General features: G+C 36.3%; 10 protein-coding genes across 42 annotated transcripts; 1 reads left to right on the plus strand and 9 right to left on the minus strand.

The window, feature by feature from the left end:
* The first annotated feature begins 19,939 nt into the window (after positions 1-19,939).
* pnpla4 (patatin-like phospholipase domain containing 4) lies at positions 19,940-28,777 on the plus strand. 3 transcript variants are annotated; one of them, XR_013629873.1, is made up of 8 exons: positions 19,949-20,478; positions 20,554-20,648; positions 20,709-20,844; positions 21,329-21,394; positions 23,473-23,628; positions 23,706-25,955; positions 26,572-26,739; positions 28,236-28,777. XR_013629873.1 is itself a non-coding variant. In XM_058051480.2 (6 exons), exons 1-6 carry the CDS (start codon positions 20,299-20,301, stop codon positions 23,835-23,837), a joined length of 765 nt encoding a protein of 254 aa, XP_057907463.2. In that variant the 5' UTR covers positions 19,949-20,298; the 3' UTR covers positions 23,838-26,550. The 3 variants fall into 3 exon arrangements, 2 of the variants coding, with proteins under 2 accessions (XP_078652873.1, XP_057907463.2); XM_058051480.2 differs by lacking the exons at positions 26,572-26,739; positions 28,236-28,777 and having other exon boundaries at positions 23,706-26,550; XM_078796747.1 differs by lacking the exons at positions 23,706-25,955; positions 26,572-26,739; positions 28,236-28,777 and having other exon boundaries at positions 19,940-20,478; positions 23,470-23,615.
* A 4,491-nt stretch (positions 28,778-33,268) lies between these two features.
* Positions 33,269-46,260, minus strand: anos1a (anosmin 1a). The gene is made up of 12 exons (XM_058052431.2): positions 46,037-46,260; positions 40,646-40,720; positions 40,333-40,555; positions 40,085-40,269; positions 39,870-39,999; positions 38,225-38,430; positions 38,027-38,153; positions 37,852-37,950; positions 35,919-36,007; positions 33,989-34,154; positions 33,700-33,917; positions 33,269-33,638 (listed from the first exon to the last, which is right to left on the minus strand). The coding sequence occupies exons 1-12, from the start codon at positions 46,232-46,234 to the stop codon at positions 33,477-33,479; spliced, it is 1,878 nt and encodes a 625-aa protein (XP_057908414.2). The 5' UTR covers positions 46,235-46,260; the 3' UTR covers positions 33,269-33,476.
* A 6,153-nt stretch (positions 46,261-52,413) lies between these two features.
* Positions 52,414-93,156, minus strand: LOC131104516 (plakophilin-4-like). 4 transcript variants are annotated; one of them, XM_058051804.2, is made up of 22 exons: positions 92,523-93,156; positions 92,199-92,349; positions 84,696-84,808; positions 82,044-82,078; positions 81,780-81,884; positions 81,263-81,417; positions 80,725-81,178; positions 76,023-76,193; positions 73,034-73,235; positions 72,795-72,927; positions 68,820-69,033; positions 67,078-67,261; positions 65,070-65,187; positions 63,709-63,903; positions 63,468-63,641; positions 60,094-60,244; positions 59,831-60,023; positions 59,664-59,748; positions 57,945-58,062; positions 57,740-57,871; positions 56,027-56,100; positions 52,414-55,947 (listed from the first exon to the last, which is right to left on the minus strand). In XM_058051804.2, the coding sequence occupies exons 2-22, from the start codon at positions 92,298-92,300 to the stop codon at positions 55,699-55,701; spliced, it is 3,357 nt and encodes a 1,118-aa protein (XP_057907787.2). In that variant the 5' UTR covers positions 92,301-92,349; positions 92,523-93,156; the 3' UTR covers positions 52,414-55,698. The 4 variants fall into 4 exon arrangements, with proteins under 4 accessions (XP_057907787.2, XP_057907785.2, XP_078653059.1 ...); XM_058051802.2 differs by having other exon boundaries at positions 81,774-81,884; XM_078796933.1 differs by having other exon boundaries at positions 81,780-82,078.
* A 976-nt stretch (positions 93,157-94,132) lies between these two features.
* On the minus strand, positions 94,133-99,228 carry lg15h7orf57 (linkage group 15 C7orf57 homolog). Its single transcript, XM_058051190.2, has 8 exons — positions 99,124-99,228; positions 98,642-98,697; positions 98,405-98,578; positions 98,247-98,334; positions 97,953-98,082; positions 97,613-97,677; positions 97,435-97,535; positions 94,133-95,371 (listed from the first exon to the last, which is right to left on the minus strand). The coding sequence occupies exons 2-8, from the start codon at positions 98,682-98,684 to the stop codon at positions 95,313-95,315; spliced, it is 660 nt and encodes a 219-aa protein (XP_057907173.2). The 5' UTR covers positions 98,685-98,697; positions 99,124-99,228; the 3' UTR covers positions 94,133-95,312.
* Positions 99,229-101,480: 2,252 nt separating this feature from the next.
* Positions 101,481-134,962, minus strand: LOC131104485 (collagen alpha-1(XVIII) chain-like). Of its 3 annotated transcripts, XM_058051714.2 has the most exons (40): positions 128,446-129,625; positions 119,626-120,167; positions 118,135-118,218; positions 118,010-118,069; positions 117,850-117,925; positions 116,649-116,773; positions 116,562-116,579; positions 116,296-116,484; positions 116,192-116,218; positions 116,056-116,118; positions 115,911-115,985; positions 115,777-115,827; positions 114,758-114,898; positions 114,621-114,674; positions 114,521-114,565; positions 114,331-114,462; positions 114,196-114,261; positions 114,101-114,127; positions 113,071-113,169; positions 112,949-112,984; positions 112,763-112,849; positions 112,653-112,688; positions 112,531-112,590; positions 112,388-112,465; positions 112,267-112,302; positions 111,018-111,071; positions 110,875-110,940; positions 109,606-109,656; positions 109,489-109,519; positions 109,384-109,419; positions 109,275-109,309; positions 107,272-107,391; positions 106,368-106,515; positions 106,225-106,289; positions 104,937-105,065; positions 104,834-104,866; positions 104,347-104,760; positions 104,077-104,274; positions 103,899-104,008; positions 101,482-102,535 (listed from the first exon to the last, which is right to left on the minus strand). In XM_058051714.2, exons 1-40 carry the CDS (start codon positions 129,257-129,259, stop codon positions 102,322-102,324), a joined length of 4,725 nt encoding a protein of 1,574 aa, XP_057907697.2. In that variant the 5' UTR covers positions 129,260-129,625; the 3' UTR covers positions 101,482-102,321. The 3 variants fall into 3 exon arrangements, with proteins under 3 accessions (XP_078652692.1, XP_057907697.2, XP_078652693.1); XM_078796566.1 differs by having other exon boundaries at positions 101,481-102,535; positions 114,196-114,462; positions 128,446-129,626; XM_078796567.1 differs by lacking the exon at positions 128,446-129,625 and adding an exon at positions 134,388-134,962 and having other exon boundaries at positions 101,484-102,535; positions 114,196-114,462.
* A 1,559-nt stretch (positions 134,963-136,521) lies between these two features.
* On the minus strand, positions 136,522-156,128 carry LOC131104858 (abl interactor 2-like). Of its 18 annotated transcripts, none has more exons than XM_078796903.1 (12): positions 155,949-156,128; positions 152,948-153,115; positions 152,695-152,871; positions 150,569-150,586; positions 148,346-148,449; positions 146,916-147,062; positions 144,055-144,176; positions 143,680-143,880; positions 142,917-143,081; positions 140,923-141,006; positions 140,117-140,296; positions 136,522-138,572 (listed from the first exon to the last, which is right to left on the minus strand). In XM_078796903.1, the coding sequence occupies exons 1-12, from the start codon at positions 156,063-156,065 to the stop codon at positions 138,397-138,399; spliced, it is 1,659 nt and encodes a 552-aa protein (XP_078653029.1). In that variant the 5' UTR covers positions 156,066-156,128; the 3' UTR covers positions 136,522-138,396. The 18 variants fall into 18 exon arrangements, with proteins under 18 accessions (XP_078653029.1, XP_057908431.2, XP_078653033.1 ...); XM_058052448.2 differs by having other exon boundaries at positions 144,055-144,179; positions 155,949-156,127; XM_078796907.1 differs by lacking the exon at positions 146,916-147,062.
* Positions 156,129-157,098: 970 nt separating this feature from the next.
* Positions 157,099-169,809, minus strand: cyp20a1 (cytochrome P450, family 20, subfamily A, polypeptide 1). The gene is made up of 13 exons (XM_058052462.2): positions 169,544-169,809; positions 167,433-167,482; positions 167,189-167,355; positions 164,425-164,570; positions 164,171-164,338; positions 164,008-164,086; positions 161,552-161,664; positions 161,425-161,479; positions 161,233-161,353; positions 161,043-161,154; positions 160,084-160,148; positions 159,891-159,980; positions 157,099-157,889 (listed from the first exon to the last, which is right to left on the minus strand). The coding sequence occupies exons 1-13, from the start codon at positions 169,613-169,615 to the stop codon at positions 157,733-157,735; spliced, it is 1,395 nt and encodes a 464-aa protein (XP_057908445.2). The 5' UTR covers positions 169,616-169,809; the 3' UTR covers positions 157,099-157,732.
* A 102-nt stretch (positions 169,810-169,911) lies between these two features.
* Positions 169,912-180,458, minus strand: LOC131104860 (transmembrane protein 237B-like). The gene is made up of 14 exons (XM_058052464.2): positions 180,289-180,458; positions 180,039-180,074; positions 177,291-177,322; positions 177,198-177,211; positions 177,054-177,116; positions 176,857-176,982; positions 175,198-175,264; positions 173,173-173,330; positions 171,776-171,905; positions 171,508-171,699; positions 170,824-170,897; positions 170,657-170,744; positions 170,470-170,591; positions 169,912-170,358 (listed from the first exon to the last, which is right to left on the minus strand). Exons 1-14 carry the CDS (start codon positions 180,307-180,309, stop codon positions 170,294-170,296), a joined length of 1,188 nt encoding a protein of 395 aa, XP_057908447.2. The 5' UTR covers positions 180,310-180,458; the 3' UTR covers positions 169,912-170,293.
* A 1,143-nt stretch (positions 180,459-181,601) lies between these two features.
* Positions 181,602-200,644, minus strand: mpp4b (MAGUK p55 scaffold protein 4b). 6 transcript variants are annotated; one of them, XM_058052446.2, is made up of 22 exons: positions 200,488-200,644; positions 200,031-200,126; positions 199,799-199,920; positions 198,405-198,482; positions 197,191-197,274; positions 194,316-194,447; positions 190,890-190,971; positions 190,744-190,829; positions 188,080-188,151; positions 187,815-188,011; positions 187,700-187,752; positions 187,603-187,620; positions 187,490-187,531; positions 187,398-187,418; positions 187,282-187,296; positions 185,536-185,574; positions 185,292-185,465; positions 185,140-185,220; positions 184,970-185,063; positions 182,403-182,511; positions 182,203-182,337; positions 181,602-182,139 (listed from the first exon to the last, which is right to left on the minus strand). In XM_058052446.2, exons 2-22 carry the CDS (start codon positions 200,086-200,088, stop codon positions 181,948-181,950), a joined length of 1,884 nt encoding a protein of 627 aa, XP_057908429.2. In that variant the 5' UTR covers positions 200,089-200,126; positions 200,488-200,644; the 3' UTR covers positions 181,602-181,947. The 6 variants fall into 6 exon arrangements, 5 of the variants coding, with proteins under 5 accessions (XP_057908429.2, XP_057908428.2, XP_078652859.1 ...); XM_058052445.2 differs by having other exon boundaries at positions 188,080-188,154; XM_078796733.1 differs by having other exon boundaries at positions 188,080-188,154; positions 200,031-200,275.
* Positions 200,645-203,546: 2,902 nt separating this feature from the next.
* On the minus strand, positions 203,547-237,411 carry als2b (alsin Rho guanine nucleotide exchange factor ALS2 b). Of its 4 annotated transcripts, none has more exons than XM_058052442.2 (34): positions 237,055-237,411; positions 236,786-236,884; positions 235,003-235,148; positions 234,007-234,905; positions 231,486-231,837; positions 227,168-227,345; positions 227,000-227,096; positions 226,851-226,928; positions 224,244-224,450; positions 223,995-224,166; positions 223,727-223,916; positions 223,589-223,654; positions 220,824-220,986; positions 220,615-220,746; positions 218,318-218,446; positions 218,188-218,211; positions 217,430-217,500; positions 215,890-215,956; positions 215,653-215,825; positions 215,519-215,584; positions 215,347-215,445; positions 213,090-213,254; positions 212,889-213,000; positions 212,748-212,825; positions 210,903-211,036; positions 210,653-210,817; positions 208,087-208,204; positions 207,744-207,901; positions 207,337-207,672; positions 207,208-207,262; positions 204,626-204,687; positions 204,395-204,544; positions 204,216-204,312; positions 203,547-204,150 (listed from the first exon to the last, which is right to left on the minus strand). In XM_058052442.2, the coding sequence occupies exons 2-34, from the start codon at positions 236,803-236,805 to the stop codon at positions 204,112-204,114; spliced, it is 4,998 nt and encodes a 1,665-aa protein (XP_057908425.2). In that variant the 5' UTR covers positions 236,806-236,884; positions 237,055-237,411; the 3' UTR covers positions 203,547-204,111. The 4 variants fall into 4 exon arrangements, with proteins under 4 accessions (XP_057908425.2, XP_078652856.1, XP_057908426.2 ...); XM_078796730.1 differs by having other exon boundaries at positions 203,548-204,150; positions 231,531-231,837; positions 237,055-237,410; XM_058052443.2 differs by lacking the exon at positions 218,188-218,211 and having other exon boundaries at positions 203,548-204,150.
* Positions 237,412-239,892: the final 2,481 nt, after the last annotated feature.

A 239,892-nucleotide genomic window follows, 5' to 3' on the forward strand; every position in this document is an offset into this window, starting at 1 on the left:
TATATTTTTTTAATATTTTTATTTTATTCCCATAATATTACGACTTTCCTCCAACTTATTTTTCCAAATATGGCCACTTTGTTTTATTATTTTCATAATATTATGATTTTTTTTCTTTTTCTTTTACTTTTTTTTGCCTCCTAAAATTGTGACTTTATATTTTTTTGTCTTTATTCTTGCAAAAATACATTTTTTTTCAATTTCTGCTGCTGTCTTTTTAAAATTTTTGACTTTTCCAGCTTTTTTTGTGTACATTTTCTTGTGATTATGATTTTAGCTAGTTGTCTTAAGAATTCTTTAAAAAAATCACTGATCATTTAAAATGAATTTAGTGTTATTTAGTTCTGCTGACGATCAATGAATACTGTGATGATGAATGAGGCCCAGTGGGTAAACACGGTGTTTTTGCAGTATGACAGACAGAGCAGCATGATAATACTTTAATACAAACACTGCGGCATCCCAGATAATACAACCATTTGTAATTCAGCTCCAGTTGATCCTTTGATTAATAACCACGATACTTCCACAGGAGGCATCGGCCCCTCGGCAACCGGCGGCTGTTTACATTGTGATGATAAGCTCGTTAACTCTCTGCGGCTGATTGGTATCGCCATCAGTTGCAATTCCCCAGCTGACCATTTGTCCTGGGTGAGACATCAGCAATCACCATTTTAAATGAGGGACGCTGATATGAAATGCTAATTAAGCGACTGAGATCGATACCGTTGTCCCCTGTCGAGTATGCTGCGCTTGCACCGTCCTTGAGCCTCGAATCAAAGGCATGACAACACAGAGACAGTCTCGCCGCGCTCATTGCAACTCTTAGGATCGAATGAAATGACTATTATTACTGCTATTAAATAGCATACATGGGTTTGGAATTGGATATTGTAAGTTATTTTTATGTTGGACCTGCATTAAAGGTGGTCAGTAATGGTAATGGTAGTGGTTTTATTTGTTTTGGACATGCATCAGATTACAATTGAGTGCATCCCATAATCAGTTCCCAGTTCCACATGTCCAAAAGGAGTCGGAAGAAGCAAAGCTTATTAAATCCTACCCCTCCATCTGGTACTTTTGCAATCAGTAACTGTTACATTTGTTCACTTCCTGCTTTCCTAATATATTGAAGTTTTTTTGTAATTTTATTTTATTTTATTTTATTTTATTTTATTTTATTTTATTTTATTTTATTTTATTTTATTTTATTTTATTTTATTTTATTTTATTTTATTTTATTTTATTTTATTTTATTAACTGGTTACATAACTGAGGGTTCAGCTCTGGGTCCAACAGGTCCAGGTGTCTGTCTGCCACAGGTTGGAATCAGGAAGGTGTTTTCAGAGGTTCTGCCCTCCCACAAGGTGGCCAAGGTCCAGGAGTTTTATTTCATTTGAACATGCATCAGATTACAATTGAATGCATCCCATAATCAGTTCACAGTTCCACATGTCCAAAAGGAGTAGGAAGAAGCAAAGCTTATTAAATCCTACCCCTCCATCTGGTACTTTTGCAATCAGTAACTGTTACATTTGTTCACTTCCTGCTTTCCTAATATAATTGAAGTTTTTTTTATTATATTTTATTTTATGAACTTTCATTTTATTTTATGAACTTTTATTTTATTTTATCCATCATTAGCAATCAGTAACTGTTACATTTGTTCACTTCCTTTCCTGCTTTATTTTATTTTATTTTATTTTATTTTATTTTATTTTATTTTATTTTATTTTATTTTATTTTATTTTATTTTATTTTATTTTATTTTATTTTATTTTATTTTATTTTATTACAAATACAACAAAAATTTAAAAGCGGCGATTTTACAAGAGGCTGCACGGTGGTGGAGTTCCCGAGTTCAATTCCACCCTCTGCCATCTCTGTGTGGAGTCTGCATGTTATGCTCATTTTTCAGCACTTTGTTTTGAGTTGTGGACTCTTTTAGAGCAGTTACACTGAATAACCCACACAGACAGCTTTCCAGTTCTTCCAGAATCTGCACCTATTCAGCTGTATTTTGGGGATTCCGTACGTGAAAACGGTCTGTTTTAATGTATTCCACCCATGGCCCGCCTACTCCACTGTAGCAGTTGATGAACGGTATACATATGTAGAAGTTGATAATACATCTTTTTAAAAATGTAACCATATGTGTTGGATCCTGAATCCGATCCCAAAGTAGAGCAAGTCCAACGTTTCTCAATAAAAGAGGTTACTTCAAGAGGTCTCTCAATGCTAGGTAGCGGTAGCATTTTCTAACGTCTAATGTTTTTGCAGGACTACCAAAAAACCCGGATAGATCCACTAAATGTGGTAGGAAACGGCTATTAGCGACCCTGTTCACTGTATGCACATTCTATAATGCTACACAGACTTTGACTTACACAAAACACAGTTAGGACACTGATGAACTGTTACTTCCTGCTTACCCTTCTGACCCAGTAATGTTGGAAAAGCGTAGGGCAGGGGTCTCAAACACGCGGCCCGCGGGCCAAATGTGGCCCGCAGGACACTAGTTCAAGGCCCCCGCCTTGATATGAAAGTTTAATGTTAGTTTGATATGGATGCTGTATGGTATCATGTACCCAGAAAAAATTATTACGTTTGATTAATGTTCATGTTAAAGGTTAAATAACTGTTAATAGTTATCCTCCCTATCCGTGCGGAAGTGGTAAGTTTTTGGCTATTTAAGTTGAAAGGAAATAACTTGAAAGCTACCGTTTAGGTCGCTAGCTCTCGAGTTTGCGAGTTAGCATGTGTCTCAAGACCCTGCAGTTGCGCAATATGTTGTAAATCAGGGGTCTCAAACACGCGGCCCGCGGGCCAAATGTGGCCCGCAGGACACTACTTTGAGGCCCCCGACTTGATATGAAAGTTTAATGTTAGTGCGCCCCCCGCGCAAGTTTGATATGGATGCTGTATGGTATCATGTACCCAGAAAAAATGATTACGTTTGATTAATGTTCATGTTAAAGGTTAAATAACTGTTAATAGTTATCCTCCCTATCCGTGTGGAAGTGGTAAGTTTTTGGCTATTTAAGTTGAAAGGAAATAACTTGAAGGCTACCGTTTAGGTCGCTAGCTCTCGAGTTTGCGAGTTAGCATGTGTCTCAAGACCCTGCAGTTGCGCAATATGTTGTAAATAAAAAGAGTATAAATGTGACTATAGTCGTGTTTTGTTTTATTATTATTATATTTATTTATTTATTACTGATTAATTTGATTTTCTTTATTCTTGATTTGTTTATTTATTTTTCATCTTATTTTGTGTAGAAAAATAAAAAGTAAGATATTTGAGAACAGTGGAATGTTTTATCAGAGCTTTTATTGTAGAAAATCGTAACAAAAGCAAAGTTTATTAATTTTTCTGTTTTTAATAAATGCGTTTTTGGGGTTTTTTTTTTGGAAAACCTGATGCAGCCCAGTCTCACCCAGACCCTAGCTCCAATGGCCCCCAAGTAAATTGAGTTTGAGACCCCTTTACACCCAAAGAAACACTTTTTACGAGTAATTACTAACAACGTAAACACAGAAAAAGAGCCTGGGGGAGAGAAGATGGTGTATTAATACACGTTTTAACTGATATCAACACTGAGATGAAAACTGTATACTCTGTATATATTTTTTTTGTTATTGTTCTATGCTTATATTGTTAAAATGCTCTTGTGTGGAAAAGTTGTTTTGCATGGACGTTATCTGTAACCTATATATTTTTTTTTGTGCAACAAAGTTTTTTTAGGTAAGGGAAAATTCTCACTATCAAAGCATGGAGATATGGCACCACCTCATGGAATAAACCAATAAACCAAAACATAAACCAAATAAAAATGTAATCAATGATACAAATCTTATGTTAGAAGTGATACCAGCGATGGTAAAGAGTTAACCCCCCCAAGTTGACTTATAAAAAAACAAACAAATCTAACATCAAACCAGTCTTTTGAAGGGAGATGAAGCTTGAGGAGCTGTTCCGTTAAAAGAGTCATAGTTCCCATCTCGACAACCAACACATCTGTTGGCAATTATTGTCAGCGTTTGCACATAAAGAATTATTCAACATGTTTTATCTATTGATTCCTTTGCTTCTTCTTATTCTTCTTGCTGTCATGTCAAACTTCCTGCAATAATTTTTCCCATTGAAAATGAATGGGCAACTTATTTAGCGCTAGTCGCTAATTAACCTAGCATGTTTTTGGAATGTGGGAGGAAACCGGAGTACCCGGAGAAAACCCACGCATGCACGGGGAGAACATGCAAACTCCACACAGAGATGGCCGAGGGTGGGAATGAACCCTGGTCTCCTAGCTGCGCGCTAACCACTCGACCGCCGTGCCACCAAGAAGGTATTCTATATACATTTTATATATTTTTTTTAAAAATGCATCTAAATTTCATGATGTAATGAAAAAGTCTATTATTAGGATGAACTTTGGTCTTTGTTTTTTTCTCACTTTTGCATTTTTTTAAATACTATATTATATAATAGTTAAATATTTTTTATATTTTTTTGTATTTTGACTTTATTCCCATAATATTATGACTTGCCTCAACCTATTTTTCCAAATATGGCCAATATTAAGATTTTTTTAATAATGTATTTTTCCTTTTTATTTTACTTTTTTTTTGCCTCCTATACTGCCTTACTATATTTTTTTGTCTTTATTCTTGCACAAATAATTTTTTTTTAATTTTTGCTGCTGTATTTTCTTTTTACATTTTTTGACTTCAAGCTTTTTTGTGTAAATTTTCTTGTGATTATGATTTTATTCATGTGAAATTTTGTGGCATTATATCTTTATCCAAATTTTCTCAAAAAAAAAAACTTGACTTGACTTGACTTGACTTTTTAAAAAATATGTTTTCTTGAATATTTCAACTTTATGCAACTAAAATGTGATGATGAAATGCTGATTTTTTTAATGATTTTTTTTAAAAAAATGAACAGTTGGGGGCTGAAGATGGCCGCACTTTGGACTCTAGCTCATATTCAAGTTATTTTTCCATATTCCATCGGAACCAGGGGACGCACGGCCTGCATCCCAACGCGACATGCACCACGGCAGGAGCGTCAGCCGATGCTTTACCAAATGAAGGTGCCTTTAGTTTATCATTTTACAAGGGCTAGCGTGCTAAGTGTGGCTGAGTGTAAGTGAAATACGGCAAATAGCGACTCACAGAGGTCAGGGCTCCGGTAATAGTGATTGAGGGTTTAGGTTAAACTGTTATTAAATACAATAATAGTACATGATGGCAATCACAGCCTCAGTGTGCCGCATCGTCATCTGTATGCTGCACACACTTTACCTCCACCTCTTCCTCCGTTCCCCCCCGAAGGGTTCTGCTCTACAGACACATACTTGAGATGATTAAAGCCATCATTTGCTGGTAATTAGACGGCATTTATGAATTTGGGGTATTGGATTATGCAGGATTACGTCTAAATAAACCAGAGCAAATGAGGATGTTGATGATGGTGATCATTACGTGTTCAAATGTACTCGTATCCTGAATATAAACACCCTTTTCTCACTTCTTAAGGCGGGTCGCGATGCTCACAGGGAGGCTGAGGCTGAAGCTCAAGTGCTTTATGAAGGAGCTCATCATCGCTGCTGATTATGGTTCCTATTCAGCAGAATCATCATTTTCAATTGCAAGGTTGATAGCAGGAAAGTACGCCTACACAGAGGAATGTGGGAGGAACGTTCACTGCTGTAAAAATGCTCTTTTCGTTTTTATTTTAAATAATGTCAGAATTAGTCAAGTTGTTCGACTTGACACGAAGTATTCAGGTCAATGAATACCAGTTCTCGTGTTACAACATTTCAAGTTACAGTGTTTCGAGTTATGGTGTTTCGAGTTACAATGTGTCGAGTTAGTGTTTCAAGTTATGGTGTTTTGAGTTACAAAGTTTCCAGTTACAGTGTTTCAAGATATGGTGTTTCGAGTTACAGTGTTTCAAGTTATGTTGTTTTGCGTTACGTTTCAAGTTACAGTGTTTCAAGTTATGGTGTTTCCAGTTACAAAGTTTCGAGTTACAGTGTGTCAAGTTATGTTGTTTTGCGTTACGTTTCAAGTTAGTGTTTCGAGTTACAGTGTTTCAAGTTATGGTGTTTCCAGTTACAAAGTTTCGAGTTACAGTGCTTCAAGTTATGGTGTTTCGAGTTACAGTGTTTCAAGTTATGGTGGTTCAAGTTACAACGTTTCGAGTTACAGTATGTCAAGTTATGGTGTTTTGAGTTACAAAGTTTCCAGTTACAGTGTTTCAAGATATGGTGTTTTGAGTTACAGTGTTTCAAGGTATGTTGTTTTGAGTTACAACGTTTCAAGTTACAGTGTTTTGAGTTATGGTGTTTCGAGTTACAGTGCTTCAAGTTATGGTGTTTCAAGTTACAGTGTTACATTATGATGTTTTGAGTTACAGTGCTTCAAGTTATGGTGTTTCAAGTTACAGTGTTTCAAGTTATGGTGTTTCGAGTTACAGTGTTTCAAGGTATGTTGTTTTGAGTTACAACTTTTCAAGTTACAGTGTTTCGAGTTATGGTGTTTCGAGTTACGGTGTTTCAAGTTATGGTGTTTAGGGTTACAACGTTTCAAGTTACAGTGTTTCAAGTTATGGTGTATCGAGTTACGTTTCGAGTTACAGTGTTTTACGTTATGGTGTTTTGAGTTACAGTGCTTCAAGTTATGGTGTTTCGAGTTACAGTGTTTCAAGTTATGGTGGTTCAAGTTCCAACGTTTCGAGTTACAGTATGTCAAGTTATGGTGTTTTGAGTTACAAAGTTTCCAGTTACAGTGTTTCAAGATATGGTGTTTTGAGTTACAGTATTTCAAGGTATGTTGTTTTGAGTTACAACGTTTCAAGTTACAGTGTTTCGAGTTATGGTGTTTCGAGTTACAGTGCTTCAAGTTATGGTGTTTTGAGTTACAGTGCTTCAAATTATGGTGTTTCAAGTTATGGTGTTTCGAGTTACAACGTTTCGAGTTACAGTGTTTTAAGTTATGGTGTTTCGAGTTGTGTCACTAGTCCCAGTGGAAGAATACACCGGTGGAAGAACCGAGGGTCACGTGCTGTTATGGTGTTTAGGGTTACAAGGTTTCAAGTTACAGTGTTTCAAGTTATGGTGTATCGAGTTACGTTTTGAGTTAGTGTTTTACGTTATGGTGTTTTGAGTTACAGTGTTTCAAGTTATGGTGTTTCGAGCTACAATGTTTCAAGTTACAGTGTTTTGAGTTATGGTGTTTCGAGTTACAGTGATTCAAGTTATGGTGTTTTGAGTTACAGTGCTTCAAATTATGGTGTTTCAAGTTATGGTGTTTCAAGTTACAATGTTTCGAGTTACAGTGTTTCAAGTTATGGTGTTTCGAGTTACAACGTTTTGAGTTAGTGTTTTAAGGTATGGTGTTTCGAGTTACAGTGTTTCAAGTTATGGCGTTTCGAGTTACAACGTTTTGAGTTACAGTGTTTTAAGTTATGGTGTTTCGAGTTGTGTCACTAGTCCCAGTGGAAGAATACACCGGTGGAAGAACCGAGGGTCACGTGTTGCTTCACTGAGGAAAGACAACAGCAAAGAACGGTAAAGAAAATAAAAATGAAAAGTGAAGTGAAATCATAAAATGCAGAACAACATTGGCCCAACAAAATGGCCCTCGGGCCACACTTTGGGTACACCTTGCGTACAGTGATGAAAATTCATAAGGGTCAGTAGGGGGTGACAAAATTCCTTTTTTCAGTACAGAAAAGGAAGTCATGGAGTTCAGTTTGAGGAGTAAAGGGGGAACATTTGCAAGTTGGTGGGGGAGCTGGTGGGGGGGCTGGTGGGGGATGGGACCAATCAGTGGCAGCGCAAACAAAGAGAATGTCAAAGCAGGAGATAAAAAATAATGACTCCAACTTCTGAAGATGTGACGTGAAGAAACAACAGTGAAAAGTGGAGAGCTTCTTCTCTCTTAAATATTTGGAGATCCTGAACACTCAGCTCAGTGCCAGCATCTCATCCTGAGGGACTTTGAATTACGTCTGAATCAAGATGGCTGAGGCCAGTGAGAGCTGGGTGGAAGAATCAGATAGACGGTCCATCCGTCCATGCCGCTTGTTCTCACCAGGGTTGAATTTAGGCAAGACGCTTGTTTACATATATAGTATATACGTACGTGTTATCTAAAATCATCCCTTTTTTTTGCAGAGTGGCAGTTTGCAATCATAAAAACTTCCGTTATTACGGTAATCCTAATCTGCTCACTGAACTATCATAAAACCAAACATTTTAAACGCTAAAAAGTGAAACTTAAAAGTGAAAGGACGGACCAAAAAAATGTTCATTCTTCCAGAATCCAGTGCCAATGAGACGTCCAAATGAGTCTTGGCGATGGATTGTATGCATAATGGAGCAAAACAACAACGTTTTTCGCTGTTTTCTTTGAAATGCAATTTAGGTGATGAAGGTATTTGCTCAACTTTGCTAGCTAAAGATAAAAGCAAACACATAGTCTCACAAATACAGACAAAATATACTTAGATTTCCAGACGCCTTGATGCCCTTGCAAACAAAGGAAAGGAGAGACACCATGAAAGCAGTTCAAGCAGGGGCAGTGGTGAAAGCTGATTGGTCCAGGACTCCAGCCTCAGGACTCCAGCCTCGAGTGTATAAAAGTAAGGGAAAGTAAGGGTGCTTTTTTGCAGCTGCGCTGTAATAAGACCCGCTTACTTGTAGGCATACAGGGACTGCAGATAAGCCCTGACGTCTGTATTAGGTATTGTTGTCAGGAATAAACAATCTGGTTCTCATTTTTTAATTTGGTTCTTTAAGAGTCCCTTATCCTCTATTCGAAACCCACTTAAGAGTCCTGGGGGGGGGATTTCTACAAAGTGAGAATTGTAAGACAATGGTTCTCAGTAATAAGACCCGCTTACTTGTAGGCATACAGGGACTGCAGATAAGCCCGGATGTCTGTATTCGGTATTGTTGTCAGGAATAAACAATCTGGTTCTCGTTCTTTAAGATTCCCTTATCCTCTATTCAAAACCCACTTAAGAGTCCTGGGGGGGATTTCTACAAAGTGAGAATTGTAAGACAGTGGTTCTCAGTAATAAGACCCGCTTACTTGTAGGCATACAGGGACTGCAGATAAGCCCGGACGTCTGTATTTGGTATTGTTGTCAGGAATAAACAATCTGGTTCTCGTTCTTTAAGATTCCCTTATCCTCTATTTGAAACCCACTTAAAAGTCCTCAGGGGGAGGATTTCTACAAGGTGAGAATTGTAGGGCAGTGGTTCTCAGTAATAAGACCCGCTTACTTGTAGGCATACAGGGACTTTAATAAGACACGCTTACTTGTAGGCATACATGGACAGTAATAAGACCCGCTTACTTGTAGGCATACAGGGACTGCAGATAAGCCCGGACGTCTGTCTTAGGTATTGTTGTCAGGAATAAACAATCTGGTTCTCATTCTATAATTTGGTTTTTTAAGAGTCCCTTATCCTCTATTCGAAACCCACTTAAGAGTCCTCAGGGGGAGGATTTCTACAAGGTGAGAATTGTAGGGCAGGGGTTCTCAGTAATAAGACCCGCTTACTTGTAGGCATACAGGGACTGCAGATAAGCCCGGATGTCTGTATTAGGTATTGTTGTCAGGAATAAACAATCTGGTTCTCGTTCTTTAAGATTCTTTTATCCTCTATTTGAAACCCACTTAAGAGTCCTCAGGGGGAGGATTTCTACAAGGTGAGAATTGTAGGGCAGTGTTTCTCAGTAATAAGACCTGCTTACTTGTAGGCATACAGGGACTGCAGATAAGCCCGGACGTCTGTGTTATGTATTGTTGTCAGGAATAAACAATCTGGTTCTCATTCTATATTTTGGTTCTTTAGGATTCCCTTATCCTGTATTCGAAACCCACTTAAGAGTCCTCAGGGGGAGGATTTCTACAAGGTGAGAATTGTAGGGCAGTGGTTCTCAGTAATAAGACACGCTTACCTGTAGGCATACAGGGACTGTAATAAGACATGCTTACTTGTAGGCATACAGGGACTGTAATAAGACATGCTTACTTGTAGGCATACAGGGACTGTAATAAGACACGCTTACTTGTAGGCATACAGGGACTGTAATAAGACATGCTTACTTGTAGGCATACAGGGACTGTAATAAGACACGCTTACTTGTAGGCATACAGGGACTGCAGATAAGCCCGGACGTCTGTATTAGGTATTGTTGTCAGGAATAAACATCATAAAAATCTGGTTCTCATTCTATGATTTGGTTCTTTAAGACTCCCTTATCCTCTATTCGAAACCCACTTAGAGTCTTCGGGGGGAGGATTCCTAACAGGTGAGAATTGTAGGGCAGTGGTTCTCAGTCCCCTTCACCCCCCACCCCCCAAGGGTGCAGGGGTTTCATTACAGTGATATTCACATGAGACTGAAATGCTTTACGAGATCCTCATGCGATACAAAAGCCAAACGATTCGGCAAGAAGATGGAGGCCAAGGTGCATCAGTTGCCAATTCAAGTCAATGGAAGTGTATTTAAAAGTCTTCTGGGAAGAGCGTAATGGATGTCGGAATGAAGACGTTTCCGCTTTAATGTCTTTCACATCAGGATGAAAAGGTTAGAAAAGTCAAAGCCTACTCCGCGGCATCATATTCAGGCCATTTATCATGGCGGCAAGGAAGCTATACTGACCTTAAACTTCCGAAACAATGATAGATTTACCTTGGGAACGCCATGCTATTTCCATATGACAAGCCAGTGTAGCATCAACAAGATTTTTAATTGTCAGATATACTTCGGAATTCACCCTTGAGCCTTAAAGTGAACAGCCGTTCATGTGCTGTATTGCATGCATCGACTTGCAGCGACGTGATGAATAGCGCCAGGTTCGGATTCCGGCGCCCACATGATCAAAGAGTCGGCGTCCGTTATAATCTGTGAATCACAGATTTGACGAGTAAAGCCCAACAACCGCGGCACGGCCGCCTTTCGTCATTAACTTTTAATCGGGATGGAGAGTGAACGTTCTTTGCAGTATAAATGCTGCATTTTCCGTGGCTTGCCTTTGATCTCCTCGTAAAACTGTATAATTTCCACCGTCACCACAGGAGACCTGGAGGACAATATTAATGTGTTGTGGAGGAATTGGAATGCATGAAGAGCTCGGAGCAATGCCCACTAGAGCAAGGGCTGTAAGCAATGTGATTACAGTGCTTAGCCTATCAGGAATAATTCAGGACAATGCGAGGCTTCTGCATAGCACGCACTTTGGATAAATCCTATTCATAACGAGCTGCATGCTTGTTTTTACATGAGCCACCACGTCTCTGAGGACGGGGTGGGGGCTTGCTTGCCGTAGGCTGAGTGTGCTCAAGGTGCGGCCCAGAGTCTTTTCATTGGCACATTCTACAACAATTGGACAATGTAGGTATATAAGTTAAGGTCATGTCATAGAGGTGAATAAGGTATTTACGGCTAAAAATAAACGTGCTTCTCATATTTTTTCAATGAGAACTTAAGGCCAGCTGGAAACCTCATATTACAAATATACAACATGAGGTGGCCAGAAATATTTCAATATTGAACAAAGCAAAATTTGTTCTCAATCAGAAATCCCTCCACACTCTTTATTGCTCTCTGGTTCTACCATATCTTACTTATTGTGTGGAAATATGGGCTAATAACTATAAAAGCAATCTTCACTCGCTAAATGTACTGCAAAAAAAGGCCAGTAAGGATAATTCATAATGCCGCCTACAGAGAACATACTAACTCCTTATTTCTAAAATCCCAAATACTTCAACTTGCTGATATAGTTCATCTTCAAACAGCTAAAATAATGCATAAGGCTAAAAATAACCAATTAGCTAAAAATGTCATCCAATACTTCTCTACAAGACAGGAGAAATATGATCTCATTTTAAACACTTAGTATATGCTAGGACTACGTTAGCGTTAGCATAGCATTTCAGTATGTGGAATCAAACTATGGAATGGATTGAGTAAGGAAGTCAAACAATGCACAACGATGAGCCAATTCAAGAAACAATACAAGCAGTTGATGTTTGCTAAATAAAATAAAATAAAATAAAATAAAATAAAATAAAATAAAATAAAATAAAATAAAATAAAATAAAATAAAATAAAATAAAATAAAATAAAATAAAATAAAATAAAATAAAATATTAGGAAAGCAGGAAGTGAACAAATGTAACAGTTACTGATTGCTAAATACAAGGATGAAGAGTCTTGAACCAGTCATGATGTGCTATATATATCACTATATTGACACTTACTATGGTACCCATTATGGCATTGGATGCTCATATCACCTCCTACTTTGGTATGTGACTAAACAAAATTAAATTAAATTAAATTAAATTAAATTAAATTAAATTAAATTAAATTAAATTAAATTAAATTAAATTAAATTAAATTAAATTAAATTAAGCGCACAGACCTCACAGCTAGGAGACGCAGGTTCAATTCCACGCTCGGCCATCTCTGTTTGAAGTTTGCATGTTCTCCCCGTGCATGAGTGGGTTTTCACCGGGTACTCCGGTTTCCTCCCACATTCCAAAAACATGCTAGGTTAATTGGCGACTCCAAATTGTCCATAGGTATGAATGTGAGTGTGAATGGTTGTTTGTCTATATGTGCCCTGTGATTGGCCGGCCACCACGCCTCTCGCCCGAAGACACCCCCGCGACCCTTGTGAGGATAAGCGGTAGAAAATGAATGAATGAATTGGAATGTCAAGACCCCAAAATATGTTTCCTATTCACCAAAAGTCATGTTAACCAGGGCGGACTCTAACCAAGATTCCACAGTATCAGTCGCAGGACCTGTCAATATAACAAAAAAAATGTGACTATGGAAAACTTGATACTTAGGGTGATTGACTGGTGACTCACCCCCACCCCACTTTTGCCCGTATTTGCCCAAAGTCACCTGAGTTTGAACCCGGAATAAGGACAACTGACTCGACAATGGATGCATGCTTATATTTATCTTAATGTCTTTAAATTCTTTCCATTGCCTTGACGCTTACGTTCAAGTAAAGTTTAGAAGTAAATAATTAAAATCTCCGACTTCAGAAGAGTCCAAAAAAAAAAAGTCTAGGAGCTCACTTTTCCGACAATCAACCTCGGGGCTTTATTGAGGATCTGAGATTAACAAGTCGACCCAGTTGGAGCGCCGGAAGAAGATAGGAATCAGACCCGTTTTTTTTGCCGTCTATTTAGTATCATATCATGTGACACATTGTTGGCCAGCTTTTAGCCAAGTCTCAGAGGCAGAGGGCATCAGTTCTGTATCTGGATCCGTTTGGGACCATTTCCAAAGGGTTTGACCCAACACTTAGATTTTTCAGATCATCCAAAAAATGTAAGTATCAGTAAATGACAACACAACTGATCATATAATAACTTTTTATTATTAACGGAGAAAAAATACAAACCTACTCGACCCTGGCAATTTTTAAAGCTTCGGAACTCCAGCTGCAGGCCTCACTTGCCTCAGTTAAGGTCGGTCTTCATGACTCCACCAGAAGAAAAACACAAAAACGGCCTACATGGCAGAGTTCCAAAACCAAATCCCCTGCCGAACAAAAAGATTATTAAAGCTCGAAAAACATCTTTGGGAAAATACTCTGTGGTCTCACAAGACTAAATGAAAAGCAAGAATTTTGGGGGTTCCTGTTAAAAAAATGTGCCGCAGAATTCTGGACTAAGTACACAGCAAATTTCTAGAGTTGAAAAATCTGGAGTTAAAGTTTTTGGAGTTGATTTTTGAACCCTGACTACCACATGTGTTAAGGACTACTACCAGGCAGTGTCATTTTTTTGGAGTTGATTTCATGGGCGTTCAGGGACCTGCACTGACACAACCCCGGAGTTGGTGAGTAACTGTTTTTTTTATGTATTACCCGCCGTATGTGGCTCTTGTTGCATCCGCTAAACCAGGGGTCTCAAACTCAATTTACTTGGGGGCCACTGGAGCTCAGGTCTGGGTGAGACTGGACCGCATCAGGTTTTCCAAAAAAAAACAAAAAAAAACGCATTTATTAAAAACAAAAAAAATTTTGTAAACTTTGCTTTGGTTCCAATTTTCTACAATAAAAGCTCTGATAAAACATTCCACTGTTCTCAAATATCGTACTTTTTATTTTTCTACACAAAATAAGATGAAAAATAAATAAACAAATCAAGAATAAAGAAAATCAATCAATCAGTAATAAATAAATAAATATAATAATAATAATAAAAACTTAAGAAACCACATATAGTTGGTGGGTAGACAAATGATATTTTTCAGATTAAAATGAACAAAGCATTATTAGAGCCCTGTAGACATGACAAAACACGACTATAGTCACATTTATACTCTTTTTATTTACAACATATTGCGCAACTGCAGGGTCTTGAGACACATGCTAACTCGCAAACTAGAGAGCTAGCGACCTAAACGGTAGCCTTCAAGTTATTTCCTTTCAACTTAAATCGCCAAAAACTTACCACTTCCACACGGATAGGGAGGATAACTATTAACAGTTATTTAACCTTTAACATGAACATTAATCAAACGTAATAATTTTTTCTGGGTACATGATACCATACAGCATCCATATCAAACTTGCGCGGGCCGCACTAACATTAAACTTTCATATCAAAGCGGGGTCCTCAAACTAGTGTCCTGCGGGCCATATTTGGCCCGTGGGCCGCGTGTTTGAAACCCCTGCGCTAAACGGTTTTTGCTCAGTCTGTTGATAAAAACTACTTAGCTTCACCGTTCCTGAAAATGTTTATTGTTCTTCAGTCTGTGTCTGCTTGTCCAAAACGGCACGGTGGTTGAGTGATTAGCACGCAGCCCTCACAGCTTGGAGACCAGGGTTCAATTCCACCCTCGGCCATCTCTGTGTGGAGTTTGCATGTTCCTCCCGCATTCCAAAAACATGCTCGGTTAATTAGCGACTCCAAATTGTCCATAGGCATGAATGTGAGTGTGAATGGTTGTTTGTCTATATGTGCCCTGTGATTGGCTGGCCACCAGTCCAGGGTGTACCCCGCCTCTCGCCCCAAGACAGCTGGGTTAGGCTCCAGCACCCCCGCGACCCTTGTGAGGAAAAAGTGGTAGAAAATGAATGAATGAATGTTGTACACAGTTAAATTATTCAGTGTAATAATAATAATAATAATAATAATAACTCTAAATAGTGTTAAATTAACTATATATTAAGTGTTGACTTTTATCACCGGCTAAGAGTTAATATTAAAATCAACTCCATTTGAGAGTCACATTTTACTCTCTACATGTAAAAATTAAAATTAAAATTAAAATTAAAATTAAAATTAAAATTAAAATTAAAATTAAAATTAAAATTAAAATTAAAATTAAAATTAAAATTAAAATTAAAATTAAAATTAAAATTAAAATTAAAATTATTAAAATTATTAAAATTATTACAATTATTACAATTATTTTATATAATTAAAATTGACCCTCATGAGGATAAGTGGTAGAAAATGAATGAATGAATGAATGAAGTAGTATTTTAACACCAAGAAGAGTTCAATTTTAACTCCAAAAGCAGAGTTATATTAACTCTCCTGTGGAGTCAGTGGACGGTCACTCATGTACACTCAAATTGAGTTGATTTTAACTCACATGCAGTTTATACCAAAGACCAAAATTTGCTGTGTATAAGCATTGCCATGCTTTCTAATTATTACACTAATTACAACCAAGTGCAAAGCAAACAGAATGGGGCAAAGAATTGATCCCTGTGGGACTCCATAATTAAGTGGACGAGGACGAGCGGTGTACAAAGTGGAGTCCCCAAGTCCCAAATTAAGGTAAATAAATAAGGTAAGGTAATGTGAATACAGACCCACAATCCGTTAGTACGAACCTGGAGTTTGATGCTAACATCTTAGCATTTTAGCAGGTCGTCAAATCTTACCGTGTATCTCGATGTGTATCCCATCGCTCCCTAGTTATGCTGCATATAAGTTGTCATAAATTGCAAAAGAGTTGCAAGTGTGAGTCCTGACTACTGCCAAAGTGCCCACGAGCAAGGCACCAAGCTATTATGTGCAGTGCTTTTACATGTTTTTCTGTACACCAACACAATCGGCCAACGTCTGAGTTTTGTTTTCATCATCTTCTTCCAAGCTGACGGAGCTCCTCATTGCACGGGGATTATACAGCGATACCCGATCCATTATTCATGACTCAGCAAAAGCAATAACATTGCCTGGGAGGCAAATCTTCTTTTTTGGGGGGGGTGGGGGTTTCTACTCCCAGAGGTCACCATTAGCAGTAAGCTGTCATCGTGCCGTGTATAGCGTACACGTAAGAGGTGGCTTTGGGAGTCGGCTCGTGTGACGAGGGTGTTCGGTCTGGAACCCGTCTGGTTCTGATGCCAGCAGGGATGCCCGTCCCAGTAAACCAGGGAGACAATCTGTGCTTCTACTGTATTCACAATAACAAATATCATCACCTGTTTCCTGTTTCCTGTTTCTTCATCTCACCTCAACGTCTGTTTTGTTTTGCTTCTATTCTTTATTCTAGTTATTACTTTCACCGTGCTTGTTATTTTCTTATTCCGGGCCCCGGTTCCTAGGTTTGGACTATTTTTTGCTGCTGTAAATAAATTGCCTGTTAATGTCGCCTCCGTCTCTGCTTTGGGGGCAAAAGTATTCAGCAGGAAAAGACAGCGGGGTTGCTACTGGCGGTTACAAAGTCGTTGTTTTGAAACCCAAAAATGCTGACATGATTGGAATTTTACAGGGTTGATGTTTTTTTGTCAGTATTTGTCAGTATGTGGAATCAAACTATGGAATGGATTGAGTAAGGAAGTCAAACAATGCACAACGATGAGCCAATTCAAGAAACAATACAAGCAGTTGATGTTTGCTAAATACAAGGATGAAGAGTCTTGAACCAGTCATGATGTGCTATATATATCACTATATTGACACTTACTATGGTACCCATTATGGCATTGGATGCTCATATCACCTTGTACTTCAGTACTTGACCAAAAATTTAAAATAAATAAATAAATACAAAAATTTAAAAAAATTTAAAAGTTTAAAAAAAAAAAAAAAAAAATTTTATTAAATTTTTTTTTTTATAAAAATAAAGAAAAATAATGTAACTTTCTTTTTAAATAAAAAAAATCAAAAATTAAAAGTTTAAAAGTTTAAAAATTAAACAATTTCAAAAAGTTAAAAAATTTCAAAAAGTAAAAAAATTTTTAAAAGTTTGAAGATTTTAAAATGTTTAAAAAATTTAAAATTTAACATTAAAAAATTAAATTGAATAAAATTTAAAAAAATAAAATGTGAAAATAAAATAATATAAAATTAATAAAATAAATTTAAAAAACTTAAATTATATTAGAAAGGCACTTACTATGGTACCCATTATGTCATATCACCTCGTACAAAATAAAAAAAAATGAAAAAACAATGAAAAAACAACCTTAAACTGTATTACGGAAAGGAAGTGATCAAATGACTAAACTAAACTAAACTAAACTAAACTAAACTAAACTAAACTAAACTAAACTAAACTAAACTAAACTAAACTAAACTAAACTAAACTAAAAATAAAATAAAATAAAATAAAATAAAATAAAATAAAATAAAATAAAATAAAATAAAATAAAATAAAATAAAATAAAATAAAATAAAATAAAATAAAATATTAGCAAAGCAGGACGTGAACTAATGTACCAGTTACTGATTGTAAAAGTACCAGATGGAGGGGTAGGATTTAATAAGCTTTGCTTCTTCCTACTCCTTTTGGACATGTGGAACTGTGAACTGATTATGGGATGCACTCAATTGTAATCTGATGCATGTTCAAATGAAATTAAACCATTACCATTACCATTACCATTACCATTTTTCGTGACAGGATTTTTATAACAGGGCACAAAGCCTAAAGCAGGACAAAAATGTTTTCCTTAGATTTATTGGCTATTATTTGGTTTGTTTGTTTTTTTTCTAAAAAAAAGTGTCATTGTGTTGTAATTTGATGATCTGAAAAATAAGTGTGACAACATGCAACACCAAAAAAGAAATCAGGAAGGGGCAAACAGTGTTTCACACCACTGCCGTTATACACGAGGCAACTACGCTGCCACAGGCAGCCAACTCTCTCAAGCGGCAGACGTCATGCCCTTTGTTAATTTGAACTGGATACACTAAGATTGTAAAGAAATACCCCTGGTACTCTCTATGTTCAATTCCAATACTCTGCAGAGGGCAGCGTGCAAAAAAAAAAAAAAACAATCAATAGCACAAGACATCAAGACACGTCCCTGTGCATGCGGACCACTACAGCGTCTTGTTTAGGCCCCTGGTCAGAGTGAGATGTCCTCCCTCTAATTACGCTGATCTCAGCTGACCCGGAAATGCTGACCTGGGAGGCGTGAATAATTAGCGGCAGCATTCATTAGGAACGGCCTTAAAGCCAAAGTGCATATACAGTACAGTACATAATGTAGCAGTGAGAGCTAATTGAATACAGTGGTGATGTTGCACAGTCAACACAACACTTTCACTTTCACAAGTCATGTTGCATTCCAGGACATAATTTACAGGCATGTTGTGTTTTTAAGGCTATATAGTCATCTTCCATCAAAAAAAATGTTTTTACCTTTTCAATTCTTTAGTGATCAGCAGTCAAACATAGGGAAGTTTTAGCAAAATATCAGTTCTCCACAAAATAAGGATTAAAAAGACTTTTAGTGAAAAGATAAAACACACAATTTGCCACATATATTAAGCAAAACTTTCATATCTATGCCACAACATAAACAACATAAAAACAGTTGTTTTATATGTAAATAACCATTTAGTCAGTTAAAGATAATTTAACAACAATAAAAAAATAAAAAATAAAAAATAAAAAATAAAAAATAAAAAATAAAAAATAAAAAATAAAAAATAAAAAATAAAAAATAAAAAATAAAAAATAAAAAATAAAAAATAAAAAATAAAAAATAAAAAATAAAAAATAAAAAATAAAAAATAAACAAATAAAAAAAGAATTAAAAAAAATATTTTTTACAAGAATAAAGTAAAAACTACAACAGAATTTGATACTTTCCATTCATTCCAAAAAGAAAAAACAGGTGGGGAAAAAGTCTAAATTAAACTAAAAACCCATGCATAGTCACACACAGAATTATTTTGTTTCCAGAATTAATTTTCAAGTTAACATTTCAACCAAAAAAGTCACAAATATCTACATAAATATTCTAAAATGCAATATAAATACCTATATTTCAACATAAAATTCTGTACATAAGTCAATTAAAGATAATTTAACAACAACAATAAAAAATAAAAAATAAAAAATAAAAAATAAAAAATAAAAAATAAAAAATAAAAAATAAAAAATAAAGGATAAAAAATAAAAAATAAAGGATAAAAAATAAAAAATAAAAAATAAAAAATAAAAAATAAAAAATAAAAAATAAAAAATAAAAAATAAAAAATAAAAAATAAAAAATAAAAAATAAAAAATAAAAAATAAAAAATAAAAAATAAAAAATTAAAAATTAAAAATTAAAAATTAAAAATTAAAAATAAAAAAATAAAAATAAAAAATAAAAATAAAAAATAAAAAATCACAGTTTTCACACTGTAGGTGATTGTCTATCCCAGAGGACGCGTGGTTAGCGCGCATTCCTTTCTCTTTCTCTTATTTATGTTAATATTGTTCTGTAGAATTGCACTTTTATGTTCCTGTAATTCTGCTTATATTGAAGTTTGTAATAAAATGTTAAAAAAACTAAAACTAAAAATAAGCTATATGTTTGGTGACGAGTGTTTTGTTTTGAAAAGCCTAACCGGAGTTTAGACGTGTTTCCGGCTGCATTGTCCTGATGAGTTCGAAGGCGACGTGACAGTCTGATACGTCTTCTGATACGTTTTAATCATTTGTTTCTTTGCTAAACATTATAAATCGAATGTATCCGCTTTTAGTGGGCCTATTATTCTGTTGGTGCTTGTGATTTATAGCTTTACTTTTCTAGCATCTGGCCGTATGCCACACGGGGCTTGTGGAGTCACGACAGTGTGACGTCACGTTTGGTGCCATAAAGCGTTGTTTTGTTTGCCGTAAAGCGCAAGCTAGTTAATGAAAATAAAGTCGCGTGTATATACAGTTGTACGCTTCCGTGTAAGTAATAACTTTAGTTACGCTTTAAAAAAATACAAAGTTAAATACACAATTACAATAATTATGACGTTTGTGTATTGACGAGTGTTTCGAGTCCTTCACTATGACAGTGGTGAATTTGTCCTTCGCTGCCTGTGGTTTTCTGGGCATCTACCACCTGGGAGCAGTGGGGGCCTTCCTCCGTCATGGGGGCAAGCTGCTGGGGTCCCTCAGAGCCTGTGCGGGGGCCTCAGCTGGGGCCCTGGTTGCTGCTGTGATGCTCACTGCTCCTGACAAGATCAAAGTAAACACTTTTCTCTTATTTCTCAGTGTCTCCAATTATTTGATGCTGTATTAATATTCAATTTTCTTCCTTCAGCACTGCAAAGAATTTACGTATGATTTTGCAAAGGATGTACGAAAACAGAAATTTGGGGCGCTCACACCGGGCTACAGCATTATGCTCAAGCTGCGGTAAGAACGCATCAAACTGCACGTAAAAACGTTCGTGTAAAAATATCTGCTTCCGTTCAGGGAAGGGATTGAAGAGATGCTTCCGACTGATGCCCACATCCTGGCATCTGATCGCCTCCACGTCTCGTTGACGCGTTTCGGAAGCGGGAAGAATCACATCGTGTCCCAGTTTAACTCCAGAGAGGACCTCATCAGGGTAGACACACATGTGCAATTTCCTGACAAAACACCGTGATGAATGTTTGTCATGTGACTAACATTTTGCATATAATTTTTTTATAATATATAATATTTTGCATATAATCTTCCCTTGCTACAAATTCGCTATTTTGCTGAATTTGCAATTTTGCATGTTTTTTTTAACAGCGTATAAACTGCTGTTCTGCATCCTTGTAGTGTATTAGAGTGATCTGTTGGCACTCTGTTGGATGCGACTTATTAATACCTACCACTAGAGGGTGGTATATATTCATGTGAGAATTGAAGACAGTTCCTGATTGGCTAAGGGAGAACCCACCCATTGTGTTCTGCCATCTGATTGGCTATAGACGATTGTGAATCAATCTCCTTTGTGCAGGACTGCCTGTTTCCTGTTGTATGATTGCTAGTTGTTAGCTATCGGGTTTAAGGTGTAAAAAAACGGAAAATAATTGCGAACCTCTGTTCCTTCCTCCCCCAAGGCTCTCCTGGCCAGCAGCTTTGTGCCAATCTATGCTGGATTTCAACCAGTGGAATTCCGAGGACAGGTACCAGCTACCTCTTCACAGCTGAAACACTTGATATTTCTCGAGGGGCTCATTGCTAGCGCGTCCGAACTTTTTCCAGCGAGGGCCACTCTTTTTTCTGTTTTTGCTATTGATCTTATATTAATATTTAATTTTTCTTCTGAAATTATTTTTGTATGTTTTCATCTCATAATATTCTACCTTTATTCCCATAATATTTTTACTTTAATCCATAATATTGTAACTTTTCCACAACAACATTTTTTCAAAATTTTTACAATTTTTTTTACAAACTTTTTTTCCCAAATTATTACAACGTTAAAATTATATTAAATAACAAAATTATATTATACATATTTAATTTTTTTCATATTTAACTTTTTTCCTCAAATTATTACAACTTCAAAATTATATTAAATAACAAAATTATATTATACATATTTAATTTTTTTCTTAAATAATTTTTGAACATTTTTATCTCATAATATTCTGACTTTATTCCCATAATATTTTTACTTTAGTCCATAATATTGTAACTTTTCCCACAACAAAATTTTCCAAATATTGCAACTTTTTTCCCAAATTATTACAACTTCAACATTATATTATACATATTTAATTTTTCTTCTTAAATTATATTTGTACATTTTCATCTCATAATATTCTGACTTTATTCCCATAATATTTTTACTTTAATCCATAATATTGTAACTTTTCCCACAACAAAATTTTCCAAATATTGCAACTTTTTTTCAAATTATTACAACTTCAAAATTACTAATTTTTCTTAATATTTCAACTTTGTGCTAGTAAAACAACGTCATAATATAATGATATTATTCTTTAAAAAATGTGACCTTTTTGTCATTGGAATTCAACTTTTAATAATATTTTGACTTTACTTTGAAAATTTTTCAATTTTTGCATTTAAAAAAATATATTATTTTTCCAATAATATATAATATTTCCAAATATTAATCCGTCTTTTTAAAGAATTTCCTTAAATGTTCTTCTCATAATATTATGACTTTATTCCAATAATATTTCATTTTAATATCTTTTGCCCAACTTAATTTTCCAAAAGTTACAACTTTGTTGAGTTTTGTTTTTATCTCTAAATATTCTAAATATTCATCTCAGAAAATTGCAACTTTTTTTCTCATTAGAATGCAACTTTTAATAATATTTTGACTTTACTTTGGAAAATTACTACAGAATTTTCATTTTTTAAAATTAATTTTCCAAATATTTAATCCGTCTTCTTAAATAATTTCCTTAAATGTTTTTCTCATAATATTATGACTTTATTCCAATAATATTTTAACTTTTGCTCAACCTAATTTTTCCAAAAATTCCAACTTTGAGTTTTTTTTTTTATCTCTATATATTCATTTATTCTCAAAAAAGTGCAACTTTTTTTCTCATTAGAATACAACTTTTAATAATATTTTGACTTTACTTTGGAAAATTACTGCAGAATTTTCCATTTTTGCATTTCTTAAAATTAATTTTCCATTTTTGCATTTTTTTAAATTAATTTTCCAAATATTTAATCCATCTTCTTAAAGAATTTCCTTAAATGTTCTTCTCATAATATTATGACTTTATTCCAATAATATTTTAACTTTTGCTCAACCTAATTTTCCAAAAATTACAACTTTGAGTTTTGTTTTTATCTTTAAATATTCATTTATTCTCAGAAAATTGCAATGTTTTTTTTTTAGTTTTTTAGTATTAGTTTTTTTAGTTTATTCTCGTAAAGATACATTTCTTTTTTTCCATTTTTGTTATTGTCTTTTAAATTTTCTTCCCGCAATATTATGACTTTATTTTCATAATATTTTTACTATAAAACTTTAGAACTATCTAACTTTTTGTTTAGTTTATTTATTTTTCGTATTACAACTTTTAAAGAAATATTTTTTTTCTTTAATATTTCACCTCAATTTTACTTTGGGAAAATTACTACTGATTAAAATTACTGTTATTAAATTATATTTTCACAGTGCACAGCGGGCTGTAAATGGCCCACGGCCCGCACTTTGGACTCCCCTGCTTCACCTGTATGCGTTTATGAGTATTGTTATGTTTATCAGTAGAAATGGATGGATGGCGGCTTCACCGACAGCCTTCCAATCCTTCCTGTGGGCCGAACCATCACCGTGGCCCCGTTTGCCAGCCATCAGGACGTGTGTCCTTCACATCAGGGTCGTGAGTTTGAAACCCAACTGAGGCTGGCCAACATGAACATAGCGGTAGGTATACTTAACATATTTCAGGTTGCTTTATGGACCACGGAACTCAAATGTGGGCTTTTCTGTTGTTTATCCAGTTCTCCGTGGAAAACCTGAAACGCCTGAACCAGGCTTTGTTCCCCCCATCCACCGCTGGCATGGAGTCCCTCTGTCAGGAAGGTTTTGATGATGCCATGAGGTTTCTCAAGAGGGAGAGCTGGACCAGCTAGCTGAGTGGGAGTCACAATGAAATACTGTATTTTCTGGACGATTGGCTACACTGGTATATAACAAAATATGGTTTTTAATGCTTTTAAATGCTTTTAAAATATGTTTTCAAATGTTAAATTATACTGACAGAAACAAACCCAGGAGGGAATATTAATAATATCAACAGCCACAAGGTCTAAAGCAAGGCTTCAGGGATGTGGAATGAGATCGAGAGCTTGGTGAACTTGCTTACTGGTAACTTGCTCGCTGGACTCGCTGGTTTGTTGGATTTTTTTAGCCCAGGGGTGCTCACACTGAGGCCCTGAGGCCATTTTTGGCCCATTTTTATGGGCCATTTGAAAAATAATTTTACAGGAATAAAGTCAAAATATGGACAGAAAAAAGTTGTAATATAATAACAAAAAAAACGTGATTTTACAGGAATAAAGTCAAAATATTAACAGAAAAAGTAGAAATATAATAAGACAAAAACGTAATTTTACAAGAATAAAGTCAAAATATTATCAGAAAAAGTTTAAATATAATAACAAAAAAAACGTAATTTTACAAGAATAAAGTCAAAATATTAACAGGAAAAAAAATATAATAAGAAAAAATTTAATTTTACAAGAATAAAGTCAAAATATTGACAGAAAAAGTTTAAATATAATAAGAAAAAACCTAATTTTACAGAATAAAGTCAAAATATTGACAGAAAAAGTTGAAATATAATAAGAAAAAAACGTAATTTTACAAGAATAAAGTCAAAATATTAACAGAAAAAGTTGAAATATAATAAGAAAAACATGTAATTTTACAAGAATGAAGTCAAAATATTAACAGAAAAAATAGAAATATAATAAGAAAAAAAAATAATTTTATAAGAATAAAGTCAAAATGTTGACAGAAAAGGTTTAAATATAATGAGTAAAAAAACGGAATTTTACAAGAATAAAGTCAAAATATTAACAGAAAAAAGTTGAAATATAATAAGAAAAAAAACGTAATTTTACAGGAATAAAGTCAAAATATTATCAGAAAAAGTTGAAATATAATAAGAAAAAAAACGTAATTTTACAGGAATAAAGTCAAAATATTAACAGAAAAAGTTTAAATATAATAAGACAAAAACGTAATTTTACAAGAATAAAATCAAAATATTATCAGAAAAAGTTTAAATATAATAAGAAAAAAACGTAATTTTACAAGAATAAAGTCAAAATATTAACAGGAAAAAATATATAATAAGAAAAAATGTAATTTTACAAGAATAAAGTCAAAAAAGTTTGACTTTTTCAGAAAGTATTAACAGAATAATAATAATAATAATAAAATATTAACAGAAAAAGTTGAAATATAATAAGAAAAAAACATAATTTTACAAGAATAAAGTCAAAATATTAACAGAAAAAATAGAAATATAATAAGAAAAAATTTAATTTTATAAGAATAAAGTCAAAATGTTGACAGAAAAGGTTTAAATATGAGTTAAAAAAACCTAATTCTACAAAAGTACAGTCAAAATATTAACAGAAAAAGTAGAAATATAATAAGAAAAAAAAGTAATTTTACAAGAATAAAGTCAAAATATTAACAGAAAAAGTTGAAATTTAATAAAAAAAATGTAATTTTACAAGAATAAAGTCAAAATATTAACAGAAAAAATATTAACAAGAATAAAGTAATATGCAAAAAATGGCACTTTACAAAGAAAAAAAATAAGATTTTTTTAAGAGAAAGCAAAATAATATCATTTTTGAAAAATGATTTGGGGGCAAATTATAATATGGGAATAAAGTATAGCAAAGTGCAGTCCTTCTTAGTTATTTTCTGTCATCCCCCCCACACTACCACCACCATATTTTACTCTTGGTATGATGTTCTTTTTGTGAACAAAACTTTTTCCGGCAAAACGGAGACGAGCCTTAATGTTCTTTTTGTCCAGCAGGGGTTTTGGTCTTGGAACGCTTTCCTGCAGACCGTTTTTTGGTGGAGTCATGAACACTGACCTCAACCGAGGCAAACAAGGGTGTTGTTGTGGGGTCTTTTGTGACCCTTTGATGAGTCGTCACTCATCGCTGGTTGAAGGGCCACTCCTGGGAAGGTTCACCACTGTTCCATGTTTTCGCCATTTGTGGGTAATTGCTCTCACTGTAGTTTGCTGGAGTCCCAAAAGTTTAGAAATGGCTTCACAGAGCCATGTATGTAGGTTTTTAGTTTTTTTTTCATCCCTTAATAATAAAAAGTTTCATTTAAAAACGGCATTTTGTGTTCTGCGACATACAGCACGCTTTGGAAAATAGGAAAACTGTACATAAGAAATGGATGGACGGTCATTTCCCTCATTATCTTATGTAAGCTTCCTCGCTGCTTCTGCAAATGAGCCGAATTTCTGCCCTCCATTAAATTAGGACTTTAAACACGAAGTAAACAATTCCCCAGTTGCGTGTAGCATTTTAGCTTCTTTCCAAAAATCCCTCCCATTAATGAAACATTCCAAGGAAGGCTGTGATCCCTAAGCAGGCATACCGGAGGAGCTTATTTACTGCTGACTGTACAACGCCGTGCATCCTCCATCCTTTTTGGAATGCTTTCTTAGCATGATTTTTATATAGATTATTATTTGTACAAAAAATATATATATAAAATGTATATACAGTAGCGCTGTGTAAAGCTAAGTAAGTACACGGAAGTATTTGATTTGAGGCAGCCATTGTCTTCTTATCTCTGAGAACTTGTTTTTGTCTGACCCAGATTTCAGGCTCCACTTATCTTGAGTGGCACAGCATTCCCGAGTCCTCTGAGGGGGGGGCGGATTCACTCAACTGAAGCACGTTTGGAATCAGGCCCACCATGCCGCTTGGCTCGTCGACCTGCTTGCCGTTTGGGAATTTACCCAATGAAGAATCCCATACCTTTCTGGCAAGTTGTGGACTTCCAAGAAAATTCCATTTGGTATTCAAACCTGGTATTCTAATGTCGCTAGTTCACTTCATATCAGTGCAGTAATCCCTCATTCATCACTGTTATTCATGTGATAAGTGAATTTCCCCAAAGTAGGATTCCTTATATTTTAGTAGTTGGAACATTCAACTTGTTTTTAATCATCATTAGAGACCTCTATACATGAAATAACACCCCTATAGTGACCTTTACTCTAATATTACGCAATATATACTAGCCATAATAATACACATGCTTGTGTGTGTTACTCCAAATGTGTTCCTGAAAGAAAACAAAGTGTACATTTCATTTGAATGCCACTTCCGAATGCCTTATATTTGTATTTTACTTCGTTTTTATGCTTGGAATGGCTTTTAAATTTAGTCAAAAATACATAACATTTGCTTAAATATATAAAAATGTCTTAATATGGAAATATATATATATACTTAATATGGACCATATATTATTGTCACACATGGCCACAATCCAGTTGGATTGTGTTATCCTTCCCAACCCTCATGGGAATAAAGTCATCATTACAAAAAGAAAATATGCTGAAATCATATAAAAAAATTCCAAAAAAACAGATAATTTTACAAAAATAAAGTCAAAATATTAAAAAATAATTTTACAAGAATAAAATAATATTACGAGGGAAATATAGTGTCACTTTAGTAGCATAGAGTTTAAATAGTCACGAAAACAAATTAGGTTATAATATCAAAACAGGTTTGAAGTTTTTGGAAAATTAAGTCATAGTGATGTGCAAAACAATAAGAGAATATTAAAATATATATTAAATATATATTAAAATATATATATTATATAAAAAAATATATAAAAAATATATAAAAATATTAAAAGTAATAGTGGGCGAGAAAAACTTGGAAAATTAAGTCATAGTGATGTGCAAAAAATAAGCAAATATTAAAATATATATTAAATATAAAAATATATATATTATATAAAATATATTTATTATATAAAAAATATATATATAAAAATATTAAAAGTAATAGTGGGCGAGAAAAACTTGGAAAATTTAACAACAGCAATAATGGAAATAATAATGGAATAAGTTTTATGAAGAAAAAGTCATAATTCTACAAGAACTCAGGAAGGAAAAATAATATTAAAAAAATTAGTAGCGAGGAGTTGGAATTTGAAATATTTTTTTTTATTTTTTTTGTACAATGAGAACATATTCCAACTTTTCAAAAGGAAGAAAAAATATATATTATTATTATTATTATTATTATTATTATTATTATTATTATTATTATTATTATTATTATTATTATTACTATTACTATTATTATTATTATTATTATTATTATTATTATTATTATTATTATTATTATTATTATTATTATTGTTATTATTACAAAAAGATAAATTCCAAAAATGATATAAGAAGAAAGTTGAAATATTTAGAAATATTTCATCTTCATCATCATATCATCTTCCTCAAGGTCCTCCAGCGTGGAGCTCCAGGCGGCGTTTGGGATCCACCATGCGGTGCACATGATTGACGGATCTGTGCTAACGCTGCAATACAACAACGGATCCAAACCCTCAACCCTCTGGTTCTGCTAATGAAAAACCACCTCAGACAGAAGAAGAGCGTTTAGATGCTGAGGATTGATGCTCTAAATATAAAATATCATTTCCTTTAGTCATGCCTGGAACGTGATTATGACGCCGTCGATTGCATCATCACTTTTTTTCCTTTCTCTGGCTTTGAAAACGTAAGAAAACTAACATCAAGTCAAATCTGCCATCTTGGGGGTGGAAGTTAAAACCACGGCGTGACTCATAAATATCATAAATATCATAAATATCATAAATATGATAAATATGAACATGAACTGGTAGGCCGTGATTCATTCATGCCGTGTTTGTGCCTTTCTATACAGCTAACTCGCCGCCATTTATACGCCATATCGCCATAAATTTACAACATTATTCTTAGAAATGTATATTTGTTCATATGATGGACTACATTTTAAAAATAATAATATGAGATTTTGAGAAGAAAGTCTGAAGTTTATGACTTTTTTTCTTGTAAATGTATAACTTTTTTTACATTCATTTACAGGGATTGAACTCTGGCTCTCACTGGCTCTCACTGGCTGTGAGGTCTGCGTGCTAACCACTCGACCGCCGTGCAGCCCCATTTATTTGTTTTAACATTTTAATTATATTTGTATTTTTTTATTTGTCCTATTTTTAAATCACAGATTTTTTTAACACATTTTTCATCAAATGAATTTAAATGATAAAATAATAATTAATAATCAATAATGAATACTAAATAATAATAAATCAGACATTTTTATTCATTTGACATTTTTGTCAAATAAACTTAAATAGTGAAATAAGAATAATTAATACTAAATAATCATAAATATAAACTAAATAATAATAAGACATTTTTATTCATTTGACATTTTTATCAAATGAATTTAAATACCAAAATAATAATAATTATTAATTATTAATATTAAATAATAATAAATATTCAAACTAAATTATAATAAATAAGACATTTTTATTCATTTGACATTTTAATCAAATTAATTTAAATTATAAAATAATGATAATAATTAATACTAAATAATAAATAACTAATAAAAACTAAATAATATAAATAAGACATTTTATTAATTTGACATTTTTATCAAATGAATTTAAATAACAAAATAATAATAATTATTATTACTAAATGATAAAAACTAAATAATAAATAAGACATTTTTATTCATTTTAAATTTTTATCGAATGAATTTAAATAATAAAATAATAATTAATAATTAATACTAAGCAATAATAAATAATAAAAACTGGATAATAATTATTTATAATTAATATAATATATATATAATTAATAAATAAGACATTTATATTCATTTGACATCAAATGAATTTAAATAATAAATTAATACTCAATAATAATGAATAAATAATAAAAACTAAATAATAACAAGACATTTTTATTCATTTGACATTTTTATCAAATGAATTTAAATAATAATAATAATACTAAATAAATAGTAAAATGTCATATGTCATAACCATAAAAAATAATATTAAATGAGATCAGAAATATGTATATTTAAAAAAACAATACTGTTGAAATCATTCTACACATTTCTTGAACTGCATTAAATCTCAATGAGCAAATCCTTGCATGACTGCAGGACTCAGCAATGTTAGTGTTTGGGGCGCCCTCTGGTGGCGGGGAGGACTTCCAGCAGCCATTTACTACGGATGAAATAAAAACATATGAGGCATATTTAAGGTTTAAACCTGCATGGAGCTCGTTAGCAGACAACGGCTATTAAAGACATTACAAGAAGCGGAGGCTTGTAACGGAATCTGGTACATTAATTAGCATAATTATTACATAAATAATTACTCTTTGCAAGTTTTAGAGCATGGCGGCATATTGCCGTACGTTATCTTCCCAGCCACCTGCATCCAGACAAGGACATAGTGCTTCTATTTTTGCACGCTGACGTCCACCTATAGGTGATTGATTTGGGCATCAACCTCCTTTGTGAGCTTTCTCCTCGGACGGCATCCCACAGGGACGCAACTTCAGCCTTGCAACACAAATCAGCAATAAGGAGGAAAAGAAAGTGCCAACTCGCACGGGTTTGGATCTTAGGGGATTACTGCATATAAAGTACTATTCTTTCCTCTTACATTTTCATTTCTGCACTTGCGAGTCCGAAAGTGTTATATCATAATATTCATGACCTCGTCTTATTATGCCTGCATTATAATAATTGTGCTCAATGTGCCATGTAATAATATTATGCTGTCTCTCCGCATTCATACGCGCGGTGTTTATTTTCATAGCTTGACAGGCATTGACACTAATGCACTAAATAGCAACATAATTAACAGCTACTCTAATACTGTACACTGTGTATAAATATTTATGAGTGTTATACAATACACACAGTACCGTCTCCATAAATGTTCACAATGTGTCACCTTGAGCTTGAAAACAAACATAACGGTGTTTTTTTCCTGCAAATGCTGCATAATAAATATAATAATAAAGCCGAGAAGCCGACACCAGGATGAACACAGACTAAATGAAATAACCAAATGACCTTGAAGATGAGCTGGTGTCTCAAGGTTGGTTTTTGGCGACATCTAGTGGTTGTAATAATTCATTGCATTGAGCTTGTGATGCATTTTGACACATACGTATATATATATATTATGTATACGTTATATCGGATGCTTTTTTTAAAATTACACAATACTTTCTCATATGGTGTTGCCTTGGAGAGTGTGTGTCTGTAAGTAATGTGCAACTATAATTATATATCTATAATATATAATAATATAAAAGATAATTAAATGTAATAAAATATAAATATAAAAATATAATTAAATATAAATATAAAAATATAAATATAATAAATATAAAATTTAAATATAATTTAATATAATAAAAATATATAATTAAAAAACTATAATTATGATATCTTTGTGTAATGAGAAATGGGGTATTTTAGACAGCAGTTTTATTTAATTAGAACACTAATGATGACTAGCTTGGAGATTGTAGCTGTGACGGCAGCCATTTTCATTCATTTGTGAATATAACAAAAATTTTTATAGTTAAAATGTGCAGGTTTGATACGTTTCTACACACCGATTTTCAAAATAAAGGCAAAAAAAAAGCAGGCTGTACACAGAATATATTTGCCACTGAGTATTTCTAGAAAAAGGTCTTCAGAGGTATAGATACATAAATACAACACAAGTCATATTATGGACATTATATACAGCATTTACACCACAAACATTATTAGGCTTTAATCAGCTTTGCTTCTTCCTACTCCTTTTGGACAACTATATTAGGAAAGAAGGAAGTGAACAAATGTAAAATGTACAAAAATACAAAAAAATAATAAAATAAAGTACAAAAAAATACTTCCATTATATTAGGAAAGCAGGAAGTGAACAAATGTAAAATGTACAAAAAATAAAAATACAAAAAATAAAAATACAAAAAAATAATAAAATAAAGTACAAAAAAAACTTACATTGTATTAGGAAAGCAGGAAGTGAACAAATGTTACTGATTGTAAAAATACCAGACGGAGGGGTAGGATTTAATAAGCTTTGCTTCTTCCTACTCCTTTTGGACATGTGGAACTGGGAACTGATTATGGGATGCACTCAATTGTAATCTGATGTAATCTGTAATCTAATATACTTGGGAAAGCAGAAAGTGAACAAATGTAAAATGTACAAAAAAATGTACAAAAAAAATAAAAATACAAAAATACAAAAAATAATAAAATAAAGTACAAAAAAATACTTCCATTATATTAGGAAAGCAGGAAGTGAACGAATGTAAAATGTACAAAAAAATAAAAATACAAAAAATAAAAATACAAAAAAATAATAAAATAAAGTACAAAAAATACTTCCATTTGTTCACTTCCTGCTTTCCTAATACAATGTAAGTATTTTTTGTACTTTATTTTATATATTTGTTCACTTCCTGCTTTCCTAATACAATGTAAGTATTTTTTGTACTTTATTTTATTATTTTTTTTGTATTTTTATTTTTTGTATTTTTATTTTTTTGTACATTTTACATTCGTTCACTTCCTGCTTTCCTAATATAATGGAAGTATTGTTTTGTACTTTATTTTATTATTTTTTTGTATTTTTGTATTTTTATTTTTTTTGTACATTTTTTTGTACATTTTACATTTGTTCACTTTCTGTTTGCCTAATATACTTGTCCAAAAGGAGTAGGAAGAAGCAAAGCTTATTAAATCCTACCCCTCCATCTGGTACTTTTACAATCAGTAACTGTTACATTTGTTTACTTCCTGCTTTCCTAATACAATGTAACAGTTACTGTTTGTAAAAGTACCAGACAGAGGGGTAGGATTTAATAAGCTTTGCTTCTTCCTACTCCTTTTGGACAAGTATATTAGGCAAGCAGAAAGTGAACAAATGTAAAATGTACAAAAAAATGTACAAAAATATAAAAATACAAAAAAATAATAAAGCACAAAAAAATACATTATATTAGGAAAGCAGGAAAATGTACCAAAAAAATGTACAAAAAAATTAAAATACAAAAAAATAACAAAGTACAAAAAAATACATTATATTAGGAAAGCAGGAAGTGAACAAATGTAAAATGTACCAAAAAAATGTACAAAAAAAATAAAAATACAAAAAAATTATAAAATAAAGTACTAAAAATGCTTACATTATATAAGGAAAGCAGGAATTATATTAGGAAAGCAGGAAGTGAACAAATGTAACAGTTACTGATTGTAAAAGTACCAGATGGAGGGGTAGGATTTAATAAGCTTTGCTTCTTCCTACTCCTTTTGGACATGTGGAACTGGGAACTGATTATGGGATGCACTCAATTGTAATCTGATGCATGTTCAAATGAAATTAAACCATTACCATTACCATTACCATTACCATTACCATTACCATTACCATTACCATTACCATTACAGATATACATATATATACACATATATATCAAACAAATACTAGGCCATATTATATCGATGGTGAGGGATTACTGTGTCTGTGGTTTTGAAATAGACTTTAAGGTTCGTGCATGCAATGGCGGCTTGATAGGGCAGAAAAATAAGGACGTGGATTTGGGTAATGCGGGAGACAAACTGGTCAGTGAACAGCTAACTTTATCGATGATATTTCCTATGCTTCACCACGTTCTGTAATCCCGGACTCTGGAAGGTCCTGCTGATGGCCGGACCTTGATCCCCGCCATCATCGATGGTCCGCACCTCCAGTCGGTAGACGCTGGCAGGATGTAGGCCAGACAGCGCCAGGAATGTCGTTTCCTGTGATGGAAAACGCAGTCAGCGCATAAGCCGAGTGTAAGAGAAGTCATCCAGTACTGACCGGGGGTAGGATTTGGGATTGTGGGGTTGGACTGCGGTGCAGCTTCTTGTTGTGTCTGGTTGACGTGACCTCCATCCAGGTCACGTGATAGCCGGTGAAGTGATGGCGATGTACTCCGGCGGGTACGCTCCACTTAAAGATGGCGGTCATGTTACCGTCCTGGAACTTGAAGGACACCGTCAGGTTGGTTGGCTTCACCGGAACCTTCTGAGGGGTCACTGCAAGAAGGAGCAGAGTGAGAATGCTCCTACGATGTCAAACGTCTGTGATGTTGGCCTCCATTACCGACCTCCATTACAGGCGATGGGTTTTGGACTCTTGGCTTGCATGGCGGCACAGGACGGTGTGATGAAGCTGATGCTCTTGGCTGGGGGGCGACTCTTCTTGCTGACGGGCTGCAGGAGGACTTTGTACTTACAGGAGAACAGCAAACCCTGCAAGCTGGTGAAGGTCCCCTTGGTTCAGGACATAAGAGTACAGCTGTCAACAAGCTTCATTTTGACATACATCCATTAAATAGAATGTTTTGCTACTAGGGCTGTCAAATGATTAAAATTTTGAATAAAATTAATCACGCTTTTTGTATTAATTACCATTATTTCTGGTGAAAAACATCACAGATGTCAGGAGGTCCAATGCGGTAAACTGTAATACCAAATATGACCACCAGATGTCCTCAAATCCTCAGTAATGTTGAGCAAATGTCTGAAGAAGAGACTTTGGCTGTGTTCGAAACCGAATACTAACTACTACATACTTCCATGGTCATACTACAAACACTCCATACTGCCTACCCAATCCATCAAGCGTTTACACTTCAGCGTACTACATAACCCACAATGCATTGCGCTCATACACGAGCCGAAATCGACAGGCTGAAGCTGATTTCACTTTAAATCTCTCTAAATACATCACTTTATTAAGATTTTTTTTAATCAGGCGAGAAAGTGGCAGTTTAGATACCGAGTGTGCCATTTATTTGTCCAAATACCAATTGTTTACAATTTCGTTCGGACGAATTCGGCTAAATTTAAGCTAGCAGAGTGAGAAACGCACTTTAGGTTATTTTCACAAAATAAAACACCCCTTACTTTTCTCATACAAAAATAACATAGTGATAAATCGCTGCTTTTACTTTGAAAACAAGAAGCGAACCAACTCGCAATATATCCAGCTTGACACCGCCGTTTGGTCCATCTTGCTGCTCAGTGTTCAGCCAAAGTTGTTGTTTTTAACTGTGACGTCACTTCGCGTTGCATCCTGGGTAATTTAAGTGTGAATAGTAAAAGAAGTAGTATTTCTCGCTTACTGTCAGTGTAAACACACTGCATACTAAAATTAGTACGAGTAGTAGGCAAGTATGCGGTTTCGAACACAGCCACTTGCTTCAATGAGAACATGGCGGCACACCAGGGCTGCTTGGAGAGTGAGTCCGACCAGAGTGCACCTTTGCTGGGCCACGTCAGAAAACCACCTGCTTTATATCCTGGTTCTATCAACCGCAGGGGTGCTCATAGAGTGTCCGACCACCTTACACCTTGCTGGGTCACGTTAGGTGGCGCCACTGGCTCTATAACCTGGTTCTACCGAGCCGAGTCCGGCTACAGTGGACCTTGCCGGCCCACGCCAGGTACCACCCGCTCTCTACTAATAAATAATAATAAAAATAATAAAAACTGCGCTCTGTGTGTCTGAAATTCGCGTCCATTTAATAGTAGCACAACACTGATGACAACAACGAGTGGTTGCGTTCAAAGACACTACGTAAAGTAAGATGAACTCACGTGTTTTGAGTGTTCTGTCCATGCGCGATTTCCGAGCACACCTAAATGCAGCAAATTGTACTTCCGCAGGTATAACACCGTTAGTGAGAATATGTTCTTATTGTTTTGTTTTGTGTTTTTGTTTGTTTATACCACATACACGTTGTAGTATAGAGTTGTCGGAGTGTCCGTGAGTGCACCCTAATCTCGCGCGTGTCCAATGAGGAAGTGTTCCGATCACAAAAAGAGTACAAACTATTCATGAGTGACAGATGCATACACGATGTTGGAATTGCACTTCCGTTGGTGTGTTCAGGTACGAATAAAGTTATAAAAGAGTGACTTAAGTGGGGGTTTCGCCTATTTATTTTAAAAATTACTTACTTCCATTTAACGTGTTATTTTTGACAGCCCTAATTGCTGCTAATATTTGTGTCTACTGTAATATAATGCAACCTGTGTGTTAGTCTTCTCTCTGGGGGCCGTTTGGTTGTGTTCACAGTACTCTGGTACCCACTGGATTCGGTAGTACTCAACTGAAGGGTCTACGTCAAGAGAAAAAAAAAAACTTTAAAGTGCACAAAATGTACATCCCTAAAAGGTAAATGTTGAAGGCATCACAGCATATCATAACACTCAACTATGCTCCCGAATGGCTGCTAACAGTATGCATGATGACATCAAATCTTCACCGTGGTTTTTCTTCACAGGAAGTCTGATCCGATATCCCGGATTAGACATCAGAAAAATAGCAAAATAATTTGCTCCAGAACCGGACCATAAGTGAATTATTATTTATATTTGGAAAGTGTGTAGAAAACCTGTGCACGACCTTATAAATACACTTTTTAACATTATTAGAGCCTTGTAGACATGAAATAACACCCCTATGGTGACATTTATACTCCTATTACCTGATATAGTGGACATTATAAGAGAAAATAAGAAATAAATAAGACACATGCTTGTGTGTGAGGCTGGATATACTATGTTTCTGTGCAAGATGAGTTGGGGGGGTAGACAGGAAGTGAGGTCGGGGGTTCAGATTTGAGTTTTAGTAACCTGTGTTTGGGATTATCGTGCCTCTTGCTGCGATAAAAGCCTGTTCAAGTCTGGTGCTTGTGTGTCTCACCCAACAGCGTCGGTAATAATACTGACACCTAGTGGCCAGTGTACAATTCTACATATCACCATAACATATTTTGAATGCGTCTTCTGAATGCTTTATATTTACATTTTTCAGCTTTTTGTGAAAAGACACATTTCAAGCATAAATTTTATATGATTTCATATTTCACAAAATAATGAATAACTTGTATTTTTTACACTATAATGGAAAATATACTACTTTTTCAAATTTACCAGACAAAATTTAGGTTAGGGGTCTCAAACACGCGGCCCGCAGGCCAAATGTGGCCCGCAGGACACTAGTTTGAGGCCCCCGCCTTGATATGAAAGTTTAATGTTAGTGCGGCCCGCGCAAGTTTGATCATGTACCCAGAAAAAATTATTACGTTTGATTAATGTTCATGTTAAAAGTTAAATAACTGTTAATAGTTATCCTCCCTATCCGTGTGGAAGTGGTAAGTTTTTGGTTATTTAAGTTTAATCTAAGTTTAGTCTAATAATGCTTTGTTCATTTTAATCTGAAAAAAATCATTTGTCTACCCACCAACTATATGTGGTTTCTTTAGTTTTCATAATTTGCCGTTTTATTATTATTATTATTATTATTATGTTTATTTATTACTGATTGATTTTCTTTATTCTTGATTTGTTTATTTATTTTTCATCTTATTTTGTGTAGAAAAATAAAAATTAAGATATTTGAGAACAGTGGAATGTTTTATCAGAGCTTTTCTTGTAGATAATCGAAACCAAAGCAAAGTTTATTTATTTTTCTGTTTTTAATAAATGCGTTTTTTTGGTTTTTTTTGTTGGAAAACCTGATGCGGCCCAGTCTCGCCCGGACCCTAGCTCCGGTGGCCCCCAAGTAAATTGAGTTTGAGACCCTGGATTAGGTGATCTGTATGACCGAGTATTGGATCTGCAGCTACATCAGTGCTATCATACATCACTAGCAATGACATTGTGTGTTCTGTTTTTGTTGTTGTTGTTGCACCGTGAGTAAGTTAGGGGTTTTGTCTGAGGACCTTCTGTTTGCTTGGTGTTGTTTGCATATTGATGTAAATAAATGAAGCTAATTCACTGCAAATAAACAACACTTCCTCACCAATATGTATGTTATGTGCAGGAGTGCCAAGCATAGCCAAGTTCCTCTGGTCTGTGAATGCACCGTGAGTGAATTACGGGCATTTAATGTACAGTGTTACATAAATAAGTGGTATCCCAAGCTGAAAGGGAGTTTTTTTGTAAACGCACCACCCACCTGTGCTGCTCCTCCAGTAAACATGAACTTGTAGCTGCCCATTTTGATAGAAAGGCGTCCCCACGTCCAGGATGTCACCTGTCATGTCTCTTGACGTGTCTTTCACATCATAAAAGACAATATCAGTCATCAATTCAGAAAGTTATGCATTGATTGCAAAAGAGTCTTAACATACTGCGCAGGGTGTTAAAATACACGATGGCTCTGGGTCCTTTCAGCTGGGTTTGCCTCCAATAGGAGACGGCTTGGACCTCCACGCTGTAGCTACGGTTGGACCGCATGCTGTCCAGCACAACTCGGCTCTGAACAGAAAAGCACCTTGTGTGTATTTGGGACTTTTTGGAGCCAACGTGGTCACAGAACCCCCCCGTACCTCTCTGACGAGCTTCTTTCTTTTTGTCACGGAGGAAGCGGGGCTTCCACCAACGGCAGCCCACGTCCAGCTGACCTTGTAGTGGTGAACGGGGACATCCAGGTCTCCCAGCATGCGCCACTGGAGTTGGACCTGCACGGCCCTGCCCGGAGCAAAGGTCATGTTGGTCACTCTGAGCTCAGTCGGGGCTGGAGGGCTGGTCGGGTCTGAAGAGGAAGATGAACATTTCTTGATGGGGCTTGCTGGGGAATTAATAATTAATAACACAGACGCCTGTTCTCGTCAATGTAACATTACTGACATCTAGTGACTTGTTTGCAATACTACATACAGTATCCTGTACTATATCTTGTATTTCAATATGTTTTTACTAATAACCAATTAATTAATCAATGAATATAATAATTCATTAATTAATAATTAATTAATTGGTGAATATATCATTTGGAAAGAATTAAACTTGAAAATCTTTGAATTGAACAAAAAAAACACAAAATTAACTCATTAATAACGTATTAAGTCGTATTAAGTCATAATTTAAACAGTGGCTTTTTTGGTTATTGTGACACCCTTAACAGCATTTTTATGGCTGTTTTTTAAATTTATTTTCCAAATATATAATCATATTTATTATATTATTATATTTTTATGGCTGTTTTTTTAAATTTATTTTCCAAATATATCATAATAATATTTATAACATGATTATATTTGTATGGCTGTTTTTAAATTTATTTTCCAAATATATAATAATATTTATAATATTATTATATTTTTATGGCTGTTTTTTAAATTTATTTTCCAAATATATAATCATATTTATTATATTATTATATTTTTATGGCTGTTTTTTAAATTTATTTTCCAAATATATAATAATAATATTTATAACATGATTATATTTTCATGGCTGTTTTTAAATTTATTTTCCAAATATATAATAATATTTATAATATTATTATATTTTTATGGATGTTTTTTTATTTATTTTCCAATTATATAATAATATTTATAATATTATTATATTTTTATGGCTGTTTTTAAATTTATTTTCCAAATATATAATAATAATATTTATAATATATTTATTATTATGAATAATAAATAATAATATTTTACAAATACATATTGTAATATGATGGCTTTATTGTCATATTTTGACTTAAGATTATAACCCAATTTTCTAAAAATATTAGTTTTTGTTTTGTTTGTTTCTGATGATATCACGCCTTTGAATCATTGTCTGTCTTTATTTTAATGGTACTGATTCTGGTGTGATTGCACTTTTTTTCATCATATTTTCACTTTATTGTCTGAAAATTTCAAAAAAGAAAATAATATTCTTTAATATTTTAACATTGCATTTTTCCCCATAATATTACATTGATTATTCAAATTTCTTGTAAAATTGCTGGTGATTTTTCAAATGTTCTTGTTTTTGTTTTAGAATTTCATGTTTAATTTAGTTTATTTTAGTTTAATTTAGTTTAATTTAGTTTAATTTAGTTTTTTTTTTTTAATTTAGTTTAATTTAGTTTAATTTTTTGACTTGTTTTTAGGACGTGCCTCGTGGCAAAAAAACAAACAAAGCATCCACGGGCCGCACTTTGGACACCCTGGTATCCACATTCAGAAGGTTCCTGACCTCTGCTGGAATGAATATGCCGACTCGGAGTGGTGAAACCTCTGGTTCCGTGAGAGTTGACGGCTGCAACTCGGAACTGGTACCACCGGCCAGGTCGTATGTCATGTAGTCGGGCTCTCTGCTCTGTGGTCTACGGAGTATCAGGTGGTGTGTTGGCTTCAAAGAAACGACCAGACCAGAGGAATACTGAAAATTCCGTCAAGTTGCACTCTCACCTGTGCGACAGTATGCCATGGCGTGGCGGCGTCCTCGCTGGGCTGGATGCCGAAATTCCACCTTTTCTGCAGGATATAGACTGCAGGCTCAGCGGAGATGTTGAACCTGGAGGTCCAAAGCACCTCCAGTTGGTCAGGGGAGACCTCCTCAAAGCGCAGCTCCTTCCTAGGCTTCAACGGAACCCCTGGGAGAGGAACGTGAACCATTTGTATGTCAGAACATCTTACTTTTCTGAAATTTCTCATACCCTGGTAGAGGTCTTTGGGAGTCTGGCATGTGTGTCCGCAGGTGTTGGAGCAGCACTTCTTCTGAGCTGGACATTCCGAGTCGGAATCGCAGCTGTGGACACAAGCGGCCGCGAAGCCAGCAGCCCAATCCGGGGGAGGACAGCCACCTTGCTTCACCTCCATCGCCGTCTGAAGGAACTGGCAGCTGGCCACACATTCCCGGCGTTTTTTGGGGAACAACCTCTGAACACAGACGGCGATGTTCATGTTTCACCACGTTTGGATGCAACACAAAGGAGAAGACTACGGCGTTGAGTGTGTTGCAGTTTCTACCTCACACGGCTCCCTGCAATCACGCTTCTTCTCCACAGGCCAAGAATCTTTACACGGCTCCAAGCACTGTGGAAGCTGTGTTAGAAAACACACTTGACATCACATGATTATTCCTTATGTTCCACTCATAATCTTATCCACTCATGAATAGGATTTAGTACTTTACTGTACGGTCCTTAAACGCAACAGTGAAGCATGGGATGGGGGGGGCGTCTTATCTTGTCCATATATTATATAATATTCCATACATATATTGTCAAGTTATGGTAATGGTTTTATTTCATTTGAACATGCATCAGATTACAATTGAGTGCATCCCATAATCAGTTCCCAGTTCCACATGTCAAAAGGAGTAGGAAGAAGCAAAGCTTATTAAATCCTACCCCTCCATCTGGTACTTTTACAATCAGTAACTGTTACATTTGTTCACTTCCTGCTTTCCTAATATAATGTAAGTATTTTTTGTACTTTATTTTATTATTTTTTTGTATTTTTGTATTTTTATTTTTTGTATTTTTTTGTAATTTTTTTTGTACATTTTACATTTGTTCACTTCCTGCTTTCCTAATATAGTTGTCCAAAAGGAGTAGGAAGAAGCAAAGCTTATTAAATCCTACCCCTCAATCTGGTACTTTTACAATCAGTAACTGTTACATTTGTTCACTTCCTACTTTCCTAATATAATGTATTTTTTGTACTTTATTTTATTAATTTTTTGTATTTTTGTATATATTTTTTAAATTTTTTGTACATTTTACATTTGTTCACTTCCTGCTTTCCTAATATAATGTAAGTATGTTTTTGTAGTTTATTTTATTATTTTTTGTATTTTATTTTTTGTAAATTTTACATTTTTTCACTTCCTGCTTTCCTAATATAGTTGTCCAAAGGAGTAGGAAGAAGCAAAGCTTATTAAATCCTACCCCTCCATCTGGTACTGATACCTGATCAGTACTATTAGTACTGGTACCTGCTTTGCTAATATTTTATTTTAGTTTAGTTTAGTTCATTTTAGTTTAGTTTATTATTTTTTTGTTTGTTTGTTTGTTTTTTATTTTATTTTGTACGAGGTGATATGAGCATCCAATTCCATAATGGGTACCATAGTAAGTGTCAATATAGTGATATATATAGCACATCATGACTGGTTCAAGTTGTTCACAAATAAGTTGATGAAAAATATTTTTTTGTATTTTAGTATTTTTTTTGTTTTTTTTCATATATTTCTTTCTCTTCAGTTATACATATTATTATATCATATATCAGATATTGTCACATAAAGGAAGCTGGGATAGGCTCCAACATACCCTGGCAACCTTACTATATGTAGAAAATGAATTATCATTATATTACATATTATTGTTATTATTATTAGGGCTGTCATTCGATTAAAATATTTGATCGCTATTAATCGCATTTTTATCTGTAGTCAAGTCAACTCAAGTCACTGATAGAAATATGTTTTTATCTATCATAAGTAAGGGAAATCTCTTCCTGGTAAACTATTCAATGTCCAACAACAAAAATTACATCAAATTTTATGAAAAGGGATATCAATTTCGGAACTGCTAGGGGCCATTATTTCAAACTTATAACAAATATAACAAATAATTTTGTATTACTATTTTTCTTTATTTTTAGCATATTAGCTCTTAAATTTATTCGCACAATTGCGTAAATTTTTTTATCACCATTAAAAGAAATTTACATTGACAGCCCTAATTATTATATATATCTGATTAACATTAGGTCAACAAATTATAAGCAAAGTCACAGTTGTTAGCGTGCTAACAACTAGAATGATAATGCTAAATGGTTAAAATGCTACTATGCTAATATGAGCATGCTAGCAATGATGACATGCTAACACTTAGCATGTTTCGCAATCTACCAGGAAGGCTACCGTGGTATGAAAAAGTTCGGGCACCGGTGATAATTTTTAAGATTTGACCATTTTTTTGTGGCATAATATGCATAAATTACCAAAAGTAAAACAACATAAGTAAACATAATGCAGAAAAATCAAATTAACAGCAATGCAGATATAACTACCGGTATATAGTGTCAAAAGCATATATCACTGCCACCATATTGATTAATATTAGATTATTGTCATTTAAATTGCAATGTATCCCCACCCCTTCATTGCAGATATCATCTACGAAACCTTGTAACTAGTTTCAGTAGAGTTGGAACTAAAGTTGATGACATGCACATCAAGTATCGCGGCTTGACACCGCAGCGCCTCGCCTGCTAGCTTCCATCTCTCCTAGCGGGCTTCTAAAGAAAATTGGCACGCTAATTGAGAGTGACGCTGCCATTTCTCATGGTGTCCCCGGCTCTGCGAATCCTGCCATTGCTTTCTTTTCTGCTCCATTTCAAGATTAAATCCATCACTTTATCCTTCTTGCTATGCTGCATGCTCTGGCTAAAAGTTTGTGGCTGAGATAGAGGAGTGTGCCTATGCAAGAAAAAGCTGCACAATATAGTCTGGTTCTACCATATCTTACTTATTGTGTGGAAATATAAGCTAATAACTATAAAAGCAATCTTCACTCATTACATGTACTGCAAAAAAGGTCAGTAAGGATAATTCATAATGCCGCCTACAGAGAACATACTAACTCCTTATTTCTAAAATGACAAATACTTCAACTTGCTGATATAGTTCATCTTCAAACAGCTAAAATAATGCATAAGGCTAAAAATAACCAATTAGCTAGAGAGGAGAAATATGATCTCAGGGAAGAAGTACATTTGAAACACTTATATGCCAGGACTATGTTAGCGTTAGCATAGCATTTCAGTATGTGGAATCAAACTATGGAATGGATTGAGTAAGGAAGTCAAACAATGCACAACGATGAGCCAATTCAAGAAACAATACAAGCAGTTGATGTTTGCTAAATACAAGGATGAAGAGTCTTGAACCAGTCATGAAATTAAATTAAATTAAATTAAATTAAATTAAATTAAATTAAATTAAATTAAATTAAATTAAATTAAATTAAATTTTATTTAATTTTATTTAATTTTATTTAATTTTATTTAATTTTATTTTATTCAATTTTATTTTATTTTATTTGAACATTTAACTAAACTAAACTAAACTAAACTAAACTAAACTAAACTAAACTAAACTAAACTAAACTAAACTAAACTAAACTAAACTAAACTAAACTAAACTAAACTAAACTAAACTAAACTAAACTAAATAAAACACAACTTAAACACAACTTAAACACAACTTAAATTATATTAGGAAAGCAGGAAGTGAACAAATATAACAGTTACTGATTAGAGGTCGTACGTACGGTTGTATTCATCTCGCCAGCATTCCGAAATAGACTTTCCCAGGGAGACCGAGGAGCTCCATTAGTTTCAATAGTTGGAACACACCATCCGATTAATTTTCTTAGAAAGGCGGACAGCCATCCCGGCTGCAAAAATTCAAATGAAGGTGAAAATCGGCACATAAAGGCAGGACCATGAGAACTCCCTATTGTCCAACCTGGGCCAGCCTGAGTGCCAATGGTTCCAACCTAGAGATGCTTTCTTACCGATACCTGCTACTGTCCAGCACTTACATCAAACTGTCCGTCTATAATGTCATTAGGGGTTTTCTTTGTAGTTCTTAGCTAATTAACACCACAAATCTCTGCTTTTCCTATAAATCATGGCTGCAAAATAATCCCAAACAATGTTTTTTTTGGGTGTTTTGAACTGATTCATTAATTTCTTAAAATAAAAATTGTTTGGGTTTTTATAAATCTCTTTTTTTGTCTGAACTTTTGGGACGAATTAACGGCCAAAACCTATATTTGACTATGGTAATGGTTTAATTTCATTTGAACATGCATCAGATTACAATTGAGTGCATCCCATAATCAGTTCCCAGTTCCACATGTCCAAAAGGAGTAGGAAGAAGCAAAGCTTATTAAATCCTACCCCTCCATCTGGTACTTTTACAATCAGTAACTGTTACATTTGTTCACTTCCATATCACCTCTTACTTTGGTACGTGAAATTTTATTTTATTTTATTTTATTTTATTTTATTTTATTTTATTTTAGTTTATTTTAGTTTATTTTTAGTTTATATAGTTTTTATTTGTTCACTTCCTGCTTTCCTAATAATTTAAGTTGTGGTTTTTTAACTATTTAATTTAATTTAGTTTAGTTTAATTAAATTAAATGTTCAAATAAAATAAAATAAAATAAAATAAAGTAAAATAAAATAAAATAAAATAAAATTTCACGTACCAAAGTATGAGGTGATATGAGCATCCAATGCCATAATGGGTACCATAGTAAGTGTCAATATAGTGATATATATAGCACATCATGACTGGTTCAAGACTCTTCATCCTTGTATTTAGCAAACATCAACTGCTTGTATTGTTTCTTGAATTGGCTCATCGTTGTGCATTGTTTGACTTCCTTACTCAATCCATTCCATAGTTTGATTCCACATACTGAAATGCTATGCTAACGCTAACGTAGTCCTAGCATAGAAGTGTTTCAAATGTAGTTCTTCCCTGAGATCATATTTCTCCTCTCTTGTAGAGAAGTATTTGATCACTTCCTGCTTTCCCAATATAATTTCAGTATTTTTTTACTTCATTTTATTAGTTTTATTTTTTTAATTTTTAATTTAATTTTTTTTTTCATTTTTATTTTTTTCGTTTTTCATTTTATATTTTTTATTATTATTATTATTATTAATAATAGTAGTAGTAGTAGTATTATCAGTAGTAGTATTTATTTGTATTTATTTATTATTTTATTTTACTGAAATGCTATGCTAACGCTAACATAGTCCTAGCATATAAGTGTTTCAAATGTACTTCTTCCCTGAGATCATATTTCTCCTCTCTTGTAGAGAAGTATTGGATGACATTTTTAGCTAATTGGTTATTTTTAGCCTTATGCATTATTTTAGCTGTTTGAAGATGAACTATATCAGCAAGTTGAAGTATTTGTCATTTTAGAAATAAGGAGTTAGTATGTTCTCTGTAGGCGGCATTATGAATTATCCTTACTGGCCTTTTTTGCAGCACATTTAGCGAGTGAAGATTGCTTTTATAGTTATTATCCCATATTTCCACACAATAAGTAAGATATGGTAGAACCAGAGAGCAATAAAGAGTGTGGAGGGATTTCTGATTGAGAATAAATTTTGCTTTGTTCAATATTGAAATATTTCTTGCCACCTTATGTTGTATATTTGTAATATGAGGTTTCCAGCTCATATTTTCATCTATTTTGATCCCCAGAAATGTATTGACCGCACTGTAACATATTAACATATTAACATATTAATGTAACTCATGTTACTAATGTTTATAGTACAGCTGACAACTGTTAATTAGGCTTGAAATCCACACGTTACCTGCGGTGTTGCCGCGCGGTGCAAACTCAAACAGCGGGCCATGCACCGTGCCCTCGGGAAACTCTCCAGCCAGGACTCCGCGTCTTTGCCATCATCATCATCATTATCATCATCATCACATCGGTGCAGCTTTTTGGCGCAGACGCTGCAGAGAAAGATGAGAAGAAGAATAATCCACTGCTGCATGTGCGTCGTCATGGCAACCTCCTGTCTCCCTGCCTGCGTGAGTGTCATCTAGTTGAACTGGGGCTCAAACAGCACTTTTTATAGCTGGGGGGAGGAGCTTAACAATTTGAGGGGAGGCGTGAACTTATTGGCAAAGGATTTTTAAGAAAAAGGTCAAAATATCAAGAAAAAAGGTTGTAATTGAATTCAAAAGGACAACATTTTAAGAAAATAACGTGATATGCAGATATTTTGTGATATATATTTTATCTACTTTATTGTTTTATTTATTTATTTCTTTTTTATTATTTACTGCAAGAAAAAGGTCAAAATATCAAGAAAAAAGGTTGCAATTGAATTCCAAAAGGACAAAATTTTAAGAAAATAACGTAATATGCAGATATTTTGTGATATATATTTTATCTATTTTTTTATTTTTTATTTATTTTTTTATTATTTATTATTTACTGCAAGAAAAAGGTCAAAATATCAAGAAAAAGGTTGAAATTGAATTCCAAAAGGACAAAATTTTAAGAAAATAACGTAATATGCAGATATTTTGTGATATATATTTTATCTATTTTTTTATTTTTTATTTATTTTTTTATTATTTATTATTTACTGCAAGAAAAAGGTCAAAATATCAAGAAAAAAGGTTGTAATTGAATTCCAAAAGGACAGAATTTTAAGAAAATAACGTAATATGCAGATATTTTGTGATATATATTTTATCTATTTTTTATTTTTTATTTATTTTTTTATTATTTATTATTTATTATTTACTGCAAGAAAAAGGTCAAAATATCAAGAAAAAAGGTTGTAATTGAATTCCAAAAGGACAAAATTTTAAGAAAATAACGTAATATGCAGATATTTTGTGATATATATTTCATCTACTTTTTTATTGTTTTATTTATTTATTCATTTATTATTTACTGCAAGATAAAGGTCAAAATATCAAGAAAAAAGGTTGTAATTGAATTCAAAAGGACAAAATTTTAAGAAAATAACGTAATGTGCAGATATTTTGTGATATATATTTTATCTACTTTTTTTATTGTTTTATTATTTATTTATTTATTTATTATTATTTACTGCAGGAAAAAGGTCAAAATATCAAGAAAAAAGGTTGTAATTGAATTCCAAAAAGACAAAATTTTAAGAAAATAACGTGATATGAAGATATTTTGTGATATATATTTTATCTACTTTTATTTATTATTTATTATTTATTATTTATTATTTATTATTTATTATTTATTATTTATTATTTATTATTTATTATTTATTATTTATTATTTATTATTTATTATTTATTATTTATTATTTATTGTTGTATTTTGTAATGCAAGCAAAACAAAATGAATTTGTAATTTTGGGGAAAATTAAGTTGGAAAAAAGCTTTATTATAATGGAAATAATGTCAAAATATTATGGCAATATTGTCCTTATATTACAAAAATAATGTACAAAGCTTATCTAAGAAGAAAGTTTAAATATTGTGATGGGAAAAAAAACAAAAAATGGCGAAAAAAGAGCAAATTAGTAGAAGTTGATAACCTATATTGCAGTTTTTTTTCTTGAATTATATACAGTATAATTTCTTAGCATAGCTACAGGTATTGCTTTACAAATTTGCATTCTTTCATTTTCCAACGTTTGGACACCCCAGTCTAAAGGTCGCTGTGTGGTTTGTGGAAGTTTGTCCCATTCTGGCAGTCGAAAACATGGAAAACATTCTCTCACCTCATTATGTACTGTTATTATGTACTGTTAAAAGAGGAGGAAATATCGGCGGGTGAATTAAGAGTTTTAAAACACACAGGTGGAACGCCCCCCCCCCCCCCCCCCCCTCCCTGGTATATCCAAGTTGAAGAACTTCCACAGCGTCTTTGCAGGGAATCCCATCTGTAACCTTGTTTGGAAGCTGCCAAATATCCTGCTAATGGATTCCACCCATAAACTACAAACATATATGGTACCCCCCGCTGGCAGGAAAGTAGCGGCAGTTTCTTCACACAGGAGGCAAAAGGGAAAATGATGCGTTGGAAACTGTGAGGAAATCCTCAGCGGGTCTTTGGAGCGTCGTATAAAAATCCCACGTGAGCTGCTTGGAGCGTCCCGCGGTGTTTATAAGACTTCATCCAGACATGCGCACTCACAAAGTGGTCCTACTCCGCACCACGTTTACGCCACCTTGACGCATGAAAAATTGCAAATTCACATCACAAAAAATGTGTTCTACCAGAATACTATTCGTAGAAATCTAGCGTTCGGTGTCTGGGCATGTGAGTCTGACCATCAATGAATAAAAGTCAAAGTGAGACTGACTGGAGAAGACGTTATATTTTACTGTTATGTTCTTTTTCAGAAATGTTGTTAAAAAAAGCAAAACAGCCCCAGACCATCACACTACCACCGCCATATTTTACTGTTATGTTCTTTTTCAGAAATGATGTTAAAAACAAAAGCAAAACAGCCCCAGACCATCAGACTACCATCGCCATATTTTACTGTTATGTTCTTTTTCAGAAATGTTATTAAAAACAAAAGCAAAACAGCAAAACAGCCCCACACCATCAGACTACCACCGCCATATTTTACTGTTATGATGTTCTTTTTCAGAAATGTTGTAAAAAACAAAAGCAAAACAGCCTCAGACCATCAGACTACCGCCGCCATATTTTACTGTTATGTTCTTTTTAGAAATGATGTTAAAAACAAAAGCAAAACAGCCCCAGACCATCAGACAACCATCGCCATATTTTACTGTTATGTTCTTTTTCAGAAATGTTATTAAAAACAAAAGCAAAACAGCCCCAGGCCATCACACTACCATCGCCATATTTTACTGTTATGTTCTTATTCAGAAATGTTAAAAACAGAAGCAAAACAGCCCCAGGCCATCACACTACCATCGCCATATTTTACTGTTATGTTCTTTTTCAGAAATGTTAAAAACAAAAGCAAAACAGCCCCAGATCATCACACTACCATCGCCATATTTTACTGTCATGTTCTCTTTCAGAAATGATGTTAAAAACAAAAGCAAAACAGCCCCAGACCATCACACTACCACCGCCATATTTTACTGTTATGTTCTTTTTCAGAAATGATGTTAAAAACAAAAGCAAAACAGCCCCAGACCATCACACTACCACCGCCATATTTTACTGTTATGTTCTTTTTCAGAAATGATGTTAAAAACAAAAGCAAAACAGCCCCAGACCATCAGACTACCACCGCCATATTTTACTGTTATGTTCTTTTTCAGAAATGTTCAAAACAAAAGCAAAACAGCAAAACAGCCCCACACCATCACACTACCACCGCCATATTTTACTGTTATGTTCTTTTTCAGAAATGTTAAAAACAAAAGCAAAACAGCAAAACAGCCCCAGACCATCAGACTACCACCGCCATATTTTACTGTTATGTTCTTTTTCAGAAATGTTGTTAAAAACAAAAGCAAAACAGCAAAACAGCCCCAGACCATCACACTACCGCCGCCATATTTTACTGTTATGATGTTCTTTTTCAGAAATGTTATTAAAACCAAAAGCAAAACAGCCCCAGACCATCACAATACCACAGCCATATTTTACTGTTATGATCTTCTTTTTCAGAAATGTTGTTAAAAACAAAAGCAAAACAGCCCCACACCATCACACTACCACAAACATATTTTACTGTTATGATCTTCTTTTTCAGAAATGTTAAAAACAAAAGCAAAACAGCCACAGACCATCAGACTACCACCGCCATATTTTACTGTTATGTTCTTTTTCAGAAATGTTGTTAAAAACAAAAGCAAAACAGCCCCAGACCATCAGCTAGCTATCGATCTATGTACTTCGAAACTTCTTAAAATCCAACAGTACAAAATGTCAATTCTTGCAATATTTCATCTGCTATTCAAATGTGTGCCAGTCTATGTGAGGAACGTACACGCTGAACGTTGAATGCCTGACGTGAGTTTTCCACCGTAATAAACCGTGCATGTGTAAAGTTTTGGTGGAATCCCAGCAATTCGTGTGAGGTCCTTTTTAGTTCCAGATGGGCTACCCAAAGTTTACAAAATGGCCCCCAGGCTTTAGTTACGGAAGGGGAAGCCCCATTGGATGGGGTGTTCTTCATCAAGCGAGGTTGCTTCTTTCCTTGCGAGTTATTATGTGTACAATTCACATTACTATTTCCCAAATCCGATAAAAATCTGTTTTCCAGCAGGAACAAAAAGAAAAAGGATGACAATGTCCAAAATCTAACAATTAAATGAAGATTTGCAGAGTCATTCATCAGGGTTGTAGCATAAAGTTAGTAGCATAAAGATGGCGTATTGTGATATGAAAACCAAACAAATAAAGTTTTTACGAGAAGCAAACTTACATAAAGTTGAAGTTGTTGAATTAAAAAAACTGCAAAAATATCAAAAGAAAAAAACTTTTAGTCTCTTTATTAAAAAAAATAACATTTGGGAAAATAAAAACGTTGTTAAAAAATATAACCGGGTCGTCAATTTCTGCTGCACGAGGTAGTTTAGTCTTTAGTCACGCGAGAGTCTCAACACACACTTCCGGTCACTTTCAGACCGTCAAAATAAAACCGCCATACGCCACATACTGCTTTGTGCTGAGCGTATAAAACTCCCTGTGGCTGGCTGTCAATCACTGGGTTCACTGTGTTCCTGCTGGAAATCCGATAAAAATCTGTTTTCCAGCAGGAACAAAAAGAAAAAGGATGACAATGTCCAAAATCTAACAATTAAATGAATATTTGGAGAGTCATTCATCAGGGTTGTAGCATAAAGTATAGTAGTAGCATAAAGATGGCGTATTGTGATTTGAAAACCAAACAAATAAAGTTTTTACGAGAAGCAAACTTACATAAAGTTGAAGTTGTTGAATTTAAAAAACTGCAAAAATATCAAAAGAAAAAAACTTTTAGTCCCTTTATTAAAAAAAAAAACATTTGGGAAAATAAAAACGTTGTTAAACGATATAACCGGGTCGTCAATCTCTGCTGCACGAGTCACGCGAGAGTCTCAACACACACTTCCGGTCACTTTCAGACCGTCAAAATAAAACTGCCATCCCGCTTTGTGCTGAGCGTATAAAACTCCCTGTGGCTGGCTGTCAATCACTGGGTTCACATGTGACGTCATCAGCGGTGAACGTGACTTTCTCCTTTATTGGTGGACATTTTTGCCCCCGTGATTGCTTTGTTGTTACGTCCTGACATTAAGTCATTAATTAAGTCATTAATTGGTACATTATATGCCGTATATAATTGTAATCGACACAATTGGACTGATAGGAAGTATTGTTACAAGCTCGCATCGTAATGTAGCACATGAAGCTGCTGTAACTTGCTATGTTTACAGTATAATACAGCAATTACAGTTGTTTGGGCTTTTGACCACTAGAGTGTGCTATTTCCCTACTATTGTATGACTTATTGCCAGTTACTGCCAAGTATAATTGGAAATGCAATCAGAAACGGTTTTGATTAATTTCCATAATTTTTATTTAGACATCACACCAACACTTATACTACATACGAGTTTATCTGCACTAATTACTATTTTTAGTCGATTTTAATTCTTAATTTGAATTATTTAACTTGAGTGTTTGTGTATTTTATTGTATTTATTGAGTTTTAATTCTTAATTTAATATATATTTGGTACATTTTTTATGTTTTAAACATGAAGTACTTAAATTTTAATTATTACTTTTATTATTATTTTAATTGTTAACATATGTATACATATTTGGGATTTGTTCGGGATTTTTTTTTTTACTTACCAATGTGTTGGTCAAGAACACTAACATAGAGGCCAATACATTTACTTTTAATCTACAATTAATCAACAAAAAAAATTAACTCGCTAGTTAGCGAGCTAACCAGTTTATGTCAGCCCCAGACCATCAGACTACCACCACATTTTACTGTTATGATGTTCTTTTTCAGAAATGCTGTTAAAAACAATAGCAAACCAGCCTCAGACTATCAGACTACCACCGCCATATTTTACTGTTTATGTTATTTTTCAGAAATATTGTTAAAAACAAAAGCAAAACTTTTTTCACTTTTTCTGTCGGCCATCATGGCTGACTTCACTTGATATTACATGCCGTTGACCAAATCTTGTAATTGCCTTAAATTTGTATTTTTAAAAAAACATTAGCTTTTTTGGCTAGTAAGCCTTCCAAATAAATCAAATAAATCACAACATCCTGTTTATTGATCATACTGGATCACATCATCTTGTATAGTCCTATTTCCATGTGTAACATTAGCACATTATCGTCATCAGCAGCAGCAGTATCAGACGAACAGACAGCTTGGCTATCCCGGTTAGCTCACAGATACATTAATTAAAAATAACAAATCATAGAAAAATCTTCCTCACACTGTCACATAAAAAGTTTCACAGGTGGAATACGAGAGTGCGACAGGACAGTTTCAACGTTGTACAGCTGTACAAATATGTTTCACATACTTTATGATACATATATATACATATGTATATATGTATATATATATATATGCACACACTGCGGTGTGAAAAAGTGTTTGCCCCGTCCTGATTTCTTATGTTTTGCATCTTTCTCACACTTCAGACCATCAGACTACCACCGCCATATTTTACTGTTATGTTTTTTTCAGAAATGTTGTTAAAAACAAAAGCAAAACAGCAAAACAGCCCCAGACCATCAGACTACCACCACCATATTTTACTGTTATGTTCTTTTTCAGAAATGTTGTTAAAAACCGAAGCAAAACAGCAAAACAGCCCCAGACCATCAGACTACCACCAACATATTTTACTGTTTATGTTCTTTTCAGAAACAAAAGCAAAACAGCCCCAGACCATCAGACTACCACCGCCATATTTTACTGTTATGTTTTTTTCAGAAATGTTGTTAAAAACAAAAGCAAAACAGCAAAACAGCCCCAGACCATCAGACTACCACCACCATATTTTACTGTTATGTTCTTTTTCAGAAATGTTGTTAAAAACCGAAGCAAAACAGCAAAACAGCCCCAGACCATCAGACTACCACCAACATATTTTACTGTTTATGTTCTTTTCAGAAACAAAAGCAAAACAGCCCCAGACCATCAGACTACCACCGCCATATTTTACTGTTATGTTCTTTTTCAGAAATGTTGTTAAAAACAAAAGCAAAACAGCAAAACAGCCCCAGACCATCAGACTACCACCGCCATATTTTACTGTTATGTTCTTTTTCAGAAATGTTGTTAAAAACAAAAGCAAAACAGCAAAACAGCCCCAGACCATCAGACTACCACCGCCGTATTTTACTGTTATGTTCTTTTTCAGAAATGTTATTAAAAACAAAAGCAAAACAGCAAAACAGCCCCAGACCATCACACTACCACCGCCATATTTTACTGTTATCTTTTTCAGAAATGTTATTAAAAACAAAAGCAAAACAGTCCCAGACCATCAGACTACCACCGCCATATTTTACTGTTTGTTCTTTTTCAGAAATGTTGTTAAAAACAAGAGCAAAACAGCCCCAGACCATCACACTACCACCGCCATATTTTACTGTTATGTTTTTTCAGAAATGTTAAAAACAAAAGCAAAACAGCAAAACAGCCTCAGACCATCACACTACCACCGCCATATTTTACTGTTATGTTCTTTTTCAGAAATGTTGTGTTACTTTTCTGCCAGATGTTTTATCAGACCAAAAGTCTTACGGATCATCGAAATCTTTTCTTTTCTTCTTTTCAAAACTGAGCTCAACCTTAACCTGAATGCTGTTGTGGGGTCTTTTGTGACCTCTTGGATGAGTCATCGCTTCGCTCTTGGGGTCGTTTTTCTTGGCCGGCCATTGCTGAGAAGGTTCACCACTGTTCCAGGTTTTCACTATTTGTGGATAATGGCTCTCAATGTGGTTTGCTGGAGTCCCAATGCTTTAGAAATGGCTTTATAACCTTTTCCATTGGAATACTGGCGTGATAAACCACAGTTACGTAATATTACAATATTTTCTCACACTATTGCTATGTAGGTTTCTAATTGTTTTCCCCTCAAAAACAAAATTTTGTATTTAGTTGTGTTGTGATTGATTAATATTGAAATTTGGTGATATATTTAAGTGTGACAAATATGCAAAAAAAAAAAATCAGGAAGGGGGCAAACACTTTTCACACCACTTCATATACTGTATATATTATATTATATACTGCACTTTTGGTCAACAGACATAAATGCCAGAAGTTTTCCTTCAAAACTTCCCAGAGTGGAGACGCTCATCTGTGATCAGATGACATTTAAACACAACATTATGGTTTTTGCTTCCATATTTCATAAGCTGAACTTCAAAGACATTTTCTAAGTACACAAAAAAGCGTATCTTGTTTATAAATCTGTCTGAATGTGTGTAAGATAGCTTTTATAATTGTCAACTATCTTCCGTATCACGCTAGCTATACGACCAAGAGAGGAATCGAACTTGGGTTTCATAGCTGTGGGGCATGCACGCTAACCACTTCAGCCATAAGTCAATAAGTGGACAATTTTGGAGTCTTGCATGTTTTTGGAATGTGGGAGGAAACCGGAGTACTCGGAGAAAACCCACAAAGAACATGCAAACTCCACACAGAGATGACCAAGAGAGGAATCGAACTTGGGTCTCATAGCTGTGTGGCCTGCACACTAACCACTTCAACACCGTGCAGCCACCATAAGTCAATAAGTGGACAATTTTGGAGTCTTGCATGTTTTTGGAATGTGGGAGGAAACCGGATTATCCGGAGAAAACCCACAAAGAACATGCAAACTCCACACAGAGATGACCAACAGAGGAATCAAACTTGGGTTTCATAGCTGTGGGGCATGCACGCTAACCACTCGTCCCACGTGCAGCCACCACAAGTCAATAAGTGGACAATTTGGAGTCTTGCATGTTTTTGGAATGTGGGAGGAAACCGGATTATCCGGAGAAAACCCACAAAGAACATGCAAACTTGCCACATAAAGATGACCAAGAGAGCCATGTTTTTGGAATGTGGGAGGAAACCCACGCATGCACGGGGAGAACATGCAAACTCCACACAGAAATAGCCGAGAGTGGGATTGAACTCAGTTCTCCTTGCTGTGAGGCGTGCGCGCTAACCACTCGACCACCGTGCAGAAAATGTTTCCCATCTTTGAAGTTCAGCTCACAAAAAAATTGGGAGTAAAATCCGTTAATATTTTTGTTGCATGTATTTTTTGTGGTACTTTTCTCCAGGTTGGTGGCGTCGAGTGTCACATGGCACTGCTCAAGTCCCTTGTCATGATTCTGTGTGAGACATTAGTGGGTAGAATCTTGGACAAACACATTAAGTCAGGGCTCGGCTTATTAAAAGCACCTCCTGTCTTTGGCACCTGATGATGAAATCGACCCCGCCGGCGCTCGTGACCCTTTCACCCGAACACACGGACACTGACGCAACAAACATTGAGGTTCTACGTTTCTACACCCAGGAGTCAGGGGAGCCGGTGAACTTGTTGGCCCTGTTTGAAGGCCTCCGCGTGGTGGAGTAGAAGTCCACGTAGTTGGTGTTGGCTTTGAACTGGAGCGCCTGGCCCACGTAGCCGTCGGGGGAGGACGGGGTCAGGTGGACGGGGTCGCCGTCGTAGTGCTCCACGGCGTAACCGTGCGGGGACGACAGGTATAGTCTGTTGTAGTTCTTTCTGTCGGGTTCGTCGTAGAACGGCTCGGGCTGCTTGGAAAGAAGACAATTCTTTAATCAGTGAATTATTATTAATATTACATTGAATGTGTCGTTTATGTTTCCGCACCTGGGATCTCCTCAGCTTGTCTCCAGACTGTGAGCAGTACGTGTCGATGAAATATGGGGTAGTGTTGTCTGACCCTGAATAGCCATAAATAAAACCTTGATGTGAATCCTGGCATTTAGAACATGACATAGTAACAACAATTCAGGTGGAAACCTAAACACACTAATATGATGTGGGCCGTTTTATGCCATTTAGTGGCTATTTGGCGACATCTAGTGGACACAATTATTGACTGATTTCAAGTTATGAAGATAAGGAGCTAACAAGGGCGTTACTGGGTTCTGAGGACACGGGGGGCTTAACCCCCTGGAGATGTACAGGATATGAATGAATGTAGTAGACGTTCCAAAAAATTTAAAAATACAAAAATACAAAATAAATACAAAAATAAAAAATAACCATAACCACCATTATTCTTCTTCTGATTATTACTACTACGACTAGTAGTAGTAGGAGGCTAGTATTAGACTGTTTTTGTCCTATTATATGAAATTTGTCAGATATTTTTTGTATAAAAAAATCAATAAAAAATACCAAAAAAATCAATAAGAAAATACAAAAAAATCAATAAAAATATCTAATTATTTAGGGGGGCTTAAGAACATTTTAGCAAACTAATATTAACATAGTAGCATTTTAGCCATTTTCATAGATAGGTGTTCGTATGTTAGCATTGCTAGCAAGTCAACATGGGTATGCTAGCGTTTTTTTGTGATTTTCATGAATATGAATTTAATCACACTTAGCACTATTATGCTTGGTGTTAGCATGCTAACATTAGTATGTTAGTATGCTAACATAATTAACACTTACAAACACTTAGCATCCTAACATTGGTGTGTTACCATTGCGAGCAAGCTAATATTAACATAGTAGCATTTTAGCCATTTTCATACATAGGTGTTCGTATGTTAGCATTGCTAGCAAGTCAACATGGGTATGCTAGTGTTTTTTTTGTGATTTTCATGAATATGAATTTAATCACATTTAGCACTATTATGCTTGGTGTTAGCATGCTAACATTAGTATGTTAGTATGCTTACATAATTGACAGTTACAAACACTTAGCATCCTAACATTGGTGTGTTACCATTGCTAGCAAGCTAATATTAACATAGTAGCATTTTAGCCATTTTCATAGATAGGTGTTCGTATGTTAGCATTGCTAGCAAGTCAACATGGGTATGCTAGCGTTTTGTTGCGATTGTCATGAATATGAATGTAATCACACTTATCAATATTATACTTGGTGTTAGCATGCTAACATTAGTATGTTAGTATGCTAACATAATTGACAGTTACAAGCACTTAGCATCCTAACATTGGTGTGTTACCATTGCTAGCAAGCTAATATTAACATAGTAGCATTTTAGCCATTTTCATAGATAGGTGTTCGTATGTTAGCATTGCTAGCATGTCAACATGGGTATGCTAGCGTTTTGTTGTGATTTTCATGAATATGAATTTAATCACACTTAGCACTGTTATACTTGGTGTTAGCATGCTAACATTAGTCTGTTAGTATGCTTAGTATTGAGTGTAAATGTATTATCTGGGATTTCCGAGTATACTTGAATGCAGCAAACTGTACTTCCTCAGTAAAAGTTAAGTTACATACACGCATGATAAAGATGTTGTGATGTTTGGAATGTCCCTGAATGCATCTCGTGGTCATCTAGTGACAATGAAGTGTACATTTACGTTCATACACACCTGTGTACTGACGTTTGTGTAAACTGTCATCTCCATAGTACGTGTCCAGTTGCATAGACGACTGCGCTCTCGGGTAGTTTGAGCTGTGCCTCCTGATCCCGAGCATGGCTGGTGAGGACGTAGCGCTCCCACCTGAGAAAGAACATACAATAAGTTAGTCTTAGTTCTGAAGAGTCTTAGTCTCTTCTACATCGTAGTTTCCTACCGGATTGGATGACGGGGGGCATGTGGATGGGACTGGTGGGGAGTGTCGGCTGGGAACGGTAGTGTTCTCGCTCCAAGGTGGACACCGGCGTCACAAAGTGGGTGTAGTTCCACCCATCCTGTACACACATTTCACACCCATTCTCTGTCAATACTCGACTTTGTTTACATTTATTAGAAATTGTTTAGAATTATGTTCTTCTTTGTTTGATTTTTTTTAAGTGTTAGCAAAAAATACTTTTATAGTCACGGGCGAAGTAAACAAACGTTTCTCGAGGAAGCTCGTCGACTTGGTTTAGTATATTTTTCATCAAAATAGTAGCCATGCTAAAATGTTGTGTTGCTGCCGGATGTTCACAGTATCTGAGTGATTTTTTTTTTCCAAAACAGGAAGCTTTCAGACAACAAAGGACAAAGCCAGTAGATGGACGCCCACCGGTTCAAGCTAGGGCAGTGGCGAAAGCTGATTGGTCCAGGACTCCAGCCTCAGGACTCCAGCCTCGAGTGTATAAAAGGCCGGGCAGGGAATGGAAGGGTGCTTTTTTGCAGCTGCGCTGTAATAAGACCCACTTACTTGTAGGCATACAGGGACTGCAATAAGACCCACTTACTTGTAGGCATACAGGGACTGCAGATAAGCCCGGACGTCTGTATTAGGTATTGTTGTCAGGAATAAACAATCTGGTTCTCATTCTATAATTTGGTTCTTTAAAATTCCCTTATCCTGTATTCGAAACCCACTTAAGAGTCCTCAAGGGGAGGATTTCTACAAGGTGAGAATTGTAGAAATTGTAATAAGACACGCTTACTTGTAGGCCTACAGGGACTGCAGATAAGCCCGGACATCTGTATTAGGTATTGTTGTCAGGAATAAACAATCTGGTTCTCACTCTATAATTTGGTTCTTTAAGATTCCCTTATCCTCTATTCGAAACCCACTTAAGAGTCCTCATGGGGAGGATATCTACAAGGTGAGAATTGTAGAGCAGTGGTTCTCAGTAATAAGACCCGCTTACTTGTCGGCATACAGGGACTGCAGATAAGCCCGGACGTCTGTTCTCATTCTATAATTGGGTTCTTTAAGATTCCCTTATCCTCTATTCAAAACCCACTTAAGAGTCCTCAGGGGGAGGATTTCTACAAGGTGAGAATTGTAGGGCAGTGGTTCTGAGTAATAAGACCCGCTTACTTGTAGGCATACAGGGACTGCAGATAATTCCGGACGTCTGTATTAGATATTGTTGTCATGGAATAAACAATCTGGTTCTCATTCTATGATTTGGTTCTTTAAGATTCCTTTATCCTCTATCCGAAACCCACTTAAGAGTCCTCAGGGGGAGGATTTCTACAAGGTGAGAATTGTAGGGCAGTGGTTCTGAGTAATAAGACCCGCTTACTTGTAGGCATACAGGGACTGCAGATAAACCCCGGACGTCTGTATTAAGTATTGTTGTCAGGAATAAACAATCTGGTTCTCATTCTATAATTTGGTTCTTTAAGATTCCCTTATCCTCTATTCGAAACCCACTTAAGAGTCCTCAGGGGGAGGATTTCTACAGTGTGTGAGTTGAGTGTCTACTATTCCACGATAGCGACAAGGCTGCAAATGTAATACATGTTATATAAACATATTTTCTCTGACTCTGATGACGTCATTCCGGAAACGAGGCCGAACTGCAAGAGTGACTTCGTCACGGGTGCTGCCGTCACAGCCGCTGACCTGCTTGTAGAGCGTCCTCAGCTCTCTGTACTGCCACAGCGTGTTCAACACCTGAGCCGCTGCTTTCATAACCTTCATGGAGTACCTGTGACAGGACCACACACATGTCAAAATGCCATCTATATATTCTATATCTATATATTCGTGTTCTCCGGCTGTTTTCGCACCCTCTGCCCCGTCCTTTGCTGATATCCACTAGCTTGTCGATGCCGCCGCTGTCGGCCAGAGCTTTGGCGTTCTCCATGTTGCGACTGGCGACTTCGTGCAGCGTGCAGCAGACGGACGCCACTGTGTCATCCGACAGCACCGATGGATTCCCACCAGGCAGCCGATTGATTAGATCCCGCATGGCGTACTTTCCTGCCGAGTGACACATTGTTTACGTTTGTGTTTTGTGGACATTTGTATATGTGTATGTGTGTGTGTGCACCTATAAGCTCCTTGTTGCGGCCATCGAGGGCCATGTTGCGGAGGGCGGTGGCGACGGAGCAGACGACGCGGTCGTTGTCCATCCTCAGCAGCTCCACCAGGATGGGCAAACCTTTCTCTTTGCGTACCGCTGCTCGGATGTAGGCCGAGAACTATACACGCAACAACACCATATTTTTAATATGCTCGTGGAATCCTGATTCAGTGAAACGCGTCTAATCTTTGCTACACAAAGCTCATAAAATACAGGTGGTCCTCGTTTTACATGCGCCAAAAAATCTATTAAAAACAAAATTTTGGTCAGTAAACACGAGAGTTGGCTGGAGAACTAGTTGCTGTGATAAAGTAGTACATTTTTTAATTTATTGGCCCATGGCTTGTTCTTAAAATATAATTTAACAAAAAATGTAATAAAATAAAAAAAAATCTGCAGTAATTTTTCAAGAATAAAATGTAAATATTACAAGAAAAATAATTTAATTAAAAAAATTAGCAAATGAAAAAAAATTATAAATAATTTAATTTTACAAGAACATTTATATTATTAAAAACAACATCATTTTAGCAGCCTGAAATAGATTTTTTTTTCAATTATAATATGAGAAACAAAGAAAATAAGTTGTAATATAAAGTGTAAATATTACAAGAAAAAATTTTATTTTACAAGAACATTTATATTATTAAAAACAACATCATTTTTGTAGCCTGAAATTGATAAAAAAAAATTCAATTATAATATGAGAAACAAAGAAAACTAAGTTGTCATTTTTGAAGAATCAGGATACAGAAAATGTTACAATATGATGAAAAAAAATCTAAATATTATGCTGAATAAAATCATAATTACAAGATGAAAGTTAAAATAATTTGAAAATTAAAAAAAAATGCAGAAATGATAAAAAACAGCTGTAATTTTTATAGAATAAAGTCAAAATATGAATATTCTCAAAATAAAATAAGTTGCAATTGTATGGTAATAAAAAATTATCGTTTTGAAAAAATATATTTTAAAAGTCATTATGAGAAACAAAAAACAAATTGAATTAGGTTGGGGGGAAAGTTATTAAAAAATGTTCTTCAATTATAATATGAGAAACAAAGAAAACAACAAAGTTGTAATTTTTGAAAAATCAGTTTGCAGGAAATGTTACAATGTGATGAAAATAAATTCTAAATATTATGCTGAATAAAATCATAATTACAAGATGAAAGTTAAAATAATTTGAAAATTTAAAAAAGTTTAAATTGTATGGTAATAAAAAATGATCATTTTGAAAAAAATATATTTTAAAAGTCCTAATATTATGAGAAACAAAAAACAAATTGAATTAGGTTGGGGGAAAGTTAAAATATTATGTAATATTTTATGTAATATATATTAAGTCAAAATATTTATTTTGATAAATATATAAATATAATAATAAATTTATTTATTTATAATATAGTTTTTTCCTTGAAATACAGTGAAGAAAATAAGTATTTGAACACCCTGCTATTTTGCTATTTCTCCCACTTAGAAATCATGGAGGGGTCTGAAATTTTCATCGTAGGTGCATGTCCACTGTGAGAGAGATAAACTAAAAAGAAAAATCCAGAAATCACAATGCATGATTTTTTAACAATTTATTTGTGTGATACAGCTGCAAATAAGTATTTGAACACCTGTGTATCATCTAGAATTCTGACCCTGAAAGACCTGTTAGTCTGCCCATTAGAAGTCCACCTGCACTCCATGTATCATCCTGAATCAGATGCACCTGTTTGAGGTCGTTAGCTGCATAAAGACACCTGTCCACCCCATACAATCAGTAAGACTTTAACTTGTAACATGGCGAAGACCAAAGAGCTGTCCAAAGACACCAGAGACAAAATTGTACACCTCCACAAGGCTGGAAAGGGCTACGGAGCAATTACCAAGCAGCTTGGTGAAAAAAGGTCCACTGTTGGAGCTATCATTAGAAAATGGAAGAAGCTAAACATGACGGTCAATCTCAATCGGAGTGGAGCCCCATGCAAGATATCACCTCGTGGGGTCTCAATGATTCTAAGAAAGGTGAGGAATCAGCCCAGAACTACACGACAGGACTTGGTCAATGACCTGAAAAGAGCTGGGACCACCGTTTCCAAGGTTACTGTAGGTAATACACTAAGACGTCATGATGTGAAATCATGCATGGCACGAAAGGTTCCCCTGCTTAAACCAGCACATGTCAAGGCCCGTCTTAAGTTTGCATATGACCATTTGGATGATACAGAGGAGTCATGGGAGAAAGTTTTATGGTCAGATGAGACCAAAATAGAACTTTTTGGTCATAATTCCAATAAGCGTGTTTGGAGGAAGAAGAATGAAGAGTACAATCCGAAGAACACCATCCCTACTGTGAAGCATGGGGGTGGTAGCATCATGCTTTGGGGGTGTTTTTCTGCACATGGGACAGGACGAGTGCACTGCATTAAAGAGAGGATGACTGGGGCCGTGTATTGTGAGATTTTGGGGAACAACCTCCTTCCCTCTGTCAGAGCATTGAAGATGGGTCGTGGCTGGGTCTTCCAACACGACAACGACCCGAAGCACACAGCCAGGAAAACCAAGGAGTGGCTCCGTAAGAAGCATATCAAGGTTCTAGCATGGCCCAGCCAGTCTCCAGACCTGAACCCAATCGAAAATCTTTGGAGGGAGCTCAAACTCCGTGTTTCTCAGCGACAGCCCAGAAACCTGACTGATCTAGAGAAGATCTGTGTGGAGGAGTGGGCCAAGATCCCTCCTGCAGTGTGTGCAAACCTGGTGAAAAACTACAGGAAACGTTTGACCTCTGTAATAGCAAACAAAGGCTACTGTACCAAATATTAACATTCATTTTCTCAGGTGTTCAAATACTTATTAGCAGCTGTATCACACAAATAAATTGTTAAAAAATCATGCATTGTGATTTCTGGATTTTTCTTTTTAGTTTATCTCTCTCACAGTGGACATGCACCTACGATGAAAATTTCAGACCCCTCCATGATTTCTAAGTGGGAGAAATAGCAAAATAGCAGGGTGTTCAAATACTTATTTTCTTCACTGTATATAACCTATTAGCATATCTCCTTGTCTTGCTTAACAAAAAAGTCCTCCTTTGATTTTTCACTAAAGTTTGGGCACCCTTTGAGCTAATCCTTGAGCATGTTAAAGGATCTGCTCCCATTAAAGTGCTCCTCTTAATAACTAAGCAGCATAGTAAAGAATCGTTGCATTTCGTGTTGTACTTTATGTTGTACTTCCTGTGACTTAAGTGTGATTTACTTCCATTAAATTGGACTTACAAAGGGAATCGTTAGTAACTCGAAGACCACCTGAATGCATCACGCCAACATGTACTCGAGTCAGGGCACCTTCCAGTTTCCGGCAGACAGGTTTTGCAGCGACCCGGCAGCCCCCTCCAGCGTGGCCGAGTTGGAGCTCTCGGCGAGCAAGTTGAGGTATGGCTTCACCACCATGGGGTGCCACAGCAGCTCGGCACCCCTCGGGGGCTGGGAGAAACCAGGAATGGGGCCCATGCCGTCCCACTGTAACGGCACATACAACCGGACACTGCTTGCCTTCCCTCCAAAAGATGGAAGTGTGTTTGTTTACTTTCTCGTCTGGCCAGCTGCTCCTCTTCCTGCCGCGCCTCCTCTTGCCCCAGCAGATGTAGTCCAGCTCCTTGGCCGGGGAGGAGAATCCCAGGAGGGTGTCCAGCTCCTGGTTGCCGAGGAGACGAGAGGAAGGCATCTCCACCTCCAGGCGGTAGGAAAGGTTCCTCAGTGCGCACACGCTGTTCTCCACAATCTGCAGGAAATTATAATTATATCATTTCACTGAGGGCTGCACGGTGGTCTAGTGGTGAGCGCGCAGACCTCACAGCTAGGAGACAAGAGTTCAATTCCACCCTCGGCCATCTCTGTGTGGAGTTTCCTCCCACATTCCAAAAACATGCTATGTTAATTGGTGACTCCATATTGTCCATAGGTATGAATGTGAGTGTGAATGGTTGTTTGTCTATATGTGCTCTGTGATTGGCTGGCCATCAGTCCTCTCGTCTGAAGACAGCTGGGATTAAAATTTAAAATTTAAAATTTAAAATTTAAAATTTAAAATTTAAAATTTAAAATTTAAAATTTAAAATTTAAAATTTAAAATTTAAAATTTAAAATTTAAAATTTAATGTTGAAAAAAAATAAAAAATAAAAAATAAAAAATAAAAAATAAAAAATAAAAAATAAAAAATAAAAAATAAAAAATAAAAAAATAAAAATAAAAAATAAAAAATAAAAAATAAAAAAATTAAAATAAACTATATTAGGAAAGCAGGAAGTGAAGAAAAAATAAAAATAAAAATAAAAATAAAAATAAAAATAAAAATAAAAATAAAAATAAAAATAAAAATAAAAATAAAAATAAAAATAAAAATAAAAATAAAAATAAAAATAAAAATAAAAATAAAAATAAAAATAAAAATAAAAATAAGTGAACAAGAAGTGAACAAATGTAACAGGTACTGATTGTAAAAGTACCAGATGGAGGGGTAGGATTTAATAAGCTTTGCTTCTTCCTTCCTTTTGGACATGTGGAACTGGGAACTGATTATGGGATGTATTCAATTGTAATCTGATGCATCTTCAAATGCAATAAAACCATTACCATTACCAAATGTATAACCATGTTTATCCGTGGAAAGTAGAAATTTCATCCACACAAGTGAAGCATTAAAAAATGTATATCCACCCGCTGTCATGCATTTTATCCCAAGCTATGCAACCACAGTGGATTAGATTATGTTCCAATCCCTGCACTGCACACGCAGGGAACCGAGATAAGAGGTGTGTAGATTGCTGACTTATCTATTCCTCGATGCTTATGTAGCATTTTCTCCAAGTCTGACCACACTAACTACTATTTTTTCAACCTTTTTAAAAGTTGACAGCGAGTGCATGCAAGCGTGCGTGTGTATGCACCTTGCTGTCGTAGTCGGAGGTGTTCACGCAAGCTTTCAGGATGTGAAGCAGGGAGTCGACAAGACCCTCACAGCAGCGAAGCTGACTCCTCGCCTCCTCCCCAGCGGAGCTCAGGTTCCTGACACACACACACAAATGCACAAACACACACACGAATGAAAGACTTCCCCACACGGGAGCTTCAAGCCTGCCTGGATTCAGTACAGGAGGAAGCGTGCCGATGCCCCCCCCACCGATCTAGGCTCATATTTAATATTTATTCAGCTCACTTCTGGTCACGTGCAGGCGGCAGGTCGCTGATTACATCGTTTTAAAAAGTAGCATATTGTTAGTCCACACAGAAACGAGTCAGTGTTTAAAAAAAAAATCAAAATTCAAGTCACCCATGAGAGGCTGAAACGATAAAATACTTGAAAAAATTGAAACATCAGCAGTAGTTTATAAGAATAAAGTCAAAATATTAACAAAAAGAAATTAAAAAAAATTAAAAATTTGTATTATAAAAAGATATCAAAGAAGACTTTTTTATTTTTAGAAAATAACAAAAATCTAACAAACAAAAATTAAAATTAAAATTAAAATTAAAATTAAAATTAAAATTAAAATTAAAATTAAAATTAAAATTAAAATTAAAATTAAAAATATTAGGAAAGCAGGAAGTGAATAAAAATAAAAATAAAAATAAAAATAAAAATAAAAATAAAAATAAAAATAAAAATAAAAATAAAAATAAAAATAAAAATAAAAATAAAAATAAAAATAAAAATAAAAATAAAAATAAATTAGGAAAGCAGGAAGTGAACAAATGTAACAATTACTGATTGTAAAAATACCAGATGGAGGGGTAGGATTTAATAAGCTTTGCTTCTTCCATGCACTCAATTGTAATCTGATGCATGTTCAAATGAAATTAAACCATTACCATTACCATTTTTTTAAGTAGTAATATGAGAACAAAAAAAAACAATAAAAGTTTGAATTTTTGGAAAATTAGTGTGCGGAAAAAGTTGGAATACTACAAGAGTAAAGTCAATAAATGGGAATAACGTCATCATTATGACAAGGAGATAGATCAAATAGTTTGTAAATAAATACAAAAACAGCAGGGTATTAAAATATAAGTATAAATGTGTGATATTATGAGGAAAAATTTTAGTATGTAATTATAGTATCATTTTAGTAGGATAGGGTTGAAATATTAAAACTGTCAGGGGTCTCAAACACGCGGCCCGCGGGCCAAATGTGGCCCGCAGGACACTAGTTTGAGGCCCCCGCCTTGATATGAAAGTTTAATGTTAGTGCGCCCCCCGCGCAAGTTTGATATGGATGCTGTATGGTATCATGTACCCAGAAAAAATTATTACGTTTGATTAATGTTCATGTTAAAGGTTAAATAACTGTTAATAGTTATCCTCCCTATCCGTGTGGAAGTGGTAAGTTTTTGGCTTTTTAAGTTTAAAGGAAATAACTTGAAGGCTACCGTTTAGGTCGCTAGCTCTCTAGTTTGCGAGTTAGCATGTGTCTCAAGACCCTGCAGTTGCGCAATATGTTGTAAATAAAAAGAGTATAAATGTGACTATAGTCGTGTTTTGTCATGTCTACAGGGCTCTAATAATGCTTTGTTCATTTTAATCTGAAAAAAATCATTTGTCTACCCACCAACTATATGTGGTTTCTTAAGTTTTTATTATTTGCTGTTTTATTATTATTATTATATTTATTTATTACTGATTGATTGATTTTTTTTATTCTTGATCTTATTTTGTGTAGAAAAATAAAAATTAAGATATTTGAGAAAAGTGGAATTTTTTATCAGAGCTTTTCTTGTAGAAAATCGGAACCAAAGCAAAGTTTATTAATTTTTCTGTTTTTAATAAATGCGTTTTTTTTGTTTTTTTTTGGAAAACCTGATGCGGCCCAGTCTCGCCCAGACCCTAGCTCCAGTGGCCCCCAAGTAAATTGAGTTTGAGACCCCTGACTTAGGTGATGACAACGCGTCTAAGCTCACCTTAGACAGCCGGTGGTGTTTCGCAGCAGCAGGGAGGACTGGAACTTGACCTTGTGCTCGTCACGGTGCGAGACGCTGCTCCAGCCCGAGTGGGGGATGACAACCGTGTTGGTCAGCGTGGTCATGGCGTCACGAATGATGGTCATCTTCACCGCGTCGCAGGAGGAGAGGTTCCACAGGACACCTGGGTGGGTGCAGGCAGGGAAGACGGACTGTAAGAACTCGACGTGCGTATGAAACGGTATGCGGATGCAGCACCACCGGTGGCATCCTGTTCCTCCAGAGCATCTGTCCCGACCACGGCGCCAGCGTGCTCTGCCAACGCAACGCGCTGAGAGTTTGAGCCGCTGCCACTCTCTTCCCACGGAACAGCCGACGAACACGGCACGCTGCTACTTTGGACAGTTTCCCAATGGAGACCCACCCTGCATCCCCAAGAGGGATGTCAAGGTGTCCTGATGCATTTGAACTCATCCCGCATCCCTTAAATAACATTGACTGTCCCGAATCCATGACAGTAATCCTTTCATTATCACGGTTAATTACTTCCAAAGTAGGATTCCTTATTTATAACTACAATATTTTCATAGATTGAATATAGAAAAGCCTGCAACCCTCGTGAGGATGGTGGTAGTGGTAGAGGAAAGTGGTAGAAAATGGTCTGCAAGGCGAGCGAATGGTTAGCGCGCACAGCTAGGAACGAGGGTTCAATTCCACCCTCGGCCATCTCCGTGTGGAGTTTGCATGTTCTCCCCGTGCATGCGTGGGTTTTCTCCGGGTACTAAGGTTTCCTCCCACATTCCATATAAAATAAAAATTTCATATAAACTAAAATTCCAAATAAAATAAAATTCCAAATAAAATAAAATTCCAAATAAAATAAAATTAAATTCCAAATAAAATAAAAAAATAATAAAATAAAATAAAAGGGCTGCACAGTGGTTGAGTGGTTAGCACGCAGACCTCAGAGCGAGGAGACCAGGGTTAAATTCCACTCTCGGCCATCTCTGTGTGGAGTTGTCTCTGTATGTTCTCCCCGTGCATGCGCGGGTTTTTGCCGGGTACTCCGGTTTTCTCCCACATTCCATATAAAATAAAAAAAATATTTCATATAAACTAAAATTCCAAATAAAATAAAATTCCAAATAAAATAAAATTCCAAATAAAATAAAATTCCATTTAAAAAATAAAAATAAAAATAAAAATAAAAATAAAAATAAAAATAAAAATAAAAATAAAAATAAAAATAAAAATAAAAATAAAAATAAAAATAAAAATAAAAATAAAAATAAAAATAAAAATAAAAATATCATGGGGATAAAAACATAATATGAGAAGAGCATTTATGAAGATAGTTGAAGTTGAAATATTTGGGAATTATTGAAAATATTTGCAAACTATAGTGGCCCTTGCATTCTTTTGTTCTTCAGTATGGGGGGAAAAGGGGGAAAGGGGGAAAAAGTCTTGAATTATAATATAATATTGAATTATGGCATGATAGATAGTCAACATGTACTAAATGAGCTGATCAATTTGAGGTCTAAACGTTATCAACTAAATGTTACCTAGCATGTTTTTGGAATGTGGGAGGAAACCGAAGTACCCGGGAGAACATGCAAACTCCACACAGAGATGGCCGAGGGTGGAATTTAACTCAGGTCTTTTCGCTGTGAGGCTTGCACGCTAACCACTTGTGAAGTAAGTACGCGAGTTGGAACACAGCCCAAGTATGGAAGACGTACCAGTCACCAACTCCCGAACTTCGTTGTCTGTGGTCTTCCTGAGGAGGCGCAACAGCGCAGGGACGCCGCCACAGTTCCTCAGCGCCACTTTGTTGTTGTCTGTGGCTTTTCCATACACGAGGTTCCTCAAGGCCCCGCAGGCGCTCTTCTGCACCTCGGCCGCCTTGTTGTCCAGCAAGTCCACCAGATGCTGGATACCTCCAAGGTGGCACACCTGTACGGACCAATGAGAATGCTTTAAATCTCCATACAGCTACAGATACATTGTTGTGTTGGTGTCTGAGCACGTTGTGTACCCAGACAGCAACAAAGGACACCTGAAAAACCGAATGGCGTCACTGTGCTGCAGTTATTTATCGCACAGGAAGGAGAGAAATAAGAAGAGGACACATTTGGCGCCGATGCTTTATCAACTTTAGTCGGAACAGATGGCGCATTGGCTCAAAGTTTGCTCGCTTCTCACTAAAGTAAAAAGCAGAGAATGTACTTATAGACTCTCTGTGAGACGGCATGGAATTACAGGTGGTGAGAAGACACAAACATAACCAGTCGCGGGTCATCCAATTCCACAACATTCCCTCGTTTGCGGTGTTCCACTACATTTAGACACAAAAAGGGCTTTTAGTTGACGTTTGTTGTATTAAATAGATACGTAGCATAAGTACAGTAAAGTCTCGTTATATCGATATCGGTTAAAACGAATTACTATGATACTATTTTCATTTCCCTGCAAATTTCTAGTCTTTTATGATATAATTAGCTCCGTTAGTATGATACACGGTTATTATGATAATCTGGTTACTAGGATGCCCTTTTCATCTCCCGCCAGCCAATTTGGTCTGCTTATATCGATACAAAAGCAGCTTAAATCAATCTTTGCTTAAGGATTTCAATACCAAAAAAGAACACGGCGAACGGCTGCTTCCAGTCAACTTTATTTTTCACACTTCCACCACCAGAGTGCAGCACACACAGCGTAAAACACCCGTCCCTCGCGCCTACCCCTCCGGGTGGCAACACCTTCCCTATCGATAGTTCCGGGGTGAATTATGTCCCGGTAACCGGTAATCACTACAGCGTAAGTTTATTTTTATTTACTGTAGTACAAAATTTATTGTAGTACAAAAGCATGCTAGATACGCAATCCATGAACTCAAGGAGAAAATTACATGCCATATCAAAGATCCGCCCATTTTTAATGCAGTTCGGCGCAGGATCGGATATATGGATAGTCCGGTTATATCGGTATTTTTTCCGACTCCCGAGAACATCGATATAACGAGACTTTACTGTATAGTGATTATGACTTCATTATTACGGCATAAATGTAAACGGTTTCTTACAAATTCTATTGTACTAACATGCAGGAGTCCAAAGTGCAGCCTGCGGCACATTCCAAAAATGCAATTTAACAAGGAAATGAAACCAACAACAACAAAAATGAAAAAAAACAGTATTTATTTAAATTTTAGAAGAATAAAGTGAAAATATAATCTAATTTGTGCAATTTTCATAGCAGAAAGTTATTTATTTAAGTCCTAATATTATGAAACACAAACAAAACAACAAATAAAGTTGCAATTTTTGGAATATTAACTGCAGGAAAACGTATACTGTATTTTATGGACTACAAGTCGCTCCAGAGTATAAGTCGCACAAGGCCAAAAATGCATAATTAGGTAGAAAAAAAACATACATAAGTCGCACTACAGTATAAGTCGCATTTTTTGTGGGAAAACGTATACCGTATTTTCTGGACTAAAAGTCGCTCTGGAGTCTAAGTCGCAGGAACAGTCAACCTACGAAAAAAGTGTGACTTATAGTCCGGAAAATACGGTAATTTAACAAGGAAATTAAACCAACAACAGCAAAAATGAAAAAAATATATCAAATATATCAATTAAATATTACGAAACACAAAACAACAAATAAAGTTGCAAATTTTTGAATAATAACTCCGAGAAAATGTATACCGTAAGGCCAAAAACGCATAATTAGGTAGAAAAAAACATACATAAGTCGCACTGGAGTATAAGTCACAATTTTTGCGAGTATAGTGTGACTTATACTTCGGAAAATACGGTAATTTAACAAGTAAATAAAACCAACAACAGCAAAAATTGAAAAAAAAACTATCAATTTTACAAGAATGAAGTGAAAATATAATCTAATTTGTGCAATTTTAGTAGCAGAAAGTTTGATATTAAAGTCCTAATATTATGAAACACAAACAAAACAACAAATAAAGTTGCAATTTTTGGAATATTAACTGCGGGAAAACATATACCGTAAGGCCAGAAATGCATAATTAGGTAGAAAAAAAACAGTTGCAATGGAGTATAAGTCACATTTTTTGCAAGTATAAGTGTGACTTATACTTTGGAAAATATGGTAATTTAACAAGGAAATGAAACCAATAACAGCAAAAATGGAAAAAAAAAACTATCAATTTTACAAGAATAAAGTGAAAATATAATCTAATTTGTGCAATTTTAGTAGCAGAAAGTTCGATATTAAAGTCCTAATATTATGAAACACAAACAAAACAACAAATAAAGTTGCAATTTTTGGAATATTAACTGCGGGAAAACGTATACCTTATTTTCTGGACTATAGGTCACCACAAGTATAAGAGTCCCACAAGGCCAAAAATGCATAATTAGGTAGAAAAAAAACATACATAAGTCGAACTGGAGTATAAGTGGCATTTTTTGCGGGTAATTTATTTTCCAAACTACTTGACCAAAACAGACATTACGTCCTCTTGGAAGGCAAGTTCTACCAATAAAAGAATAGAGAACAGGCTGAATAGGTGTAAGATATGCTAACACAATGGTTATTCAGCTACACAAAAAATAAACATGAACACAAAAGGTGTCCAGTGTTTATGGAACATAAACACTTTTTTCATTTATAAGTCGCTCTGGAGTATAAGTCGCAGGAACGGCCAACCTAGGAAAAAAAGTGCCACTTATAGTCGGAAAATACGGTAATTTAACAAGGAAATGAAACCAACAACAGCAAAAATGGAAAAAAAAACTATCCATTTTACAATAATGAAGTGAAAATATAATCTAATTTGTGCAATTTTAGTAGCAGAAAGTTTGATATTAAAGTCCTAATATTATGAAACACAAACAAAACAACAAATAAAGTTGCAATTTTTGGAATATTAACTGTGGGAAAACATATACCGTATTTTCTGGACTATAAGTCGCTCCGGAGTATAAGTCGCACAAGGCTAAAAATGCATAATTAGGTAGAAAAAAACATACATAAGTCGCACTAGAGTATAAGTTGCATTTTTTTTTGCGAGTGTAAGTGTGACTTACAAAATATGGTAATTTTCAAGTAAGTGACAATAAAATATGACAATAAAATAACGTCATAATTAGGGGAAGGAAATTCATTCATTCATTCATTTTCTACCGCTTATCCTCACAAGGGTCGCGGGGGGTACTGGAGCCTATCCCAGCTGTCTTGGGGCGAGAGGCGGGGTACACCCCGGACTGTTGGCCAGCCAATCACAGGGCACATATAGACAAACAACCATTCACACTCACATTCATACCTATGGACAATTTGGAGTCGCTAATTAACCTAGCATGTTTTTGGAATGTGGGAGGAAACCGGAGTACCCGGAGAAAACAGGGGGAGAACATGCAAACTCCACACAGAGATGGCCGAGGGTGGGATTGAATTCGGGTCTCCTAGCTGTGAGGTCTGCGTGCTAACCACTCGTCCACCGTGTCCAGTGTTTATGTAACATAAACAGTTTTTTCATTTATAAGTCACTCTGGAGTATAAGTCGCAGGAACAGCCAACCTATGAAAAAAAGTGCCACTTATAGTCCGGAAAATATGCTAATTTTCAAGTAAGTGAAAATATGACAATAAAATAACGTCATAATTAGGGGAAGGAAATTTACAAGAACAAAATTTGGAATGTTATGAAATAGTTTTGACCGCCCCTCACCTCCACTTTGATCCTGTTGTCTCCAAAGCAGAGGTGCTGCAGATAAGCGGCGGCATTGCACTGCACTGAGGGGAAGTGGTGCTGCAGCATGTGGATGACCTCTGGTAGCTCCGGGTCTCGCCACGCAAACTCTCTGAGGGTGAAAAAAGAGCGAGAAGACTCGTTGAGTTTACACTTTATCTTGTTTCCTCGCCTGGGGGCGGAATGACGTCTTCATGTGGGTCCTTTATTTATTGCACCTAGGGTCTTTGTGGATGCTCTCCATGGATGGCGTGCGCGTCACCATCCGCTCCACCAGATCAGAGTGGCGGTGAGAGTAAACGGGATCGGCGGGGACCCTGAAGGAGTCGACGTACACGGTGGCGTTGTTCAACCCGTAGCTGCTCCTTTGGCACGGCAGCGTGCTGCAGTGGCTCGTGGTGCGAGGCAGGGTCGCCACACCTGAAAGAAATCAAACCGGGATAAAGACAGGTGAGCTTTTTGCTCTCTTGAGACACAAACGCAGTTCTCTTAAACGCTTTCCTAGAGAGTAGGCGGCAACCAAAAACAGAACACTCCGAGAAGGACAACATCAAGACACAAGAAACATCGTACACATGAAACGTAATAAGAAGTGTAACAAATGAAATGTAACATTGATGTAACATGAAACATCGTAAACACAAGAGGTAACACAAAACAATGAAATTCCGTAACACAAAGCATAACACAAAACATGAAAAACACACAAAAATTAAATGTAACACACCATTTTTCACGTTACAGCATGACATTTTGTAACAGGAAACGTCAACACAAAACACTGTCAACAAGAAACATTGTACACATGAAACGTAATAAGAAGTGTAACAAATGAAATGTAACATTGACGTAACATGAAACATCGTAAACACAAGAGGTAACACAAAACAATGAAATTCCGTAACACAAAGCATAACACAAAACATGAATAACACACAAAAATTAAACGTAACACACCATTTTTCACGTTACAGCATGACATTTTGTAACAGGAAACATCAACACAAAACACTGTCAACATGAAAGGTAACACCAAGCGTCATCAACAAGAAACTTCGTCAACGCCGTAACACAAAATATTGCAACATGAAATGTAACATGAACGTAACATAAAACATTGCAAATATTACTTTTAACAAAATAATGTAAGATGAAACATAACACAACATTTTTCATAATACAGCACAAAGTTTTGTCACGGGAAACGTCAACACAAAACACTGTCAACATGAAACGTAACGCGAAGCACCGTCAGCAAGAAACGTTGTACACATGAAACGTAATAGGAAGTGTTACAAATGAAATGTAACATTAGTGTAACATGAAACATTGTAAACACAAGAGGTAACACAAAACAATGAAATTCCGTAACACAAAGCATGAAAAACACACAAAAATTAAATGTTACACACAATTTTTCACGTTACAGCATGACATTTTGTAACAGGAAACGTCAACACAAAACACTGTCAACATGAAAGGTAACACCAAGCGCCGTCAACAAGAAACATCGTCAACGCCGTAACACAAAATATTGCAACATGAAATGTAACATTAACGTAACATGAAACATTGCAAATATTACTTTTAACAAAATAATACGCACCGTCAGCAAGAAACGTCGTACACATGAAATGTAATAAGAAGTGTAACAAATGAAATGTAACATTGACGTAACATGAAACATCGTAAGCACAAGAGGTAACACAAAACAATGAAATTCCGTAACACAAAGCATAACACAAAAAAGAAAAACATACAAAAATAAAACGTAACACACAATTTTTCCCGTTACAGCATGACATTTTGTAACGGGAAACGTCAACACAAAACACCGTCAACATGAAACGTAACGCGAAGCACCGTCAACAAGAAACATCGTACACATGAAACGTAATAGGAAGTGTAACAAATGAAATGTAACATTGATGTAGCATGAAACATCGTAAGCACAAGAGGTAACACAAAACAATGAAATTCCGTAACACAAAGCATAACACAAAAATGAAAAACACACAAAAATAAAACGTAACACACAATTTTTCCCGTTACAGCATGACATTTTGTAACGGGAAACGTCAACACAAAACACTGTCAACATGAAACGTAACGCGAAGCACCGTCAACAAGAAACGTCGTACACATGAAACGTAATAAGAAGTGTAACAAATGAAATGTAACATTGATGTAACATTGTAAACACAAGAGGTAACACAAAATGAAAATCCGTAACACAAAGCATAACACAAAACATGAAAAACACACAAAAACAAAAGGTAACACACAATTTTTCACGTTACAGCATGACATTTTGTAACAGGAAACATCAACAAGAAACATGGTACACATGAAGCGTAACAATTCAAGTGTAACATGAATGTAACATCAAACATTGTAAACATGAAAGGTAACGCAAAACAATGAAATTCCATAACACAAAACATAACACGGGCGGCACGGCGGTCGAGTGGTTAGCGCGCAGACCTCACAGCTAGGAGACCAGGGTTCAATTCCGCCCTCGGCCATCTCTGTGTGGAGTTTGCATGTTCTCCCTGTGCATGCGTGGGTTTACTCCGGTTTACTCCGGTTTCCTCCAAAAACATGCTAGGTTAATTAGCGACTCCAAATTGTCCATAGGTATGAATGTGAGTGTGAATGGTTGTTTGTCTATATGTGCCCTGTGATTGGCTTGGTACCAAGACATGTATGCACTTCCCGCAACCCTCGTGAGGAAAAAGCGGTAGAAAGTGAATGAATGAATGAAGGAAAACATAACACGAAACATGAAAAACACCAAACAATTCAACGTAACACAAAATGAAATGTAACAATGAAATGTAACATGAAATGTAACAGAAAATATTCAAACAGGAAACATAACACAAAACACAAATCGTAGAATGTAAACAACTTCCTCCCTGCGATTAAATGGAAGCTTAATTAAGTTCTGACTTCAGGGACAACAAATACAAATCTTGCATGTATAAACCATCACTAATCTCAGTGTGCAACATCCTGAGAATACAGCTTACTAATATAAACAAGATGGAAGCCACGAGGGAGAAATCGGCAGCCTGTGGCTGGTCAGCAGATCTTCTCGCAATGACGCCATATTTCAGAGACGATGATGAGAACACATTTAAATATCTCAACATATCTTGTCCATGCCCAACACCCCAATAAAAGTCAACTGTAACATGCATGTACCTGTGCCAGTCCCGTAGAGCGACCCCTGCAGTTCGTGAGAGGGGCTGTGGAACAGCGGGCTGTGGAAGGCATGGTCATCAAAAACTGGCGTCATGTGACAATCTGGAGACAACACGGCTCTCAGCTCGGGGTCAATCTGTCCTGACTGAGTAGCGTAGGAGCTGTGAAGGCCTGCAGGTGAACACACAAGGACCAAGACAATCAAACATGCAAACGACTTGCTTAAAAGCTTTAAAGTCCACAGCTGGGATCAAACCCGCGTCCCTTACCTCGTAATGCAGCAGCATTGAATTTTGCGGCTTCACTCTATCACGGTTTTAGCCTAAATGAAACATTTTCAAGCATAACAATAGCTAAATATAACTATTACCTTTCCACTCCGAAGGACTCCAGACAGTCGCTAGCTACCGAGCTAACAAACTAGCATGCTAACGAGCTAACCAGAATTTATTTCTTCAAAACATACCAGTTCTACGTGGCACGGTAGGATTGCGATATCGCGAGGGACAACTGTAATTGAGATGTCAGTTTTTTTGTGCGAGAGATGAATTATATTAGCGTGGATTAGCTAACTAATTTCCCTCGTTTATCCTGGTTCATCTGCGGCAGACTCAAAAATAAAAGCAAATGTTATTTATTTATGTTACAGTTATGTCTTATATTATCTGATTATGACAATTGGTGACTATAGGGGTGTTATTTCATTTCCGGAGGGCTCTAATGATGTTAAAACCCGTATTTAGAAGGTCATAAACAGGTTTTCTATGGTCTAATTACGAAATATTACATTTATATTTATTTTATTTAAATAAAGATTCCTACTCGGCATGGCGGTCTAGTGGTTAGCGCGCAGACCTCAAAGCTAGGAGACCAGGGTTTCCTCCCACATTCCAAAAACATGCTAGGTTAATTGGCGACTCCAAATTGTCCATAGGTATGAATGTGAGTGTGAATGGTTGTTTGTCTATATGTGCCCTGTGATTGGCTGGCCACCAGTCCAGGGTGTACTCCGCCTCTTGCCCGAAGACAGCTGGGATAGGCCCCAGCACCCCCGCGACCCTCGTGACGATAAGCGGTAGAAAATGAATGAATGATTGAATCATGAAAAAGCCGGGCTGCACGGCGGTCTAGTGGTTAGCGCGCAGACCTCACAGCTAGGACACCTGAGTTCAATCCCACTGTGTGGAGTTTGCATGTTCTCCCCATGCATGTGTGGGTTTTCTCCGGGTACTCCGGTTTCCTCCCACATTCCAAAAACATGCTAGGTTAATTAGCGACTCCAAATTGTCCATAGGTATGAATGTGAGTGTGAATGGTTGTTTGTCTATATGTGCCCTGTGATTGGCTGGCCACCAGTCCAGGGTGTACACCGCCGCTCACTCGAAAACAGCTGGGATAGGTTCCTGCGACCCTTGTGAGGAGAAAGCGGTATAAAATAAAATAAAATAAAATAAAATAAAATAAAATAAAATAAAATAAAATAAAATAAAATAAAATAAAATAAAATAAAATAAAATAAAATAAAATAAAACCGGGCTGCACACCGGTTGAGTGGTTAGCACGCAGACCTCAGAGCTAGGAGACTAATAATAATAATAATAATAATAATAATAATAATAATAATAATAATAATAATAATAATAATAATAATAATAATAATAATAATAATAATAATAATAATAAAACAGCCGTCAACCAGCCCGTTACTGGTGGCCAGTCTGCTACTGTTTCGCTGAGCTAACTCATGCTTGCATCTTTATTCCCACCATCTATTATAAATACTACTAAATACTACACCAGAGAATGATCTGTCAATCCGGCCACTTATGAGCTTGTTAACCAATAATATAGAAATGATGGGCACCTGTCTTCTATTGTTGCTCATCTTCTATCAGTAATCTGGGATTACGCCGCTTTGAATGAATATCTTGGAATGGGGACTTGGGCAACGTAGCAGAAAATCACTTAGCTGGAAAACAGGAGGCATTTGGCTTAGTTCACTGCCCCTGAAAACACGCTTCCGTATCTGTGCTCTCCTCAAACGCACACAAAGGGTGCAAAGAGCGTGCGTGCGCTTCACCACTCTGTCGGCGACCGCCACACGCCGTACGGAAAGAAGCATGCATCGAGAATAAAGCAGATGCTGAGTGCAGCGCTGCCAGATGATAATCAGCTGATGGCTTTGTGATAGAAAGCTTGCAATGTGGGTCAGTGGGAGAGGCTTAGTGACGTTGCGGAAAAGTAAATCTGCGTCGTTGCGGCATCAGCGGCGCTGCAGGGGCGTCCGAAACTTCACACATATGGGCTACGTTTACATACAGTCAATTTGGTTTTTAAAAACCCAAATACTAATACTAATAGTACCCATGGGTTACTTTTCTAACCCGAATATAGCGTCATGTATAATATTAATCATATAATATAATTATTAATTAAATTAATTAAATTAATTAAATTAATTAAATTAATTAAATTAATTAAATTAATTAATAATATAATATTATATATAATTAATTTGATAATATTAATTATATAATATAATATTAATTTGGGCGGCACGGCGGACTAGTGGTTAGCGGACAGACCTCACAGCTAGGAGACCAGGGTTCAATTCCACCCTCGGCCATCTCTGTGTGGAGTTTGCATGTTCTCCCCGTGCATGCGTGGGTTTTCTCCGGGTACTCCGGTTTCCTCCCACATTCCAAAAACATGCTAGGTTAATTGGCCACTCCAAATTGTCCATAGGTATGAATGTGAGTGTGAATGGTTGTTTGTCTATATGTGCCCTGTGATTGGCTGGCGACCAGTCTAGCGTGTACCCCGCCTCACGCCCGAAGACAGCTGGGATAGGCTCCAGCACCCCCGCGACCCTCGTGAGGAAAAGCGGTAGAAAATGAATGAATTAAATGAATTAAATGAATTAAATGAATTAAATGAATTAAATGAATTAAATGAATTAAATTAATATTATATATATAATTAATTAGATAATATTAATTATATAATATAATACTAATTTGTGTTCTAAACTCATCTTATTATGTGAAAAAATAATATAATATGCACGGCGTTCAAGTGGTTAGCGCGTGGACCTCACAGCTAGGAGACCCGAGTTCAATCCCACCCTCTGTGTGGAGTTTGCATGTTCACGTTCGGGCATGCATGGGATTTCTCCGGGTACTCCGGTTTCCTCCCACATTCCAAAAACATGCTAGGTTAATTAGCAACTCCAAATTGTCCATAGGTATGAATGTGAGTGTGAATGGTTGTTTGTCTATATGTGCCCTGTGATTGGCTGGCCACCAGTCCAGGGTGGACCCCGCCTCCTAATATTAATTATTAATCCTAATTATATTATTCTTGTAAAATCACAACTTTTTCTTGATTACAATTTTTCTATTTATCCAATATAGAAGACCTAAAAAACATGTTAGCATGTTAGCAAGAGTTTTCTTGTTTACTTCCAGTTGCTGTACATTACTCCCTGCTGTGGCTATTGTCTCATTAGTGACTGCCACCGAGGGACCAGTGTAGAGTATTACATAATCATCTCAACGTCTTTGAATGCATCTTGTGAATGCCTTATATTTGTATCTTTCATTTTTTTCTCTATGAGCCCTTTGTACTTGAAAAAGCTTTGTTTTGGCAAAAAAGATACATCAAATTATTATCCCATTATCAACTGGGATAGGCTCCAGCACATTTCCAAATATTTGGAAAATGTAAAAATACCCCCCTTACACAAAACGGGCACCCTTTTTTTTTGCCTAAATAAAAAAATTTCAAGCATAACAATAGCTAAATATAACTATTACCTTTACACTCCCAGGCACTCCAGACAGCCACTAGCTACCGAGCTAACAAACTGGCATGCTAACGAGCATGCTAACGAGCATGCTAATGCCCATGTCAGTTTTTTGTGCGAGAGATGAATTATATTAGCGTGGATTAGCTAACTAATTTTCCTCGTTTATCGCGGTTCATCGGCGGCAGACTCAAAAATAAAAGCAATTGGTATTTATTTATGTTACAGTTATGTCTTATATTCTCTGATTATGACTATTGGTGACTATAGGGGTGTTATTTCATTTCTAGAGGGCTCTAATGATGTCACATGCTAACTCGCAAACTAGAGAGCTCGCGACCTAAACGGTAGCCTTCAAGTTATTTCCTTTCAATAAATAGCCAAAAACTTACCACTTCCACACGGATAGGGAGGATAACTATTAACAGTTATTTAACCTTTAACATGAACATTAATCAAACATAATAATTTTTTCTGGGTACATGATACCATACAGCATCCATATCAAACATTAAACTTTCATATCAAGGCGGGGGCCTCAAACTAGTGTCCTGCGGGCCACATTTGGCCCGCGGGCCGCGTGTTTGAGACCCCTGGCCTAATATTTGGAAAATGTAAAAAACAGCAAAAATTGTCCATTTTCTATTTCACGCGTATGCTATAGCCTTACTAATAATATGTTTATTATTATTAGGAATATCAAAGAAGCTCTTTCATTTTTCAGTACATGGCCCTCCCTGGAATAAGTTTATAAGTTTGGACACCCCAGTTTTAGAACCAATCAGTGACCAAAACCGAGGAACTACTTTCCGATCATATTCAATGTTACTGTGGAAGCGTTTCGTAACGATTCAGCACATGATTGGGTACGATGTAGAAGTTCGGAAAGCGACTGACCTATGAGGCTGTCAGGGCGGGGCAGGCCACTCCTCTGGTACAGGCCGTACGGGTCCGTGCCGTAAGCCAGTGACTGGCTCTGTCTGGGCAGCGTGGATCCGTAATGCTGGGGCACCGCAGTCATCCCGGAGCGCAGGGGAGACCCGGGCAAACCCCTCCCTTCAATTAGGGACAGAGTGGATCCCAAACGGGCACCGCCGCCCGCTCCGCCACCACCCAATGCTTGTGTACAATCACTTGGGGACGAGGGTGACGGGCAGGAGGGTGGCATTGTGGTTCCGGGGAAAATCGCGGCCAGCGGTTTGGGTTCGGAGAGAATCGGTGAGTCGTAGGTGCTGCCCTGGGATGTTCGCAGGGATATGCGAGACGGGGAAACGGTGCCGGCTGTGGCGCAACCAGGAGACTGACTCCTGGACGGGAGGGATGTCATCCGACGGAGAACCCTCCCGGATGGCTGAGAAGGCAAGAGACGCAGGAAGTCACACTACTTCCTGTTTAAAAAATCCACACTATCCCTTAAAAACCAGATCCATCATACCTGACCAGATGCTTGACCCTCGGCTCTAGGGCTTCTAGAAATGGACGCACGGGGCTCAGAACGCACGACATTCTGGTTGCTGTAGTAACTGACACTGCTGTCTTGATAGCCGCTGTCCGAATAGGACGTCATGTGAGCTGAGTGCCCCCCCGAGCCTGTAGAGAGAGGAGAAAGCATCAGTCAGCAGCCATTGCGTTTGACTTCATTTGCATTTCGCCTTTCAACTCATACAAAGCACTTTCACTGGAAAATACGCAGCACGGCGACAATGCGCTCACTGTACTGGCCTACTTTCTTTGCATGTGGGGGATGTTTTTATTCAGAGAGCGAGGAATATAAATAAGAGCTTTCAAAGCTTTACTGTGAAACCGTATGATTTCTTATCATCAAAACTCTCGGTCCCGTGATGCCGCAATCTGATGAAAGTATTGAAAAATAAAGCTACTACTGGAGAACATCACAGGAAGTGGAATATACGGTTCGCTTTTTCCTCCACAATCAATGCACAGACCCTCACTGTCATGCAGAGATGCACGGTCCACTTCAGGCGGGTACTGTCCCTCCTCTGCAACGACGTGGCGACCTTGACGTCCGGATATGGCCCCGCCCTGGGCGTCTCCTTCTGAAAAAGCATCGGTCATACATTGAAAAGAATGAATCGCAGGGACAACATTTACCCAAATATTTCCAAGCTGCGGTGCAATCCTTGCAAGGCAATGCACGGCCAAAAAGGGATTTCCATTTTCACACGTAAAAAGCGTAAAAAAAAGAGAACTCATACCCGCAGACATCCAAGCAAACGACTTCTCAGATGAGCTTGAGCGGGAAGACAAAGCAAGAGTATCAGTCACGTCACGCTGAAAAAGTTCAATGCCAGTCATACAGTTCAGAAGTCAAGCTAAATTTTAATGGTAATGGTAATGGTTTTATTTCATTTGAACATGCATCAGATTATAATTGAATGCATCCCATAATCAGTTCCCAGTTCCACATGTCCAAAAGGAGTAGGAAGAAGCAAAGCTTATTAAATCCTACCCCTCCATCTGGTACTTTTACAATCAGTAACTGTTACATTTGTTCACTTCCTGCTTTCCTAATATAATTTAAGTATTTTTTTTTACTTTATTTTAATTTTTAATTTCATTTGAACATGCATCAGATTACAATTGAGTGCATCCCATAATCAGTTCCCAGTTCCACATGTCCAAAAGGAGTAGGAAGAAGCAAAGCTTATTAAATCCTACCCCTCCATCTGGTACCGTTACATTTGTTCACTTCCTGCTTTCCCAATATAATTTAAGTAATTTTTTTACTTTATTTTATTCATTTTTTTATATTTTTTAATTTTTAAAAAAAATGTTTACATTTTTTAAATTTTCCATTTTTTCAATTTAAAATTTTTTTTTTTTTGTCACATACCGAAAGAGAAAATCAGGACCTTTGTGTCCATGGAGAAAGTTTATGGTAATGGTTTAATTTCATTTGAACATGCATCAGATTACAATTGAGTACATCCCATAATCAGTTCCCAGTTCCACGTGTCCAAAAGGAGTAGGAAGAAGCAAAGCTTATTAAATCCTACCCCTCCATCTGGTACTTTTACAATCAGTAACTGTTACATTTGTTCACTTCCTGCTTTCCTAATATAATTTAAGTATTTTTTTTTACTTTATTTTAATTTTTAATTTCATTTGAACATGCATCAAATTACAATTGAGTACATCCCATAATCAGTTCCCAGTTCCACATGTCCAAAAGGAGTAGGAAGAAGCAAAGCTTATTAAATCCTACCCCTCCATCTGGTACTTTTACAATCAGTAACTGTTGCATTTGTTCACTCCCTGCTTTCCTAATATAGTTAAATGTTTTTTTGTTTTTTCATGTTTAAATTTTGGGCGGCACGGCGGCCGAGTGGTTAGCGCGCAGACCTCACAGCTAGGAGACCAGGGTTCAATTCCCACCAGTCCAGGGTGTACCCCGCCTCTCGCCTCTCGTGTGGAAAAAGCGGTAGAAAATGAATGAATGAATGAATGTTTAAATTTTTTAATATGTTGCGGACCAAACCACTAGTTGTTTGTGTTTGCGTCATAGTGATTTCCAGGTGTCCAAATTGCAGCCCAGGGGCTCTTTGCGGCCTGTGGCTGTTTTACAAAAAAGTTATATTCATTAATTCAGTCATTTGTTCACTTCCTGCTTTCCTAATATAATTTAAGTATTTTTTTAATTTTTAGTTTTTGGGCGTCACGGCGGTCTAGTGGTTAGCGCGCAGACCTCACAGCTAGGAGACCAGGGTTCAATTCCACCCTCGGCCATCTCTGTGTGGAGTTTGCATGTTCTCCCCGTGCATGCGTGGGTTTTCTCCGGGTACTCCAGTTTCCTCCCACATTCCAAAAACATGCTAGGTTAATTGGTGACTCCAAATTGTCCATAGGTATGAATGTGAGTGTGAATGGTTGTCTATATGTGCCCTGTGATTGGCTGGCGACCAGTCCAGGGTGTACCCCGCCTCTCGCCCGAAGACAGCTGGCATAGGCTCCAGTACCCCCCGCGACCCTCGTGTGGAAAAAGCGGTAGAAAATGAATGAATGAATGTTTACATTTTTTAATATGTTGCGGACCAAACCACTAGTTCTTTGTGTTTGCGTCATAGTGATTTCCAGGTGTCCAAATTGCAGCCCAGGGGCTCTTTGCGGCCTGTGTCTGTTTTACAAAAAAGTTACATTCATTCATTCATGCATTTGTTCACTTCCTGCTTTCCTAATATAATTTAAGTATTTTTTTAATTTTTAATTTTTAATTTTTAATTTTTAATTTTTAATTTTTAATTTTTAATTTTTATTATTTATTATTTATTATTTATTATTTATTATTTATTATTTATTATTTATTATTTATTATTTATTATTTATTATTTATTATTTATTATTTATTTTTTAGTTAGTATGTTAGTTTTTTGTAAGTATGTTCTCTGTAAGCGGCATTATGAATTACCCTTACCGACCTTTTTTGCAGTACATTTAGCGAGTGAAGATTGCTTTTATAGTTATTATCCCATATTTCCACACAATAAGTAAGATATGGTAGAACCAGAGAGCAATAAAGAGTGTGGAGTGATTTCTGATTGAGAACAAATTTTTCTTTGTTCAATATTGAAATATTTCTTGCCACCTTATGTTGTATATTTGTAATATGAGGTTTCCAGATCATATTTTCATCTATTGTTTGACCTCATGTACAGAATATTTGTTTTTGGTGTGCAATGGGATTTTTCTAATGTAAAAAAATGTGTCTCAGTAACGGTTGGGAAACACTGGCCATTCTTATTTTAAACTTGGCGATTGCGTTCAACCTTACAGGTTCCCCTGATTCCCCAGGTTCCTGAAGTGATGACTATCTTGAGTATTTCGCCTTTCTTACGGGAAAAAAAACCTACCTGCTGCTTTCTGCAGGCGGCGACTCGGCTCCCAGCATGCACCTCTCCAGCTGGCTCGCCACAATCTGACGTTCTTCCTCCAGCTCTCGCGTCAGCCGCTCAAACTGCAGCTCCTGCGGAAGACCGTGACATTGTGAGCCTATCCTAGCTGTCTTTGGGCGAGAGGCGGGGTACACCCTGGACTGGTGGCCAGCCAATCACAGGGCACATATAGACAAACAACCATTCACACTCACATTCATACCTATGGACAATTTGGAGTCGCTAATTAACCTAGCATGTTTTTGGAATGTGGGAGGAAACCCTGGTCTCCTAGCTGTGACGTCTGCGCACTCCACACAGAGATCCCCAAGGATGGAATCAAACTCGGGTCTCCTAGCTGTGTGGACGCTAACCACTCACTCACCGTGCAGCCACAAACACAAGTGTAATTTTAAAATTAGGTTGCCGAAAAATGTATCATGTCACTGGAATAAAGTCAAAATATTACGGGAATTAAGGCGCAACAACAAGAAGAACATTTACAAAAAAGATTTTAAAAATTTTAAAAAGACAGCTGTAATTTTCACGTGTAAAGTCAAAATATTAAAACCAAAAAACATTTATGGTAATAAACTTGTTATATTCAGAAAGAAAATAATGTCATTTAGCAACTGTTTTTCAGTTCATTTTCAGTCAGAATATTACGAGAAACAAAAAAAAACATTGGAATTTTTGGAAAATTAGTTTAAAAAAAATAAAAAAGCTGGGATAGGCTCCAGCACCCCTGCGACCCTAGTGAGGATAAGCGGTAGAAAGTGAATGAATGAATGAAATAAAATAATAAACATTAAAATTAAAATTTTTAAAAAATTCAAAAAATAAATTAGTAAAAATATTTAAAAAAATACATTAATTAAAATTAAAATTAAAATTAAAATTAAAATTAAAATTAAAATTAAAATTAAAATTAAAATTAAAATTAAAATTAAAATTAAAATTAAAATTAAAATTAAAATTCCATAATACAAATATTTTTATAATTAATAAAAATAAAAATAAAAATAAAAATAAAAATAAAAATAAAAATAAAAATAAAAATAAAAATAAAAATAAAAATAAAAATAAAAATAAAAATAAAAATAAAAATAAAAATAAAAATAAAAATAAAAATAAAAATAAAAATAAAAATAAAAATAAAAATAAAATAAAAATATCATGGGGATAAAAACATAATATGAGAAGAGCATTTATGAAGATTTTTTAAGTTGACATATTTGGGAAAAAACTGCTGAAATGAAATGCAAACTATAGTGGCCCTTGCATCCTTTCGTTCTTCAATATGTGGCCCTGGCTGGAAAAGCGGGAATGGGGGAAAAAGTCTTGAATTATAATATAATATTGAATTATGGCATGATAGATAGTCGACATGTCCTAAATGAGCTGATCAATTTCAGGTCTAAATGTTATCAAGCGGTGGCCTAGTGGTTAGCATGTAGGCCACACAGTCCGCATATCAGGAAGACCAAAGTTCAATTCTACGCTAGGGTATCTTTGCGTGGGTTTTCTCCTGGTACTCCGGTTTGTCTATATGTATCCCAGCTGGGATAGGTTCCAGCATAGTGAGGATAAGCAGCATTGGAAATGGATGGATGGTATCAAGCGGTTTTGCTTCCTTTCGTCAGAAAATATTTGGACACCCCTGTGGGGCAATTCAACATGGCTAATGAGGGCAGGCAAATTTTCATATTTTTCCATCGTCCCACGGTCCATATGGCGTCACCCCCCCCCCCCCCACCAGAATGAAGCCCATTTTGGGTGACTGACACTAACTCTAAATGATGTAAACAGATGATGTTTAAGCTTTTAAAAGTACAAAAGATACTTAATTCCGTTTTACATCTCCTGATAAAGTGCTGTTGTATTTGGGTCAGCTGCTGCGTGGGACACGCAACGTTCGCAGTGTTTGATGCCGTGCAATTGTTGTAGCGCTCGTCAAAAGGTTGCTAAGACCGTAATCCCTCGCCGCTTCTTCGCACTTCGAAATTTGTGGCTTCGGTCTATCAGGGTTTTTCATAAATATATTAACCAATAAATCTTTTCCGAAGTAAATTTAGACGTACATTTAGCCTAAAGCAGGGGTCTCAAACTCAATTTACTTGGGGGCCACTGGAGCTCGGGTCTGGGTGAGACTGGGCCGCATCAGGTTTTCCAAAAAAAACCCCACAAATTTTTAAAACTTCGCTTTGGTTCCAATTTTCTACAAGAAAAGCTCTGATAAAACATTCCACTGTTCTCAAATATCTTACTTTTTATTTTTCTACACAAAATAAGATGAAAAATAAATAAACAAATCAAGAATAAAGAAAATCAATCAATCAGTAATAAATAAATAAATATAATAATAATAATAATAAAACGACAAATAATAAAAACTTAAGAAACCACATATAGTTGGTGGGTAGACAAATGATTTTTTTCATATTAAAATGAAAATGAAAGCATTATTAGAGCCCTGTAGACATGACAAAACACGACTATAGTCACATTTATACTCTTTTTATTTACAACATATTGCGCAACTGCAGGGTCTTGAGACACATGCTAACTCGCAAACTAGAGAGCTAGCGACCTAAACGGTAGCCTTCAAGTTATTTCCTTTCAACTTAAATAGCCAAAAACATACCACTTCCACACGGATCGGGAGGATAACTATTAACAGTTATTTAACCTTTAACATGAACATTAATCAAACTTAATAATTTTTTCTGGGTACATGATACCATACAGCTTCCATATCAAACTTGCGCGGGGGCCGCACTAACATTAAACTTTTATAACAAGGCGGGGGCCTCAAACTAGTGTCCTGCGGGCCACATTTGGCCCACGGGCCGCGTGTTTGAGACCCCTGGCCTCAAGTAAGCATTTTCGAGTATAAAGATGTCGCCACAGCAAATCTACCGCCTCCATCCAAGCCTGTTTTCCACATCTGTGTCTCTCACATGGTGTCTATGATGTCTATGTTTTTGAGTTTTTATATTTTATCTTATATTCTTTTACACTTTATTTATTTATTTATTTATCTACTTTTATTAGTATTATTATTATTATTTATTTACTTTAAACAGTGCTATGGAGCAGTGGTGATTTCCCTGAGGGAATCCCAAAGAGATTAATAAAGTATTCTATCTGTCTGATGAAGGTATAATTAAAATTATACTTTATACTGAATCAGAAAAATTTTATGTAATAGTAAAAAAAATTTTATTATATATATAATTATATATATTATATATATATAATTATATATATTATATATAATTATTTTATTATAATTTGTTTTAGTTTTAGTTTTAGTTTTTATTAATTAAAATGAAAAATTAAGTTGTAACAAAGGATAAAAATTATTTACAGTCTTTGTTATGAATTATATTTTTACTTTGTATGAATGCAGTTTCTTTCTTTGTCTTAAGGTCAAAAATGTATTTACAGTAAATCTAAATTTATGATTTCAACCACATCATATATTTAATTTGAGAAAAACTAATAAATTTAGGTGTAACAAATTACAGTATTTTTTTTAAGTTGATCCAAAGTATAATTTTTTCAGTGTACCCTCATGTCCTCTTTCACTACATCCTTAAACCTCTTCCTTGGTCTTCCTCTACGCCTGGACATGTCCCAACCATCTCAGTCTGGCCTCTCTGACTTTATCTACAATGTCTCTGACATGTAATGTTCCTCTGATGTACGCCTTCCTGATCCTATCCATCCTGGTCACTCCCAATGAGAACCGGAGGCAGCAGCCTAAAAAGAGAAACCCAGACGTCCCTCTCCATAAGCTTCTTTGTTCGGCTACTCGGTGATCCCAATGTGTTCTCAGACCAGTTGAGGGACATAGTCGCTCCAACCTGACCTGAACACCTCCCCAGGGAGGCCCCTGGAAAAGCATCCTGACCTGAGAGACCTTATCTGGCTCCTCTTGTAAACAAGACCCCGATGTACTTGAACTCCCAACTTGGATTTGGCCCTCATAAGAGGAAAGGCAACAGTGTCGCCCACGATCACCTTAAGTGAGGAGAATGCAACACATCATGGATCGTGTTTAGCCACCTCTCTTCTCAGTCCGCCCACACGTGCGACCCACTGACACACTCAAACATTTTCAGTCCCTTTTTCATTTTCCAAACACCCACCTTTTGATGAGCTGCAACAGGTTTAGCACGGCCAGCACAGTCAAAAGGCATTTCAGGAGAGGATGGAATTCAAAGTAATGGCTGAACCGCCTGAGGTGAAACCACGACTGGATACGAGGATTGGGAATGATAAACCAATCCGAAAAGATAATCGCTTTGACAAGCAAATGATCTCCTGTATCGATAAGAATAATTCATAAATCTTTTATGTCTTTAAAACAATGCAAGAGCCCCGGTGAGCTGGGGCTTGCGCAACAATCCTAGCATAGCAGCAGACTGGAATGGACATAAATAGTAGCATATGTGCTATATAATAATAAGAAGAAGAAGAAGAACTATTATTATTATTAAATATTATTATAATTATTAATAATTACTATTATAATAATAATAAATTATACATATATTTATAAATTATACATATATAATTTAGAAATTAATAAAAAAATATTACTATTAAATATGAATAATAATTAGTATTATTAATAATAAAATATAATAAATATAATAATATAAAATATTTATTATTTTTATTAATATTTAATAGTAATAATTATTATGATTATTATTACTACTAATAAAACAATAATAAAAATAAAAATGAATAAGTAATAAAAAATATTAATAATATAAAATATACTATATATATAATATAATAAATATAATAATGTAAATTATTTCTTATTGTTATTAATAGTAATAATTATTATTATTATTAATAATTATTATTATGATTATTATGGTACATTTTAGTATAGTATATTTTATATTAATATTTTATTAATAATAATAAGTATTATTATTATTATTATTCATGTTTAATAGTAATAATTTATTCATTTATTTCTAAATTATATATGTATAATGTATAAATATATGTATAATTTATTATTATCATTATTATTAATAATAATGACAATAATATTTTATAATAATTATTATTATTAATAATATTATAAAGATTCCGGATTGAAATGAAAGCAGGGAGATAAAGGAAGCCCCAACTTTTAATCAAATTAATTCTCATACTTTTCATAACTGCATTCAGGACTAGCATGATGACCAGAGAGCTACGTTCCAATCATAAACTGTATAAGGTTCCTAAAATATTGTGACAGGTCAATCACACTCAAAAGGTTATTACTTAGGCCTATACATATTTTTTAATCATGCAATAAATATTTTACAATAAAAATAATAAAAAAATAATATTTGCACAAATGAATCATATTTTTAATGACCTCTCATGGCCCACCTGCAGTACCACCACGGCCCACCAGGGGGCAATCACTGGTCTATCAGAAAGAGATTTCCAACCCTTCCTCCCTACCAGATGAACGCCACAGACTGACAAGACGGGAAGCTGTCACATCCAGACAGATGACACAATAAAGGGTGAAGCGCCGCTGCTTGATGACCCTAACTCCCATTCCGACCTGACCCCGCCACTCACACCAGGTGACAACCCGATCACTTCAAGCGAGCACCCGGGGCGCCGATGTGACCCTGGTGTTCTATCGAACCCCCTTGGCAGGTTTTGCTGAGTGCGCTTGTCGGTTTTAGCAGCACCATGCATCTTATTAAAACATGGCGACCCTGCATGGACGCCTGCAGGCCTGCGCTATGTCAACTTGCTCATGCTAGCCGTCTAATAATACTAGCAGACACACGACTATTTATATTCCTCAAAAAGAAAGATGAACTTGTTTGATTTATTCCTCCCAGCTGAGAGATATATTGACTTCCGAGAGAACGATGGCAACATGACGCTATCGACTGACCTCTCTGACCGTTCCGGATGCTTCTACCTCACACAGTGCTCTTTGGGATCTTGGAAGCGTAATACTACATGATAATTCATTTAACCAACGAGACGTGTCACCCCAAAACAGGAACAGTTCAGAGTCGCCATCATGCCTGGCTCAGAGGCAGTGGATGATCGAGCAGGATATGCTCTGTTTAGCTCGAATAATTGGATATTTCCACACGCTAATACAAAAACGAGAAGATGGATATGCTGTAAAAGCAAAGGCGTACAAAGTTTCTCATCCAGGTCATATCACCTCATACTTCGGTACAGGACAAAAAATATATTTTTAAATGTAATTATTTTTATTTTTAATATTTTTAATATTTCTAATATTTTTAATATTTCTAATATTTTTTAATATTTTTAATATTTTTAATATTTTAATATTTTAATATTTTAATATTTTAATATTTTAATATTTTAATATTTTAATATTTTTAATGTTTTTAATGTTTTTAATTTTTGTAATTTTTGTAATTTTTTTAATTTTTTAAACATTTTTAATATTTTTAATATTTTTAATATTTTTAATATTTTTAATATTTTTAATATTTTTTATATTTTTAATATTTTTTATATTTTTTATATTTTTTATATTTTTTTATATTTTTTATATTTTTTATATTTTTTATATTTTTTATATTTTTTTATTAATTAAAATATAAATATATTTTTAAATTATATTACAAAGGCAGGAAGTGAACAAAAAAATTGCTGCAATTTTACAGGAATAAAATGTAATTTAAAAAATGTAAAAAAAAAAAAAATTAAAAAAAATTAAAAATTTAAACATTAAAAAATGTTAAAAATTTAAAGTAAAAAAATACAAAAATACCAATTAATAAAATAAACTTAAAAAATACTTAAATTATATTAGAAAAAAGTACAGTTTCAAGTGCATCCCTCCATTAAAATCAGCCTTTTTCAAAATTAATTTTCAATTCAATTTAAAAACCCATAGCCACAATGTCGCTTAATTCACTCCATTAAAATGGACTCTTTATAAACGTTATTCATTTTGAATTACATTTAACAACAAAAACACTTTAATTAATTTTGAATTTAATTTTAAATTAAATTTTAAAACAAAAGCATGGACAGTGTGACATACGTACATCACTGTTAAATTTTTTTTAATTAATTTAAAATTATTTTTTTTCTTTTAGTGTTATCAAATATAAAGACACTCTGAGTAGCTTGCATTCTTCTGCACCTTCATCCTTTTATTCGCTGGGTGGAGAATTCCAGAAAAATGTCTCGTATAAGTTTTAGCAGAATTTGGGCTGCAAAAATCATCAGAACGTCTGAGCTGGAGATAATCTGCGGGGATTTGCGCTGTCAATTTGGATTGGGTCCCCAAATCGGTGCGAGAGGAAGACAATGAAGGAGCAGATATGATTTTTCCTCACAAGAGGAGGAGAGAGAGAGCGAGAGAGAGAGAGAGAGAGGAAGGCGGGCAGTGAAGTGAAATGGAGGAAATGTGAGGAAATGCACAGTGAGGGTGTGTCGCCATCCTACCTGCTCTTTGACAGAAGCCAGTAGGTTGGTGGTGGTGGTGGTGGTGGTGCTGCTTCTGGTGCAGCCACTTGGCCCCTCTCCTTCTGCATCCCCTTCCTCCATCTCTGACACCTGGATGCTGGAGTTCAGATGGATCCTGCTGTGTTTGAGCCTGAAAGAGTCACATTGCACAGTGCTGACATATTTGGATGTTTTGGAACAAACCATTGCATGGTTGAAACCAAGCATTTGTGACATATAGTGAGATTTATTTCCCATTCACATGTGATGTGATCAGTAAACCGCACCTCCGGTAAAACCAAGGACGAGGTCACGCCGACTCACCCGACGCCGAGCTGTCTTCAGTGGCGAGCGGCTGTCACCGGCCAGATGTTGCCGTTGGAAGCAGGCCACAGCTGGCTCGATCCGTCCTGTTAGGCATCCATGCTCCTCTCGTCTCCTCCTCCGCCTCCTCCGCGAGATCGCCGCTACATGTCCGACGCCGTGCGCGCTCTTGTGCGCGTGTACGCGGCGTGCGTGTGCTTCGGGGGGGCTGGAGGGGGGGTAATCCGGTGGTCTTTCCAGTGGATGCACTTCAACCTCCGGTGGTGTCCGCGCGGAAATCTGCCGCCCGCCCACCAACCCGCCCAGCCACTGTTACTGAGCAGCGGCGTGACGTCACCATGCGGCGATGGATCGCTTTCCAATCTGATCCCAGGGTCGATCACATGTCGATGCGTGCCAAGAAAAGTGGTGCATTTTATGTAGTGGCCCTCGCTTTTGGCGGGGGGTTAGCTTCCCTACTGTCCCTCGCTTATAACGGCTAATTGATCGACGATTCGATGTTAATAAATTGAATATTTTCATAGTTAAATCTTAGAAAACATGTGTATGGCTTTCTAGATGTAGTCCTTAACGCCATTAGAGCCCTTTAAACATGAAATATCACCCATATAGTCACCTTTACATTGCTATTACTCAACACTCTTCAACACTAAGTGGTAGAGGTGGCTGCTAGCTAGCGAGCTAGCATGCTAACTCGTTAGCCTCTAATTAATTTCTTCTAAACTTAAGAAGCCAAAAACTTACCACCTCCAACACAGAATGGGAGAACTGTAATATTAAAAGGGATGGCTGTAATCGTTCTATCCATAAAAATATTTTTTGTGTGAGTAATAAATGACTTTGGCTATCGGGCTACACAGCTAGCTAACTAATGTTAATTAATTCATTCATTTTCTACCGCTTATCCTCACGAGGGTCGCGGGGGTGGGACATTCCATACCCTGGACTGGTGGCCAGCCAATCACAGGGCACATATAGACCCTGGACTGGTGGCCAGCCAATCACAGGGCACATATAGACAAACAACCATTCCCATTCATAATTAATACCTATGCATAATTTGGAGTCGCCAATTAACCTAGCATTTTTTTGGAATGTGGGAGGAAACCAGAGTACCCGGAGAACTTGCAAACTCCACACAGAGTGGAATCGAACTCGGGTCTCCGAGCTGTATGGACGCTAACCACTTGAATACCGTGCAGCCACAAATACAGGTGTAATTTTAAAATTAAGTTGCAGAAAAAAGTATCATGTCACTGGAATAAAAATAATATAATAAAAAAATAATAAAGTCAAAATATTACAGAAATAAAGGCATAACAAGAACATTTACAAAAATATTCAAAATATTAAAATAATTAGGGTAATAAACTTGTTATATTAAGAAAGAAAATGTTAAAAATATATTTTCAGTCAGAATATTACAAGAAACCATAAATTCAAAATATCATGGGGATAAAGACATAATATGAGAAGAGCATTCATGAAGATTATTTAAGTTGAAATATTTGGGGAAAAAACTGCTAAAATGAAATGCTATGCTATGCTAACTATTGATGAGCCTTGCATCCTTACGTTCTTCTTAATAAATAAAAACCAACAGACATCAGTACATGCACATGCCCATTTATTCAAATAAACCGTATGTGTAGGGTATGCTACACTGAACATTTGTGTTACTTAAGCCACCTCCTCTCCGCTCGTCAGTATGTAAACAAAACTCTAGCAATGCACAAACTCGCCACACTTTGGTACGGATGAGCACCACCCTGTTTTCCAAGCCGAACAACATCACAAGTGGATAACCGCCCCATTTGTGCCGCACTCAAACGCCTCACATTGAACACAGAAGGCTTTTAATGACAAAGCTGACTCCTCGTTGCCGAGAGACAACTGCAGCATTTCTGTCTTCAAAATGAGTCCCGGTGGGAAATGGACTGGTGCAAAAGTAACATTTGGGATTTTCACCGGTGGATGTTTATCATCAGAAACAGGACGGGAGGCTTGTTGTGACGCCCCGCGCTGCTGCATGGCGAGCGTGTTCAGAAGCCATTTGCACATCGAAAAACGCTGTCAACGCTTAAGTTTGTTGGCCTGCACAGCGTTTCCTCGTGACATGCCGCCGGGGGGAGAGTCGAGTAACGCAACGGGATTCCAATTGTGCGTATGAACACTTGGCACATTCTGCTTTGTTACAGCAACATGAACGATACATGGAGCGGCGTGTTTCCCCACACGGGAGACTATGGGTCGTAGTCTTTTACTTTTACCTTGTAGCTTCTTTCTGGTTTTTGTTTTCTTAAATGTGACAAATGTGAGTAGTTAAAAAAAAAAATTTGGGGGGTGGTTCAAATGTTTCTGTGGCGGGTCGCCACAAATGCTAGAACAGAATGACAAGCCAAACGTCCCTTTGTCAGAGCGGCAGGTTTGCAGCTCGGAAAACATATTTCACATCACTTCAACTAAAAGCCATTAGCACAAACACGTCTACGAATGACCTGCTCCGTCTTCACACACACGTAGGCCACGAAAACAATGAGCTGGTTAACACAACCAAACGGTTAGCTCGTCAGTTGCCAGTCAAATTGAGGAATTGCGTTACAAAAACAAAAAGAACAACAGCGTCACATCTACTTGATAAAATGCTTTTTTTTTGGCCCCGCCCACCCCACCCCAACTGACGCAAACGGATGAAATGGAAGGGCTCGTACCGCTGCATAAACGTGAGTACAAACAGTCAGTGGACGTACAAGAAGAGTGAGTAAAAGGTGGGAATGTCGACGGCGTGCACTACTCCAGGTCGTCCACGTCCTCGGTCGCCACGGTGCTCGTTTGCTCCGAGGTTACGCCTGCAAAACAAGGAGGAACCCTTAAATACACAAACACCACATGACAAACAAAAATGACTTGCCCCATTTTAAAATGAAAAGACTGCCATAATGATATAATCTAAATCAGGGGTCTCAAACACGCGGCCCTAGTAAAAAAAAATTATTAAATTAAAAAATTATTACATTTGATTAATGTTCATGTTAAAGGTTAAATAACTATTAATAGTTATCCTCCCTATCCATGTGGAAGTGGTAAGTTTTTGGCTATTTAAGTTGAAAGGAAATAACTTGAAGGCTACCGTTTAGGTCGCTAGCTCTCTAGTTTGTGAGTTAGCATGTGTCACAAGACCCTGCAGTTGCGCAATATGTTGTAAATCAGGGGTCTCAAACATGCGGCCCGAGGGCCAAATGTGGCCCGCAGGACACCAGTTTGAGGCCCCCGCCTTGATATGAAAGTTTAATGTTAGTGCGCCCCCCGCGCAAGTTTGATATGGATGCTGTATGGCATCATGTACCCAGAAAAAATGATTACGTTTGATTAATGTTCATGTTAAAGGTTAAATAACTGTTAATAGTTATCCTCCCTATCCGTGCGGAAGTGGTAAGATTTTGGCTATTTAAGTTGAAAGGAAATAACTTGAAGGCTACCGTTTAGGTCGCTAGTTCTCTAGTTTGCGAGTTAGCATGTGTCTCAAGACCCTGCAGTTGCGCAATATGTTGTAAATAAAAAGAGTATAAATGTGACTATAGTCGTGTTTTGTCATGTCTACAGGGCTCTAATAATGCTTTGTTCATTTTAATATGAAAAAAATCATTTGTCTACCCACCAACTATATGTGGTTTCTTAAGTTTTTATTATTTGCCGTTTTATTATTATTATTATTCTATTTATTTAATGACTCGTTCTTGTGTGTGAAACTGTAAATATATCCTGGTGCTTGGGGGACAGGAAGTGATGTCGGGGATTCAGAGTTGAATTTCAGAATGGTGTGTTGGGGATTATTGCGCCTGTTGTGCGATCATTCAAGCAGTCAATAATAGCCTGATGTCTTTTGCGTCTCACGCGACATTACATTACATAACCCTACTGACATCTTGTGGCTAGTGTAGAATACTACGTGTCATCAAGTCTTTGAATGCCTCATGTTTGCATTTTTTATTCATTTTTATGATTGAAAATACATTCATTCATTCATTTTCTACCGCTTTTTCCTCACGAGGGTCGCGGGGGTGCTGGAGCCTATCCCAGCTGTCTTTAGGCGAGAGGCTGGGATACACCCTGGACTGGTGGCCAGTCAATCACAGGGCACATATAGACAAACAACCATTCACACTCACATTCATACCTATGGACAATTTGGAGTCGCTAATTAACCTAGCATGTTTTTGGAATGTGGGAGGAAACCGGAGTACCCGGAAAAAAACGAGGAGAACATGCAAACTCCACACAGAGATGGCCGAGGGTGGAATTGAACCCTGGTCTCCTAGCTGTGAGGTCTGCACGCTAACCACTAGACCGCCGTGCAGCCTGAAAATACATCAAATGTATAAAATAATCAATATATTTTTGCTAGGTGAATTATAACCAGGGAGGCACGGCGGTGAAGTGGTTAGCGCGCAGACCTGGGTTCAATTCCACCCTCGGCCATCTCTGTGTGGAGTTTGCATGTTCTCCCCGTGCATGCGTGGGTTTTCTCCGGGTACTCCGGTTTCCTCCCACATTCCAAAAACATGCTAGGTTAATTAGCGACTCCAAATTGTCCAGAGGTATGAATGTGAGTGTGAATGGTTGTTTGTCTATATGTATGTGCCCTGTGATTGGCTGGCCACCCCGCCTCTCGCCTGAAGACAGCTGGGATAGGCTCAAGCACCCCCACGATCCTCGTGAGGATAAGCGGTAGAAAATTAATGAATTATAACCACTGTAGTTAGTGCCTAGTATTCTGCTACGTAGCCAAGATGGCGTCCTGCTCGTGTTGAGGGCAACATCCGGGTATTGAGAGTGCACATGTCAATGTAAGTGCACTTATGCAAGTGTATGTACGAAAGTGCGCGAATTGAGACACCGTAGGATACCGTACTTGAGGTGTCGTCATCGTTGGGGGACTTCTTTTTATCCTCCACGTAGCCGTGACTCAGCAGCTTGGACATGCTGACCGGGGGGGTCCGCTTATCATGAGACCTGTGCAGATGACGAGGATTCATGCTTACGTGCTCACGCATGTAGCGTGACCATGACCGTGACGGGGATGTACTCACATCCTCTTGTATTTGCCGCTCACAGAAAGCGGCTCCAACGCCACGGCCGTGAGCTCGGGGGACATCTGTAGAAATGGAGAGATGATGAAAGGGTCATGTGCGCACTTTTACAATGTGGGAGGGGAAAAAAAAAAAAGGACAACGCAACGTGCGCCGACTGGTGATTGGACCACAAATGAAGAAGTGTCAAAAACTACAAATGAAAATTTGCTTCTAATGAGAAATGCAGCCGGTGATTTCATGATGATGAAAAAAATAAAAATAACACGATGGAGGAGGCAGGGAGAGGACGTATAAACAATAATAATAAAAAAAAGATGCCGACGCTTGACAGCTTCACCTTATCTTTATCATGAGTAAAGCTATCGGTCTCTCTTTCCCAGGACGAACTGTTATCAGTGCCAAACGGTGCAAGCAAAGGCTGCCTGCCGCCCTTCCCCTGGCTGTTGGGAGACGTTGCTTTGCTTCCGCTGTAAGTACAAAACCATGTGTGTTTTAATTAATAGTCCCGTTTCATCTTGCATTGGAATGAACCCATGTGGTGCACTGTTGACTTGTAAGGTTTATTGTTTGTTTCGCCTAAAATAAAAAAAGGTGAAACGACGCAGCTGCGCCAAAGCAGCGTTTCATTTACCTGTTTGAGTGATCACCTGCAAACCAGTTGTTGGAAACGTACGGTTTCTTCGGCTGGTCGTCATCATTGTCATCATGGCTCAAAAGCCCTACAGAACGGCGGGGCAAACATGTCAGAACCACTATTGATAAGAATGCATTAATATAAGGAATTACTACCTTTGTGGCCGCCTTGTTTTGCAAGCTTAACGTAGTCGGAGTCGGACTCAAAGATCCCAACCCGCCGTCCGCTGATCCTCTCCATCGGGGCGCTCTCGTCAGCGCTCTGTGACAGACCTGGGATCTGAGACGTCGGCCCTGCCGCGCCGCCGGTTGCCGCTCCGGACTTTATGCCTGTAAATCATAAAACAATTACATTTGGAACCATAAAAGTGAGTTTTTACATTTAATAATTACCTCCAGGCTTGGTTCTTCGATGGTTGGGTACCACAGCACTCATACTTCAAAGAAATCTGAAAACCAAAAGAACATTTATTAATTTGAGCCTGTGTCTTACCTGAAACCGGAAATAATAATAATAATAATGTACACAGTAAAATACGGCACTGGTTAGCAAAAGCATATCTAACACGTTATAATATTTGTATGCCGTTACACCTTACAAGTAACAACTACCGTGTTAAACTACATTGGCTATTTTTCTTCTTATTTAGCATAACGATAAACAAATAAGATTCATAAATTATGCACAGAATTTAGCACTAAAGCAGCTTTGCACCGTGACATCTCTAACAATGCCATGCTAAAGCGGGTAGCTAAGCTAGCTAAACAGAGCAGCTAACCCGACAGCGCCGACACCACGGTTACAGTCAGACGATAAAAAAACTGAAATAATTGCATTGTGCGGATTTAAAACGTGTTTGGTTAATATAATTTACCGTCTGCTGTTTCTTATTCTGCAACTACGAAGGGGGGAAGGAGCGACGAATAACGTTACAATGTACTTCCGGTGACTTCAGATGCTCATTTCCTTTCCGAATCAAAGATCGTGTATTTGTGTAGATGCGCACAAAACTGATTGCGAGTGAGACCTGAGACCTTTGTGAAATAGCGTTTTTTTAAACGATTAATTAATATCAAGGTTGTTTGAAATCGTATACTACGTATACTTTACCCATACTTACTATTTTGACCGTCCAGTGCTGTCCCTAATTAATTACAACAGCCACATTCTAATTCCGCGATGTTGCCAACTTACCATTTGGGGCGTGTTGAGTGCAACATCCGGGTACTGGCGCAGCATTGACTAGTACGCTACGTGTAAGTATGCAAATATGCGAATTGAAACACAGCTCAATCCAACAAAATGAGTTTGTTGTATTGTATTGTGTTTTTTATTTAAGGCAATATAAAGCCAAATTATTTAATAGAATACCGGTGATCCTTAGTCGAGATTCGAACCCGAGTCGCCCGCTCCAAAGTCCAGAACGCTAAGCACTAAAATCACGGTGGGCTCCATGTCCATACAGCCCAAGAACACAATATTCTGTGTGCCTTGAAAAGTCAGTCAATATCATAAAAAAAAATTAATATATCTGGGATTAAATGAGACAGACATGCCTTCCCAGACATTTTTTGTTCATTTTCTGTGCTTCCAAATGTGCAAATCTCATTATCTGAAACGTTGGCATCATTTAACACATGAATACAACCTTCTAACAACATTGATAGGTTAGAAAAGTGGAAAAAATAGGACCAATTTAATAGTGTTTGGAACAGATTCATTGGATTTTTTATGATTTCTTATGGGAATTTGATTTGTTTTTTGTTGGATATTCAGGAAGGGATTACTAACGCAAAGTGAGGTCATGCTAGTTTTCCGAAAAAGGGCTGGATTGGATTGAGTAAGGAAGTCAAACAATGCACAACGATGAGCCAATTCAAGAAACAATACAAGCAGTTGATGTTTGCTAAATACAAGGATGAAGAGTCTTGAACCAGTCATGATGTGCTATATATATCACTATATTGACACTTACTATGGTACCCATTATGGCATTGGATGCTCATATCACCTCCTACTTTGGTATGAGGTGCATTATTAAAAAAATTAAATTATAAAAAAAACAAAAAAAAACAAACTGTATTATAGAAAGCAGGAAGTGAACAAATGTAACAGTTACTGATTGTAAATAAAACCATTACCATTCTTATTTGGGTGGGCCATACCTCAAAGTAATTAAAATTAAAATTAAAATTAAAATTAAAATTAAAATTAAAATTAAAATTAAAATTAAAATTAAAATTAAAATTAAAATTAAAATTAAAATTAAAATTAAAATTAAAATTAAAATTAATTAGGAAAGCAGGATGTGAACAAATTAACAGTTACTGATTGTAAATAAAACCATTACCATTCTTATTTGGGTGGGCCATACCGCAAAGTTATTAAAATTACAATTAAAATATATTAGGAAAGCAGGAAGTGAACAAATGTAACAGTTACTGATTGTAAATAAAACCATTACCATTCTTATTTGGGTGGGCCATACCACAAAGTAATTAAAATTAAAATTAAAATTAAAATTAAAATTAAAATTAAAATTAAAATTAAAATTAAAATTAAAATTAAAATTAAAATTAAAATTAAAATTAAAATTAATTAGGAAAGCAGGACGTGAACAAATGTAACAGTTACTGATTGTAAATAAAACCATTACCATTCTTATTTGGGTGGGCCATACCGCAAAGTTATTAAAATTAAAATTAAAATATATTAGGAAAGCAGGAAGTGAACAAATGTAACAGTTACTGATTGTAAATAAAACCATTACCATTCTTATTTGGGTGGGCCATACCACAAAGTAATTAAAATTAAAATTAAAATTAAAATTAAAATTAAAATTAAAATTAAAATTAAAATTAAAATTAAAATTAAAATTAAAATTAAAATTAATTAGGAAAGCAGGACGTGAACAAATGTAACAGTTACTGATTGTAAATAAAACCATTACCATTCTTATTTGGGTGGGCCATACCGCAAAGTTATTAAAATTAAAATTAAAATATATTAGGAAAGCAGGAAGTGAACAAATGTAACAGTTACTGATTGCAAATAAAACCATTACCATTCTTATTTGGGTGGGCCATACCACAAAGTAATTAAAATTAAAATTAAAATTAAAATTAAAATTAAAATTAAAATTAAAATTAAAATTAAAATTAAAATTAAAATTAAAATTAAAATTAAAATTAAAATTAAAATTAAAATTAAAATTAAAATTAAAATTAAAATTAAAATTAAAATTAAAATTTATTAGGAAAGCAGGAAGTGAACAAATGTAACAGTTACTGATTGTAAAAGTACCAGATGGAGGGGTAGGATTTAATAAGCTTTGCTTCTTCCTACTCCTTTTGGACATGTGGAACTGGGAACTGATTATGGGATGCACTCAATTGTAATCTGATGCATGTTCAAATGAAATAAAACCATTACCATTACCAGTACCATTACCATTACCATTACCAGTACCATTACCATTACCATTACCATTACTCAACTTGTGTGTATTAAGTCAATCTAAAAATGTGTCGACATGAGCTGAATATATTTGGAATTTGCTCGTAAAAACTCAGACAAGGCATCACATAAAGGTTTAAAAATAATATCACGCTTATTAAAAAACACACACACACACAAAATATCCGTGTTATTGCCAAAAAAAAATCAACAGTTAGCATTTGTTATGTTCATTGGAGCTGAGATATGTTCACATCTGTCCGCTGTCATAAGACGGCAGTCCACTTCAAAATTCAAAGCAGCCTCCAGTATAGCTTCTCAGACGCTGTTGTTTCACATATTGTGTGATAATGTTGTGTAGCACCACTAAATAACACTTACAATAACAATAGTTACAGTCCAAAGCAGGGTTCTCTTGTACATGTGCGTGCGTCATACTTTTCAACATCTGCATTTGAAAAGAAGGGAAAATTCCCAGGAAAAATAAAGAAAAGTGAGGGAAAATAAGGGAATTTGTGGTCTTTTGTCCTTCCACCAGACCATTTTCGGTTACGATAGTGTAAAAATATGAGAAATCAAAATGAAAATGGAGTTCCTCAGGGTAAGGTGTGTGTGTTTATCTCCTGGTCTGGCCAATGTAGCTGTTCTCCACGCACAGCACGGCGTAGGAGCTGGAGCAGCTGCTGGAGCTCTGCTGCAGCAGATTGCCGCTCTGCAGCGAGGACGCCGTGCCGGTGAGCGCATGGCTGCTCACGCGCCACGTCTCACAGTAGCTGTCGACGTGCCGCTGCCCGTTGCTGCTGGAGCCGTGCCATATCATCTTCTCAGGCCTGGAAAAATGATGATTAACAAGGAAAATTTAAAATAACCCAAGTAAAACTAAAATCATGCTGTTTGGTAACAGCAGAAAGGACACCAGCAAATACAAATGGATGGTGTAGACATTGAAAGGGTGAACTAAAATACATTTCTGGGGATCAAAATAGATGAAAATATGATCTGGAAACCTCATATTACAAATATACAACATAAGGTGGCAAGAAATATTTCAGTATTGAACAAAGCAAAATTTGTTCTCAATCAGAAATCACTCCACACTCTTTATTGCTCTCTGGTTCTACCATATCTTACTTATTGTGTGGAAATATGGGATAATAACTATAAAAGCAATCTTCACTCGCTAAATGTACTGCAAAAAAAGGTCAGTAAGGATAATTCATAATGCCGCCTACAGAGAACATACTAACTCCTTATTTCTAAAATGACAAATACTTCAACTTGCTGATATAGTTCATCTTCAAACAGCTAAAATAATGCATAAGGCTAAAAATAACCAATTAGCTAAAAATGTCATCCAATACTTCTCTACAAGAGAGGAGAAATATGATCTCAGGGAAAACTAAACTAGACTAGACTAGACTAGACTAAAACAAAACCCAAAACAAAACTAAACTAAACTAAACTAAACTAAACTAAACTAAACTAAACTAAACTAAACTAAACTAAACTAAACTAAACTAAACTAAACTAAAACTAAAACCCAAAACTAAACTAAACTAAACTAAAACTAAAACTAAAACTAAAACCCAAAACTAAACTAAACTAAAACAAAACAAACCCAAAACAAAACCAAAGCCCCAAACCAAACCAAACCAAACCCAAAACTAAACTAAAACGAAAGTTAAACAAAAGTTAAACAAAAGTTAAACAAAAGTTAAACAAAAGTTAAACAAAAGTTAAACAAAAGTTAAACAAAAGTTAAACAAAAGTTAAACAAAAGTTAAACAAAATTTAATTTAATTTAATTTAATTTAATTTAATTTAATTTAATTTAATTTAATTTAATTTAATTTAATTTAATTTAATTTAATTTAATTTAATTTAATTTAATTTAATTTAATTTAATTTAATTTTAGGAAAGCAGGAAGTGAACAAATGTAACAGTAAAAGTAAAAGTGATTGTAAAAGTACCAGATGGAGGGGTAGGATTTAATAAGCTTTGCTTCTTCCTACTCCTTTTGGACGTGGAACTGGGAACTGATTATGGGATGCACTCAATTGTAATCTGATGCATGTTCAAATGAAATTAAACCATTACCATTACCATTACCATTACCATTACCATTACCATTACCATTACCATTACCAAAATAAAAAGTACCAGTGTGCACACTTTCAGTTAGGGTCACCTACCATGTGTTGTCACGCAGAACATCTTTACCATCGAAGGAGTAGATTGAGACGTTCTCTTTGATTGTGTCTCCTCTAAACATGGCGTCCCAGCTGTCAAACAGAATCTCATCCTGGCGAAGTGAGCAAATAATTTTTTTTTCATATCTGCGGCATTAAAATATGTTTTGCGTCGGTTTACCTTCAGGTTGACGATGGGCACACGGTCTCTGTCTGCTTTGCGGACAATGCTGTGGAGATCCTGGAGTTTTGAGGACAAGAAGGCCCGGAATGTTCCCTTCATCCCGATGGCTTGAGCCTGGGTGAAGCACAGGAAGTCGGCACCCCGGATGCCCCGCATGGCTCCAGTCTGGGGCAGGTTCAAGGCCATGATGTGGAGCTGGAAGCAGCGGAACATGAGATCGAGTCCTCAACAACCACAGCGGTTAACTGACAGAAGTCCGCCCCTTACCCCTGGACCCGATGTGTGACGGTGGGCCGGAGTCTGGGCCACAGGTGGAGGGGGCCTTCGCTGAGGGGTGACGGCGTAGTACGGTGGGCGGTCGTGAGATGAATGGTGTGGATTCCGACCGTCTGGGTGGTTCACCCGTTCTGTGTAACTGGGGTATCTGGGGTCAGTTGGGGCTGGGTATCGCGGATCCGGCTGATATGGGTACCGGGTGTCGGGATAGTATCCGTGATGAGGAAGGTTTGGATCTCGGATGTCGGGGTTTGTTTGCGGGTTGGAGCGATGTGGGTCAGGCTGGGAAGACCGGTCCGGGTGAACCGGGACCGGACTCTCCGCGTGCCTGTGGGAGTCGTTGGAGTGGTGGTGGGGGGAATACGGAACAACCGGTGGGGGCTCCACCGCTGCAACCTCATTGCCCTGCAGATAGTGGTCATTGAACACAACACAAGGAATAACAATTTGGGAATGAAGAGTTTGGAAAAACACTCACGTCGTCACGTGGAAGTGGAATGTAGCCCCCGAGCTGAAAAAGGGACAAGATCATGAAAACGCCATCTGGGTCTGCTTGCTGGAGGACTAGATCTGATTCTTACGTGGACTTGCCGAACCCCGTCTCGGACTCGTAGGTAAAGATCTGTCTGTTCGATGACGTAAACCAGCGACCCCTCGGGTTGTCTTCTTGCCGTGGCCGTCATGATGTCATATGACTGCAACACGGTCACCTGCGTAAACAAAAGTACTTATGATGGTGATGAATTATGAATTATTATATTCTCTGATTGGTGTGCACGGTGGTCGAGTGGTTAGTGGGAGGAAACCGGAGTACCCGGAGAAAAACCACGCATGCACGGGGAGAACATGCAAACTCCACACAGAGATGGCCGAGGGTGGAATTGAACCTTGGTGGTCTCTTAACTGTGAGGTCTGTGCGCTAACTACTCGACCGCCGTGCATGCGTGGGTTTGTACCCGGAGAAAACCCACGCATACACGGGGAGAACATGAAAACTCCACGCAGAAATGGCCGAGGGTGGAATTGGACCCTGGTCTCCTAGCTGTGAGGTCTGCGCACTAACCACTCGACCGCCGTGCATGCGTGGGTTTTCTCCGGGTACAAACCCACGCATGCACGGGGAGAACATGCAAACTCCACACAGAGATGGTCGAGGGTGGAATTGAACCCTGGTGGCCTCTTAACTGTGAGGTCTGCGCGCTAACCACTCGACCACCGTGCACACCGCCGTGCATGCGTGGGTTTTCTCCGGGTACTCCGGTTTCCACCCACATTCCAAAAACATTCACAAACCCACGCATGCACAGGGAGAACATGCAAACTCCACACAGAGATGGTCGAGGGTGGAATTGAACCCTGGTGGTCTCTTAACTGTGAGGTCTGCGCACTAACCACTCGACCACCGTGCATGCATGGGTTTTCTCCGGGTACTCCAGTTTCCTCCCACAAACCCACACATGCACGGGGAGAACATGCAAACTCCACACAGAGTTGGCCGAGGGTGGAATTGAACCCTGGTCTCTTAACTGTGAGGTCTGCGCACTAACCACTCGACCGCCGTGCATGCATGGGTTTTCTACGGGTACAAACCCACGCATGCACGGGGAGAACATGCAAACTCCACACAGAGATGGCCGAGGGTGGAATTGAACCCTGGTCTCCTAGCTGTGAGGTCTGCGCAACTAACCACAACTAACCACTCAAACTAACCACTGGTTGTTTGTCTATATGTGCCCTGTGATTGGCTGGCCACCAGTCCAGGGTGTACCCCGCCTCTCGCCCAAAGACAGCTGGGATAGGCTCCAGCAACCCGCGACCCATGTGAGGAAAATCTGTAAAAAATGAATGAATATTCTCCGATTTCCTCACCCCTGAAGAGTGTCCGGGTAATCCAGGTATTCCAGGTGGTCCGGGTGGCCCAGGAATACTAATGGCTGTCATTCAAAATGGAAGGAAAGAAACCCAATTAGCTCCATGTTGAAGGAATGATATTTGGAAGGTATTTCACTTACTTTGTGTGCCCCTGTGAGGCCCATTGAAGGAAGGTCCCGGAGGTCCAGGTGGCCCTGGTGGTCCAGGTTGACCATCATAGCCTCTTCCTGGCGGACCGGGTGGTCCTTGGGGACCTGGAGGCCCGACAATGGAGTCCCCTTGCGGGCCCTGGTGGGACGATATATACTCTGATGTGAAGAATCATCATCTCGAGCTTGAGACGCAGGGGTCTCAAACACGCGGCCCGCGGGCCAAATGTGGCCCACAGGACACTAGTTTGAGGCCCCCGCCTTGATATGAAAGTTTAATGTTTGATATGGATGCTGTATGGTATCATGTACCCAGAAAAAATTATTACGTTTGATTCATGTTCATGTTAAAGGTTAAATAACTGTTAATAGTTATCCTCCCTATCCGTGTGGAAGTGGTAAGTTTTTGGCGATTTAAGTTGAAAGGAAATAACTTGAAGGCTACCGTTTAGGTCGCTAGCTCTCTTGAGTTTGAGACCCCTGCTTTAGCGTTTAGTCCTGGTTGGATGATCTTCCAGAACCCCAACTGAGGAGTTAGTACAGGTGCAAACTGAGGAATTCACCTATTTTTTTCCATTGGAGAAAACGTGGAAAACGTCTTCTAAAACAAGCTGAACAGTCCAATTGCGACGCATTCAATGCCCTGGGAATAAGTGACATTGACCAATTCTCCCAGGTTACTTCATCCAGCTCTTCCAAGCGGATCCAGAGTCATTCCCATGAGGCCAGCTGAGAAACATCATGTCTCCAATGTGTCCTGGATCTCCTCCAAGGCCCGAGCCAACTATTCTAGCTCACTTAACTCACTTACAGTCCTCTAGAATCTCAAAAATATTATAAAAACATTTTTACACACATGTTCATAATTGAAACCACGATATTATTATGATCTCACCGGCGGTCCAGGGATTCCTGGTGTTCCACTTCCTCCGTATCGTGGATCGTAATATCCTCCGCCTGGTTCTCCTTTCTCTCCTTTCAAGCCCGGATCTCCTGTTTCGCCTTTCAACTCGTGCTGGATAAAGAAACATTGTAAAACATCCAATGTTCATGTAAACCTTGCCATGTATTTTACTAATAAGACGCTACTTTTTCCCACACGCTTTGAACGCCCCTGCTTAAACTATGTTGCATTTATTGTTTGAAGTATTATGCAGTGTTTTGATTGGATGAATCTTAATAAGTTTGGTAAGTTACTCTCACCGGAGCTAATGAGTGATGCTGGGAACACCAAGTGCAAGTAGGATTGCAAGGTTTCCGTATATTATATTCTTTCAATGTAAACATCCCGTGTTGCAACAAGGACTATGGCGTCAAATTAATGCCATAATTGTATGTAAAAATATCCGCTCGATGCAGCTCCCTCCTAAAATGACCACTGCCACTAGGGCGGGTCGGCATGGCAACACGAGACATGAAATAATACACTTGTAGTACCCAGTACAGGACAATACACGTAAGGGTTTGTGATAGTTTGAATGGAAAAAATTGTAAAATTGTAAAAATAACATCATGAAAATAGTAATAAAGCCAAAATGTTGTGTTGCTGCTGGATGTTCACAACATCCAAGCACTACTCTTAAGTTTGTTTTCTTTTCCGAAAGAGGAATGTTTAAAAGAGGAAGGATAAAGCAAGTGCAGAGAACGAGCTGCTCTTTGGAGTGATCAATTCCATGATAGCGACAAGGCTGCGAAGCATTATATATGTTTATAACATGTTTATATAAACATGTTTTTTAGTGATATGTTTACTGTGGGTTTGCACAGTGGACGAGTGGTTAGCGCGCAGGCCTCACAGCTAGGAACACCAGGGTTCAATTCCACCCTCGGCCATCCTCTGTGTGGAGTACTCCGGTTTCCTCCCACATTCCAAAAACATGCTAGGTTAATTAGCGACTCCAAATGGTTGTTTGTTTGCACGGTGAGTGAGTGGTTAGCGTCCACACAGCTAGGAGATCCAAGTTCGATTCCACCCTCTGGGATCACTGTGTGGAGTTTGCAAGTTCTCCGGGTACTCCGGTTTCCTCCCACATTCCAAAAACATGCTAGGTTAATTAGCGACTCCAAATGGTTGTTTGTTTGCACGGTGAGTGAGTGGTTAGCGTCCACACAGCTAGGAGATCCAAGTTCGATTCCACCCTCTGGGATCTCTGTGTGGAGTTTGCAAGTTCTCCGGGTACTCCGGTTTCCTCCCACATTCCAAAAACATGCTAGGTTAATTAGCGACTCCAAATGGTTGTTTGTTTGCACGGTGAGTGAGTGGTTAGCGTCCACACAGCTAGGAGATCCAAGTTCGATTCCACCCTCTGGGATCACTGTGTGGAGTTTGCAAGTTCTCCGGGTACTCCGGTTTCCTCCCACATTCCGAAAAAATGCTAGGTTAATTAGCGACTCCAAATTGTCCATAGGTATGAATGTGAGTGTGAATGGTTGTTTGTCTATATGTGCCCTGTGATTGGCTGGCCACCAGTCCAGGGTGTACCCCACCTCTCGCTGGGATAGCTGGGACAGCTGGGATAGGCCCCAGCACCCCCGTGACCCTCGTGAGATAAAGTGGAAAATTAATGAATGAATGTTTACTGTGGGGGTGGGGGGGGGTCGACCACAGCCATTTACAATTCTGTGTTTTGAAGGCAACCAATCACCATCTCCATGTCTTATGGCTTAAATCCATGTTCTCTATTTCATCTCCAACTACAATTTTGTACAATAAGAGTGTAAATGTGACTATAGGGGTGTTATTTCATGTCTAGAGAGCTCTAATAATATTAAAAACCAGGTTGTAAACACATGTTTTATGCTTTAGTACAAAAATGCTCCGTGTATAAATAAGGAATCTTATTTAAAGAGCGATAAATGTTTGATTACGCTACCGTTATGCTGACTCAGGAAGCTTACCTTCAAAGCGTGAATGTCAAAGTTTGACCCGATACCTGAATCACAAACAAGGTGTTCAAACGAGGACAAGACATGGACCGGAAGCTGTCTTACGTGATTGGCTGCATACCTGGCGTTCCACGGTCACCTTTCTCTCCTTTGGCGGCTACAAGATGAAGAATGGTACGTTGAAATGAAACGTTGTTTCAGACAACTTAACATGACGTGTACTCACCCGGATAATACCTGGAATAGTCTTCAAATCCCTAAAAGAAGAAAAGGAGAGTTTTTCTCATTTTTTCCAATTTCCATTAAAACAACTGCAGATAATTTTGCATGCATCTCCACTCACTCTGGATGGTGGTCCAGGGGGTCCAGGTGGGCCAGGTGGACCCGGGGGACCCTACACCAAAACAAACGTGATTTCAGTATGTGGAATCAAACTATGGAATGGATTAAGTAAGGAAGTCAAACAATGCACAACGATGAGCCAATTCAAGAAACAATACAAGCAGTTGATGTTTGCTAAATACAAGGATGAAGAGTAAAAAATAAAATAAAATAAAATAAAATAAAATAAAATAAAATAAAATAAAATAAAATAAAATAAAATAAAATAAAATAAAATAAATAAAATAAAATAAATAGAGTCTCGAACCAGTCATGATGTGCTATATATATCACTATATTGACACTTACTATGGTACCCATTATGTCATTGGATGCTCATATCACCTCCTACTTCGGAACATGACTAAAGTAAACTAAAGTAAACTAAAGTAAACTAAAGTAAATTAAGTTAACTAAACTAAAATGAACTAAAATGAACTAAAATAAAATAAAATAAAATAAAATAAAATAAAATAAAATAAAATAAAATAAAATAAAATAAAATAAAATAAAATATGAATGTGAGTGAATATGAATATGAATGGACAACTATATTAGGAAAGCAGGAAGTGAACAAATGTAAAATGTACAAAAATGTAAAAAATAAAATAAAAATACAAAAAACAAAAAATTAATAAAATAAAGTACAAAAAATACTTACATTATATTAGGAAAGCAGGAAGTGAACAAATGTAAAATGTACAAAAAATGTAAAAAAATAAATAAAAATACAAAAATACAAAAAATTAATAAAATAAAGTACAAAAAAATACTTACATTATATTAGGAAAGCAGGAAGTGAACAAATGTAACAGTTACTGATTGTAAAAGTACCAGATGGAAGGGTAGGATTTAATAAGCTTTGCTTCTTCCTCCTCCTTTTGGACAATTATATTAGGAAAGCAGGAAGTGCAAAAATGTAAAATGTACAAAAAAATAAAAATACAAAAAATTAATAAAATAAAGTAAAAAAAAATACTTACATTATATTAGGAAAGCAGGAAGTGAACAAATGTAACAGTTACTGATTGTAAAAGTACCAGATGGAGGGGTAGGATTTAATAAGCTTTGCTTCTTCCTACTCCTTTTGGACATGTGGAGCTGGGAACTGATTATGGGATGCACTCAATTGTAATCTGATGCATGTTCAAATGAAATAAAACCATTACCATTACCATTACTAGGAAGTGGTTGACGTTCTGGTTCTACGTATATTAGAACATATACTTACATAGTACCCAGACCCGCTCCCGGATTCTCCCTTTTGACCTTTGATGCCGTTCAGTCCAGGTCGACCCTACAGCATCAAACATATTCCTCATATACGGTACTTATGTCTCTAAGTAGTCATTTAAATAAAATACAAACACTCACTGGTCGACCTGGAAAGCCAATTTCTCCTTTTTGGCCAGTAGGACCGTAAGCGCCCTGCAGAACAAAACCAACTGTCATCCATTAGGTCAGTGATTCCAAACTGGTGTGTTGTGGCATTAATGTGCCGAGAGAGCTCATCAGGTGTTACTTTTATTATTGATTATTTATTCACTAATAATTACAGGTACTCAACACATTATGGGTCTTTTGCTGCAGGAACTGTTTGACCAAAATCAGATACAAAATCAGATAATAGGATTCCTACTTTATACATGGAACATTTTTGTATAGTTTGAGTATAAGAAACCTGTTTACAATCTTCAACATTTTTTTCTTACGTTATTTTGGGCTGCAATTTGGACACCTGGAAATCACTATGAAGCAAACACAAGCAGCTAGTGGTTTGGTCTGCAACATATTAAAAAATTTAAAAATAAAAAAACCTTAAATTATATTAGGAAAGCAGGAAGTGAACAAATGTAACATTTACTGATTGTAAAAGTACCAGGTGGAGGGGTAGGATTTAATAAGCTTTGCTTCTTCCTACTCCTTTTGGACATGTGGAACTGGGAACTGATTTAATTAAAATTAAAATTAATTAAGAAAGCAGGAAGTGAACAAATGTAAAATGAAAATGAAAATGAAAATGAAAAGAGTAAAGTAAAGTAAAGTAAAGTAAAGTAAAGTAAAGTAAAGTAAAGTAAAGTAAAGTAAAGTAAAGTAAAGTAAAGTAAAGTAAAGTAAAGTAAAGTAAAGTAAAGTAAAGTAAAGTAAAGTAAAGTAAAGTAAAGTAAAGTAAAGTAAAGTAAAGTAAAGTAAAGTAAAGTAAAGTAAAGTAAAGTAAAGTAAAGTAAAGGAAAGGAAAGGAAAGGAAAGGAAAGGAAAGGAAAGGAAAGGAAATTAAATTAAATTAAATTAAATTAAATTAAATTAAATTAAATTAAATTAAATTAAATTAAATTAAATTAAATTAAATTAAATTAAATTAAATTAAATTAAATTAAATTAAATTAAATTAAATTAAATTAAATTAAATTAAATTAAATTTTTAAGCTTTGCTTCTTCCTACTCCTTTTGGACATGTGGAACTGGGAACTGATTATGGGATGCACTCAATTGTAATCTGATGCATGTTCAAATGAAATTAAACCATTACTATATTAGGAATTTGTTGACAGTATATTGTATATTATGTTGTACAGTGTCTACGTATATATGTGTATATAGTATATGTATACAGAAAGCATACCGGAGGTCCAACTGGGCCAGGAGGTCCAACATCGCCCTGTGAACAGACAAACAATGCTATTAGCTTTACGCTACGTATGTAAAAACAAAGGGAACATGTAAACATGTAATGTCACACATACTGGTTTTCCTGCCAAGCCCCCCAGGTACAATGGCCGCCCATCGGGACCCATGATGACACCAGGCTCTCCTTTCTCTCCCTGAATAAAACAACATGCATCATGCTACTTTATGTAGCGTTGTCGTTGAAGGTCAGGGTGCTGACCTTGTGGCCAAAACCTGGAAGGCCAATGTCGCCCGTTTCCCCTTTCGGTCCCATAGGTCCCTAAAATAAAAATACAAGTTATGTAGTGATAATCTAGTGATTTGCAATTTACTTGAACTCACCGGGAATCCGGCTCGGCCCGGAATTCCTGCCCCGGTCTGCCAAAAACACAATAAAGAAATAGACGGTGAATATACCGTCCATGCGGCGACCGCGTGGACACCTGACTCACATCGCTATCTGTCGGGTATATGATCCGGCCTGGAGGTCCCGGCGGCCCTGGAGGTCCGGGTGGTCCACCATCGCGCCCCGGAAGGCCCTTTGAAAAGAAGCAACATCCATGAAGATATTCTTTAACTGCTTCACAGGAGAAAGTCAGGACTTTGGAATTCTCGGCTAAACACCTTTGAGGACTTACTTGTTCACCCTTTTCTCCTCTGTCCCCCTTTTGCCCCTGAAACCAAACCCGGACACAAAATACTTTCACTTTTTGGAGTGTTTTTTACTCCTTTATACTAAAATACACATCTGCTATCTTACCGTCTGTCCTGGGAACCCATCCAGACCTGGGATTCCCGGTGGTCCTCTTGGTCCCTCTGCTCCTTTGTCGCCGTTGCTTCCGGGTAAACCTGGTCTGCCCTACAAATCCAGATAACAACCGAGCTTATAATCGAAGAACTACATCCATCCTTCTATCCATCTTCTTCCAGATCCCGAAGGCGTTCCCAGACCGGTTGAGAAACATGGTCCGAGGCCTCTACTGGTCCGAACCAGATCCCGGAGTCATCTTATCTGACTCCTGTGAATGCTTAGGAGCAGAAGTTCTACTCCAAGTTTTTCCCAAGATGATATACTTCTCACCTTATCTCTCAGGAGAGCCCAGATACTACAGTCAGTACTACACTGAAGAACTCGCTAAACCTCTAAAACCCTTTAGTGCATGGGTCTCAAACATGCGGCCCGCGGGCTAAATGTGGCCCGCAGGACACTAGTTTGATATGGATGCTGTATGGTATCATGTACCCAGAAAAAATTATTACGTTTGATTAATGTTCATGTTAAAGGTTAAATAACTGTTAATAGTTATCCTCCATATCCGTGTGGAAGTGGTAAGTTTTTGGCGATTTAAGTTGAAAGGAAATAACTTGAAGGCTACCGTTTAGGTCGCTAGCTCTCTAGTTTGCGAGTTAGCATGTGTCTCAAGACCCTGCAGTTGCGCAATATGTTGTAAATAAAAAGAGTATAAATGTGATTATTATTATTATATTTTTATTTATTACTGATTTTCTTTATTCTTGGTTTGTTTATTTATTTTTCATCTTATTTTTTATTTTTTTTATCAGAGCTTTTCTTGTAGAAAATTGGAACCAAAGCAAAGTTGAGACCCCTGCTTTAGTGGCTTCTCAGGTCTACATTCATGAATTTAAGTCCAGGGTGCCTCAAGTCAGCCGGGATAGGCTCCAGCATTCCCATGGACTATAATGATGATAAGCGGCTCATCTGAGGTTGTTCCGGTTACCTGGATGTGTAACAGTTACCATAGCAACACAAAAAAGGGACACATGCTTACCGGTAGACCTGGAATACCCGTAGGACCCTGGAAAACACGGATAACAGACGCTGTGATGATATGTCGGAATATGACGACTGTAAATTTTTCAGTACCTGAGGTCCTGGTGGGCCACTGGATCCCGGAAAACTGCTGATTCCGTCAAAGCCATCCCGGTCATCCTGCAAATCCGAATGCGGATTCAATGACCCTGTGGTGCACCTAATCATGTATGTTGGCCCTGAACTCACAAAGCCAAAGGGGTATGGTGGTCCAGGTGGTCCAGGGGGTCCTGGAGGCCCACTTGGTCCCACTGGACCCGGAAGCCCAGCAAGCCCGGTTTGTCCTGGCGCTCCTGGCAGTCCGGTGTCACCACGAGAACCCTGGTATAAAAACAAAGTGGCATCGAGATCTCGGATGCTGCAGGTTTATGGAACCTACCTTCTCTCCAGTTCCTCCTCCAAAGCTGGACTCGGCAGAGTCACCCTTTGGAGATACTTTGGTTAGATTACCAAATACTTGATGACATCACCTGACTCACCTTTGCTCCTCTGAGTCCAGGTTGACCCGGTAGACCAGGAAGTCCAGGAGGCCCCTAGCAGCACACGGGATCAAAGAAGCAGATCTCAACACCACCACCTGAATGGTCTCCTAGCTAAAGCACTCTTAGATACACACTGGTAGACCAGAGACTCCATCCTTTCCAGGCGGTCCAGGAGGTCCAAAGGCCACCGCGCCATTTGAACCCAGTGCAACTGAAGTACCGGGAACCCCAGGTGGACCAGGAGGGCCTGGGGGTCCTGGAGGACCACGAAGTTCCTGAATAACACACCAGAACATGGTTAAGTCCAGATCGTGTTATTGAGGTTGGACTCACACTGGGCCACTTATACTTTTTTTGGTACTGTACTTCATTTGAAAGGGTAATCCCGTTACTGGAAAACTACCAACACTGGTAACCAGTACTAACTGGTGGGAGGACCAGTTAAGTCGACAACTCATCTAATTTGAGCATGTTCTACTACTAAAAAAGATGGCGGCTTTCCATCCAACCGTCTTCTTCCATCTTTACCCTGGTTACATCGCTAAACTCTTCCTGGCGGATCCCGGGCCAGTTGAGAGACATGGTCATGGTCCTGGTCTTCCCTGAGGCCTCAGAATGCCCGAGCTTACTCATTTGGTTCCTCTCAATGAGGTGTGGCCAGCGGACTTTGCAATTTTCATGAGCAGCGCAGTGCGGCGCACCCGCGCCTCTGTCCCTCCCATCGGCGCAAGGGGCAAAAAGGGGGAGAGCATTTTGCATGATGTCTTTGTATAAAATGTAAAATATACATGCTGGTTCACACGGTTACATTAAATAGTGTTTGCTGGTTGCATTGAAATGTGCCTGACACGGGGTGCGCTTCGCCTGCGCCAAAAATAAACATGGTTGGAGCTGGGGAGCTTTTAGCACACATTTGGCGTGCTGTTTTGTCACAAAAATGTCAACGCGCCAAGCTGAAAATGTGCACACCTCCATTGGTGCGCCGTCATGCCCATCTCGGCGTAGTTTAGTCTACCAAATCGGCTGCGCACAATGGTGCGCTGGACCAAATTACCACTCATTTTTATGTCTTGGGTTTGTCCACGTCAAACAAAGTGTCAAGCATCCACCCCAGTGTGAGTGCCCCCCTTAGAGAGTCAGGGATTGAACCTACCCGAATCTTGTCCCAGTCCGGGAATCCTGAGCCCTCCATGTCGATAAATGTCTGCGGTAGCGTCATATGTCAATCACACATGATTGACAGGACACCAAAACATTGTCACAGTTTGGGAACGAGTGCAAACATACCGGGCGACTTCCAGCTCCTGGTCCAGGAGGTCCTGGGGGACCTCTGGGTCCAGGTTGTCCTTCGCCTCGCTCACCCTGAGGTTCAGGTCAGAAAATGAATGAAATAACAGATGAATAACGGACTTGGGTTCGAACATTAGTCAACCTTTTGGCCTTTAGATCCAGGACTTCCTGGAGTTCCTGGGAAACCTGGCGGCCCTTCAGGACCCTGAAAAGATACACAAGGAAAATTATTTAATTAAATCTTGTTGGAACTTTCAGGGTAAAACTTTGTTTCTTACGCTTTTTCCATCTTCTCCCGGATCCCCCTGAAAAATCATAAACCATAATCATAAGATTTATGAAGAAAAAATACATGAATTCATATTTTTATTAATTCTCTCACAGGGACTCCATCATCTCCTTTTGGACCTGGCAACCCGTCTCTACCTGGAGGTCCAGGGGGTCCAGGGACCTGCTGCACAAAAGAACCATCCCCAATGTGGACTACCTCAGCAGCACGTCCTGGAGGCCCGGGAGGCCCTGGGGGGCCCTGATCCCCACGTTCTCCTTTACTTCCAAAATCAGTACTACCCTGATGACCAGGAAGGGGAAGTAAAAAATAGTAAAAAAAAATGACGTGAATATGAGGGAATGGCAACGTCCCCTTACCTTATCTCCTTTTTCTCCCTAAAAAAAAAAAAAAGGTTAAAAACCTGCTTGTGAGATGACGCCAAAATAAGTTCACTGAGTCTCCACCTTCTGCCCGCCACCCCCGCCTTCGAATCTGGAACCAGGGTCTCCCTTTGGCCCCGTGGGGCCTCTGTCCCCTCGGGTGCCTTTCTGTCCTCTGTCACCTTTATGTCCTTTGGGGCCACTTAATCCTGAAAGACAAGAAAGGGGGGGAAAAAAATCAGAAGATAGATATTCTACTGGCTGTAAAATGTAAACAATGCAGCTATACGGCCAGTAGAGGGAGCTGTTTCTGCACTAAACGCATTCATGCTTTAATTTGCACTATTCATGTTGTTGGTGGCTGGAATAAAAGTAACCAACAGGCAACAGTAGTTTTTGCTTTTTTTTTTTTTTTTTACCTTATTTAGCTCTCAATGTAATAATTGCACCTTGTCATTCAATCATTTTGACAATTTTTATTATTATTATTTTAGATTTATTATTTTATTCTTGTAAAATTAGGACATTTTCACAATTAGTTTACAGGGTTTTTCTCAAAATATTTTCACTTTATTCTTGTAAAATTACTGCTGATTTTTTCCACTTTTATTCATATTTTTCTTGTTAAATTATTTTTCTAAAAACACCTCCAGGCTACAAATGGCACCAGAGAAGTACGCTGAACACCCCTGGCCTTCAATCTTTGCCATATTTTTTATTATTTATTTATTTATTTATTAAACTTTTTTTATTTTAAATTTTTTTATTTATCATATTTTTAATATTTTTTGTTTTTTTAATATTTTTTTATTTTATAATTTATAATTCATAATTTATATTTTTTAATTTTTAATTTTTAATTTTTAATTTTTAATTTTTAATTTTTTTTTTATTTTTTATTTTTTATTTTTTATTTTTTATTTTTTATTTTTTATTTTTTATTTTTTATTTTTTACATTTTTTACATTTTTTACATTTTTTATATTTTTTATATTTTTTTATTTATTATGATATTTGGATATGTATCTGGATCCGATCGACCAGTACCAAAATGTGCAGTATCCCCCATCGACTGTATTTTTTTATGAATTTGTGGGAGAAGCAATCTGTTTGTGCTCTTTTTCGTCCAAAATATGCTGGTTTTTGCAAGAAAACTTATCTTATTCAACATAACAAAAAACACTTTTTTATCGTTTTTAAATTCAATTTTTTTACTGAAAAAAAATAAAATAAAAATCTTTATGAGAATATAATTTTTTTTTTACAATAATAATCATGCTGTTACCCGCTTCCTTCAGTTTGCCTCCTTTGGAGGCTATCAGTGGCGGCTCCGGCACCGGCCTGAACGATGCAGGTGTGGTCTGGTGACAGAACACCACGCATCACAAAGGTGCTTCAACTGTCTGTCATCTGCGTCAACAACAAAAACGTCTGCGTTTGCTGACCTTGACTGAGACGTCCGGTTGCCTCCTGCCGTCTTCACCGCTGCCAAAGTCACCGGAGGCCTGCGAGACACGACAAGATGATGATGGAACTTCAGGGGGCTCACCGAGGTCACGCAAATACTCACGGCGTCCGAGTCGTCGTCCGAGTCGTCGCACAGCCGCTCGGCTGCGTGAGAGTTCCCCACCAACCTCAGCTCGGCAATCTCACCCTGGCGACACACAAAGTCTTCCTTTACTGTATGAAGGTTTTACACGCTGAATTTACAGTATGAAAGTCAATATTTTGTTTTTTTTTGTTTAATTTTTAAAATAAAAATGCTTATCTTTAAAAACTCAGTTTGTAAAAAAATCAATTCATAAAAATCCACTTTATAAAAATTATCTGTATAAAAGGTCGGTGTTGAAAACATTCTGTTAAAAAAACAATAAGTTCATACAAAAATCCATGTTTTCCAAATTGTGAAAAAATATTCAGTGTGAAAAAAACGCTCTAACAAGTCAGTGTAAAAAACATTGTTTAAAAAAATAAAATTCATAAAAATCCATGTTTTCCAAATTCAGTGTGAAAAAAATTCAGTGTAAAAAAAACACTTCAAAAAATGTTGACATTTTTTTTCATGAAAATCCAAGTTTTTCAAATTCAGTGTGAAAAAATATTCAGTGTAAAAAAACACTCCAGAAAAATTATATGTGTAACACGTCAGTGTAAAATCATTGTTCATTCATAAAAATGCATGTTTACCAAATTCAGTGTAAAAAAATTCGGTGTAAAAAAACATATAAAAAATGTTTCAAAAAAAATCATAAAAGTCCATGTTTTCCAAATTCAGTGTGAAAAAATATTCAGTGTAAAAAAAACACTACAAAAAAATTATGTGTATAAGAAGTCAGTGTAAAAATTATTGTTTAAAAAATAAAATTCATAAAAATCTACTATTTCCAAATTCAGTGTGAAAAAATATTCAGTGTAAAAAAAAACACTCCAGAAAAATTATATGTATAACAAGTCAGTGTAAAAATCATTGTTTAAAAAAAATAAAATTCATAAAAAATCTATGTTTCCTAATTCAGTGTGAAAAAATATTCAGTGTAAAAAAACACTCTAAAAAAATTATGTGTATAACAAGTCAGTGTAAAAATAATTGTTTGAAAAAATAAAATTCCTAAAAATCCAAGTTTTCAAAATTCAGAGTGAAAAAATATTCAGTGTAAAAAAAAACACTCTAAAAAAATTATGTGTATAACAAGTCAGTGTAAAAATCATTGTTTAAAAAAAACAAGAATTCCTAAAAATCCACATTTTCCAACTTCAGTGTGAAAAAATATTCAGTGTAAAAAAACACTCCAGAAAAATTATATGTATATCTAGTCAGTGTAAAAATCATTGTTTTAAAAAAATAAAATTCATAAAAATCCAAGTTTTCCAAATTCAGTGTGAAAAAATATTCAGTGTAAAAAAAACACTCTAAAAAAATTATGTGTATAACAAGTCAGTGTAAAAAAAATATGTTAATAAAAATGTCATTTATAAAATTTCAGTGTAAAAAAAATCAGTTCACAAAAAAAATCACTGCAAATTTATAAAATTCACTTCATACAAAAAAAACAGTGCAAACCTGGAACTTGTCAGGGTCAGCTCCTCCGGCCTGAGCGACAAAGATCCCGGCCGCCGAGTCAAGGTCCATGGGGTCCGGCGAGCGCTCAAACTTGACCACCCTCGGTGCCGACTCGCACCCCTGGTAGAAGGTCACCTGCTCCTCAAAGAGCGAGAGAGAGAAACGAGTCCATTTGTCCACCAGGCTCGGCACGTCGAAGCTCGCCGCCTCGTACGACGCCTCCGAATCGGGCTCGGTGTAGAAGAACAGCACCCTCTGCCGGCCCGACCGCACGGCGCTGAGCTTGACGGCGACGTGCATGAGCCTCTGCGGCCCGTCGGTGATGGCGAAGAGGACGGAGGCGGCCGGAGAGGTCGGCTTGATGTGGAAGAGAAGGGAGAAGTGGCGGTAGAAGGGGTTGGGCACGTGGGCCAGAGCCGGCTGGCCCGCCGCGGCCGCGGCGGTGAAGACGTAGGCCGGGGTCCCGCCGGGCCCGCTGACGCGACGGATCTCATCGGGGGGCGGCTCTCCGATTAGCTGAGGCAGAGATAAACTGCTTTGCTCTGCGGGGGAGAAAGAGACAAATAAGAGAAATAATCATAAATAACAAATCAGGCTTTTCTCCGCTTCTGTAAAGCAAGCTGACAGAAAGTTGTCCAGCATGCTTTGCGGGTTACACATTTTATTTTATTTTATTTTATTTTATTTTATTTTATTTTATTTTATTTTATTTTATTTTATTTTATTTTATTTTATTTTATTTTATTTTATTTTATTTTATTCTCTTCATCCTTGTATTTAGCAAACATCAACTGCTTGTATTGTTTCTTATATTAAATTAAATTAAATGTCGTTGTATGCAATACAATGAATAGTAAAGCAAGCCAACAGAAAGTTACCCAGCATGCTTTGCGGGTTACACATTTGTGTAAAAGGGGTATTTTTGCATATATATTAGTTACTTTTTACATTAAATTGAGAATGAGTACATATATTCAGGTACAATATGTGCAATATGACATTTTGTTTACTGTATAGGTTATTGTTTTTGATGTACATATATTTACACTTATTCTAAACAGCACCTGCCACTTTTATATTTTTATTTTATTTTATTTTAGGGGCGTATAAAATGAATTTAATTTAATTTTATTTTATTTTATTTTAGGGGCGTATAAAATGAATGTAATTTAATGTAATTTAATTTAATTTATACTTTCTACAAAATGCACCATGGAGTTGCACTCAAATTTTGTTGTATGCAATACAATGACAATAAAGGCGATTCTGATTCTGATATAGGTTATTGTTTTTGATGTACATATATTTACACTTATTCTTAACAGCACCTGCCAGTTTTATATTTTAATTTAATTTAATTTAATTTAATTTAATTTAATTTAATTTAATTTAATTTAATTTAATTTAATTTAATTTAATTTTAGGGGCGTATTAATTTTATTTAATTTTATTTAATTTTATTTAATTTTATTTAATTTTATTTAATTTTATTTAATTTCATTTAGGGGCGTATAAAATGAATTTAATTTAATTTAATTTAATTTAATTTAATTTAATTTAATTTAATTTAATTTAATTTAATTTAATTTAATTTAATTTAATTTAACTTTCTACAAAATGCACCATGGAGTTGCACTCAAATTTCGTTGTATGCAATACAATGACAATAAAGGCAATTCTGATTCTGATATATATGAAATAAATATAAATATATACACGGGGAGAACATCATGCAACATGCATCCACATTTTTTATTTTTTTTTTCTAGCATTATTCAGTCATTCAAAGTCATTCAGGACATTCAAAAGCAGGCCTGGTACCAAGTGGGTAATCCTCTGGCCCAAATCCATGGATCCATATTTGAGTTCCCATCCAATAAATCAACAAGTCGGGATCACAAGGGAGGAAGATTTTGGCCCGGCAAAGAAGGGAAGAAGGGGGGCTGAAGTGAATCCTGTGCAGGCCTGAAGGGTTCCCAAGTACCCTCTGTTCAGGAAGAGCGGGGGCCGCCATAAGTCACATGGGGCAACTGGACCGGACATTTTCCGCTGCGGATCTCGACACATGTTTTCACATCCCTGTGAAAGCCACGTTGTGTTCAAATCCCCCGATTGGAGCCGGGGCCGCACGCGCGGGGTGGTCGTCTCCCAACTGGCGGCACCTGCTGTCGGTTCCTGCAGCTGTTCCACTTCCACGGCTACTTTTCACACTCTTAATTGAGAGGGTGCTGAAAGTTTTAATGTCCGTGCACATCTGGGATTGGTTCGATCCCGTGTAGGATGGCGTGCAGGAGTTCTCCTCCGGAGAACAAGCACGTGGGAATCTATCACCGCATCCACGCAGATGTTCACTTGGTCGGCTTCTTGCCCTCAAACGCCGACGTTGTTTACGTTTCCCACAAAACCAAGTGAGCTCATGTTCCCGCAGATTACACGAAGAGTCGTTCAGTGCCTGCGGAACAACTGGCGGCAGCACGAGGGACGCACGGGAAGGAAATGCATGTCAGATGTGTGCATGGGAAAAGTGGACGGCGTGGGACCAGAAGCGCGGAAAGTCCAACATGGCTGAATGTAACCGAAGCGCCTCCTCCGCAGGGCGAAGGAAATGAACTCCATCCTTTCAGTTGGACGCCGAATCCAAAAACTAAACCGGCTCTTTTGATTCAAAGTTCAGCATAAATAAAGAATCCGACTTTGACAGTCCAGTCTGGAACCAATTAACCACAACAAACAAGGATCTCTCGTCGACTAGCTGTTTAGTTCCCTGTGTGGGAGTAGCAAACAAAGGCGACTGAAGCGACATACAGATCGGATTTGGGGTCGGATTTGGTTTCTTTTGTTTTGTTTTCCTTTTTTTTTTCCACAGTCGGTACCGTCAATTATCGCTCCTTTTGATATCACATTTTTTTAAATTATTAATAATTTAATAAATAATGGCTGTTTGGTTTTAGACTATCATCTATTCTTAATCAAAACATATTAAAATACAAGTAATAGTAGCTAATAAAATGAAAGTGAAAGTTAGGACTTTACGTACATTGTACCAATGCTAGCTATTAGCATGTTAGCAATGACACCTTTTAAGATTCTTCAAAATTAAGCTAAGTAGCTAAACAACAGTCGGGACTTTACGTACACAGAACCTTTGCTAGCTATTAGCATGTTAGCGTTTACATGTTGTTTAGATTCTCCCATAATTAAACTGACAGTCAGGAAAAGTTCATGGAAATTGAACCGATGCTAGCTCTTAGCATGCTATATATTAGCATGTTAGCATTGACATGTTGGGATTCTTCCACAATTAAGCAGGATTCTACGTAGAATGTACCAATGCTAGCTCTTAGCATGCTATCTGTTAGCATGTTAGCATTGACATCTTGTTGGGATTCTCCCATAACTAAACATAATTAAACTCCCCCAAAATGAAAATAAGTAACTATATGTACATGGCTGGCTAGTAGTATGCTACCTATTAGCATGTTAGCATTGACACTTTTTTTGCGATCCCCCCAAAATTAAAATAATTGACTTTATGTACATTGCTGGCTAGTAGTATGCTACCTATTAGCATGTTAGCATTGACACTTTTTTGGGATTCCCCCAAAATGAAAATAAGTGACTATATGTACATGTCTGGCTAGTAGTATGCTAGCTATTAGCATGTTAGCATTGACACTTTTTTGGGATTCCCCAAAATTAAAATAAGTGACTTTATGTGCATTGCTGGCTAGTAGTATGCTACCTATTAGCATGTTAGCATTGACACTTTTTTGGGATTCCCCCAAAATGAAAATAAGTGACTATATGTACATGTCTGGCTAGTAGTATGCTAGCTATTAGCATGTTAGCATTGACACTTTTTTGGGATTCCCCAAAATTAAAATAAGTGACTTTATGTGCATTGCTGGCTAGTAGTATGCTAGCTATTAGCATGTTAGCATTGACACTTTTTTGGGATTCACCCAAAATGAAAACAAGTGACTATATGTACATGGCTGGCTAGTAGTATGCTAGCTATTAGCATGTTAGCATTGACACTTTTTTGGGATTCCCCAAAATTAAAATAAGTGACTTTATGTGCATTGCTGGCTAGTAGTATGCTAGCTATTAGCATGTTAGCATTGACACTTTTTTGGGGATTCACCCAAAATGAAAACAAGTGACTATATGTACATGGCTGGCTAGTAGTATGGTAGCTATTAGCATGTTAGCATTGACATTTTTTGGGGATTCCCCCAAAATTAAAATAAGTGACTTCATGTACATTGCTGGCTAGTAGTATGCTAGCTATTAGCATGTTAGCATTGACACAGTAAAGACACAAAACACTGAGAAGTTAGCATACAGTCAGCCATTGCATGTCTCACATATTAAGGTGAAAATAAGATCTCCTCCCAGTCCGTGTGGAAGTGGTAAGTTGGTGGCATGCAAAACTTTAAATTATTATTTATTCAAAATTATTTAAATTATTTGTGCAATTTACTGTTTACGCTGTACATTGTTGTTCATATTTGATGTCATCTATTTAGTCACCACATTATTATTATTATTTTTATTATTATACGGGCGGTCGAGTGGTCGAGTGGAAATGTCATATTCCGGTCACCAGGTGGCAGTAAAGACACAAAACATTGAGACGTTCGCTTACAGTCAGCCATTGCATGTCTCACGTACTACAATGAAAATAAGATCTCCTCCCAGTCTGTGTGGAAGTGGTAAGTTTGTGGCTTCTTATGTTTCAAAGGAATACATTTGAGGGTAACTTGTTAGCTCGCTAGCTGGTGGCTAGCCAGCCATCTCAATTGAGCAATGTGTAAAAGTGACTATAGGGGTGTTATTTCATTTCTACAAGGCTCTAATAATATTATAAAATGTTTTCTATTCAGAAATATAAATTTTTGTGTGGACGCGGCAAACCAAAACCCGGGAAAAAAGCAATGAAAAGTGAAGTAAAATATCTAAAATCCATGAAGTAGCACAAACTATTTAAACGTGACCTTTGGGATATTCTGGGAATGTCGTCCGGATTTCCCCCAGGACATAAAAGTCCCTCTCACATTCTCACTTGTCTTCGTCTTTAATAATCGGTGAAGATTTATTGGTCTGGCAGGGCGGGAAACGGCCGTGTGACCTCTGCACCCAATAGCGGGGACTTTGAGGGGGCCCCGTTATCCCGGTAACAAGGCTCCCTTGTTGGCGGCCATGACACAGTCACCCTCCCTCCCGCGCATCGTCACTCCGAGAGCATTTTCCCACCCACGGACGCTGTCATAAATGTCACCCCTGCTGTCACAGATGACCCGATTGTTCCCTTTTTGGGATCAATCCTGCAATTCCGAGCAAAATGATACAAAAAAGTTAGAAACAACATGGCGGTGAAAGTGACATTGATTCTCCCAAAAAACTAAGTGACATTACGTACATTGTAGCAATGCTAGCTCTTAGCATGCTAGCTATTAGCTCGCTAGTTATTAGCATGTTACCATTGACATTGATTCTTCCAAAAAACTAAGTGACATTACGTACATTGTGCCAATGTTAGCACTTAGCATGCTAGCTATTAGCTAGCTAGTTATTAGCATGTTACCATTGACATTGATTCTCCCAGAAACTAAGTGAACTTTACGTCACATTGTACCAATGCTAGCTCTTAGCATGTTAGCTATTAGCTTGCTAGCTCTTAGCATGCTAGATATTAGCATGCTAGTTATTAGCATGTTACCATTGACATTGATTCTCCCAGAAACTAAGTGAACTTTACATCACATTGTACCAATGCTAGCTCTTAGCATGTTAGCTATTAGCTTGCTAGCTCTTAGCATGCTAGATATTAGCATGCTAGTTATTAGCATGTTACCATTGACATTGATTCTTCCAGAAACTAAGTGACTTTACATACATTGAACCAATGCTAGCTCTTAGCATGCTAACTATTAGCTAGCTAGTTATTAGCATGTTACCATTGACATTGATTCCCCCAGAAACTAAGTGACTTTACGTCACATTGTACCAATGCTAGCTCTTAGCATGCTAGATATTAGCATGCTAGTTATTAGCATGTTACCATTGACATTGATTCTTCCATAAACTAAGTGAACTTTACATCACATTGTACCAATGCTAGCTCTTAGCATGGTAGCCATTAGCTAGCTAGTTATTAGCATGTTACCATTGACATTGATTCTCCCAGAAACTAAGTGACATTACGTCACATTGTACCAATGCTAGCTCTTAGCATGCTAGCTACTAGCTAGCTTGTTATTAGCATGTTATCATTGACATTGATTCTCCCAGAAATTAAGTGACTTTACGTCACATTGTACCAATGCTAGCTCTTAGCATGCTAGCTCTTAGCATGCTAGCTATTAGCATACTAGCTATTAGCTAGCTAGTTATTAGCATGTTACCATTGGCATTGATTCTCCCAGAAACTAAGTGACTTTACGTCACATTGTGCCAATGCTAGCTCTTAGCATGCTAGCTACTACCTAGCTAGTTATTAGCATGTTACCATTGACATTGATTTTCCCAGAAACTAAGTGAACTTTACGTCACATTGTACCAATGCTAGCTCTTAGCATGCTAGATATTAGCATGCTAGTTATTAGCATGTTACCATTGACATTGATTCTTCCATAAACTAAGTGAACTTTACATCACATTGTACCAATGCTAGCTCTTAGCATGCTAGCTACTAGCTAGCTAGTTATTAGCATGTTATCATTGACATTGATTCTCCCAGAAATTAAGTGACTTTACGTCACATTGTACCAATGCTAGCTCTTAGCATGCTAGCTCTTAGCATGCTAGCTCTTAGCATGCTAACTATTAGCTAGCTAGTTATTAGCATGTTACCATTGACATTGATTCCCCCAGAAACTAAGTGACTTTACGTCACATTGTACCAATGCTAGCTCTTAGCATGCTAGATATTAGCATGCTAGTTATTAGCATGTTACCATTGACATTGATTCTTCCATAAACTAAGTGAACTTTACATCACATTGTACCAATGCTAGCTCTTAGCATGGTAGCCATTAGCTAGCTAGTTATTAGCATGTTACCATTGACATTGATTCTCCCAGAAACTAAGTGACATTACGTCACATTGTACCAATGCTAGCTCTTAGCATGCTAGCTACTAGCTAGCTTGTTATTAGCATGTTATCATTGACATTGATTCTCCCAGAAATTAAGTGACTTTACGTCACATTGTACCAATGCTAGCTCTTAGCATGCTAGCTCTTAGCATGCTAGCTATTAGCATACTAGCTATTAGCTAGCTAGTTATTAGCATGTTACCATTGGCATTGATTCTCCCAGAAACTAAGTGACTTTACGTCACATTGTGCCAATGCTAGCTCTTAGCATGCTAGCTACTACCTAGCTAGTTATTAGCATGTTACCATTGACATTGATTTTCCCAGAAACTAAGTGAACTTTACGTCACATTGTACCAATGCTAGCTCTTAGCATGCTAGATATTAGCATGCTAGTTATTAGCATGTTACCATTGACATTGATTCTTCCATAAACTAAGTGAACTTTACATCACATTGTACCAATGCTAGCTCTTAGCATGCTAGCTACTAGCTAGCTAGTTATTAGCATGTTATCATTGACATTGATTCTCCCAGAAATTAAGTGACTTTACGTCACATTGTACCAATGCTAGCTCTTAGCATGCTAGCTCTTAGCATGCTAGCTATTAGCATACTAGCTATTAGCTAGCTAGTTATTAGCATGTTACCATTGGCATTGATTCTCCCAGAAACTAAGTGACTTTACGTCAAATTGTGCCAATGCTAGCTCTTAGCATGCTAGCTACTACCTAGCTAGTTATTAGCATGTTACCATTGACATTGATTCTCCCAGAAACTAAGTGAACTTTACGTCACATTGTACCAATGCTAGCTCTTAGCATGCTATATATTGGCATGCAAGTTATTTGCAAGTTAGCATTGATATGTTGTTGGGATTCTTCCAAAATGAAAGTGAAAGTCAAGACTTTACGTACATTGTGCCAATGCTAGCTCTTAGCATGCTAGCTATTAGCATGTTAGCAATGACACCTTATTAAGATTCTTCCAAAAGTAGCTAAGCGACAGTGGGGACTTGTGTACATAGAACCTTTGCTAGCTATTAGCATGTTAGCAATGACATCTTATTAAGATTCTTCCAAAATTAAGCCAAGTAGCTACACAACAGTCAGGACTTTATGTACAGAGCTATTAGCTCTGTACATAAGCTATTAGCTATTAGCTAATAGCTTATTAGTTAGCTATTAGCTATTATTATGCTATTATTAAGCTATTAGCATGTTAGCATTTACATTTTGTTTAGATTTTCCCATAATTAAACTGACAGTCAGGACTTTATGTAAATTGAAGCAATGCTAGCTCTTAGCATGCTATCTATTAGCATTAGAGTTCATGTACATTGCTGGCTAGTTGTATGCTAGCTATTAGCATGTTAACATTGACATTTTTGGGGGGGATTCCCCCAAAGTTAAAATAAGTGACTTTATGTACATTGCTAGCTAGTAGTATGCTAGCTATTAGCATTGACATTTTTTTGGAATTACCCCAAAATGAAAATAAGTGACTTTATGTACATTGCTGGTGAGTGGTATGCTAGCTATTAGCATGTTAGCAGTATGCTAGCTATTAGCATGTTAGCATTGACACTTTTTTGGGATTCCCCCAAAATTAAAATAAGTGACTTCATGTACATTGCTGGCTAGTAGTATGCTAGCTATTAGCATGTTAGCATTGACACAAAGTCATGTTTTAGTGTGCGCTGAAGCAGCACCAGGATTACCTTTCCAGTTACTGACAGACACACAGGAAGGGCGGCCGGGCTCCTCCGCCTCCACAGGAAGGAGTCCGCAATCCACGGGAAGCCGCCCGCTTATCAGCGACACCCGGCAGCTGTCCTGCACTTCGCGGCAGAAGCTTCGACAGGGCAGGCGCAGGGGTGCGCTGGCGTTGGAGGGGCACCCGGGCGCCAGCAGGAGGCACACAAACCACTCCGCGCTGTGGTGACACCCCGCCGTGGTCAGACGCCGCCACTCCTGCAGGGCCGCCGTCACCCGCTCCACGGACGAGTGGTTGAAAAAGTTGGGGATCGTGAAAAACCGTGGGCGCTTTCTGGAGCACATGGGCCAATCAGAGGGCACGGGGAGGCAACGGGGGTGAGGGGGAGCATCCCGAGTCCCATTCTTGGCGTCCGTTACGTTGCTCGGCTGGATGTCGGACCCCGATCCTGATCCGGACGAATCCCCTTCCCACGCCCCGGACCCTTCCTCAACCGCCCCTGTTCTGACCCCTTCATTATCACCCGTCGTGTTAGGGTTCGCGCCCTCCATCTTCAGCGATCCATTAGTAGTCCCGGGGGCGGCGGTCGTGTCCCACGTGTCCACCAACTTACGGATTCCGGTGGCGACGTTGAGAATCTCTTCTCCAACCCCTGACAAGTTATCATCCTCCTCTTCCACTCTCTTGGTGCCATTGGGCGTTGGTGTGGCACCCGTCGGGGCTTCACTTGTGGGCTCTGGTCCGGAGAACCAAAACCAGGCTTCCGAGCCTCCGAGACAGAGAACCAGGAGCAGGAACCAGGTCTGGATGCTCAACATCCTGCGATTGAGAAGATCCCAGTCTACGGTGGTTAAAGTCCGGCAGATCTTTCCTATGGAAGTGAACGCCCCCCTTGTGAGGACGCACTAAACATGGACAGATCGGGGACGGGTACCGGGAGGTTGGCTTTGAGGACACTCAGATTGAAAACCCCTCCTCTTCATCCCTCGTCAGTGAGATGAATCCACTTTAAAACGGATATGGAAGTGAGTGATGAATGGAACGTGAGGCCCCGGGGATGGTGGGCTGGGGGTGAGTAAGAGAGGGGGGCGGGTGTCTCGTGATCCGCTCCCTCCCTTGCGAGCGTTACCTCATTGCAGAAACCCCCCAGAACTGCTTCCACGTCCATGTTCTCACAGTAGAAACGATAAGCGTGGAGGGAACCCCCTAACCTCCATCCCCCAGAGGCACCCCCCCTTCGTGCCCCCATTAAGCTGCCTCATGTGTCGAGTGAGGACATCCAGCTGTTCCACATTCCGGCCTTCACACCCCCCAGTCGGATAACTTACTAATATGACAATACGGCATATTCTTCTGTCATGATTGGCACATGTTGGGACTTGTTGGCTGGTTAAGCCCCGCCTTCCTGTGCTGTCATTGGCTGGCTTTTCAGCAACTGCTGGCGCATCATTGGATGAAATAGATTAGCTTGATTTGGAACCTGTTTTTTCATCTCATTCTTCCTAAGGCGGTATTATTTAGGAATATTTAAATTGGAAAAATTTTAGAAAATCACCCAAAATTGGTAATAATTTATAAATCGATGAAAATAAAACACATATTAGAAAAAAATTAAAAATACTGTATTTTGAAATATTTTTTAAATTTTACATCTCATTCACCCCAATTCTATAATATTTTATAAATTAGAAAACCTATAAAGAAATATAAAAAATAACCAAAAATTTTAATTCCTTACTTTTAATTTTTATTATTTCCTCCCAAATTTGGCCCCCCCCACCGAAAACGCATCTCATTCACGTTAAGTCTGTCATGACTTATAAAAGGATAATAAATAAAATAATATTGTGATAAAGGATAATAAAGGAAATATCTCAAAATAGGAAAGATATCAAATTATTGTTTATAATTATTATTTTTTCCTTTTATTTTTATTATTATTTTATATTATTATATTGTAATTTTATTTTATTTTTATAAATTAAAATTATTTTATTTTTATAAAATAAAACTTTATTTTTATAAATTAAAACTATTTTATTTTTATAAATATTTTTTTTTTATAAATTAAAATTATTTTTAGAAAATAAAATAATTTGTTTTATTATTTTTTTAAGTTGGCCACAATCTATAAATACATGATAAAAAAACTAAACATTTGTTAAAATTAGAGAAATAATTTTTCTAAATAATGTCAATACTACGGATGTCCGATATCAGCATAAAATTGATATCGGAAATTGAAAGTTGGACCATATCGGCATATCATTTTTTGGCAAAAAATCCAGTATCGGACATCCTTAGTAAATAAAAATAGTCATATAAAAAAAAAATGATTGTCTCATTCATGTGATAATAAAGGTAAACTGTTGGTAGGGTGGTCCTTGAACGCACCATTGCTGCTGTGCGACGCAACAGTGAAACCTGCAGGCCGTGACTCCCATTCCATCTGTTCAGTGAGCGCGACCCCCGCCAGAGGCGGAGCCCTTACGGCGCGTATATAAATGACCTCACGCGTATGTACAGCTTCCTATACGACATTCCAGGAGAGCTTCTCATCCCGCAGCTGCACACCGAACTCCAGCGGGAATCCGAGCTGGAAGTTATATAGTTTAGTTCAAACTTCCCACATGAAAATGAAGATTTATTTCCGGCCTGTAGACTCGAACGGCCACTGTGCTGTGGAAGTGAGAATAACATCTCACATCTTCACGTTGAGTGGGGGAAGGTCACCTGGGGGACATTTATCCTAGCGTGGGTGCGCCCACTGCTGCTATAAAGTGGAAAAGTCTGACGCCAGCACGCATTCAATCCCAAATATGGATGTTGAATAAACCATAAATCTCATAAAAAGTCATTTTGGGAACATACCGACTCTTGTCGACACGGTGAGAGCCTCCACTCTGATACTTTTTCATTGCTTTTTTTCGTTTCTGGTCAGTAGGACCAAACGTATGTACAACTCAGTTCTAGTATGGTTGGTCAAAATAGCCGGTACACCCTGGACTGGTGGCTAGCCAATCACAGCGCACATATAGACAAACAACCATTCACACTCACATTCATGTTTTTGGAATGTGGGAGGAAACCGGAGTACCCGGAGAAAACCCACGCATGCACGGGGAGAACATGCAAACTCCACACAAGAGACGGCATCGAACTAGGGTCTCCTAGCTGTGTGGCCTGCATGCTAACCATGCAAAAAATATTAAATATAATATTAGTTCCTGAGGTTTTTTTTTTTTTTTGACCTTTTGGAACAAATTCATAACAAAGTGCTGTACAGTAATCCCTCACTTATCACTGTTAATTATCTCCAGATGTTCCGCCAAATAAGATTCCTTATTTAGAAGTGGAATATTTTAGTAATTTGAGTATAAAAAAACTGTTTATGACCTTTTAAATATGAAGTGAAAGAAAAAGGATGGAAATGGGGGGAAAAAAGGCGGTAAAATAAATCCAAATATATCCATACATCCCTCTTTGTATCGGAGAACGGTGCAGCGGTGCGTTCAATGACCGTAAACAAAGTAGGACAAATCAGAGCTTGCATTAAACATTCAAAAACGGTGGGATTTCTAATGAATAGTTGCGTACAGTATTGTAATAAAATAATATTTACTGTATTTTAATGCGTTTTAAAAGAGAAATGAAATGATTATTGAATTTGATGAAATATTTTATGACTATTGACTTTTGTTTTAGGTGTTTTCATTTGTACATTTCATGAAGGAAAGGTGCATTTAGGTGCATCCTTTCTGGATGTTCCTAATTAGGTTTTTTTACTCACAAACATTTAGAATTTAAAACCCGTATCATAAGTATTTTTTTTTATTTTGAGCTGACAAACAAAAACATGTTTGTGTCAGAGTGAGAGGTCTCACTCTCTCACATTTTGTATTTGTTGAAATTTGTGGGCGAGTTTAAGAACTAATATGCTAAGAATAAAAAAAAATAGTTATACAAAAATATACTTGCTGACTGTATTATTTTATATCCTTTTACATAAAATTTTACGTAATTATCGTTGTAGTTGCACATCAAATTGTTTACCACAAAGATATTTCCCCTACTTATTATCGATAAAAACTTATTTCCATCTGCGATTAATTGCAATTAATTCTGAGTTAACTGTAAACAAATGTGATTAATCACAATCAAATATTTTAATCTATTAACAGTCCTAGTATTTATATTATATTATGCATGTAATTGGGAAATTGTTATATTTGTTATATATATTTATTATGTAGAAACTGGAAGGAAATAATTGTATAAATATGGATAGTATGTACTCTAAATTAAAACGTTTTAATTCTAATTAAAATAAAAAAAATAATAATATTTTTTAAATATTTTTTAAATAGTATTTAAAATAATAAAATCATGTATATTTTAAATTCAGCTTTACAGACTTTTAAAAATTTAATATTTTTTATAAATTTAATATTTTCAAAAATTTTGAAAATATAAAATTTTAAAAAGATTTTACATTTTCAAAATTTTTAAAAGTCTGTAAAACTGGTTTCAATGGTTTTTTAAATCATTGAAACCATTTTTAATTTTATTAATATTTCTAGATTTACATGGTTCTAAATCATGACTATTTTTAATTCAGTTTTACAGACTTTAAAAAATTTAATATTTTTCATAAATTTAATATTTTCAAAAATTTTGAAAATATAAAATTTTAAAAAGATTTAAAATTTTCTACATTTTTAAAAGTCTGTAAAACTGGTTTCAATGGTTTTTTAAATCATTGAAACCATTTTTAATTTTATTAATATTTCTAGATTTACATGGTTCTAAATCATGAATATTTTTAATTCAGTTTTACAGACTTTAAAAAATTTAATATTGTTTATAAATTTAATATTTTCAAAAACTTTGAAAATATAAAATTTTAAAAAGATTTAAAATTTTCTACATTTTTAAAAGTCTGTAAAACTGGTTTCAATGTTTTTTTAAATCATTGAAACCATTTTTAAGTTTATTAATATTTCTAGATTTACATGGTTCTAAATCATGAATATTTTTAATTCAGTTTTACAGACTTTAAAAAATTTAATATTTTTTAAAAATTTAATATTTTCAAAAATTTTGAAAATATAAAATTTTAAAAAGATTTTACATTTTCAAAATTTTTAAAAGTCTGTAAAACTGGTTTCAATGTTTTTTAAATCATTGAAACCATTTTTAATTTTATTAATATTTATAGATTTACATGGTTCTAAATCATGTATATTTCGAATTCAGTTTTACAAAAAAATTTAATATTTTTTAAAATTTTAATATTTTCAAAATTTTTTAAAATATTTAATATTTACAAATAATTTTAAAAGTCTAAAACTGAATAATATACATGATTTAGAATCATGTAAATCCAGAAATAATACAATTAAAAATGGTTTCAATTATTAAAAAAACAATGAAATCATAGCATATACTTCTAATAGGACACGTTCCTCATCTGTTGACCTTCTGAGCCAAGAACTTGCCTCATCCTTTCAAGCTCCCACATGTCCCAGAATGCCTTTCAAACACAATCTAAACATGCACTGCGTGTGTGTGTGTGTGTGTGTGTGTGTGTGTGTGTGTGGTACACACAAGCCCCCGAGAAGGGAAAATCTGAGCAAGAACCGCAGATCCCAACCTGCAAAAGCCACCATGCACCTTCCAGCTGTATGGGATGTTGGAGTGGAATCCTAAGTGATGAGCTACACAACATCTGGAACAAGAACACACATGTGTGCGCACACACACACACAGACACACACAAAGGGTCCAAAAGGGCTCAGGGATTGCATGCAAAAAATGCATACAAGATTAAGTGGAATTAGTGTATGGACCATACAATTCAATGGTAAAGTATGCCCCCCCCCAAACACCCCCACACTGAAAACTCCTGTAAAGTTATAAGAGTAACTTTATGAATATATAATTTACCTGTGTACTGGCCGTACATCTGTTCGACCTCCAGCAGCAGCAGAAAGAAGAAGATGGAGGTCTGCAGGGTCAACCACCTGCTGCGTCCACACATTTTGGCACAGCTTCTTCTCAGAGATGGAGAGAAAAAAAAAAACAAGTGAAAAAAGGAGGATATCCTGTCACAAACCCGGAAGAGGACGTGTGATCATCCCCAAGCCCTGACAGTTGGACGGCTTCTGGGGAGAAATAAATCACAGCCAGAGAGACAGGGAAGTTTCTTTTGAACCTGTGTTGGGAATGTGCGCCGCAAGGTGGAGCCATTCAGAAACTTCCTTTGCGGGGTTTTTCAAAGCAAAGTCGCACTAGCGACAAGCTAGTTGATGATGAGGTCCACACGTCGTGTTCGACGCATAAAAGCTGAATTTTACAGGAACGGAAACGTTAAAATTGTTAACAGGAAGCTGAAAAGTGGAGAAAGTAACCCAAAACAATCATGGATTTAAGCCACAAAAAACCCCGACGCCTTTATTCTGAAAACCGTTGACGTCGTCTTCACGTGCGGCCGGAAGCCTCCTCCTCCTCCAGGCAGGTAGGGTGGGCAATACTGCTCTTTTTTGTGTCGATTCGATACCAGGTAACCACAAGGCCAGATTTATCGACACTGATACTTTTATTTAATCATGTATTACACAAAGATTAAAATTAGTTGGTTATACATTTATTTCCCCAAAATAATTTTAATTACTCATGTTAATATCGTTAGCATATAATATAAAATAATTCAAATTAAATATAAATAGGTTTGTTTTTAATATTTTAATATTGAATAACTTGCATATAATTGTAATTCGCAAATGTAAACACAAATATTACATTAAAAATATATTTAATATTTATTTTAGAAACTAGCAAAAAAATAATTAGGGTAATTAAAATTAAATAATAGTAAAAATAAAAATTAGATATTACAACTATAAAAAATATTTCAGCAAATACATTAAATTAAAATACATTTTATATTCTTTTAAAATTTATTATACTATTTAAAAAATTCCAAACAAATATAAATATTTCAGCTAATACATTAAATTAAAATAAAATTTTATATTATTTTAAAATTGATTAAAATACTGTTTAGAAAATTCCAAACAAATATAAAAAATATTTCAGCAAATACATTAAATTAAAATACATTTTATATTCTTTTAAAATTGATTATTATACTGTTTAGAAAATTCCAAACAAATATAAAAAATATTTCAGCAAATACATTAAATTAAAATACATTTTATATTCTTTTAAAATTTATTAAAATACTGTTTAGAAAATTCCAAACAAATATAAAAAAAATATTTCAGCAAATACATTAAATTAAAATCAATTTTATATTCTTTTAAAATGGATTAAAATACTGTTTAGAAAATTCCAAATAAATGTAAAAAAATATTTCAGCAAATACATTAAATTAAAATCAATTTTATATTCTTTTAAAATTGATTGAAATACCATTTAGAAAATTCCAATGAAATATAAAAAATATTTCAGCAAATACATTAAATTAAAATATTTTTTTTTAAATGTATTAAAATGCTATTTAGAAAATTCCAATGAAATATATAATTTATTGAAATATTTTTATAAATTAAAAAATACTTTAAAACTAGAGACAATGATAATTAAATACACAACTATTACAACTAATGAAGTACATATGTGTCACAAAATTTCTTATTCACAAAAAAGTGTGGTGGGCAGAAGACATTAAAAAAGTTAATGCCATGATTTTGAATTTTTTTAGGGGGGGTCCAAACAACTAAAGTCCCCCTGGGTCTAAACCATGGATATTGATATTTGGCCCGATGAACCCTCCCCCAACTAGAAATGTTTGATGTGGATTCCAAGCACATCAAAACCAAACACGAGAGTCCTCCTGTGTTCAGACACAAATCCACATACTACATGATTAAAACAGAACGTAATTAAAGAAAAAAAAAACGACGCGACTAATTCCTAGCTTCTTTACTAAACACAAAGTGGCTGTTTTGGATCGCGCGTGAGTGGCGGGTAGAAAAGCAGCAGACTGCCAAGACATGCCCTTGTCATTACCGTGTCTGCACATGCTTCTGCTAATAAACACCGCAACGCTAGCAAGTCAATCTTATATCTTTATTGTCTTTGTTCTCTGGATTTTTACAAATATGATACTTCTGTAATTCCACTTCAAATGTGCAACACAATGGCGTTATGGATTTGTCACATGACCGCCTGACAGGTTCCTCCTGCTGACAACAATGACGCTACGAGACAACTCATCTCTTCCCCGCAGGCTAGAAAGCACCTGAACAATCTCTTTGGATGAGGGCGGGTCAGAACTGAGTCTCTCTCGAGGTTCTGGGGGACAGCACAGATAACAATGGCATGCAAGACTCAAATACAGACCCACTGGAATTTTTTTTTTTTTTCTTTCTGGAAAATAAAAGTTTCTGGTCTTACTGATAGCGGACAACAGCCAAGCGTATTTGAGATGATGCACCCCTAAAACTGCTGATTGGAGGCTTTGCCAGGGTTAAAACCAAATTCAACACCAAGAAATCCCGCCTGGAGGATCCCGACACCTGTCAATCATCTTCATTCGTCTATATTTCATCACAAATGCGTGTGCTTTTCGGTTTAAATTAAAAAAAGCCCAGAAACACGCCTCCATATGGCACACGTGACTTTGAAATGATGCATATGAAAAATGTTTTTTTTTTTTTTTTAAGTCACACCATGTCTAAAAATATTAAGACGTTAATTTTTTTTTTTTCTTCTTCTTCCTTCAAGACGACACGTACCACTCTGGAAATTCATTTCAGGAACACCAAACCCAAAGGAAAGGGAGAAAAAAAAAAACACCGCAACCCAGCGACCTTTCCCATCAGGTGACCAAAGCCTGGACACAAAAGGAAATGCTGACTTATTGCATCGAGTTCACATTCTCATTGGAACCTTGGCTTTCATAGGATTCCGTCTGCGTGTTGGGTGACTTGGATCGTGGTTCTTTAAGAGTTGGGACACTATAGACAGATTCCAGCCATTCAAGCGTGGGGCGGCGCTGTGCTCTCATGAGGCGTTCAAGTGCGCTGCATATTTTTCCGAGAGGAATCTGTGCTGGGTTTTCTGTTTACATGATTGCTTCGTACGATTGGGTTAAATACGGTTTTTAACATTATTAGAGCCCTCTAGACAAGGACTAACACCCCTATAGTCACCTTTACACTCCTATTACCCGATATAATAGACTTAATGAGCAAAATAAGACTTGTGCTGGTATGTGTGTTGCTGTAAAAGTGTTCTGGTGCTGGGTGGTGGGGGGTCAGCTGTAGAGTTTTATTGTGCTTGTTGTGAGATAATTCAAACCTATGATAAAAGCCTGTTGTTCCGGCGGTTGTGACTGGTGCTTGTGTGTCTCACCTAACATTATAGTGACTACTGACACAAAGGGACCAGAATATCAGAATGTCTTTGAATGAGTCCTATTAATATTAATATTAATATTAATTAATATTGTTGGGGTTAAATATTGTTTCCTATGTGTCCAAACATGTCATGGATCATTTAACTGCTTTGAGGGTCATGTTACCTTCCAGAAGCAAAACTCGAATCGGAAATCCAGCACTTTCTCTGACCCGCCTCCGTGTGGCGTGTGTCACGTGACCACGTGTCATCGCTACGGTTGCGTTTCCCGCTCGTCTGGGGAGAAATGTCGGGTGGAATGCTTTTGCCTTCTCGTAAAGCTGCGACGGGGGAAATCTTCCTAAAAATAAATATGATGGCGTGTTATCAAAATGAGAGCAACTTGAACGCAACACAAAGTCGGCGGGGGAAAAAGTAGTGGTTCACGTGGCGACGACAGCGTCCGCTTTCTTGTCGATGTGCCATCCCGGAGGTGATCATGCTCTGTCCATTCAAAGTCTTTGACCTTTTAGCCTCGTCCTCTCCTCCTCCTCCTCCTCCATTCGCTACCTGCTCCTCGAGGGGGCGGTGCTCAGTCAGCGTAGTGCATGATGGACTCCACGTAATTTCCGGGGAAGAGGCCCGTGGTGCCGTTCATCACGCCCTCGAACCAGCCGTCGTCGTTCTTCTTGATCACGTAGATGATGGCGCCCTCCTGGAACGACAACTCATCCTCTTTGTCGCGGGTGTAGTCGTAGATGGCCACCACTGTGGGACGGACGGTGCGGAAACGGGGGTTAGTCGCTACCAAACTTGACACGGGGGTCCGAATTCTCACCAACATACTGAAAAATTAAATACTAAAAAATGAGCTTCCGGCCGCCAAGCTACACTGTGGACCCCCCTACAGCAGGGGTCTCAAACACGCGGCCGTCTTGATATGAAAGTAAATAACTGTTAATAGTTATCCTCCCTATCCGTGTGGAAGTGGTAAGATTTTGGCTATTTAAGTTGAAAGGAAATAACTTGAAGGCAATTGTTTAAGCTACGAGGACAGTTTAAGACAGGGGTCTCAAACACGTGGCCCGCAGGACGCTAGTTTGAGGCCCCCGCCTTGATATGAAAGTTTAATTTAAGTTTGATATGGATGCTGTATGGCATCATGTACCCAGAAAAAAATTATTCAGTTTGATTAATGTTCATGTTAAAGGTTAAATAACTGTTAATAGTTATCCTCCCTATCCGTGTGGAAGTGGTAAGTTTTTGGCTATTTAAGTTGAAAGGAAATAACTTGAAGGCTACCGTTTAGGTCGCTAGCTCTCTAGTTTGCGAGTTAGCATGTGTCTCAAGACCCTGCAGTTGCGCAATATGTTGTAAATAAAAAGAGTATAAATGTGACTATAGTCGTGTTTTGTCATGTCTACAGGGCTCTAATAATGCTTTGTTCATTTTAATATGAAAAAAATCATTTGTCTACCCACCAACTATATGTGCTTTCTTAAGTTTTTATTATTTGTCGTTTTATTATTATTATTATTATTATATTTATTTATTTATTACTGATTGATTGATTTTCTTTATTCTTGATTTGTTTATTTATTTTTCATCTTATTTTGTGTAGAAAAATAAAAAGTAAGATATTTGAGAACAGTGGAATGTTTTATCAGAGCTTTTATTGTAGAAAATTGGAACCAAAGCAAAGTTTTTGAATTTTTTTTATTTTTAATAAATGTGTTTTTTTTGGGGGGGAAAACCTGATGCGGCCCAGTCTCACCCAGACCCGAGCTCCAGTGGCCCCCAAGTAAATTGAATTTGAGACCCCCCTGATTTAGAGGATATACAGCCTTCTCTGATTTTTGGATCAACATTTGCAATAAAAATGACTAATTTATAAATTGAATACAATAAATGTATTTAATTAATTACGTTACTTTTTAGTGTAATTGCCGCATGTGCACCAGGGCACGCACAAGAACGCGAGATGCCTTCAGGGACACGCCGAACATCGCAACAACTTTTATTATGCATGTTATGTGTGGTCGAAAGAAAAACATCGTCCAAGTCGGACGCACAATTTGCTGCATTTAAAGTGTGCTGGGAAATCCCGGAAAATTTGCTGAAAATGTGCCTTTTTTAAAGTTACGTGATGCTTTTGAAGGCAACCCAAACCTTTAATTAAATTTTTTTTGTTTTTAATAAATGTGGTTTTTTTTGGGAAAACCTGATGCGGCCCAGTCTCACCCAGACCCTAGCTCCAGTGGCCCCCAAGTAAATTGAGTTTGAGACCCCTGCCCTACAGAGTAAATGCAGACCTTTTTCCATGTAGGTGCGTGGCGCCCAGGGCGGGTCTTCTTCTGCGTACGGGTCGCTGTACTCCACCACCGCCGACTCCTCATCGTCTTCGTCGTCGTCGTAGTCCTCCGGCGGAGGAGGGGGAGGTGTCGGTTCCTCGAACACCGGCTCGTCCGGGGGCGGGGGCGGCACGTCTGATACTAGCGCGAGGCCAAAAGAAATAACAAAAAATTAAGTAACAGAAATCAAGTAGAACTGAGATGACAGATTTAGCATTCCCATGCGAGTAAGAAGAGAACAACTCCATGCTGTTTGTCCGAGGAAGGACCAAGGAGAACATTCCTTACACTGATGGACACGCAGGCATGCTTTAAAAACCGGAATCAAATATCACGTCCTCCGATTCTTGTTGACAGCAAAGGAAGACATGACACGGCGTGACATCTAAATCAGTGGTTCTCAACTTGTTTGGCTGTGGGACCCACCATTACCCCGCCACCCCAAAGTCGCTCTCTTTATGTCACCAGTCTTCTCCAGCAGATATCTGCAGCTGTGTGTCCCCATGTTGGCCTTTCTCTCCCGCTCCAGCTTGACAAAGTGGCCAAGAAAGATAGCATACACCTCGAAGCCTTCCCCAAAAACCCACTCAAAATGGCGGCCAAATCCACCAGTTGAGAACCACTGATCTAAAGGACGCGTTTCATTTTGAGTCTTAGTCAGACGCGGGTCGTTTCAGGTTAATTTGTAGGTTGTGGGACAAGGACGCTACCGAGAAGATGACGGTGTTGACAATGGCAGCCATGCACAAGGAGCTAAAACCACTTACTGGTCTCCTGAACCCGGGCCACAAAGCCCATCAGGGGCAGCTGAGGGGTGATCTGCATGGAAGGGGGAGGGGGCGCAAGCGGTCCTGCCAAGTGCCAAAAAGCGTGTCGATGCAGACATGGAGGGAAAGGGGTGTGGTTAGGCCCAAAGTCATTGGTAATGGTAATGGTTTTATTTCATTTGAACATGCATCAGATTACAATTGAGTGCATCCCATAATCAGTTCCCAGTTCCACATGTCCAAAAGGAGTAGGAAGAAGCAAAGCTTATTAAATCCTACCCCTCCACCTGGTACTTTTACAATCAGTAACTGTTACATTTGTTCACTTCCTGCTTTCCCAATATAATTTAAGTATTTTTTAACTTTATTTTATTAGTTTTATTTTTAATTAAATTTTTATTTAATAAAAAAATTAATTCATTATTATTATTATTATTTATTTATTATTTTACTGAAATGCTATGCTAACGCTAATGTAGTCCTAGCATATAAGTGTTTCAAATGTAGTTCTTCCCTGAGATCATATTTCTCCTCTTTTGTAGAGAAGTATTTGTTCACTTCCTGCTTTCCCTATATAATTTAAGTATTTATTTTACTTTATTTTATTAGTTTTATTTTTTTATTTTTAATTTAATTTTTTTATTTTTAATTTTTCGTTTTTCATTTTTCATTTTATATTTTTTAGTAGTAGTAGTAGTAGTAGCAGTATTATTATTATTTATTTATTATTTAATTTTACTGAAATGCTAACGCTAACATAGTCCTAGCATACAAGTGTTTCAAATGTAGTTCTTCCCTGAGATCATATTTCTCCTCTTTTGTAGAGAAGTATTTGTTCACTTCCTGCTTTCCCAATATAATTTAAGTATTTTTTTTACTTTATTGTATTAGTTTTATTTTTTTATGTTTAATTTAATTTTTAATTTAATTTGTTGTTATTTTTAATTCATTATTAATTAATTAATTAATTAATTTATTTTACTGAAATGCTATGCTAACACTAACGTAGTCCTAGCATATAAGTGTTTCAAATGTACTTCTTCCCTGAAATCATATTTCTCCTCTCTTGTAGAGAAGTATTTGTTCACTTCCTGCTTTCCCAATATAATTTAAGTATTTTTTACTTTATCTTATTAGTTTTATTTTTATTTTTAATTTAATTTTTTTTATTTTCAATTTTTTTGTTTTTCATTTTATATTTTTTATTATTAGTAGTAGTAGTAGCAGTATTGTTATTATTTATTAGTATTTATTTATTATTTTATTGAAATGCTAACACTAATGCTAACGTAGTCCTAGCATATAAGTGTTTCAAATGTAGTTCTTCCCTGAGATCATATTTCTCCTCTCTTGTAGAGAAGTATTGGATGACATTTTTAGCTAATTGGTTATTTTTAGCCTTATGCATTATTTTAGCTGTTTGAAGATGAACTATATCAGCAAGTTGAAGTATTTGGGATTTTAGAAATAAGGAGTTAGTATGTTCTCTGTAGGTGGCATTATGAATTATCCTTACTGACCTTTTTTGCAGTACATTTAGCGAGTGAAGATTGCTTTTATAGTTATTATCCCATATTTCCACACAATAAGTAAGATATGGTAGAACCAGAGAGCAATAAAGAGTGTGGAGGGATTTCTGATTGAGAACAAATATTGCTTTGTTCAATATTGAAATATTTCTGGCCACCTTATGTTATATATTTGTAATATGAGGTTTCCAGCTCATATTTTCATCTATTGTGATCCCCAGAAATGTATTTTCGTTCACCCTTTCAATGTCTACACCGTCTATTTGTATTTGCTGGTGTGTCCTTTCTGCTGTTGGAGTCGCTAATTAACCTAGCATGTTTTTGGAATGTGGGAGGAAACCGGAGAAAACCCACACACGCACCAGGAGAACGCCATTTTGACCCCAAACTTCAGATTCATTCTACTATACACACACACACACACACACACACACACACACACTATATATACAATGTATTTTATACCTTGATTCTGGGCAAAGTGTGGCCCCCCGTTGAGCTGGTTCTGGTTGGGGGCCACGTTAGGCTGTCCAGTTACAGATGAGGGCCGGCGGTAAGGCAGTGACCCCCCCACGTGGGCGTTCTGAGGCGGCTGCGCCGGGCGGTTCATGCTGTAAAACTGAGGCGCACCTGCAAGGAGACGCCGCCAGGAGGCGGCAAAGCTCATTTTAGTCTCATCCTTGTTGAACTCGGCTGCACTTTGCAAATGATCATCACACACACAACAAAGTGAACAAGAAGTGATGGTTCAATTCTGATGCTCATGCGCAACACATCACTATGACAGGTCGGGGGGGCAGCAGATTGATGGAAATAATCGATATTGATACCAAGGATAGTGTTCGTATCGAATAAATATCAGCGTCTTATCTGTGTCTGATTACAATCTTGTTCATTAAATTAAAGTACAAACATTTTAGCAAAATCATTAAAGAATGTTCAAGTAAAAAGTATCCGTATCAGCAGTTCTACATTGGCTTGGTATCGCATCGACGTGAGAATGTGCAGTATCGCCCACCCCGATGGCAAGACAGCTGACAGCAGCTGTGAAGGATGAAAAGTGCGATTCTTCAGGCATGCAACATCAATGCTCCCCAGAGCTTCTACAAATGGCCGTCATTAGAAGAAATGAATTTTCTGATCACATTGAACTTTACGTATCTGAAAATGGAGCACAAGCCCATCCCCGGATGAGCAGATGGGTGGGCTTTTTTCCACATTTACTCACCTTGTGCGGGGTTGCCGCAAGTGGCGGCTCCGGTGCCAGTGAGGGCTGTGGAAGTGGGGAGCTGGGGAGGGGGCGGGGGTACATGCGGGATCTCAACAGAAGGGTTAGAGGCCTGGTGGGGACCATCGAGAACAGCGGGCAGGGGGCCAGGGGTGGTGGTAGTGTTGGGCATTTGCTTAGTTGTGTTGGATGGAGCTGGGGCTGACGGAGGTGTGGAAACAAGGTGAGAGAGAGGAAGAAGAGGAGAAAGAAAAGTGAGAGGGGGGGGGAAGCGCTACGATACTCGGGGATCATTCGCGGGTCATCGACCGTTTTCTATCAACAAGCTTGACGCGAAGCAATTTAGTGAGTCGTGGCAGACGTCAATCATATTACCTGGAAAGGCGGTGGGCGGGGCCGGGGTTGGCACGGCAATTGGCACTCCCACGCTTCCGCTGCCGCTGTTCTCCCGGCTGCTGCTGCGACTGCTGCTGGGGTGGCTGCCTCCGCTGCTGCCGCTGCTGGTGGTGGGTCAGTAAACATGTCAGAGCTTCAAACATTGTTAGCACGCCGCCATATAAGCAAAGGTTTGGGTTGCCTTCAAAAGCATCACGTAACTTTAAAAAAGGCACATTTGCAGCAAATTTTCCGGGATTTCCCAGCACACTTTAAATGCAGCAAATTGTGCGTCCGACTTGGACGATGTTTTTCTTTCGACCACACATAACATGCATAATAAAAGTTATTGCGATGTTCAGCGTGTCCCTGAAGGCACCTCGCGTTCTTGTGCGTGCCCCGGTGCGCATGCGGCAATTACACTAAAAAGTAACGTAATTAAATACATTTATTGTATTCATTTCATAAATTAGTCATTTTTATTGCAAATGTTGATCCAAAAATCAGAGAAGGCTGTATATCCTCTAAATCAGGGGTCTCAAACTCAATTTACTTGGGGGGCCACAGGAGCTCGGGTCTGGGTGAGACTGGGCCGCATCAGGTTTTCCAAAAAAAAAACCCCCCAAAAAACGCATTTATTAAAAACAAATTTTTTTTAAAACTTTGCTTTGGTTCCAATTTTCTACAAGAAAAGCTCTGATAAAAAATTACACTGTTATCAAATATGTTACTTTTTATTTTTCTACACAAAATAAGATGAAAAATAAATCAAGAATAAAGAAAATCAATCAGTAATAAATAAATAAATATAATAATAATAATAATAATAAAACGGCAAATAATAAAAACTTAAGAAACCACATATAGTTGGTGGGTATTTTTTTCATATTAAAATGAACAAAGCATTATTAGAGCCCTGTAGACATGACAAAACACGACTATAGTCACATTTATACTCTTTTTATTTACAACATATTGCGCAACTGCAGGGTCTTGAGACACATGCTAACTCGCAACCTAGAGAGCTAGCGACCTAAACGGTAGCCTTCAAGTTTATTTCCTTTCAACTTAAATAGCCAAAAACGTACCACTTCCACACGGATAGGGAGGATAACTATTAACAGTTATTTAACCTTTAACATGAACATTAATCAAATGTAATCATTTTTTCTGGGTACATGATACCATACAGCATCCATATCAAACTTGCGCGGGCCGCACTAACATTAAACTTTCAAGGCGGGGGCCTCAAACTAGTGTCCCGCGGGCCCCGCATGTTTGAGACCCCTGCTCTAAATAATGTACTACACGCACCCAAAGAACAGCTTTTACAGTCCGGGGGCTTAGATTCTTTTTTTTTTTTTTTTTTTTGGTCGTGTATGTCCTGCTACGCAAGAAACGTGGAAGCATAGTCCACGTTTCCCAGACTAAACTCCAAACTGAAACCATCAAAATTGGAACACAAGGTGTGCCTGGAAGAGCAGCGATTCCTATTAAAAGGTGAAAATACGTTCAGAGTAAGAAATATGTCTCCTTTTTTTAGTTACCGGAGCGGTTTTCATCACCGACCGTGTCGGAGAAACACAGACGTGTGCCGCCATCTTGTCAGTTTACACGGGCTGTTATATTGTTGACATTGTACAGAGACACCTGGCAACGGCAGCACACAAAGACAAAGACGTGATGGGCAAGGAAGCAGAGCTGAAGTGAGATGACAAGGATGGATGCTGTGCAGCGGAGAAGCTACCTGATTGGCCGAATACTTTACTGGAATCAAATTGTTATCCCAAAATAAGAGATTGGTCTCGGGGCAGGACAGTGGAGACGGCATCTCTTTAATTAATGTCGGACCAAGATTACAAGTGTCTTTACATTGCCCTGACCTCTACAGGGTTTTTTACCCGGTGGGGAATAAAGAGTAGACAGGGGTCAAAGGTCATCAGCGGTGGGTCAAGTATAAGTGCAAAATAGGGAGGAAGGGGAGAGGAGGGAAGGCAACACAGGCTGCGTTCAAGACGTACACTCCGGAGCAAAATCCTCATACCGGACTGCAAGTAAGGCATCGAGATACAAGAAGAAGAAAAGGGAGCAAGAGAAACAAATGCAGTATTCAGTTAATTGAAAAACGCATTTAAACCTGAAGCGGTTTATGACCATCCCCGCTAAAATCGGTCTTTTACGTCACGTTATGAGATTCACACTGTCGTTAAAGGCTGATGGCGAAGGCGAAAAGGCTTTCTTGTCTTTTATTGATCTATCAAGTGAGCAACCACAACTACGAGACGGTGATCTGGAGAACAAGGAGATATCTTAACATTAATTTTAAAAATATGACTTATTTCACAAACCACAAACAAATGTTTGTCCCACAAAGTGATGGTAAACGATAACATTTTTAGAGACAAAATAAATAATAATAATATAATAATGCAATATGATGCTGTCTGCGGGGTTGTACGGTGTACAAGTGGTTAGCGCGGACCTAACACAGCTAGGAAACCTGGGTTTGATTTCCCGCTGGTGCATCTCTGTATGGAGTTTGCATGTTCTTCCTGTGCATGCGTGGGTTTTCGCCTTCCAAAAACATGCTAGGTTAATTAGCGACTCCAAATTGTCCGTAGATATGAATGAGAGTGTGATTGGTTGTTTGGCTATATGTGCCCTGTGATTGGCTGGCCACCAGTCCAGAGTGTATGCATGCAAGGACTTTTCTCATTTGAGGGCCGATTTTCTCTGCTCCTTTTTCGTCTTTTGGCTTTTTTTTTTTTCTACTGATATTCTTGTCAATCCGACTTCCGATTTTGTTCAGGAGTGTAAGTGAGGCATGCTGGGGGGGGGGGGGGGGGGGTGGGAGGGGGTACCTGTACGTGCGGTTCCTCTGATTAACCGACGCAGTGCGTGCTGGGCTCTGCAGGGGATGCGCCGAGTTGCGCGTCGGGCTCGAGACGTAGTCGTTAGGGACAACAGGAGGACGCACCGGTTCAAGCGTCCTATATGGGGAGTGCCGCCTGTGAGAGGGTCAGGAAGTTGAAGGGGGGGGGGGGGCATCCACAGAGAATTGTAGGAGAGGGGAAGGGGGAAGAGTAGGAAACAAACAAGTGCAAACATAAAACTTAAAAATGGGGAATGACAGGTGGAACGTTGGGGGGGGGGGGGGGGGGGGGGTGTCGGGGGGGCTTGGCGGGGCGAATCCACAGGTGGCAACGGCCGGGTGGGTGGAGCACTCTTGTGCCAGGGACACATTCACGCTAAAGCTAACCAATGTAATGCTAACAGTGCTGATGAGCAGAAAAACGCAAGCTATTAATATCCATTACCCAAATATAACAGCATTTTCCTTGGAAGAGCATCTGAAAATATTCCTTTTTCCTTAAATTCCTGAGTTTTCTACATGCAAACCGGCAGATGGTGCCTTCTCATCAAGCGAGAGCTTTTCTCGCACGGGCGAGCTCATCGGAAAGCTCGGGCACTCGCCAGGGAAAAGCTGGTCTGGCATACCGCACTACATTGCCAGCTCGCAGTTATTTTACTAACAATAGAAATACTCGTTCTCTCGTGTCCAGAACAATATTAGTTCAAAGACAACAAATAAAGGCACAGATTTTATCCTCGATATCTGTAACGGGGATGATTGACACGTGATCTGGACTTAAGAGTCAAGTGATCGCATGTGCAAGGCCACCTATCTCTGAGGCTGAGCATGGTTGCCATGGCAAAATGTTGCTATGGGATATATGGGGCAGCCAGGAGTGGGCAAGCTGGGTCACACACACACACACACACACACACACACACGGTAAAAGCAGAAAAAAATGTAACTAAAAATAAGATGTCAGTCTTTAGTCAAAGACTGTAGCGGAGGATCCATCATGGAGGTTTAGCCGTGATTATTTCATGCTGCTTGCAGAGAGACAAAAGACACAAAAACCACAGCTTGGAAAGTCACTACGGAGACGGGACACAGTCGCGCACGAATCCGAGGTACGATTTGTAATGTCAGGAAAAAAAAAACACACACACACACACACACACACACACACACAGAAAGACAAAAACGTCGCTTCAGGAAAGTCCCCGGAGTAAACAGTATTTTCCCGCAGGGATTACGGACAATCAACGAGCACAACAAAAATATAGAGAAAACCTGCTGATTTTTAAAAAAAATTTAAACATAAAAAAAAAAAAAAAAAACACTTCTGGTAAAAACAAATAATTCTCATTCACTCATCAACAACACAAGCGACTGACATCTGTGTCAACCTTGTGGCCCGCAAACCCGCAGCTTACATACCCAAGGGTCCCCTTCCCGCTGACGGGTGGGCTGGGGGGCTTCTGTGTCGGGGGGTTCGTGCGAGGGAGTCCGCCTCCTCCTGCTTTCATGCTCTGAGCGCTGGCCTGTGCGGACGGATGGACAAGTGTGGTGAAATTTCACAGCAGGACAACAAACAAAGTTTGCTAAAAAAAAAAAAAAAAAAAAAAAGGATCCCTGACATGTTTCTTGAACTTAGCTTAAATATGTAATATTGTATATTATTTGTGATTATGTTCTACGTTGTTCCAAATTTTTAAAGTGAATGGTAAATTCATAAAAATTCCATTTATTGTTGGTGGCGCCACCCGCCTCATTTCCGGAAGTGACGTACTGGGGGAATCTCCAGGTAGATCGTCAACGGGGTTCAAAATTGTAGCTACGCCAAACCGTTGTGCTGCTGCTGGATGTTCACAGCTACGAGGAAGGTTTAAGACAGGGGTCTCAAACATGTTGTGCGGCCCGCGCAAGTTTGATATGGATGCTGTATGGTATCATGTACCCAGAAAAAATGATTAAGTTTGATTAATGTTCATGTTAAAGGTTAAATAACTGTTAATAGTTGTCCTCCCTATCCGTGTGGAAGTGGTAAGTTTTTGGCTATTTAAGTTGAAAGGAAATAACTTGAAGGCTACCGTTTAGGTCGCTAGCTCGCTAGTTTGCGAGTTAGCATGTGTCTCAAGACCCTGCAGTTGCGCAATATGTTGTAAATAAAGAGTATAAATGTGACTATAGTCGTGTTTTGTCATGTCTACAGGGCTCTAATAATGCTTTGTTCATTTTAATATGAAAAAAATTACCACCAACTACCAATCTACCCACCAACTATATGTGGTTTCTTAAGTTTTAATATTTGCCATTTTATTATTATTATTATTATATTTATTTATTACTGATTGATTGATTTTCTTTATTCTTGATTTATTTTTCATCTTATTTTGTGTAGAAAAATAAAAAGTAAGATATTTGAGAACAGTGGAATGTTTTATCAGAGCTTTTCTTGTAGAAAATTGGAACCAAAGCAAAGTTTTTAAAATTTTTTTGTTTTTAATAAATGCGTTTTTTGGTTTTTTTTTTTTTTTTGGAAAACCTGATGCGGCCCAGTCTCACCCAGACCCGAGCTCCAGTGGCCCCCAAGTAAATTGAGTTTGAGACCCCTGGTTTAAGACAACAATGGACGACGCAAGTACAGAGAACCTCGAGCGAACACCTTCACAAGACGCATTTGCCTTGAAAATACGGTATAAAAAACATTTTGAAAAAGGATGCAGGGAGGTAAATAGGAAAAAAAAAAAAGACGAACCAAGAACTCCCTCAATCTTAATTTAAATTAAACCAATCTTAATTTACCATTCACTTACACAAATGTAGAACATAATTCCAAACAGTATATAACAGGGGTGGGCAAACTTTTTGACTCGCGGGCCGCATTGATATGACAAAATTTACGGGGGGGGGGGGGGGGGCAGACTATGTATTTTACACCTAACAGTCCACCTGGTATTATTGTATCTGTAAAATTGTCATGCAATCTGCTATTATTATTTATTATTTTATATTTATATTTAAATATTTTTAAAATAATAAAATATTATAATAATTACAATAAAATTAAAATAATTATTATATTATTATTATGTAAAATATGCAAATATAACAATAATATTATATCTAATTAATATAATAATTAGCATTAATATAATAATTATAATAATCTAATAATAATAATAATAATTATTATTATTATTATTATGTGCTTGTGTCCCTTGTCAAACCATGTCAAAAAACTAAATTGATAAAACCATCAAAAGGTTGGCTCAGGCCATGATGCCAGGTTGTATGTTGAGTTTAAATGAAATACTTTGGAAAGATTGGGCGGGCCGTATTCAAACACTTGGCGGGCCAGATGTGGCCCCCGGGCCGTAGTTTGCCCACCCCTGGTATATAACATATATCAGGGACACTGACCACTAATCAAAGGATTAGTTGGACATTTTAAACCCTTCTAAAATGTCAACTTGACTTAAATTTGTCTCGAGCCTTTTGCCAATAACTTCATTTTACAAAATGTCAAACTCTTCCTTTAAAAAAAAAACATCAAAAATCAAATCAATACTTTCACAGCAAGCCACAAGAACAACAAATAAAAAATCCAGAAATCAAACCCTCTTCCTTTTGCGAGGGGGCGAGCTATGAAAATCTTACCTTAAACCTTTGCAACCACTACAGTTGATTACAAAGAATAAACAGAAGGCGAGCAGATAAAGAGAGAGAAAGAGAGAAGAAATCAGCAGATTAGTGTGCAATAGAAGAGAGGAAAACAATGGAATTCATTTCAGGCGTCTAGTCACACATATGGTGGCAGGTCATCAAAAACAAGCGTGCATAATCATCATCTTAATAGAAGCATTGAATATGTACGATGAAACAAAAGGCATCAGGAACAAGAAGCTTAATTCCGCTCAATTTGACATAGAAAAGTCAACCATCAGACTTTGACAAATCCGACACACGTGCATCAGTACAGGAAGAGCTGACGGTACATCCTGTTCATACAGTAGAACCTCCGGTTTCAAACCCGGTTTTCGTACTATTCGGTTATCGTACAATATTGTGCAAAAATAAAATGTTGTATTTGGAATATTGTGGTACTAATATAAATGAGGTTTTCCCCAAAAATATACTCCTAAATCATGCCGTTTTGTAGTTGAATATGGCTTATTAGTCGTAAAATTCATTCAAACAACCATTCACACTCACATTCATACCTATGGACAATTTGGAGTCGCTAATTAACCTAGCATGTTTTTGGAATGTGGGAGGAAACCGGAGTACCCGGAGAAAACCCACGCATGCACGGGGAGAACATGCAACTGGTGGAATTGAACTCGGGTCTCCAAGCTGTGAAGCCTGCGTGCTAACCACTCGTACCTTGTGCAGCCTCATATTAATATTATTCATTCATTCATTCATTTTATGCCGCTTATCCTCAGAGATGGCCGAGGGTGGAATTGAACTCGGGTCTCAAGCAAAAGAGTTGTGTAATGTCATAAAGAATGAATTATAGGAGTGTATAAGTGACTATAGGGGTGCTACTTCATGTCTGGAGAGCTCTAATAATGTTAATAAAACACATTTAGAAGGTTCATTCATTCATTCATTTTCTAGCGCTTATCCTCACGAGGGTAGCGGGGGTGCTGGAGCCTATCCCAGCTGTCTTGGGGCGAGAGACAGTGTACACCCTGTACTGTTGGCCAGCCAATCACAGGGCACATATAGACAAACAACCATTCACACTCACATTCATACCTATGGACAATTTGGAGTCGCTAATTAACCTAGCATGTTTTTGGAATGTGGGAGGAAACCGGAGTACCCGGAGAAAACCCACGCATGCACGGGGAGAACATGCAAACTCCACACAGAGATGGCAGAGGGTGGAATTGAACTCGGGTCTGAAGCAAAAGAGTTGTGTAATGTCATAAATAATGAATTATAGGAGTGTATACGTGACTATAGGGGTGCTACTTCATGTCTAGAGAGCTCTAATGTTAAAAAAACACATTTAGAACGGTATAACCTTGCATAGTGTGTTCATTTTAGGTGTTAGCATGCTAACAGAATGTTAACTTTGTAACCACTTCTATAGGTATAACCTTGCTAACAGTTAGCATGCAAGCATTGTTAATATTCCAAAGTTAGCACATTTGCATTTAAGCTATTTCTATGTATAAATTGATTAAGGACTGTCATGCTGGAGGGGCTGCACAGTGGTGAGTGGTTAGCACGCATGCCAGACAGCTAGGAGACCCGAGTTTGATTCCACCCTGCGTGGAGTTTGCCACAGTTTGCCAAAAACATGCTAGGTTAATTAGCGACTCCAAATTGTTCATCGGTATGAATGTGAGTGTGAATGGTTGTTTGTCTATATGTGCCCTGTGATTGGTTGGCCACCAGTCCAGGGTGTACCCCGCCTCTCGCTTGAAGACGGCTGGGATAGGCTCCAGCATCCGCCGCGACCCTCGTGAGGAAAAGCGGTAAAAAATGAATAAATGAATGAATGTAAGGATGACTATAGGGGTGTTATTTCATGTCTTGAGGACTCTAATAATATTTAGAAGGTCGGAAACTGGTTGTTTGTGCTCCAAGTACAAAATACGACACTTATAAATAAAGAATCCTGTGTAGCGGAAATTCACTGCAATATATGAAGGATTACTGTATTTTGATTTACTTCCTATGGGAAAAATATTACAGTACTTTGGTATGGAACACTGTAATAACAAAACGAGGTTGTAACATAGGATGTAAGTCACAAGCGTTACTTTTACCTTGACTCCATGTCCCATGTCATCCAGCAGGCTGTAATCGATGGGTTTGCGGATGTAGCGCACGGGCCTCTCCGGATTGGCGGGGGCGATGATCTTATGCGTGCGTGACGTGTTCTTATTAGTGGTCAGGATGCCGATCTCCCGTCTGGCCACCTTCTCCTTGTGAATGTCCACCGTCTGAGAACAGAGACGGATGTTCTTAAGGTTCTCACACACCTCCACATGGCTAGAGGTGCGTGCCGGCAACGCCCACCTGAGAGATGTGGTTGATGGAAGACTCCATGCGACGGAGCTGCGAAGCCTGGATGTCCAGCATCTGCAGGACATTGTTGGCCAGCGTGTTGATCAGGTATGCCACGCTGGCCAGGGACTGGGTGGTGTAGTTCTTGGTCTCCTCCAGCGCTCGCTGCTTGTCTGGAGACTGTGGGGCAGACGGACATTTTGCTTTTCAATACATACAACATAGAAATCAATAATATTACAGTAAATATTTTATTACAATTGTGTAACTCATTCATTCATTCATTTTCTACCGCTTATCCTCATGAGGGTCACGGGGATGCTGGAGCCTATCCCAGCTGTCTTCCGTCGAGAGGCGGGGTACACCCTGGACTGGTGGCCAGCCAATCACAGGGCACATATAGACAAACAACCATTCACACTCACATTCATACCTATGGACAATTTGGAGTCACCAATTAACCTAGCATGTTTTTGGAATGTGGGAGGAAACCGGAGAACATGCAAACTCCACACAGAGATGGCCGAGGGTGGAATTGAACCCAGGTCTCCTAGCTGTGAGGTCTGCACGCAAACCGCTCGACCGCCGTGCCGCCCCAATTGTGTAACTATCACAATTTTTTTATGTGTAATGCAAGCTGTGATTGGTCCTACTTTTTTTTGACGGTCATTGAACGCACCATCTACAGTTCTCCGATGCAGAGAGAGATATATGGATGTTAGGGTGCATCAAATTTGAATGGGAATTTTTAATTTCATAATATCAATTTGGCTGGCATTTCATTTTTTTTTTCTAATGAACATGAAAATGTCTTCTGCAAAGTTTTAAGGGGATTTAGGGGTGCCACCTCACACATAAACTTTTGTAAAATTTCGGAAAATGTGCAAAAAGTTGACCTGGAAATGTTGAGTACATTGAACTTCTATACAACATAATTTTTTATAGGGTTATTAAAGTAAATATATATTTTTTTCTCTATGAGCAGATTGGGTATTCCTCAGAATTTAACTTTCATGTAATAATAATAATAATCATAATAATAATAATAATGATTAATAATAGTGTATTGGAAAAATATTTTTTGTGTTGTTTTCTACATATATTGGAACACTTAATACCCAGCCATATCAAAATTCAATAATTGCGTTTTTTGATGCACCCTAATGGATTATTTCCCCCTTTTCCATTTTTTTTTTTACAATATATCATAAATAGGATCAATCACATCTCTATAATGTACATATGTTTCACTGTTGAAAATATTCCCTAGCTAGTTCCATGCTAAATGGCTAACGCTAGCATAACACTGGACTTCAGCCACGGTCATCACATCAAAAGCAGCTGGAAGTCCAATTTAGCTAACAGTTCAATGCATAAATCATCATATAGATGTAAAAAATGTGAAAATCACTGGTTAGTTAGCCACTCTTATGCCAAGCTAGCACCGTATATGACAATAAAAACAATACCTGCACTGCCATGGAATCCGTGATAAGTCAAACACAGCAACAGTAGATACAAATAACTTCGGTCTTGCTACAAGAGCCATCTGCCGGGGCTTTGAAGCTAACTTTACCAATAAATACTCATTTATTTATCCATTTCCTATCAATATTTGTTCCATCTTGTGGCTATGGAGTTACCGTGCCCCCAAACTACGGTTGGGGGCGAGGGTCAAAAGAATAATTGCCATTGAAGGAAACTTCCATTAGCGGAATATATGCATAAAATACAAAAACAATGATAAAATTCATTAAAATTTAAATATTAAAGTTGGTAAAACTACATTTTCTTTGATGGGAAAATTTTTTTATTTTGAAATTTTGGGAAAATTAGGTTGCTTTTTGACAATTAAGTCGAAAATATTATAGGAACAATATTACATTACAAGAAAAAGAACATTAAAATATTGTTAAAATGTTTGGAAAATGAAAAAAAAATGAAAAACTAACAATAAAAGTTCATACTAATAAAAAAACTATACTCAAAGAGCAAACGCTTGCTTGATCTTTTCAGTTCAAGTCCAGACATTAAAGCAGAGCCTCACGGTTCTTCTGCCTTTTAATGGAAATGTATAACTATTTATGCAATTTAACTCGTAATTATGAAAGATAGACTGTTTGTCACCTATGCCATCTTCCAGTGGTGTTTTTATATATTTTCTCTTGTAAAAAAAATGCAACCTTGAGTCCTTTGTTAATTACTCTTATTCTAAAACTGTATAATTCATCAAAATCTAATTGGAGAATTCCGGATTGGCAACAAAATACACACATAAAAACAGAATAAAAAAAATCAGTGAAAGCACTGGGAAAACCTGTCTGACAAGCTTTTCCAGGATTTCAGAATTCCCACATGCAACACTTGAGATTTCACCTGCCGCACAAGATAACCCGACATTCCGATACACAAAAACGCAACACTCGGAGGCCTTCACGTTGCAATAACTTCACTGTAATTAAATTAAAAAAATATATATTTTTGTGGATTCTAAATGAACATTTAAGGTTATAAAAAATAGACAAAACAATGCATGGCGAATCGCAGTGCGCTTGGGCACAAGACCATAAATCAGCCATGACAGTTATTAGCCCCTGTCGATTCATATGGCTTATTATCTCTCACCGTAATACCAGGCGTGATTAGTATTAGTGGCAAGGTAAATTGATTACCGTAATCGCGTCAGTTTTAGTAGTGCGAAACGTAGTTATTGGTTAGCTGCAAGCTACCCTGGCTAGCCCACGGCGTGTGTAAAAGACACACACTCCACGCGAATGAGACAACAAGAGCAGTTAACACACCCACATTCTCCGGGACGTGGAGAATGTCATTTTTTATAATAACGGACGGTTAGCTTGCTAACAAGTGATCCCATCATGTTAGCTTGATAACAAGGCATCCATATCTAGAAAACTAGCAACAGCTAGCAAAGCAGCACTTCGCTCCTCCGTTTGCGGATACCATTCAAGAAATTGACCAGAAATTGGTCATATTTTATGACAGCCAAACTCGCCTGGACATAGTTGTTCTCGCAATACTCGGCGACTCGTTCCAAATTGGTAAAACTATCCAGCAGAGCGCTTCGTCCCGCTGGAATTTCCTCCTCCAGAAGCATTTGTAGCTCCGCCATTTTCACATCTTTTTAGCTGGGCAAGCGTGGACTCTATGGCGACTCTGGCGGTTGCGTGCGGTACTGCAAGCTGTCGCCCGGCTTGCTGAGGGTGTGTTGGGGGCGTGACGTAGCGATGACGTCATAATGCCCTGAAAACATGAAAGAGTTGCCAAAGGACTGACGAATTTAGGTTAATAGGTGGTTTTGACTGTTATATTGAAATAGTGCTTTAATGGCATTATTTCCTAGAAATAAATATATATAATGTAATTGCCATTTTTCACATTTAAATTAATTACAAAGCAATCAGGTACATTTTTATTTTAAGTAGTGTGTTAATGGCATTATTTCCTAGAAATAAATATGTATAATTTTGTTGGCATTTTTCACATTTTAATTTTAATTAATTAAAAATTAAAAACCATTTGTCAACTGTAGTGGTTAAATTTAATTTTTAATTAATTACAAAGCAATCAGGTACATTTTTATTTTAAGTAGTGTGTTAATGGCATTATTTCCTAGAAATAAATATGTATAATTTCGTTGGCATTTTTCACATTTTAATTTTATTTAATCAAAAATTATTTTTTTTATTTTAATTAATTAAAAATTAAAAAACATTTGTCAACGGTAGTGGTTAAATTTAAATTTTAATTAATTACAAAGCAATCAGGTACATTTTTATTTTAAGTCGTGTGTTAATGGAATTATTTCCTAGAAATAAATACGTATAATTTCGTTGGCATTTTTCACATTTTAATTTTATTTAATAAAAATTATTTTTTTATTTTAATTAATTAAAAATTAAAAACCATTTGTCAACTGTAGTGGTTAAATTTAATTTTTAATTAATTACAAAGCAATCAGGTACATTTTTATTTTAAGTCGTGTGTTAATGGCATTATTTCCTAGAAATAAATATGTATAATTTCGTTGGCATTTTTCACATTTTAATTTTAATTAATTAAAAATTAAAAACCATTTGTCAACTGTAGTGGTTAAATTTAATTTTTAATTAATTACAAAGCAATCAGGTACATTTTTATTTTAAGTAGTGTGTTAATGGCATTATTTCCTAGAAATAAATATGCATAATTTCATTGGCATTTTTCACATTTTAATTTTAATTAATTAAAAATTAAAAACCATTTGTCAACTGTAGTGGTTAAATTAAATTTTTAATTAATTACAAAGCAATCAGCTACATTTTTATTTTAAGTAGTGTTTTAATGGCATTATTTTCTAGAAATAAATATGTATAATTTTTCACATTTTAGTTTTATTTAATTAATTTTTTTTTAATTTTAATTAATTAAACATTAAAAAACATTTTTCAACTGTAGTGGTTAAATTACATTTTAATGAATTACAAAGCAATCAGGTACATTTTTATTTTTAATTATTTCCCAATTAAATTGCTTATTGTTTTGATTTTATTCATAATATTTTTTGCACAAATCTGACATGTGCATGGAAGGTGCAGGTTTGAAATGGTTGGATGCTGCCACATTTCTTGAAAAATGTATGCATATGTTATTTCAATAAGATGTAAAAAAAAAAAAAATTCAGATACAATTTTTTGAACACAATATGCAACAATTATATGATGCATGTGAAAATATCGACCAGGCACCTGAAATGTCATTTTGACCACACCCCTTCCTAAATGGCGAAAACAAACGAGACTAATTTGCAGTTCTTTTGCTGACGGTGATCCAGGTTTCATCCTTTGGCGTCGACACCAGCTCCGATTTGACCTCTGGGACTTGACCTTCCAACCGGTGAAGCTTAAGTCGTCGCACTAACGTGGCGAGCAGGACGGTAGCGACAGTATAAGCAAACCTAAAAAAGAAGAAAAAATGAAATAATGTTGTTATATTTGTAAATAAAGAACCGAGTGAAGCCAAAGAACCGAACGATAAAAGATTACATAACGTTGACTGTTATGAAATTAAAGACAAAACCCACAAAGACTTGATGCAGCTTTGAAGTAAGCATGCTATATGCTTTATTAAATCACATTTTGTCCTATTCATAACCCTGAATAAACACGACTGAAACCAATATTATGCAACAAAAAGTGTACCAGAAGAGCGTATTTAAAGGTAAATATTAAAAAAAGAACTTAATTTGTCTTTAATATAATCTGACTATTATTGTTTTGTAATTCTATTATTATGTTTATGTAATATAGTCACTTTATTCTTGTAAAATTACAGCTACATTTAAAAAAGGTGACATATTTTTTTATTTAATATTTCAAATTAATTAATTAAAATATTAATTAAAATTAATTAAATGTTATTTGTCATATTATGACTCTAAAAAAATAACTTAATTTGTATTTCATATAATTTGACTATAATTGTTTTGTAATTCTATTATTATGTTTATGTAATATAGTCACTTTATTCTTGTAAAATTACAGCTACATTTAAAAAAAGGTGACATATTTTTTATTTAATATTTCAAATTAATTAACTAAAATATTAATTAAAATTAATTAAATGTTATTTGTCATATTATGACTCTAAAAAAATAACTTTTTTAATAATTTTAATAATAATAGAGTCATTCTATTATTATGTTTATGTAATATAGTCACTTTTTTCTTGTAAAATTACAGCCTTTTTTTGTTTTTTAATTAAAATGTCCGACTATTTCAACTTTCTTCATATAAATTTTCTTCTTGTAATTATTCTCACAATATTTTTTTACTTGATTCCCGGAATATTCAAACTTTTTCCACAATGACATTTTTCAATTGTTGTTTTGTTTCCAGTAAATTCTTGATTTCAAAAAAGTGACATATTTTTTTATTTAATATTTCAAATTAATTAATAAAAATATTAATTAAAATTAATTAAATGTCATATTATGACTTTTTAAAAAATAACTTAATTTGTATTTAATATGATTTGACTATTATTGTGTTGTAATTCTATTATTATGTTTATGTAATATAGTCACTTTATTCTTGTAAAATTACAGCTAATTTTTTTTCTTGTAATTATGACTTTATTCCCACAGTATTTTTTACTTTATTCCCGTAATATTAAAACTTTTTCCACAATGACATTTTTCAATTGTTGTTTTGTTTCCTGTAAATTCTTGATTTAAAAAAAGTGACATATTTTTTATTTAATATTTCAAATTAATTAATTAAAATATTAATTATAATTAATTAAATGTTATTTGTCATGTTATGACTTTTAAAAAATAACTTAATTTGTATTTCATATAATTTGACTATTATTGTTTTGTAATTCTACTATTATGTTTATGTAATATAGTCACTTTATTCTTGTAAAATTACAGCTTTTTTGTTTTTTAATTAAATTGTCCGACTATTTCAACTTTCTTCTTATAAATTTTCTTCTTGTAATTATGACTTTATTCTCACAATATTTTTTACTTGATTCCCGGAATATTCAAATTTTTTCTACAATGACATTTTTCCGTTGTTGTTTTTTTCCACATCAATTCTCGATTTAAAAAAAGTGACATATTTTTTTCTTTAATATTTCAACTTAATGCTAAAAAATTAAATTATTTTCCCCTATAAATATTATATTATTCTTTAAAAAAATTTTCTTGTAATTCTGACTTTATTTCCTTAATATTTTCACTTTATTCTTGGAATATTACTTTTTTATTCCAACCTAATTTTCCAAAAATGCCACTAAAAACATGTTTTCACTGACATATAGTCTTGGAAAATTATGACTTTTTCTTGTTCGATTCAAACTTTTAATAATATCTTAATATTTTTACTTCATTCTTTTAAAATTTACTGCAGATTTTTTCAAAGGTAAAAATGGATCCAGATAATGCAGCGGTTACCTGAGCTCCGGACACGTCTGATTCCCAGAAAAACCAAGCAGACAGAAACTCTTCCTGGATGACTCGTCCTCAAATCGATTTGGGTCAAATCTGAAAGTTTTAATACAAAAAGAAACAATCATAGAAACACAAATTTGACTGAATGTAATACATCAAAAGCAGCATTATGATTATGAATATCAATGAACAAGACCTGCTTGCGGCGCTCCAACTTTTGGAATCTTGCAGCACGACTCCCAAAGCATAGATGACCAGGGTCTGAAATGTAAACAGAAGGTTGTTATTATGGCCATTTAAACATACAGGCATTCACGAATCATTTCTGGCGACACCTTGTGGCCAATGTAGAATACTACATTCACAAGTAGGTACTATGACTGTTGTAACACAAAAACAAAAATGTCTTAAAATGTATAAAAGGTAAGTTAAAAATGTGAATGGCATGATATCAAAAACATGTTTTTGAGGAATACCTGGAATATGAAATGATAAAACATTTAATTATGAAGATATTTCAAGAAAACAACCTGACCGGGTCATTTTTGACCCACTTATGGAAGGTTGGGGTAGTAACACAAAAACTAAAATTTCTTAAAATGTATAAAAGGAAAGTTAAAAATATGAACGGTATGATATCAAAAACATGTTTTTTGAGGAATACCTGGAATATGAAATGATCAAAATTTTTAATTATGAAGATATTTCAAGAAAACAACCTGACCGGGTCATTTTTGACCCACTTATGGAAGGTTGGGGTAGTAACACAAAAACTAAAATTTCTTAAAATGTATAAAAAGTAAGTTAAAATTTTGAATGCCATTATATCAAAAACATGTTTTTTTAGGAATACCTGGAATATGAAATGATAAAAAAATTTAATTATGAAGATATTTCAAGAAAACAACCTGACCGGGTCATTTTTGACCCACTTATGGAAGGTTGGGGTAGTAACACAAAAACTACAATTTCTTAAAATGTGTAAAAATTAAGTTAAAATTTGAATGGCATGATATCAAAAACATGTTTTTTTAGGAATACCTGGAATATGAAATGATAAATTTTTTTCATTATGAAGATATTTCAAGAAAACAACCTGACCGGGTCATTTTTGACCCACTTTTCCACTTATGCGGAATGACATTTTCCCTGTACCTCTTTGGGAATGACATGCTGATCCACTTTTCCATCCACTTCCTGAAGTCGTGCAGCAATGGGGGTCAACTTAGCGGTTCTAACCGTCTCATTCAGCACCTGCTGGCAGTATCTGTTCAACAAGACAAACGTGACAACGTCCATCAGGAGGACATATCTACTAAAAATGTGTCCTTGCTTAAAAACATACTTAAGCTGAGGGATTTTATCCAAAGAAATTGGACCTGAACCCAAAATATGTTCCAGTTCTTGGTACAACGTGTCTTGGACTTCTTCTGACGTGGACAGGAAGTGCACGGCCCAGATACACACTAGCAAATAAGAATGAAAAGATGGAAGTATTTGTTTTCATCATCATATTTTTTTCATCACTTGCACGCACGGTTGGCGGTGATGACGCATCCGGCCAACGTGAACACCATGCAGTCCTCCATGATCTGAAACAAACAACACATCGACGCTCCATAATCCCGCTTGCTTTAGGACAAAATCCCGGGATAAGTACTCGCCTGTCGCTCCGTGAGTCCGGATCGAAGCAGGGTGTCCACAAAAACCAGCTGGCTCTGATTGGTTTTTCTCTCCTTGGCCACAGACAGAAGCACGGACTCCATCTCTGACAGAGCTGAAGACACATTCAGGGACATCAGGGACATTCAGTGACTCAGCAGTCTTTGTTTGGATTCTCCATTGCTAGCATTCTAAATCAACATTCATTCGCGGGGGTGCTGGAGCCTATCCCAGCTGTCTTCAGACAAGAGGCGGGGTACACACCCTGGACTGTTGGCCAGCCAATCACAGGGCACATATAGACAAACAACCATTCACACTCACATTCATACCTATGGACAATTTGGAGTCGCTAATTAACCTAGCATGTTTTTGGAATGTGGGAGGAAACCGGAGTCCTCGGAGAAAACCCACGCATGCACGGGGAGAACATCCTATCCATCCTGGTCACTCCCAATGAGAACCTCAGCATAATGTTATGCTGCTGTTTTTTCCAGTTGTTTTTTTAGTTTTCTTGTGAAATTATATTTTTAAAATTTGTGAATTCATTTTCGACCACTTTTTCCTCACGAGGGTCGCGGGGGTGCTGGAGCCTACCCCAGCTGTCTTCCGGCGAGAGGCGGGGTACACCCTGGACTGGTGGCCAGCCAATCACAGGGCACATATAGACAAACAACCATTCACACTCACATTCATACCTATGGACAATTTGGAGTCGCTAATTAACCTAGCATGTTTTTGGCAAACTGTGTAGAAAACTCCACACAGGGTGGAATCGAACTCGGGTCTCCTAGCTGTGAGGTCTGCACGCTAACCCAATTAAGAATTTGGTTTTGTTGTCATACAATATTGCGCACATAATTAATACCTAACGCTTAGCATGACAGTGCTTTGTCCTTTAGTTTAAACCTATGAAAATGTCTCAAATGCTAAGATGCTAACTTTAGCATATTAGAAATGCTGAATGTTGACCAGCAACCTATGAAAGCCATTTCAAATGCTAACACCCAAAATGAAAACATTACGCAAGCTTATACCTTTTGTATGTATTGGTAGCTGTTAGCATGCTAACACCTGGCATGACATTCATTTATACCGCTTATCCTCATGAGGGTTGCGGGTATGCTGGAGCCTATCCCAGCCATCTTCGGGCGAGAGGCGGGGTACACCCTGGACTGGTGGCCAGCCAATCACAGGGCACATATAGACAAACAACCATTCACACTCACATTCATACCTATGGACAATTTGGAGTCGCTAATTAACCTAGCATGTTTTTTTTGGAATGTGGGAGAAAACCGGAGTACCCGGAGAAAACCCACGCATGCAACTCCACACAGAGATGGCCGAGGTTGGAATTGAACCCTGGTCTCCTAGCTGTGAGGTCTGCGTGCTAACCACTCAGCCGGCAAGTTAGCATTTCATATATTCTCCACAGGTGTAAAGGAAAGGGGTTAGCGCGCAGACCACACAGCTAGGAGACCCGAGTTCGATTCCACCCTGTACGGAGTTTACCACACAGTTTGCCAAAAACATGCTAGGTTAATTGGCTATAATAATAATGTCATGCCAGGTGTTAGCATGCTAACAGCGACCAATACATGTTAACTTTTTTTGCTCTTTTTTTCCCAAAGAGTGTTAGCATTTGAAATGGCTTTCATAGGTTGCTGGTCAACATTCAGCATTTCTAATATGCTAAAGTTAGCATCTTAGCATTTGAGACATTTTCATAGGTTAAGCGTTAGCTTGCTAACTTAGCCATTTTCTCAGGTATTAATGATGTGCGCAATATTGTATGACAACAAAACCAAATTCTTTATTAGTTTAGCGTGCAGACCTCACAGCTAGGAGACCCGAGTTCGATTCCACCCTGTGTGGAGTTTACCACACAGTTTGCCAAAAACATGCTAGGTTAATTAGCAACTCCAAATTGTCCATAGGTATGAATGTGAGTGTGAATGGTTGTTTGTCTATATGTGCCCAGGGTGGACCCCGCCTCTCGCCCCAAAGACAGCTGGGGTAGGCTCCAGCACCCCCGTGACCCTTGAGAGGATAAGCGGTAGAAAATGAATGAATGAATGCTTCTTTGTCGTTATGGAGTTGCACAGCGGACGAGTGGTTAGCGGGCAGGCCTCACATCTACGAGACCGGGGTTCAATTCCACACTCGGCCATTTCTGTGTGGAGTTTGCATGTTCTCCCCGTGCATGCGTGGGTTTTCTTCGGGTACTCCGGTTTCCTCCCACATTCCAAAAACATGCTAGGTTAATTAGCGACTCCAAATTGTCCATAGGTATGAATGTGAGTGTGAATGGTTGTTTGTCTATATGTGCCCTGTGATTGGCTGGCCACCAGTCCAGGGTGTATCATGAAGACCCCCTGTAACCCTTGTGAGGATAAGCCGTCAAAAATGAATGAATGAATCCTTAATTTGCCAACTGTAGTCTGACGCCACTCACCTGTCCTATAACGTTCCTTCCTGCTGGAGTTCTTCTCCAGGGAACCATCCAAATAACCTTTCCCAATTTCGGACCAGATCTGCGTAGAGGAAAACAAAACAAAAAAAAGTAACCAACAATATTAAACGCATTAAGAACCCATGATGACACACATGGTTCTCACCGCGTCGTGGTTCTTGCGGAAGCGTATGACATCGGCGTCATTTCGAAAGCGCTCACCCAGGGTCAGCTGGGTGACGGTCTTCATGGAGAGACCCAGCAGGTGGGCGCACAGCGGCGTGTGCTGAGCCTCTGCCACCGACGCCCACTTCCCAACAAACTCCTCCACCAGCTGAAAAAAAAACCACAAAATAATAAATGAAACGTGTTTCTTTTATGGAAAAAAAAACATATTTGGAAAAAGGATTGAAGCCAAACCTTCATCACCAGGGAGAAGTTGTTCTTCAAAGTGTTGTTGATGGCGTTGTCGTACAACTTTTTACGAACGACAGCCTCGCCGACGCCGCCTCCGATTCCTGACTGGTAATTGAGCAGTGACTTGAGCATGGTTTCAAACGAGTCGGCTGTGGAGACCATTTGTACATTTTTATAATATTTCATAATATTAAAATTAATATCAATGTATTAATATTAATTTTAAAAAATAATTAATAAAAAAAATATTTAAAAATAATTAAAATATTAATTAAAATTAATTAAAATTTCTTTGTCATATTATGACTTTTAAAAAAATAACTTAATTTGTATTGAATATAATTTGACTATTATTGTTTTTCTATTATTATGTTTATGTAATATAGTGACTTTATTCTTGTAAAATTACAGTTTTTTTAATTAAAGTGTCCAACTATTTTAATATTTCAAATTAATTAATTAAAAATATTAAGTAAAATTAATTAAATTTTATTTTATTTATTATCTATTTATTATTTATTTATTTAAAATTTTATTTTATTTATTTGTCGTATTATGACTTAAAAACATATTTTTCCTTTTATATTTCAAATTAATTAATTAAAATATTAATTAAAATTAATTACATTTTATTTGTCATATTGTGACTTAAAAAAATAACTTAATTTGTATTTAATATAATTTGACTATTATTGTTTTGTAATTCTATTACTATGTTTATGTAATATAGTGACTTTATTCTTGTAAAATTATTATTTTTTTTATTTAATTTAATTTTAATTTAATTAAAAGTGTCCAGCTATTTTCCAACTTTCTTCTACTAAATGTTTTTCTTGTAATTATGACTTTATTCCCACAATATTTTTTACTTGATTCCCGAAATATTAAAGCTTTTTCCACAATGACATTTTCCAATTGTTGTTTTGTTTCCAGTAAATTCTCGATTAAAAAAAGTGCCATATTTTTTTCTTTAATATGTCAAATTAATTAATTCAAAATATTAATTAAAATGAATTAAATTTTATTTTATTATCTATTTATTTATTATGTATTTATTTTAAATTTTATTTTATTTATTTGTCATATTATGTCTTAAAAAGTGACATATTTTTTCTTTAATAATTCAAATTAATTAATTAAAATATTAATTAAAATGTATTACAATTTATTTGTCATATTATGATTTTAAAAAAAAAACAACTTAATTTGTATTTAATATAATTTGACTATTATTGTTTTGTAATTCTGTTATTATGTTTATGTAATATAATTTTTGTAAAATTACAGCTTTTTTCTTTTTTTAATTAAAGTGTCCAACTATTTCCTCTTATAAATTTTCTTCTTGTAATTATGACTTTTATTATGACTATGACTTTTTTTTATGACAATATTTTTTACTTGATTACCGGAATATTCAAGCTTTTTCTGCAATGACATTTTTCAATTGTTATTTTGTTTCCCGTCATATCTCGATTTTAAAAAGTGATGTCTTTTTTTCTTTAATATTTCAACTTAATGCTAAAAATTTAAATTATTTTCTCCTATAAATATTATATTATTCTTTAAAGATAATATTTAGAATTTTTTCTTGTAATTCTGACTTTATTCCCTTAATATTTTCACTTTGTTCTTAGAATATTACTTTTTATTTCAACCTAATTTTCCAAAAATGCCACTAAAATTTTTTTTTTCGCTGACATATAGTCTTGGAAAATTATGACTTTTTCTTGTTAAAATCAAACTTTTAATATCTTAATATTTTGACTTCATTCTTTTAAATTTAGTGCTTCTTTTTTCGTTTTTTTAATTAAAGTGTCCAACTATTTCAACCTTCCTCTTATAAATTATCTTCTTGTAATTATGACTTTATTCCTACAATATTTTTACTTGATTACCGGAATATTCAAAAATTATTCATATTTTAAAAAAGTGACATTTTTTTCTTTAACATTTTAACTTAATGCTAAAAATTAAAATTATTTTCCCCTATAAATATTATATTATTCTTTAAAGATAATAATTAAAATTTCTTATTATAATTCTGACTTTTTTTCCCCTAAATATTTTCACTCTATTCTTAGAATATTACTTCCAATATTTATATTTATTCCAACCCAATTTTCCAAATATGCTTAAAACCTAATCTGTATTTAATATAATTTTACTATTATTGTTTTGTGATTCTATTATTATGTTTATGTAATATAGTCACTTTATTCTTGTAAAATGATTTAATTTAATTAAAGTGCCCAACTATTTTCCAATTTTCTTCTTCTAAATTTTTTTCTTGTAATTATGACTTTATTCCCACAATATTTTTACTTTTACTTGATTCCGGGAATATTCAAACTTTTTCTACAATTAAATTTTTCAATTGTTGTTTTGTTTCCAGTCATATCTCGATTTTAAGTGACGTTTTTTTTTCTTTAATATTTTAACTTAATGCTAAAAATTAAAATTATTTTCCTCTATAAATATTATATTATTCTTTAAAAATAATATTAATTTTTTTTTTGTAATTCTGACTTTTTTCCTCTTAATATTTTCACTTTATTCTTAGAATATTACTTTTTATTCCAACCTAATTTTCCAAAAATGCCACTCAAAATATTTTTTCACTGACATATAGTCTTGGAAAATTATGACTTTTTTTTTGTTAGATTCAAACTTTTAATAATATCTTAATATTTTGACTTCATTCTTTGAAATTTACTGCAGCTTTTGTCCCATGTTAGTCGGTAAAGTGTGACGGCACGCTGGCACCTACTCGTGTGGTTGGGGTTGATGTGTTGACGTAGCAGATTGACGGAGCCCAGGCTGACCACCGGACGCCTTCCAAACCAGAATGAAGCAACGGAGCCAAACTCCTCGTGTAAAGCAACCAAGAATTCATGCAGGCTCCCACGGTTCACGATGTCCTGCAGGTTCCCATCCCTGTCCACAACACAATCGACACGCTCATTCTTTCAGGTACACAATCGAAATATGAAAATGACATAAGACTTCCTTACTTCTCGTGTGTGGGGTTCAAACCTGGGATGCCAGATGCTCTTCTGGATGACTGAAATATGACATGTTGAATGTTTCTGTCCATGAAGACATTTGGCATTTAAATTGGAGACGACATCGGCAACGCATGGTAAATCCATGTAGTATTTGTATTGTTTTACCAACAAACCTAGTACATTGAAATCAGAAGTATTCAGAAGCAAGTACTAAGCAGAAATCTGAGTGTACGACAATCGTAGGATTAATTTTAGAAACAAAACAAATCAGAAAAATTGCATGCAGTACAAATTTGACAGAATAAATTTAACATGATTAGGAAAAAAAACAAAAAAACAACATTAGGTGTCTTTATTTTGTATTTTACGAGAAACATATACTATAACATAATTTTTTCTTGGATGTACATGAATTATAGTAATAAAATTAATAGATAAAAACATTTAAAAAAACTAAAATATAATAGAATAAAAATAAGTCTTTGACTGTTTTTACTATAAATGTTTTTACAAGTAAAATTTAAAAAAAACTATTTAAAAAAATTCATACTATCATATATATTTTTTATATATTTTTATATATATATTTTTTATATTTAAAAAGTAAATATGTACATACATGATTGTATTTATTTATTTACATTTATAATTATATATATTTTTCAAAAAACTATAAATAAAATAACACATCTTTGATTAGTTAATTTTACTGTAAAAATATACAATATACTATTTTAAAAATTACCAGGCATAAAAGACATGGATATTTTCCGATATGTATTAATCTGTACCCTAACCCTAACCATTTATTTATTTATTTTATATTTATTTTATATTTTACTATAAATATACACTATAACATACATTTTTCGTGGATGTACATAATGTACATAAATTATAGTAATAAAATTAATATATAAAAACATTACAAAAACAAAAATATAATAGAATAAAAATAAGTGTCTTTGACTGTTTTTTTACTATAAATTTTTTTACAAGTAAAATTAAAAAACTATTTAAAAAATTCATACTATTATATAATTTATATTTAAAAAGTAAATATGTACATACATGATAGTAATAACATTTATAAATATATATTTTAAAAAAACTATAAATAAAATAACACATCTTTGATTAGTTAATTTTACTGTAAAAATATACTACAATATACTATTTTAAAAATTACCAGGCATAAAACACATGGATATTTTCTGACATGTATTCATCTGTACCCTAACCATTTATTTATTTTATATTTTACTATAAATATACACTATAACATACATTTTTCGTGGATGTACATAATGTACATAAATTATAGTAATAAAATTAATATCTAAAAACATTAAAAAAACAAAAATATAATAGAATACAAATAAGTGTCGTTGACTGTTTTTTTACTATAAATGTTTTACAAGTAAAATTAAAAACGATTTAAAAAATTCATACTATAATATACATTTATATTTTAAAAGTAACTATGTGCATACATGATAGTAATAACATTTATAAATATATATTTCTTTAAAATTATAAATAAAACAACACATCTTTGATTAGTTTATTTTACTGTAAAAATATACAACAATATACTATTTTTAAAATTACCCGGCAGAAAAGACATGGCGGTTTTGCGCATGCGCTAGAATCAGCGGTAGATATTTTCTGATATGTATTCATCTGTACCCTAACCCGAACCACTGGGCATAGAACTAATAACCAATTAATTAAAAACTCACTTTATATTGATTCATATCAAGCCCGTAACCGCGCGCATGCGCCAATACCAACGAGGTACAAATTTGACAAGTTGCGTTTATTTATTCCACACCAGGACTTGGGTTTGATACCCCCTTTCCTCACTATTGTGTGCCAAGCTAATTGCAGGTTCAGTCCTGACGACTGAACTCTTTCCCAACAGCTGCAGCGCCACTGAACGCATCTTCGCCGACGTGAGTTGAACACAACATTTTATTTTTCTCGATTAACTAGCAAACTAACCCGTTTTGCTAACATTGCGTTTGACGCGTATATAATATAGAAATGTCCCAAACACCAACTCAAAACTGTACGGCTAATAAGCTAACTTGTAGCTAATTTACTAGCCAACTTACCGGGTACAAATAAAGCACGGCGCCGACCAAAAAGACAATCAACGTCACGGCAAAAATAGCAAAATCCAGCATGACGGCTCACTTAGTTAGTTTTAGTTTTAGTTTAGTTTGGCAGGAACGATAACTCCCAGCTAAAGTCACACTCCACGTCAACACGAATGTAGCGATTTTTCCGTGTTCGATTGGAAGGGCTTCGTGATTGGAAGGGAGGAGTAATCGAGCGCTGAGAACATCGATGCTTATTCAGCACTTCCGATGAAAAAAATCTGTTTTATTTTATTTTTTAAAGAAAGCCGACTTTTGTTGTTGCTTATATTGATATCATGCATTTCTGTGTAAAATACATTTTAAGTCAAAACATCAATATATTAAATGTTTACACAACTTTATTTATAACCCTAACATGGAACATATTTTATTACAGTGAAACACAAGTACAAAACATTACACAACAAAATATAAATTACAGCAATTTGAGTGTGCCCGAGTGATGTGTCGCAAAGGAATCGAATCAATTGAACAGCTCTCCGAACTGAACAATTTTATTTGTTTCTTTTGGCTTTTTCCTGATTTTCGGAGTCGTTTGCACTTCCTGTGGGTGACTCTTGCAGCGTTCCGTTGTCCACAGTGGCGAGTGAAGCGTCTTCTTGAGCTGTGTGTGTAATGTCGTTACCTGAAAGCCGCATGGTGTCATGGTGGATTCAAGGTCACACAGGAGTTTGGAGAAAACAACGTCCAAGAGACACGTAATCACGCGTTCATTTCTGACTTGTCATCCATCTTGGAGGGTTCGAGTTGCATGGCAACCAGATAACCTGAAGAAGAAAACTTCATTTATTGTATTTTGAGGCACTACTACTACTACTACTACTACTACGGCTACTACTACCAGTGATAATAATAATAACACTACTGGATCTTCTTACTTTTAGTATAGTCTGCCTCGGGTCGACTGGTGATGAACATCCAGGCCAGGCTCACCAGCAGCGCCACCACCAGGTTGACCGTGACCCAAGGGTGAAGTATTTGGTGCTCGGACCCAGTCGGCCTTAAAGGTGAGAACATCATTTTCAAGTACTCAAAATAGCGTAAAGAAAAGTGCAGTGACGCTACCATAATGTTGAGTTGGAGACGGGGTAGAGGTTGATGCGATCGCTCGTGGTCTGTTGGCTGAGAGAGAGCACCAATGCGGAGAAATACACTGCCGAGACACCATGAGGAACCCATGAGGAACCCATGAGGAACCCATGAGGACACAATTACAAATAAATAATACTCACAGAATGAGGCGATAGCCACCGGGTCCAATGTGATCAACTCCTGCAGTGCCATGGAAGTCTTGGCCAGGTTGACTCTAACAATACAATTTATTCATCAACTGTTAATAGTTATCCTCCTTATCCGTGTGGAAGTGGTAAGTTTTTGGCTTTTTGCTACTGGACTGTCGAGAGAGGAATTGAACTTGGGTCTCTTAGCTGTGAGGTCTGCACTAACCACTCGACCTCCATACATACATTAAAAAAACATATTTAAATACTTAGATTGTTTTTTGTTCACTTTTTTTTTTTTGCATTTTTAATTTTATTTTAGCTGTCACAGCTAGGAGACCAGGGTTCAATTCCACCCTCTGCCATCTCTGTGTGGAGTTTGCATGTTCTCCCCGTGCATGCGTGGGTTTTCTCCGGGTACTCCGGTTTCCTCCCACATTCCAAAAACATGCTAGGTTAATTAGCGACTCCAAATTGTCCATAGGTATGAATGTGAGTGTGAATGGTTGTTTGTCTATATGTGCCCTGTGATTGGCTGGCCACCAGTCCAGGTCTCGCCCCAAGACAGCTGGGATAGGCTCCAGCCCCCCCGCGACCCTCGTGAGGAAAAGCGGTTTGTGCCTTTCATTTATTATTCTTTTGTGTTTGATTTCAAGTACTTTATAAATAAAGCTGGATTGGATTGAAGGGTGGTACCTGTCAAAAGCCGCCACCGTGCTGATGGCCAGCAGCATATAGAGCAGCGACTGGGACGGGTAAGCCAAGTAGTGGTACTGCTGCAGCAGGTTGGGGAGAGCACTGAGATGCTGCCCAGCTAGCACGTACACCACCACCATGTTCCACACGGCATATCCTGCTAGAAAGCCGTGACAGTACAGCGCGAACATCCTGAATCGGAGACAAAAGCACACAGTCCGAGTCACACATGGAATCGGTCAAGTCATCCGATGCAATCTGCTTCCACCTGAATCCTTCATGCACCCTGAGAGAAACATCTCTGGTGGTCCAGCGAGGCTGCATGAGCTGGAAGTCGTTGTTTTCCGTCTGGTCGCTGGGCTTCCTCCAGTCGGAGCGCTCTGCTGCCTGGAAGCGCTCTACACAATAACATAGAATCAGTAAATTCATTCAAATATATTCCATCTAAGGCAGGGGTCTCAAACACGCGGACCGCGGGCCATATGTGGCCCGCAGGACACTAGTTTGAAAGTTTAATGTTAGTTTGATATGGATGCTGTATGGTATCATGTACCCGGAAAAAATGATTACATTTGATTCATGTTCATGTTAAAGGTTAAATAACTGTTAATAGTTATCCTCCCTATCCGTGTGGAAGTGGTAAGTTTTTGGCTATTTAAGTTGAAAGGAAATAACTTGAAGGCTACCGTTTAGGTCGCTAGCTCTCTAGTTTGCGAGTTAGCATGTGTCTCAAGACCCTGCAGTTGCGCAATATGTTGTAAATAAAAAAAGTATAAATGTGACTATGTGAATATTATCAGAATAAAATCAAAATATTATGAGGAGAAAATACTAACAAAATAATAATAAATAATGTAATATAAGAATAGGAATAGATATAATTTATTGATTATTAATTTTGAATTTAAATAAATTAAAAATCAAAAATATAATTTTTAAAATTAAAAACATCTTTAAATTTTTTAAAGATTATTTTAAGGAAAGTTGAAATATTTGCATAAGTTCATCCTGATCTTTTATATACTCATCCAGAATGTCACAAAGATTAAGTTTTAAGTTGAAAGACTCAGGGCTCTACATTAAAAACCAAAATGACTTGCCCATAGGGAATCCTTCGAACTTTCTGCTACTAAAATTGCACAAATTAGATTATATTTTCACTTCATTATTGTAAAATTGATAGTTTTTTTTCATTTTTTGCTGTTGTTGGTTTAATTTCCTTGTTAAATTACCGTATTTTCCGGACTATAAGTGTCACTTTTTTTCCTAGGTTGGCTGTTCCTGCGACTTATACTCCAGAGCGACTTATAAATGAAAAAAGTGTTTATGTTCCATAAACACTGGACACCTTTTGTGTTCATGTTTATTTTTTGTGTAGCTGAATAACCATTGTGTTAGCATATCTTACACCTATTCAGCCTCTTCTCTATTCTTTTATTGGTAGAACTTGCCTTCCAAGAGGACGTAATGTCTGTAGTTTGTAGTTTGTCAATAAATTACCCCCCAAAAATGGGACTTATACTCCAGTGCGACTTATGTATGTTTTTTTCTACCTAATTATGCATTTTTGGCCTTGTGCGACTTATACTCCGGAGCGACTTATAGTCCAGAAAATACGGTAATCGATTTCACGATCATCATGACAGGCCTAATTTCATCACTTACTGTTGCGCTCCACAAAGACCTTCCCGACAGGCTGGCTTTGTCCCTGTGGGGCAGAGAACAGGGAATGCTGTGGGATGGGAGATGTTACGTCTGTGACCACGTCGTCTTCTTCTATATCCAATTCATCCGGAAGTGATGATTCCACAGCTTTTGGCTTCCTTAAAAGAGGGAAGAGCGCTTACAGTATGTGCTTACACTTAACATGATGAGTACATTTAAACCGAGGAGTGAGTACAATTTTGAAGGACACAAGTAAGAGGAAATACATCCATCCATTTTGTTAAGAAGAAGATGGAAGGTAAATACAGTCGTCCCTTTACCGCGATTAATTGGTTCTAAATAAAGTGCATTTTCATAAAGTGGGATTCAATATTATAAATATATATATATATATAAAATAATAACAATAATATAATAATAATAGATATATAAATAATAATAAATAATATATAAATAATAATATAATAATAAATAACATATATAAATAATAATAAATAATATATAAATAATAATATAATAATAACAACAATAATATAATAATAAATAACATATATAAACAATAAATAATATATAAATAATAATAATATAATAATAACAACAATAATATAATAATAATATATATACATAAATAATAATAAATAAAATATAAATAATAATATAATAATAACAACAATAATATAATAAATAACATATATAAATAATAATAAATAATACATAAATAATAATAATAATATAATAATAATAACAACAATAATATAATAATAAATAATATATATTAATAACAATAAATAATATATAAATAATAATTATATAATAATAACAATAATATAATAAATAACATATATAAATATCAAATAATATGTAAATAATAATAAATAATATATAAATAATAATTATATAATAATAATAACAATAATATAATAATAATAGATGTATAAATAATAATAAATAATATATAAATAATAATATAATAATAAGTAACATATATAAATAATAATAAATAATATATAAATAATAATATAATAATAACAACAATAATATAATAATAAATAACATATATAAATAATAAATAATATATAAATAATAATAATATAATAATAACAACAATAATATAATAATAATATATATACATAAATAATAATAAATAAAATATAAATAATAATATAATAATAACAACAATAATATAATAAATAACATATATAAATAATAATAAATAATACATAAATAATAATAATATAATAATAGTAACAACAATAATATAATAATAAATAATATATATTAATAACAATAAATAATATATAAATAATAATTATATAATAATAATAACAATAATATAATAATAAATAATATGAATAAATATATATTATGAATATAATGAATAATATATAAATAATAATATATATAAATAATAATAATATAGTAATAATATATATAAATAACAATAAATAATATATAAATAATAATATAATATAAATATTTTCATAGTTAGGGTACAGAATAAAGTTTTTAACATTATTAGAGCCCTCAAGACTTGAAATAACACCCCTATAGTCACCTATACACTCCCATTACCCAATATAGTAAACGAAAGACGAGAATATTAGACACAAATAAGATAACAGACTGACATTTCTTGACAGCGTACTTTAAAGCCGATATACACTGATGCATTGTGACGGCGACTTTAAATGGCTTTACACTCCTACTACACAATAGAGTAGACAGAATAAGAGTAAAGAAGCCATGACAGATGTGAATAAAACTGTTGTTTGAGTGGTGTCACGGTCAATGTGTTCCCTCGGGAACCTTAGACTCACATTTATAATGCTTCTTCTGACTTGTATTTGTATTTTACGTCCTTTTTATGCTTGGAAATGTTTAATTTAGGCCACAATAGTTTACTTAAATGTGCATATAGGCCAGATTCAGCCACAAAACACATTTTTTTAAACATATTTGACCGTATTGTGATTGTGACTGCAGCCTCATCCACACATACTAAGTGAACGTTTGGCTCTTCCTTACTTCTTCTTCTTCTTAGTCTGATCCCCCGTGTCCCCATTCAGGAGATCAGCTTGGTCGTCTTCCAGATCTGAAAGTGAAAACAAAAACATGTTTTCCTCCTTGGACTCGGTCTGACCCTACTTGTTCTCAATCATAAATCACTCCACACTCTTTATTGCTCTCTGGTTCTACCATATCTTACTTATTGTGTGGAAATATGGGATAATAACTATAAAAGCAATCTTCACTGGCTAAATGTACTGCAAAAAAAGGTCAGTAAGGATAATTCATAGTAATAAAAATAACCAATTAGCTAAAAATGTCATCCAATACTTCTCTACAAGAGAGGAGAAATATGATCTCATTTGAAACACTTCTATGCTAGGACTACGTTAGCGTTAGCATAGCATTTCAGTCAAATAAAATAATAAATAAATACTAATAAATAATAATAATAATGCTATAAATAATATAATAATAATAAATATCAAATGAAAAACGAAAAAATTAAACTAAAAAAATTAAATAAAAAAATAAAACTAATAAAATAAAGTAAAAAAAATACTTAAATTATATTGGGAAAGCAGGAAGTGAACAAATACTTCTCTACAAGAGAGGAGAAATATGATCTCAGGGAAGAACTACATTTGAAACACTTATATGCTAGGACTACATTAGCGTTAGCATAGCATTTCAGTAAAATAAAATGATAAATTAATTAATAATAATAATAATAATGAATTAAAAATAACCACAAAAATAAATTAAAAATTAAATTAAAAATAAAAAAATAAAACTAATAAAATAAAGTAAAAAGGGCAAACAATCTCCACACTTATATGCTAGGACTACGTTAAAAAGCCATAGCTTTTCAGTATGCGGAATCAAACTATGGAATGGATTGAGTAAGGAAGTCAAACAATGCACAACGATGAGCCAATTCAAGAAACAATACAAGCATTTGATGTTTGCTAAATACAAGGATGAAGAGTAAAAATAAAATTAAATAAAATTAAATGAAATTAAATAAATAGAGTCTTGAACCAGTCATGATGTGCTATATATATCACTATATTGACACTTACTATGGTACCCATTATGTCATTGGATGCTCATATCACCTCCTACTTCGGTACAAGGTGCATTTAAAAAAAAAAAACCTTATACTGTATTATGGAAAGCAGGAAGTGAACAAATGTAACAGTTACTGATTGTAAAAGTACCAGATGGAGGGGTAGGATTTAATAAGCTTTGCTTCTTCCTACTCCTTTTGGACATGTGGAACTGGGAACTGATTATGTGATGCATTCAATTGTAATCTGATGCATGTTCAAATGAAATTAAACCATTACCATTACCATCAACTTTCTCCATGGACACAAAAGTCCTGATTTTTTCTTTCGGTACGTGACAAAAAAAATTTAATAATTTTTTTAAAATATATTTTTTTATTTCATAATTTTTTATTTAAAAAAATGTAAAAAATTTAAATAATTTTCTTAAATTAAAAAAATTTAAAAATAAAAAAATAAAATATTTGAATATTTAAATTTGGGATTTAATAAGCTTTGCTTCTTCCTACTCCTTTTGGACATGTGGAACTGGGAACTGATTATGGGATGCACTCAATTGTAATCTGATGCATGTTCAAATGAAATTAAACCATTACCATTACCATACCTAATGTTGCGCTCTTCTTTTTCTTCTTCTTCCTTTGAGGAGCATCTGCAGGTGTTTCAAGTGAAACGTTCTCTCCGACGTCAGACGTCCGTCTGCTGCCCGGGCCTTCCATGTTCATTGCCTGATCTGAAAGAACGTGAAGACGTGAAGATGGTGCGGAGGTTTTTACACGAGGTAGTGTGGGCAATGTGAAGGACCTTGTGACCCGTCCGTGTCGCCTGCCTCCTTTCTCACCCTCCTCTTCTTTTGTTTTGGCACATCTGTTACATAAGCACACTTAGCAAGCTGAAATTGACTATTTCCAACCTGCTGATTAGTTAGTTGGTTAGTTCCTCACTCACCAGCCATGTCTTCTCTTCAGTCCATGTTATGAAAAAAAGAGCAGCATCTTAGTCAAGGTAATATAGGAAACTAAAAATTGAAAATGTACCTACCTTGGCACTGCAGGAAGCGCTCTCTGTCCTCGCTACAGAAATAAAGGTGAATCACAGGTCAGTTGACATTATTATTATTATTATTATTATTATTATTATTACAGCAGATTAGAAGACAAGAGAGCAGCTTCACCGGCGTCTTTCTAGCCATTCCATTCAAGAATCAAGTGAGACGTGGAGCGAGGGAGTGCATAACCTGCTCGGTAAATCCTCTGCTAAATCTGTGCTCATGAGGAAGGATTACTCAGGGAAGGGGTCAAACCCGCTGCGACGCTATGTGGATGTTGGTCCAACATGGAAGAGCAACCAATAATTTGTGCATTTGCAAAGAATGCCACCCCTTGTTCAATATTAACAACAATGGAAGTTATATGTTTTTTATGTACATATTAAGATGGTGCGTGAGTACTTCTGTCGGTACACTTAATATGTATACTATGTAGATATGCAAACTCAGTACTTAGTGACTGAAGTGTTGTAAAGTCAATTACTTGATGGCAATATTTATGTGCAAGAATCCCTTGCAGCACTCGCTTTTTCAAACATATAATAATTGATAAATCATACTGTTTTGTGGTTGAATACTATCTATTATTAGTAAAAATATATACAGTAAAGTCTCGTTATATCGATATCGGTTAAAACGAATTACTAGTTATTACGATACTATTTTCATTTCCCGGCAAATTTCTAGTCTTTTATGATATAATTAGCTCCGTTAGTACGATACCCGGTTATTATGATAATCCGGTTACTACGATGCCCTTTTCATCTCCCGCCAGCCAATTTGGTCTGCTTATATCGATACAAAAGCAGCTTAAATCAATCTTTGCTTAAGGATTTCAATACCAAAAAAGAACACGGCGACCGCTGCTTCCAGTCAACTTTATTTTTCACACTTCCACCACCAGAGTGCAGCACACACAGCGGAAAACACCCGTCCCTCGCGCCTACCCCTCCGCGTGGCAACACCTTCCCTATCGATAGTTCCGGGGTGAATTATGTCCCGGTAACCGGTAATCACTTCAGCGTAAGTTTATTATTATTTACTGCAGTACAAAATGTATTGTAGTACAAAAGCATGCTAGATACGCAATCCATGAACTCAAGGAGAAAATTACATGCCATATCAAAGATCCGCCCACTTTTAATGCAGTTCGCCGCAGGATCGGATATATGGATAGTCCGGTTATATCGGTATTTTTTCCGACTCCCGAGAATATCAATATAACGAGACTTTACTGTATATATATGTATAATGAAGCATGTTGTATGAGTCAGTCAATTATAGAGTGGAGTTTATGTTATTTATGCTATGATGCACACCTTAAATATTGTTTGAAATATGAAATGGTAATATTTATTTTTATTAATTGTTGCTGTTTTTGTTTCAAATAATGGTGCTGCTTATTAAAAAAACTCCATTCAGGTGTTGGGGGAGGTGCTGTGGAGGCACACAGGTTTCTTTTACCGTGTTTGATTTCTTGAGTTATCTTTTTTTGAACAATTAACTTTTTTGTCATAGCATTCTATAAAATAAAACCTTTCATTTTTTGCAACTATATGGACTTTGTGTGGGTCTCATTGATTGGACACAAGTAAACCAGGGCCTCACACAGAGGTGTCAATCTGCACCTACACACTTTATATATATATATATTTTTTTGCCTACACTATGTACTGTCAAGCAACTAAAATACAAATACACTAAAGTCTTGTTATATCGATATTCTCGGGAGTCTGAAAAAATACCGATATAACCGGACTATCCATATATCCGACCCTGCGCCGAACTGCATTAAAAGTGGGCGGATCTTTGACATGGCATGTAATTTTCTCCTTGAGTTCATGGATTGCGTATCTAGCATGCTTTTGTACTACAATAAATGTTGTACTACAGTAAATAAAAATAAACTTACGCTGTAGTGATTACCGGTTACCGGGACATAATTCACCCCGGAACTATCGATAGGGAAGGTGTTGCCACCCGGAGGGGTAGGCGCGAGGGACGGGTGTTTTCCGCTGTGTGTGCTGCGCTCTGGTGGTGGAAGTGTGAAAAATAAAGTTGACTGGAAGCAGCCGTTCGCCGTGTTCTTTTTTGGTATTGAAATCCTTAAGCAAAGATTGATTTAAGCTGCTTTTGTATCGATATAAGCAGACCAAATTGGCTGGCGGGAGATGAAAAGGGCATCGTAGTAACCGGATTATCATAATAACCGGGTATCGTACTAACGGAGCTAATTATATCATAAAAGACTAGAAATTTGCAGAGAAATGAAAATAGTATCGTAATAAGTAGTAATTCGTTTTAACCGATATCGATATAACGAGACTTTACTGTACAAGGACGCCGCGTTAAAATTGCGAATTCAGTATTCGACTTTGGTGACTTGATTGCAGGTTTAAATGATCAATAATAACAACCTAAAAATGGGCGACTGTTGTGGCTGTAACCCAACAAAAATTCTACTCTGAAACCACAACGTCACTTCCTGTCCCAACGTCCGGAAGGTATTTATTGCAACACACACGACACGAGCCTTATTCCAATCTTGAATGCTTATCATCTCTGATTATATGTACTATATTCTGTAATACTAATGTAAAGGTGACTGTGTGGGTGTAAATTCATGTCTAAAGGGTTCTGGAGTTGACGCAGCCTCATTGTGAACGCTAAGTACGTAAGTACGTAAGATTTTAACCCTTAAAGGCAACAAACTTAGCACACTTGTTAATATACTGACTAACCTGAGGTAGGGGAGGCAGCTCCCTGGGTCGCATTTTCTAAGAAGGCAAACAGACATATTCAAGTCACTTCGGCATCAAAGCCTGTACTTATATACTTAATTATACTCTTAAATTTGTCAGCAGGCTCATATTCATGAAATGAAAACGTGACTTTATGAAAAAAAAAACTATTTCTGAATCGTGTTACCTTCGGTAGCCGCTATGCTAGCATGCACAATAAATAACTAGGAGCTAACTTGGAAAACGTTACCTGTGAGACACCGTTGTCCATATTAAGTTCGATTTGTTTATATTACCGTGTTTTTAATTCATGTTTCAATTCCCTGCGTGACAGACACGCTACATTAAAAACCGTAATTTACGTATATTTACTGTAGAAAAAAAGCAGCTCAAAATACTGCGCCACCGGATGTTTTCCATGGGGTCAGGGTGGGGGGGGCATCCTGTCTTCAAAATAAAAGCTCATGATAACAGTGCACGAACAACAGGTTTATTGTCGTAAACACTCAGAGGTACAAATGAGAATTCCTTAGCTTAAGACGTTAACAACATGATTTTAACACAGTAAAAACTACGTTACATTACAAGCTCGTTGCCAATTTTAAGGGCAGGAATACAGAGGTAATTCGCACATTTTACGGTGGAAAAAAAAAATCACACGCCGGAAAAAGAACTGATCCAAACTTCCTGTCCTGTCCCCTTCAGCGTAAGAGCACACATGACACTACCATAATAAAACGTTTTTATGTCACAATCAAACACAACTGTTTTGGCAGCTCAACAACACACCATAAAAACATAAAATGACCTCACACCATAGACTGTAAACATTGGTGGGATTGGCACAGGCCAGGGGTGTCCAAACTATTTCCAGCGAGGGCCAAATAGTCAAAATGGAAGAATGCAGGGGCCATAATGTAAATATATCATCAAATATTTAACTCTCTTCTTAAACAATCTTAGCAAATTTTATTTTTGTAATGTTGACATTATTTGACAAAATATTAGAACTTGACAATGACAACTTTATTTTGTTTTGTTTCTTTCTCATATTGCAACTTAAAAACAATATTTATCTTTAATAGTTTAACTCATAAGATCATTTTTTATTGTTGTAAAATTGCAACTTTTTTCTTGCCAGAATATGACTTTATTCTTGTAAAATTACAGCTATTCCAACTTTCTTCTTCATTATGGCTTTATTCCAATCATATTTCCACTTTATTCTAGTAACATTATAATTTGTCCGTACCCTAATTTTACAAAAAAATACAACTTTGTTTTGTTTTTCATATTGTGACTTAAAAACACAATTTTTTTCTTGAATATTTAAATTTATACTACTAAAACTGTGTTATTTTTCCTTATTATTATATAATTCTCATGAAATTACATGTTAGATGACCACTTTTTTTTCTCTTGATATTTATTTTTAATAAGAAATAATAACAAATGATAATAAATAAATTAATAAATATTTTAAAATATTTTTAAAAATTAATGACATTAATAAATAAATAATAAATAAAATTATTATTTATTTATTTTAAAACAACTTTAATAAAATAGTTAAATTATACTTTGCCGTGTACCGTGCCGTGTGCCGCCCGATGTCACACTTTGGACACCTCTGGCACAGGCGGTGTCACAATTTGCCCATTTGGATCCGGCGTACTTAATTCCTGAGTGTTGTGCTGTCCCAAATCCATTATTGTCGTTACCCACTTCCTCTTCTTCTCTCCTTTTTGACTATAAATTGCAACCACTCAAGTTAGTCCCTCCCATTCCACTAATAGGAAGGACGAGGACTCAATCAGGTTGTGCAAGTGAAGAACAGAAAACGAAAGCAATGAAAGAACGTCATCTGTAAACCATGTTTTGTAGTAAACTGCATCCCTGGTACGGTGTCTTAGGAGTCCGAGGCGGGTCGAATCCAGCTGGCGGGGACCCACTGTGGCTCATCCTGCGCTTTCTGGACCGCCGTCAGCAACCGGATGCAGGACTCCTGCAAGTCATCGTTGACGATGACGTGATCGAAGAACTGCGAGTACTGCGACTCCAGTTTGCGGGCGGCCTCCTCCATTTCCTGGAAGTCCTCGTCCTGTTGGGAGTAAACAGGTGAACATCGCAGGTCGTTTTGAAAACATGAGTGGATGATAACCACCTTAAACGGGCGGTTGATGTAGTAGTCGGTGGTGATGAACGAGTTCCGTCTCGTCTCCCTGAGTCGCTCCAGCGGCGGCGGCTTGACGTAAATGATATAAGCCCGTAGGTCATGTGTTCTCACCGCCTGAATAGCCTGAACACGTCAAAGGTGAGTGAGAAATTCCGATTCATTCGACGTCAGCGTGGTCGTCCACTCACATTGGCTCCAATGTCAATCACGCAGATCTTCCCGCTGTTTAAGACCTCCTTTACGGCGTCCCTGCTGGTGCCGTACCCGTTTCCTTTGTACTCGCTGTGCTCCACGAACCTGCACGTCAACACGAAAAAAATATATTCCAAAAATGTGTATAACATTTTTTTTTTGATTTTGTAATACCTCAGCAGTACCTCAGTTAACATCCGCCCCGGTTAGCAAATGTTTTGGTTAACATCCAAATTTTTTGCTCATATTCTACCTCGGCTTGCATTCGCCCGCATCCAAAATACAATCAGGTTTGTTTACAAAAGCAGTAGACAAAATCTTGCCATACTCGTATGTGATTGCGCAATGCATTGTGGGATGCGGGTGCCATTTTAGAGAGGCGATATGTACTCGCCGTGCTCCACGAACCTGCATGTCAACACAAAAAAAATATATTCCAAAAATGTGTATAAAATTTTTTTTTTTGATTTTGTAATACCTCAGCGGTACCTCAGTTAACATCCGCCCCGGTTAGCAAATGTTTTGGTTAACATCCAATTTTTTTGCTCATATTCTACCTCGGCTTGCATTCGCCCGCATCCAAAATACAATCAGGTTTGTTTACAAAATCTGTAGACAAAATCTTGCCATACTCGTACGTGATTGCGCAATGCATTGTGGGATGCGGGTGCCATTTTAGAGAGGCGATATGTACTCGCCGTGCTCCACGAACCTGCATGTCAACACAAAAAAAATATATTCCAAAAATGTGTATAAAATTTTTTTTTTTGATTTTGTAATACCTCAGCGGTACCTCAGTTAACATCCGCCCCGGTTAGCAAATGTTTTGGTTAACATCCAAATTTTTTGCTCATATTCTACCTCGGCTTGCATTCGCCCGCATCCAAAATACAATCAGGTTTGTTTACAAAATCTGTAGACAAAATCTTGCCATACTCGTACGTGATTGCGCAATGCATTGTGGGATGCGGGTGCCATTTTAGAGAGGCGATATGTACTCGCCGTGCTCCACGAACCTGCACGTCAACACAAGAAAAATATATTCAAAAAATGTGTATTAAATTATTTTCTTGATTTATAGTACAATACATATTTATACTATCCAGTGGTACCTCAGTTAACATCCGCCCCGGTTAGCACATGTTTTGGTTAACATCCCAATTTTTTGCTCATATTCTACCTCGGCTTGCATTTGACCGCATCTAAAATACAATCAAATTTGTTTACGCGCCATCTTGGATCAAGCAGCGTCGACAAAATCTTGCCATACTCGCACGTGATTGCGCAATGCATTGTGGGATGCTCGTGCCATTTTAGACAGGCAATAATGCGCCATCGAATGGTTGCAAATAATTTTTTTTTCTCCTCAAAAGGAGAACTCAAGAGCACTCAAGAGTGTACGTCAACAATGTAGAAATTTGGGTGGAATTATTAATAAACAATAAAATAATTTCAATTTAATAGTTTTTAGATTTTTTTTAGAAATTTTTTTAGAATTTTTTTAGAATATTTTTAAAAAAAATTTAGAATTTTTTAGAATTTTTTTTAGAATATTTTTAGAATTTTTCATTTTTCTGTGAGTGCCGATTCACGACTGGCTAAAAATAGAAAAACCCGATACCAACAGGAAGAGTATGGCCCTTTTATGGCCTGTATTGGTATATATATATATATATATATATATATATATATATATATATATATTGTGTATTGTACCATTTTTTTGTGATTAAAAAAATAGTTTTTAATAATAAATTTTTTTTAATTTTGTGATTATTTTAAATTTATTATGTACATTTTTTTCTCCTCAAAAGGAGAACTCAAGAGCACTCAAGAGTGTACGTAGAAATGTAGAAATTTGGGTGGAAATATGAATAAAAAACAAAATAATTACAATTTTAGAATTTTTTTAGAATTTTTTTAGAATTTTTTTAGAATTAAAAAAAAATAGATTTTTTTTAGAATTTTTTTAGAATTTTTTATTTTTGTATTGTACCATTTTTTGTGATTAAAAAATAGTTTTTAATAATTTCATTTTTTTATTTTGTGATTATAACCAGTCGACAGAAACGGGTACCTGTGAGTGCCGATTCACGACTGGCTAAAAATAGAAAAAACCGATACCAACAGGAAGAGTATGGCCCTTTTATGGCCCGTATTGGTATATATATATATTGTGTATTGTACCATTTTTTGTGATTAAAAAAAATAGTTTTTAATTAAATTTTTTTTATTTTGTGATTATTTTAAATTTATTATGTAAATTTTTTTTCTCCTCAAAAGGAGAACTCAAGAGCACTCAAGAGTGTACGTAGAGAATTTTTTTAGAATTTTTTTAGAATTTTTTTAGAATTTTTTTAGAATTTTTTTAGAATTACAAAAAAAATGGAATTTTTTTTGAATTTTTTATTTTTGTATTGTACCATTTTTTGTGATTAAAAAAATAGTTTTTAATAATTTCATTTTTTCATTTTGTGATTATAACCAGTCGACAGAAACGGGTACCTGTGAAAAACAGAAAAACCCGATACGGATGCCTGTATCGGACTAAAATAAGTCCCACCTGCTTTTGAGCACCATGTTGTCAAAGACCTCTCGGCTGGTGAAGTGATATTCTCTACCAGACTCCTCGTATCCTTTGGGTGCTCTTGTGGTGTCTGAAGAAGAAGAAGAGAAATCGTCATGAGACATTTGAGCGGCAACACGTACAGGACGTCACGTTACGTCACGTACGAGGCACCGCCCCTTGGAAGGTGTCGGGATTCATTTCAATCAAGCCCCGGCGGAGTTCATTGACACCCACGCCCGACGGACCTGCGGCAGGCGGGCCAGAGTTTAACATTAAACATATCCCAAACGTGTCAGTTGGAAGGAATGAAGCGCACCCAAGAGAGCAACCAGACGGTGCGCATCACGGGCGCCGCGCTGGTAGCGCACCACCTCCTCGTAGGCGCAGATGGGGGCGCTGATGCAGCTGTTGGGGCAGCGGGCGGGGCAGGAGGCGAGGCCGCCGCTGTGAGAGCGCCTGCGACACAGACGCAAGCTGTGCCTGAACCCGGCTGAGAACAAAAAAAGGGTACATTTAAAACCTCGTAAAAACCCTTAAAGCCATGAGAATTGAAGACGTACCCAAGTACACGCCCACAGGGGTGCCGCTCACGTCGTCTCCTTCCAGATTGACAGGAAGACAAATGGCAGACAAAAAGAAAAGACGCTTTTATCAGAACACATCTCTCCTTCTGAAGGATCCTTGGCTGCACTCAAAATGCTGAGTGTACGTAGAGAATGTAGAAATGTGGGTGGAAATATGAATAAATAACAAAATCATTAGAATTTAATAAACCAAGTTTTTATTTTTGTATTACACCATTTTTTTGTGATCAAAAAAGTTTTTAATAATTTCATTTATTTTGTGATTATTTTAAATTTATTCTGTACTTGAACTTTAATTTTTTTATTTATTTAAATATATATACAATAATTATACAATAATAACATAACATTAATAATAACATTAATAACAAATCATAACAAATAAATAATAATAATAATAACAAATAATAACATTAATAATACAATAATAACTATATATATATATACAATATATAGATATTTATATATTTTGTCATTTAAAAAAATACTTTACCAATATACCAATTTACCAAATAATACCATACTTACACTTAATATTCATTATTTTTGTTATTATATTTTTAAATAGTTTTTAATTGTTTGATTATTTTATATATATTATATAAATATATATAATTATAATTATATATATATACATATATATAAACATACACACACATATATATATACACACATATATATGCCTTTTTAAAATACATATTCTGTAGTTACACTTTGTATTTATTCATGTATTTACATTACATTATTATTACATTACATTATTTTTGGTGTGTTTTTAAAAATATATTCTATACTACATATTGCTAATTTTGCTCATTTATTAACTTTAAACATGTTTTTTGGTGATTAAAAATAAATACACTACATGCTAATACTTAATTGTCATTATTTCTTCATATTTTTTTTACAAAAAAATTGTGAATATTTAAAAAATATTTTGTACACTTAAAACATAATAATTTAAGTATTTTTGTTTTTTAAATTTAAATAAATACATTTTTATTTGTGATTTGTAAAAAAAATACAGTCCATAAAAAAAAAATAAATAAATGAGTAAAAAGAAAAAGTGTAAGCACAATATATATATATATATTTTTTTTTTAAATCACATAAAATAAATACGGGCTGCAGGCTGCCGAGTGGTTAGCCACACAGCTCGGACACCTGAGTTCGATTCCACCATCGGCCATCTCTGTGTGAACTACTCCAGTTTCCTCCCACATTTCAAAAACATGCTAGGTTAATTAGCGACTCCAAATTGTCCATAGGTATGAATGTTGAGTGTGAATGGTTGTTTGTCTATATGTGCCCTGTGATTGGCTGGCCACCAGTGCATAAAATAGAAAATGAACGAATGAATGAATAAAATAAATATGAATATATTTAAATATAAATAAATGAACACATAAAAAACAAGTGTAAATATAGATTGTGAAAATGTGTAATTAAAAATAAAAAAAATATTAAAAAATAATATAAAAAATAATCTAAAAAAAATAATATAAAAAAATTAAAAAATAATATAAAAAATATTAAAAAATAATATAAAACAATATATAAAAAATATACACAAATATTAACAAATAATATAAAAATATAAAAAATAATATAAAAATATAAAAAATAATATAAAAATATAAAAAATAATAATTAATAATAATAATTAATAAATACCAATTAAAATAAAAAATAATACCGTTAAATAAATATTTAACCTCTCACCATCACGGAGTTCCTCTGACGTTCCGCACCAGGAAGCAAATAAAAAGGAGCAGATGATTAAAAACTGAGTAGAAAGAAGCAGTGTGAGGAGGTTCATCTAATAAAGACTTACCTACCGGATTCAAAAGCTTCCTCGTCTAGCGGAGAAAAGAAGAGTGGAGTTACTCCATTTTTTTTTTTTTTTTTTGTCATCACGCTCATGCTTTACCTGCTTCCACACATTTCTCATCAATGGCCATCAAGTCCTCCTCTGTGGGAAGAAACAGGACATGAACACAAGAAACACACCCCCCCGCCCCCCCGTCCCCAAATGAGCCGTACCTTCCTCCACCGTGCTGACTTCATCCAAGTAAGCCATGAAGAAACATGTTTAGTTCATGCGAACATGAAAGCAAAGTTCATGAGTGGGTGATCTCACGTGTGTGAATGCAGGCGTGTAGCTGGTAAGACCACATGGCGTCCCGCTGCTTCCTGTGAAGATCCACGTCAAAGTCAGGACCGGACATAACGGGCGTACGAGGCGCCGAACTGACCTTTTGAGCAAGTTGCTGGAAGGGATGAGCCCGGCGCAAGCTGCGTCGCTGGGGAGTTTTCTAGCCTGCCACCAGAGGGCGTCGGTCTGGTCCACGATCTCCAGGACGTCGCCTTTCTTGAAGGGGACGCCGGCGTCCGCGCAGGGGATGGTGGGGTCCTGTTGAGGGCTGTAGTCCACCATCGCCCGCATGTACAGCTGCGGCGCAAACAAGATGGGGGGTGTTTGATGTCCCGGATGAGTCGGGAAGTGTTGCCGTCACTTACCATGGTGAGATGGTGAACTGGCCTGTCGGTGATGGGAACCACTTTGAACATGATGGTGCCCTGCGCTCTGGCCTGCTGGTTGGAATCGAATAAATATACATTACAGTACTTTCAATTTGAATGATTTTCACAGCAATAATACCATAATAATAATAATATTACAATATTGTTCTCATCAACAACAATCAGAGGCACTACAGCTAGCTTTCATTCCTTATTTACAAATGGAATATTGTCATAGTTAGAGCATAAAAAACCTGCTTACAACCTTCTAAATATGGTTTTCAGAGCCCTCCAGCCATGAAATAACACCCCTATAGTTACATTTACCCCCAAAAAAACACAATATAGACCAGGGTTGACCAAACGTTTTGTTTGCAAATACTGAAAAATGAAAGGTCACAATTCATTCATTCATACACCCTGGACTGGTGGCCAGCCAATCACAGGGCACATATAGACAAACAACCATTCACACTCACATTCATACCTATGGACAATTTGGAGTCGCTAATTAACCTAGCATGTTTTTTTTGGAATGTGGGAGGAAACCGGAGTACCCGGAGAAAACCCACGCATGCACGGGGAGAACATGGAAACTCCACACAGAGATGGCCGAGGGTGGAATTGAACTCGGGTCTCCTAGCTGTGTGGCTAACCACTCATCAGGCGTGCAGCCCATATTTATTTTATGTGATTTAAAAATATATATATATTATTATATTATTATTATATACAAATATGCTTATACTCTTTTTTTTCCTAATTTATTTCTTTTCTTTAATTAAATTTGTAATTTTTTAAATATTTAAAAATATTTAAATATTTTTTAAATACATTTTTAATTAAAGTTCATTCATTCTAAATGAATGAACAGACTCACAAAATAAATACAAATAATATATCAATAAATAACGTAAGTGTAAGTATGGAATGTAGTTTTTTGCAAATCACAAATTTAATTAAATGTAATTAAATTAAATGTAATTAAATTAAATTAAATTAAATTAAATTAAATTAAATTAAATTAAATTAAATTAAACTTAATTTAATGTACCCCGGTGTACCCCGCCTCTCGCCTGAAGACAGCTGGGATAGGCTCCAGCACCCCCGCCACCCTCGTGAGGATAAGCGGTATAAATTAAATTAAATTAAATTAAATTAAATTAAATTAAATTAAATTAAATTAAATTAAATTAAATTAAATTAAATTAAATTAAATTAAATTAAATTAAATTAAATTAAATTAAATTAAATTAAATTAAATTAATACCGTTTATCCTCACAAAGGTAGCAGGGAGTGCTGGAGCCTATCCCAGCTGTCTTGGGGGCAAGAGGTGGGGTACACCCTGGACTGGTGGCCAGCCAATCACAGGGCACACCATTCGCTGTGAGGTCTGCGCGCTAACCACTTGACCGCCGTGCAGCCCCGCTCGTAAAAATTATCAAAAGGAATAATTGAAGCATAAAAATTTCTACATCTACTAAAATACAAATATAAGGCATAATTTAATTAATTATTTTTATTAATTAATAACCCTTTTCTCTTATTATGTCTACTAAATTGGGTAATAATATGAATGTAAGGGTGACTATAGGGGTGTTATTTCATGTCTAGAGGGCTCTAATAATATTTAGAAGCTTGGAAACAGGTTGTTTATTCACAAAATAAATACAAATAATATATCAATAAATGACATAAGTGTAAGTATGGTATGTATTTTGTTTACAAATCACAAATAAAAATTAATTTAATTGAATAAATTAATTAAATTAATAACCCTTTCCTCTTATGATGTCTACTAAATTGGGTAATAATATGAATGTAAGGATGACTATAGGGGTGTTATTTCATGTCTAGAGGGCTCTAATAATATTTAGAAGCTCGGAAACAGGTTGTTTATTCACAAAATAAATACAAATAATATATCAATAAATGACGTACGTGTAAGTATGGTATGTATTTTGTTTACAAATCACAAATAAAAATTAATTTAATTTAATTAATTAAAATAATTAATTAATTAATTAATTTAATTTAATAATAACCCTTTTCTCTTATTATGTCTACTAAATTGGGTAATAATATGAATGTAAGGATGACTATAGGGGTGTTATTTCATGTCTAGAGGGCTCTAATAATATTTAGAAGCTCGGAAACAGGTTGTTTATTCACAAAATAAATACAAATAATATATCAATAAATGACGTACGTGTAAGTATGGTATGTATTTTGTTTACAAATCACAAATAAAAATTAATTTAATTTAATTAATTAAAATAATTAATTAATTAATTAATTTAATTAAATAATAACCCTTTTCTCTTATTATGTCTACTAAATTGGGTAATAATATGAATGTAAGGATGACTATAGGGGTGTTATTTCATGTCTAGAGGGCTCTAATAATATTTAGAAACTCGGAAACAGGTTGTTTATGCTTCAAGTACAAAATACGACACTTATAAATAAAGAATACTGTGTAGCGGAAATTCACTGCAATACATGAAGGATTACTGTATCTTGATTGAGGTCTGCACGCTAACCACTCGACCGCCGTGCAGCCGAAAAGTCACGATTTGTTTGGTTCTTGTCTGCCCAAATAAAGACTTTCCCTTGCCTCTCAAATGAGAACATTCCCACAGCGGACTCGGATAACATACCACAACTTGGATGACTTGCTCCGGCTCCAAGCCGTCCACCGGGAACCCATTCACCTCAACGATGCGGTCCCCGGCGTGCAGGAGACCTGTTCAAGATCCACAAATGGGTAACACATTCACCGGCGTCGTGAGCATCAAACACTCACCGCTACGATCGGCCAGGCCTCCGTGGATCACCCGAGCCACAAAAATCCCCCCGGTGATGTCATTTCTCTTTATCGTGGCCCCCTAGGACAGAAATGGGGACACGGCGTAAGAAGAGCGAGGAGACAAAATGGAGTTCCGGTGATGGTTCAATGACGGACAGCGTGGCGGATTGCAGTAAACACAAATGAACAAAGTGAAAGTGGACGCCAAAAGACAGGAAATGGCAGGAAATGGCAGGAAATGGTCCTTAATGATGGAGACGGAGATGAAAAAAAAAAAATGCAACCAACACAAAAAGGTGGGGCGTTTCGCCTTCGCCGGCCTCTCAGGTCGCCGACTTCCTCCCTTTTTTCCGCTGCTGGGAGCGACTTCCTCTTACGGTCTCTTTGGATTCGTTCAAGGTGCCGTTCGTCCAAGAATGCAATGGTGGCGGTTTCTTTGCTTTCCATCGCGGTGACCCCCGGCAGGCCCCCGACAGACAGCTGGTGGCCCCGGAAGTGGACGGCTGGTCCGTACAGCTGCTGAGCGAGCTAGACGAAGACGATACGATCCACGGCGTGGATTTCAAGGACGGGCGCCGCTCAGGCAATTGAACCTTGGATGCTGAGGCGCCGAGGCGCACCTGCAGCTGCTCCACCACGCGACTGAGGAAGACTAAAGCCTGGGAATTGTCCTGGACGGTTTCAGACATGCGGTCGGTCGCAGCCGCCATCTTCTCCCCGAGGAGTTTGATGTCCTTGGTGCTGCTCTCCATGGAGCTGGCGGCCAGCTGTACGGTACTCCGGAGCTCATCCAGACTCTCCTGCTTGGCCAGCTCCACGGGGGGCGCCCGGGGGATCCGTACAAGGCGTTGGGGGCACATGGGGCTAGGGGGCGCCGTGCGGATTCGCGGGCTTCTTAGCCTTGGAAGCAGACTCGGCTGCAAATTGGGGTCCGCGTTGGGGTAGTAGAAACCGGAGAAACCGGGTGGGGACACAACCCACCGCTGGGGCACACCGGGGGCCTGAATGGGCGGCGCTGTTGCTTCATCCACATTTCTGCCATCTATCTCCTCAATGAAGTTGTCTCCAAAGAGAAAAGACATGAACAATCAATAACCGCAAGCGATGGATGATGAAGGAAAAAGGGGCGTGGCTAGTGATGGATGATTGACATCTCGTCTTACCAATCAGAACAGAGTTGTAGACCGACGGAGCTGAGTGGTTGACATTACGCCGCCAGAGGAAGTTCGCGTGACAAAGTCTACACCGGCTATCGCTACTCGTGGCCGGGGGGCGGGGCCAACGCGCTTGCTGACAAAGCGCCTCCGCTGGCGGGTAGCTGCCTCGGCGGACGCTACACGCTCCCGAACACGCCTCACTCGGACTGGGGAAGCGCCCGGAGCTCAGCGCGCCCTCTAAGTGAAGCCTCTGGCGCGTCAGACGCCTCAGCGTGTCCCAGCGACTGCGGATCCCCGCTCTGGGGCTTTCCGCCATGGCAGGAAGCTGCGAACAAGCTCTCGGATTGTGGCGAAGCTGTTAGACGACAGAGGAACTCATGGAGTTATGGGTCTGCAATGCCGAATGGCAACCTTCATACTACATCTTCTTCTTCCGCAAACAATGCACAACAATTATTCAATTCGAGAAACGATACAAGCAGTTGATGTTTGCTAAATACAATTTCATTTAAAATATTTAAATATTAAATTATCATTTGAATTTAAATTAAGAAATTAAGAAATTAAGAAATTAAGAAATTAAGAAATTAAGAAATTAAGAAATTAAGAAATTAAGAAATTAAGAAATTAAAAAAAATAAAAAAATAAAAAAAATTTAAAAATTTAAAAATTTAAAAATTTAAAAATTTAAAAATTTAAAAATTTAAAAATTTAAAAATTTAAAAATTTAAAAATTTAAAAATTTAAAAATTTAAAAATTTAAAAATTTAAAAATAAAAAAAAACTTAAACTATATTAGGAAAGCAGGAAGTGAACAAATGTAACAGTTACTGATTTTGTGTCCATGGACACAAAAGTCCTGATTTTCTCTTTCGGCATGTGACAAAAAAAAAATTCTAATTTTTTTAATTAAAAATGTTTAAAAATTTTACATTTTAAAACATTTAAACATTTAAAAAATTAAAAGTAAAATAATAAAAAACAAATTAATAAAATAAAGTAAAAAAACGTAAACTATATTAGGAAAGCAGGAAGTGAACAAATGTAACAGTTACTGATTGTAAAAGTACCAGATGGAGGGGTAGGATTTAATAAGCTTTGCTTCTTCCTACTCCTTTTGGACATGTGGAACTGGGAACTGATTATGGGATGTACTCAATTGTAATCTGATGCATGTTCAAATGAATTTAAACCATTACCATTACCATAAACTTTCTCCATGGACACAAAAGTCCTGATTTTCTCTTTCAGCATGTGACAAAAATAAAAAATATTTAATAATTTTTTTAATTTAAAAAATTAAAAAAAATTAATAATTTTTTTAATTAAAAAAATTAAAAACATTTAATAATTTTTTAAATTACAAAAATGTTAAAAATTAAAACATTTAAAAAATTAAAAGTAAAATAATTACAAAACAAATTAATAAAATAAAGTAAAAAAACGTAAACTATATTAGGAAAGCAGGAAGTGAACAAATGTAACTGATTGTAAAAAGTACCAGATGGAGGGGTAGGATTTAATAAGCTTTGCTTCTTCCTACTTCTTTTGGACATGTGGAACTGGGAACTGATTATGGGATGCACTCAATTGTAATCTGATGCATGTTCAAATGAAATTAAACCATTACCATTACCATAAACTTTCTCTATGGACACAAAAGTCCTGATTTTCTCTTTCAGCACGTGACAAAAATTAAAAAAAAAATTAAAAAAATTAAATAATTTTTTAAATTACAAAAATTGTAAAAATTAAAACATTTAAAAAATTAAAAGTAAAATAATAAAAAAACAAATTAATAAAATAAAGTAAAAAAACGTAAACTATATTAGGAAAGCAGGAAGTGAACAAATGTAACAGTTACTGATTGTAAAAGTACCAGATGGAGGGGTAGGATTTAATAAGCTTTGCTTCTTCCTACTCCTTTTGGACATGTGGAACTGGGAACTGATTATGGGATGCATTCAATTGTAATCTGATGCATGTTCAAATGAAATTAAACCATTACTTATTAGAAATATTCCAAACATCCCTGACAAACAACAAATCGTGGATAAAAAAGGCTCAGGTTGCCCAAATCCCAAATGTTGCATTTATCCTCACTCGTGCCGAGCCAAGCTGATTCTGTCTGCAAAAAATCGTCACGAATGATAAATATTGTAAAGCGATACAAAGTGATAAATAGCGTGCATCAAACTGGATCCAATCCAGTGCTGGGGTTTAAAGTCAAAGCTCATTTGTAAGAGTTTCGTTTTTTGCAGCATACCAGCGACTGCTTGTTCTTGACCAGGCAGACGATCCTGGTGGCTTCCTCGTCATCCGGAACGTCGGCTGGCATCGGCGGCAACACCGGCTCGTAGTCCTTCTGGGCCACGCTGTCGTGCGCAGAAAGCAAAGCCTGCACAACATGGAAAACGTTGCACCGTTGGATGAATTAATATAGCCGATAAGTTGAAAGAATATGCAAATTTATGCAAATTTTACAAACCTTCTGTCTTATTTTCTCATATACTGTCTACTAGGTTGAGAAAGACAAGTGTAAAGGTGACTATAGGGGTGTTATTTCATGTCTAAAGGACTCCAACAATTTTAAAAACTGTATTTAAAAAGACCGTAAACATGTTTTTCTATGGGCTAAGTACAAAAATATTCAATTTTTATCATTTTTCGTGGAAATCCACTCAACATGGTCAGGTCTAGAACCAATTAACCGTAGTAAACGAGGGAATACTGCAGGGGTTGTCCAAAGTGTGGCTATGGCCTGTGGTACATTCGAAAAAATAGAATTAAAGAAAAAAAACATCAGCAACAAAAATAGGAAAATCAATAAAGTCAAAATGTTAAGAGAAAAAAAAATTCATTTTATGAGAATAACATTGCAACATTATGGGAAAAAATAAATAAAATTTAAAAATAAATAAAATGACAGCAGTAGAAATGGAAAAATCTGAAGTCATTTTCCAAGAATAAAGTCAAAATATTACAAACTCTTGATTGCTATGGCCTGTGGCACATTCGAAAAAATAGAATTAAAGAAGACAAAACAGCAGCAAAAAAAGGAAAATCAATAAAGTCAAAATGTTAAGACAAAAAAAAATTCATTTTGTGAGAATAATATTACAACATTATGAGAAAAAATAAGTAAAATTAAAAAAAAAACAACAACAGAAATTGAAAAATCTGAAGTCATTTTACAAGAATAAAGTCAAAATATTACAAGAAACGAGCCTTGTTCAAACGAGAAAAAAAATTCGCAATTTCAGTAGCATAAGGTTGAAATATTCACGAAAAAGGTTGTAATATTACGAGAAAATTAGGTGCGGGAAATGATGCCCGTATTAAATATTATAAACTAAATAGTAAACTAAAATAAACTAAAATGAAGTAAACTAAATAGTAAATAGTAAAAAATAGTGGCAAAATTATGAGAAAAAATAAGTCAAATAAAAAAATAAAAGAACAGCAGCAGAAATGGAAAAATCTGAAGTCATTTTACAAGAATAAAGTCAAAATATTACAAACTCTTGATTGCTATGGCCTGTGGCACATTCTAAAAAATAGAATTAAAGACGAAAAAACAGCAGCAAAAAGAGGAAAATCAATCAAGTCAAAATGTTAAGACAAAAAAATTGTCATTTTGTGAGAATAATATTGCAACATTATGAGAAAAAATAAGTAAAAAAAAATATAAAAGAACAGCAGCCGAAATTGAAAAATCTGAAGTCATTTTACAAGAATAAAGTCAAAATATTACAAGAAACGAGCCTTGTTTGAAAGAGAAAAAAAGTCGCAATTTCAGTAGCGTAGGGTTGAAATATTCAAGTAAAAGGTTGTAATATTACGAGAAAATTAGGTGCGAAAAATGATGCCCTTATTAAATATTATAAGTATAAAGTCAAAATATTAAGAGAAAAAAAATTGTCATGAGAATAACATTGCAACATTATGAGAAAAAACAAGTAAAATTTAAAAATAAAAGAACAGCAGCAGAAATTGAAAAATCTGAAGTCATTTTACAAGAATAAAGTCAAAATATTACAAGAAACAAGCCTTGTTCGAACGAGAAAAAAAGTCGCAATTTCAGTAGCGTAGGGTTGAAATATTCAAGAAAAAGGTTGTAATATTAGGAGAAAATTAGGTGCGAGAAATGATGCCATTATAAAATATGATAAACTAAATAGTAAACTAAAATAAACTAAAATGAAGTAAACTAAATAGTAAAAAATAGTTGCAAAATTATGAGAAAAAATAAGTAAAATAAAAAAAAAAAATTTGTGGAAATCCACTCATCATGGTCAGGTCTAGAACCAATTAACCGCGGTAAATGAGGGAATACTGCAGGGGGTGTCCAAAGTGTGGCTATGGCCTGTATTCTAAAAAAATAGAATTAAAAGAAAAAAAAAACAGCAGCAAAATTAGAAAAATCAATAATGTCAAAATGTTAAGAGAAAAAAAAAATCATTTTATGAGCAGAAATGGAAAAATCTGAAGTCATTTTACAAGGATAAAGTCAAAATATTACAAACTCAAAATGTAAAAGAAAAAAAATCACAATTTCAGAATGCATAAGGTTGAAATATTCACAAAAAAGGTTGTAATATTACGAGAAAATTAGGTGCGGGAAATGATGCCCTTATAAAATATTATAAACTAAATAGTAAACTAAAATAAACTAAAATGAAGTAAACTAAATAGTAAAAAATAAAAAACTAAATAGTAACTAAATAGTATAAAGCCAAAATATTATGGAAATTAAGTCGGGGGGGCAAAGAGCAAAGTTGATACTAATAATAGGCTTTTTCACTAATATGACAAAGCTGAGGTTGAGTTTTTTCTTGGAATATTGTCATTAAAATATCATATATTCATTTTTAGGACGTGCCTCCGCTTTACCGTATATGAAGAATAACGATTACGAGAATGTTTACTTGAACTCCTGCGCTTGTTTTGCAATCAAAAATACGACAAACACGGTAATGTGTTTGTGGTGGGAAGGTATGGGTGTCATGTGACATGTGCGTTGTGAGTTGATGCTTATTTTTATGGTGCAGTGAGAAGGTGATGTGGGTGTGTGTGTGTGGGTGTGTGGGGGGGTGCTTGGATTGCTTTGCTCTGACTCTTTTTTTCGCCACTCGCCCTACCTGCAAGTGAGGCTGTCGCAGGAGTCGGTCGAGCTCCTTGGCCTCCTCAGAGCATCCAGGCAACGCCTTGATGTCAATCAGCAGCTGAACAGGAAGGACAAGATTCATTCATTCATTTTATACCACTTTTTCCTCACGAGGGTCGCGAGGGTGCTGGAGCCTATCCCAGCTGTCTTCGAGCGAGAGGCGGGGTACACCCTGGACTGGTGGCCAGCCAATCACAGGGCACATACAGACAAACAACCATTCACACTCACATTCATACCTATGGACAATTTGGAGTCGCTAATTAACCTAGCATGTTTTTGGAATGTGGGAGAAAACCCACGCATGCACGGGGAGAACATGCAAACTCCACACAGAGATGGCCGAGGGTGGAATTGAACTCGGGTCTCCTAGCTGTGTGGCCAACCACTCGTCAGCAGTGCAGCCCATATTTATTTTATGTGATTAAAAAAAAAAAAAAAAAAAAATATATATATATATATATATATATATAATTTTTTTTGTGCTTACTCTTTTTTTTTACTCATTTATTTCTTTTTTTAAATTACATTTTTAAAAGTTCATTCATTCTAAATGAATGAACAGACTCACAAAATAAATACAAATAATATATCAATAAATGACGCAAGTGTAAGTATGGAATGTATTTTTTTTACAAATCACAAATAAAATAAAATAAAATAAAATAAAATAAAATAAAATAAAATAAAATAAAATAAAATAAAATAAAATAAAATAAAATAAAAAATTAAATTAAATTAAATTAAATTAAATTAAATTAAATTAAATTAAATTAAATTAAATTAAATTAAATTAAATTAAATTAAATTAAAACTAAACCCCGGACTAATCAAATTAAATTAAACGAAACCCCGGTTTAATTAAATAAAATTAAATAAAATTAAATAAAATTAAATAAAATTAAATAAAATTAAATAAAATTAAATAAAATTAAATAAAATTAATTTAATTAAATTATTCATTCATTTTCTACCGCTTATCCTCATGAGGGTCGTGGGGGGTGCTGGAGCCTATCCCAGCTGTCTTCGGGCGAGAGGTGGGGTACACCCTAGACTGGTGGCCAGCCAATCACAGGGCACATATAGACAAACAACCATTCGCTGTGAGGTCTGCGCGCTAACCACTCGACCGGAAGGACGACATGAAAGACAAAAAAGGTCCAGCATCAGAACCAACACAAAATAAACCTGAAATGCGAGTCCGGATGCGTAGTCCAGGGCCGGCTCTGGGGAGTCTCGGAGGTACCTTTGAAGACCCTCATAAACCTGTTTCAAGAGGAACTTTGTCACTCTCTGTGTGTGGAAACAGGGATTTCACATGTGTGTGTGTTGATATGGCTGGGTATTAAAAGTGTTCCAATATATGTAGAAACAACACATACAAAATATTTTTCCAATATATGATTATTTAGGGGTGCCACCATACATCTGTTTTTGTGGAATAAAGTTCAATGGTCGCCATGGAGATTTGAGGTCAGCAAAAACTGCAGTTTTTGTTGGTATTTATACTCCTATTACATATTACTAGCAAATTTGTGTTTTTATCTTTGTAATTTGAATGATTTGTAGTCATATTTATAGGTATTTAGTGCTCATTGCCTCTACTGTAGCTAACATTAGCTAGCTACAGTTTGCTAATGACAGTTAGCTAATAGCTGAGCAAGCATAACACCAACAACGGTAATATAGAGACATTTTTATGTTCATTAGAAAAAAATGGAATGCCAGCCAAATTGATATTATGAAATTAAAATTTCCCATTCAAATTTTATGCACCCTACCATGCAATCTCCAGCGAGCTATCTCCTCCCCGGCGACACCCGGAAGTGAACCGGAAGCGCATCCCCACAAACCGGAAGTGGACCCCAGCGATAACATTTTTTAATACAAATTTGTATAAACCATGAATTACTTATCTCAACAACTTTTAGTCACTTCTAGCAAACAGTTAGCTAATATCAACAACGGTAATATAGAGTAGACAGTATTACTGATGCCTCATATTTATTGAGAGTGGTACTGTAGCCTTTGATAACCCTAAATCTCAATGGATTTCCTCAAAACTTTGCAAAAGACATTTTTATATTCATTAGAAAAAAATGGAATGCCAGCCAAATTGATATTATGAATTAAAAATTCCCCATTCAAATTTGATGCACCCTACCGTGCAGTCTCCAGCGATCGATCTCCTCCCCGGCGACATCCGGAAGTGAACCGGAAGCGCATTCCCAGAAACCGGAAGTGGACCCCAGCGATAACATTTTTTAATACAAATTTGTATAAACTATGAATTACTTATCTAAACAACTTTTAGTCACTTCTAGCAAACAGTTAGCTAATATCAACAACGGTAATATAGAGTAGACAGTATTACTGATGCCTCATATTTATTGAGAGTGGTACTGTAGCATTTGATAACCCTAAATCTCAATGGATTTCCTCAAAACTTTGCAAAAGACATTTTTATATTCATTAGAAAAAAATGGAATGCCAGCCAAATTGATATTATGAATTTAAAATTAAAATTTCCCATTCAAATTTGATGCACCCTAGTGTGTTTGTGTGGGAGTGGGAGTGGGCACCTTGAGCAGCGACTGCAACCAGGATGCGTTGAGAAGACTCTGTAGAATCTCTGCTCCGTCGATGTCCTGATTCAGGGTGCGCCTCACCTCCTCCACCACATCTGTCAGGATCTGGCGAAGGCCTGCATCACACACACACACACACACACACACACACACACGGTTACAGCATCCGAGTGCAAGTGAAACGCTAATGCACTAAAACGTTGCACTTTGTGTTCCACCCACGGACCATGCTCTCCGAGTTCACAGTGAGGGCTTAACACCTGAGCCTCCACCGCCTGCCTCATGCTCGCGGAACGCTCCACCTTAAAACGCGGCGACGAGCCTGCGAACAAGATTATATTTCATAACAATACTACATTACAGTACTTGTCTGCAGCTTCGCAGTAACACACATGTTACGTTACTCCAAGGGAATGGGGGGGGGTTCTGTGACATCTGACCGCTTTTTCCTGACGGTAATCCCATCTTGAGCTGGTCGTCAGTGTGAAAAGGTCAGAGGTTAATGGCGGCCCGTAATAACACTCATGTAAATACAAAGAACGCTACCAGATTGCATCATCTAGCGTATTCTATAATTTACGTTTTTAATAATTCTCAGTCTGTTAAGTCATAAACACACACATCCAAGATGTCTGCTTATGTATTTAAATGTACATAAGTCATTCATCAAAGTGAAACTTTACCTCCACGTCCAAAGGAAGAAGAAGAAGAAGAACGCCACTAGCTTCCAGGATCTTCCAGATCCCGCAAGATCCTATGTCATCGATCCCGTTGCAGAACAAAGAATATTCCCTGGCAAAGTGGAGACTCAACACAGCACCAAGCGTCCGAGCTGTAATCTCTCCCGATCCCATTTAATCCCGTGCAAGAGAACCTGCTGCCTCTGGCCGCCGGAATCCTGCCCCCCCGCCCCCCCCCCCCCCCTCACTCATTCGCTCACTCACTCGCTCGTTGGTTGCTGTGGAGCTGACAAATCTTCTTAACTCTTTCAACCAGAGCTGTTGGAAAAAGGAGGTGGCTCCGCAGGTTGGTGACCCAGCTTGGAACGTACCATTGAGCATCGTTTTTGTTTCTTAACGCCACATTTTACACATTGAAGAATTCAACAGTGGACGAAACATAACGTCACATGACCTCAGTTTCTGTGGGGAAGATTCGTCTATTCAATTGACACCATTGTTACACAATGTCCCGCCCACTTTATGATTATTTATTATTATTAGTTTATCACACTTAAACATTTCAGGTCATCAAACAAATTTATCTATTTATTATTAAGGGAGACAAAAATCCGATTCCCCCCTAAACCTAATACCTGGTTCACCATGTTTTCAATATTTGTGGATAATGGCTCTCACTGTGGTTTGCTGGAGTCCCATCAAAAAATATATTTATAGGCCTAATTAATAACCTATTGACGTGTTACAATATTTTAGGAAACGTACACAGTATAGTTTAGGTTATTACTTAGGCCTATGAATATTTTTAAATAAATATTTTACAATAAAAAAAATGCAAATATTATTTTTTAAATTATTTTTACTATAAAATATTTATTTATTATTAAGGGAAACAAAAATCCGAACCTAGTACACGGCCCTGTGTGAAAAAGTGATTCCCCCCTAAACCTAATACCTGGTTCACCATGTTTTCAATATTTGTGGATAATGGCTCTCACTGTGGTTGGCTGGAGTCCCATTAAAAAAAATATTTATAGGCCTAATTAATAACCTATTGACCTGTTACAATATTTTAGGAAACTTACACAGTATAGTTTATTACTTAGGCCTATGAATATTTTTTAAATAAATATTTTACAATAAAAAAAATTGCAAATATTATTTTTAAAATTATTTTTACTATAAAATATTTATTTATTATTAAGGGAGACGAAAATCCAAACCTAGTACATGGCCCTGTGTGAAAAAGGGATTCCCCCCTAAACCTAATACCTGGTTCACCATGTTTTCAATATTTGTGGATAATGGCTCTCACTGTGGTTGGCTGGAGTCCCATTAAAAAAAATATTTATAGGCCTAAGTAATAACCTATTGACCTGTTACAATATTTTAGGAAACTTATACAGTGTAGTTCAGGTTATTACTTCGGCCTATAAATATTTTTTAATAAATATTTTACAATAAAAAAAATTTGCAAATATTTTTTTATTATTATTTTAACTATTAAATATTTATTTATTATTAAGGGAGACGAAAATCCAAACCTAGTACACGGCCCTGTGTGAAAAAGTGATTCCCCCCTAAACCTAATACCTGGTTCACCATGTTTTCAACATTTGTGGATAATGGCTCTCACTGTGGTTGGCTGGAGTCCCAAAGCTTTAGAAATGGCTTTATAACCTTTTCCACACTGATAGATGAATTTGTTTGATGATCTGAAATGTTTATGTGTGATAAACAAACCAAAAATAATCATAAAGGAGGCGGGCCACCGTGTAACAATGGTAAGGTTCCTAAAATATTGGGACAGGTCAATAGGTTATTACTTAGGCCTATAAATATGTTTTTAATCGTGCAATAAATATTTTACAAAAAAATAAATGTAAAAAATAATATTTGCAAAAAATGTTATTGTAAAATATTTATTTAAAAATATTTATAGGCCTAATTAATAACCCAACCTGTTCTGTATAAGGTTCCTAAAATATTGTGACAGGCCTATAAATATTTTTTTAATCGTGCAATAAATATTTTACAATAAAAATTACAATTAAAAATAATATTTGCGAATTGTGAAATATTTATTTAAAGAAATATTTATAGCCCAAAGTAATAACCTAAACTGTACTGTATAAGGTTCCGAAAATATTGTGTAAATATTTTTTTAATCGTGCAATAAATATTTGACAATAAAAATGAATTTAAAAAAATAATATTAGCAAATGTTTTTGTAAAATATTTATTGCATGATTTAAATTTTACAATAAAAATAAATTTTAAAAATAATATTAAAATATTTATTAGTGTGTGGTGGTGTTAGGGGACACGGGGGCGGGGCTAAACATAGCGTTTCTTCAAGGTTGCCAGGTGTGTTAGTGTCTTTTTATTCATGCTTGAACCATGATGGTTACAGCAACTCATACATTGGTTTGTACAGACGAATCAATAATAAGGTTCTCGATAGTACGGCAAATCAGGAGCGCTTATAAAAAAAAATTTTAAATCGTGCAATAAATAAAAACAATTTACAAAATAATATTTGGAAAAAATGTTTTTGTTAAATATTTATTACAAAAATATTTATAGGCCTAAGTAATAACCTGACCTATATTGTATAAGGTTTCTAAAATATTGTAACAGGTCAATAACACTTATTACGTAGGCCTATAAATACACATTTTTAAATTGTGCAATAAATATTTTACAATAAAAATAATTTTTAAAATAATATTTGCAAGAATTTTGTATTGTAAAATATTTATTTAAAGAATAAATATTTCTTTAAATATACATTTTTAAATTGTGCAATAAATATTTTACAATAAAAATAAATTTTAAAAATAATATTTGCAAGAATTTTGGATTGTAAAATATTTATTTAAAGAATAAATATTTCTTTAAATATATTTATATAAATAAATATATTTATAGCCCTCCGTAATAGCCTAAACTATACTGTATAAGGTTCCCAAAATATTGTGTAAATATTTTTTTAATCATGCAATAAATATTTGACAATAAATTTGTAAAATAATTATTGCATGATTTAAATGTTATAATAAAAATAAATTTTAAAAATAATATTTGGAAAATATTTTTTAGTGTGTGGTGGTGTTGGGGGAAACATAGCGTTTCTTCAAGGTTGCCAGGTGTGTTAGTGTCTTTTTATTCATGCTTGAACCATGATGGTTACAGCAACTCATACATTGGTTTGTACAGACGAATCAGTAATAAGGTTCTCAGTAGTACGGCAAATCAGGAGCGCTGTGAAAACGTCTGTCCCCAAGGGGGCGGGGCATGAGACATAATAATTGAGAACCACTGCTTTATGGTAAAGTTGGGTTTAGCTTCATCTCATGCTATGCTCGGTAAAAACATGTCTTGAATTAGTTGACCGGCTGAAAACGAAAAAGGTAAAATAAAGTCTCTTGGCACAAATAAAACGCAAACGTCGCGTTCAGTTCTCGGTACGGAACAGCCGCGATCGATCGTAACGACACTTACGGCGGCCGCTCGGTGTGGCCTGGCGGCGGCACATGAAGCGCTCCGAGACGTCGGCTGATCCCTGCCGCCCCATTGGCTGCCTCATATGCAAGTTTTATGAGAGAAACAGCGACGCTTACTGCATTAAGTGATCTTCTCATGCTGGATCTGATAGTAGCAGGCCTGCAGGTGGACAGGAAATTACGGAATTAAAACAAATCCGTAAGAAATTCCAAGTGTTTATTTACCTTTAGAGTGGTGAACATAATTCCATGTTCTCCATGCTGCACGCATGGATCCATCAGGTCTTCAATTAAGTTGACTTCTGAGCCGAGGTTCCTGATTCTAGGTTGTCAGACAGCAGAAGAACATTTCCATGATCTCCATCTCCGAACTATTAAGAAACTATTACAGATGTGCAGCTAACCGAGCACGCAGAACCACGTAGAGAAAAACAGGGAAGAGGTCGTCCATGGACCACAGGAAATCCCGCCTCAGCAGCGACTGGACTTCCTTGGTGATCTCCTCAAAGGTCAGCTGGATCACCTGCAACTTATCCGATGGGGTGAACGTTGTGCTGTAAAACAAGCAAGAAAAGCTCACAGAGAAGCACGGAAGAACGTGACTGGAGATGCTGTGTGCGCCAAAAACGACAAACCTGATCTGCTGCAGGGTTTCCACCGCCGAGGCAAAGCAGGTGTCCTTGGTGCTGGACAGAACCTGGACCGGATACATCATCACATGACTTGGGAATATTGGCTTTTCAGGTGAAATAAATAAAATGAAGCTAAAATGCACTGGAGTGGACCCCCACATACACTAAATCCGGCAGTCCTTGAACGCGTCATAGTGGCAGTGATAAGCACAAAATACAAATCCAAAAAAAACAATTATTTTTAAAAAAATAAATGCAGAAGTTTAACTTTTATGGACATTTTTAAAAAAAAGTTAAATTATTTTAAAAAATAATTTAAAATTTTTTAAAAGTGGTGTATAGACATCCCTCACAGCATCGTGGTTCGAACATTGCACCCTCACTCTATCTCTAAAATAATGAAATAATGAACTAAAAAAAGCACTCAGAGACCGCAGACCTTCGCCAAGTCCCAAACATTCCAACATTAGCATGCTAACTCCTACCATAATATTTATATGATAGTCTCCCTTTGAAAAACGACTAAAAATGCTACTGTTATTGTTAACATGCTAGCACCTAGCATAATAGTACTAAGTGTTAAAATATGCGTCTACCTCCAAAAATGTCCAGAAATGCTGCCATGCTAATGTTAGCATGCTCACACCAAGCTTAATAGCGGTATGCATTATATAAGCATCTAGCTATGAAAATGCCTAAAAATGCTACTATGCTATTGTTAGCATGCTAGCAGTGCTAACATTAGCATGTTAACACCCAGCATAATAGTACTAAGTGTTAAAATATGTGTCTGCCTCCAAAAATGGCAAGAAATGCTGCTACGCTAATGTTAGCATGATAGCACCAAGCTTAGTAGCGGTATGCGTTTATATAAGCATCTAGCCATGAAAACGGCTAAAAATGCTACTATGCTATTGTTAGCATGCTAGCAGTGCTAACATTAGCATGTTAACACCCAACATAATAGTACTAAGTGTTAAAATATGTGCCTACCTCCAAAAATGGCTAAAAATGCTACTATGCTATTGTTAGCATGCTAGCAGTGCTAACATTAGCATGTTAACACCCAACATAATAGTACTAAGTGTTAAAATATGTGCCTACCTCCAAAAATGGCTAAAAATGCTACTATGCTATTGTTAGCATGCTAGCAATGCTAACGTCAGCATGCTAACACCCAGCACAATAGTGCTAAGTGTTAAAATATTTGTCTATCTCCAAAAAATGCATGAAATGTTGCTATGCTAATGTTAGCGTTCTCGCACCAAGCTTAATAGCAGTATAAGTTTATATAAGCATCTAGCTATGAAAATGGCTAAAAATGCTACTAAGCTATTGTTAGCGTGCTAGAAATGCTAACATCAGCATGTCAACACCCAGCACAATAGTGCTAAGTGTTAAAATATGTGTCTAAGTCCAAAAACAGTTGGAAATGCTGCTGTGCTAAAGTTAGCATGCTAGCACCAAGCATAATAATGAGATGCGTTTATGTAAGCATCTAGCTATGAATAAAGCCATTCAAGGCCTCCAATTACATTACACTGATGATGCAATAGCCATCGCAGGAAGTAGGTTGTCCAGAAAAAAATTGCTAACATGTGAGACTATGTTATCTGTTTTAGAGCTAATGTGTTATTTTGTCCTATTATGTCTACTACAGTGGTCTCAAACACGCGGCCCGCGGGCCACATTTGGCCCGCAGGACACGAGTTTGAGGCCCCCGCCTTGATATGAAAGTTTAATGTTAGTGCGGCCCGTGCAAGTTTGATATGGATGCTGTATGGTATCATGTACCCAGAAAAAATGATTACGTTTGATTAATGTTCATGTTAAAGGTTAAATAACTGTTAATAGTTATCCTCCCTATCCGTGTGGAAGTGGTACGTTTTTGGCTATTTAAGTTTCAAGGAAATAACTTGAAGGCTAAATAAATGTGACTATAGTCGTGTTTTGTCATGTCTACAGGGCTCTAATAATGCTTTGTTCATTTTAATATGAAAAAAATCATTTGTCTACCCACCAACTATATGTGGTTTCTTAAGTTTTTATTATTTGCTGTTTTATTATTATTATTATATTTATTTATTTATTACTTATTGATTGATTTTCTTTATTCTTGATTTGTTTATTTATTTTTCATCTTATTTTGTGTAGAAAATAAAAATTAAGATATTTGAGAACAGTGGAATGTTTTATCAGAGCTTTTATTGTAGAAAATTTGAGTTTTTTAATTTTTTTTGTTTTTAACAAATGGTTTTGTTTTTTTTTGGAAAACCTGATGCGGCCCAGCCTTGCCCAGACCCTAGCTCCAGTGGCCCCCAGGTAAATTGAGTTTGAGACCCCTGGTCTACGATGGGGAATACGAGTGTAAAGGTGGCTATAGGGATGCTACTTATTGTTAGAGGGCTCTAATATAAACAGGTATTTTATGCCATAAATACAAAAATGTTCAATTTATTACTATTGAATTGAGCGTAACAGTACATAGTATGTGTGCCTTGGAGGGACCTTTTATTGTGGCCAGTCTGAGGCAAACCTGATCATGTTCTCTTGAAGTGAATGAATTAAACAGCCAACCAAAGTACCTCCTGCTTCTTGGATGGTGCTGGTGACACGCAGATGGAAACGGGCCAGAACTTCCTGAGAGGAGAGTATAAATAAATGAAAACATGAAATAAATACACCTTTGAGACGTGAGTACGTGTGAGACGTACTGCTGGACGCCCAGAAAGGCCAGGAGAGCCAGATCAGGCTGCTTGTTGAGACGAAGAACGCACTCCCAGTAGATGTCATCTTCTCGCTCCTTGTCCAGAGCGTATAGCGTGAAGAGCGGAGGGTAGAGGCGGGGCAGCAGGACAGGAAGCAGCAGAGCCGATCCGCTCACCACGTGGCTGAGGAGGAAAGAGTACCGATCCATCGTTGTGTTCTCCTTGGAGACTTCATGCATGGGTGAGTTTTCCGGTTTCAATCCCAAGTCCTCTTTGCCTTGGAGGTCGGCGATGGGATCTCGAATGACACCCCCCTCTTCTGGCAGGTCCGGGAACAGAAACCTGAACACAAAAGCCGAGAAGGACGATCAAAAAACGAAGAAGCGAATTCCCGCCGTGGTCGCGGTGCCTACCTGACGATCTGGAAGATGCGGTTGAGGTAAGTTTTGATCTCGCTGACGGCCTGCGGGAGGAGCCGGCGGTTGGCTCCGACGCCCACGTATGTCATCCTGTAGACCGCCACCAGCGCCTCCACCAGGCGGCCGAGTGGGTGCAGCGAGGTGTCACATGCCTGGTGAGATAAAATCCAGACGATGCTCTGTGATTAATTCTGAACAGCAAAGCCTGAAAGCAATCCGATCCGGAAAGCTGGAATTTTCATGGCTCTCCAAAACATTTTCCCCTTATCAAATAAAAATAGCCAAGACTGGTAGAAACTGGATGTGACTTTGAATGCACCATTGTGTGTGGCTTCACCTTGATGAGGTAAAGACGGACGGCGTGATATCTCTCCATGGTGATGGGGCCTCCATGTTGAGGGATGACCTCCAGACTCTCCAGAGTTCTGTTGTGACTCTGAGACAGGAGCTCCGGACTGGGACGAGCAGCAAAAAAAAAAAAAAAAAACACAGCATAAGCCTTGATAACAAAAGTTCAGTGGCCTGTGTGTGTACCTGTCCTAAATGTGGCTGAATGTAGCTATGAAAATGGCTCAAAATGCTACTATGCTATTGTTAGCATGCTAGCATTGCTAACATTAGCGTGCTAACACCCAGCATAATAGTACTAAGTGTTAAAATATGCGTCTACCTCCAAAAATGGCCAGAAATGCTGCTATGCTAATGTTAGCATGCTGGCACCAAGCTTAATAACGGTATGCATTCATATAAGCATTTGTTAGCATGCTAGCAGTGCTAACATTAGTATGTTAACACCCAGCATAATAGTACTAAGTGTTAAAATATGCGTCTACCTCCAAAAACGGCCAAAAATGCTATGCTAATGTTAGCATGCTAGCACCAAGCTTAATAGCGGTATGCGTTTATAGAAGCATCCAGCTATGAAAATGGCTCAAAAAGCTACTATGCTATTGTTAGTATGCTAGCAGTGCTAACATTAGCATGCTAACACCCAGCATAATAGTACTAATTGTTAAAATATGCGTCTACCTCCAAAAATGGCCAGAAATGCTGCTATGCTAATGTTAGCATGCTGGCACCAAGCTTAATAACGGTATGCGTTCATATAAGCATTTGTTAGAATGCTAGCAGTGCTAACATTAGTATGTTAACACCCAGCATAATAGTACTAAGTGTTAAAATATGCGTCTACCTCCAAAAACGGCCAAAAATGCTATGCTAATGTTAGCATGCTAGCACCAAGCTTAATAGCGGTATGCGTTTATAGAAGCATCCAGCTATGAAAATGGCTCAAAAAGCTACTATGCTATTGTTAGTCTGCTAGCAGTGCTAACATTAGCATGTTAACACCCAGCATAATAGTACTAAGTGTTAAAATATGCGTCTACCTCCAAAAATGGCAAAAAAATGCTGCTATGCTAATGTTAGCATGCTAGCACCAAGCTTAATAGCGGTATGCGTTTATATAAGCATCCAGCTATGAAAATGGCTAAAAATGCTACTATGTTATTCTTAGCATGCTAGCAGTGCTAACATTAGCATGTTAACACCCAGCGTAATAGTAGTAAGTGTTAAAATATGCGTTTACCTCCAAAAGTGGCAAAAAATGCTGCTATGCTAATGTTACCATGCTAGCACCAAGCTTAATAGCGGTATGCGTTTATATAAGCGTCTAGCTATGAAAATGGATAAAAATGCTACTATGCTAATGTTAGCATGCTAGCAACAAGCTTAATAGTGGTATGAGGTTATAGAAGCATCCAGCTATGAAAATGGCTAAAAATGCTACTATGCTATTGTTAGCATGCTAGCAGTGCTAAGCATGTTAACACCCAGCATAATAGTACTAAGTGTTAAAATATGCGTCAACCTCCAAAAATGGCAAAAAAATGCTGCTATGCTAATGTTAGCATGCTAGCACCAAGCTTAATAGCGGTATGCGTTTATATAAGCATCCAGCTATGAAAATGGCTAAAAATGCTACTATGTTATTCTTAGCATGCTAGCAGTGCTAACATTAGCATGTTAACACCCAGCGTAATAGTAGTAAGTGTTAAAATATGCGTTTACCTCCAAAAGTGGCAAAAAATGCTGCTATGCTAATGTTACCATGCTAGCACCAAGCTTAATAGCGGTATGCGTTTATATAAGCATCCAGCTATGAAAATGGCTAAAAATGCTACTATGCTAATGTTAGCATGCTAGCACCAAGCTTAATAGCGGTATGAGTTTATAAAAGCATCCAGCTATGAAAATGGCTAAAAATGCTACTATGCTGGGTGTTAACATGCTTAGCATTGCTAGCATGTTAACACCCAGCATAATAGTACTAAGTGTTAAAATATGCGTCTACCTTCAAAAATGGCAAAAAATGCTGCTATGCTAATGTTAGCATGCTAGCACCAAGCTTAGTAATGGTATGCATTTATAGAAGCATCTAGCCATGAAAATAGCTAAAAATGCTACTATGCTATTGTTAGCATGCTAGCACCCAGCATAATAGTAGTAAGTGTTAAAATATGCGTCTACCTCCAAAAATGGCCAGAAATGCTGCTATGCTGCTGTTAGCATGCTAGCACCAAGCCTAATAGTGGTATGCATTTATAGAAGCATCTAGCAATGAAAATGGCAAAAAATGCTACTATGCGATTGTTAGCATGTTAGCACCAAGCTTAATAACGGTATGCATTTATATAAGCATCTAGCTATGAAAATGGCCAAAAATGCTACTATGCTAATGTTAGCATGCTAGCACCAAGCTTAATAGCGGTATGAGTTTATAGAAGCATCCAGCTATGAAAATGGCTAAAAATGCTACAATGCTATTGTTAGCATGCTAGCAATGCTAACATCAGCATGCTAACACCTGAGAAACCCTGCACTGTGTGTGTTTGTGTGTGTACCTGTCCTGGATGTGGCGCCGGCTTGTGGTGAGCGCCACCGCAATGTTCTCCCACGCCTTCCAGTGCTCTCCCTGGCCGGCGGCCTCGCAGCCCAGCTGAGTCCAACACTCGTCAAACACCGCCTGCCACTTCTCCTCGGCACGCACACACAAACGCCCCAGCTTCCTACACACACACACACACACACACACACTGTCAATCATCCCATGTTACATACATGACACTTTCAAGTTACTTCGGGTCAACCTACACCGGACGCATTTTCTCCATGTCGGTATCAGTTAGTTGTGGCTTAAAGTAGGAGCCGGTCACTTTTGGGCCGGCGCCCCATTCGCCGCTGAAGGAACCCTCCAGGTAGTCGCCATTCGCCATCGTCAGCACACCCTGGGGTTGGGGTCATACAGACATGAAGGTTACCGTATTTTCCAAAGTTTTGCCGGCTTGGTTTTCTTCTCTTGTGAATTGAATGTTGGTTCGAATCGACGCCATCATAAATACCCTAAATGACATATGACAGGAACATTGCTGTTTTTGGGAATCTGATACAAACACGAGTCAAAGATTCTCTATGACAGGATCATTGCTGTTTTTGGGAATCTGATACAAACACGAGTCAAAGATTCTCTATGACAGCAACATTGCTGTTTTTGGGAATCTGCTACAAACACTGATCAAAGATTTTCTGCGATGGGAACATTGCTGTTTTTGGGAATCTGCTACAAACACTAGTAAAAGATTCAATATGACAGGAACATTGCTGTTTTTGGGAATCTGCTACAAACACTGGTCAAAGATTTTCTATGACAGGAACATTGCTGTTTTTGGGAATCTGCTACAAACACTAGTAAAAGATTCAATATGTTAGGAACATTGCTGTTTTTGGGAATCTGCTACAAACACTAGTCAAAGATTTTCTATGACAGGAACATTGCTGTTTTTGGGAATCTGCTACAAACACTAGTAAAAGATTCAATATGACAGGAACATTGCTGTTTTTGGGAATCTGCTACAAACCCTAGTCAAAGATTCTTTATGACAGGGTCATTGCTATTTTTGTGAATCTGCTACGAAACCAGTAGTCAAAGATTTTCTATGACAGGAACATTGCTGTTTTTGGGAATCTGCTACAAACACTAGTAAAAGATTCAATATGACAGGAACATTGCTGTTTTTGGGAATCTGCTACAAACCCTAGTCAAAGATTCTCTATGACAGGATCATTGCTGTTTTTGGGAATCTGCTACGAAACCAGTAGTCAAATATTTTCTATGACAGGAACATTGCTGTTTTTGGGAATCTGCTACAAACACTAGTCAAAGATTTTCTATGACAGGAACATTGCTGTTTTTGGGAATCTGCTACAAACACTAGTAAAAGATTCAATATGACAGGAACATTGCTGTTTTTGGGAATCTGCTACAAACCCTAGTCAAAGATTCTCTATGACAGGATCATTGCTGTTTTTGGGAATCTGCTACGAAACCAGTAGTCAAATATTTTCTATGACAGGAACATTGCTGTTTTTGGGAATCTGCTACAAACACTAGTCAAAGATTTTCTATGACAGGAACATTGCTGTTTTTGGGAATCTGCTACAAACCCTAGTCAAAGATTTTTTATGACAGGAACATTGCTGTTTTTGGGAATCTGCTACAAACACTAGTAAAAGATTCAATATGACAGGAACATTGCTGTTTTTGGGAATCTGCTACAAACACTAGTAAAAGATTCAATATGACAGGAACATTGCTGTTTTTGGGAATCTGCTACAAACACTAGTAAAAGATTCAATATGACAGGAACATTGCTGTTTTTGGGAATCTGCTACAAACACTAGTAAAAGATTCAATATGACAGGAACATTGCTGTTTTTGGGAATCTGCTACAAACACTAGTCAAAGATTCAATATGACAGGAACATTGCTGTTTTGGGGAATCTGCTACAAACACTAGTCAAAGATTTTCTATGACAGGAACATTGCTGTTTTTGGGAATCTGCTACGGAACCACTAGTCAACAATGCTTTTGGTTGTTCGAATCGACGCCATCATAAATACCCTAAAAGTCGCTTAGAGCGTACAGCGTCCATAGTCACCTTGCCGTTGAGGGTCCAGTCGTCGGAGAACTCGCCCTCGTATGTGGTGTCGTCCTCTGACAGCAGGATCCCAGTGCCCTTCAAGTCAAAACCTCTCAGTTGTGTTCAATTTCCCACCTCCGTCTGCGAACGGCTCCTCACCATCATCTTATTGTCTTTGAAGGATCCTTCGTAGTAAAGCCCGAACTGCGTCACCACGATCCCGGTTCCTTGTCGCTGGTTGTCCTGCCACATGCCGATGTACTTCTCCCCTCTGATAAAAGAAAACACCAACCAAGCTCTCGCTTTCAAAACACAGGAAGTGTCAAAAACGGGAGTCTAAAAACGGACACGGCTACGTACTTGGTGATGTTGTCAAAGACGCCGTAGCCCGTCTTCTTGTCGTGCGACCACTGGCCGATGAAGACGCTGGGGGAGGAGGTGTTGAGCTTGCCGCTGCGCAACATCCCGTGGCCGTGCCGCAAACCGTCCCGGAAGGAACCGTCGTAGATCTCGCCGTTGGCGTATCTGTGGAATGAGTTTACTCCATAGCAGGACTATTCACCTAAATCGCCCTGCCGTTTTTGGGAATCTGCTACAAACACTAGTCAAATATTTTCTATGACAGGAACATTGCTGTTTTTGGGAATCTGCTAAAAACACTAGTCAAAGATTCTCTATGATGGGAACATTGCTGTTTTTGGGAATCTGCAAAAAACACTAGTCAAAGATTTTCTATGAGAGGAACATTGCTGTTTTGGGGAATCTGCTAAAAACACTAGTCAAAGATTCTCTATGACAGGAACATTGCTGTTTTTGGGAATCTGCTACAAACACCAGTCAAAGATTCTCTATGACAGGAACCGCCGTTGCTGTTTTTGGGATTCTGCTACAAACACTAGGCAAAGATTTTCTACGACAGGAACATTGCTGTTTTTGGGAATCTGATACAAACACTAGTCAATGATTCTCTATGACGGGAAGATTGCTGTTTTGGGGAATCTGCTACAAACACTAGTCAAAGATTTTCTATGACAGGAACATTGCTGTTTTTGGGAATCTGATACAAACACTTGTCAGAGATTCTGTATGACAAGAACACTGCTGTTTTTGTGTATCTTCTACAAACACTAGTCAAAGATTCTCTATGACAAGAACACTGCTGTTTTTGTGTATCTTCTACAAACACTAGTCAAAGATTCTCTATGACAGGAACATTGCTGTTTTTGGGAATCTGCTACAAACACTAGTCAAAGATTCTCTATGACAAGAGCATTGCTGTTTTTTGGGAATCTTCTATAAACACTAGTCAAAGATTTTCTATGACTGGAACATTGCTGTTTTTGGGAATCTGATACAAACACTCGTCAGAGATTCTGTATGACAAGAACACTGCTGTTTTTGGGAATCTGCTACGGAACCACTAGTCAACAATCCTCTAACAGGAGCATTCTGCTGTTTTTTGGAATCTGCTTGAAAAACACTAGTTAATCATCCAATGCTGTTTTTAAGGACCTACTAAAATGCTACTCAAAGATTCTCTATACAACAGAAGGACTCACTAGGAAAACACTAGTCAACCATTCTCTTTGTAACGGGAAAACTGCTATTTTTAGGTATCTGCTGGAGTATCACTAGTCAAAGAGCCTCTGTAATAGTAAAACATTGCTGTTTTTAAGGACCAACTTGAAAATGCTTGACACAAATCCTCTATATGGTGTTTTTATGAATCTGCTGGAAAAACTTGAGTTAAAGATCCTTGTTTTTAAAGACCTACTAAAAAATGGTAGTCAAAGATCTTCTATATCAGGGGTCTCAAACACGCGGCCCGCGGGCCAACTGTGGCCCGCAGGACACCAGTTTGAGGCCCCCGCCTTGATATGAAAGTTTAATGTTTGATATGGATGCTGTATGGTATCATGTACCCAGAAAAAATTATTACGTTTGATTCATGTTCATGTTAAAGGTTAAATAACTGTTAATAGTTATCCTCCCTATTTGTGTGGAAGTGGTAAGTTTTTGGCTATTTAAGTTGAAAGGAAATAACTTGAAGGCTACCGTTGAGGTCGCTAGCTCTCTAGTTTGCGAGTTAGCATGTGTCTCAAGACCCTGCAGTTGCGCAATATGTTGTAAATAAAAAGAGTATAAATGTGACTATAGTCGTGTTTTGTCATGTCTACAGGGCTCTAATAATGCTTTGTTCATTTTAATCTGAAAAAAATCATTTGTCTACCCACCAACTATATGTGGTTTCTTAAGTTTTTATTATTTGCTGTTTTATTATTATTATTATTATATTTATTTATTTATTACTGATTGATTGATTTTCTTTATTCTTGATTTGTTTATTTATTTTTCATCTTATTTTGTGTAGAAAAATAAAAAGTAAGATATTTGAGAACAGTGGAATGTTTTATCAGAGCTTTTCTTGTAGAAAATTGGAACCAAAGCAAAGTTTTTTAATTTGTTGTTGTTTTTAATAAATGCGTTTTTTGTTTTTTTTTTGGAAAACCTGATGCGGCCCAGTCTCACCCAGACCCGAGCTCCAGTGGCCCCCAAGTAAATTGAGTTTGAGACCCCTGTTCTATATACGTACATAGTACCAATATATAATGCTTACCTGTAGGTCCCCACGCCATGCATTTTGCCATCCTTCCAGTGACCGTGATATTGGTCCGCCTTGTTCAGGGTCTTATTCGGAGCCACAAATTCACCGAAACTAAACAAGGACACGTATATTAAAAACAGACGATGACACGCCCTCCATACGCGTCGCTATAGCGGACACTGACCCGTCCTCCAGCCCGTTCTTGAATGACCCCGTGTAACTCCTCCCATCTGGCCACTTTAACACGCCCCTGAAAGCAGCACAGATAACAAATCGCATTGTAAAACGTCTCGGGGGGTGGGGAGTAGCACGTCCCACCTGCCGTGCGGCTTCCCGGCCAACCAGCGGCCGTCGTAGGTTGCTTCTTTCAGCCGTCCGTCTTTGTAAAACGTGTAAGTGGCGCTCCGAGAGATGGGGGGCTCAAACTTTTGTTCTTCGCTAATGTTGAGGGCTTGATCCACCGCCTGGTTAATGCAGTGGATCCACTTGGTCTGTGAAAGCGCATTGGAAGTGAGGACTTGCAACAAGTCACATGACATGACATATGACCTCTACCTTCTCCATAGGGGAGCTGGCCAGCAGGGTGAACATCTCCTCTGGTGTGATGACCTTCAGCCCGTAGCTGCTCAAACACACAACAATGAATGAGACGCAACATCTCGCCATATAAACGTCTATCATATTAAAACTGGGGTATCCAAATGTTTTCCAGAAGGGGGCCACATAGAGAAATATGAAAGGATGCATGTTATTAGTATCAACTTGATTTGGTTTTGTTTGTTTCTCCTAACTATTTTTTTATTACTTAAAAAATATTTCAACATTATTTTGTTATAATTATGAAATATTAAATATGTTCTAAAATATTAATTCATTCATTTTCTACCGCTTATCCTCACAATAGTTGCAGGGGTGCTGGAGCCTATCCCAGCTGTCTTCTGGCAAGAGGCGGGGTACACCCTGGACTGGTGGAAGAAGAAGACGTCACAAGAGGGACAAATCTAGCCACTTTTTCTTATGTTACTGGAGACTTCTGGAGACTCAGGTATGGGGTGCTGGAGCCTATCCCAGTTGTCTTCTGGCGAGAGGCGGGGTACACCCTGGACTGGTGGCCAGCCAATCACAGGGCACATATAGACAAACAACCATTCACACTCACATTCATACCTATGGACAATTTGGAGTCGCTAATGAACCTAGCATGTTTTTGGAATGTGGGAGGAAACCGGAATACCCGGAGAAAACGGGGAGAACATGCAAACTCCACACAGAGATGGCCGAGGGTGGGATTGAACCCTGGTCTCCTAGCTGTGAGGTCTGCGCGCTAACCACTCGACCGCCGTGCAGCCCGTTATAAAATATTATTTTTGTATTTTGCTATAATACATGAAAAACGACTAAAAATGCTACTGTTATTGTTAACATGTTAGCAATGATAACATTAGCATGTTAACACCCAGCATAATAGTCTACCTCCAAAAATGGCAAAGAATTTTGCTATGCTAATGTTAGCATGCTGGCACCAAGCTTAATATCAGTCTATATAATTTATTTATATATGGGTTTATATAAGCATCTAGCTATGAAAATGGCAAAAAATGCTAGTATGCTATTGTTAGCATGCTAGCAGTGCTAACATTAGCATGTTAAGACCCAGCACAATAGTACTAAGTGTTAAAATATGCGTCTACCTCCAAAAATGGCCAATACATATACATGAGAATACATAGTCTCATTTTTGGGGCTGCACGGTGGACGAGTGGTTATCGTGCAGACCTCACAGTTAGATGACCCTAGTTCGATGCCAACTTTTCCAGAAACATTCCAAAACCATTCCAAAAACATGCTAGGTTAATTAGCGACTCCAAATTGTCCATAGGTATGAATGTGAGTGTGAATGGTTGTTTGTCTATATGTGCCCTGTGATTGGCTGGCCACCAGTCCAGGGTGGACATCGCCGTTGCTGTGGGCATTTTCTTTAGTTTTCTGGTTAAATTATATTTTTCTATAAAAAAAACAGCAGCCACTCACAATTCCCCTCCCCCCAAAAACACTTTGGACACTCCCGTGTTAAAACAATAAAAAAGTCCCTCACATGCCGGTGCTGTCGTCCGAAATCGGCTCCACCCACAACGTAGCCAAGGAGAAGACATGATGCGTGGAGAACTAGGAGTTAGGAGAACGAATAGAAATCGTCAGACATGCTTGTTGATGTAGCTTCAAATGATGGATGTTCCTGTGCTGCAGGGGCGGCCGTGGCTAATAAAGGGCGGCAAGGTAAGGAAGGATGGCGCCAACAGGAAGAGATGGGAGGGGAATGTTTTTTTTTTTTTTTTTTTATCATTGCTTATATCAAGGGATGCTCCTGTGCTGCAGATTCCAATCTCATGAATGAAAATGACCGTTGTGCCGTGTAAAGTGGGTGGAGGGATTCGAACTCAAATTCCAAGGTCCCCTGACCGCCAGGGTAAAGGAACATATATCGATTGAGTCAACTTCTTGGATGTGAGAGTACATTACATGGATTAATGGCGCTCCAAGTGACAAAGCAGTCGGCGCGTCACCTTGTTCGATGACAATTCCGACTGCCGCGCACATTCGGGCGAGCGTTGGCGTAATTTAGCTGCAGGCTAGCATCATCCCTTGTTTTGTTTTTCCAGGAAAAGTAGCACAAAGTCAAAGAAGGAGACTGTTGGGACCGATTCCTTGGAGAGCTACTCACGGAATACTGAATCAGATTAGTTACATAGTCTTTCTTGTCATTCCAGACCAATTCCAAGACACCGATGCCTTCTTTCCACACACACACACACACTGTTACAAAAGTGGGGTGACAGAGAGCGTCATACTTACAAGGTTTTTATAAGGCGCCACGCCCTGACAGCACGGAAAGCAAGCACACACAAATGCTTGAATAACACAAAGGGTTATAAAGTAGGAATTTTCGTGCGTGCACGTGGATACGCGTGTGCGTGGAGCTGACCTGTGCGTGGACAAGAGCGTCGTTAAAGAGGATGAACCAGTTGACGGAGAACCTCCCCGAGTTCTGCAACGTCAGAGCTTTGTTGCTGCTCTCGCAGATGAGGCGGCGGTGAGGCTTCCGTAGCGAGTCCTGTCGAGGAAAAAAAAAACGTACATTGTCAGCAAAATGTTCTAATGATCGAATGGACGCTATGGTGAAAAGCCCCGATTTGCTTCAATCGGTGGCACAATATTATTTATTTATAATTATATAATTATATATTATTTATTATATATATATAATATATATATTATATTTATTATTGATTAAATATTATTTATTTATAATTATATTATTATATATTATTTATTATATATATAATATATATATTATATTTATTATTATTATATTTATTTATATTTATTATTATATTTGTAATAATATTTACTGATTACTATTATTTACTAATATTTATTAATATAATGATTAATTCTATGTATTTTAATGTGTTTTAAAAGAGAAATGAAATTACATTGAGTTTTCCATTTTTATTAAATATTTTATATTATGACTATTGAATTGTTGCAGTATTGTAATATATATTTATAATATTATTATTATATTTATTATTATATTTATTAATTTATTTATATTATTTATATTAATATTTATTGATAATTTAATTGATTAATTGATTAAATATTATTTATTCATAATTTATTATTTTTTATAATATAATTAATAATATTAAAATTAATAATAATATAGTTATATTATTATTATATTCTATATATAATTATATATTATTTATTATATATAATATGTATTATTATTATTATACTTATTTATATTTATTATTATATTTGTAATAATATTTACTAATTTACTGATTACTATTATTTACTAATATTTATTAATATAACGATTAATTCTATGTATTTTAATGTGTTTTAAGAGAGAAATGAACTTACAGTGAGTTTTCCATTTTTATTAAATATTTTATATTATGACTATTTAATAGTTACAGTATTGTAATATATATTTATAATATTATTATTATATTTATTATTATATAAAATAAATGTGTTTTTTCTTTTTTTGGAAAACCTGATGGTGTTATCAAAGGGGGGCCCAGACCAAAGACCAAGCTGGGACTGCTAGTCTGAAAGGAACTAGTTGTTGAGGGCAGCATCTTAGGAGAGCTGGTGGGTTGTGCTGCACAGTGCCTAAAATAATAAATATGTATAAATAAAAAAAACAAGTGTATATCAGATTATGTAGGACTACAGTACTACTCTCAATAAATATGAGGCATCAGTAATACTGTCTACTTTATATTACTGTTGTTGATGTTATGCTTGCTCAGCTATTAGCTAACTGTCATTAGCAAACTGTAGCTAGCTAATGTTAGCTACAGTAGAGGCAATGAGCACTAAACAGTTCCTAAAATAATAAATGGACAAGTGTATATCAGATTATGTAAGACTACAGTACTACTCTCAATAAATATGAGGCATCAGTAATACTGTCTACTCTATATTACCGTTGTTGATATTAGCTATTAGCTAACTGTCATTAGCAAACTGTAGCTAGCAAATGTTAGCTACAGTAGAGGCAATGAGCACTAAAAAGTTCCTAAAATAATAAATATGTATAAATAAAAAAAACAAGTGTATATCAGATTATGTAGGACTACAGTACTACTCTCACTAAATATGAGGCATCAGTAATACTGTCTACTCTATATTACCGTTGTTGATATTAGCTATTAGCTAACTGTCATTAGCAAACTGTAGCGAGCTAATGTTAGCTACAGTAGAGGCAATGAGCACTAAATACCCACATATAAATATGTAAAAATATAACTACAAATCATTCCGATTACAAAGACAAAACCACAAATTTGCTAGTAATATGCAATAAGAGTATAAATACCAACAAAAACATAAAGATCACCTCAAGAGTTCTTCAGCTGCAGTTTTTTCTGACCTCAAATCTCCATGGCGACCATTGAACTGTTCACCACTTTATTCCACAAAAACAGATGTATGGCGGCACAACAAAATAATCATATATTGGAAAAATATTTTGTATGTGTTGTTTCTACATATATTGGAACACTTTTAGTACCCAGCCATATCAAAATTCAATAATTGTGTTTTTTGATGCACCCTAGTAAGTTAACACAGGAGCCAATTGTGTACTATTCTGAATCCTTTCTGAAGCATTTTCAGAGAATACGCTTTTTTACATATTTATACGTACTGAGTATCGATACGTATGAATCCTGTAGCCATGAAGAAAAGAACCGTTTTTACCGTCATCTTGCCGGGGAAGCTCTTCCAAAAGAGTGAGGTGTACTCAGCTTCCTTTAGTCTCTTCTTCAGCAGAAGAGCCAAAGCTTCAAACTTGGCGCTGCTGTCCTGCAAACGCTGGTAATCGCCGGAGCACTGACACAAACATATTTCATTTTTCATATGTTTTTTTTTTTTTTTTTTAAACATCCCGTTACTGACAGTGAACCTACCACTTCAAAGCAAGTAGCCAGTTTGAGTAGCAATCGCCCGTACTCGCGAAGATGATGCACGGGGAGGCAGAAGAGCGCCACAAAGGTGTCCACCATAGCGAGGTTCTCCTCGGTGGTCTCAGCTAACCTCTGGAGCAGCTCGGGACTCTTTCCGAAAAAATCTCTTAAAAAAAAAATAATTAAAAAACATGAATAACATTTAATATCATGAATGAACAATGGCACTCTCATTGCAGCCTGACACTGTTCATTCAAGGCTGCTCGGAAAAAAGTGGGACACTGACGTCAATGGCGTCCACAGGACCAATATCTATTTGTAGTGGGTTGACAAAAACATAACTGTCTCTTTTTCTGTTTGTTTTTTTTAAATGTCACAAATTTCCACACAAGGGCTGCACGGTGGACGAGTGGTTAGCGCGCAGACCTCACAGCTAGGAGACCCGATTTCACTCCCACCCTCGGCTATCTCTGTGTGCATGGATGAGTTTTCTCCGAAAACATGCTAGGTTAATTAGCGACTCCAAATTGTCCATAGGTATGAATGTGAGTGTGAATGGTTGTTTGTCTATATGTGCCCTGTGATTGGCTGGTCACCAGTCCAGGGTGTACCCGGCCTCTTGCCCGAAGACAGCTGGGATAGGCTCCAGCACCCCATACACGTGTCTCCAGAAGTCTCCAATAACATAAGAAAAAGTTGCTGGATTTGTCCCTCTTGTGACGTCTTCTTCTTCCATTGCAGAGCATATGCGTATGAGGTGACAGCGTTGAGAAGAGCGTTACCCACGTCCATACCCGAGTCTCCAGAAACATAAGAAAAAGTCAATAGATTTGTCCCTCTTGTGACGTCTTCTTCTTCCTTGGCAGAGCATATGCGTATGAGGTGTGTCAAGAAGTGGAGAATGTCTTTATGAGCAAGGGCTATTTTTGTGGCCGGACAAATTATATTTAGCTGCCATAAATAAAAAACAGTTTATGGCCCGCCCTCAATTGTTGTGATTGGCTGGCCACCAGTCCAGGGTGTACCCCGCCTCTCGCCCCAAGACAGTGTTGAGAAGAGCGTTACCCACGTCCATACCCGAGTCTCCAGAAGTCTCCAATGACATAAGAAAAAGTCGCTAGATTTGTCCCTCTTGTGACGTCTTCTTCTTCCATGGCAGAGCAGATGCATCTATATGCACCCTGTGATTTGCTGGCCACCAGTCCAGGGTGTACCCCGCCTCTCGCCCCAAGACAGTGTTGAGAAGAGCATTACCCACGTCCATACTCGAGTCTCCAGAAGTCTCCAATGACATAAGAAAACGTTGCTAGATTTGTCCCTCTTGTTACATCTTCTTCTTCCGTGGCAGAGCATATGCGTATGATGTGTGTTAAGAAGTTAAGAATGTCTTTATGAGCAACGGCTATTTTTGTGGCTGGACAAATTTTATTTAGCTGCCACAAATCAAAATGACCATACGGGAAAAACAGTTTGTGGCCCGCCCTCAATTGTTGTGATTGGCTGGCCACCAGTCTAGGGTGTACCCCGCCTCTCGCCCCAAGACAGTGTTGAGAAAAGCGTTACCCACGTCCATATCCGAGTCTCCAGAAGTCTCCAGTAACATAAGAAAAAGTCGCTAGATTTGTCCCTCTTGTGACGTCTTCTTCTTCCATGGCAGAGCAAATGCATCTATATGTGCCCTGTGATTGGCTGGCCACCAGTTCAGGGTGTACCCCGCCTCTTGCCTTGCCCCAAGACAGCGTTGAGAAGAGCGTTACCCACGTCCATGTCCGAGTCTCCAGTAAGTCGCTAGATTTGTCCCTCTTGTGACGTCTTCTTCTTCCATGGCAGAGCATATGCGTATGAGGTTTGTTAAGAAGTGGAGAGGGCTATTTTTGCGGCCGGACAAATTTTATTTAGCTGCCACAAATAAAAATGACCATACGGGAAAAACAGTTTGTGGCCCGGCCTCAATTGTGTGATTGGCTGGCCACCAGTCCAGGGTGTACCCCGCCTCTCGCCCCAAGACACTGTTGAGAAGAGCGTTACCCACGTCCATACCCGAGTCTCCAAAAGTCTCCAATGACATAAGAAAAAGTCGCTAGATTTGTCCCTCTTGTTACATCTTCTTCTTCCATGGCAGAGCATATGCGTATGATGTGTGTTAAGAAGTTAAGAATGTCTTTATGAGCAACGGCTATTTTTGTGGCTGGACAAATTTTATTTAGCTGCCACAAATCAAAATGACCATACGGGAAAAACAGTTTGTGGCCCGCCCTCAATTGTTGTGATTGGCTGGCCACCAGTCTAGGGTGTACCCCGCCTCTCGCCCCAAGACAGCGTTGAGAAGAGCGTTACCCGCGTCCATATCCGAGTCTCCAGAAGTCTCCAGTAACATAAGAAAAAGTCGCTAGATTTGTCCCTCTTGTCACGTCTTCTTCTTACATGGCAGAGCAGATGCATCTATATGTGCCCTGTGATTTGCTGGCCACCAGTCCAGGGTGTACCCCGCCTCTCGCCCCAAGACAGCTTTGAGAAAAGCGTTACCCATGTCCATATCCGAGTCTCCAGAAGTCTCCAGAAGTCTCCAGAAGTCTCCAGTAACATAAGAAAAAGTCGCTAGATTTGTCCCTCTTGTTACGTCTTCTTCTTCCATGGCAGAGCATATGCGTATGAGGTGTGTTAAGAAGTGGAGAACGTACACTACTACAAGCAAAATGCTTCCAGAACAAAAGCACTGACATTTTTCTTGGTTTAGGTCACAAATAAAAAAAAAGTATGTACTCACAGCAAAGGTTTGGTCATGGTCAGGAATCCTCCCATCACCTGGAAGTCGGCCAAAGTGCTCCAATACCTGAAACGATGGAATCAAAACGTCCATTGTGATGCCATGTGATGTCAGTCGTTAAGACTAGACGACACATACTCAGTGTAAGCGTCCAGAAAGATGGCGGTGTGCTCAAGGATAGGAAGGCTTTTAACATCGCGGCCGTGTCGCAGTCCGGCGGTGAGTCTGACCGCGTGCCGTCCGGTCAGGTGACACAAGTGACAGAATCGACTGGCGAGCGTCTGCAGGAGCCCGAAGTTGACCGCACCGAGGGTAGCGCTCAAAAATTCTAGAAAACACATTTCTGCTACTGTTACCATGGTGACAGGAAACTAAAAATATCTTTCCCGGTCTGTGATGCTCTCACCGAACTCCAGCAGGGGGCGTAATGCCTGTGTCTTGATATTGGACAGCTTGCAGTAGAACTTTCTCTCCGCCGACGCCAGCTCATGGAGCCCGGCGATGAAGCCCATTACGTTCTTATCCGACAGTGCGGCGCATCGACGGCCGCCGGCAAAGACGCCGCTTACAAATCCCAACTGCACAACAACACCAATTTTTTTTACTCACCAATTTGTGATCCCCGGGCGCCCGCTGCAAATATTTTCCGTCTTACGTTCATACAGAAGGGAAGAAGCACGGATTGCTGGGTGTAGCTCTCGGTTGGCTCCTCCCCTTCTTCCCGTGTGCCGTTCTCCTCCGCGTCCACCTTCACCTGCTCACCGCTGTAATAAATGATGGGCTGGACGCAGTCTCCATCAGCCAGCAGGAGGCTGTGGCGCTCTCCGGCACTCGCGTCCCAAACCCGGATGCCCTCTGACAGCTGTAGTGGGGGGGGGCGGAGACAATCACGCAAATTAGGGATAAAATGGGAAAAAATGTTGGAAAAAATGTCAGCCCTATCATTTATACTGTACATATTTTTTTTTTACTATTATCTTTTGTTTCCATCACATTCAACTAATTTAATTTAATTTAATTTAATTTAATTTAATTTAATTTAATTTAATTTAATTTAATTTAATTTAATTTAATTTAATTTAATTTAATTTAATTGTTGCTGAAAGTTAAGCTTCAAATGTATCTTTTCACAAAAAGCCTTTGTTTGCCTTAATTTAATTTAATTCAATTTTATTTAATTTTATGTTATTTATATTTTGCTGAAAGTTAAGCTTCAAATGTATCTTTTCACAAAAAGCCTTTTTTCAATTTAATTTAATTTAATTTAATTTAATTTAATTTAATTTAATTTAATTTAATTTAATTTAATTTAATTTAATTTAATTTAATTTAATTTAATTTAATTTAATTTAATTTAATTTAATTTAATTTAATTTAATTTAATTTAATTTAATTTAATTTAATTTTTGCTGAAAGTTAAGCTTCAAATGTATCTTTTCACAAAAAGCCTTTTTTCTCCTTAATTTAATTATTTAATTTAATTTAATTACATTTTTGCTGAAAGTTAAGGTTCAAATGTATCTTTTTCACAAAAAGCCTTTTTTTCAATTTAATTTAATTTAATTTAATTTAATTTAATTTAATTTAATTTAATTTAATTTAATTTAATTTAATTTAATTTAATTTTTGCTGAAACTTACCTATTTTCTACTGCTGATTAAAGGGTAGAAACAACTTTTTTCTTTTCATATGAAAGATGAGAGTCTAATCTTTTGGTATATGCCATGTAAACATCGCCCAAGAACACAATATTTTGTATGCCCTGAAAAATCGAGAAGGACGGCTTTTGAAAAATGGCTGCAATTGAATGAGTCGAGAAGCCAGTAACTTATCACTTCCACACGGAACGGGAGAAGAACTTACCACTCTATTGTATGGGACATGCCATGGCTGAGGTAATGTCACTACTGTTGCCTTGTGACCAAAATATCATATCACTTGTATTTCAACATGTTTTGACTAATAATAGACCAGAGTCTACTACAAAACAGCCATCGTTTCATTCAATTATTTCAGAAAAATGGCTGTTGGTGAATTGAGAGGGTTTGCTCTTGAAGGCCACAAACGAAGGACTTCTCTGAAGCTGACGGCAGCCCGGTAACCATGCAAAACTTGCTCAGGGAAATTGAACCAAATATTACCCTGAGTGTATGTTCCGTGTGCATAATTTTGCATAAATTCAAAACAAATGCAAGTTTACGCACCCATTTCTTCATTTGATGTGATGTTCAATTGCTCTGCAGATAATTCCTGATACCCCCATCCATGATCCATGTTGAAAGTGATATGATATTCCGGTTACTAGGCGACAGTAGTGACATTAGCTCAGCTCACCACTAGTGGTAAGTTCCGTGTGGAAGTGGTAAGTTAGTGGTAAGACTCATTCATCAATTTAATTGAATTTAATTGAATTCAATTGAATTTAATTGCATTTGTGCTGAAAGTTAAACTTCAAATGTATCTTTTCACAAAAAGCCTTTTTTCTCTTTAATTTAATTTAATTTAACAACAATAAAAAATGTCAGCCCTATCATTTATACTGTAGATATATTTTTTGACTATTATATTTTGTTTCCAACACATTCAACTAATTTAATTTAATTTAATTTAATTTAATTTAATTTAATTTAATTTAATTTAATTTAATTTAATTTAATTTAATTTAATTTAATTTAATTTAATTTAATTTAATTTAATTTAATTTAATTTAATTTAATTTAATTTAATTTAATTTTTGGTGAAAGATAAGCTTCAAATGTATTTTTTCACAAAAAGCCTTGTTTCTCTAATTTAATTTAATTTAATTTAATTTAATTTAATTTAATTTAATTTAATTTAATTTAATTTAATTTAATTTAATTTAATTTAATTTAATTTAATTTAATTTAATTTAATTTAATTTAATTTAATTTAATTTAATTTTTGCTGAAAGTTAAGCTTCAAATTTATATTTTCACAAAAAGCCTTTTTCTATTATCTATTATATATTTTTAATTAAATTAAATTATATTATGTTATATTTAATGTAATGTAATGTAATTTAATTTAATTTAATTTAACTGAGAAAAAAGGCTTTATTTAAATTTAAATAGTGGTAAGTTCTCCTCCCGTTCCGTGTGGAAGTGGTAATTTAGTGGTAAGACTCATTCGACAGCCATTTTTCAAAAGCCCTCCCACAAAATATTGTGTTCTTGGGCGATGTTTACATTACATGGCATGTACCATCCCCGCTGTGGATGTGGATGTAGAAGTCCCGCCTCACCTTGGCTTGGCGAGGGACGCTGCTGGGTGATTCCATATGGCCCAGCTGACCGTGTCTGTTACTGCCCCACGAGAACAGCTGGAAGGCAGTGACACAAACAAAAAGTCAGACGCATCGGCACTCACGGTCGCCTGCATCTGCACACTGACCTGCGACTGCGCAGTTAGAGCGAGGGAATGCTGAGCGCCGGCTGCCACCCGCACCACTTCCTTGTTGTTGAGACTTTTGATGCAGAGCGGCTGTGACCTGTAAAGGATTCCATTTTGGATTTGTGCAATCCAAGAAAAAAATAAGACCCCCTTCCCGAATTTCCAAACCTGTCCAGGTTGTCTCCGTGGCCGAGCTGACCTTGGTCGCCGTGACCCCAGCTCCACACTTCTGTCTGCAGGGTGGGCAAAACCTCCTGGGTCTCCGGGGCCGACACGGTGGCCAACGGTGTCAGAGCCACGGTGGCCATCTTGGAACGTCCCACTTTACGAATCAGACGTGGGGACACTGCAGGTGAATGACCAAAAATAAGTATGGACAGGTGGTTCGAGTCCCATAAGTCCTTGGTTAAGTGGGTGCCGAACTGCGTTTTTTTTTTTTTTCGGAACCCGAATTTAATTTCTGTAATCAGGGCGTTTATGTGGCAGAAATTACAACTCATTAAAACTTGCATTAAAGTACCAACAGGAAGTTACCCAGCATGCCTTGCGGGTCATACATTAGTCTTCTTTTTTTTTTTTTTTTTGCATGTGTATTGTTGTTTGACCGTTTATTTCATGTGGTGCAGTTACGGCGTGTTCACCGTGAGCCGGGCCGCTACGTTACGTTTACGTTATTCGTGATTGCGTCGCTTAAAAAAATTAACGTGACGTCAAACTGTTTTTGAATTTTACTTTACATTTCACTTATTTACTTAATTATTTGAATAATTTCACCATAATAATAAATAATGACTTCTAGTAAATAATAGCAGCTAAAAAGTAGCATGTTGCTAATGTTTTGATGTTTTACACATTTATTCGTTGAGGTCATGGGTGTCCAAACTTTGCCCACCGAGGGTAATATAGTCTATAGGGTATATACTTTTACAATCAGTAACTGTTACATTTGTTCACTTCCTGCTTTCCTAATAATTAAATTAAATTAAATTAAATTAAATTAAATTAAATTAAATTAAATTAAATTAAATTAAATTAAATTAAATTAAATTAAATTAAATTAAATTAAATTAAATTAAATTAAATTAAATTAAATTAAATTAAATTAAATTAAATTAAATTTTTTCACCATAATAATAAATAATGACTTTTCGTAAATAATAGCAGCTAAAAAGTAGCACGTTGCTAATGTTTTGATGTTCACACATTTAGTTTCTCATATTTTGACCTTAATCAGATTTTTTCCATGTTACTCATATTACTTATTTCATTAAATTTGTGTAACTCTTTCAATATCCTTCTTGTAAAATCTCAAAATTATGACTTTTATCATAACTATTATCATAACATAACTTTTCCACAAAATTACCACTTAGTTGTTTTCATTGCAATAACTTAAATTTTTTAAGTACTGTTAAAATGACATTATATTCATCAGATTTTTATGGTAATGGTTTAATTTCATTTGAACATGCATCAGATTACAATTGAATGCATCCCATAATCAGTTCCCAGTTCCACATGTCCAAAAGGAGTAGGAAGAAGCAAAGCTTATTAAATCCTACCCCTCCATCTGGTACTTTTACAATCAGTAAGTGTTATATTTGTTCACTTCCTGCTTTCCTAATATTTTATTTAAATTAATTTAATTTAATTTAAGTTAAATTAAATTAAATTAAATTAAATTAAATTAAATTAAATTAAATTAAATTAAATTAAATTAAATTAAATTAAATTAAATTAAATTAAATTAAATTAAATTAAATTAAATATAACATAATATAATTTAAAATATTTAACTTAATTTAATTTAATTTAATTTAATTTAAATATTAGGAAATTAGGAGCAGGAAATTATATTTAATTTAATTTAATTTATATTTAAATTATATTTAATATTTTTTAAATTTATTATTATTAAAAGTCGGTCAAAATTATAAGAAGAAATAAATTTAGCAAGAAAGATAAAGTCAACTCATGAAACTCAAACTCATGAAATTATGACTTTTCCCTCCTAATATTTAAAATTTATTCTTGTCAAATTACTGCAATTTTTTATATTTTTGCTGTACATTAAAAAAACATTTTTTGTTAAATTATATTTAATATCTTAAGAATTTATTATTATTATTAAAAGTCGGTCAAAATTGTAATAAGAAATAAATTTAGCAAGAAAGATAAAGTCAACTCATGAAACTCATAAAATTATGACTTTTCCCTCCTAATATTTAAAATGTATTCTTGTCAAATTACTGCAATTTTTTATATTTTTGCTGTACATTAAAAAACATTTTCTTGTTAAATTATATTTAATATTTTAAGAATTTCTTCTTCTTATTAAAAGTCGGTCAAAATTGTAATAAGAAATAAATTTAGCAAGAAAGATAAAGTCATTTATTTCCAGGATTTCGCTGAAAGCACAAAATGATGTGGCGGGTCAGATCTGGGCCCCTGGGTTATTATTAGTTATGAATATTAACATTTCAGCCTTTTCTGGTTATGTGATGCTTTTTTTTTTTTTTTTTTGCTCTATTTGCCCATTTTGGTGTTTTTTTTATTTCTCCAATGCGTCCCAAATGTCAAACACCCCCGGACACCCATGTAGTACATATTTCACTTACCAAATGATGGACTCCATCTCATGCCTGATGAATCCATATTGGAAAGTTTACATGAATGAGTGTTGAAAAAAAGCGAGACGGTACAAAACTGGACAGTAGCATACACTGGAAACCCGAATGTTCAAAGTACCTCAATAAAATAAAAGTTATGCATACTCAAAGTTCTTTAAAAAGTTCTAATAACTTTATTATGTCAAGTTCATTTAACATGTTTTTGTCCATTTTGAGTACTTTTAACAAATATGTTTTGATTAAATTTAACTATGGCTATATTAAGTACTTAAAAACATAGTAACTTAAGACACTGTAAACCCGAATGTTCAAAATAATTAATTAGTATAAGTATAGTTAACTTAAAATTTTCTTAAAAGTTCTACTTATAAATGTTGATTGCCAGTTGCATTATCTGTCTTTTCAGTTTATTTAACTTGTAATTTTTGATGAATATGAAAATTAACTTTTTGCAGATTTGTGTAACCTACTTAAAATAATTAACTCGCAGCTGCTTATATATAGTGGTTATAGAGTGGTTAGCGCTCCTCACAGCGAGGAGACCAGGGTTCAATTCCACCCTTGGCCATCTCTGTGTGGCCATCTCTGTGTGGCCATCTCTGTGTGGAGTTTGCATGCCGGTAAATAAGCGGTAGAAAATGAATGAATACATTTACTAAAATGTTTCAGTTTATGAACTCAAAAAAACCCCAAAAAACTGTGAAATTATTTTTAAAAATTAATCACATTAATCAGAGTTTTAACAAATTAATCACAATTAATCATGATTGGCAACTATGTCGGAAATATGCCGGTAAATAAGAGGTAGAAAATGAATGAATGAATTTACTCAAATGTTTAAGTTTATGAACTAAAAAAACCCCAAAAAACTGTGAAATTATTTTTAAAAATTAATCACATTAATCACAGATTTTTGACAAATTAATCACAATTAATCACAATTGCAACTATGTCGGAAATATGCTGGTAAATAAATAGTAGAAAATGAATGAATGAATTTACTCAAATGTTTAAGTTTATGAACTCAAAAAAAAAAAACTGTTAAATTATTTTTAAAAATTAATCACATTAATCACAGATTTTAAACAAATTAATCACAATTAATCTCAATTGGCAACTATGTAGGAAATATGCCGATAAATAAGCTGTAGAAAATGAATGAATTTACTCAAATGTTTCAGTTTATGAACTCGAAAAACCCAAAAAACTTAAATTATTTAAAAAAATTAATCACAGATTTTTAACAAATTAATCACAATTGGCAACTATGTCGGAAATATGCTGGTAAATAAGCGGTAGAAAATTAATGAATGAATTTACTCAAATGTTTCAGTTTATGAACTAAAAAAAAAACACAAAAACTGTGAAATTATTTTTACAAATTAATCACAGATTTTTTTTACAAATTAATCACGATTAATCACAATTGGCAACTATGTCGGAAATATGCCAGTTAATCAGTGGTAGAAAATGAATGAATGAATTTACTCAAATGTTTGAATTTATGAACTAAAAAAAACCCAAAAACGGTGAAATTATTTTTAAAAATTAATCACTAATTTTTTTTACAAATTAATCACGATTAATCACAATTGGCAACTTTGTCGGAAATATGCCGGTAAATAAGCGGTAGAAAATGAATGAATTTACTCAAATGTTTGAGTTTATGAACTAAAAAAAAAAAAAAGTGTCAGCTGATTGCTTCGCCGTGTTCGAGTTCCGCTAACGTATTCGGGTTTCCAGCGTAGCGAATGAAAATGAAAGCGGCTCTATGATCATGTTGTTGCTGCTGCTCAGTGAATGCAACTTGACATAAACACTTGACGCCGGCATGCACGGACGGGAGGCGTACTTACGCAGCAGCGCATACGAGGAGGATAAGAGGTGAACGGCGTATCTACCCTGTGAGAGGAGTCCCGGGAGCGAGAGGCGGCGCTGCGTGCGCTGCGCCTCCTCTTCGCGTATGTCTCCCGTGCTGGAGCTCTTCTTGGCCTGCGCCGAGTCTTCCTGGCGGACACGCTCGGGGGCGCTCTCGGTGCCCGCCCCGCCCCACCTCGACGTGCCAGGGAGGTACAGGTTGAGCATTTTTTTGATTGACAACGCTTCATACGTGGAGGCGACCTTCTCGCCCACTGCCGAGGCACAAGACGCCACCAGATTGTTGAGCGTGTTGTTGGAGGAACTTCCGATGAGTCCGGATGCTGATGGCTGAAAGAAAAAAAAAAGTTGTGTAATAAAAAATCATAAATCACTCCACACTCTTTATTGCTCTCTGGTTCTACCATATCTTACTTATTGTGTGGAAATATGGGATAATAACTATAAAAGCAATCTTCACTTGCTAAATGTACTGCAAAAAAGGTCAGTAAGGATAATTCATAATGCCGCCTACAGAGAACATACTACTCCTTATTTCTAAAATGACAAATACTTCAACTTGCTGATATAGTTCATCTTCAAACAGCTAAAATAATGCATAAGGCTAAAAATAACCAATTAGCTAAAAATGTCATCCAATACTTCTCTACAAGAGAGGAGAAATATGATCTCAGGGAAGAACTACATTTGAAACACTTATATGCTAGGACTACGTTAGCGTTAGCATAGCATTTCAGTATGTGGAATCAAACTATGGAATGGATTGAGAAAGGAAATCAAACAATGCAGTTGATGTTTGCTAAATACAAGGATGAAGAGTAAAAATAAAATAAAATAAAATAAAATAAAATAAAATAAAATAAAATAAAATAAAATAAAATAAAATTAAAGAGTCTTGAACCAGTCATGATGTGCTATATATATCACTATATTGACACTTACTATGGTACCCATTATGTCATTGGATGCTCATATCACCTCCTACTTTGGTATGTGACAAAAATAAAACGAAAAAAAAATTTTAATGTAAAAAAATGTTAAAAAATTGAAAAGGTAACAGTAAAAAATACAAATTAATAAAATAAAGTTAAAAAACACTTAAATTATATTGGGAAAGCAGGAAGTGAACAAATGTAACAGGTGACAAAAATAAAATAATTTTTTTTCAATGTAAAAAAATTAAAAAGTAAAAGTAAAAAAAAAAAATACAAATTAATAAAATTAAGTTAAAAAATACTTAAACTATATTGGGAAAGCAGGAAGAGAACAAATGTAACAATTACTGATTGTAAAAAAATTACAAATAATATAATATTATATTATTAATATTATATAATATTATAATATTAATATTCATAACTAATAATAACCCGGGGGCCCAGATCTGACCCGCCACATCATTTTGTGCTTTCCACAAAATCCTGGAAATAAATGACTTCATCTTTCTTGCTAAATTTATTTCTTAATACAATTTTGACTGACTTTTAATAATAATAATAAATTCTTAAAATATTAAATATAATTTAAGAAGAAAATGTTTTTTTATGTACAGCAAAAATATAAAAAAATGCAGTAATTTGACAAGAATAAATGTTAAATATTAGGAGGGAAAAGTCATAATTTCATGAGAATAATGTCGTAAACGGAAGGAAGTTAAACAATGCAATGAAATGAAATGAAATGAAATTATTAGGAAAGCAGGATGTGAACAAATGTAAGTTACTGATTGTAAAAAAAATCTACAAATTAATTAAATTAATCAAAATTAAATTAAATTATTAGGAAAGCAGGATGTGAACAAATGTAACAGTTACTGATTGTAAAAGTACCAGGTGGAGGGGTAGGATTTAATCAGCTTTGCTTCTTCCTACTCCTTTTGGACATGTGGAACTGGGAACTGATTATGGGATGCACTCAATTGTAATCTGATGCATGTTCAAATGAAATTAAACCATTACCATTACCATAAACTTTCTCCATGGACACAAAGGTCCTGATTTTCTCTTTCGGTATGTGACAAAAAATTAAAAAAAAAAAAAATTATTAAAAAATTGAAAAAATGGAAATTTTTAAAAATGTAAACATTTATTAAAAAAAATAAAAAAAAATAAAAATAATAATAAAATAAAGTAAAAAAATTACTTAAATTATATTGGGAAAGCAGGAAGTGAACAAATGTAAGAGTTAGTGATTGTAAAAGTACCAGATGGAGGGTTAGGATTTAATAAGCTTTGCTTCTTCCTACTCCTTTTGGACATGTGGAACTGGGAACTGATTATGGGATGCACTCAATTGTAATCTGATGCATGTTCAAATGAAATTAAACCATTACCATTACCATTACCATTACCATTACCATTACCATTACCATTACCATTACCAAAAAAGGAGTCTTTACTTATATGTTCCTTGTTTTTATGAACAGCGATATTATTCCAAGTGGACTAGCATGACCCCATTCCAGGATTTAATGAGCCATGATGCCATTTCTACACTCACCAGTAAGGTGTGGAGTCCTCCCGTGGTCACCTTTGGGGGTTTTTCCACCTGAGTGTTATCTAAGAGCTTCTGAAGGTAATCTTTGACGGCCTGCTCGTCCGGATAAGGAGCACATTTGGAACTTGTCGCGGGCGGCTTCTCCTCAGATAAAAATGACTCTTGTTTGTCGGAATTTTGAACAGTTGCTGGAGAAAGAGGGGTTTGAGGAACCTGGGAAAAAAGGGTGGGTTCTGACGGAGAAGTTTTGAGTAAAGGAGTCGGCAAGGTCGCTTCAAGCCGCCCCTCGTCTTCTAATCCGGGGGGGCAGTAGTGGCTGTCAGAGATGATGACGTGATCTTCTTTGTCGGTCATGGTGAACAGAAGCTGCTTACACTGCCCGCATTTGTCAGCCGGGGGCCGCTGGACATCCTGGGGGCTCAGACATCGCACCACGGCGAGGCTGTGCGAGGCGCCGCAGGCTACCTGAAGCACACACCTGCCGGCCAGGCGCTCCATTTTTTGCGGTTTCCACACAGGAAAAACGCTAGCGTTGACGCCCACCTGGGGACCGCTCCCCCAAGCCCACAATTCCCGCTTCGTCGACAGCGCCAGGGTGTGATGCTCGCCACAGGCTAGCTCCAACACCGGAACCGTCTGCTGCGAGGGCACGCCGCAGTCCGAGTCCACCAGAGCGATGGGAGTGGGATTGGGCACGGAGCTGAGACCCGATAAACCGCATTGCCCCGCGCTGTTGTCGCCCCACATGTGCACGCCGCCATCTTCCGTCACCGCACCGCTGTGGAAGCTTCCGGCGGCTACAGAGACAACTCGCTGCCCACTGAGCGCGCTCTCCAAGTTGGGCGACGTCAACTCCGGCGTTTGCTTCCACGGCAAAGATCCGAAAGTGAACACCTGACCCCCTAAATGTGCACAACAAGGATATGAAAAATGTGCGTTGCGACGTCGTACACGCCACTATGCCACTATTCCACTATTCCACTATGCCACCATGCTTACCTTCCACCAGCAAAACACCATGACTGATGCCCAGAGCCACCTGGAGAACAGCCTGGGGGAGCGGCAGTCGCTCGGGGGCCACGCTGTAGGAGTAACCCTTCCAGGTGTGAAGCAGGCCCCTCTCTCCTTCACCGTCATCTCCAGAGCTGGAGGACCAGAATTTGGAAACACTCATAGTGGTCAACAACTGCAATCAAGCGTTTGTGATGACTTGCGATATTATTATATATGATGAAATTGATTTTTATATATAATATATAATATATAATATATAATATATAATATATAATATATAATATATAATATATAATATATAATATATAATATATAATATATAATATATAATATATAATATATAATATATTATATATTATATATAATATTATATAATTTTTGATTAATATGAACTTTTTGCAGATTTGTGTAACCTACTTAAAATAATTAACTCGTAGTTACTTATATATAAAAAAGTATATAATAATATATATATATATATATTTATATATATATATATATATAAAGTATATAATATATATAAATAATATTATAATATAATATTATATATTATAATAATATATAGCTGTTATATTTAATAGTGTATATAAATCTAATATATAATATAATAAATATATTAATATATTATAATATAGAATATAGAATATATTATATAATTTTGATTAATATGAACTTTTTGCAGATTTGTGTAACCTACTTAAAATAATTAACTCATAGTTACTTATATATAAAAAAGTATATAATAATATATATATTTATATATATATATATAGAAAAAGTATATAATATATATATAATATTATATTATATATTACAATAATATATAGCTGTTATGTTTAATAGTATATATAAATAAAATATATAATAAATATATTAATAATAATATATTATAATATTATATTATATATAATATAGAATATAATATATTATATAATTTTTGATTAATATGAACTTTTTGCAGATTTATGTAACCTACTTAAAATAATTAACTCATCGTTACTTATATATAAAAAAGTATATAATAATATATATATGTTTTTATATATATATAAAAAGTATATAATATATATTATATTATAATAATATATAGCTGTTATGTTTAATAGTATACATAAATACAATATATAAAATATATAAAAACAATATGTAATATAATAAATATATTAATTATAATATATTATAATATAGAATATAATATATTATATATTATATAATTTTTGATTAATATGAACTTTTTGCAGATTTGTGTAACCTACTTAAAATAATTAACTCGTAGTTACTAAATATAATATATATAAAAAAGTATATAATAATATATATAAATAATATTATAATATTATATTATATATTATAATAATATATAGCTGTTATGTTTAATAGTATATATAAATAAAATATATAATATAATAAATATCTTAATAATAATATATTATATTATATATTATAATAATACATAGCTGTTATGTTAAATTGTATTATTTTCCTGATATTGTCACATTATCTTGTATTGTTGTATCAAATTGCTAAAAATCGTTGTCCTGTATGTTATTCTGATTATAATCATGATCAATAAATCATTAAACGATGTTAAAAATAAGGCCAAAAGTCCCAGTATCAACTCCAATACATATTACCATTCACATTTACTAAGGTAGGAATCGATATGAAAATGTGCAATATCGCCAGATTCGTTTTTTTGTGTGTGATGAAAGCAATCGTGTGTGGTGATAATCACATGGTGATCACAAGTAGGCATTAATCCTCTTACCCCCTCCTCTGGCTTTCCATCCGTGAGTTTTTAGTTCTCCATGATTGTTTCACAAAACATCCGCCAGTCCCCGTCACCCTGTCAGGTGTTCGATGTGATCTGTCGGGGAGGGGGGGCAGCAACGTGACAAGAGAGCAAAGAGCCATTTACCATACCGTGTCAATCATAACAACACATTGCCAGTAGCGAATTCAGCCAATTTAAAGACGCAGGCGCACACTTCTAAAGCTCTTCGAAGAACATTATCACACCTTTATTCTTATTCTTACCAGCTCGTTCATCTCTTTATCATCTTTGTGTTGACAACCGGACTGTATTTTGAACGTGTGTTACCCTGTGTTGTGCTAATATAGAAGCTAGCAGTGGCAGCCTGCTCGTCTGTTGACAAGGCTAACAAAAAAGATCGTCTATAAAAGTGATGGCTACTATAGGAACGCTATTTAAGTATTCCCAGTGTTGATTCGAACTGTAATAATTTATATGTACACTTTTGTGCCGAAACTACTTTAAAAATGAAAAATGTAATTTAATTTCTAAATGCTGACACATCAAGCACACAGATTGTAATTTTAACTTTAACATGAGAATACAATGAGAACCAAGAAGTAACAACAGAGTGAGATGTTGTCGTAACCCTGTGTTGTGCTAATATAGAAGCTAGCAGTGGCAGCCTGCTCGTCTGTTGACAAGGCTAACAAAAAAGATCGTCTATAGGAGCGATGGCTACTACAGGAACGCTATTTAAGTATTCCCAGTGTTGATTCGAACTGTAATAATTTATATGTACACTTTTGTGCCCAAACTACTTTAAAAATGAAAAATGTAATTTAATTCCTAAATGCTGACACATTAAGCAAACACAAGGAAATGTAAACTTTAACATGAGAATACAATGGGAACCAAGAAGTAACAACAGAGTGAGATGTTGTCGTAACCCTGTGTTGTGCTAATATAGAAGCTGGCAGTGGCAGCCTGCTCGTCTGTTGACAAGGCTAACAGAAAAGATCGTTTATGAAAATAATGGCTACTATCGGAACGCTATTTAAGTATTCCCACTGTCTCTTCGAACTGTATTAATTTATATGTACATTTTTGTGCCGAAACTACTTTAAAAATTACAATTTTAAATGCGGACACATTAAGCAAACACAAGGAAATTTAAACTTTAACATGAGAATACAACGGGAACACGAAAGTAACAACAGAGTGAGATGTTGTCGTTAAGGGGCAACAGCTCCGCTCAGAAACAACGGAAGCCGAAATGAGTCACAATAACAAAGGTCGGCATTGAAGTGAACACGAAAGAAAAGACACTTTGTTTGGATATGTAACTACATTATAAACGGACCTTTAATCTACTCAACACTGGATGCGATTAAAACACCATATAAGCATCGAAATGGTGATGTGAGTTCACTTTAATCATGGTCGGCGTTAATAATGTGGACGTTATCGACAAATCACAAGACTGAATAATGGAAGCCCAGGAATAGGAAGGCGCCGCAGGGCTGTGCTAAGATGCTAATCAGAAGCCGTTGAACATCATTTGTGAATAAACACAGGACTTCAGTGTCAGTGCAAGTCTTTCACTGTAACGATTTCCTTAAGACCAGACGACGTGACTATTTCATTATTATTTGATCCATCTCGTCAGCCGGACTCGGGTTCGATTCCACCCTTCGGCCATTTTTGTGTGGGTTTTCTCCTTGTACTCCAGTTTCCTCCCACATTCCAAAAACATGCTAGGTTAATTATTTTAATATTTTAATCCAAATTATCCATAAGTATGAATATTAGTGTGAATAAATTTCATAAAGTGAATGAAAAAATCTATAAAGAATTTTCCTAGAAAGTGACAATGACATGCTTTATTATCCCATCCCAGATTAGGAATTATTATCCCGATGGGCTGCTAGCGGGGTTGTGGTGAGCCCATTTCAAAACCACACACTGTGCTGTTTACTTGGCCGGTGTTGGTACCCTTCTGGGAATAAGTGTAAAAGCACTGTAGTACTAAAAGTACTATGTCGTGGTTGGTTTACTTTGAATTGGATGCACAGTGCTGCGAAAAATGTACGCTTAAATGTTTCAAATCAGCAAATAAATGGAAATTTTAGTCAATTGTAACACAAACTGCAGTTTTAAATGACACTTGAGTAATAAATCCAAACTGACAAGGCGTAATTACCCCACATTGAAACATTGTAAACAGTGGAAAAGGTTATAAAGCCATTTATAAAGCTTAGGGACTCCAGCAAAACACAGTGAGAGCCATTATCCACAAATGGCGAACACATGGAACAATTGTGAACATTCCCGGGTAGACCAAAATCAAAATAACCCCAGGAGTCGGTCGGCGACGACACATCAGAGAGGTCACAAAAGACCCCACAGGAACATCTAAAGACCTGCTCACTTTCCTCAGCTAAGGCTAATGTTCATGACTCCACCATAAGAAGGATACTGGACAAAAACGGCCTGCATGGCAAAAATCCAAGACCAAAACCACTGCTGGACAAAAAAAACCTTGAGGCTGGTCTCAAATTTGTCCAAAAAACATCTTGATGGTCTCCAAGACCTTTGGGAAAATACTTGATGAGACAAAAGTCAAACTTTTTGGAAGGTTTGAGTCCCATTACAGCTGGCAGATTTCATAAAAAGAACATCATACTAAGAGTAAAATACGGTGGTGGTAGTGTGATGGTCTGGGCCTGTTTTGCTGCTTCAGGACCAGGAAGACTTGCTGTAATAAATGGAACCATGAACCAACTTGGGTTCTTCAGCAGGACAATGATCCTGAACACACCAGCAAGTCCACCTCTGAATGGCTGAAGAAAAACCAAATGAAGACTTTGTAGCGACCTAGTCCGAGTCCAAGTCCTGAATCCTACTGAGCTGGCCTCCAAAGTGGCTGAATGACAACAATTCTGCTAAGATGAGTAGACCAACAAGAGACTCATTGCAAGTTATTACAAACGCTTGATTGCAGTTGTTACCAACCGGGTATTAGCTTTAGGGGGTTATTCACCAAAACTTGAAATTATTGTAATTTATTCTAAATTATTTAAATTATTTGTACACATTACAGTTTACGCTGTACATTGTCC

This window comes from Doryrhamphus excisus, linkage group LG15 (assembly GCF_037039965.1).
Source record: "Doryrhamphus excisus strain RoL-2023G ecotype Guam linkage group LG15, RoL_Dexc_Guam_v1.1, whole genome shotgun sequence".
In the NCBI taxonomy this organism is placed as follows: Eukaryota; Metazoa; Chordata; class Actinopteri; order Syngnathiformes; family Syngnathidae; genus Doryrhamphus; species Doryrhamphus excisus.

What these genes read in the sequence shown, in the direction of transcription:
- pnpla4 (XM_058051480.2), top strand. Translation starts at nt 20,299, where the DNA reads ATGACAGTGGTGAATTTGTCCTTCGCTGCCTGTGGTTTTCTGGGCATC. An exon ending in CTGCTCCTGACAAGATCAAA is followed by an intron (nt 20,479 to 20,553) that starts GTAAACACTTTT and finishes TTCTTCCTTCAG; the next exon opens with CACTGCAAAGAATTTACGTA. An exon ending in AGCATTATGCTCAAGCTGCG is followed by an intron (nt 20,649 to 20,708) that starts GTAAGAACGCAT and finishes GCTTCCGTTCAG; the next exon opens with GGAAGGGATTGAAGAGATGC.
- anos1a (XM_058052431.2), bottom strand. Translation starts at nt 46,234, where the DNA reads ATGACGACGCACATGCAGCAGTGGATTATTCTTCTTCTCATCTTTCTC. An exon ending in ACCGCGCGGCAACACCGCAG is followed by an intron (nt 40,721 to 46,036) that starts GTAACGTGTGGA and finishes TTTCTAACACAG; the next exon opens with CTTCCACAGTGCTTGGAGCC. An exon ending in GTATTTTAACACCCTGCGCA is followed by an intron (nt 37,951 to 38,026) that starts GTATGTTAAGAC and finishes ATGATGTGAAAG; the next exon opens with ACACGTCAAGAGACATGACA.
- LOC131104516 (XM_078796932.1), bottom strand. Translation starts at nt 92,300, where the DNA reads ATGGAGGAAGGGGATGCAGAAGGAGAGGGGCCAAGTGGCTGCACCAGA. An exon ending in AGCAAAGGACGGGGCAGAGG is followed by an intron (nt 59,749 to 59,830) that starts GTGCGAAAACAG and finishes GTCCTGTCACAG; the next exon opens with GTACTCCATGAAGGTTATGA. An exon ending in TGAGGACGCTCTACAAGCAG is followed by an intron (nt 58,063 to 59,663) that starts GTCAGCGGCTGT and finishes ATGTGTGTACAG; the next exon opens with GATGGGTGGAACTACACCCA.
- lg15h7orf57 (XM_058051190.2), bottom strand. Translation starts at nt 98,684, where the DNA reads ATGAGTGCTGTGGTACCCAACCATCGAAGAACCAAGCCTGGAG. An exon ending in GCAGGTGATCACTCAAACAG is followed by an intron (nt 98,083 to 98,246) that starts GTAAATGAAACG and finishes TTGTACTTACAG; the next exon opens with CGGAAGCAAAGCAACGTCTC. An exon ending in TTACTCATGATAAAGATAAG is followed by an intron (nt 97,678 to 97,952) that starts GTGAAGCTGTCA and finishes CCATTTCTACAG; the next exon opens with ATGTCCCCCGAGCTCACGGC.
- LOC131104485 (XM_078796566.1), bottom strand. Translation starts at nt 129,259, where the DNA reads ATGTTGAGCATCCAGACCTGGTTCCTGCTCCTGGTTCTCTGTCTCGGA. An exon ending in CGGACGACGACTCGGACGCC is followed by an intron (nt 118,070 to 118,134) that starts GTGAGTATTTGC and finishes CGTGTCTCGCAG; the next exon opens with GCCTCCGGTGACTTTGGCAG. An exon ending in CTGGCCCAGTTGGACCTCCG is followed by an intron (nt 111,072 to 112,266) that starts GTATGCTTTCTG and finishes TTTGTTCTGCAG; the next exon opens with GGCGCTTACGGTCCTACTGG.
- LOC131104858 (XM_058052448.2), bottom strand. Translation starts at nt 156,065, where the DNA reads ATGGCGGAGCTACAAATGCTTCTGGAGGAGGAAATTCCAGCGGGACGA. An exon ending in AGCGGGAAGGGGACCCTTGG is followed by an intron (nt 147,063 to 148,345) that starts GTATGTAAGCTG and finishes ACCCTCTCACAG; the next exon opens with GCGGCACTCCCCATATAGGA. An exon ending in CCCGCCCACCGCCTTTCCAG is followed by an intron (nt 143,881 to 144,054) that starts GTAATATGATTG and finishes CACCTCCGTCAG; the next exon opens with CCCCAGCTCCATCCAACACA.
- cyp20a1 (XM_058052462.2), bottom strand. Translation starts at nt 169,615, where the DNA reads ATGCTGGATTTTGCTATTTTTGCCGTGACGTTGATTGTCTTTTTGGTC. An exon ending in CCGTGCTTTATTTGTACCCG is followed by an intron (nt 167,483 to 169,543) that starts GTAAGTTGGCTA and finishes GTCATATTTCAG; the next exon opens with TCATCCAGAAGAGCATCTGG. An exon ending in GATAAAATCCCTCAGCTTAA is followed by an intron (nt 161,155 to 161,232) that starts GTATGTTTTTAA and finishes CTTGTTGAACAG; the next exon opens with ATACTGCCAGCAGGTGCTGA.
- LOC131104860 (XM_058052464.2), bottom strand. Translation starts at nt 180,309, where the DNA reads ATGGACAACGGTGTCTCACAG. An exon ending in GGTCTTTGTGGAGCGCAACA is followed by an intron (nt 171,906 to 173,172) that starts GTAAGTGATGAA and finishes GTTATTGTGTAG; the next exon opens with AGCGCTTCCAGGCAGCAGAG. An exon ending in GGTGGCTATCGCCTCATTCT is followed by an intron (nt 170,745 to 170,823) that starts GTGAGTATTATT and finishes GTGTCTCGGCAG; the next exon opens with TGTATTTCTCCGCATTGGTG.
- mpp4b (XM_058052445.2), bottom strand. Translation starts at nt 200,088, where the DNA reads ATGAGGCAGGCGGTGGAGGCTCAGGTGTTAAGCCCTCACTGTGAACTC. An exon ending in CCCTGTGGGCGTGTACTTGG is followed by an intron (nt 185,466 to 185,535) that starts GTACGTCTTCAA and finishes TTTTGTTCTCAG; the next exon opens with CCGGGTTCAGGCACAGCTTG. An exon ending in TGATTGACATTGGAGCCAAT is followed by an intron (nt 182,338 to 182,402) that starts GTGAGTGGACGA and finishes TGACGTGTTCAG; the next exon opens with GCTATTCAGGCGGTGAGAAC.
- als2b (XM_058052442.2), bottom strand. Translation starts at nt 236,805, where the DNA reads ATGGAAAGCCAGAGGAGGGG. An exon ending in GCGTCCCTCGCCAAGCCAAG is followed by an intron (nt 224,451 to 226,850) that starts GTGAGGCGGGAC and finishes CCCCCACTACAG; the next exon opens with CTGTCAGAGGGCATCCGGGT. An exon ending in TCAAAGACAATAAGATGATG is followed by an intron (nt 212,826 to 212,888) that starts GTGAGGAGCCGT and finishes TTTGACTTGAAG; the next exon opens with GGCACTGGGATCCTGCTGTC.